The sequence below is a fragment of the Phodopus roborovskii genome, unplaced genomic scaffold (assembly GCF_943737965.1).
Source record: "Phodopus roborovskii unplaced genomic scaffold, PHOROB, whole genome shotgun sequence".
NCBI classification, from domain to species: Eukaryota; Metazoa; Chordata; class Mammalia; order Rodentia; family Cricetidae; genus Phodopus; species Phodopus roborovskii.
Window position 1 is genome coordinate 5,236,554 of NW_026126546.1, and position 248,634 is coordinate 5,485,187.

At 45.7% G+C, this 248,634-nt stretch overlaps 1 protein-coding gene across 1 annotated transcript; it reads left to right on the forward strand.

Moving 5' to 3' along the window:
- The first annotated feature begins 7,000 nt into the window (after nt 1–7,000).
- Nucleotides 7,001–232,708, forward strand: Stk32b (serine/threonine kinase 32B). Its single transcript, XM_051200286.1, has 12 exons — nt 7,001–7,210; nt 58,797–58,852; nt 81,663–81,814; nt 149,407–149,580; nt 184,130–184,167; nt 197,727–197,816; nt 210,299–210,402; nt 219,953–220,069; nt 221,949–222,074; nt 224,362–224,493; nt 226,613–226,677; nt 232,443–232,708. Exons 1-12 carry the CDS (start codon nt 7,159–7,161, stop codon nt 232,579–232,581), a joined length of 1,245 nt encoding a protein of 414 aa, XP_051056243.1. The 5' UTR covers nt 7,001–7,158; the 3' UTR covers nt 232,582–232,708.
- The last annotated feature ends 15,926 nt before the right edge of the window (nt 232,709–248,634 follow it).

Genomic DNA, 248,634 nt, shown 5'->3' on the forward strand with positions numbered 1-248,634 from the left:
TCCCTGGCCCTGCGAACTTAGCATGAGTGTGGACTGAGCTTGAGTCACTGCTGTGTAGAAGGCAAAGGCCCCAGGCTGGGGAGCTGGCTCAGGTGACAATCCCTAGAACCCATGCGAGGAGAAGGAAAAGGAAACAGAGTCAGCACTGATGGTACACACGTGGGACTCCAGCACTGGCGAAGTGGAGACAGGTGAACCCCTGGAGCCAGGCTTGCTGGCCAGTCAGCCTAGCCTGCCTGAAAAACTCCAGGCCAGCAAGAGACCCTGTCTCAAAAACAAACACCCTCCCACCAAACCAAAAAACGTGGGTGTAGTGACATAAAGGCGCTTCTCTCCAAGCTGTATGACCTGAACCCACCCCAGAACCTCACATGGTAGAAAGAGGGGAATCACTCCCAAAGGTTGTCCTCTGATCTCCGCACAGGCAACACGGTGCATAATACACTCCCTCATGCACAAGGAAGTAAATAAATATAAAACCCCCAAGGGAGACGGCGCTTGCACACACACACACACACACACACACACACACACACACACACACAGAGACAGAGAAGGAAGCTCATATACCTGGACACATGTGTCTACACACATGAACATCTATACATACAACTAGAAAATAGGCAATACAGACCCCTCCTCATGCCCTCACTCTTGTTTGGCTGCTATGGTCCGTCTTGACCCTGAACAGAAGCAGGGGCTGGAGGAGTATCTGGATTACTGTCTAGGCGCCATCACAGCCCTGCCATCATGTGAACCCATTAGTTCTGGGCTGAAGCCTGCAGATCTGTGAGCTGAAATAACCCTTTCTACTTCTTTCCCTCCCCCTCTCTCCCTCCCTCCCTCCCTCCCTCCCTCCTATTTTCCTCCCTTCCTCCCTCCCTTCTTCCTCCCTCCCTTCTTCCTTCCTTCCTATTTTCCTTCCTTCCTTCCTTCTTTCCTTTCTTTCTCACAGGGTCTTCTCTGTAGCCCAGGCTGCTGATCTCAACTGCAGTGATGCTCCTGCCTCAGCCTCCTGAGCCATCACGCCAACCTCAGTCTCTTTCTCTGTCTCTCAAATAACGATCCTAGGTATTTTGTTATACTAACAGAAAGCCAGCATATATCGATGCTGATCTAGTTATAGAATTCCAGAAGTACCTTGCAGATGCCTACAAACCTCCACACCCACGGACAGACATTTTTGTGCTACTTTGCAATCTAAGGATAGGGAGAGAAGGGTGTCATAGGTGTTTGGCCCTTTGATTTGTTTGTTCCTTGAGGCAGAGTGTCTCTATATAGCCTTGGCCACCCTGGAACTTGTTACACAGGCCAGGCAGGCTTTGGATTCACGGAGCGCCTCTGCCTCCCGAGTGCTGGGACTAATGGTATGTGCCCAGGGAGGGGGTTTTGGCAATTACATCTCTTTTGGAAGAAGTTTTCTAGTCAGAGGAAGCTATTTCAGAGATAGCTCCTCCTGAAGAGGAGATGGGGAGGTCTAAAAATGACAGGGTTGGGTCAGGGGATAGCAGTGAGATCTTGTTATTTGAGACCATGTGAAAGCAACATGTTTTGGGGGATCATCTCCCAAGCCCAAACATCAAGAACACTTTCCCCTATTTATAAATGAAGAATTGACCTGGAAGAATTAGGTATGGACATGTACACATGCACACGCACGAGCAAGCGCGCACACACACACACACACACACACACACACACACACACACACACCTCTCTGTGTTCATGACATTCCCTTACGCCTCTAAGAATCTGTGTAAACTAGGAAGGAGTACAGGGGAAACACACTCTAATGGATGTTGCCTTTGGCAGTTGGGAAATTCTTCCTGCCCAGCCTGGTTCACATCACAGCTGCAGTCTTCCACTAATGCTTAACTTGAGAGCACCGTGGAGCTCTGCTGCAAACCGTTTTAATGTAAGAATGAGCAGTTCAGATCTTGCAGGGTTACTAAGTTCCAAACTATGAAAACACCTCCAGGGGAGTCTTGTGATGCCAAGACACACAGATGCCCTCAGTGGGAGCAATTTATAAACTTATAAACCCCTATATGGACTGAACACACACACACACACACACACACACACACACACACACACACACACACACGGTAAAACTGTGTTTTGAGATGCTGATTTTTCAATCACTGGGGATAACCACCCATGCAAGGGAGATGAGTTTCAACCATAGAGCTGCCCGTGCAAGCCCTGCCTTATCTCAGTGTGCCACAAACAGCCTTATCATTTTCTTTCTTTGTAAGGTAACAATGCTGCCAACTAGGGTGGCTCCAACTGTAACATCAGCACACAGTATTTACTCTAGGCAAATCAGACTTGAGTTTTAAATAAAATAGGCTTAACACAAAGGATAACAAGATCTGATCGAGGTGACTCTAAAAAAAATAATAATGGTTTGGCACAGAAGGCACCCTGCTTCAGGGAATAAATAACATTAGCCTCTATGGCCAGATCAAGTTACGGAAAGCTAAACGTTACAGTCCGAGGCATGGAGAGCCTCAAACGCAAGAATGGCCAATTCCTGTTCTCAGCAATAACACAAATAGTCACGAGACTGCCTTCTGAAAATATAAGACACGAAAGGAAATGGTCTTATTTAATGTCTGTCTCTGGGGCTGAAGAGCACCTGTAATCCCTTCTCTAATTAACAGAGGGATTCTCAAACCAGATCTTCCCAGACCTCCACCCCCCCCCCCAAACCAGCAGGCTCAGGTCAGAGATGGTCTATTTAATTTTATGTTTTGCATACAGTTAGACCACTCAAAACTGCATCAGCTGTGAGGCAAGAAGGGCAGACAGGGGTCTGGCTTCATCTGGAGTACAGCTGGAGTCCTGGGAGTCTGGTGGCACCCAGCACGTGGAGGCTGCAGGAAAGGAAATTGCTTCAGAACAGTTACACAGATGGTACCAGAATCATGTGCCTTCCACCACAAAGACTCGTGGCCAAGGTTTCTGGAGGACTCTACTGTCAGTTATCTTTAAAACCAGAGGCGAGAGAGGTTGGGTGCCACTCACCATTTAGCTCCGCATCCATTCCTGGAGACTGGCTGATTGAACAGGGCCCCTTGAGTCACAGGGAAAGCCCTATTCCAGTAACACTTAAGAGCAGTCCACACGGGGCCCGCTAGGAGCAGGCTAGGTACATAGGTAGCGGAGAATGAGGACTTATAATCCTGAGTAAAGGAATTCCTGGGGCTGCCAGATGCTAGAAGATTGCAGAAGTTGCGGGAATGGCACAGACCCTCCCACAGGTTCCTGAGAGGGGACCAGCTGAGTACACATCTTGGATTTGGATCTCTGGTCTCCTAAAGAAGAAAAACAAGCTTCTCCTCTCCCTCCTCCTCTCCCTGATCTTTTCCTTTCCTTTTCTTTTTCCCAAGAGAATGCTTCTCTGTGTAGCTCTGGCCGTCCTGGAACTTGTTCAGTAGACCAGGCTGGCCTCAAACCCAGAGATCCATTTGCCTCTCCCTCTTGAGTGTTGGAATTTCAATTTTTTTCAAGCCACAAAGTTTATGGGGACATGATAATTATTTTAATGGAATTAAGGACCAGCCATTCAAACCCAAGATCTCTCCCCTTTCTTTACAATTGTACCACCTCCCCTTACATCCCACAGTAACTACAGCAGTAACCTATGACACACAGCTTTTTTATTCTTTTCATGCATTCCGTCCCAGCCAGAGTTTCCCCTCCCTCCATCCCTGCCTCACCTCTCCACCAGATCCACTGGTCCTCTGTCTACAAAGAGCAGGCCTTCCCGGAATATCAACAGAACACAGAAGGCATAACAAGTTACAACAAGACTAGGCACAAACCCACGTATCAAGGCTGAATGAGGCAACTCAGCAGGAGGGAAATGGTCCCAAGAGCAGGCAAAGAAATCAGAGACAACCCCACTCTCATTGTTAGGAATCCCACAGGAACAAACTACTTGACCATAACACCTATGCGGTGGGGCCTAGTGCAGGCTCCGTGATTGTTTGCTCCAGGGTCTGTGAGCCCCCGTGAGCCCCGCTTAGTAGATTCTGTGGGCTGTGTTCTCAATGGCACACATCTTACAACATCAGGGGCAATGTCGGAAAAACTTTTCAAAGTGAAAGTGCCACTGTTTTCACTAATGGTTAACAGGAGAAAAACATTTAGAAGGGATAATTTAAAAGCTGAATTTATTGATAACTCTCCAAATACCCAGTTTTCCGTTCTGGGATCACTGACATGTCCTTTCAGAAAATCTGAGATATGTATGTATGTATGTATGTATGTATGTATGTATGTATGTATGTATGTGTATATATATATATATGTATATATATATATATATATAATATTTGATTTTGGAATTTGAATCCTTGGATCTTTTTCCTTGGTCTTTGATATCAGCTTAGCCTTCTCATGCCACAGCAGTCTCCTTCCATCCTGGTGATGATGGTACATGGCTGCCAGGGTCATCATGAGAGTTGAAGGGAAGCAGGGAAGTAATTAAGACCCAAAGTCCAGCATCCTGTCTATAAGTGAGGGGGAAGGAGGAGGAGGAGAAGGAGCGCCCCACCAAGGTTTGTCACAGAGCTTGGCACATAATGCCAATGACGTAGTCAGTCGCTCTTATTGACCCCTCTAGAAGGAACCTTTCTTTGTTCACTGTGGGGCATCACAGGTAGCTCCTCTCCCCACCTGCTGATTGTCTTTGCCCTTCCAGGCCCAGCCCAAGCCCCCGTTCTCCTAGGAGTCCTCAGTGATGCCAGGCGTGGTTTGATGTCTCCCCTTGGCTCCCACAGCCCCTGCTTAACCTCCTATCATTATCAAAACCCTCTACACTGCCTGTGGTTCTAAACCTCATGAAACCACACCCTGTCTTAGTCAACTATGTTCCCAGTTCCTGGCTCACTATAAGTCTTTTGGAAGCTATTGCCTGAACAGTACTAAGAGGAAAGGGAGCGGATGTTCAAAGCCATTAGGGACTCCGCCTCTCTGCCCTTTCAGGGAAGGGGCAGACAAGCGGGTCTGCTATCCCCAGGACTCCTGGGACTGCTTCTAACACAGCAGAAACCACAGTCTTTGTTGGCATGGCTGTTACTGTCACATGCACATCAGCCAAGAGTCCTGTGATAATGCTTCAAAACAACCGCCCTGTATCCCAGCTGCTTCAAGAGCACACACCTCTCTTGCAGCTCTGCACCTGGGCATCTATGGAGTTCAGGTGTGCACCCTGATCCCTTCATCCTTTGGAGGAGGCTGCCCAGGCCCAGGGCCAGCTCTTGTTGTGTGAAAGGTGGAAATGGAAGGACACAAGTGTCATCTCTTGAGGCCTCTTTCAGAACCACCAGTCACTTCATGTCCACAGCAGGCCAGGGAGCGGAGGAAGAGCTGTGACGGGGTAGCCAACACAGCAACCCAGGGTCCAAGGCAGCAGCACTCACTTATGCCATGTTTACTATGGTCCAGGGCTCAAAATTAACCCTCCCCATGCCCCATCATGAGTCCTAAGAATGGAGGTGTGCTGTTAGCCCCATTGCACATGGGGAACAACCGAGGCCAGAAGAGGTTATATGATATACTCAAGTCCACGCCCTAGAATGGGGAAGAAGACCCAGCATGGCCTGAATTTCTAACCCTGACCTTGAGGTGTCTCCTGTGACCCGTATTCAGCCCCAGGTCTGGTGCAGCCTGGCCTCACCACTGAAGCTCATTGGCCCAAGAAAGATCAGGTTGTGTTTATGTGTTGTTAATTTCCCACCAGGCATTCTTGCTTTGTTTTATACACATTACTGGACAACGTCGAAGCAACCTGGGTATCACCCCATTCAACAGATGAGAATCCCAGGACTGGCACACAAACCCCAGGTATATAGCTTGGGAGAATGGGACAGCTGGGCTAGAAGCAGTTAATCAGTCAGGTCAGGATGGAGTTGGCTCCAAGCTCATCTTTTTTTTTTTTTTTTTTTGTCCTTGGTTTCTGAGAAATTAAGTTATATTAGGAGGTGGGGTGGAGGGCAGAGGGAAAGAAATAGGCTATGAAGACCCAGGAAAGAGCCTTTGCCTTTCACTATTTAGTTCTCACAGTGGCTCCCAGTGCCCAGCAGGTGGCAGGATGTGGCCAGAGATGCCCCTTCCCTGGTAGCCTGGGTCCGCAGCCCGCACTACCGGGTAGTGCCAGCCTCCCAGGGAGTTCGTGCCACCCACTCTGGCCCCTGAAAGTCTAGGGTCCTTGGGCATACCTATTACTGGAGAGACCCCCCTCATTTCACACACATCCACGCAAACACACCCACACCCATCCCAGCACTCCCCAGCTGCTGCAGGAGCCCGGGGACCCAGTTGAGAACCCTGCCCCTAAATCAGCCTCCAGGCTTCACAGTGTGAGGGAATCCCGAGGACCTGGACAGGCAATTGCCCAAAACGGACATTTTTTTTTTTTAAACTAAATGACATTCTTCGTGAGCCTCAGTTTGTCTATATACAAAGAGAGGTTACGTTAGACCTCACTGATCTGGGTTCTCCTTTCATTCATTAAACATCCCAGAAAACAAAGAAGCCTGTGCCTGAGCCTAGTGGGTGACCGCAGTTCTGAGCCAACAGGAACTGTCAAACGCTGCGGGTGGGGAGTCCCAGGGATCCAGCTGCTCCAGGGAGGCCCCTTTCTTCGGAGTCCCCGCCCACCCGACTGTGAAATGGGGGCGGTGGCTTCTAACTCTTGGCTGAGATCCGGGCCCACGCCCCCTCCTTCTCCTGCACGCCCTCCCTCCCTCCCTCCTTGTCTCTCCTCTTCCTCCGGTTCTTCCTCACCACGGTTGTGTGCAGCATTGCACGGGGAGATCTGGGCTTAGGGAGTTCCCGGGTTTCCATCAGTGTATTGTGCGTCATGGAGAGAAACGGGTTGAGAGCTTAGAAGGTGCGGTGATCGCAGTTGGGGCTCATCCAGGAGAAAAGGGTGGCTGCACGGTCCCCACCCCTGAGCTGCAATCGGCCCCTTCCACACACGCTACAACCCTGTCTGGCCGCTTCCATCGCAGCTTGCATCTTGCATCCTCAGGCTCTCATCCCGCACCCGCATCCCAAAAGCATCCTGCATCCTTTATCCTTGTGAGAATCCTGCATCTGACTTCCCTGAGGCTGGGCATGTAGTGGCGGCAGTAGCTACGGAATATGGGCGGGAACCACTCCCACAAGCCCCCAGTGTTTGACGAGAACGAAGAAGGTAAGAACCTCATCCTCCCCACTCCCTGCCTGGCATCCCTTCTTTCCGCCAGCCATCCTTCTCTGGGCGCCTGCTAAGTGCGGTGCAAGGACCTGGATCTCATCACAACTATGTCACCGCGCGCTGGCTCTGCACCTGTCCAGAGCCACACACGGAGCTCTTAGGCTTCAGTGCCCTTTAGAAGCTCAGATCATGCTGAGCCCAGAGTTGGGCTGGGAAAGGGCAAGGAGACTCAAACTATATCACTCAGGGGGTATCACAGGGAAGACCTTGTTTCACAGAGGAGTAGGGGGCGTTACTCCAGCTCAGCATCTTAGGTCTTCAGAGCTTAAGGCTGACAGAGATGGCCTAGTGGGTGGGACTGCACAGTGTGTGTGTGTGTGTGTGTGTGTGTGTGTGTGTGTCTGAGCGTGCACGCACGCTCGCAACCTTTCCTCTGATGTGGTCTTGTGCATAAGCACATGGTTTTTTTCATTCACTCAGGACTGCATAAAAAAACTTTTTGTGGCTGAACTCAGTGGCTTTGAGGAAGGAGTCTTGTTTGGGGACAGAGTCTTGTTTGGGGGATCTTCCTGGTGGGGGAGTATTGTAAGCTGTCCACCTTGTATAGACTCCAGGTCTAGAGAGTCCTTGTAGCTAATATTGGCAGAACTTGGTACTCTGGTACTTGGCTGAACAGAAGTATAAGTAGTTTTTTTTTTAAAGCATTTATTCTCATTATTGTGTATCCTGGAAATCAAGCCCTCTAAATCCTTGTTTCTTGTGTCCGTGAATGTTCCCAATCAGGTTGTTGGGAGTGCGATCATTAGTCACATGTGTCTTACAGACACAGGCGTCGGTTAATAACCTTCTGAGTAATAATACACACTGGCCTCTCTCTTCCCCTTTATCTCCACTGTGCCCCAAATTAGAGTCCAGACATCCTGAGCCTTCTTTGGTGCCAGCCAGCTAGCTGTCCCGTGCCGTACTAACCTAGTCTTCACCGATCCCAGCAGAACAGGTGCTTTGCTTGTGATTGCTTTGCCGTTGAAGAGAGAGAGAGTTCCAGTTCTAGCCTGCACCTGGCAGAGCTGGTGCTGAGGCCAGGCACTCTGAGCTCATCTTCTCTTGCACGGGGTACAGGGTTGGTCACTCAGAACATGATTTCTAGAACCATCAAAGCCCCGAGTGGCCCCCTCAAAAGAGTGAGACCCCACCTAGGCAAAGCCATGGCTTGCTGGGACAGCCAGGTGGTCCTTTCTCACAGGAGCCCAAGACTGGGGGTTCCGAATGAACATCCTTGGTGGCAGACATGAGGTTTCGGCACAGCTAGGGCGTGCTTCTTTGGTCTTCAGATTGGAGCGGGCTAGTGGAACCCAGATGGTGTCAGGCAATGGAAGATCTGTGTGTGCCAGAGGGAGTTAGGACTTCTGTGTAGTTTTGCCCAGCAAAGGAGTCACGGGTATAGCCTGGGTCAAGGCCACACTGATAGTTTACTGAACTCTCTTTTAAAAAGTCATTCAGTAGGTTTAATTTTAAATGTATACATTTGTTTTCACGAACAGAGTTTAGCATAACCCACATAGATGTGTGCTTTTCGAAGCACACATCTATGTGGGACAATGGTCTCTACTAACAGTTACCCTCTAGAATCTTACTCAGTTTCTTGTCTGCCACAGTGAAATTGAAATTCATCTTAATCACACCCCCCAGTTCTGTGTATTAACACTTCACTTGTGGCAGATTATAGACTTCTAAAGAAAATAACTTTTTGAATTAAATAAGGAGTTTCCTTATATACTTCAAGATAGCGTGGGGATACCCTTAGCTTATAACTATTTTTTATTTTTATAAGTATTCTTACTGAAGTTGCCACTTAACACTCCAAATGTACCAAATATGGCCAGTAAAACAATTCCTCTATGTAATAATGCCTATGCATTTTATTTGTGAAGAAAAACACCCCTTTCTCGCATCCTTTATTCACAGAGAATATGTCACCTCTGTGGTAATGATCTCATTCATGCTGTATTTGCTCTAAAATACTGTAGTAGGTGTTTTGGTTTCTCTGTCTTGAGTCCCCACCCAGATTGTATGGAACCTGGGTAAGCCATGTTTTGTAGCAGGTTAAAGGACGAGGTTGGCTGTGCACGTGTGGAATACAATCTGTCAGTTGATAGATCTTTCTCATACCTACCCCACACTGGACATCAGGAGCAGAAGCATGGCAGAGGGGTCCTGACCCTGGGAGGGCCCTCTCCTCTACACTTGAGTCTTGCAGAAACAGTAGCAGTTTCCTGGGGAAAGACATTTCTGAGGGCAGCAACAGAACGTATAGTTGGTAAAGAGAAAGCATGGCTCACTGGACATTTGGCAGGGCCTTCATCATACCTGTGGAAAGTGCTGCAGTCAGGTACCACAAATGGCCCTGAAAGCCAGCCAGGCCAGCCTCAGAGGGCCCAGGGCCATGTGGAGTTGTAGAGCTGAACTTCCAGGAATTCTGAAGCCATCCAAGGGTTATAGGTAGGGAATAATGTGGGTCAGTGGACAAGTATGCAAGTATAGTCCCCCATGGTGGCCAAATTGCTAATTCCTGAGCAGGTCTGATTTTCAAGGACTTGGATGATAAACCACAGCAGGAAGTTTGCTGCTGTGTAAATGGTCTCCGTTCTCATGGTGGGCACGGTCTTAGGTCTTGCTGTGTTCAGATCACAGCTGTCGTGCTAACACCATCAGTAAGAAGACCAAAAGAGCACGGTCATGTCGCCGGAAGAATGGCTGCACCAAGGAGCTGGCAGTGTTTCTGTCTTAGTGGCATGCAAAATAATGTTCTGTTTACTGTGATGTCATCTGAGGTAAGGCAGAAGAGTGTGTAAACCCCCCCACCTGAGCCTCCTAGAGCAGCAAATGTCATACAACCAATGTCAAGGGCTTCTGCCGGAACTAAGGCCTGGGCCGCTTGGCCCTTCTGTACCTGCTTCAAACCCTGGGTGGGCCTGACTAGCACTTAGCTTGCTCAGCCTCCGTGCTGCCCTCCTGGCTGCAGGCCCGATCTCTTCCATGTCATCTGGGTGTGGCCTCTAGGGACATCCTGCTCTAAGAGTGCTAGGCTGCATCAGGTCTCTGCCCAGTTCCCCTCTGTCCCCCCCCCCACCCCCGTCTGTGGTCCTAGGGGCAGTCACATGAAAACTGGGATGAAGTCCTTGTCCATACCCACCCGGACCTGGCCTCTAGGCTCTCACTCCTCTCCCGCCCCAGCCCACTTTGACCTTGCCGCGTGTTTCCCTCCCTAGATGTCCTCCATGTCTCCACGAGGGTTTCATTGACTCCCTTCTCACCACGGCTCCCTCAGCCCGCCCTCGCTCTATTCTCTTTCTACCAATCGCCGTCGCCTACCACACAATCTACATTATTATTTTCTTTATTATCATCTGTGTTCACTTTCTGTCACTGTGGCCAAATACCTGAGCTGAATTGCTTATAAGAACAGGTCTGTTTTAGTTCACAGTTTCCAAGCATTTGGACTCTCATTACTTGGCTCTGTTGGTTTTGGCCTGTGGTGGACAGCATCATGGTCATGACAAAGATATGTAGCCAGGGAGGTGACATCCAGGAGGATGTTAGGGTCCCCATGTGCCTTCAAAGGCCTGTCACCAGTGACCCAACTACTTTTCTGCTTTTGAATACAAGTCCATGTACCCAGTGCTTGAGAAAGGCCAGTGAATTGAGGACAGACTGTGGGGCAAGCAGATAGATTTACTAGGTAAGCCAGCTGGACTCTAGGAGGACATCTCTTAGAGAACCTGGCAGGGGGTGGTATTGCACCTTGTCCATGATAAAAATAGCTGACAAGCAACTAATGGGAGGAAGAGCTTACTTTGAGTGGACACAGTCTGTCCTGGAAGAAAAGCACGGTAGCTGGATCGGGGGGGGGGGGGGGGCTGCCAATTACATTGCATCAGCAGTTAGGAAGCAGAGAGCAAACAGGAAGTGGGGTTTGCTTATATAAACCTTAAAGCACACCATGGCATGACCCACTTCCTCCAGAAGGGAGGCTCTGCCTCCAACAGGTTCCACAACCAGATGATGACCAAGTGCTCAAAAGCACAAGCCTGTGCTGGGGGGCATTTTCCAATTAATCCCCAGCACTGCTGATTGTATCAGTCTTGAAGGCGATGGTACACATTGGGATTTGTCAACTTATACTACTAGTTTCAATGAACAATGAGGTCTGGGATCTTATAGCAGAGGATAGCAACAGGTATGGCTGCACATTTACCAGATCTTAATCTCTTAAAAAGTTCCACCTCTTCTTGGTGGCACAGGTTTGTTACCAAGCCTTGACACATGGACGGACCACTGGGGATAATTTGTATTCAGAGTACTACAGGTTTTCTGTGCCATTGCAAGTGCAATAAGAAGAAAATGGAAGGTTAGACTCATGAAGAGTTAGAGCTCTCTTGAGACAGGGACTTCATGAGAATTTCAGTGTCCCAAGGCCTAAAAGAATATTTGAGGTAGAACTGAGATGCCCATAAATTCTAGATAAGTGAGTGAATATGTCAATCTTTTCAGTCACAGCTGGATTCAGCTTCTCAAATACTCTGGAACCTTTCTTCATGCATCTTCTGCTCCCTCTGTGGGCTTTATGCCAGGACAGGCTTTCTTCTCATGGAACTCACCAGCCTCAAGACTCCAAGTGGAGGAGAAAGGATCTTTCTCAGGGTCACTGCACAGTCAGCTCTGATTGGTCCCTGTTGAGACTTTGACCATTCTGCAAGCAGGGATGATAGGGGATGTCCTTCTGTATGCTGTGAATATATGTTCCTCTTATCGGTTGATGAATTAAGCTGTTTTGGCTAATGGACAGGCAGGAAGTATAAATAGGTGGGGCCACCAGATTAGGAGAATTCTGGGAAGAGGCACACAGAGAGGAGCGGCCAGAGAGATGCTATGTAGCCAGCAAAGGAGTAATATGCTGGAACATTACAGGTAAGCCATAGCCTTGTGGCAATACGTAGTTTAATAGAAATGGGTTAATAATTAAGAGAGAGCTAGCCAATAAGAAGCCTGAGCCATTGGCCAAACACTTTATAATTTATATAAGCCTCAGTGTGTTTATTTGGGACTAAATGACTATGGGACTGGGCAGGACAGAAACTCCATTCACACAGGGAGATCTGAGGCTCTAGCCAGCCAGCCCAGATTGTTCAGGCCTTGCTTGGACACTGGGTGGAGTTGCTTCTACTTGAGGCTCCTGGAGTCTGGTGTATATGAAGGAAAAAAAAAGTTCAAGGAATACCAGAATACCAACAGAAGCAGGGCAAATGGATGCTAGCTACTGTGTATCCCAATAGTGTCCAAATAGCAATGACACTAGTAACCACAACTCAATCCATCCTCTCCAGCCCTGTTAGCAGGCAAGGACACAATGGCTTGGGACACTAACTGAGTTCATTCATTGTTAAATGCCATGATAGTCAACTTCATAAGTAATTGGCTTATAAAAGAAAAAGTCCATTTTGGCTCACAGATCTTCAGGTTTCTGCCCATGATCAGTCAGCTCCACTGTTTTGGACTTGTAGTGAAGCTGCACATGCGGATGTGCGGCAGAGGAAAACCTATGAAGTGAAAGCTAACAATGGAAGCCACGGTGTAAGTGCCCCCATTGAGGGCAGTACCCCTGCAGTAGCTGGAAAGCCTCCTGCTAGCCCCATCTCTTGGCAGTTTACACACTGTGCTGGGGAGCATGGGCACTGGGGAGCATTCAGCATCCAGAACAGCACAGCCCCACTTTCTAGACAAGACCGGGGCCTCTTTGAAGAGTTGTAATTCCTTCTATTTTGCCATTAAACCTGCCAGGCCCAGGATCTAGCACAGCCATGCGTGACTGTAGACTGAAGGCAATCACTTATTGGGGGCCAAGTTTTCTTGTCCCTCTGGGATCTGAAGCTACTGACGAGTGAACACGGACATCAGTTATATTACGTGAAGTTTGGGTGGACTTCAGAGTGGGTTGGTCTTCCTGCTTCTGCTCCCCAGGTTTACCTTGGAACAAACGGGCAGAGAATTGAGTGTATGTTGCATGCAGCTTGGCAGTTCCCAGTCAGAGTGTAAGGGAGCCCGTAAGACAACCCCACACCACAAAACCCGAGGCATGCAACTCTAGGCAGTCTGGATTGTTAAAACACCGCTCGCACGCAGTGACTCTAGATGCCAAGTTTCCGTCTGTTGAAAGAGGTACAGCCCTCCCCCGCCCCAGTGCTGGGTAAGACCCAGTTCTTGCTTTAGGGGACAGCGAGGAAGGTGAAGATGGCTCTTTCCTAGGGGGTGACTTGGTGGGGTTGGAGGAGGCAGGCTTGGTCCCCAGTTTTAGGGAAGGGGTTGGTATTAGAGGAGGATGAATCAGCATCAGTCAACACCGAGCCCACCATGTTCCTGAGAGAACTGGAAAGAACAACAGGCTGACACCCCATGAATGCTTGAAATGGAGGCTTTGAGAGCTCGAAGGTGGAAATGAAGAGAGGGTGCACTAGTTATGAAGGTAGTGAGGAAAAGTTCAGGACAGCAGTGGAGAATCTGCTAGTTAAACTGCCCATGAAGGGAAACTGGGGTCATTCTCAGCCAGTCAGTGTCAGCCAAGGAAAACGGGACGCTGGTGCTGTCAACCCTGCAACCTTTCCCCTTGGAGCTCTTGTCTCTTTGATCTTTCTGAATGTCCTTACTCACTGGAGATTTTGCTCTCTGCCCATCTTACAGAAATTACTGAAGCAAATGGCCCGCCCCCCTTCCTAACGGGGGCTGTTACCACTTCACACCAGCATTAAAAAGGCACTACCTTACTATTCTGTTTGTAAGTGTGTATACACATGTGGTTCTGTGGGCACACTTGTGCACAGGGGTGCAGGTATCTATGGTGTTCAGAAGAGGGTGTCAGATCCCATGGGGCTGGAGTTACGGGAAGTTGTAGGGTGCCTGATACCAGTGCTGGTATTCTGGAGGAGCAGAAAGCACTCTATTTTTTTATATGTTTTATTTTTTATGCATGTATATTTTACATCCCAATTCTAGTTCCCACTCCCTCCTCTCCTTGCTTCCCTCACTTCTCCCCCCACCAACTTCCCATCTGCTTCTCAGAGAGGGTAAGGCCTCAACTAGGAAGTCTACTAAGTCTGTCCCATCATCTCATTGGGCCACCCCTGTGTCTAGTCTGGGCAAGGAATCTCTCCATTCAGAATGGGCTCTACTAAGTCAGTTTGTGCATTAGAGTTAGATCTTGGACCTGCTGCCAGTGGCCTCATATATTGTCCCAGCTGCACCATTGTCACCTATATTAAGGGAGTATAGTTTGGTCTTATGCAGGCTCCCCATTTATCAGATCAGAATCAGTGATCACTCAATAGCTCAGGTTAGCTGAGTCTGTGGGTTTCCCCATAATGGTCTTGACTCCTTTGTTCATAATATTGCTCCTCCCTCACTTTGATCATACTCCAGGAGTTTGGCCCAATGGTTAGGTGTGGATTTCTGCATCTGCTTCCATCTGTTTCTGGAAAAGGATTCTAGCTTCTCAGAGGTTATGGATTGTAGGCTGAGTATCTTTTGCTTTATGTCTGATATCCACTTATGAGTACATACTATATTTATCTTTCTGAGTTGGGGTTACCTCACTCAGGATGTTTTTTTTCCCTCCTAATTCTGTCCATTTGCCTGCAAATTTTAGAATGCCATTTTTTTCTTACCGCTTAGTAGTACTCCATTATGTGAATGTACCACATTTTCTTTATCTATTCTTTGGTTGAGGGGCATCTAGGTTGTTTTAAAGATCTGGCTATTACAAATAATGTTGCTTTTAACATAACTGAGTAATTGTCCTTGTGTCCTTTAGGTATATGCCTAAAAGTGATATTGCAGAGTCTTGAGGTAGGTTGATTCCTAATTTTCTGAGAAATCACCATACTGATTTCCACAGCAGCTGTACAAGTTTGAACTCCCACTGGCAGTGGAGGAGTGTTTCCCTTCTTCCACATCCTCTCCAGCATAAGCTGTCATAGGTTTATATATATATATATATATGTATGTTGAGGTCTTTGATCCATTTCAACTTGAGTTTTGTGCATGGTGATAGATATGGATCTATTTGCATTCTTCTATGTATTGGCAGCCAGTTATACATGTGCCATTTGATGAATATGCTTTCTTTTTCCATATTGTATTTTTAGCTTCTTTGTCCAAAATTAGGTGTTCATAGGTGTGTTGGTTGATATTGGTGTCTTTAATTTGATTCACTTGTCCGTTTTTGGTCCACTTGTCCGTTTTTATGCTAAATTCAAGCTGTTTTCATTACTATAGCTCTGTAGTAGAGCTTGAAGTCAGGGATACTGATGCCCCCAGATGATCCTTCATTGTACAGGATAGTTTTAGCTATCTTGGTTTTTTTCCTCCATATGAAGTTGGGTATTATTCTTTCGAGGTCTGTGAAGTGCTGGAATTTTGATGGAGATTGCATTGAATCTGTAGATCACTTTTGGTAAGATTGCCATTTTTACTATGTTGATCCTACCTATCCAAGGCATGGGGGATCTTTCCATTTTCTGATATCTTCTTTAATTTCTTCCTTTAAAGACATAAATTTCATACAGGCCTTTTACTTGTTTGGTTAGAGTTACTCCAAGGTATTTTATGTTACTTTTGGCTATTGTAAAGAGTGTTGTTTCTCTGATTTCTTTCTCAGCCCATTTATCATCCTTATATAGGAGGGCTACTCCTATATCCTGCTACTGAATGTGTTTATCAGTTGTAGGAGTTCCCTGGTAGAATTTTTGGGGTCACTTATGTAAAATATCCTATCATCATCATCAAATAGCAAGAGTTTGACTTCTTTTCCAATTTGTATCCCCCTTTCCAATTTTTATCCCTTTTTTGTTGTCTTATTGCTCTAGCTAGAAGTTTGAGTACTAGATTGAATAGATACAGAGAGAGTGGACAGTCTGATGCAGGGATGGTTCAACATATGAAAACCCAACAAACCGAAAGGAAAAGTCACACGATCATCTCAATAGATGCAGAAAAAGCCTTTAGCAAAATTCAACACCCCTTCATGCTAAAGGTCTTGGAGAAAATAGATATACAAGGAAATATGTGTAAACATAATAAAGGCAATGTACAGCAAGCCACCAGCCAACATCAAACTAAACAGAGACTCAAAGCAGTCCCACTGAAAGCAGCAAGCACTCTTAACCTCTGAGCTGTCCAAGCACCCCTTTCTTTTTGTGCTAGGGAAAACTTAAAAGTTCCCTGTCCCCTTGAGGTTGTGAAGGTCATGTGAAGGACTTTGGCCAAAACGAGCAGCATGGAAGTGAATCTTATCTTGGTTAAATATTTACCAACTGGTAGGTATCATTTGATATCTGTACCTTAAGACAAGCAGAATTATCCAGAAGGCAGAATTTTACTTCTGCATGGCTCAAAGAGCATGAGAACAGCATGGACCAGAGACCACGCCCTTTCCCAGCTAGCCAGGAATGGGGCACAGAGACTTTGGCTGCTCTAAGTCACGGAGGTTTGGGGTGCTTGTTATTGCAGCATAACTCAGCCTACGCTGCCTGTTACTCTAACCAGAAGTCATCTGTCCCTCAAGCACTTGAGTTTTTACAGTTAAGTGTCATGTTGGCTATGTTGTTAACCTCCATTCACTCAACCATACCTATAGAATTTTCTCCTATCCTGATTTGCTAACTAGTTTCATTTTTTACAAGTGCAGTTGAATTTTCACAAATGCTTTTCCCTTGTCTATGGAAATAGTACGTGGATTTTTTTTTCTGGTCAAATGCAATATTGAGCCAATTGATTTTTAAGTGTTAAATCAACTTTTCAATATTGGAGTAAGTAAACCCATATTTTGCAGTTGTAGTTTCTAATTCTGTGCTAAAACACCAGAACAAAACAAAAACAAAATTAAAACAAAATAAAACTGCCTAAGGAGGAAAGGGTTTGTTCCAGCTTACAATTCTAAGGGAAGTCAGAGCAGATACTCCAGGCAGGAATTTGGGAGTAGGAAGTGGAGCTATGGAGAAATGTTGCTTTCTGACCTGCTTCCTATGGCAGGCCCCTTTCTTACGCTCCCGAACCACTTACCATGGCTTGGGCCCTCCTACATTAATAAGCTATCACCAGCCAAGAAAATGTCACATAGGTTTAACCACAGGCCAATTCGGTGTGGCGTGGTGTGTGTGTGTGTGTGTGTGTGTGTGTGTGTGTGTGTGTGTTTTCAACCAAGGTTCCCTCTTCCCAGACGACTCTACTTCGTGTCAAGTTGACAAAAAACAAAACAAAACAAAAACCTAACCAGTAATCCTACTTGTTGTGGTGCGGTATTATCTTGCATTTGACTTGCCAGTGTTTAGTTTATAACCTTTTCATAGGGAGATATTACAGTCAGACCCTAATTGATTCAAAGCAGATCACTGTTTTGAAAAACCACTCAGTGAAAGTACAACTTATCAAAATTACTTTCTCTTCACTGAATTACTTCCTCTGGCAATCCTTTCCTCCTAGTGTCAGCCCACTGGTGACAAGCTCTTCCACGTTCCTACCTGTCTTAAAATTTGTGTCTGTCACGTTCCGGTTTGCCATTTTCTCCTTCAGCAGTTTGAAGTAGATCGAGCCGTCTTCTGTCCCCGCGGTCACTCTGACTGAGGTGGCTTCTGGTGCTGCTTCTGTTCCATTTGACGTTGTTTTAACTTTTCTTTATAACTTTCCTTGTCTGTCGGCTCTTAAGGGTTTATTTTCCCTTTTCAGGAGTGCAGCACATCGTATCACCTGTGACATTCTGGCTGTCCCTGCTCGTGGAGACAGCTTCCTGAGTCTGCCTTCACATGTGTTAGCTTTAGAGGATCTTATTTTGCCTCCTAGTACTGTTCCTGATGCTGGCTCCTTCTCCCCACATCATCACACTGAGAGTATAGGGGCGTTAGCCTTTCCCTGGAGACCTTGTGTAGCTTTGACCATAATTTTGTGGCTTGAGTAATTTTTGTTTTAGTCTGAATATTTCCTTCCCACCTATTTATTTTAATCATGTTGAGTCTGTCTTTCTGCTGTTAAGTGCAATCATTAGGTTCCTCACATTAACCGTTACCTTTCCAGCTCTGGAGTTGCTGAGTTGATCTCATCAATGGCTTACAGTTCTCTAAACTTGCCTTGCAGTTTCTTCAGCACATCAATTGGTAATTTCTTTCTCTTTTCTTTTATAGCTAAGCTTCGTTTTTTTTTTATAGAAAGCTTATTTATTTATTTTACTTTTATGTATGAATGCTCTGTCTGCATGTATGCCTGCATTGCCAGAAGAGGGCACCAGATCTCATTATAGATGGTTGTGAGCCACCATGTGATTGCTGGGAATTGAACTCAGGACCTCTGGAAGAGCACACAGTGCTCTCAACTGCTGAGCCACCTCTCCAACCCTTTTTTTCTCCTTTCTTTCTTCCTTTCTTTCTTTCTTCCCTCTTTTTTTTTTTTTTTGAGCATCACTGTGGATCTTCTGTTTCTGGTTGCCTATATTTACACAGTAGCATATATTGATAAACAATATGGTGTGTAGCTACACATATAAGTCTACGCATTACCTGGAAAGTTGCAATGATAATGTAAGGCTTAAGGAATGTTTCCTTTCCAGCAATGGTCCCCACAGGGCAAGCAGTCATGTTTCATCTGAACCCTTACAGAGAGTGAACGAGGGAGCAGTGCTGAAACCCTGTGGGGACGGTCTTGCTGCCTTTCACACTTGTTTCTGGATGTAGCCTTTGCTATCCTTGATGGATGGATGTAAGGAGTAAGGTTTTCCTCCCTCCCGCCGCTGGTCTTGTCCCGCCACCGTGCCAGCCACAAATAACGCACAGAGACTCTGTATTTGATATAATTCTGTTGGCCAGTTACTTGTTTCTTATCGGCTAGCTCTGTCTTAAGTATTAACCCATTTCTGTTAGTCTAATATTTCCATGTACTTTTACTGGAGAGCGGGCTGGCGTCCTGTTCTCGCCAGACTCTCCATCTTGACCCCTCCTTTCTACTTCCTCTTTCCTCCTTGTCTCCTAGACCCGCCTGTCTTGCTTTCCTATTGGCCAACAGTACTTTATTCATTAACCAGTATGAGAAACATATTTACAGAATGACATCTCCCATCAGATGGATGGCAGCTGGCCTCTTTGGCCTTGCCGGCATTCTGTGTTACCAAGCTTTTCTCTTTGTCAGGTGGATGTGCATGCAGCTGTATGTCATTGCAGCTTTCAATGTGTTCTCTTGTTAACAAACCTGAGGTTCCACGAGTTTAGTTCCTAGTTGTTTTTCTGCTTCTGCAAAGGGCTATTTCACAGCTTCTTTCTTTCTTCCTTCCTTCCTTCCTTCCTTCCTTTCTTTCTTTCTTTCTCCCTGGCGGAAGTATATGCTTTTATCTGCAGAGGTTTTCTGCAATCCTACCTGATGCCTACTTATCAGCTGTGAGATGCACATATTTTCTCTGCCTTGGGCTGGCCCTTTCTAGTCCTTCATGATGTCTTCATTTTAAGATGGTTGCACTTACTGAACTTTTCTTATGGCGGGTGGTGTAGTGGTGTAGTGTTTTCATTGATGGTTGCCATGGGAGGGCTCAACTCATCGTGGGTGGTGCCACCTCTGTGTGGTACTCCCCAGGATTGCCCACAGGCCAAAATGGGGGATCATTTTCTCAGTTGCAGTTTCTTCTTCCCAAATGACTCTAGCCCATGTCAAGTTGACATAAAATTAGGCAGCATAACATCTGTCTGAATTGAATATCACACATCATTTGGACTCTAGGGACATCCCTCTCCCAGACATGTGTACTTTAGGGGGCAGCTTTTATCAAGAGCAACCACCATAACTAATCCACAATGACGATGATGGTAGTTCCTGGCTTAACACCCTTTGGTGGCTCCCACTGCCTATTAGGTAAAGATTAGAACTGTAATAGGTTTTCAAGGTGGATCTTGGTGGTCCAGAGCCTGCTTTATCTCTCTAAAGTTCATCTTTACTGAGTTAAATTAGTAAACTTCACTTAAAAATTCCTCGCCCAAACTCAGGCACATGGCAGCTGTATTGGTTTCTTTTCCTATTACTGTGATAAATAAAATTTTCAAACACAACTTCTGGGAGAAAGGATCTATCCTAGCAACCATTCCAGGTTGCGGGTCGTCTTGGTGGGGCAGTCCCAGCAGCAGAAGCAAGAAGTCAGAAGACAGCAATGCGTCCTGCTCAGCCGGGCTCAGCTCACTTTCTCCACTCTTGTGCAGTTCAGCATCCCCTGCTTAGGGAACAGTGCCACCCAGAGTGGGTGGGTTTTCCTGCCTCAATTAATGTAATCTATATAACCTCCCATAGACATACCCGGAGGCCTGGTCCCTGGTGATTCTAGGCTTTGCAAGCTGATAATTCAGGTACACAGCAACCTTCATGCAAAGTGAGCATCATTACAATGTCAAACACAGCTGCAATCCTAGTTACTTTGAGCCCCTGGAGGCTCTGTTGTCTTGTGGACTCGTCCATGGGTCCCGCCGGCTTAGAATGGAGCAGCATTGCATTTATGTTTTTTGTGACTGTGTGTCAGAATAGGCAGTCGAAAGCCGTGTAACCTTTCAGAGGTTACAGGTGTCTTCTTTTAATATAAAGGTTTTGAAAAGAGGGTAAAGGGAATCAAGCCTAGTGCTTCCAGAAGCACTCAAGGTACCCAGTTTGGGAGCAATTAGGATAGCTAGTTAGAAGCAAGCTGTACCTTCGAGCTTCTCCATGGTGCAACAATAGAAATGGCCAGAAAGCTGCTCCTCTGAGAGGTAGAGCATGGAGAGGATGCACTGAAGCTTAATGTTGCATATGCAGAGACTTAGAGGAAGCCACCGACTCAGTTTGGAAATATATTCAACACATTACAACAATCCACTGACTCTGGAGATAACATCAAGAGATGGCTGCTTCCCCAAAAGACTCTCATATAAAAACGCAGAAATACCAATTTCAACAGATATACGTGTCTAACATAGGAATGCCGAAGACCTTAAAAAGCGAGGCAGTGTGGCTTCTCCAAACATTTATGATTTTCTTGCAGCCAACTCCAAAATATGCTGAAGGGGATGAACTACCAGATAAGACTTATTTTTTTAAAAAAGGACTCAAAACATCAATGAATTTTAAAAAGCACACACACTCAAAAATCTCAACACTCAGGAAGATAGAACGAGATGTGATGGGAAAGTCTGGGAGAGGAAGGGGGTTGATTTTAAAAGAGAAATGAAAAGAAATCAAAAGCGAAAATATGAAGTCGGTGCCCCAGTTAGCTTTAGCTGACAAGTTGGCACACTGCACGGTCATCTGAGAAGGGAGCCTCAACTGAGTAATTGCACATGTCAACCCATAGACATGCCTAAGGAATTGTCTAAACGGCTAATTGAATCAGGAGGCTCATCCCACTGTGGGCAGCGCCATTCCCTACTCAGGTGGTCTTGGTCCTTATCAGAAGGATAGTGAAGCCTGAGCCTGATTGAGCTGTGGACTTGCTCTCCAGGTGCTGCTTCAAGTTCATGCGTGAGTTCCTGCCTTGGTTTCTGTCAACAATGGACTGTGACCTATAAGCTGGAATAAACATCTTCCTCCCCTAAGTGGCTTCTGATGAGATCACAGCAGCAGAACGGGAACAAAAACAGTAATTCAAAAGGGAACAGTGGAAAGTCTCGCCAACAGACTAGATGAAGCAAAGGGGAGAATCCCCAGGGGTTGAAGACACAGCTGATGAATTTTAACACTCAGCAGTGAAGCAAAGGCAGCTACCATGGACAAAGCACACGAGACCCCTGGGATGGTGTTCAAAGGCTGACGTTAGGTATTTAGGGAGCAGGAAAAGGCATTGAGGCAAAAACTAAAGGCATAAAAATACACACTGAGTGAAATAACGAAAGACTTCCCAAATCTTAGGGAAGATATAGACATTCAGCTATAGGGGCCATTTAGAACCCCGAACAGAGGTGACCAGAAGAGGACCACTCTGTACTGCATTTCAGTTAAGACTCCAGAGCACAGCACAAAGACAGAAGATTGAAAGCTGCGAGAGGAAAATGTGAAGTCTCTTACAAAGGCAAACCCGCCAGAAGCAGCGAAGTTCTCAGCTAAAACTTAACAGCCAGGAGCTCATAGAATGATGTGTTTCAAGCTCTGACAGACTCCCAGAATGATTACTATACTCACAGTTACCTTTTAGAATTAAAGGAGAAACAAAGACCTTCTAGGAGACATAAGATAAAGGACTTTATGATCAATAGTCCCACATTAAAGAAGATATTTAAAGGAATTTTGCATATGTATAAGAGGAAGGTAAGTACAACAAGAACATATACGCCCAAGAACCTTAGAAATTCTGTAGACAACCAAGTGAGACTCAGAAAAGAGTTAGACATCACCCTGGGTGTAAATGGTCTCAATTATCCCAAATGAAAAGATACACACAGGATGGCTGGATTAAAAAGCAAGATTCCATTGTTTACTCTGCCAAGAAACATACCTCCATGACTAAGGCCTAGATATAGAGGGAGAGCATGGGAAATGGTGCTCTTAGTAAACAGAATATGGAACCAAAGAGAAGTTATGTTTGGAAAAGCAAATTTCAAGCCAAATAGTTTTGCAGCTATTCATCTAGCAGAGGATTAATATACAGAAAGTATAAAGAACTCCAGTTCGACATTGCCATGTGAGTGTGGTGAAGACCTCTGGCCTTGTAGGACTGACTGTGCATGAAACTCTATGCATGAGCTTGTGAATATACAACATTTCTTGATGTTCTTGATCAAATTTCCAAAATAGCAGTGTTGATATTACATGAAACGGGTGAGAAACAAAGGCTGGGCATGGTTAAAACAGAACTGGGTATTTGGAAGCAAGGAGAGACGCTTGAGAGATGGCTCAGTGGGTAGAGTGCTTGTGGGCAGGTGTGATGGCCCTGAGTCACCTGTGCGTGCAAAGCCTGGAGGAATAACTTGCACCCCAAACTCTCCCATGGTGAGAGGCAGAGATGTGAGAACTTGCAGAGGCTTGCAGGCAAGCAGGGACAAACAATGAGGACCTACTCTCAAATAAGAATAACTGACAGCCACGGTTGTCCTGTGACAACCACACATGCACCGTGCATGGCTATGTCCACACACATGCCAACGCACATGCTACTGCATATACATTACTGCACACATGTGCTACTGCATACACATGCTACTGCATGCTTATGCTACTGTACAAACGTGTTACTACATGCATGTGCTACTGCATACATGTGCTACTGGAAGACCAACTGCAAGGTGCCCAGATACAGGAGCTAATCCTCTGAAAAGGAACTAAGTCTAGTAAGAAAAACGTTTCAGCAAAAACCTCGTGAACTACTGGAAAACCCTCCTGCCAGCTGGGATGTGGCCAGTACCATTAGGCATCTTTGGTTGGATGATGTGAAACTGATGTAACAAAATGTTCTCTTGAAAGAGAACCAAAAACTGAACACCAGGGAAGCCTGGGGTACAATCAACACAGGAGCGGATGAGTGTAAACAGATACCGTTCAAGCCGAGTACAAATTGCCAATAAATACGTGAAAACCAAGGATTCATTTTTAAAGTTGTCAGGGAAATGCAAATGAAGACTACATAGAAGTTCCAGCTGGGATTGGGGATGAAGCTCAGGGTTAGAACAATTGCCTAGCATGCAAAAGGTTCTGGGTTCATCCCCCAGGACTGCCCCTCATCAAACAATAATAACACCCCCCACCCCCGCAAATGCTGCAGGATTCGAGAAATAAGAAACCCTTATACAGTGTTGGTAAGAATGTGAATTAGTCTAGAAGTCAGTATGAAGCGTCAAAAAACAAACAAACAAAAAAAAAACCAAAACAACAACAACAACAACAACAAAAAAACTAAAAATAGGAGTGCCATGTGACTCAGATACAAGCCCTAGGTGTATCCCTGAAGGGATCAGGTCAGTGTCTTGCAGACACCAGCTCATGTTTATCACTGCACTGCTCAGGACAGCCAAAGCATGAAGACAGTCAGTGAATGGATGCAGAATGTGGTGCACCATGCACCCTCAGGAAAGGATTATGAAGCCACAAAGAAGAACAAATCACTTGTTTGCAGGAAAATGGATGAAATGCATCATTACTAATGCCAAATAAGTTGAACTTAGACTAATTTCTCATGATTTCAAATGTAGAATCTAGAAGAAGAAGAAGAAGAAGAAAAAAAAAAAAAAGACATGAAAATAGAGAGAGGAACAGGAAGGGCCCAGAGGAAGTGGGAGGGGAAAAGATGGTAACCAAGAGGAGAATACAATCAAAGTGTGTTATCTACATGTTTGGAGATGTCACAATTATATACATAATAATAAGTATCATTAAAATATTTGGTGAAAATACAGGCAATATCCAGGGAACAAGGAATGGAACTTATATTTAATTAGCAACAGAGGCAGTCTCTGACTGGAGTATAAGACACACTGGCAGCTTATTGAGATCTGGGATCCAATATTAACCACACTGTCTCAGGGGATACAATTGTGCCCCGGTCTTACTTATCTCCCTATGCCTGGAACACTCTTCCAACCTGCATGGCTCTCCTCAAGCTGTCCAGATTTGCATTATATCTAAAAGAGTCATTTTGCTACAGCCAAGAGCTTCCTGTACAATTCCTTGACATTTCCCCTTGTGTTGATGGACATTGCTTTCCTCAATGGAATGTTCTTTTTCAGTTATAAGTAGACGGAGACTGTGGCAGTTTGAATGAGAATGGCCCCCATAGGATCGTATGTTTGAACGCTGGGTCCCCAGTTGGTGAAATCGGGGAGGATCCCCCAGTTTGGGAAGGAAGGATTAGGAGATGTGCTGTTGGGGGTGGGCTTTCAGGTTTCAAAGACTCCTGTGAGTCCCTGTGTGTTCTCTCTGCCTTGTGGCTGTGGATCAAGAGCTCCCAGCTGTTCTTTAACTCTGCCATCACGGATTCTAACCCTCTGAAACCACAAGCCAAATGAAACACTTTACTTTGTAAGTTGCCTTTAATAATGGTGCTTTATCACTGCAATAGAAAGGTAATCAAGACAGAGACTTCTGTAAATAGAAAGCAAGATAAAGCAAGACAGGGGCAAAAGCATGAAATAAATGTAGAATCATCTTTGCTAGTTAACAATCTGCTCACTGTACATGGTGTGTGTGTGTGTGTACATGCAAAGGTCAGAGGTGGACAGTGGGTATTGTCTTTGTCAGTGTTCTATTGCTGTGAAGAGACATGACCACAACAGTTCTTATAAAGGAAGCATTTAATTGGGACTTGCTTACATGTCCTTTGTCATCATGTCAGGGATCATGACAGCATACAGGCAATTGTGATACTGGAATCAAGAAGAGAGAGAGAGAGCCCATCCCCAGTGGCAAACCTCTTCTAACAAGGCCACACCTATTCCAACAAGACCACATCTTGTAATCCTCCAAAATAGCACCATTCCCTGGTGACTAAACGTTCAAGTCTATGAGTCTATAGGGGTCTAGACCCAAAGGCAGACACAAGAAAGGATGTGACAGGGTTCCTTGGCCATTCCATGCCTGCGGACACCCATACTTCTTCCAGTGCTTAAACCAGAAGGCACCTTTTAGCAACGGCACTCTCCATTACCCATGTGCAGACAAGACCTTGTTACCTGTTTAACCCTCTGGGTTTTTCCAAGCCTGCACACACTGTGAGGAGTCCCAGAATTCTGTATTTCAGGTGCCATACCTGCCCATATTCCCACAGGGATCCAGTGCAGCTTCATTGTGGCTCCTAAGCATGTGCTATGGTAATGTTTCCAAGCAAAATTTCAAAGGTAAGTGCATCAGTGGAATAGAAAGCCAAGCTATGGATGCTGCACAGGCTGCACACAGGGCACACAGCTGGCTCTGATGGTAGGAGAGGCGCTACCAGACTTTTAATCCGGAAACTGTTGCTAGGCTTTAATGCTGACTGCAGACTTGTAGGGTGGGCGGGTGGAAAGAAACTAGTGATCAGAGACATTAAAATCCAAAAGAAGTGGAGGAGGGTCACATGTGCCCATCTGTTTTGAGTGATACTAGTCAGGGTTCTCCAGAAGAACTGACTGATAGAATGAATATAGACTAAGAGGGGCTGGAGTGATGGCCTACCTATTAGGAACACTTGCTACATAATCACGAGGACCAGAATTCAGACCAAGTACCCACACAAGCCACTATCCCACATACAATTGTAATTATACCGCCAAGGGACCCAAAACCCTCTCTGGCCTCCATGAATGCGAATGACCACACACACACACACACACACACACACACACACACACACACACACACACACCACAATACTTAAAGAAGCAGTGAAGTTATTAGGTTGGCTCACACAATATAGTTTGTCCAGACAGGGCCATCTATATGGGGGAGAGGCCGAGAACTCCACTACAAGGCTGGATATCTCAGCAGACCAACCTGGTATTGAAAACCTGGAGGATTCCTGGAAAGCTGCTCATCTTCAGCTACAATGGAAGCCTAAGGAAGTTGGGTTCTGAAACTAGAGAAGATCGATAGCAGTGGCGGCGGCAGCAGCAGCAGCAGCAGCAGGGTAGATGCACTTGCTACAAAGACGGAGGCAAGCAAGTAGAAAGCGCTAAGTTTTGACCTGGGCTTCTTTAGTTAACCTGGCCAAAAATGACCCTCACAGGTGTGCCTAGTGGCTTGTCTCTTAGATGATTCCAGACACAGTCATGTTGACCACTGAGGTGAACCTGTGCAGCAACGTTCACACTTGGAACTGGAGCCTTCCTCCCTTCTCCCTCCCTCTCCTCTATGCTTCCTCTTTCTGCTTGTGAGTCAGGATCTTAGAGCCCAGGTTGGTCTCAATCTTACAACCCTCCTGCCTCAGCCTTTTGAGGGAGGTGTGTGTCGCCATACCTAACTTACACAGTTCTTTTGACACCTGTATGTGATTTACACATTCACATGAAGACGTTTGCAGGTGGTTTAAATGGCTTCTAGTCCCTTGGTCTGGTGGAAAATGCCAGAAAGCTTGCACTCATAGGCAGCAGTACAGATTATTAAACCCAGTGAGCTCTCTGCTGATCATTTTAGTGGTGTACGATATTTATTAATTCCATTAAGAATGCAATTATTTTAAAGCACACTTTTCAAGCAAAATCGAAAAGTTGCTTCGTGCCGTATTTAATAAGTTCTAACACGGCTTCTTAAATGTCCTCTCCGGAGTATAATTATTCGACAGTCTTCAGGAGAATGGGGGAGTTTTCCAGAATATACCTTCCTGGCTTTAGCCTTGAGTTTGCTCTCTGTGGATTTGCATTTAAAAGAGATTTGCTTTGCTATTTTGTTTCTTCCATCCTTCTGAAGTACATCTCCAATTGGGGCTGTCAATCTCACACAAGTACCGTTTTATCAGCTCCTTTATTTCCTGTAGGATGAAAGGGTAAGGAGAGAATTGAAACTGCAATTTACCATTATTTCCCCCCTGGTCACTGAATAAGACACCTGATCAGGTTCTCTGTGTAGCTAGAAATTGTTCTGCATCTTGTCTTCTGCCTCTCGGTGATTCCTACAGTAAACTCTCCTAGGCTCCATCCTCCTGGATGTATCTATTGTAATCAACAAGGCTGGACTCTGCTACAAATTTATGTCTGAATTCTGCAAAGCAGAGGGGTTCTCAAATAACTTGAGATGACTTGAAAGTATGTTCTACACCAAAATCCATGAGTATCTTACATACTACCCATTCCCTCTTTTATTTTTTTATATAAAAAACAACCAATACCCCTTTATGTGTGTGTGTGGTTATCCACATGTATGTCTGTGTACTGTGTGAATATTGTGCTCATGGAAGCCAGAAGAAGGCTTTGGATCCCATGGACCTGGAGTTACTGATGATTGTGAGCTACCTAGTGTTTAGGTGAAGGATTAGGCATAAAACCCGTGTCTTCTGGAAGAGCAGCCAGAACTCTTAACTGCTGAGCCATCTCTTTATCTTACTGTTTCTCCTCCGACCCTCTATTTTGTAATGCTTATCAGGCTCAAATAAAAGACTGAACCGTTTTAACTGGCAACCTTACCTTTTTACATGGTTGTGTATTCCAAAACTCATATTCGGGGCTGAGCAGGGGATCTGTTGATAAAGCACCTGCTGGGCAGTTTGGATTCCAGCAACCACATGGAAAGTGGGGCACAGCTGTGTGGGTCTCATTGTCCACAGCCCCTAGCCCTGCTGGGGTCCTGACTGACTTGATACTATACAGCTCAACTGCAGCCACGGTGAGTTCAAGAGTTCAGTGACCCTGTCAGTCCAGACACTTCCGTTTTGTTTTCCAAATGTATTTTGATTGGACACAGAATACAAAGCTGACAAATTTCTTTTAACACTTTAAAGACACTCTAAAAACACCATTCTGGGACTGTAGACCTGGCTCAGGGTTAAAGAGAGCACTGGCTGATCTTGCAGAGGACCCAGGTTCAAATCCCAGCACCCACATGTCAGCTCACAACTATCTGTTAAGTTCAGTTCCAGGGGATACAGCACCCTCTTCTGGCCTCAACAGGAACCAGACACACATATGGCGCACAAATATACATGCAGGAAAATCACATGCACATATAAAAAGTAAAATAAATTAGAAACGACCGCATTCTTTGTTCTTTCTGAAGAGAAGCCCCTGCTACTCCAAGCACCCTGTTCTCTGGAGAGCATGTTTTTCCACCCCAGCTGCTTCCAGATATTGTGGTCAACACTGGCTTTTATCGATTTGTATGCAATGTGTGGAGATGTGCTTGATTCCCTTTGTTGTTTTTTTCCCCATGTATTATTTGGAGACTTTCTTAGGTTGCAGATTGGACCTGCAACCTAAATCAAATTTGGAAAAATTTTGGTTGTTCGTCTCTATTTTGTTTCACATTCACTTTTATCTATATTCTTCTCCTTACAGCAGGTGGGGCATGTGTACTAGACCACTGGAAAGAATTCTTCTGATCCTGTGCATGTGTGAGTGTGTGTGTGTGTGTGTGTGTGTGTGTGTGTGTGTGAGTGTGTGTGTGAGAGAGAGAGAGAGAGAGCTCCCACCCATGTGTATGTGAGGAGGAAGGGGAGGAGAGAGGGAGAGAGAGAAAGGGAGGGGAAGGGAGAAGGAGGGAGGTTTCTTACTTTGCTTTAGTTTGATAAACATTGCTGTTGAACTGTCTTCAAGTTCATGGATCCTGTCTTTGGATTCCCTTTTGATTCTATCCAATGAAATTTAAGATTTTACATCTTCCCATTCTAGATTTTTCTCTTGTGTGCGTGTGTAAATTTCCACATCACTCCTGAAATTTCTCATGCCTTTGTCCATGCAGTTCAGTTTTCCCTGAAGGTCCCCCCACGACTCTGCTGATCCTGATGTCCTTGCCATGTGGAGCTGGTCTATGCAGTCATCATCTTCCCCATAGTACACTGTTTCTCCACGGCTGTAGGAATTTCTTTGCAAGCTAGCCACTGCGGCTGGTGCATTGTAGATGCCACATGGGAACCACTGGGGACAGCCATCACAAGTATCAGCAGGTGTTTATGATCTTAGGATGTATTCATGTGCTCTATAACACTCTGTTCAATGAACTTTCAACTTGAGACATTGTAGCTTCTCCTGCCATATGGTCCTTTGTCACATTCCTATAACCAGTGTTGAGCTTTGCTCTAGCTGACTGGCCACCTATTTTGATCTTTAGGTGTTTTTTTTCAAAGTAATTAAAGTATAATTACATCACTTCATCCCCTTCCCTTTCCTTCCTGTATCTTTTCCCATGTCTTGTCTCTCTAGCATCTTCCATATCTCACTCACTTTCTCTCAAATTGAATATATATATATATACACACACACACACACACACACACACATATATATATATATGTATAATGCATAAATATACAAACACAACCTTCTGGGTCTATTAGTCTATTAGTATTGTTTGTGTTTATATGATTTCAGGGCTGAGCCCTTTGGAGAACCAATTAGGGAGGTCATGCCTGGAAGAGACTATTTCTCCATCTCTTGGCAGTCACTACTTGTCTGTTGTTTGTCTAGAGGATATTTTCCTCTGTCTTTGACTCCCGGATATTTTCCTCTTCCTAGTGAGAATATTTATTAATATATCATTGTTGAGGTATCATGGGTGTAGCTTCCCTGTTGTTTCTGGGTGACAAAAATCTTACATCATACTTCCTTGTCACCTGACTTTTACAATCTTTCTACCTACTCTTCCATGATGTGCCTTGAGCCTGAGGTGCAGGAGCTAGCTGTATCGTAGATATATCATTGGGGCTGAGCACCCCAGGGTCAGTTGGTCTCTGCATTATGACCAGTTGTGGTTTTCTGTAATGAATGGCCTTCTCTAAACAGAAGCTTCTTTGCTGAGGGTGTGAGATAAATGGGTATACGGATACGGTTTAGAATGCAGTTAAGTGATAAGCATTGTAGCAAAGTGGCAGTGGCAAATTCTCTAAGGATAGACCTCTTTTAGTTTTTCTTTTTATTCTCAAGAATGCCCATTACTCTTGGAACCTGTTTCTTAGCACCCCCCTCTGTTCCTTAGAACCCTGCAGCTGCCCCGCTATCTGCCAAGGGTTACTAAGCAACCACCAAGGTCTATGTAGCTTCATCTCTTCCATCCCTATCTCATCAGGCAGGCAAAGTTCCCAAGAGAGACTAGAGGTATGAAAATTAATCCTAGTGACCCATTAAGTTTTTGTTTAGTGTTAGGTCCCAGCACTGTGACTTGTGGAATGCAGGGTGTGACAGCATTCATAATTTGTCTTAGCCAGTCACTGATGTTTCAAAAATGTGTGCTTTAGGGGTTGTTATGACCAGAAAAGCACAAGTATAGAAAGTGTAATATGATGTTACCAGAGGTGTTCGGCTTGCTTTCTGTTCTAATCATGTAATGGACTAGAAATGGAATGTGAGGGTCTTGTTAACGACCACTCACTGATTCCCAGAGGCCACACCTTTTACTCCTCTGTGAACACTGCTTTAGAAACACTCATCAATTTCTCTATTAAGCACACAAGGTTCTTGATGTCAGCCATGCACAGTTATGTTTTGCTTGTATCCAGCTGAAGTCACATGGCTTTGTATCAAGAAGTCACATGGCCAGGCAGACCAGAGTCAAGGAGTCACAAGGTCCCAGTATCCATGGGAATGCATCCTGCAGCTGTGGGGGAGGAAGACCAAAGGAACAAATAGTTCAGTGTATACAGTGGTGCATAACCTTATCCTGTAACAACAGACTTCTATCCCACTGAAAGCAATCACTGTAATTTTCTTACTTGTCCCCTATTTGGACATTTGATGTATTCAATTTTTTTTTTCTTAGAAATGATACTAAATTGTTCACCCTTGTTTCTGATTTTTTTAAACTCTGAATTCAGAGTCATTTTCTTATATTCAGGATGGAAGTGTGGGGATAAATCCCTTTTCACGTTTTGGGGGTTGCAATGCCATTCTGGATTGCTGGCAAGCCTATCTGCTCACACTGGTTTTTGTTAACTATTAAGTGCTGCATATTCATGAAGATGAACTGTGGTGACATCAAGAGCATTTTGAGTCTTACCAGCTAATGCTGTGGATGCCATGTTTTAAGCTGATGAGCTGTATCTGGGCTGATTACAGGTTGCAACATGGTAACGATGATTAACTCTGTGTGGATCTTTGCCATGGTTATGTGGCCACCATTATGGGATCATAAGGTACCCAAACTCGTTTTAGTCAGTGTCTGTCTCACTACCTTCTGGCAAACAAAGAGAATTGTGTCCCACTTTGAATATTTGTTTAAGTTAGGCTTGCTGTCGGTGAGTTAAAGGACTGTACATATGTTTTTACTTTAGGTATCGAATTGAACTTTTAAAAGTGGCTTTGAGGGGGGGGGTCTTGCTTTGTTGCTCTGGATGATGTGGTATTTGCTACACAGCCCAGAATGGCCTTGTACTTATGGGAGTATTCCCGCCTCAGTCTTCGAGATGCTGGGATTATGGGCATGCAGCACTGTGCCTGGCTAATATTTGAAATCTTCACCTTTGCCCCTAATCAGGCCCCTCTTCCTACAGTCCATGGTAAGCCCATGTGTCCAGATTCTCCACTGAGAACAGTGGGCTCTCTGTGACTCTGGCTTTCCTCTACTGCTCAGCTCTCACCCAGACTACAGAGAAGCCCACAGTGTGACCCCTGCCATTGCTCTCACAGTCCCTCTGCTCACTCGAGTGTTTGTTTCCTATGCATAGACCTCAGCCCACCAGTATTGCTCACCATATTGCTCCAGGAGCTAGAACTGACTCCACACTTCACTCCATGCCTAAGCCAGAGGGTGCCCTGATAGAGAAGGATGCAGGGATGGGGGAACTAATGGAAAAGGAAGTGGGGTCCTGGGGAGTTCATGGACGGGGTGAAGGGCTTTACTGTGCTCATGGAGAGGATGGGGGTTTGGGGCCTCTGATAGATGGGTGTGAGTCCCCCTGGAGCACATATGGCTGGTTGGAAGATCTGCTAGTACAGTATCCCACACCTGCCCAAGCTTGTAAAAGATGACTTGCATGTATCAGGAATTCTTATCTTTAGTGGGGAAGGGTCTGTGAAATGATGGAGTATTTGGACTTCCTGGCCCATCCAAACACTCCTAGCGTATATTGGCAATCTTGAAGCAATTCTCAGCCAGTGTCTGACAGCGTTTCTTTCCAAGTGCCTGCCCACACAGATCCTTTTGTGTTTTCTGTGTCCATTCACATTTTTCTGTCACTAAATCATACATGTTGATAGTAAAGAATTGTAAAAACTCCCAAATCACAAGACAACAGATCAACCAAATAAAACTAAACCAAACCAATCAAACAAACAAACAAAAACTAAAACCAAAACACCAATACTGTGAAACCAGTGTTAATTTTTTTGCTTAATTTCTCAAGAGGATATTTTTCTTTCTGTGCATACATGATTTTATTATTTGGTGCAATTTTATACTTGACTGTCTGGTTTTCACTGTGAAGGATATTTACTTTTCTGTTACTGTGACAAAACACCAAGATTAAAAAAGTAACATAGAGAAGAGAGACTTCATTCTGGCTCGTGGGTCTAGAGTTCATCATGGCAGGGAGGACATGGCATGGTGGCATCGGCAGAGAGTTGGCTGATAACATTTCATCCACGCATAGGAAGCAGGGCAAGGTTACAAACCGTCAAAGCCCACCCCCAGCCACTACTTCCTCTACCAAGGCTCTACCTCCTGAAAGTTCTATAACCTCCCCAAATAGCACCAATGTTTTAGTTACGTTTCTATTATTGTGACAAGACATCATGGCCAAGACAACTTATAGACCACATCTGCTTTACAGTAGCCCAGTGAGATGATGTTCATATACCTCCCTACTCAGAGACTAGCAGTACAATGGGCTCCACAAATACACTGGGCATCAATGCTTTACACTGTGTAAGACTAGTATCATGCCCAATGCTCACTAAAGACAGAAATAATCGAGCCATCTGCATTTAAATATCAAAAGAACAAATCACCCCTATGCCGCTTTCTCTGGTGTGGGCTCCTTTTCTTTAATAACTGTTTTGTATTCTCCGTTTCTGTGTGTCTTTTTTTTCCCTCCGGGATATCTGCCCCTCCAACCTCCCTGCTGTCTTGGCTGTCTCTCACTTTAGTCGCTTTGGTGAACATGTGGATCCTGTCAATGCTTCTCAACTGCCCCATGCATCATTTTCACCCACATGGACTCCACTTCCCTGTGCTGGAGAAGTGGTTGTCACGTGTACCTTTGTCGCCTGGCATCCTTGAATGTACCTCACCGAGTCCCAGCTGCCTGGATCAACTCGTTGAAATGCTAGCAGCTGTGGATCCCCAGAGATGTTTGTCCCAGCGCATTTATAACAGAGTCAGGGTTACCTGTGTGCAGTCAGCACGGGTGGAAGAGGCAGAGGATATACTGTATCCCTGTAGTAGAATATCATGAAGGCAGAAACTGATGATGTTTATGAAGCTTCACATAACGAAAATAGGATTTTTACATGTTTCATGCTGACCGGACCTAGAGTGACAGTTTAACTGCAATAAAGATTAAATCCATGGCAGGATTCTAAGGATGGAGAAAGAGAAATCCTGAAAATGGTGGATTTATAGTGAAAGAATGGTCTCCAAGTACACGGTGTGAAGTCTCTCCCCCCCCCCCACCCGCTTTTTCCTTGCTGTAATTTTATTTTATTTTTTCTCTTCCCTGGGAAGAAATGTGTTTGTTGGAGAAACTGTGTTTATAATTGGGGAAAATCACTCTATGAAATCAACTTTTCCCACTTCACCTTCCACAGTCTTACAAATTGATATCATATTGTCGAGTTTAGCCTCAGGGTACAATCTCCTGACTCTTGTTTTTCTTTTCTTTTCTTTTTTTTTTTTCCTTAAGCACAGCTATTAATGCCCACACCAGAAGAGGCATCAAGCTCTGTATTGAAAATCTATAGGCTGAAGATATGTGTCCTCTCCTTCAATCAATATTTAATGCCACAGCCAGGGACTCTGTCATAATATATGTCAGTAAAAGCGGACGAGGGAAGCACAGTTCAGCACTTCTGATATTAACTGGGCTTTAGCTCAGCGTTTTCCAGAACGTTCTCTAAGATTCTCTGTTGACAAATGTTTCTGTGGCCAGTTTATCAAGACCATCCTGCGGGGGTGGGGTGCTGGATAGAAACCATCTTAAATGTCCTGATGCTTAAGACTACTAGCTGGGAAATGTACTTGAATACCTTGCGCTCTGTTTCTTTACTCGAGCAACGGGACTGGGTCATTTGGGTAAATGAAACCGTTAAATGAGATAATAGACAGGGCCTGCCGGGTGCAGCGCCTGCCACACAGGCTCCCAGCAGGAGACACTTGAACACTTCGTCCTCCTCTAGAAGTTGCAAGGCACAGCATGAGAGCACAGTGGGAACATCAAAGAGGCATGCATGTTCATAGACATGTGTGATGAGTTAAGCATCATGTCTGAACATCTTTCATGACATGCTTTCGCGACAGCCGTCTTCCTGCAGAGAGCGTGCGCTAGAAACATGGCTGACATGACTTGAGGAAGCATACTGCAAAATCAAACACAATTTCCATGTCTCCAAAACCAACTACAACAGAATGCATGCAACAGTGGTAGGCACCACTCCTATAAGAGTGTGCAAACCTGACATGACTTACCAGAAATAGCCCTGGAAAAGTCAACACCAAGGGCTGCTTACTCAGGAAAGGTGCTGAACCCAAAGCATTAACCTTCATGATATTTTAAACTCAGTATTCTCCACGTTTTATCTCAGTGATAGCCCAGCAATAGCAGCTAGCATCCCTGCGCCCAAGGGTACAGAACATAACCTTGTTCATAATGGGTTGTACTAGCTGACCTTTCAGTTGGCCCATGGGAGAAGGCCATCTTACCTAGAGTTTTCACCTTTTTAATTCAGTCCGGATCCCAGTCCATGGGATGGTGCCAACCATGCACAGAGTGTGTCTGCCCTCCACAGTAGGCAGGGGAAAATTTTAGCCACTGCTGTACAGGGTGGTAGGGAATAGTGGATGTTAAGGACAGATCAGAGAGGTTTAGAAGAAAGGACATGGAATGAGATGCCGGGAAGTGAGGTCTTTAAAAGTTCCTATCTGTTTCTAGAAATCTGTGTGGATTTTCAAAGCTATTTGCGTGCTCAGGGGAGACTGGGAAAGCCCTGTGCACGCAGCTTTGGCTGAGTTTGAAAATTTCTGAGTAGGCAAAGACGAACCCAGGGATGTCACCTGCCTGGGTGAATATTGACTGTTTGCTCCAGAACACACATGTAGGAATGCGTGTGCATGGATGCATATGTACACACACTGTCTTTTGGGAATGGAAACCTGACTTTGGATGGACACGTCTACACTCATCAAGGGCAAAGCGCTTGGCAGACCCTTAGGGCTGGCACAACATCCCTGCTTCTCATCTCTGTGTTCTTCACCCTGTCCTGGCTTCTGAACGTTGTAGTGGAGCTCAGAGGGGATGTCTGAGGCTTAGGAACGACAACTCTTAGTCTCTTATGGGAGTGGCTTCTATCACAGTGGTCTCACAGGAGGGATTGCTACACTTTTATAAATTGATACACAATGGTTTTGCATGTTACCTGTCAATGGGGCATGGTGTGACATTTTAATACAAGTGTCTAGTGTTTCATTAGCAAATCCACAGCTCAAATTTAACATTTATTTATATTGAAACATTCCAAATTTATTTTAGCCACCATGACGAAGTTAGACATCACTGTTGACCAGAGACAGTAGTGTTCAATGCCAGATACCTTTTTCTTGCCTAACTGAAATTTTAAACATTTTTGGTGGTGCTGGGTATTGAACCCAAGACCTTGTTCATGCAAGGCAGGCACCTCATCATTTAGTTGAATGCCCAGTCCCTGAAAGTTTGTGTTCTGGGACAGACCCTCCTTATACTCCTGCAGTACCCCCCTGGTCTCGGATAACCACACTCAAGCCTTTACTACCACAGACTGTGTTAGTTCCTGCACACGAGAAACATGTGGCGTTTGCCTTTTTGGATCTGACTCATGGTCACTCAAGGTCCTCCATCTGATAGGATCCCATCCTTAGTGACTGAAAGGCACTAATGTACTACACTTGCTTTATCCCTTCTTCTAGCTGATACTATATCCTGGCTACTGTGAACACTGTTGCAGTTAACGGGGAGCAAGTGTTTCAACATAGACTTTCATTCCTTTAGGATGTGCACTCAATAGGGGTGTGAGTGAGACATGAGGAAACATGCTTATCCTAGATGTTCATCTTTGATGAACCAAAGTTCCACTCACGTCTAGCTTAGTGAATTAATGAGTTTATTGGTGTTAATTTATAGGAGCCTGGGTGACTCAAAGACCATTGCATGTCTGGAAAGCCCATCCCACCATGGATGATGCCTCCTGAAAGCTGCAACTCTAGTGCTCAACTTGCAGGCAGCTCTTCTTGAGAGTGTGCTCCTTGGCTTTTATAACACAGGGGAGGGGCTTTATGAATCTTGTAAATTTCATGAACTTTCTGAGCCTTGTCAGTTTCTCTAGCACAGTGGTTCTCAACCTTCCTAATGCTGTGGCCCTTTAACACAGTTCCTCATGTTGTGGTGACCCCCAACTACAAACTAACTTTTGTTATTTCTTCGTAACTATCATTTTGCTATTGTGATGAGTTGTAATATAAATGTCTGTGTTTTGGGACCCTGTAAAAAGGTCATTTGACCCACAGGCTGAGAACCACTATAGCATATTATGAGTCTCCTTTCTCTTCAGGAAGGAGCATTTCAATCACGAGGAGAAAGCTACCCTGTTGTTTGAACTATATCAAATACTATTTCTAGTTCTAGATTATTTCTGAGCATCCATAGTCTTTTCTGTAATGGTAGTGCTAATTTATGCCCTCAATGTATTTGAGCGTCCCACTAATTTTTTTTTTTTTTCATTTTGACTATATACCCAAGTATGTCTGAATGTGTGTGTATAATTTTGAGAAAGGCTTCAACTAAGTTCCCCTGGCAGGCTTTGAAACCGCAATCCTTCCTCAGCCTTCCTAAGAGATTAGATATTTTTGGACACAGGTCCCACTCACTGTAGCTTTGCTTTATATTCCTAATTTGTGATACTGGGCATTTTCACATACTTGCTGACAGTTTCTATGCCTTCTTGAAACATTCTATATTCATATCTACAATGGGTTGTTTGATATTTTATTTTGTGGGGACATTTTGGGTGTAGATGTGTACATATGCATATGGAAATTAGAGGACAATCTCCCGATTTATTCCTCAGACATTGCCCAGCTTTTGTTGGAGACGAGGTATTTCATTGTCTGAAACCTCATCAAGACAGCCAGGCTAGCTGGCCAGCAAGCTTCCAGGACTGGCTCTGCTTCTCATTTCGCCAGCTCTGGGATTACAAGCATGCATCATCACACCCTCCTCTTCATGTTGATTCTGGGGATTAAACTCCAACCCTTACTCTGGCAAGGCAAGCACTTTGGTGCCTGAGCTCTTTTCCTGCCAGGGGCTATTTGTTTTGATACTGAGTTCTTTGTGTGCTCTGGACATCTGCTCCCCCCCCCCCCAGAAGTGAATAGTTTGTAGCTATTTTCTCTGATTCTCAAGCTGGCTCCTCCTTCTGCTGATGTTGATGTAATCCTTTTATGTATTTTGCTTTTATTACCTATGCCTTTGGGGTCATATCCTAAATCTTATGTATTCCCCTATGCCTAGTGACTTTTCTATTGTTGCAATAATACCATAACTGATGCAACTTAAAGGAGAGTTTATTTGGTTTATGGTTCCAGAGGGAGAGTCCGTAACAGTAGGGGAGACACACAGCAAGTGATCAGAGTAGGAAACTGAGAAATCATATTTTCAGCCCCAAGACAGAAGCCAAGATGGAGAAGAGGAAATGAATGAGGCTACAAGCTCTTAAAGCCCTCCCTCAATGACTCAGTTCCTCCAGCAAACTGTACCGTCTAAAGATTCCATAACCTTTCTAAGCAGCATCAGCAGCCAGGGATCATGTGTCTAAACACATAAGCTTATGGGGGACATTCTCACATGATCACCACAACTCTCTTCTTACAGGTTCAGAGTTTGATGTCTTATGTCTAAGCTTAGTCATTTAAGTTGACTTTTGGTGAGAATTGGGCTTAGTTGTATTCTTTGGTGTATGGATGCATAGTTCTCTGTATCATTCATCAAAGGGGCTACCTTTTCCCTATATAAGCTCTTGGTGCCTTTGCTGCAGGTTGCTCCAAACACATGCATTTGTTTCTGGCTTCTCTGGCCTATGCTTCTCTGTGCCGGTGTCAGGCCGTTTGGCTAGAATGTTTTAAACTTGGGTAGTGCATTCTCTCCAGGTTTTCCCTTTGTTTTCAGGGTTGCTTTCATGATTTGGAGTCTTTTGCACTTAGGTTGAATTTTAATTGCTTTTTTGCTTCTAGGACATAGAATGCAGACATTAAGTCAGGTGGGGGCATTTTTCTTGTCCACTCTAGAGACTGTGTCCTATTGCAGAACATTAATGAGTTCAAGTCTCTACACTGTGAACTGGTGTGTATATGTGTACGCCTGTGTTTATTTTATGTGGTATGCGTGTATTCTATAGTGTGTGTGTGTGTGTGTGTGTGTGTGTGTGTGTGTGTGTGTGTATGAGAGAGAGAGAGAGAGAGGTAGAGAGAGAAAAAAATGTATGTGTTTACAACTAAGTGGGGTAAAAGGCTGGCCATGGGGAGAAAACCCTGGGGCATGGTTACATCTGATGCCTGGACAGAGGAACATGGCTTCAGTTGGGATTAGGGCAGGAAAATATTCTAGGTGAAAGGAAGGGCCCAGAAACTCAGGGAAGGCTGAGTATGGTGTTAGAAAAATGTGTGGGATACTCAGCTCTGCTGCATTTGGGGACAGTTGTCACAACCATGAGACATGGGTCCTTCCACTCATGAACCCCTGGGATTCCATGAGGGGCTGGCCCAGAGAGTGGGCAGCCACTACTAGCTCCAGCAGACCTTGCAGGACCCTGTGCCAGGAGTGGCCAGATGACTGGTTTTCTTACATCAGAAATCTGCATATTTAAATGAAGTCTTAGATTCAAAAAGTCCAACTAGGTCAAGTAGCAAGCAGAGGGTCTCGGTTTGTTACCTCCAAAGTGGTTTGCCATAGCCACATACCTGAGACGTAGCAAGACCACCATAGTCAGTGATCCCAGGTTCTTGACATCGTGGTAAAGATGACGTGAACATCCATGGAGGGGATCTGGCTTAAGTGGGCTGGGCAGACATTGTAGGAGTGTTGGGGCAGGGGACACACTTCAGCTTGCCCAAGGCGTAGCATTATAAGAACAGTAGGAAACAGTTGACGGCTGCCCAGGAGAGTCGGCTGTCGATGGAGGCACCACGTCTGATATTCTGATTCAGGCATTTATGCATTGCATTGCTCTTCTGAAAGAGAGAAATAAGGAATGAAAGAACAGAGGAAGCAAAAGAGAAGAATCAGAAAAACTAAAATTGCTCCTTTTGTCAATGCCAGAAGAACAGCCATTTGGCTCACAATGAGGGGATGGGCAATTGTGATGGCCATTGATGTAGGAGTGTGTTAGAAACACTGTCTCTTTCTCAAGAATAGAATGATAGAAATGATTATCCCTTTATCTTTATCTCGATACAATGGGAATTTTATTCTATCTTGTGCCCCAATTACGACTATAATGACTTAGGCTTCTGCAAGACTTTAAAAAAAATTCAAAACATCTCTTCAATTTGCATTTCCGCCCTTTGGGGCTGAATAGTGGGCAATCCAATAATAAGACTAAAACCCAGATTTCTGTCTGACAAGATTGCCGATTTACATCTGGAGTGTGCTCTTCTAAAGAAGGCATTTTGGAGTAAAAGTAACATTGGAGCAGGAAGATGGGATCACTTGTTGATCACTCACCCAAACCCTCCTGTTTGTCCAGCATCTAGTCAAATTAGCATCCTCTACCAGTGGATAAGGTTCATTATGCATCTGCTGGAAGCCTGCTATTGACTGAATGGGAGTGGAGAGGTGGGAGGGGGAGGGGGAGGTCTTGCTCTGTTGATTACTCTTTTAGTTTTGTTTGAGAGCCTGAAAGTTTAAATGAATGGGGGGAGGTCCTTTGGCTCATGGTTTGGGGGTGAAGAAGGCATGGGGGCAGGCAGCTCTGACCATGAGACTTTCACTCTCTGGCATCTCTGTACAATGGGAAACAGACCAGACAGAAAGTGAGGCTTACTTACCCCCAAGAAATCCCTTTCCTGTAGTTAGGCTGCACCTCTCCAAATAGTGTCACTGCCTGGAACCAAATGTTCAAATGTTTGACCCTGTGGGGATATTTCAGATTTGGACCAGAGACACCTGCTCTTTTCTGACTGAGACACCTCACAGCTTTGCGACCTGAGGAAGTTACTCCACACCACCATGGTTTTGTCTCCTCACTTATAAAATCCACATCATCATATCTACTTGACAGGGTTGCTGTGAGCATCAGACAGCCTGGCCCATGCAAAGCATGCAGGGAAGTAGGAGATGCAGAGAGCTGGATCAATTCCAGTTCTGGGTGCTCATGGCATGGGGACTTGGGCTTCTGCTTAACGTTATGTAACTCCAGGAATATGTCCTATTTTTAAACCCCATCATGATGGAGCTAGATCATTCTGCATCTTGTGCATCTTGTTTTGATTTGTTTTTTTTTCCCCCCTTGCTATCATTTTCCATGTTTACGCTCAGGGTGTGGCTCATTTAGCTTGGCCGCTCTGAAGCAAACCCTCTGATGATGTCATGATTTATCGACTCGTTCTGCTGATGAGGGATGGGAGTGAGTATCTTCATGTGAGTTTCCCAATGTACATCACAGGAGTCTCTGGGAGGCAAGTACCAAAAGACACCCACCGAGAAGCGGTGGCACAGCTGAGTCATGGAGTCGGAACATCTTAGAACTGACGAGCTCCCCACAGGTTACTCCCCAGGAATCATTTCCGTCAGCCTCCAAAGTCCAGCTGGTGTCCTTATGCCCACACCTAGTCAACACCAGCTCTCACCAGTATGATAAAATAGTACCTCACAATATTTGCTTTTCAAGATTTACCTTTGTCAGATGTGGGGTTGGGGAAGGTCTTTTCCCATTCTGTAGGCCGTCATTTTGTCTTATTGACAGTGTCCTTTGCTTTATACAAGCTTTTCAGTTTCAGGAGGTTCCATTTATTAATTGTCTGTCTCGGTGTCCATGCTACTGGTGTTTTGTCTCCTGTGTGGATGCATTCAAGGCTCTTTCCCACTCTTTCTTTTTATCAGGCCAGTGTAATAGGGCTTCATGTTGAGGTGTTGGATCCAGTACAGCTTGAGTTTTGTGCAGGGCCATAGATATGGATCTATCTGTAGTCTTCCACATGCTGATGTCCAGTTATGCTTAGTGAATCTGGTTTCTTTTCTCCATTGTATAGTTTTGGCTTATTTTTTAAAAACCAAGGGTCCATAGGTTTGTGGATTTATGTTTGGGTCTTTGATTCAATGCCATTGATCAGTGTGTCTGTTTTTATGCCAATACCATGTTTATTTTATTTTATCTTTTAGTTTTTAATGACTATAGCTCTGTAGTAGAGGTTGAGATCAGGGATAGGAATACCTCTGGCAGTTCTTTTATTATACAGGATTGTTTTAGCTATCCTGAAATTTTTTCCCATATGAAGTTGAGTATTGTTCTTTCAAGGCCTGTAAAAAATGTGTTGGAATTTTGGTGGGGATTGTGTTGAGTCTATAGATTGCTTTTGTTAAGATGGGCCTTTTTCTGACAGAGAACTGATCTCTAAAATATATAAAGAACTCAAGAAACTAGATGCTAAAAACAAACAAACAAAAAACAAATAATCAAATTTAAAAATGGGGCACAGATCTAAACAGAGAATTCCCAACAGAGGAATCTCAAACAGCTGGAAGACACTTAAAGAACTGTTCAACATCCTTAGTCATCAGGGGAATGTAAATTAAAATGACTCTGAGATTCCATCTTATACCACTCAGGATGCCTAAGATCAAAAACAGTAAGGACAGCTTATGCTGGAGTGGATGAGGAGCAAGGGGAATACTCCTCCACTGCTGGTGGGAGTGCAAACTTGAACAGCTGCATTGGAAATCAGTATGGCAGTCGAGCAGAAGATTGGGAATCAGTCTACCTCAAGACCCAGGTATACCACTGTTGGGTATATACCCAAAGGGTGCTCAATCACACCACATGGACATTTGCTCAGCTACGTCCATGTCAGTGTATATAAAATAGCCAGAACCTGGAAACAATCTGGACACCTCCCAACCAAAGAATGGATAAATGTGGTATATTTACACAATGGCATATCACTCAGCTGTTAAAATCAACATCAGTAAATCTGAAGGTGAATGGATGAAAATAGAAAAAAAAAAAGTTATCCTGAGTAAAGTAACCCTGACCCAGAAAGACAAACATGGTGTGTACTCACTCATAGGTGGATATTAGCTGTAAAGTAAAGGACAACCATGTTACAACCCACAGATCCCAGAGAGACTGGGTAACAAGGAGGGCCCAAAGGAGAACGCGTAGATCTCCCTAGGAAGGGGAAATAGAGATCTCAGGGTAGACTCAGGACTGGTGCGGATGGGAACATGAGGGATCAGGCTAAGGAGGTGGACAGAAGGGGAGAGTAACGAAAGAAAGTTGTTGATGGGGGACATTTTGGGGATCAGGTAGAAACCTGGTACAAGGGAAACTCCCATAAATCTACAGGAATAAACTCAACTAAGACTCCTAGCAATAATAATGTAGCCTGAACTGGCCATTTTCTGTAATCAGATTGGTGACTACCCCAATTGTCATCAGAGAGCCTTCACTCAGTGACTGATGGAAACCGATATGGAAATCCTCGGCTAAGCACTGGGTGGAGCTTGGAAATCATGTTGAGGAGGGAGAGGAAGTATTGTGGGAGCAGGGAGTGACCAGAGTTGTTTCAGGGGAACCCACACACATGACTATCCTGAGCTTGTGGGAACTAGAAGATTCTGGACCAACAGCTGGGGGAGCCTTTGTGGGACCAACCTGGGCCCTCTTCATGTGTGCGACAGTTGTGTGGCTTGGACTGCTTGTGGGACTCCTGGGAGTGGGGCCTGTCCCTGGTGCTTTGGCTGGCTATGGGTTACCTGGCCCAGCCTTGATACACGGGGAAGAACTTGGTCCCGCCTCAAGCTGTGTTGCTCCCCATGGGAGATCTTCTCCTTTCTGAACAGAAGCAGACAAGGAGAGGATTGCGGGAAGGGGCAGAAGGGAGGGGGTGGAGGAAGGTTAAAGTCAGGATGGAAAGTGAAATGAAAAGGAAATAATGAGAACATATGGGTCTGTGTCTATGTGCAGATACGTGCTTTAAGTGTGGTACACTTGTACGCCAGAAGAGTGTCACTGTTGTCAAAACCAATGAAAGCAAGGAAGGGCTTGTTTCCATCCCCTGCTCAAGGGTGCCGTCCACCATGGGAGGGGCATCAGGAAGCACGGGATGAACGTGGTACCCACTGCCTTTTCCTTTTCATTCAAGCTGGCACCCGCATTTAGAATGGCTCACCCTGATCTAGATGATCCCTCTCAGGGATGCACAAAGCCCGTCTTTTGATAATTCAAGACCTTGTTAAGTTGACGACCAGTATTAACGAGTCGTAAGGGTTTTTCCACATAGCCTCTCCTCTGTCAGGAGGTGAAGTGACTCGCAGGGTGGACATTCCAGCTCCTGCTGTGTTTCGCACCTTCACATGCCAGGGGCTTCAGGTTCATCTGCCAACACAGAGGTCTGGGGACTTCTTCACCAAGGAGGCTGAATTTCTACCTCTTGGAATAACAAGCAGAAACCATGAGTGAAACCAGGAGAGTGCCTAAAACAATAATTAGGGAAGAACAGGTATGTGTGAGTGTGGAGCACTCATTAGTCTCCAGGAATGGGAACGGTAAAAGGCCATTTCTGTGTAGACACCTGGCTGGAGCTGCCCCGGGCTGCATCCCATTAGCAGACACCAAAGGCCCCATGAAGAAGGCTGTTCCTCTCTCTGCCTTTTCCCCCTCTTAATAGCTGTACCCCGTCCTGGTACCCCGTCCAATTAAAGCTGACGGAGGCCACATTCACATCTAAAGCCTTGTCAGACAGTGACACTGGGTCCCTTCTTGCCTGCTAGCCCTGGCATCTCAGACTCTCAGATCGTAAAGCCAGAAGCCACTCTCCGGCATCCACCATGGTCTCACTTTCCTAATGAGGAGGAGGGCTATGTCCAGGGTTGGCTGCTCCACCACTATCCACCCAACACACTCCGGGCAGGACACAGAGGACACAAGGAAACCAGTGACCTTGTTACAGATAGTGACAAGCTAGTAAACAAATGCACCAACAGCCATAGAATATAATACATACCCGGAAGGAGGTACCGAGGGTCCTATGATGCAAAAAGGGTAAGAGAGCTTATTCTGCAGCCGAATGAGTGAACATGGCCCTGGAATACAGATTTAGGTGCCCCCCCACAAATTCCATGCTGCAATGTGTTAACAGTTTGATGATGTTTTTAAAGTAGTGGAACACAGAAAGGCATGAGTCAGCCACACTGGTGGGTTAAGAAGGCACGGCAGAGCCAAGTAGGGTCATCTCTCAGCCACAGGCTTCAGTCACTGTCTGATGCCACTCTTACCGTATTGGTTGCTAGAAACTAGGGCTTTGTTAAGACAAGACATTCTAAAGGGTTTCCTCCGTTAGGTCAGACACAGAGGTAATCAAAGAACAGCTATTTAAAAGGCTAAAGATAGACCAAGATAAACTGTAATTAGGCTTTGGACCTGCAACATTCCAATCTCTGTGCAATCACTGATGTTCTAATCACGCAATCAGCTTTTTAGAAGGTTCCGTGGAAGGTTTAGTTCTTTCTGAGAACTGTTCTTTCAAGTTGGGTGTGAACCCCTTTGATGGCAGTGTCTCAGTTTGGGTTTTTCTAGAAGTGAACTGCAGGAAAAAGATCCAGCTAGAGGAGGTGCCTTTCTAACGCCGTCCCCAGACACTTGGGTGGAGGCAGAACCATACAGGAAGGAGCAAACAGCCACTACAAGCTGCATCTTCATGCAGGGTGCCGTGGGAACACAGAATGCCGTGGGATTTGAAAAACAGTGGAGACCAAGCTTTATTACCACCCTGCCTGGTGTTACAAGGACCTGTGATGCTAACCACTCACGCCCACCCATTACTGGATGAGAGCTGCTTCCAGGACACTCCAGATTCTTCCTTTCCCACCTGATAGACAGCCCACAGCAGCCTCCTCTCACAAAAGGATGTTCTCAAGTGTAGAGACAGATTCAGGCTTTAACATAAGGACATACAAGAGGAAGGTGAGGAACAGACAGTATCTGCCACACGATGCCATTAGAACCTTCCAGAAATGGGAAGAGGGTCCACAAAGAGTTTTCTTATAAAGAACTGACTCACACCACTATGAGGCTGTCACGTGCCCAGAACTGCAATTGTCAGGCTTGAGGAGAGGCAACAGGGACAGTTCACTCTGAAAGTCTGCAGGGTCCTGACCCACAAGCAGCTGGTGGCTCAGCTCGAATAATGGCCGCAGCTGGAGCAGGAGGGGCGGCAGCTCAGTTCTGTGCAGGTCTTCCATGGTTCTATGACAGGATGGGGCCATCCATGTTGGAGAGGGCCAGCTGCTTTTCCCGATTGATTCCTACAGTTTCCCCTCATATACCTGGATAGCTGCCATCTGGAATAATGTGAACCATATATCTGGACACCCTGGGTCCCAGTCAAGTTGACACATAAAAACCACATCACAAAATGGGTCTGAGAAAGCACTTCTGTTGTAGAAGGATCTAAGCAGAGGATGTAAAGGGAATCATGGCTGGGTCTACAAACACAGCAATCATCCAGGGGTAGGAAAGGCAGAGCAAGGCCAGCTCTAGGTGTCAACACGTGAGTGAGTATGACTTATAGAAATCAGCGGAATGCATTCATCTCATGTCTGCACTGAAGAGTGAACAGAACAGAAGAATGTGCCACTGTTTGATGGGAGAGACATTTAATAGCAATGGGAGCAGAACACACTCAAACACGCACACACACACACACAGTCAGACTGTCTACATACTGTGGTTAAGATGTTTGTGCTTATGGTGGTTAGAATTGATGATCACATGATGAGATCTACCATCATCTGGGAGAGAAGCCTTTGGGCACGCTCTGAGGGATTGTTTCCATCAGGTCAAGTAGGAAGATGCACCTTGACGATGCCTGTGCCACTGCGTGTGTGGGCTTGGGTCCGGAGGACCCGAATTCATCTGCCTCTGCTTCCTGACTGCAGATGCTCTGTGACCATCTGCTGCCACAACTTCTTCACCTTGACGAACTGTACCCTGGAACTGTGAGGCACACTAACCCCTTCAAATGTTTGGTAGACACTTTATCATAGCAGCAAGTCAGGCAATTAATACAGACTGAGAACATTGACCTCTGTGAGGTGAAGAGGTCACGGGAGGGTCCCTCACAGATGGGATCTCAGGGGCACACCCGACCCCTTTCATCACATGAGGAAGTGGTAAGATGATGGGAGCCAAAGACTTTTGAGCACACACCTTGCCCTTGGACATCCCCACTTCAGGATCATGAGAAATGACTGCTGTCTATTAGCTACCCACCCATCATAGTTTGTTACAGAAGCTCCAGCAGCCTGAGGCACTCAGAAAATGCAGCAAGTTGGCTAGTTTGCTACAAATGAAAAAGCAAATAGGCGTTGTTACGAGCTATGAAGAGCTGAGGAATGTTTGTTACACAGCATAGCAGTCATGCTGATTGATAAGCTTGTTAAGCGGAGAAACTGACTGTACCATCCCATGTGCTGTGCCTTTCTCTTACCCTTGTAACTTTATCTCTCTTCCTTCTCTCTTCCCCCTCATTCTTCTCCTTGTCTCTCTTCTCATACCTCTCTTCTTTTCTACCCCTTTTCTTCTAGACCAGCCCTCCCTGACAGGATTCCCCTAGCCCTCAAGGTCAAGGACATCATTTTCATCTCTGTCCTTTCTTACCTGTTTGTTGCTGTATCTCCATGACCCTGCTCTCTCCAGGGGTGGTGGCCATTGTTGAACACCCATACCTATTGCCATGCCAGGGTCTGAATTGCCTGTTTGCTGCGCTTAGAATCTGAGAAGGCTTCCCATCCCCTGCATAGCCCTTCTCCCAACATCGCCCTACTCCTGCCCAATCTCCCATCCCAGGGTAAAGTTCACTTCCCCAAGGAGGCCCCTGGCCTCAGCTGTGGCCCTCCCTGTGAGACCTCTTCCTAGTGTACTGGGAATGTTTCTTACAGATGATAGATTAGAGTCCTAGTCAGTGTGAGCTAGCTGTGAGGTTCCCAAAAGGTAGGGATGATGTCTGGCTCATGCCTCGGGTGTCTCCAGTACAGAATGACTGTGACAAAAAAAAAAATTCAGGTAAACATTTCACTCGAATCTGCAGAAGATCTGCCTGACACTTTTCTACTGGAGAGCTTTTATCAAATGCCAGATTTTAGAAAGGAGTGAGCAGTACAGACACAAAACTCACTTCCCCTCTGTTCAAGTCTTTGGAAACAATTCCCTTCTGTCTCCTGTTAAAAGCAAGGAAGTGGAGACCAAGTGGCCATCTCCCCCAGAACATGCCATTCCTCAAATGATGCGATGTGTAATACTGTCATTGGGTTCATTATTCTATGGGGCAGTTGGATGATGTGCACGTCACAGGTTGGAGACCGTCCTTGTTCAAGATTGCTTGGCACCCCCACCCAACATTGTTATGAGCATGTTTGAATTGTTAGCAGAGCTTCTTAAAAGCAGAGTGCTTTTTTGCCTCTATGTTGAGTCAGAAAACCGCCCTTAAAGGAGCCACGCAAGTCGCTGCTTGTCTCTAGCAAAATCAAGTCCAATGTTATTATTAAGAAGCCTTGTTTGTCTTTGCTCTTTTGTTTCACGTCCTTAATAAGTGTATAGTACATATATTATTTCTTTTGACACTGTTACTGGTGGGATTTTAGATAATTTATTGGCAGTATGTGGGATGCTGATCTTTTATTGTGCATATTTACCTATTCCGTCGATTACTTTGGGGGGATTTTTGAAGAATCTTTAGTGTTTAAGGATCTATGTACAAGATATGGCAATTTGTAGGAATTAACTCTTTAAGATTGGAAAACTGGAATGTATTATTGTAATGGCCTGCCTGGCCTGGCACTCACTGTGGTCCAGGCTCTTTTTGACTTCACGGCAATCCTCCTGTCTCAGCCTCATGAGAACTGGATTGCAGTCATAGGCTCCCATGCCCAACTTGAAGCTCTTTCTCATCCCTGCCTGACTGCTGCTGGTGGCACACTAAATACCCTAAGTAGCAGTGTAGACACTAAGCTGGAGTGTCACGCCCCTGATCTTACAGGTGAAGCTCTCAGTTGTTTATTCTCAACCACAATGCTGACATTGCTGTTTCAGGAATGACTTTTAATATCCTGAACTATATCTCTTCACCAACAGCTTGTCTAATGAAGATATGTGGGATTTTGTCCACTTATTTTTCTTTTTAATTCACCTGTGTTTACTTTTTGAAGTAGAATGTGGCCCCTGCACCATGATTTAATTCACAGGCTTTGCTGAGTGATTTTCCAAGCAGTGTGACAAGTCCTAGGCAAGCTCAGGGCTTAGTGCCTCAGTACTTTATGTTATAAACCAAACTCTGTTGGGGATTTTTTCCTTTCAAGCTGATGTAGCTTAAGGCTTTTATTCTAGAGGACTGTGTGCAGATTGAACTACAGGGGATGGAAATCTAAAGGGGGATTCTAGAAGATGACAGTCACATGGTTTCCATCTGTTTAGATGGGCCCTGATTTCCATCTTTTATCTGTTGTGTGGTGAGGGATGGTGAGATTTGCCTGTCTAGACTCTTCCGCAAGGGTTCCTTGCAATGTGCTATTGATTTCTCTGCTGTATCCTTGTTGAGGACCTTTTCAGGCTCTTCCTCAGAGAAAGAGAGTTCATTTTCTTTCCTTGTAGCCAGCCTGTCTGGGTTTGGTGTCAGGACAATGCTTGCCCCATGAAACAAATCTGAGAGTTCCCTCCTTTGAGTTCTTTTGCAAGAGAAGGATTGACATTTTTGGGGGAAGAGTTTGAGGATAGGCAGCTCTTCTTTGCTCATTTGAGTTTTCCACTGAGGCTGTCTAGCCCCAGGCTTTCCTTTGGGAAAGGCTTTTCCTCACTAATTGAATCTTCCTGCTTGATATTGGTGTGTTCACGTTGACTGTTTCTTCACCATTCAGTCTCAGTAGGCTGTGAGTTTGTAGGACTTTATTTATTCCATGCTATTCTATTTGTCAGCACAGATAGATAATAGATGTCCATGTGCTTGTCTCATCAGAGGGGTTGGCTATACTGCTCACTGCAGCTCACGTCAGGTCCTTGGTTCTGCCCAGGGCCTATGTATTCACTGTTCTCCAAGCAGAGAATATATGTGTGTTTTCCTTCACAGGAGGACAGGGGTTTCAATCCTCTAGTCTCGTCTCTGGGGCCACTTGCTTTGAGAGGCCAGAATGCTCATTGGAGCCCTCTGCCCTGGGGACCTGTGGGCTCCTCCTTGCTTATCACCATTCATAGTGGTCTCCATTGGCTCTCATTTTCTACCTTCTGCTACAGGAGGCTGGGCCCCAGCTCTACCGGGCATGGGTCTGTCCTAGGCATTTGTCCCCTGTCTGACACAGGTGGGTGCTCTATCACAATAAATTTCTGTCCCCATTTGCTTAGTGCGGTGTTTACAGACAGGAGATCGGAAAGGTGAGGACTGGGAATGGGAGTTGGGTCTTAGCTCTGCATACTGCTGCTTCTTAACCTGTGGCCCATTACCACCCGGCTCGCATGCAAGGACGCTTGTTTCTTCCCGCCATAGAGTTTTGAATCCACAAGTGTTATGCACGTCTGTTTATGTAACCTGAGTGTATCTGAGTTTTACCTGTGAGACCCCGGGGTGATGTCTAAGAAAGGGCAGGCAGGCCGTGTCATTTCTGACACTCAGGAAAGAAAAGAACAACTCACCTAGTGGGTTCCAAAAGGGTACCAGGACTGGACAAACAGATTTCCGTTCCCGTGAACAGAGAAGGGAGACCTGAACCATTTTCATTGCAGCTTCATGAAAATGAAGCTGCTCAGCCTCAGGGAGCCCGGGAGTCCTGGGAGACTTGTGTCTGGCTTTGCTTCATCACAGATATTGTCATTTTCTTCAGACTTCTGTTGGCAAGTTTCACCTTCTTCCCAGAAGCTGACAAAACCCAGCCATGTGTTCAGCAATTCGTGTTATGACTAAAGCCTTATTCCAGAAGGCTTTGTTTTCACAGTTTACCTCCTTGAGCATTTCCAGTTGTGGAAAGAATGCATGAGCTGTTGAGTGGGAGGACTATCACACACTGTGGATGAAGCTTCGACCGATCAAGTGATGTGTTTCACGTTCTGAGGCTGATACGGAGATTGAAGCCCCAGAAGCTGATATTTATGCCCAGGCACCATCATTTCCTTCAGGTTTTAACGGTTTCCCTCCTCCAAATGCATTTGTCTTAACACCCAGCCACTGTAGTGACCATAGTTTACCCGGTGGCTTTGGCCTTCCCGGTAGAGTGCTTGCCGCTTTGTAGGGATCTATGATCTCTACTATGGCTTTGCCAGGTGAAATTAGCAGTTCCATCTTGCAGGTGTGGAAACAACGCCCCAGACTGGTGGGTAGAGGGGCTGAGACTGGAGATATGTGCTCAGTCTTAATGTCAGTACGGAGGAGATCTCTTTTCATAGTGACAGGCAGGGGACAGTCATTCCATCCAGGAAACATGCCCAGGGTACGGTCAAGCAGTCAGCCATACTTGTGGCTTATAAATGTCATCATCTCTGTGTCTTTCCACGGTCCTCCTTCTGTGTGTGTGCTCTGATTTTCACCTCTTATAAGGACATTAAGCAGGTGTTTTAGGATTCCCCAAGCATATGGCAGTGAATGGAGGATTCATTAAGTGTCTGTATCAAAGTAGCATCTTACTCATCTGTTCCCTCAGCTTTCTTCACTGCTCACAGTTGTGAGTGCCAAGGACTGATGATTGAGTTAGGGAAGGACACGCAGACTCTTCATGGATGTCACAGACCAGCCGACACTTTGTCCCTGGACTTTTGACCTCTTGAACAGTGGGATAATTCATTCCTGCTGTTTTAAGCTCCTTGATGACGATGTATTCCTAGGAAAAGAATACATCAAGGTAATTTTACTTGCCAACAATTTAGAATCCCCATGGGAAGGGAACCTCTGTAAGGAACTGTCTGAATAAAGTTGGCTTGTGGGTCTGTCTGTGAGGGGTTGTCTTGACTACACTGACTGAGGCTGGAAGACATGCTCACTACAGATGACACTATATCCTGGATTGTATAAGAGTGGATAAAGTGAGCTGAGCACTAGCAAGCATGAGCTAATCCATTGCTCTCTGCTCTCGACTGCAGATGAAGTGTGCTTGCATCCTTGACCCCTGCAATTACAGACTATCCCTGGACAATTAAACTCTTCCTCCCTTACATGGTCTTTGTCATCATATTTTGTCCCAGCATTAGGAAAGAGAATGAAGACATCAGTTACAGGGACGAAGGACAGATTGACAGTTGAGTCCTCAAGCTCTCTTGGAAGCTTACCATGAATTTTCCACCAGCTCTAAATTAACTTATGAACTAAAGTTTTCTGCTGTATTCTACCCATATGAATTAGGCCTGCAAATTCCTGGCTGCTTACAGATTCAGTGTTTTTGCTGATAAGAGTGTAGACTGTTAGAAAGAAAAAGGCTTGGGGTGTTATTAAACACATTTATCAACAAGGAAACAAAACACTTTTTAATGAGGCTAAAAGCAGTGATGCGGCTCTGTGAAGCAAATCCCAGACTCTCTCTTCATGTGTGGAGTGTGGAGCATGTAGGCAGAGCAGGACCACATGGAGCATCTACATCAAACACCAGCCTTGACCTCCTGCATCAGCCCTGCCAGCCAGCATGGATACTGGCCAGGAGCAGACCCTTCAGTGGAATTTCTTAGCCCTGGACATGAATGTGAAAGAGACCTGTCTCATCTCAGGAGCAAAAGATGGAAGAGGGTTGTACTCAGTGCCAGAGCCCACAGATGTACAGAGACTGGGATTGGGGTATGTTTGGAGTTTCCAGGATTGACATGGTGACTTCCAGCGTTTGGACGAAGCAACCGGTATGCAAGACGAGCTCAAGGGTAATGTCCAGGAGCCCCTGAGATATCAACCTCCCTAGATCTTTAGTTTACTTTCACAAAACTGCAAATGCATCCTCCTGTTTGTTTTAAACCAGGAGTGTCCAGCCTACAGCCCATATGCCACATGTAGCCCAGGATAATAATAAATGTAGCCTAACACAAAATTATAAATTTATTTAAAGCATTTATTTGTTTGTTTTGTATAACTCAATTGTTTGATTTTGGAGCATGGACTTTGTAGATGGTGATACCATATTGCAGTGTCCCACAAAATAAATGTATGTGCTCTCATAACCCATGGGCCACAGTTTGGACACTCTGGCTTTTTTTTTTACATAGCTCTAGATAACTTCAGCTAACTCAGGGAAGATGCTGTTGAAGTGCTTGTTACACTGTACTATTAGGGACAAGAAAACAGCCCGTGGATGTTTATACATGTTTTTCTTCCTCATGTGATGGTCAGGTTTAACTGTCCACTTGATACGATCTTGGATCACCTGGGCAGAGAGTTTCACTGAAGGATTGTCTAGGTCACGTCCGCCTATGGGCATGTTTGTGTGGTTGATTTAATTGAAGACCTGCTCAATGTGGAAGGCACCATCCCCTAGGCAGCAGATCCTGAACCATTTAAGGGTGAATAAATGAAGATGAGAACTATGAAGCTCTTTAAATTAGGGTATTTTGTCCCATCAATATAAGTGAAATTAAAACGCCCCAGTTAGCTGAGTCCCTGGATGGTGACCTTGTGTGTATAGTTCTCAGGATACTGGCTCTAGAGAGAGCTTCTGTCCTACCTGGTTCCCTACCCTTCAGGCCCAAATAAACACACTGACACTTATATTAACTATAAACTGTTTGGCCAATGGCTCAGGCTTCTTACTGGCTAGCTCTCTTTTAATTATTAACCCATAACCATTAATCTATGTATTTCTACATGGCCTTATTTTTACCAGAGAATGTGTGGTACGTTCTATCTTCACAGTAGCTACATGGTATCTCCCACGTGGCTCACCATCTGCATCTTCTTCCCAGAATTCTCCTCGTCTGGTAGTCCCACCTATCCTTCCTGCCTGGCTACTGGCCAATTAGTGTTTTATTCATCAACCAATAAGAGAAACACACATAAAGAAGGAGGACATCCACCATCATCTGGCTCTTCCTAATGGAGATCTAGCCATTCCAGGTTGGCTGAAGACCTTAAGTCTGTGGTCTTGAACTAAGCCAATGACTTGCCGAGAGACAAAGTCAACACCCAGTTGTATTTCTACTCACCATGGATGAGGATACATAGTGATGGCCTTCCAGCCTGGAACTGAGACCTGCATCTTTAGTGCTATTACCTTTGACTCTCACCTACTCAAGAGCTGACCGCATGAAGCCGGAGTTCCGTTCCCAGGACCACTTAACTGGGTGTGGTGGCACCTGCCTATAATCAGAGGGTCATCCTGGAGTACACACAGGGGTGGAGGCTAACCTGGGCTACATGAGAGTGCCGTGAAAGAACAGATGCAAGGAAGGAAGGGAGAAAAAAAAAAGGCACTAATTTGAATGACATGTTTCCAAATAAGTTGGCACATCACCCAGGTTCGCTCATGTGAAACTATCCCTGCCCCATTGGATTGCAGCCTGTTGACCTCCAAGGCATGTTCTTCCCTCTACATATTCCTGGTTCTCTGTGGATGCCATCCCAGCTCAGTTTCCCAGGAGGACACACCCTAGCAGGAGTTGGGTCTGATTGTTCACTATCGGCAATTACAGGTAGGGTGGCTGGTGAAGGCAGGAGACATTTGAGGCCTGGGATGCAGCCAAGGTAGGGCACCAAGGCCTAAGCCCTGCAGGTAGAGGGAGCTAGGCTGGGGCTGTACAGGAGCCTGGCTGTACACTGGCAAGGAGTCCCAGGGGGATGCACCTTCAGAGGACACTGGGGATTCTGCGGGACATGAAGTTGTTTATCCACAGTGCATGCTGCTGAATAAGCTCATGGTCCTGGATGCTCAGCTGCAAAGAAGCAAGGAAGAGAAACAGAGGAGCCTGCTGGGGTTGTCAGACCAGTGACAAGCTCCCTGCAGGGATGCAGTGGATCGAAGACAGGGCCAAACCCATTTTTCCAAACCATGTCATGCCTGAATGGCTGGATCTGTCATCAGTAAACAGTAGGGATGTAGATGTCTGGAACCAAGAGGTAAAGATGTGGCCAAACAGGTGTGTGGTGTTCAGGCAGCATTGTGTGTTGGGGCAGGAGGACTTTGCGGTGTTCTTTCTTATATGATACCAGGCAGCAGTGTGTGTTGGGGCAGGGGGACTTTCTGATTTTTACATGTAAATTACTCAAAACAGCTTTAGTTTTTGGCTAAACCCATGTGAGCACCAGGGTCCCTGCAAGGGTCCAGCCCATGGAGGGTTATGCCAGCCCTAGGCAGGTAGTCTAGTAGGCTGAGCAAGCCAGGATAGGCAAGCTAGTAAGCAGCATTCCTCATGGCCTCCACATCAGCTCCTGCCTCCAGGTGCCACACTTCCCTTCATGAAGGACTGTGATCAGGACATGTAAGCTGAGATAAACCCTCTCCTCCCCAAGTTTCTTTTGGCTGTGTTCATTATAGTAACAAGAAGCAAACTGCCACACCCTCACAGACTTGTGTGTTAGAACCCTTGGTCCTCAGCTGGTGGTGGTGTTTTGGGAGATCATGCAGTCTTTGAGACAGAGGGCCTAGCTAATGGAGGTCACAGGGGGATGCGCCCTGAAGGTAACAGCCTACCCATGCTTATACTCATTCTTGTTTGGTGCCATGTGAGAAGCTGCAAGTTCCTTATACCTTAGACCAGCCTATTCCAGATGCCATACCTTCCCAGCAATGATGGGCTGTTCCCTCTGAATTATTGAACTAATGTTAAACTCTCTGGCTGTTTTTGTTAGGCATTTGACATGGTGTTGAGAAAAGTAGGAGTTATTTTTATCATACCTAGTATTAAGAGGGAACACAGAATGTAAGTGACATCTCATCCACTTGCTGAGCAATGGGATGCAAATCAAGGTAATGTAACCTCTATATTGATGGCATAAATGACTATCCCTTTGCTCCACATTAAGATCACAACGGAGCTCCAAATCCAATGATAAAAGAGGACTTAGAAACTTTTTCCATGTGCCTGGCTCTTTTATCAAGAAAGGAATCTTCTGACAGCAGCTCTACCAATTGAACAACAGCATTGTTTTTGTTGTTGTTGTTTCTGATAGGGAAAAAGAGCTGCTTCCAGGCAGGGACTCAGCATCCTCAGCATCTAAGTCTTGGTAGTTCCCAAGTCATGCCTCTGCAGAGCTGGCTATGCTGCCTGGAGGGCAGTGGGTAGAGACCCACAGTGACATTTACTTTCTGAACCATGGAAGTTGTTAAGCTATGCACACGATCCAGCACATGTCAGCCGCCTGTGCTGTGGCCCAAGCTCATTGCTTTCTTCTTCTCCCTCAACCTTTAGTGAGTGGATAAGAGGAGAAATAAAGAATTTCTGGTCCTAGTAAGTTATTCTGAAAGTAAACTGAGCTGTGTTAAGGAAAAGAAGTTTAGCTAGTTAACTGTTAACCCAACCTCTCTATTCTAAGCACGTCGGGTTTGACAGTTCACCAGATTCTGGCTTTGGCCTGGCAAAGTCTAATATACAAGGACTATTTGTGTTCATTGACTTTCCACACCCCAACTTCAATTATGCAGTGAGCTAATCAATCCCCTTCATCTTCGTAAATAGCATGTCTTTCCTAGTTATTGAGAACTGGCTGTAATTCAGTCAAATGCAAAAATATTTACCAAAGACTTATTATGCACTTGGCACGATGAATATGGAGATTAGCTCACTCAATCATCCCTTCAGTTAATGAGTAGTTATGGAGTACCACAGTGTGCTAAGCAAGGTCAAGGTGCTAAGGGAGTAACAGCAAATAGAATAACCATGACCTCTGGCCCCAGGTAACTCAGCGTCTAGCAAAGAAAAACGATCAAGTCCCATTGAGCTACCCAGAATGGTGTGTTCAGTAGAAGTTACCATGCTACAGGACTGCATGCTTAGCTGGAACTCAGGCCCGGTCCCCTTGCAGGACCTAGAAGGACACAGCAAGGTGACAACTGGACACTGGGAAAAGAGTATCAGATGGAGAAGAGACAGCTTTACTAGGAAGGAAAGGACTTATGTCTGCAGCATGAGGGTGGTTGTGGGGGTGTGGGGTGACACCATGCTGTTCAGGGAGGAGTATGTTCTCTATGGTTAAGATAGAGGGGTTAGAGCAAGGGAGTAAACAGTGGACAGACATGATTATCACCATTATTACATGTGCCCCAGGGGAGGGCTGGGAGGTTGAGAGGACACTTTCAACATCAGGTGACAGAAGAAGGTAGAAGTCAAAGGAGCCTCAGGATGGACAGATTAAAGAGAAAAAAATAGACCCATGCTGACAAAGGACTAAATGTGGGGTTGGGAGGGAAAGGAGCCATAGATGCATCCTTGGCTTTGAGAAGGTCGGTGCTGCTCAGCAGGCATCTACTGGGCCTACTGAAACCACGGTCAGCAGGAGGCATTACACTGCCAGGGTCTGTTGTATCTATGAAGTTCAAGGTGGGTCTGAATCCCCAAGACTATTCTGGTGGTAGTCATCCGTTCAAACTAACTAAAGGCTAGGGATACTTTTGGCAGGCTCTGGCATGTCACTGAAGCCTCTGGAGGCCATGAGAGTAGCTGTGTGACAGAGAGCAGACAGATTCCAGCATCCAACCCCTGGAAGGCGGACTCTGAGCCTACAGAAGCCATTAAAGGGGCATTTGAGAGAGAGCTCTGCCATCGAAGCCTAGTAGGCATGTTTGAAAGGAGAGAGGGAACCTGAGGGTGAATCCCAGTTGGTAGAGTGCTTGCCTAGTATGCACGAAGTCCTTGGTTCAACCCCCAGCACTGCACAAACTTGGCATTGTGGTACATCTGTAATCGCAGCCCTCCAAAGGTAGAGAAAAGGGGTATTCTGGGTTACATGAAACCCTGTTGGAAAACCAGAAGCAAGAGGAGACAGGGATAGGGGACGCAGTCAGCAGTATGGCCATGCCTTGCTGACTTGCTCTGATGCAGAGGATGGGGTAGAGTCCAGTCAGTGAGGCTGGAAGGTAAAGGCACAGAAGCAGCTAAAAGGGGCAAGGGGTGGAATGATTCAGAGTGAGACCGGGAAGGTGGTATGGGTCAGTAGCCTGCAGTAGCCTTAATGCTAGGTGTTAAGACCCACTGTGTGGAAGGAGCAGACTGTGAGACTGCAACAGTAGGTACAGGCAAGCTGTGGTCTGACTGTGAGAGTGCTGAGTGAATGGGGTGGGGGTGGGGCACAGTGGGGACAGCTCTGCCGGGAGAAGGGAAAAATACACATAAGAATATGAAATCCAAATAGCTGAACTTTTCTGTTGTCACCTACCTTGGTCCCTACAAGATGTCTCCTCCAATGCACCCATGGTGAAATTTTAGCTGTGTTTGGGAGAAAATGAGATGTCCTTCATCAGGCTATGCCTCAGTGGCCAGGCGCTGATGTGAGATGGATAACACCGGTGGACAGAAGCCATCAGAACAAGTGGGTAACCCGTGGACACCGTGTCTGAGAGGCAAGCCTGACCTGACTGTCACTTTCTCCTTTTTTACAGTCAACTTTGACCACTTCCAGATTCTGCGGGCCATTGGTAAAGGGAGTTTCGGGAAGGTAAGGACATCGCTCTTTTTAAAAGAAAAATTAAATGTGGATGTCTGGGTGCTGGGGCTCGAGCATGTGTGTTTTCTGTGGCTTTGTGCTGGCCACTGGGCAGTTCCTGCTGACAGGTTTCTATTTGGTAAATCTGAGACACAAAAGCAAGCCTAAATGGTTTCCTTGAACTCTGTTGTATTTTACTCTGAGAATAGAATTAACTGCAAAGTCTGCTTAGGTGATTCCCAGTGGCAATTGTGCTAACATTGCTGAGACCAGGAGAATGGATCCCGCTCCTCCAAACTTTACATGAGATGGCTCTTTCTGGCTTTTGGACACTTGGTATTTTTTTTTTTAAATTACATTTGTGATTCTTGACTCTTTGGGCATAAAGGCCATAAAAAATTAGGAGGTGTGGTTTTTAGGGGCAAAGAAGTTCCCCTAGCAAACCCTATTGCCAAACTTCTCTTAGCAATAATTGTTCTAAGTAGTTTTGAGAAGCTGGGCACTCTGTTTCACTCAAATGCTATTATTTACTTTTTCTGGATAGAGTGAGTTGGACTCAAAAACTCAGACCCAGTAGCTAGCCACTGTATGTTAATGATTTGATGCTGAGCTTGGACAGTCTCGACGTAACTGCCCTGGGGCAGCAAGGGCAGCCTACGTTTTCATGCCCCATTTGCAAGCTCTTGGTACACATGGGTAAAAGTGTTAGGTATTTGTATTGTCCAGTGACTTGCACCACCCTTTGAGCCAGAGGGACTTCCAGTGTCCTGGTAGATTGGTCAGTGTTTACAGAAGGCACTCGTCCTTACATAGCATCTCTGGGTAAACAGGAGATCCCTGTGAAGTCCCCACTGCCAGAAGACACCGAGTGCAAATGCTGCCCCAGAAACCCTGCTCTTTAAATAGCTGATAGTGAAAGTTGGAGTGTAGCTTCCAGGAGATTTTATCAGGAAATCTTCCATATGATCAGAGCTGTATGTCCTGCCTAGTGTTTGTCAGTTTGACACAAACTGGAGTCACTTGGGAAGAGGGAACCTCAGCAGAGCATTTGCGTCCATCAGAGTGGCCCATAAGCATCATCATGATGTGACAGGTCCCAGTCCACTGTGGGTGTCACAATCCCTAAGCAGGTGGTCCTGGGTTGTATAGGAGAGCAAGCCAGTAAGCAGCCAGGGTCTCTGCTTCAGTTCGTGCATCCAGGTTCTTTCCCTGACTTCTCTTAGACTGTAAGCTCTGGGCTGAAATAAGCACTTTCAGTCCCACATCGGTTTGCTCAGAGTTTTATTACAACAACAGAGAGCTCACCAGGGCAGGTAGTTTAACCTTTGTCTCCTGCCTGGTGCTTTTAGGGTTCTTACTTTATTGAAATGATTGAACTCCCCATTACGAGTTGAGAAATCGCAAGGATGGGCATTTCTGTTTTGTCCTTGAGGTTTTTCTTTTTTCATGGTATGTATGTGTACATCCATGTGTGAGAACGTGTGTGTGTGTGTGTGTGTGTGTGTTTGTGTGTCCACATGTATGTAAAGGCCTGAGTCTTCCTCAGTCACCTGACTTATTCACTGGGACAGGGTCTCTCAATTGAACTCGGAACTCACCGATATAAGGCTAATGTGCCAATCAGTGTTCTCTGAGGACCCCACATCTCTACTTTCTGAGTGCTAGAAATACCAATGTGTCACCATGCTCACCCAGATTTTCATGGGTTCTGGGGATCTCAACTCAGGTCCTCATGTGGGCTGTACCTGCGGAGCTCCCTCCCTTCCTTGGCTTTGTTCCTGAGCTTAGTGGGAGAGAGGCTGCTGGTTCCTGTGGTGATGACAAAGTCACCTCCAAGTTTTCCTGAGAATTCCTTTACCAAATCAAGCAGCCGCTTCCTGCCATGGCACAGTGCTGTGACAGGCCCATGTCACAGGGGTTGTAAGTGAGATCACCAAAGACCAGACCATTGGAAAAGAGGGATTTGATGAGAGGCATTAGACGCCCTAAAGCCATCAGTTCCCAGAGAATGGGTGGAGCCCTGGAGGCTGGGACATTTGTTTTCTGGAGAGTGTTAAAAGGAGAGTGGTCAGGTCTCCTCAGAGTGACACCTTTGAGGATGTTTCCAAGGGAATGGTTATCTGTGTGGACATCAGACTTTAGATGGTCAGAGGCTTCTCGGTAGGGTGGATTTTTCCTGACCCTAAGTGCCACCCCAAGTCTCCATAGAGGTAATAGTTCTACTCAGAGGCAGCAGTAGCCTTGCCCTGACCCCAGATTGTGAGAGGCTGGAACATCTCCGCAGAGCCATTTACCCCAGGTCAATGTCCATAGTTTGAAATTCTGCTGCAGGGCTTGTCATGTCTGCTTGTTGAATTGCCACATGTTTTCCTTGTGTCCATTGAAATGGTCACACTGCATCTCTCATTTAAGAGTGACATTGCTTGGTTTTCAAGTTTTAAACCATAACTCAGACAAATCCCAGTTGGATATGTTGGTTCAACCTTTTCACGTATCATTGAATTTTGTTTCATTTGCTAATATCTCATTAGCGATGACCATCTCTTGGTCTGGGATGATGAAAGGCAAAAAAATTAGCAAGCCCTCAGCATTCAACTCTGCTTCCTGAGTGTGGATGCAATGTGACCACTTGCTTCACACTCCCAGCATCATGCATTCCACGTCAGGATGAACGATGTACCCACAAACCCAACCAAAACAAAACCCTTCAGTAAGTTTTGGTTAGGTGTTTTTAATTTTCTTTTATTTTGTTACAGCAAGAGAAAAGAAGTGACATCTTGTTGCTGTTCAGATCTGTGTCTGTCCTGATTTGGAGATGGAGTTGGTCATCTAATCTCAGACAGTTGTGTCCAAACTCTAATATGACCGGGGTTGTCATTTCTTCCCACAAATCTGCCACTGTATGCATATTGCTCTTGGAGGTCTGGAGTCTGGGGCATACACCTTTCTTACTGTTATATTCTCAGGGTGAATAGATCCCATTATTATGAAATGCTTTTTCCATCTCTGCTAATACTCTCATTTTAACTTTTACTTTCTGTGGCATCAACCTAATCAATGTCATCTATTTATGCTACAGAGCTTACATAGCATATTTTTTTATTTATATTCATTCTGCCCTTCACATTAAAAATAAATGCCATGAAGATAGCACATAGTTAGATCTTGCTTCTAAAAGATCTATTTTTTTACAAACTCTGCCTTTTTAATTGGACAGTTCATTTGATTTGTGGTTGATATAATTATTGGAACTGTTTGGCTTGTATACAATGTTTTTATGATTTTATTTATCACCAATATTTTTGTTCTTTTGTTTCTCCTATCCTGTATTTTTTAGATTAAATATTCAGAACTTCCTTTTAATTTCTCTAGTGAGGCCATAACAACACTTATATATATTTTTTAATTGTTGCTCTAGGAACTCACATCTTATTTATTTCATAATATTTATCTACGATGCAGGAGGGACACAGCAATTGCTCAGGTCTGTCTCTACCCTGTCTGCCTTTCTACTGTAGTTGTCAAATGTCCTGTGGTTTCTTAAGTTTTAAATCTCTATAGATGATGTTAGAGTTTGTTTTTATATCTAAAGTACATACTACTCTTGTCTCTCACCTTTCAGAAAGCTTAGTTTTAAGTATTTTTGTTAACATTTGGGAGGTTGTGATAGATTATATCTAGGTGGAAACTTCCTCTTTAAAAAGAATTTCTTTTTTTTTTTTGATAATTTTTTAATTTAAATTTGAAACAAGCTTGTTTTACATGTCAATCCCAGTTCCATCACCCTCCCCGCCTCCCATGCCCCTCCACTAACCCCCATCCCATTCCTTTTCTGCTCCCCAAGGAGAGTAAGACCCTCCATAGGGAATCTTTAAAGTCTGTCATATCATTTGGAGCAGGTCCTAGGCCTTTCCCAATGTGTCTAGGCTGAGAGGGTATCCCTCTATGAGGAATGGGATACTAGGAATAAATACTGATCCACTACCGAGACCCCAATAGACTGCCCAGTCCTCCTAACTGACACCTACATTCAGGAGGTCTGGGTCGGTCCTATGCTGGTTTCCCAGCTATCAGACTGGGGTTGATGAGCTCCCCCTTGTTCAGGTCAGCTGTTTTTGTGGGGTTCTCCAGCCTGGTCTTGACCCCTTTGCTCATCACTCCTCCCTCTCTGCAACTGGATTCCAGGACTTTGGCTCACTGTTTAGCTCTGGGTGTCTACTGCTTTCATCAGCTAGATGAAGGTTCTAGGATGGCATATAAGGTAGTCAACAATCTAATTTAAGGTAGCCTCTCCACTACTGTTTTGATTGTTAGTTGGGGTCATCCTTGTAGATCTCTGGACATTTCCCTAGTGCAAGATTTCTCTTAAAACCTATAATGACTCCCTCTATTATGGTATCTCTTTTCTTGATCTCCTCTTTCCCTGACTCAATCTTCCTGCTCCTTCATGCCCTCCTCTCCCCTCTTCCTCTCCCCTTCTATTTCTTCTAATTCCCTCTCCCCTCCCCCTTATGTTTCCAATTTGTTCCAGAGATCGTGTCCCTTTCCCCTTCCCTGGGGGACCATGCATGTCTCTCTTAGCATCCTCCTTGTTTTCTAGCTTTTCAGGCCGTGTGAGTTGTAGGCTGGTAATCCTTTGCTCTATGTCTGAAATCCATATATGAGTGAGTACATACCATGTTTATCTTTTTTGTGACTGGGTTACTTCACTCAGGATGGTTTCTTCTAGTTCCATCCATTTGCCTGTGCATTTCAAAATCCACTGGGTTCCCCCCCCCCCCCCAAGCTGAGTAGTACTCCATTGTGTAAATGTGCCACATCTTCTTTATCCATTCTTCACTTGAGGGGCATCTAGGTTGCTTCCAGGTTCTGGCTATTACAAATAATGTTGCAATGAACACAGGTGAACAGATGTCCTTGTTGTATGAATGTGTATCTTTTGGGTATATGCCTAAGGGTGGAATTACTGGATTTTGAGGTAGATTGATTTCCATTTTCCTGAGGAACCGTCATACTGATTTCCAAAGTGGCTGTATGAGTTTGCATTCCCACCAGTAGTGAAGGAGTGTTCCCCTTTCTCCACATCCTCTGCAGCATAAGCTGTCTTTGGTGTTTCTATTTTTAGCCTTTCTGGCAGGAGTAAGATGGTATCTCAGAGTTGTTTTGATTTGCATTTCCCTGATGACTAAGGATGTTGAACACTTTAAGTGTCTTTCAGCCATTTTAGATTCCTCCATTGAGAAGTCTCTATTTAGTTCTGTATTCCACTTAATTGGATTATTTGGTGTTTTGGTAACTAGCTTCTTAGTTCTGATTTGCATTTCCCTGATGACTAAGGATGTTGAACACTTTAAGTGTCTTTCAGCCATTTTAGATTCCTCCATTGAGAAGTCTCTATTTAGTTCTGTATTCCACTTAATTGGATTATTTGGTGTTTTGGTAACTAGCTTCTTAGTTCTTCCTATATTTTGGAAATCAGCTCTCTGTTAGATGTGGGTTTGCTGAAGATCTTTTCCCATTCTGTGGGCTGCTGTTTCGTCTTGTTGACTGTATCCTTTGCCTTACAGAAGCTTTTCAATTTCAGGAAGTACCATTTATTAATTGTTGATCTCAGTGTCTGTGCTACTGGTGTTTTGTTCAGGAATGGTCGCCTGTACCAATATGTCCAAGGGTACCTCTCACTTTCTCTTCTAAAAGTTTCAGTGTGGCTGGATTTATGTTGAGGCCTTTGATCCATTTGGACTTAAATTTTGTGCATAGTCTTCTACATACAAACATCCAGCTATGCCAGCACCATTTGTTGAAGATGCTTTCTTTTCTCCATTGTATAATATTAGCTTCTTTGCCAAAAACCAGGTATTTATAGGTGTGTGGGTTAATATCAGGGGTTTCAATTCCATTCCATTGGTCTACCTGTCTTTTTTTGCACCAATACCAAGCTGTTTTCAGGACTATAGCTCTGTAACAGTGCTTAAAGTCAGGGATGATGATGCCTCTGAAAGTTCCTTTATTGTACAGGGTTATTTTGGGTATCCTGGGTATTTTGTTTTTCCAAATGAAGTTGAGTATTGTTCTTTCAAGGTCTGTGAAGAATTGTGCTGGGATTGCATTGAATCTGTAGAATGGTTTTGGCAAGATTGCCATTTTTACTATGTCCATCCTACCTATGGGAGATCTTTCCATTTTCTGGTATCTTTTTTAAATTTCTTTCTTTAGAGACTCAACGTTCTTATTATATAGGTCTTTCACTTGTTTGGTTAGTGTTACTCCAAGATATATTATGTTGTTTGTGGCTATTGTAAAGGGTGATGTTTGTCTGATTTTTTTCTCAGCCCCTTTATCGCCTGTATATATTAGGGTTATGTTTTTGAGTTAATCTTGTATCCTGCCATTTTGCTGAAGTTCTTTACCAGCTGTAGGAGTTCCCTGATAAGAGTTTTTCTTGGGGCCACTTATGTAAACTATCATATCATCTGCACATAGTGAAAGTTTGACTTCTTCCTTTCTAATCTGTATCCCCCTTGAACTCCTTTTGTTTTCTTATTGCTTTAGCTAGAACTTCAAGTACAATATTGAAGAGATATAGAGAGAATGGACAGCCTTGTCTTGTTCCTGATTTTAGAGGAATCACACTGACTTTCTCTCTATTTAGTTTGGTGTTGGCTGTTGGTTTGCTGTATATTGCTTTCATTGTGTTTAGGTATGCTCCTTTTATCCCTGATCTCTCCAAGACCTTTATCATGAAGGGGTGTTGGATTTTGTCAAAGGCCTTTTCAGCATCTGGTGAGATGATCATGTGGTTTTTCTTTTTCAGTTTGTTTATGTGGGTGATTGCATTGATGGATTTTCATATGTTGAACAATCCTAGCATCCCTGAGATGAAGCCTACTTGGTTATGGTGGATGATTTCTCTGATGTGTTCTTGGATTTGATTTGACAGTATTTGAGCATCAATGTTCCTGAAGGATATTGGTTTGTATTTCTCTTTCTTAATTGTGTCTTTGTGTATCTTGTGTACAAAGGTAATTGTAGCCTCATAAAAAGAGTATTGGTATTAGTTGTTCTTTGAATTTCTGGTAGAATTATGCATCGAAACCATCTGGCCTTGAGCTTTTTTTTTTTTTTTTTTTTTTTTTTTTTTTGGTTGGGAGACTTTTGATGACTGCTTCTATTTCATTAGGAGATTAGGAGTTATAGGTCTATTTAAATTGCTTATCTGTTCTTGATTTAATTTTGGTAAGTGATATCTATCCAGAAAGTTGTCCATTTCCATTAAAATTTCAAATTTTTGGAGTACAGATTTCAAAGTATGACCTGAAATTTCTCAGGATTTCCTATGTATCGTTGTTATGCTCCCCTTTTCATTTCTGATGTTGTTAATTTGCATGTTCTCTCTCTGTCTTTTGGTTAGTTTGGATAAAGGTTTGTGTATCTTGTGGATTTTCTCAAAGAACCAACTCTATGTTACATTGATTCTTTGTATTGTTTTCCTAGTTTCTACCTTATTGATTTCATCCCTCCAGTTGATTATTTCGTGGCATCCACTCCTCCGGGATGAGTTTGCTTCTTTTTTGTTCTAGAGCTTTCAGTTGTGCTGTTAATTCTCTAGTGTGACTATTCTCCAGTTTCTTCATGTGGACACTTAGTGCTATGAACTTTCCTCTTAGCACTGCTCTCAGAGTGTCCCATAAGTTTGGGTATGTTGTGTCTTCATTCTCATTGAATTCTAGGAAGTCTTTAATTTCTTTCTTTATTTCTTCCTTGACCCAGGAATGGCGCAATTGTACATTGTTCAGTTTCCATGAGTTTGTAGGGATTCTGTAATTTGTGTTGTTGTTGAAATCTAATTTTAAAGCATAGTGGCCTGATAAGATATGGAGTCCTCAGGCCTCAGGAGGCTCCAAGCAGGGCCCGGGAAGGCAGGTGGGAAATAGACCCACACTTACCCCCTCCCGTGGGTGGTTATGGGACTAGGATGCAGGCAGACTCTGGATGGGCTGGTTTGATGGGACAGGCCCCCTCATGTGCAGCCCCAGTTCCTAGGAGGCTCCAAGCAGGGCACCAGAAGGTGGGCTCCTCCCATGGGTGGAGGAGGGACCAGGAGGCTGGCAGGCTCTGGATGGGCTGGTCCACTGAGTCAAGCTCCCCTCTGTGTGTGCAGGCCCCAGGCCTGAGAAGGCTCCAAGCAGGGCCCTGGAAGTCAGGCCGGAAACAGGCCCAAGCTTATCTCCTAGTGTGGTTGAAGGTGGGACTAGGAAGCTGGCAGACTCTGGATGAGCCTGTCTTCAGGGATGGGCTCCCCTGCATGCAGTCCCCAGTCCCCAAGAGGCTCTAAGCAGTCCTAAAAATAAGTTATTTTTACTTTTCCTCTCTTTTATTTGGACCATAGAGACCATCTGAGAGTTAACTCAGTGAGCCCTACACACTCAGCCTCTTGTGTGGGCATGTGTTCCCATCTCTATTTCTCAGCTGGACTTCATGCTATGGATACATTACATGTTCTCTTTAGGGGGTATCCGCAGCAGAGCTTGTGTCATACCAGAGGCTCCTCATCTCTGGATTCCTCAGAACAGCTGTGGCCCAGAAATCTAGGAGGCTTGCCCTCGACCCCATTGATGTTAGCTGACTTAGCAGCAAGAAAGCAGTGCAGCCAACACTTTAAGACCCCTGCTGTTGTTTCCCACCCTAGCGTCCCGATTCTATGGCTGAATGGACCCTGAGGCACCACTTCCAGTCTACAGCACAGTTGGGGTTTCATAGCTCTCTTCTGTGGCCTCCTGTCATTGACAGTCCTGACCTCTATTATCTTTGTGACATGCTGCTAGACAGGTCAGCATGTGGCATTGCAATCTTTCAAATCCTCTTTTCCCCATCATCCCTCCACAATGTCTGCCTTTTCTGCCTCACCCTGTCCTGTGGCACATGATCTGTCTTTTTGCACCTTGAGTCTTAGAAACTCATGGTTATAGTTCATCTTCTAGAAGTCCCAAGCTCCCTTACATCTATTTGCATGGCAGTGTGTAGCAATGTCTTAAAGACGTTCAGATTCTTGGGGAATATACATTAATGTCAGGTGACTGGGATGAGGTTGGCTGGAAAGTAGCTTTGTCGTGATTGAAATATCAAATAATGGCCGCCTTTGTGGTCAATGCTGATTATGTCTTGAGGCCGCTCTTTGCTGTAGTGGAACAGGCTGCCACAGGGCCAGACCCTTCTAACAAGGAGTGACTGTTTGGGGCTCTGCTCTCTGCTTGGTCAGGCCACCTGTCAACATTTATTAAGAGTTCATTGTGAACGATGATAACAGCCTGGCTATTAGCAGGTGTGCATGCACACAGACTTTGCAGAAATCACATTTCACATGCATCCTGGGAGCAGTCTGGCTTCCCATGTGGCACCAAAGGAAAAGGTTTAAGATTACTGAATTTAGAAAGAATTAGCCTTCAAAAAAAAAAAAAAAAAAAAAAAAAGAACCCATTTGGGTCTGAGTTCTGGGGTAGTTGAGGTATAACGGAGGGTTCTGGACACTTGGTGAAAAAGCTTTGGGTTTAGCTGAGTCTGGCTTGCATCAGCTGTAGGCACCTGGATCAGTGAGTGACCTGACACACTCTGCTTGGTTCATATTTCTAATGTAGCTTGGGAATGGAGGGTCACAGAGGCCGCTAGACTCCCAGTGCTGTTCAGCACACTCCCTCTTACAGGACCAACTTCCCTCCCTTCAGAGGACATATCCGCTACTCACTGGAGTCCAGGGTAGCTGTCAATCACCATCTTTGTCATGTACCACCAGAGATGGATATGTGATGAGACATGGTTGGACTGGCAATGGGCTGAAGGCTCAAAGGGTTGTAGGACTCAAGTTCCACCACTCACAATCCTTCAGTAGAATCTTCCCTTAAGTATCAGAAAGCTGACTGTGGGTAGCCATTTTCCCCACAGTGGATGATGTTGAAGGCTTTTCTAATGGGGAAGCATGAGGCTCCAAGCAGAGAAAGAGACAATGGGAAGTTGGAGGAGCTGCGAGTCAGGTGGGCAAGGCAAGCCCTTGCTTCGATAGCACCCCACAGGTTTATTGCAGCCTAGGAACTGCTGATTACTCCCATCCCTGTGGGCTCCCTTTGGCCTCTGGTGGCTGAGCAACAGAAGGGAAGTCCAGGGAGAGGTGGTACCATGGTATGGACTTAAACACCAACAGGGCTGAGTTCTTTTCAGGAGAGGGTGGTGTGAAGCCACGGGAAAAGCAACTTAGGAGTTTCCCTGGTAGTGATGGCCCCTCTGTATGAGGACTGCAGGATTGAAGCAAAATAAATTAAAATTCTCAGACTGGCAAGAGGCAGCCTATGCATAAAATCACAGAAACTAGCCTGGAGTTACACAATAATAGCCCTCCATGTTCCTCAGAGGAAGATTTTGGATAAAATAAAGCTGGCATGGTCCAGGCGATAACCCAGACTCACCATTGCTTTGTTACGCACAGACAGGCACTCACCATCCACAAGTCCAAGTCAGCTACCTCATCCCAGGCTGCCAGGTCTGTACAGCTGTGTGTATAAATGCATTGTGGAAAAGCATTCGATTAGGCAAGGTGTTGGTGGCTCACACCTTTAATTTCAGCACTCAGGAGGCAGAGGCAGGTACATCTCTGTGAGTTCAAGGCCAGTCTGGTCTACAGAGCTAGTTTCAGGACAGGCTCCAAAGCAATACAGAGAAACCCTGCCTCAAAAAACAAAACAAAACAATCAAAAGCACTTGGTTAGAAGCAGAAAAATCAGCTTAGTATTCAGATAGCAGCAGGCCTGTACAAGAGTTCTGCGGTGAGGACAGTGCGGTGCAAAGACCATGAGGCAAACAGAGATGTCTGTGTGCACAGGGTGACCTAGGTCTGCCTGACACAAAGCGCCATTCCTGGCAGGTGGGACTCAGAACATGTGGTTGCTCTGTTCAGAAAACTATGGCAGTTAATTAAGTTGTGAAGTAACGTTTTGTGTATGAGAATTGGCTTGCAGTTTTGGCCCAACTACAAGCCTCTGGGCAAGTTGCCGGACTTCCCCAGATGCTGTTCTTACGTCAGAATCCTTTTTAGAGCCTGAAGGAGACGCTTGCATGAGCTGCCCTTGCTCCCCCAGACATGGCGAGGAAGGATGGAATCCATTTGCTTGCAATGAAATATTTATTCCTTTCATATTAATTAGGCATTTGGCTGGAGGTGTTCTTAGAGGACACTGGCTCCAGGAAACAACTTAATAAGTTGCTAATTGCCACAGGAGATGCAGGTTCTCTCCAATGGCATTTCCTGACAAAGATGCTTGCTTCCCCAACCAGAAGGCAGACCTCCATGATCGCCCACATCTTCAGCATCTTCCACAGTGAGTGGTTCCTGGGCTCTGCTTCTAACTTAGCTCACCCCAAAGGGCACTAGGGGCACATAGGCACAAGGCATGGACGTCCCACATTTGTTTAGAGAGCAGGGGAGGGAATGGGGATAAAGTATATCCTTCAACGGTAACCCCTCTTTGACTTGCTTCCTCCAATCAGCCCCGCCTGCCAACAGTGCATTCACCTATGAACTCACACTTAGGTTAGCCCACTGATGAAATTAGAACCCTATGGTCCAGTCACTACTCCATGGCATCACCATCCCTGGGGATCAAGCCTTAACAAACAAGTCTTTGGGGCTGCATTTTACATTCAAGCCATGGCTGCTCTGGAGGTCGTGATTCTGAGTTCAAGATATGGCCAGGACTGTTTCCTCTCTCCTGGTTTGCAGATGGTGTCTTCACATAGTCATTGTCTCAGTGTGTATCTATGTCCTTACCTCTCCTTAAAAGGACCCAAGGAAGAGAGGGTGAGGGCCGTCCTGTGACTTTATTTTCCCTCAATGCCATCATCATAAGCTTCTCTTTAAATAGCCACATTCTATGGCCTGGGCTTATGATTTCAGCGTATGAATTTGGGAGAAAACAGTTTGGAACATAGCACCAACTCTTGAAACATACCACCCATGGCCATCCACCACCTGCCTCTGTTACCTTTGACACCAAATACTGCTTATGTCAGTTGAAGAGTGCCTCATGTAAATGCCAGCAAAAATGATAGAGGTTGTGGCTCCCAGGCCATTGAAAGGCAGTGTTTGTGTTCAGCAACCGCCATGGAGACCTCTTTGAGAATCCTCCTCCACAGGGTCCTGTTATGAGCAGTTTTCCCACCAGCCTGGTCTCACGGCCGTATCAGCCCCAAATAACACACAGAGACTCTGTATTAGATATAAAGCTGTTGGCCTGTTATTAGCGTTTCTTATCAGCTAGCTCTGTCTTAAATATTAACCCATTTCTATTAATCTAAGTGTTTCCATGTGGTCTTATCTTATTGGAGAGAGGATCCAGGCTTCTTCTCTCAAATCCCTACATCTTGACTCTCCTCCTACATTTCCCAGAATCCTCCTTGTCTCCTAGTCCCACCTATCTTGCTTTCCTATTGGCCAAGAGGGCTTTATTCATTAACCAATAAGAGAAACATATTTACAGAATGACATCTCCCATCAGGGTTCAATTCCTACACTGGTGTCCTAGAAAACAATGACTAAGGACTGATATTTTGCAATTGTCTTAATTAGGTTTTTATTGATGTGATACATACCAGGATTTAAAAACAATTTATAGGGGAAGGGGAAACCAGGGCAGGAACTCAAGGCAGGAACCTGGAGGCAGGAACTGAAGCAGAGACCATGGAGGAAATGGCTTACTGGCTTGTTTTTTTGTGACGTGCTCAGTCTGCTTTCTTAAAGCACTAGGACCACTAGCCCAGGGTGACACCATCCCCCAGTAGGTTGGACCCTCTCACATCAATCATCAATCAAGATGATGCCTACAGGCTTGCCTGTGGTATTTTCTCAACTGAGGTTCTTCTTCTCATGTTCTAGCCTGTGTTAAGATGTTATAAAACGGTCCATCACAATAATAATGAGCTGTGGTGTATGCTCTCTCTTTAGGGTATGATGAGAAAATATCAGGTGTCAGCATAAGGGGCCTCTACAGCTCCCCAGACACACTGGGGAATAGAATCCAAAGGCCGAGTTCTGGACCTGGATGGTTGACAGTGCATTGGTTGGGACTCTTCAGAAATAGAGAATCAATAAGGTGTGGCATATGCAGAAAGAGGTTGGTCAAGGACTTGGTTCACAGGGTTAAGAAAGCTGAGAAATGGAAACACCCCAGGAACCAGGCACAGCAATAGGCACTCGTAAATGGCAGGGCCAGCAAGTGGTGTGATGGGCGCTGAGGGTCCCACTTCTCACTCACAGCTTGCAGGCAGGTCTCAAAGGGAGACAAGGATGAGCACTGAAGTTGGGGTCCAGTCTTATGGACCCAGGTAGGAAGTGACAGTTTAGGCTCACAACAGAAGATGCAGCCTCAGTTCCCAGCTCATGCTGACTTCTGTTTTAACATCACCAGTCTTTCCACGAGCCTGTGATGGCTGAACAACCAACAGGTAATGAGAGTCCTATATAGAAATAGGTAATGAAGATATAGCCAAACAAGAAGTTTCTAGAAAGTTTCTTATATCCACCAAACCCTGGTTGCACATCGGACATCGGTTTTTTTTTCACCACTTAAAACAAACAAACAAACAAACAAAAAAAAACCCAAAAACAACCACCCCCCACACATAAAACACCAACCAATCATCCAAATAAACAAACAAAACCCACAAAATTCCAAAATTCACTGGTCCTCTGGAGTTTCTAGGGTGCTCATAAGTCAAGGCTATCAGTGCTGGGGACATGGAGTAGAGATGATACCCATGGGATGCTGGAGTGGTGTGGATTTCCCTGTGTGAATCATCCTCTTGTTGGCTCTGTAGTTTCATGCTCTTGGCACACGCTTTCCTTAGCAAATCCCGTGGTCTACACCATCTAGTGTTTGTTTATCTGTCTCAATACATCACAGTGACTAATGATAACCCCAAAGCCCAATTGATTTCTACTAATGAGAAGTTAATTGGGGGCCTTGCCTTGTGGGCAGCTTAGGGTGGCTTTGGTCAGATCACTTCTTCTTGCCTCATTAACCATGATTTCCTGTGGATATCAGCAGCCTTACTGAGGAGTGTCAGTGCCCCCTTAAGACCTACTTTTAGAGTTTCACTTCAGATACTCCCAGGACCTAGGCAGAGTGACTGTAGGTGACAGTGCTGGTCTTCACTCCTGATCACCCGCCCAGCATAGAGGCCACTCAGCAGCTTGTTTCAGTTAATCCCTCCATGCCACAGCGGTCTTGAGGTTGAGAGCTAGGAGGAGCTGTTCCAGACCTCCAGGGCTGGTTTCAGGCATTGGTGTGTCCATCGCCTGACAATCCTTCTGTGCAGGTGTTACTGGAGACGGTAGGGCCCTGACAGTGTCCTGGCAGCCCTAACCAAATAGACCAGGCCACCTTCTCTCAATAGGCCAAGGAAACCAACAAATAACTGAAAGTCAGAAAAGGGACATTTATTCCATGCGGCTACACTGGCAAGAACAAGAAATAAGGTGGTTCGATGACAACCTCAAGTTTGTTTTCAGGGTTCTGACATGAGGTCCAGGCTGCTCTGAAAAGTCTTGACCCCTTTGCTCATCACTCCTCCCTCTCTGCAACTGGATTCCAGGAGTTTGGGTTAGTGTTTAGCTGTGGGTGTCTGTTTCTGCTTCCATCAGCTACTGGATGAAGGCTCTAGAATGGCATATAAGGTAGTCATCAATTTCATTACTGGGGAAGGGCATTTAAGGTAGCCTCTCCACTATTGCTTAGATAGTTAGTTCGGGATCATCCTTGTAGATCTCTGTACATTTCCCTAGTGCCAGATTTCTCTTTATACTTATAATGGCTCCCTCTAATATGGTATCTATTTTCTTATTCTCCTCTATTCTTATGTTTTTGGTTGTGAGCCTAGCCTTTAACAGCTGAGCCATCTCTCCAGCCCTCCTCTATTCTTTCCCTGACTCAATCTTCCTGCTCCCGCATGCCCTCCTCTCCAGGCTGGAGAAATACATAGAAACAGTTAACCTGAACAAGGGGGAGCTTATGAACTCCAGACTGAAACCTGGGAAACCAGTATAGGACAAACCCAGACACCCTGAACATGGGTGTCAGTTAGGAGGCCTGGACAGTCTATGGGGCCTCTGGTAGTATATCAGTATTTATCCCTAGTACAGGAATGAACTTTGGGAGCCCATTCCACATAGGAGGATACTCTCTCAGTGTAGACACATGGGAGAGGGCCTAGGTTCTGCTCCAAATGATATGACAGACTTTGAGGATTCCTCCATGGAAAGCCTCACCCTCCCTGGGGAGCAAGAAAGGGATGGGGTAGGGGGCATGGGAAGAAGGGAGAACTAGGATTGACATGTAAAAGAAACTTATTTCTAATTTAAATAAAAAAGGAAAATAAAAGAAATAGTTATTCATACTTTAATTAAAAAATCTGTCAAAGATGAAAAAACAAAGTCAAAACAGTGTGAGATCACTTTATAAAAGACAAATTCCTCCCTGTCTGGTACCAGGCTCCAGGCCTTTTCTTCTTCCAGCATGAGTTGGTGGGGAAATTCCAATTCCGTGGGGACCATTGTTTCAACAGCCAATGAGAGGGTCACAAGTGTCTCTTTAGAATGTCTGTCATCCTGGCACCTGGGTACACTCACTTTCATCCTGCCACATTCAAAGTTTTCACAGCAGGGGTCCTTCACCTTCCTGGTTAGGTGTGTCCTTTGGTATCTGTTTCAGGCTACTGTGAGAAGGACTGGCCCGTTTCCTGATTTCTACCTCAGCACATTCATTAGTATATAGAAAAGTGGATGGTTTTTGTATGTTGACTTTATATCTTGCAACTTTGTCCAGGCATTGATTACAGCTAAGGGTTTTCAGGTGTCATCTTTTGGGCCTTATAAGCATAGGATAATATTGTTTGTAAATAGAGATAATTGGGGAGACAGTTCAGTCTATAAAGTACTTCCTCAGGACCAAAACTTTACAAAAGTGCTGTGCATAGTGGTGTGGGCTCTAAGCCCTGAACTAGACAAGTAGATCGCTAGAGCTCCCTGACTAACCAGGTTGGCCTACGTTGTAAGGTCAAGGCTGAAGGAAGACTTTGTCTAAAAATGAAAAGGTAGCAAGGAGCTTAAGAACGACAACCTAAGGTTGTCCTGTAGTCTCCAAAAACACATAAGTGTACACACACACACATGCATGCATGCACCAAAGCATAGAAAAAGGTTTAGTTCATCTTTTTCCTATTCATGTTACATCTCTTTCTTTCTCTTGTTTTATTACTGGGTAAAAAAAATCACATTGTGATGAATGAGATGGAAGACAGTGAACGCCCTTGCCTGGTTCTCAATTTTAGGATGAATGTTTTCAGTATTTCCCCACTTAGTATAATGATGGCTGTAAGCTTTTCAAATATAGCCTTGATTATGTTGAGTTATGCTCTTTCTAGTCATAATTTCTCCAGGGACTTTTAAGGCCTTTTCTGCATCTACCAAGATAATCTCATGGTTTTTATCCTTGATTATATTTACATGTCACATTATACTTACTAATTTATTCATGTTGAATTGTCCTTCCATTCCTGTGATGAAACCAACTGCACTGTGGTGTGCAAAATTTTTTGAAACAGGTTTTTGAAATTGGGTTTCAAAACTTCATTGATTTTCTTTTTTACATCTATGTATATTGGGAAATTAGTCTGCAGTTCCTTTTTTATTGAGTCCTTAACTATTTGCTGCTATTGTTTAAATCACAGTGATACTGGTTGCATAGAATGAATTGGTTGCATAGAATTTGGTAGTACTTCTTATGGAAAATTTTGAAGAGCATTGACATTTTTTCTAAACGTATGGTAGAATTCAGCATTGAGATAGACAATTATGTCTTCAATTTTATTGTTATATATCAATGCATGTACATATGTGTATGTCTGCTGCTTCAGAGTTCAGACAAGGACTTAAGATCCCCTAGAACTGGAGTTATGGATAGTTGTGAGCCACCATGTCAGTGAAGCAAACTAAACCCAAGTCTCTACAAGAACAACAAATACTCATCTAGTGATGAAAATGGGGTGTTGGTTGAAGTCACCTGTTACTGTTTTGCCTAGACTTTCCTATCCTGAGTTTTTGTTTTGTTTTGTTTTCAGGCTTCTACTTGCTTGGAATGTATTTTTCTATCCTTTGACTCTCAGTCTGTATTTTGCCAATGAGGTGTGTTTTTTTTTTTTTTTTTCAAGGATGCTAACAGTTGACTTTTGTATTTTGATTCAGTGAGGTAGTCTTCATCTTTTAATTACATAGTTGAGGCCATTTATACTTAGTTTTTAATCAAGAAATACTTTCTGATTCATGTACTTTTGTTGGTTTTTCTTGTTGAATTAGTGTATTTTTCTTTTTCTCTGTCTTATTCCTCTCAGGAGACTCTTGGATAACTGAGCTTGGCATATCTACCTCTTTCTTAGTTATGTGTTTGGTTATTTCTCTCATTGTTTCTTTCCTATGCATTCTACTTGTGACCACCTTTCTTCCTTCTCCCTGTGTAGAATTCTTTCAGCTACTTTCCACAGCCCTGGCTTGGTGTTCACAGATCATTTAAGTTGTGTTTCCTATGGAAGTTATTCCTTTATCAGCTTTGAAAGATAGCTTTGTTGGATATAGCATTCTTGGTTGGTAGATATTTGCTGTCAGAACTTGAATGAATTCACTCTGTCCTTTTCTGGTTTTGAGCACTTTCCTGAGAGGTCTGAGAACATTTTGATGAGTCTATTATTGTATGTTGGTGTTTTTCTCATGTGACTGTTAATACTGCATTTTATTCTGCAGCCTTAGCATTTTAAATACCGTGTGATGTGGAAAGTCTTTTCCAGTCATGTATATTAGGGGTTCTTAACTTGTGGTTCATTCCTTTTCCTTGGATTTGGGTTTTTTCTTCTAAGCATGTTTTCTGTGTATTTCATTTGAAACTCAGCTTCTTCTTTTACCCTGTGATTTTTAAATATTTGGTCATGTTTCAGAGTTCCTGAATGTTGAAGCCATACTTATTTATTTTTCTTGGTTGCTTGGTGAATATAGTATTTCCTTAGTTTTGTTTCCAAGCCTGATATTTCTTCTTCAACTAGCCTACCGTGATAATCACTGTTTTGTTTGGTTGGTTTGTTGACTTATCGTTTACAACATTTCTGAGTTTTTTTCCCATAATCTTAATTTCCTATCTACATTGCTAACTTTGCTATCCAGGCCCTGAATTGAACTTCTTACTTTATTCCTTCACTTGTTTGCACCCTCTTTAAAGGTATTTATGATTTCTTAAAGTTCACTTTCAAATTCTTTGGCATTTTAATCCTTTGTTATCTTTAGTTTGAGCTGTCGAGGAGTTCTAACTTTTAAGATCAGTCATATTGTCTTTCTTTTGCTTATATGAGTCATGCATTTCTGTTTTGAAATTGATGAATTAGAATTGGGCAGCTTTGAGGGAGACAGCCCACCTCCCACCTTTCCTCTGTTGAGAGGTGTCCTGTCCAGTACAGTATTCACGTGACAGAATCCACACCTCTTCTAACTCTCATGGAACTACACAGGTTTTCAGAAGTGACTGTTCAGTTAATCATCAAAGCAAAGGCTCTTCCTGAAACCATGCATCTGGTGATTTGTTGCAGACTTGTTGAGATGCAGAACAGTGCTGCCTTCAATCTACTGTCTTCCCATCTCCTGTTTTGGTTTCCTGTCCTCTCCTCAGAATGCAAATGAGAAGCAACAGAAACAAGAGGCCCTGATTGGTGACATTATCCACCCACTACTGTCTGCCTTCAGACACGGTCTCAGGGCTTCAGGAGCCAGCTTGAATCCCCACCAGGCAGAGCCCCTGGAGGCCTTTGTGCATGGCACAATTACTTCCTTATAGTTAGTGTTTCAAATTTACTGCACAATGAATAATCACAGACCTTTAACTTCATGTCGTTGATTGTTGTTTCCAGTTCATAACTACTGTGAATAGAGCAGCAATGAACATGGTTGTACAGGTTTCTCTACGCCAGGACAAAGAGTCATTTGGGTATACACCCAGGTGTGGTCTAGCTGAATTATGTGGTAGCTGTTTCTAGCTTTTTAGGAATCTCCACTCTCATTTCTCTATTGGATGCACCAGATTTTACTCCCACTAATGAATATGTGCCTATTTCTTACATGCACACCAGCATTTGGTGTGTGTTTTGTTTGTTTGTTTGTTTTAATCTTAGCCATTCTGACAACTGTAAGATGAAATTTTATTCCCTGATGGCTAAGGATGCTGAACACTTGAAAAAATGTTTCTCATCCATTTGTATTTCATCTTTTGAGAACGCTGTTTAGTTCCATGCTCCAATTTTTAATTAGATTGTTTGTTTTCTTGCTGCTTAAATATTTTTGAGATCTTTGCATATTCTAGATACTAACCTGTTGTCAGATATATAGCTGATAAGAGTTTCCCTTGTTCTATAGTGCGCTGCTGCTTTACTTGAATAATAGTATCTCTTCTGTAAGAACCGTTTTTGTTTTATAAGATTGATTTATCATGTGTTCTTAATACCTGTGTGGCCAGGTCCCTTTCAGAAAGTTTTTTTTTTTTTTTTTTTTTTTTTTCAGTGCTTTTAAGCTTCACTTTCTATATTCTCTCCTCTATCGGGTTCAGCATATCAGATCTTACATTGAAGTCTTCAATTCATTTGGAGTTGAGTTTTGTGCAAGGTGAGACCATCACCATGCTCTTTTTTTATTACTATAGCTTTAGGATATAACTTGAAATCAAAGATGGTGATACTTCCAGCAGTATTTTTATTGCTTGGGACTGTTTTGGCTACCCTGGGTCTTTTGTGTTTTCCTACAAATTTTGAGATTGTTTCTTTTTTTCAATTTCTGTGAAGAGTTGCATTAGAATTTTGATGGGGATTGAATTGAATCTGTAAATTACTTTTGGCAGAATGGTCTTCCGTGAGCATGAGAAGTCTTTCCATCTTCTGATATCTTCTTCAATGTCTTAAATTCAAGCCTTTCATTGAATTGATTAGATTTTTTTTCCAAGATTTTTGAAAGGCTATTATGGACAACACTGTTTTCCTTACTTTTTTTTAGTGTATTTTTCATTTACATATATATGGGGAAGTTACTTTTTTGGTGTTAATTTTGTATCCTGCTACTTTGCTAAACATATTCATCAACTATAGTCCTTTTCTGGTGGACTCTTTCATATATAGAGTCATATCATCTGGAAATAAAGATACTTTGATTTCTTCTTTTCATATTAGTATACCCTTTATATCTTCTTCAACTTGTCTCACTGTTCTAAGTCTTCAAGCACTATATGATCAAGACCCTTGTCATGTTCCTGATTGTAATGAAAATGCTTTTGAGTTTTCCCAGTTTAACATGATGATGGCTGTGTGCTTGTTGTAAGTTGCCCTGATTGCATTGGCACAGTACCCAGAATTGCTAATTTATCCAGGACATTTATCATGAAGGAATGTTGGCTTTTGTCCATACCTCTCTGCATCTAAGGAGACAGTCATGTGGTTTCTGTCCTTGAGACTATTTAAGTACTGTACTACAGCGATTGATTTACACATACAGAATCATCCTTGAGTCTCTGGGATATCAACCTCATCATAATGGATAATCTTTTGGATGTTTCTTGAATGTGGTTTGCGAGTCTTTCATTGAGAATTTTTGTGTCTATGTTTATCATGGAGATTGGCTTATAATTCACTTTTTTTGTTGGGCTTTACTTTTGGTATCAGGGTAATACTTGCTTTCTGGAGGGAATTTGGAAGTGTTTTCAGGCTGGAGGGGTTGGTGGAAAGGTTTTTAAGAACTGGAGGTGGTGGACACCTTCAGGGAAACAGTATTTCCAAGACATAATGGGGCTGCTGAACTCATGGACTCAGAGTGGCTGTGACTGCATTCGTAAGACCCACACCACATCAAGCCAGCCCAAACCCCAGCATGGATGTGGGGGCACTCATGAAGCCCCATCCCTCTCTGGGGATCAATTAGCACGTAATGGCTGCTGGGAGGAGGAGAGTCAGTTTCCCTCAGAGATGAGGTCCCTGGGAGGCTGTCTCACTCTGGTAGATTGTTCTACACCCATATACAGTGCATGGAGTCAGTGAGTTTAAAAAGAGCAGATAAAATTGACAGAGACTAGAGATGACGAGGTAAAGGAGAAACTGGAAAAGAAGAAGGGGATGGGTTTAAACAAAATGCATTATACACATGTAGAAGTTCTCAAATAGTATGTAAACAGAGGATCTCCGAGTGTTTCTCATACAGTGTGGATATGCTAGAGAGGATGGAGTGGGAAAGTGTAAGAGGGTGGTGCACTTAATTGATGGGTAATTTAGAATTTATGAGTGATTTATTCTTGAAGGTTTTCATGTAATATTTTCATTGTTGACTGCGGGTAACCAAGACCAAGTTAGTTGTGGATTTTCTCCTCATGGTGATTTAATGCCTCACAGGAAGCAGTTTAAAGGCAAGCCTTGTTTTTTTGTCTTTTGTTTTGGCTAACAGTTTAAGGTGACACAGTGCACCATGGATAGCAAGATAAAAAAGCAAATGCCCCACGGTGGCAGGACTGTGTACCTGGGTGGACTCCTCCTCACAGGAGGCAGAGAGGGAACAGGAAGGGTAACTGGGCTATAAGACAAGGTTCAGCCCTAATAGACTATTTCTTCTGGCAAGGTTTATCACTTAAAGATTCTACAACTTTCTAGAACAGTGCCACCCATTGGGGACCAAGTGTTCAAACACATAAGCCCATGGGGACGTTCCTCATTCAAAACATTTTATCCCTGACCCTCATAATGTCATGGTTATCCCATACTGGAAAATACATTCACTCCAACTTTAAAAGCCCCCACAGTCCTGGTCTGTCCCCACACTGTTCAAAAGTCCAGTCTCTTCTGAGCCTCAATCCAACCCAACTGTATAACCTCTATAAGTTAAAAACAATATCAAGTCACATACCTCTAATATACAAGGCACAGAAGAAACATTCCAACCACAGAAGGGAACTGAAGCGTACCAAGGAAAGACTGAACCAAAGCAAGACTGCAACCCATCGCGGCAAACACCAAGTCCTCGGATCTGCACGAAGCATCTGAGGCTTGGGCTGGCATCATGCGGGCTCCAGCAGGCTTTTTCTTCTGCTGCCTGTGCACAGAGAACTTCTCTCTTGGGCTGGCTCTCCTCTGTTCCTCCAGGTTTTCTCAAATGTCCCAGCAATGAGGTCACTGGGGTAGGGTGTGTAGTAGGCACACACAAATACCTATGGTGTAATCCCAGGACTGGGCAAAGCATGCATGCCCGTGTGTCCCATGGCTGTATTCTCTGGATGCGAGGATTTTTACTGTGACTGCACCATGTGTCCCAGTTGCTTCTGCAATATGAGGGGAGCCACAACATGTGTGCATGCATCCCAGGGTCATAGCCTGTGGCATGCATGCTGAGAAACTGCAGTCACTAGTGCCTTTGTTGGGCTGTGAACTTCTAGAGGGCAGGGCTGCTCCTCCCGTCTTCTGAATCTATGGCTGCATTTCCAGTGTTGAGTGAGTTCACAGCCAGCACTAATTGTTCACATTTAAATGCCAGATCTCGTCTGGCCCCTCCCTTGTAGATGCAGAGAGGCTTAGCCAAGGTGCTTTGCTAGTGAGTGTTCGGAATGGATGAAACCCAGCCACGGAATGGAATGTCAGTGAGGGCTTGACGTTTCTCCTCCTCCTCCTCTTCCTCCTCTCTCCCCACTTGTCCTGAGTGTTGTTCCCGCTGGCTGTCTTGCAGGTATGCATCGTGCAGAAGCGAGACACAAAGAAGATGTACGCCATGAAGTACATGAACAAGCAAAAGTGTGTGGAGAGGGACGAGGTGCGGAACGTGTTCCGGGAGCTGCAGATCATGCAGGGACTGGAGCACCCATTTCTGGTGAACCTGTGGTGAGTGTGGAGGAGGCATGCGCCCTGGGGGCAGGCGCTGTCCAGGCCCTGCCAGAGGGAAAGGATCCAGGTGTCTGGGTTTACAGCCTCTCGGTGTCTGTGGAGTACTTTCACCAGGGAATCTTCAAGCATTCATTTCAGTTCTGTTCTGTGATCGAGTGAATCAGAATTGAATTTGTTTTTGTGCATCTGAGGAAGTATGAAGCAGGGCTTATGAGAATGCTAAATGGTATCCAGTATTTTAGAAAGCTTCACACATTGTGTTAATGGCAAGAAGGACCTGGAGTCTGTGTCTCTCCATATAGCATGGCTGCCCTGAATGGAGGTGCTAAATTCCAACTCCTGAATCTGACACCCTGTCTATTATAGTCCGTGTTTGGGGAAATTTCTCTCTATTCCATCCCTGACTGTTATCTCTGCTTTGGATTTGCATCCCATAAATGCCTACCTGCTAATGATTCCCTGCCTCTGGGCCTTTGTGGGATTTCCTTTTGCCTTAGCCAGGTACTCCAAAGCCCTCCACTTGGGCATTCCAGGCAGACACCCCTCATGAATTTAATCTATGACTCTATTTTCCCCACCTTACAGACGGGGCCACTGAGTCATGTTACTAGTAAGCAGACAGATGGGACTTGAAGACACATTGTCTGTCTTGGCCTCCACCTAACTCCTTGACCGAACACTTCCTAGCTTTGCCAGATGCCCTTCCCATCTTCTCCTTGTCAGACCCCTCCCTTCTTGCCACCCTGTGTGGCCTTTTTGCCCTCCGAGGAGTGTGAGCAGTATGGAGATGGTTTGGGGTTCCTAAGGACGCCCTGCTTTGCATTAATTGCATGCCACTTCTGGAGTTTTTTCATAGAGGGCGAGTTACTGCAGCCTTGGGAAGGCTCACTCTCATCACTCTCCCCCACTGACAGGCTCTGTGATTGGCACTGTTGGGAGCCTAGCATTGATTAGTTTCCATGACAGCTTTGCCTCTGTGGAATGAATGATCTGTGCTCCTGAGCTGTGATAACCCAAGCTGAGCTGTCAAGTGCAATATTTTAACCTGTTTAAAGTGAAGCTGTGGTGCTCTCCTGGGATTAAGACAATCCTGGCAAAGGGGAACGAGGAAGACTTGAGTGACAGCGTGTGTGTGTGTGTGTGTGTGTGTGTGTGTGTGTGTGTGTGTACGCACGTGCGCGTGTGCGCTCACACATAGGAACCCTGGGTAGGGACAGGATGAAGGAAGGGGACAAGGTGGCCCAATATTCTTCTTCTAAGCCAGACCTCATCAGTTCTGATCCCAGCCCTCTACACATCAGCAAGGAGGCAGCTGTGGACCAAAGGGGTTCCAAACCAGACCCCAACTTTGATGAAGAGATGGAGGATCAAGAGACAGATGATTATATCATAGACAGAATTGTGTCCTTCTAGGAGGAAGAGAATGGAAGCCACAGGAGGGGGAGGGGAGAAGGAGAAAGAGAAGGGGTGAGGGAAAGGGAGGGGGAGAGAAGGAGGGAGAAGAAAAGGAGAGCAAGGGGAAAGGCGGAGAGAATATATAATGTTCATGTTGTCTGCAAGCCAGGGGAGAAGCCATCACCCTCACCAGAATTGACCATGCTGGCTGCCTAGCCCTGGAATCCCATTCTCCAGTGCTGGGAGCAGGAAGCAGTTTCATGTTCTGCCCTTCTGTGGCCGCTTGTGCTGGGGAGGGCACAGGCTTTGAGAGCAAGCCTACTTGCCTGTCTGTTTTCTCATCTGTAAAGCCAAAGAGAAAGGATGGTGAGGTCATGATGTTGTGTATAGATCAAGTGAATGATCAGAAACAAGTAACCTGCTTAGTATTGGACAGGGATACCTCTTCCATGAGTGGTTTCCATGGTTACCAGGGTCCTTCCAGGCTGGCTGTGGTTGAGCATCCCTCCATTGGGTTACCTCTCACCTCCCTGCATGGAGTTATCTTCTCCCCTCTCCTTCAGCACAGGACATGAGAACTTTGGAAGATGTACCTTGGGCTTGGGGTATCATGTTGTTGGCTTGACTAAAGGTTGGTAGATAGGCAATTTATTCACATTTTGATAGTGTGCTTGAGGTTCGTTTCCCTCAACCTCACTGGCTGTCTTCACTAGATTCTCTGTTAGGAGCTAATGTAGAACTAGGTAAGGAAGCCACTTGCTACCATCTGGACAAAGCAGCTTTGAGAGTGAGAACCTTACAAGGCAGGTCCTAAATGTAGTGTTAATACTTGTCATGCAAACAATGTTTCTAGAACCTTCTATGAGTAGACACAGGACAAATCAAGACCCGGATGTCCGTATGCCACCCTGAGACCTTTTATTAAAATAAGATTGTGGGGGCATTTAAAGACAGCTCCTCTGGCTGGAGCAGGGAGATGAGGAGGAGGCTGAGCAGGGGACTGGAAGCCACAACATGTGGCAAAGGATCTTCCCTTTGTAGAAGAATGTTGCCATCTCCTTAGAAGCAGTTCCAGACAGCACCTAAACCAGCATGTGCACACCACAGCATATTGCCAGTCTATCTGACTGGGCAAATCTTACCAAAATGCCTATGGCTTGTGAATGAAACATCACTGTCGACCCCGAAAGTCCCCAGAACAATGTCCGCCAAGGCTGGGCTCCGACACAGTGTCCGGTCTACCCCGCCCTTCTGTCCTTGCACCATCGCGGCACATTTTACAGCAGCCATACTGAGTCGTCTGTAACTAAGTGGTAACTAAAACACTGTGCTCACCTCCAGGCCCTCGCCCACCTGCTCTGTTGCTGGAGCTCCACTACTCGGGGTTTCCTGGGAATGCCTGCCCTTTCTCCTGCAAGTGTCCGAGCAATGGACACCTGTGCACTGGACTCCTGGTGGAGGTCAGGCCCTGCCCTGTTTCCTCAGTGTCCAGAGATGGAACAGCTCTGCATCCTCCCTTACAGTGCTCCGCTGTGGAGGGACACAGCCCTCCTCCTTCACCGGGTCTTTGGTGTCCGGTACTGGGGACATTCAGTGCTTCAGTGCTATTATGTTTGCCGGGTGCTTGTGGTGCATACAGCGCTAGTACTAGGACAGTTGTCACCTCCGTCTTCCACGGCCGGCAGAGGACAGAAGTCAGGCCCACACTGGCAGCACCATATTGCCCTTTCCTCCCCATACTCTCTCGCCACTCTCCCTCATATCCCCATTATTACTAAAACAGTGAGATTCCAAACACCCACGGTATGCTGGGGATCAAGAGACACCCTGCTCAAACCCTGACACGTAGGAGGACAATGCCGGTGAGATTTTTACACTTCTAACTGTGATGTCATTGGCTTCCATGTATCCAGGACACTCTCATCACCATGGTAACCTTTGGCCTCAGAGGAAGAGGCTGTGCTGTCTTGCCCAGGGTCCTTTCCCATCCTGGACTGTCCTAACATGTGCAGTGTCCTCGGTGTCTTTGGCTCAAGCTGTGAAGACTCCGGGTTTCCATTCTCCTTGCTATGGTCAGTGGCTGCTATTCTGAAGGGGAGGTGGCCATGAGTGTGAGCCACATGACTCACCAGGTACACCTTGACACTCAGCTGTGTAAGAAGCCAGTGGCCACACTGCAAATCAGGGCTCTGGAGGACTGCAGCTGGGCCAGGGGGAATGGCTGTGTATGTCAGGAAATTACTGAGGGACCCAAAAAGTCTACTAAGGAGCACTAGAAGGGTCATGTGCACAAGCCAGGATTACCGAGACCCTCTGTGTTGAGGAGACACAGTATGGCATCTTCCTGCAGATTTCCCTGACTGCTTTCTGCATTTTCCATGTGTTTTTCTGTAACTAAATTCCCGAGTTAATATTGCTTCATGCATGTAATTGTTTCTTTACTCCGTACAGCCCATACAACCTACCCTGTAGTCTACAGCCCAGATAACCCACTCTCTAGTCTCCCACTTGCTCCACTAAAGCAGCCAAATACCACTAAAGCAGCCAAAAGTGGGAGGAATTAATTTTGGCTCACAGTTTGAGGGATAAGAGTTCATGGCAGAAAGGATGGAGGTTGGGACTCTGCCTGAGGCAGTGGATGCTGGTGGAATCAGTAGATCAGAAAGCAGGGAATTCAGTGAGATCCATGTCCAGTCTAGAGCCCACACAACCCACCCTCCAGTCTACAGCCCACACAACCCACCCTCCAGTCTACAGCTCACACAACCCACCCTCCAGTCTACAGCCCACACAACCCACCCTCCAGTCTACAGCCCACACAACCCACCCTCCAGTCGACAGCCCACACAACTCACCCTCTAGTCTCCCACTTTGCTCCATCTGGGGACCAGCTTCCAAGACCCCACAACTTCCTCCAATAGCACCATGGCTGAGGACCTGTGTTCAAGCACATGAGCCAGCAGGACCCTTGACACTGACAAACATTGTAGTGACAGTGATTTATTGTCACTTAATCTTGCAAGGCCTTCTCTCTTTGATCTCAGTGAGGAGAAGAATTGACTTTCAACTCGAGCTTACAGTTAGAGAGGCTAACACCAGGGGGCTTAGATTATTCACACGAGGTTACAAACTCACTGGAGCACCGGAGCAGCTCTGAGATGAGAAGCCAGAGTATGTTAGTAAAGTTTAACAACCAGCTCTCCTAGGGGCAGGGAAAGGGGGCACTCCCTGGTCCCTAGTGTTTTTCATTCTCTGAGAAATAGATGCACCCATTGTCGACTTCAATCTAACAAGCTGGTGTCAGACAACTTGAAAAATTTGTAGTTGATTTCCAGTGTGTCAATACAAGCTGGCTCCTGAATATCCTGATAGGCTCAAATCTTACACCATAGCCTGGGATCTGTTGAGCTTCAGTAAGTGGGCTCATATTTAAGCCTCTGAAGTATCAAGATGAGAGAGGATTGCGTTTCAACACAAGAGAAGTGTGCTGAGGACAGTAGGGGAAACAAGGCAGACTGTGCTCTTGATGGGCGCATATCCTTTGAAAGGCCTTAGCTTTCTCACCTGTAAAATGGGGGAACAACCGCACTCCTTCCATGCTCTATGAGCTCAGGCCAGTTGAGATCTAGGGGGTGACAGCCTTAGGAGAATTCTGAGGTGTCACACCATGCACGTTTTTACACTGCTTTTGAGAAAGCCTGGGGAATTGATAAGGATCCATTGGCTGACAATTTATATGCATGAATTTGCTGGCAGGAGGCAGTGAATGTGTAGCTAAAGCCCACGGATGTTCAGTGACCAAGAAATCTTATGTTAAGCTCATATCCCAAGGAGCGTCAAAACTGCACTAGAATATAATCCATTTTAATGGGAAGCCTTCTCCTGCTTGAGCCAGTGTAATTAAGCGGGGATGGCAGGGCCCTGAATCCCCATGTTTCAAAGTCACATGACATCCTGCCATCATCCCACCTCACACTGGTCCTACAGATCTTTAGCCCACAGGTGCTGCCTCCGCCTGGGGTGATTTTCTCAGGAAGCCCTCAAGGCAACCCCTCTGCCAATTTCACATCTCAGCTCTTGCCAGGCTTTTCAATCAAGTGAAGTCTGCATCACAGTCGGCATCATGTCTGCACACCTCCCGAGTGCTCTGGCTGTTTGAGGCTGAGATGCCCAAGGGCTCGGCACCAGCACCTGCTGAGGGACGCAACACAGTGTGTTAGTGGATACTGGGTAGTGAGAGAGAGGAGGCTTGACTCAGGTCTCCCTTCCTGACATCATGGGCAGCCCACCCACAGCACCAAACCTATCCCTAGTTACTTCCCAAGGGCCCCAGATCAAGACCTCACTAAGACAAATCTGAAGGCTGTGTCTCCAACCCATGACATTTTCCGGGGGGGGGGGCATCTGATGGGAAATGTCAAGATGCAGCCTTCACACCTCTTAACCCTCTTGCTCTCAGAGGATTATTCCTGAACCCCTATTTTCTCCCTGCCTTGTTGATTTGAACCACATGATCCCTGCCACTGCTCCTTTTGAGGAATGGTGGCGTGTGGTGTGTCATGGTAACAAGTACACAGTGAGCATCACCCAGAACTTTGCAGGGCCCCTTCAGGGCTTCTGCTCTGAGCCTGATTGTAAGCACATACTTGGTTCCCCCATCCCCCCCATCTCTTCTATCTGCAGACTAGGGGTGCTCCCCTGCACACCCTCTCAGCCCACCCTGTATGAATCTCCAGCCTTTTACCCATGCAAAGTTGAAAAAAAAAAAAGGAACTGAGGGAACACACTTGGGTGACTCTAGGCTTAGATGAAAGATTAGGGCTCACAGGGTAGGGGCAATACCCCAGCAAGTGTGGGTCTTTCCAGGGAGGACTCTACTGTAACACATTTTTCTCATTCCAAAGTCTGAGCAGGGTCTGTCTCCCAGGTCCGTGGAAGCCTCTCTTTCACCCAGCAGCTTTCAGACACGGTCAGCTCAAGTAGCAGGTGCACGGAGCTCATCCAGGGTGCCTTCAGTGGCTGGGTTTGTCCACGGTAGCTGGGTCAGTGCCAACATGCTGGGTTCTGCCCTGCATGGAGCAACTACCAGTGCCCCAAAGGACTTCATAGTTGGACTTAGGTTTGTATTTTGAGTCACATTAGTGGTCATTTGTAAGTGAGAAGAGTCTTAGAAGATGGGAACATGAGGATCATCACCCCCAATAATATGTGAGGACTTTAGGATGTTTGTTGATTCTGAAGCCAGATGTGCACCAGACACCTTGATCCCTCCTGGGATCCATCTGTGCATACTCTAGCTCCTGGTTTTTGACAGACTGTCCTGAAGGCTTCTTTCAGAAGATCCTGAAGGAGAGCCAACAGTCAGACTGTTCCTCTGAGGAACCACCCGGCTTCTGGATGACCTGGTTTCATTCAGCTCCAGGGCACCCCCGTCGCATTACCCTGTGTTGTAGAATTTTGTCCTCTATGTAAAAATAGCCACCATCTTCACCACCTTATCTGTGCCTGCTTCCAAGATTCCATGGTGATTGACTATTGACTATTGACTCCCTTCAGAAGATCATTGGGCCCTCTCCTGATCCGCTCCACCCCCCCCCAGAAATTTGTAACCCTTCCCTGATCCCATGTGCCCTCCACCTCAAGGGAGGTACAAAAGGATATAGGTTGGGGAGGTTAACGGAAAGGGCTCCATCTGTGCAGTTATGGGGTTGCCATCATCTGTGCTGGAGGAAGAATTTCCAGTGTGTAAGTGACCCAAACAAACTCACTGGTCCCCCAGGGAGGCCTTCAGCGGAATCATACTTTGTTGTCATGGCCTTATAAGGACTGGGGAGGGTGTTGCTATAAGGAAGGAGTGGGGGTCATTTACATCTGCCCAGAAAGGAAATTCTCAAAACACTCTGGTTAAGCGCAACCCCATGCTGTGCTGTATGTTGGCGCGTCCACTTATTTCCTTAAGGGCATTTCCCATCATCAGAGGAAACATGAGATCCTGGGACCCAGGTCCCACTCAACTTGTTACCCACATGTCCCTAGGAACTAAAGGAGTGGCTGTCACATGTGGCCGTCTGACTGTACTGTCATATTGACTCACATGCTTGCACTGATCCCTGTTTGGGGATACAGTCATTTAGGAAGCTCATGAGGGACTGGGACCTGCCTGCTTCCAGAGGGCTGGGCGACCCATGAGAGCCAGGATCTTGCTTTTGCTGTCTCCATGCTTAGCTCTAGGACTACTTTGCATGGAGGTGACGTTTCTCCTGCAAGGCAGGTGCCAGAGCAACTTGCTCTGGTCTCCCCGCAATCCCTTCTTCCACTCTTCATACTGGACACTTGATTTCTTTCTAATTAGCATCATGGAGACCTTTGATCTGTCAATGTCCTAGATGGGTCTACAGCTAACTGCTCACACAGCAGTAGGAAAAGTGTCACTTATAAAATGTCCTTCTATATGATTCCTGCTGCCTCAGTCCTTCAGCGTCCTCTCTCCTTGTCCCTTCCAATGTCTCTGGACAACTGTCCCAGCCACGGTCCTGCCAGCCTAGCGGCAGAAGTGACCCTGTGAAGTGATGCTCCACTTGCACCATTTTGACTGACTTAACTTCCAAGGGCAGGCTGTGCCGTGGCCTAATGACACACAGGTCTCACTTGCCCACAGGAGCTTCATTTTGCCTCTGAGAACTGCCTGCACTCTTAGGGACATCACAAGGTCATTACTGATGTATGTTTTGCCCTATATGATCCCCTAGGTAAGGAAGCAGCTTCAGTTGTCTTCATCTGAGGGCAATTATGAACTCATCCCCCCCCCAGAACTTGAATGGCGTCTGTAAGTCCTCTCACCTGCCACAGTTCTGAACCAAGTTCAAGTCCTCCACTGACAACGTGGAACAGGAAGGTGATTGGACCAGGTCAGCATCAAACCAAGACAGTCCCTTCCTGTAATCAGAGGGACGTGCTACTGAAATGGTAGTGAGTGGGTTTGGCACGGCATTCAGTGGTGTTTGAGGTGTCAAAGGCAACCGGAACTCATCTGTCATCTTGCCGGTGGCACGGGCAGGACACAGGCAGCCCGCATGACACCGTCTGTTGGGAGCTGGATGCTCTCTCTCTTTCCTCCTCCCTTCCCCCTACTTGCTTCCAGTTCTTTCCTGTAACACTTAGGTTTTGAAACTGGCAGCTGCCAATGCAAATCTTTTGAAAAGATGTGAGAGAGATTGAGAGCGGTGTGTGTACCCTGTGGGGTGGCGTAGATGGGTTTGGGGACAGAGCACATTCTACAGGCGTTTTGTGGGAATAACAACGGCAGCTGTAAGTGTCTGAAGCTCTCTACCCTCTGTCTGCATGCCAACTTCTCTTCTTCACACTTTGAGTGGCTGACCCATGTCCAGCAAGCCATCCCTGGGAAGGGACCTCATGAAATTACTGCAGAGTGAGGGTGGCCTGATAGTGGCCCAGCCATGGGTGTGCTCCAAAGGTCCAGCCTTCACTGCACCCCTGATGTGATTTGGTGCTAATTGCAATGAGCAACTCTTTGAAGCATACTGTGGAACTGTATGTCAGAACTGGCCCCGAGAGCTACTTGTAAGGACACCTCTGTCCCCAGCTTCAGGGTGATGGGGGAAGAGGCAGAACCTGACAGTTGTTTTCATTCTCTTTGCTTCCCAGTGTCCCTGGGATTCTTAGCACAGCTCTGGCCTTCGGACCATCAGGTCAGTGGGTATCTGAGCTGGGTCCCTGAGGACACAGAAGAGAAGCTGCTGTGTGTCACCCTGGAGGAGATAGTCCACCTGGAAGGACAGAGGTGTAGAAATGACCCTCTTGGTCCATCCTGAACATGTGGTCCTGGGCTCTGCACTTACACTTGATGATCTACAGGGTGACAGTTTCACACTCTGTCCCCAACAGAGAGGAGGAAGGAAGCTTTAGTATGTCCATATGTAAGAGCCTGGCCTTTTCCCCACACTCCCACTTGGCTTGTATGTGACTCTGGGTGTTTGAAAACAATAGGAGGCCGATATGTACTGCTACACAGAGTAGTTGCAGGAGAGCCAGGCATGGCATTTATCGGAGACGGGTCACCCAGGCACAGCAGCTACAGGAGATGGGTCATGCTTGCCTTTCCCTCCTAATTATGCACTTGTGTGTGAGGTGTAGTGAGAGGGAAAATCAGCCTGCACTCTTTCGGAAATTTCCATCCTGTTCACACCCACTAGGTCTGCACAGCGGGAGTAATGAGATTCTGATGAGCTATGTGCAGGACCAGGGTATGCATCTGGATGTCAATCTCAAGAAACCTCTAGGCTTACAGGCCTCCTCTGTGTGACATTACAATCGTGTGGGGGCTTGGGCTGTGTCAACCGAAGGTCCAGCTGGAAGCAGGCACAGGAAATGAATAGGGTTTTAATTAAAGTGGTTATTCGTGCAGAAGCAACCTATATTGAGGCAGGTTTGTGTTCTCAGCACTGAGCAGGAAGCGGAGAGTTTAATAAGGTGTAGACAGAGCAGGTGCCTCGGGGACCTGTTTTAAAGAGCATATTAAGTGTCTGCCATTAGCACATCTTCGTTGCTATGTGACTGGGTACCCCGGGACATCTGAAGACACACTGGGAACCTTGTGTGATGTCAAGTCGGGGTCTCCAGTTTCACTTCCCCTGAAAACCTGCCCCTCGAATGCATCCACAGACCTCTCTTAATTTCTGCATTCTCCAAATTAGTGAAGCTGGTTTAAAGAAGATTTTATTTTGCTGTCTTTAAATTCAATTTTCTTTTCCCTTCTCTTTGCTTTTCCAAATTGCCTGAGCTTTAAGACGTTATTAAATCAGGCAGTTTTGCACTGCACTCTACAGACAGGACTTTCCCCAGAGCCTTCATCCTCAGCTGCTTCCTAGGTTGTCCAGGTCCCTATATGTGAGAGCATTTCCCTCCCATTCCCCACCCACCCATGAGTTCCTACTTGTATCAGAAAACCCTGCCCAATGCCACATTTGCAAAACTTCCCCACATTTATCTGAGGATGCCAAGGAATTCAGCTTTTGGGATGATGGGGAGAAAAGCCTATATATAGTTCCTAGGAAATTGGAATCCTCTGGGGGGATCTTTTGGGGGATGCATGGGTATGTAGTATGTGTAGAGTGTGTTTGTGTGAATCCTGTGGAGGCCAGAAGTCCACATCATGTATCTTCTTCTATTGATCTCTACCTTTTTTTTTTTTTTTTTTTTGAGGTGATCTCCCACTGAACATCCCAGTTCATCTGGACTAGCTGGCCAGTGAGGCCCAGGGATCCTGATCTCCATGCCTGGCTTCTTATGTGGGTACTGGGGATCAAACCTCATGTTCTCATGTTTGCACAGAAAGTACTTTACGCATGGAGCCATCTCCCAGCCCTGATCCCTTCTTTCTGTTGGTGAACAGTATGAGTATACGTGTGTGCATGCATGTGCGTGTGCGTGTGTGTGTGTGTGTGTGTGCTCCTTCCTCAGACTGGATCTTAAATACTGTGTAGAGGTCCAGGTCTCTAGAGGCGTTGAGGAACATACAAGAGGTGGAACCAGGGGAGAGGCCTTTGGGTTCCTAGGATAAGCTCTTGAAGGGACAGTGTGACCCGATTCCTGCCCCTTCTTGTTTCTCTTCCTCCTTGTGACCTGAACATTTTGCAGGCCCTTGACCTCCCAGGACCCTTCTGCCACAGGACTGACATCAGGCCCAGTAGCCTCCAAAACAGCCTTTCCCTTTCCTCTCCTCTTGGTCTTTGTTATAGTAATAGGAAGTCTTCCTCTCTGCCTTCTGGCTGTGAGGAAGCTCCGAGAAAGCAACTTCACGGATGCTGCCTAGTGATGTGGGAGTAGAGACTTGCAGATGACAGGCTCAGATCTGAATTTCAGGCCACCAACCACCGGACATTAGACAATATACCAAGACTCATTTGCAGGATGTATGAAATAGGAATAATGGCCAGGTCTCAGATTGAGGTGCCAGTGCCCAATAGTTCTTGCCACCTGGCCAGCTGACATGCCCCCTTACTTCCTGAATGCTTACAGAGCTACACTTCCTGCTCTTCCTTCCCAGGCTCCTTTTTCTACTTAGAATTATGATTCCTTGCTCTGAAATCACTCTATCTATTTTTAACATTAATTTGTTTGTAGGTGATGTTGAGAGCCACCCACAATAATTTATGAATTTGCCAAGATAGCTGGACACGGTGGCTCTATTTTTGAAGTGGTTGCAAGTATGAGGAGCTGTTTATGAGGTAGCCTTGGTACCCAATTCCACCCACATGCCATTCCGCTTGAGGGCTTGGGTGATGAGCGGCTCTTCAGGGATCCCACGGCAGATGGGAGAGAGTTCTTTATTAAAGTATTGGCAAACACCCCACACCTCGTTGCAGTCTCCTGCCAATAGCAAATCTGGAGGACTTGGCTTGGCCTCGAAGCTGGAGTCAGCCTTTCTTCTCCAAGTCAGGCCAGTTGTAGAGATGTATGAGTTTATATATAGCTGCAGGAACGGAGAACTGGGGTAAACACTCATCCAGATACACCTCCCCCCAAGCCTCCCCATGCCTCTGAGACTGTGGTCTTGAAACCTGTCCCCAGGTTGCATTGCTCTGAGCCATAGGATCAGGCATTAGTTAATAAAGACTGCCTTAGGAGACTCTGAGGACAGAAACTACTGAGACACGGCCCTCCAGGTAGAATGTGCAGAATGGCTGCAGGCGGAGGCCCAGCTGCTCTTTGGAACTCTTCTATGCAGGAAGGGGTGGCCAGAAAGTGCACCAAGGCTTGCCCCGTGGAGACTGTGGCCTCACCCACTAGGATGTTAGGTCATCAAATGGATAGCATCCCATATGGATATGATGGGAAGAGGCACAGACATCCTTGGCAGGATGCTGAAGGAAGGAGCAGGCAGGAAATAATGCTTAGGAAAAAAAAGCAGCTTTACCCCTAGCTGCACTCATACCCACGTCCCTGACTGATCCATGTTCTCAAATGTATCTATGCCCTCATGTCTGCTGTTGCTACAGAATATAACTGCTCCTCGTCTAGCCCCGCAGACCAAAGGCTATCCCCACCGATAGGTCAGGTGGGCAGGATAACCTGAAAATACGGGAATGTCTTGCTTTAGGAAAATCCCACTTGAGATCTGTGTGAAGCTCAGCGATTGATATAAACATTGTACCTCCAGTCTTAAAGCATGGGGTGGGCCAAGCATAGGAGCAGAACGTTCCTATTCAGGAGACTCTGAGTAAGGCAGGACAGCTTGCTTCTTCTGCTGCTTGAACTGATGGGAAAGAAACACGAACCACGTCACCTGTGGGGTTGTGGACCCTGAGACTTGGTGACCTGTAAGGTACACGCCGTGAACTTTAGTCTCCTGGTGTCTGTGACTTTAGGAAACCCGGGGCAACCTTAGGTAAGATGCAGCTGCTGATGTGTGTCTTGGCGATGCAAGCTTGTGTGTGGTTTCATCACACAGTGAGTGGGTATTGACAGAACTGGCTAGTTGATTAACCTCAGCTCAGTATGCACCCAGGAACAACAGAGCCTTGGCTGGGGATGTGGATTGGTTGCTTCCTGTTGCTGTGATAAAACACTACGACCAAAGGCAACTCATGGGAGGAAGGGTTTATTTTAGTGCCTGGTTCCAGAGGGTTGAGTCCATCCTGACAGAGCGGCGTGCATTGGCAATAGGAGCTGAGAGCTGAGGGCTCCCATTTTCAATCTCAAGCTCAAAACAGTGAGAGCAAAGCATAAATGGCAGGGAGCTTTTAATCTCAATGCCCATTAGCTGTGTATATTTCCCCCAGCAAAGCTGCTCCATAGCCCCAAACAGTGCCACCCACTGGACATCAACTGCGCAAGTACGGGAGCCCGTGAGGGACATCCTACAGTGTGGCAAAACCTTGAGCATCAGTAAATGAGGAGCTCGAGGTAGAGTCTTAGACAAGTCAGTCAACCTCTCTCAATCCATTTCCTCCTCTTCAGAAGAAGAGACTCTTCTTCTGTTGCCCTGATAATACATGTTCAGGATGTAGATAATTAAAAAAAAATCTTTCCATCCAAATATCCCCAAGTCCATCTCCTTAGATGGCCTTCTAGTGATATTTTTTCCCTCTGAGTAATTACATTATGGAAGTTTTGTGTGGCGTGTGGTAAGGAATTGACAATTTTCATTGTAACCTGGAAGTTCTATGCTTTCATTTAATAATACTTCTTTATTAAATGTGTTACCTGGTAATTCCATCACTATGTACGATTCATTCTGATTACTCTCCTTTGTCTCCTTCCCACATCTGTCAATCCCTACTCCCTTCCATCTACAAATTCTTTCCCTTATATTTTTGTTTTGTTGTATGGCTTACTAAATTTAAGCTGTGTGAACGTGGGTTTGTAGCTAGCCACTGGAGCCTGGTAGGCTCAACAGTGGGTATGTAACTGAAGATAAAGACGTCCCTGCTTCCTGAAGGGATGCATCCCAATAGTCCTCACATCATCCTTGACTGTTGATAGGGGCAATCTTGAGCACATATAACCACAGTTGCTGTGAACTAATGATTGCACTGGATGCACCATGCCTAGAAGATGTCATTTTGTATCCCTTCTCTCTGCCTTTCAACTCTTTCTTTCTTTCCACCCTCTCTGCTGTGACACTTAGAGCCTTAGACACTGTGAGCCTTAGAGAGGGTGGTATGTTTAAGGTTGAACATGCAATTGTCATTTATTCTCACACCCTGAGCATCTATCCACCTCTTTATTCACTCATTCACTGCAGAGAACATTTCTCTAGGGGTATGAACATAGAAATTTAGAAGGCAGTCTGATACTATGTCAATTTAGCTTAAAAATAGTAGTAAGTTCCTTCCTAAGGCATTTGACTTCCCCAGCCATTAAACAAACAAACAAACAAACAAACCTGTGCTCACAGTACCGAGTAGATCTTAAGTCTGAGTAGAAAGTCTTTGGTTTTCTCTGCCACAGCCATGCCAGTGTTGCACAGCAGGCTAATCTTGTCTGGTAGGCTGCTATTTCAGCTCAGAGGGTTTACAGCTGGGTAAGACTGTTCCTTTTCTCCTCCAGCAATAGACACAGCATCTCCCAATACCATAAAAGCTAGCTAGCAGGGAGTACACTTAGCTCAGGAAAGCTTGACTTCTTTATATTTTGCAACCAATGAGGTGTCTTCAGCAATAGGGTCTTGTTATGTAGTTCTGATGGGCAACCAAGAGTAACAAGAGCCTGTGTTGCTTTAGAGACCTATAACCTAAAGGCCAACCACTCTTAAAGAGATATTCCATACATGGTACTAGGATTTTTGCTTAGTGATTGCCAGCCTCCAGAAGCAACATTCACCAGCTGTGAAGAACACCAATTGATGGTACCATCAGGAAGCTATACACCTCTAGGAGGTGGAGCCTGGTAAGAGGAAGTTACATCGATGGAAGCATGCCCTTGAAGGGGATTATGGGAGCCCAGCCCCCAATTCTCTTCCTTTGTCTCCCCCTCTCCCTCTCCCTCCACTCTGCCATGAGACAAGCAGCTCCGCTCCATCATGGGACTCCCATCATGGAGTCCATCTCCCCACAGTTCCAAAGCAGCAGGAACACACAACTGTGGATAAAGAGCTCTGAAAATATGAGTCAAGACATCGTTCTTTCTTCCGTGCTGTCTCAAGGGTTTTGCCACAGCTAAAGAAAGCCGACTAGCACCATGGGTAGGGAGAAGATGGGAGACTGGAATTGTGTATTGATTTTATGTAATCAAGCCTACATGGTAAATGCAACTGTTTTTTTTTTTCCTGGTGCCAACTAATGGATGACCGTCCTGTCTCCCCAGTTAACCTGGGTGTTCTAGGAGTCATTTCCTCTCCCCAGTGACACGCACCTTCAGGACCTTCCGAAAAAGCCTAAATTTCTTGGTTAAATCTTCCAAGTCCTCCCCAGCAGGTACTGTGCCCTTTCAGCCATCCCTCCCATGAAGTGCATCCCCCGGGCTCCATTCCATTTCCTGCCCTTACTCCTCCTTTGCATGTGAGATGCCAAGGGAGATGTTGGTCTGGGCCAGGTCAAGATGGATGGGTGGAGGGAAGGAGTAGAAATTCCTTTCCCCATCATCTCCAAGGGTAGAGGTTTTTGTGTACAGATAAGAATTTAGGTCAGATGCCTGCGTGTCTGGAGGCTGACTTCCTGGATTGGATGTAGCAGCACACAGTTCCTGGAAGGCTTAAATCATGTGTCACTGAATTGCCTCTGTTGGAGCTTAGAATGTCAGTCTCACACCCACAGCTTGGCACATATGCAGCACAGCCATTTCCCTCCAAATAATGTCCCCCCCCCCGCCAAAATAGCATCGTGCCACCACTGTATCACGTCTCAGGCTGGGTGTAAGTGCAGGCATTCATTCCTGTGTGAATTTGAGAAAAAAGTGGAGTGCAGTCATGGCCACTTGAGGCTCAGGGCTGGGGCTTCTCTTTGTCCTAAGCTGTGGGCTCTGGGGCACTGGGGACAGGGCCATATTCAGTGACACAGCTCAACAAGCCAAGGACAAACTACCAATCCCTATGCAGGAGCCATTTGTAAAATGGGGGCAGATTTAAGTTACACCTACGTCCACACCAGCCTAGACTTCAGTTTCTTTATCTGTTAAGTCAGCATAACCCTGGCACTGCCAGACACGGGTCACAGTAGAGGTGAAGTTGGTGTATATAAGGAGGTCTGTCAACATGCAAACCCCATGGGGTAGTAGCTGTCCACAGCCATCCCCAGCGTCATGTAGTGAACTCACTGAGGGACTAACTGTGGAGTCCAGAGTCCAGGAGTCCAATGGCCTGCAGTTTGAAAGCATATGCTGTCACTTAGTCAAGTAATTTCTCCCAGACTGTAGTCAGACTTTTTTGGGGGAGGCTACCAGCTCACAAATAATGACATGGAGACTTATTATTAATTTTGAAATCTTGGCCTTAGCTTAGGCTTTTTTTTTTCCAACTGGACTTTATAACTTAAATTAACCTCTTTTCATTAATCTACGTTTTGCCATGTGGCTCAGTTCCCTGTCCTCTGTGCCACATGCCCTACTTCTTCAATGTGTCACTGGCATATCTTGTGTGCCCGGATTCATCCTAAGTTTCTCTGCCCAGAAGTCCTGCCTAGCTGTTGGCCATTAAGCTCGTTACTAAACCAACCACAGTGACAAATCTTCACACAGTGTAAACAAGCATCCTGCAACACCAAGCCGTTGAGGATTTGTCCAGCTCTTTCACAATGTCAGGTGTGAAGTGATTGTCAACAGAAGCATTGCCAGCATCCAGAAATGACAGTGAATGGGTTTGCAGAGCCCTTTCTGCAGAAAATGGACACTTTCAGCAGACAAAGGCAAAGTAGCCCATGCCACACTGACAGTGAGTAGTGAAAACAGGAGTTAGCCCAGAGTTTGCTACCTTCAAAGTCCTCGGAGAGTTCTGTGAGGTTCATACAATATCTGAGCACTTGCCAAGCATCTGCTATGGGGTTTGGAACACAGTGGGTCCACGTTATAGAGCGGCACCTAAACTATCTATTACGTTTTATTTTCTGTACATAAATATATGGGGACATGTGCACATCATGACAGGTGTGTGGATGTCAGAGGACAATTTGCAGGAGTCAGATCTCTCCTCCTTCTGGTCCCAGAGATCCAATTGAACTTGTCAGGCTTGGCAACAATCCTTTACTTCCTGAGACATCTTGCAAGCCGAAAAGCAGCACTTTGATCGATGTGGTTGTCCCAGAAGTTTCTCCTCTGTGGATGGGTGCCTAGGCTGACCACTATGGCTACTATGAATAGTCAAATCAACCTGGGCAATGAAATTCCTGCTTGTTGGCCTTTACTCTTGTGTTAATTCATTCTGGGAGGGAGGCCCCATCTGTTCCCAGGAAGACAAAGCAAACAGTCTTGTTTCACAACCCGGTTAGTTGACACAGTAATCACACCTGCATTAAACTCTAAAATGCCCCAGTCACAAGTTTCTCAGACAGTTAATTCAGTGAATGGCCCTTTATCCTTTTTTTTTCTATGAACTTCTATTTGTGGGCATCTAATGTACTGCTCAGGGCTACTATGACCTTGCCACCTCCTCCTTTACAGATGATGAGAATTGACTGATAACCAGGTAACAATAATCGCTCAGCTCTGCTGGGCACAGGAACTGTAATGTGTATGGAACGGGTGGTCAAGTCATCACTTGCTAACACGGAGGACACTCCAGCCATCAGGTGCTAGGCTCTGCTATACACTGGTTCCCCCATGGGGAAACTGAGACACGGGATGCATAAAAACCTGCCTGGTGTGAGTTGGTCACTGAGGGACAGAGCTGGAACGTTCTGTTGCAGCCACACTCTTGGGTGATAATTCCCAAAGTGAGTAGTTCCCAAGAGCTCATGTGGTGGCCTTGGCGATGTCTTTAATAAGAACTCTCCAAAGCTCTGGGTGACTGTAGCCACGCAGCAAGTACAGGAAGCATGGGTGAGGCCTGGTCCCCCGGGGTGCTCTGAAGAAGCCTCCACTGGCTGCCTAGCCTGAGCTGATGAGTGCCCTGGAGTTAGGATGCCCTCTGCGTCCCGTCCAGTGCTCACCAGGCTTTTCAGTTTTGCCATGTGAGCAAAGGTCGCCAGGCACTCTCTCCCATGTCTGAGCCTCTTTAAAGTGTGATGTAATTGGAAGCTGCCATGCTGGCTGAGGATAGGATTGCACTGTTCGTGTCTATCTGCTTTGAACATAAAGGCTGTATTTGCCTGAATTGGTGTCACTGGATGTAAGAATAGTGTTTGAGAGTGAGGGCAGCCTTAGGAGAGGTTTTGGGCTGTGAGAGGATCTGGCTTCTCAAGACTGTGGCGGAGAGAAATAATAGTGCAAGCAGGTCATCATCTCTTTAAAGCACCTGCTCCACGTTGACCGTGTATTCTACCTCTGTAAAATAGACTCTCTAGGTATTCATATACATTCATGTTTTGCATAAAATGGTCAAGAAGCTATGCTGTCAGTGTTAACTGTCATACTGATAGCATCCAGGGTCACCTGAACAATGAGCCTGTCTGTAAGGGATTGTCTTAATGATGTGAGATGATTCATATTAACTGTAGGCAGGTCCATTACCTGGGGTTCCTGGACAGAATACAAGGAAGAGATCAGTCTAAGGACCAGCATTGGTCTCTCTCTCTCTGCTCCTTGGCTGCAAATGCAATGTCATAAGCAGTCTCAATTTCCTCCCCTCTAACTTCCCCGCCATGATGGACCAGGTGCCCTGAAACTGTCAGCCAGGCAAACCTTTTTCTCTTGTGCTTCATTTCTCAGGGTATTTTATCACAGCAACAGGAAAAGATGCCAGGGCAGGTGCTGACTTAGTTAGGGTTTCTATTGCTGTGAGGAGACACCACGACTGTGACAATTCCTATAAAAGAAAAGCATTTAATTGGGGTAGCTTACATTTTCAGAGGTTTAATCCATTATCATCATGGTGGGGAGCATGGTGGCGTGCAGGCAGACTTTGTGCTGGAGAAGGAGCTGCTACATGTTGATATGCAGGCACCAGGAAGTAGACTGTCTCACTAGGCATGGCTTGAGCACATGAGACCTCAAAGCCCGCCTCCACAGTGACACATTTCCTCCAATGAGACCGCACCCACTTGAAAATTTTCAATGTCACACCTCCTAATAGTACCACTCCCTTTGGGGGGACATTTTTTCCCTCAAATCACCCCAGGCACCTCCTGAAAAACATATTTCCAGGTGATTTCATCAGTGTGCAGACATCACAGAGCACATGCCCACAGCCTGGTGGATGCAGGGTGCAGGGCAATCCAGAAGCATGGGATCTTGATGCATCTGAGAGAATCTGTGGGCATCAGAGGTAGGCAGAGGCTGTCAGCACTATACCACACAGCACAATGTTTGACAAGAAACCCTCTGGTATGAGAAGGATTCTTTTCTAAAACAACGAAGGAAAGCACAGCATAGTGGAAACCTGATGCAACCATTTGTGGCTATGCTCAATGCTAAAACGATGCATGTAGCCATGTGGGCCATGCTTTCATATGCCGATGGCATAGCGGGCTTTTTTCACACCCTCATCACAAGCATGCGAGTAGCATGTTGCTCTGTGACATCACGAGCCATGGCATTACTAGATGACAGTTTAGCGCCACTGTAATTTGGTGGCAGCACTGTCCTGCCTACACATGTTTGTGCATGCCCTTGTGTGGGTTTGTGTCAGGACACATAGAGCCACTGCTTGTGTTAGGGCGTCTGTCTTCAGGACTTCACATCCATCATTCCTTCTGCTCTGCCTTCTGGGGCTCATCCTTGCTTCCTTCTTCTCCCTCCTGCACAAGACACAACCGCGGATCATGAAAGTTCTTTTTTTTTTTTTTTTAAATTTTATATAACCAAGTCCATTTAAATGAAAACAAACATTTATAGACAATATTTGGGAATTTGTGCATCATTCTTTCCAAACTACTTCCTGCTGGTAAGGGGCACTGTCATGGGGGATTCTAAGAAGATGCAGAAATCCTGGCTGTAGTCTGTAAGGCTGCTTTGTCCAAATGTTTTGAATGTAGGATCACCTCGTACTCTGTTTCAGGCGGTCTGGCTTGATCAAAGCACATTAGTCTGGAAGGAATCCACAGCTTTTCATTTTCTGTGGAAACAAAAATAGAAATCCCTTTCCCCAGTAACTTGTCCTTGAACTTAAATTTTGGAGTCAAAGCATTTTTTTAATTTAATTTATTATTTTACACGTCAATCCCAGTTCTCTCTCCCTCCCTTCCTTTTACCCTCTCTGCCCTCTCACATGCACTCTAATCACCCTCCCCTCCCATCCCTCCACCCCAATTCCATATGTAGGGGAATGCCATCCAGTTGGGGTCATGTAGATCTGACAAGTCATGTGAAGTAGGGATTAGGACTTCTCTCCTGTCTCTAGGTTAAGGCAGTATCCCTCCATGGGGGATGTGTTCACAAGGTCCTTTTGTGCACCAGGGATACATCCTGGCTCCACTGTCTGAGGTCCCTTAGACTGCTCAGTCCTTCTGGCTGAGACCCATATTCAAGGGGGCCTGAGTCAGTCCCATGCTGGCTTCCCAGCTATCAGTCTGGTGGCCTGTTAGCTTCTCCTTGTTCAGGTAAGCTGTCTCTATGTGTTTCTGCCGCCTGGTCTTGTCCTCTCCATCTGCATCTGGGTTCTAGTTCGACTCAGTGTTTATGTATGGGTGTTTGCTCCTGTTTCCAACGGGTATTAGTTGAGGGCTCCATGGATAAGTTAGTTGTTGATCTCACTATCCGGGAAGGGCATTTATGGTAGCCTTTCCACGGATGCTCAAATAGCAAGAAACTGGAAGCAACCTAGATGCCCTCAATTGAAGAATGGATAATGAAGATGTGGCACATCTACACAATGGAATACTACTCTGCAGAAAAAAATAATGGAATCTTGAAATTCGCAGGCAAGTAGATGGCACTTGAAGAAACCATCCTAAATGAGGTAACTCAGTCACAAAAAGAGGAACATAATATGTATTCACTCATATATGGAGTTTAGACCTAGATCAAAGGATCACCAGCCTATAATTCACATCACCAGAGGAACTAGGATACAAGGTGTATTCTAAGAGATTCATATAAAGTCCCTCACAGAACCGGGAAGGGAATAGTCCCCAAGAGCACAGGGGAAGTGGGGGGGGGCAGCGAATGGAGAGAGAAGTAGGAGAAAACAAGGGGAGGAAAGGAAAACACGTGAGACCAGGAAGATTGAGCTCGGTTAGGAATAGAAGACAGGAGAGAGAGAGAGAGAGAGAGAGAGAGAGAGAGAGAGAGAGAGAGAGAGAGAGAGAGAGAGAGAGAGAGAGAGGAGAGAGAAAACACATAAAAGAGGGAGCCAATATTGGTTTGAAGATAAAATTGAACACAAAGAAAGGTCTAGAGAACTACAAGACTGCCGCCAACTAACAATCCGAAAGTTCTTAATAATTTCTCTGCTCCTGCTGCCAAACTATCCTCCTCTCTGCCCCAGGTAATGGCAAAAGCCAACTAATGCCCCCCCTTTCATCCTCAGCCAGTAGTTTGTGTTCTGTGCAGCTGCCAGGCAGAGTTTCCAGCAAGCTTCTGTCTGATCATCTCTGTTCAAAAACATCAGAATCAAATGTACACTCCTTTCTGCCAGGACTAGAGATGGATAAACAACACTGACCCTCCTTTTTGCCTGCCTCAGCTTAGACCCAGTGGAGGCACAGAGCCAGAAGGGTGGCAGATGGAAATCAAGCTCCCACATTTATTTCTAATGAAATGCTCATGGAACGTGGCTTGTGCCTTCTCCACAAGTGGGCTCCGGCACACCCCTTGATTTAAGGGGTTATGCTCCCAGAAGAGAAGCTGACTTCTTTGAAGTCACAATCTCCTCGGAGAAGCCTTCCTATTCCCTGTTCCAGGTTGCAACACAGCTATCTGTGCCTATGCCACTCGCTATTGTTTGACAACATGATCATCGCTAATACAAGGGATGGTGTTATGCACGGGGAACATCTTCTGCAGTTCATAGCTTGCTCTTTCTATTTTATGGCAACTTGAATCAAGGGCTAGGTTTGAATAGAAGTCAGAGATTAGTCTTTCTTCTGAAGGTTCATGTAACTTCTGTTTTGGAAATTGCTTTCCAACTTCAAAGCTAATATTTCTTCCTGTTTTCTTCTGGTCATTGGAAACTCAGCTTCTCATACTTGATTCTCCACTATAAGCAATATCTGTGTGTGTTAAGAGATGTGGGCTTTTGCACACAATGGCACTTAGGTCCAGACTCAGTTTGTTATTTCTAGAGAACACTGTAGCCAAATATTTTCTTATCGTCACTCAAGGACAGAAGGTACCCAATCCTTAGGGACAATCAAGGCTACACACGACTTCCTCCTCTCTGTGCATTGCTCCTGTAGTCTGTGGTCCAGCCCTATCCCATAGTGCCTCATCTTGACCATCAGAACTTGATAATAGCATGAAGAATGTGCTTCTTAGGGTGTTTTGGCTTTGTCAACCTGACATGAGATGGAATAATCTGGAAAGGGGAACCTTGGGCAAGAAAATGCCTTCATTAATGCAGAGGTCTATCAGTCATTCTCTTGATTAATGATTGGTGTGGGAGGGCCCTGCCCACCATAGGCAAGACCACCCCTAGGCAGGTGGTCCTGGTGGGCCATGGGGAGAAGTTGGTAAGCAGCAGCAGCATGGCTCTGCGTGAGCTCCTGCCTCCAGGTTCTGTCCTTTCCTCTTTATGTTGCTTTTGGTCATGGGGTGTTTATCAGAGTGATATAAAACAAACTAGGGCAAGGAAATTAAAGAGAAGCAAAAAGTCCCCTGTGAGCCCATGATTGCCCGGGCATTCCCTTCTGCTCTTCTAAGTGTTTTTGCGTGTTCAGAACACTGCAGGGACAAGTGACTGCATTTCTTCTTTGCATTTCAGTGCACAGCATCCAATATTTGAAATTTGTGTTTTTATTGTGTGAGATGTATGGCCAGGATATTATGGCTCAAAGCAAAAGCAGCATAGCATCTTGGGAGAAATTACAGGTGTCATGTCTCCGAATTACTCCATGATATCAGCCTCCTCTGGATGCTGGTTGAGCTGAACACCGGGTGGAAAAGGTTGGACCATCCACTGGAGGATCTGACGCGAAGACACCCAGCAGTGAAGCATACATTCAGAGGCTCGCATTGATTTTTCAGTGTATGTCCTTGTTATGTGAAGCCACCATTGAACTATTTGTTTCAGGAACAAATAACGACACAAAGTCCCACGAGAACTTTCTCTTCTGCATTGAGGGCGTGGTGTGCAGCATGTTTCTTCATGAAAGGGAAACATCCTGGTAACTGTGGGGACAGCAATGTGAGCGGCATTGTCTAAGAACACGGTTCTTGTTGGGGTGGCACAGAAAAGATCTTAGTCACTCCAATCAGATGCTGCATCTTCCTCTAATGTGGCTGTAGGACTTCCACCACACCTGTCACCACGATTGTCTATTCAGTGGCCAATTAAGAGCATACAGTTAAGCAATCTGCCTTTCTTAGGGCAGCCAGTACCCTTTATTCTAGTGCAGGCAGCTTCACGGCTCAGTCTCCTGGTGACAGAGACATTTGATCTGTCAGCCTCCTGCTTGGAGTCAATTGAATTCCTTGTGTATAGTCCTTGACAAAAATCCTCCTTGTTTGGCTCCTTGCAGGGTGGGGGAGATTTAATGAGTTTGTTAAATCTAGTCAACATTAAATGCTGCTCCATGCATATGTGTGTGTGTGTGTGTGTGTGTGTGTGTGTGTGTGTGTGTGTGAATACAGATACATGCATGCCACAGTGAGCTTGTGGATATCAGAGGGTTACCTTGCATCCCACTCCACAATGTGTAATTTATTTGAGAAAGGTCCTCTAGTGATAGATATAGATAGATAGATAGATAGATAGATAGATAGATAGATAGATAGATAGACAGACAGACTGACTGACTGACTGACTGATTGATTGATTGATTGAGACAGGGTCTCACCATATAACCCCAACGGCTCTGAAGTTCGTTATGTAGACCAGGCTGGCCTTGAACTCTGAACTCACAGAGATCCACTTGCTTGCATCTGCTTCCCAAGTAGTTGGACTAAAGGTGTGCATCATCATACCTGGCAATGGTCTCTTGTTTTCTCCACTGTGCACACCAGGCTATCTGTTGCATAAGCTTCTAGGATTCTCTTCCCACTAAATCCCATCTCAGTGCAGGAGTGCTAAGGTTACAGATGCATGCTGGGAAGCATGCTGCTGGATTTATGTGGATCTGGGGGATCTGAACCCAGGTCTTCACGCCTTTCTACCAGGCATTCTGCTCACTGAGCTGCCTGCCAGCTGTCATACTTGCTAAACCCCCAGAGCAGGCAGAATTGGAGTGTCTCTGGGAGGTCTAGAGATGAATGAAAGCCTAGAAACAGCTCACCTTACCTGACACAGAGTCCCTTTGGGGGCTCAGAAAACTATCTAGTGAGAGCTGCCTTTAAGAGGAGTGTGTACCTGTGGAGTCAGGCACCTGTGTTTCTCTTATTAAGTCCCTCTTTGCATTGGGAAAACACTGACTGCTCCTTATCCAGAGGCAGTCGGTGAGATCATCTCCCAGTACGCTCTAAGTTGTCTTTCAGAGCTGGCAGTATTGTCATGACTATTGGGCTGTGACTGTCACCGGACTACTTGTCAGGGGTTCCCAAGCTTCATTGTATTGGGATCACCTGGTAGCATCTTCCAGCTCACACTGGTGTGCCCTACCCTTCAGAGCAGAGCCTCTGGGGTCCTTGCAAATCTGGATCCTGATGGTCTGAGAACCATGCTTGGATGACTGTTCTTAAAGACAAAGAGCATCTTTTGCCTGGTGCCAGGTACTCTGTTAGACCCCTGAGACAGAGACGAAACCATCCGGCAGCCCTTCCCCCAGACTTTATAGTTCAGTGAAATTGCCTGGCCTAAAAATGACAAGGTGAGGTGGTTTTTCTGATAGAAGCCAAGGAACTCTGAGACATTCAAGCAAGGGACCTTTGTTTAGCCTTAGAGTTACGACGAGGAGAGGGGGGGGCTCTTTATAGAAGGAATTTTGAGTATGATCTGAGAATTAGATTGACGTTCCCTAGGCTGAAAAGACAGGGCAGGGAGAAGAGGAGGAAAATGAAGTGCAGCTAGTGCCCAGGAGGGATGCATATTGGCAGCATGGTCCACACAGGAACATGCAGACAGTAAGAGGTTTGGAGAGAGGAGGGAGATGCCGAGGGCATGCTGGTCCCTTCTGGACCAGCTGCAGGTAAGTTTGGTATCTCTAGCTAAGCATGAAATCACCAAAACCCCATGATAGTTAAAACCAGTGGTGGGAGCATCCAGAGGGTGTAAATATATAAGGTTGTCTTATTTGGGACTAAGGGTGCGAGGAGAACCTTAGTTTCCCTAGGAACTCTGTGTGTGTGTGTGTGCGTGTGCCTGTGCGTGTGTGTGTGTGTGTGTGTGTGTATTAAACACCACATTTTTGTAGGACATCTGTGCATATGTATGTGCCACTGACCTAATAAGTAACCAACTCTGATGATGTCAACTACCGATGCTCAGCATCCCCGTGGCTGATGATGTGTTGCCTTGTGAGTAACACTAAATGCTGGCCTCCTTACACAGTACATACTTTTAAATTGATTGGGAGGCATCATTTCACATTCTTTCACACTGATGAGGCAAGATTATGATTGACTGATACAATTTCAGGTTCATAAAGAGAATGCTGACCTCCAGAACTGAAATATGTCCAGCTCTCCCCTGCCAGGAGGTCGTTGTACATTTTATGAGAAAGGAGAGCTGGTGTGTGGGGGTGTAGTGCAGAGCAGTTGACCAAGGCGACAGGGAGGGAGCAGCGCCATCAGCCAGATGTTACTGAAATGGTGCCGGCCCATGACTACTCTGCTGTGGTATCTCAAAGAGCAGTGAGGCCTGGAGGAAAAGAGGATACAAGCGATGGGGATCACTGAGCAGCATTTGACTTTAACAACAGGATTCTGCATTTGTGTTTATGGGGATTTTTTTTTAGGGCTGGACAAATGTTACAGTCATACAATGTGGCTTCCGAGGGCTGTCTGACTGATTGCTTTAATAATTTGGAGAAAACGAATTTGCAGCAACAGCTGGGCTTAGCCCTTGGCTCTATTGCATGGAGACAGGGAAGGATGCATTTCATGCCCTGACAGAAATGGGAGACTAGAGGTTTCTCACTTGGTATGGAGGCAGAGAGGAAGAATGTTGGTATCGGTGAGTACTAGGTCTTGACACTGGATCCTGATTTACTGAGTCATTCATCCAGAACATGTGTGAAATGGCTAGTTGGTTCGGCATCGTGGAATTTTGAGATTGGGAAATTTCTGTGTAAAAAGGACTTGAGATGTCTGAGAATTCTTCCCAACCATTGTTATCACTGCAGTGTGAGTGTGATCATTATTACCTTGTTTTTGCCTGTGTTATAGCAGTGTCTCAAGGGTCTCAGAACTCAGCAAACTGCTTAAATGTGTGTGAATATTGTTAAGACACAGCTGTGGCCATCACACAGAGTCCACATGTTGTCATCTACTAGCAGCATGCCCACAGAGAAGATGAGGTCCTGACTCCTCCTGGAGTAATGCTCATAAATCTGAATATCATCTTTACTCTACCAAGCTGTTTGATAACTGTAAACAATAGTCCTGCCTGCTGTCTGAAGATAGATTGAGAGGTGGAAGGAAGCCCCCAGTTCATGTGGCTTTCATGGCGGCTAGTAGATGATGGTGGTGACTTGGATTATACTTGGAAGAAATGTGTAGAAGGTGGGTGGATTTGAGGGTTTTCATGAAAACCAGTCTATAGGGTAGTAATTATGAAGGTCAGTCTAAAGAAGGATCTTAAGGACCCTCAGCATTTGAGAGCTCCAAAGATAAAATAAAGCCAACTCAACTAACTCAGAAGCCATCAGAGCAGAGGCCCTGCCTATATTTTATAGGGCCCCAAAGCCATCATTCTGCTTCCATGCATCCATCCATGTATCCATCCACATATCCTTCTATCCTCCTATTCATTTATGCGTCCATCCATTCATCTATGAATGCATCCATCTATGCAAACATCCATCCATGGACCCATCTTCCACCCATCTGTTTTTGACTTTGTGCCAGGAACCAAGATGCAATAATACTAGGAAGACAATGGTCAATAGGACAGGAACTAGCTGTCTATGAGCTTCTGGGTTTTGTGATGATTGGCAAGAAGTCCCACATCTGTGGCAATGGCTGATAATATTACATTGGCCTGAAGAGGTCAAATGTGTCTTTATTGTGAAGGTGACATTTGCGCTCAATGCTGCAACATGTTAGCAGATTATTAAACGTTAGTTGACTTAGGAAAGATTTTATAATTTATAATTTTGCTACCTGGAAATCATTTTCTTACACCACAGACAGGATGGAAGGCTGATGCTGCTTTTTGTATCTGAGTGAATGCAAGGAGAGCCTGAAGTCCAGGTGTTCATTGATAATAATGAGATCTCAGGCACCAAGCAGAAACAACTAGAGGTCTAAGCAAGAGTTTGAAAGAGATGTTGAGAGTAAACTCAGAAAATGTTTGAAAATCAATGTGTTTATACTCAGGCTCACTATCCTAGAAAACCCCAGAAGACCCCAGGATATGGAGGCATCATTCCATCATCATCCCATACATGTCATGTGTCATATGTAGCCTTTAGAGAACCCCACCCTACCTTTAAGAAATGATGCTATTTTAACAAATGAAACCCAAGTATTATGAAAGCAGTTCCAACCTGTGCAAAGCCTAAAGAGGTGATGAGATCTTCCAAAGGTCCCCAACTGAATACTGGTCTCCCCTAGCTCTCACTGTGGGCTGAAGATCTATGCACATGGGCCTGTGTGACTTTGTCAGAACAGGTGGTGGCATTGGGCATCTTTTCTAGATGTGCAGCTGCCATCATTGCAGAGGGCCAGTGAACCTAGGGAAAGACAGGAGTCTTGGGAGCCCCAGTGCTATAGGAAAAGACTAGAAAGAAATTCATTGGATGGTAGAGATGGAGGTGTAGGAAAAAAAAATGTTTGATGCCAAGGTCATGGGTGGGGAATGCCAGCAAATAGGTTAGAGTCCATAGGAATGGAACTTGTGGTGAAAGTTACAGAAATAACGAAACAAGGCAGCAAGTAATGTCCTCCTGGTTCCTTGTAAGGCTGTGCAGAGTGCCTGGTGTCCCCTGCCAGAGTGATGACCAGTAGATATCACTCTCGCTTGACTTTATGTCCTCCTTGTAGGTACTCACCTGCTGCTTCTAGACACTCACTCACTACTCTTTTTTCATGACTGTCTTTCTGGTGCCCTCAGAGGGGAAGTCTATACATGTCTGCCCAGTGCTCTGCCTGCCTGCCTGCCTGCCTGCCTGCCTGCCTATCATACAGTAGACACTTGGTAAATGTCAATGGCCAATGAATGCATGGACTTGACCTTTGAAGGAGCAATTCTGCATGGATCAGTGGTGGACAGGAGAGAGGGAACAGAGGAGTTAGGGCTTGAGAACTGATGGTTAGGGAGGAAGCAGAGAGACTCTTGTAAGCAAAGCTCTTAAGAAACATATCTCTGAAAAGTAGAAGAGAGTTATCACTATCTATGTGGGAAGTTGGGGACAGGAAAGGTATCATGGATTAGAAGAATTATACGCTGAGACCAAAGAGTTGAGAGAGGAGACGAAGATATATGGGGGAAGCCTTCCCATCACGAAGGCAGTGGACATTCATTCAACCGTGTGACTTTCCTGTGTGGCCTATACTCATTGCTTGAGATGTGGTTGGGAGGAATAGGGCCACATCTCTGCCCTCACCAGTTCTAAAAAGGTATGCCCTGAACCATTTCCACAATTTAGTATTGGCCACAGAGCCTTCCCTGAGCAATTCTAATTGTAGCCCATAAAATAAGTTCAAAGGGAGCCTGATTATCTAAAATTCACTTCATTGAGTTATTTCAGTAATTAATTTAAGGTTTAATGACATACAGGGCTTTTTATTAGTGTCCTCAAAGATTTCTTTTGCATAAATTCTAATTGGAATGAGTTAAAAGTTCTGTCATGTTTTCTCTTTTGTAAAATGGGTATACTAATGACCGTGTCTGAAATGAGCTATGAGACACAAAGTTCACATTGCACCTTTCCTGGAGCACAGGCTGAACTCTGTAAAATGGTAGCCTTTGCTTCCAGTGGCACCTCTTTATAGACCAGCTCCGAGAGAGATCACAGAGGCTCTCAGAGGAAGGGAAGATGTCTCTCTTGGTCACTGCTCTGTTCTGCGGCATAGTTACCTACTACACAGAAGGGGACCATTGAGTATGTGTCACTGACTAGTGCTGACCAAGCATCCTGTGGACTTAAATCTCATTACTCTTGCATCTGTCTTGTAAATAGGCTAGTTATTTTGTAATTACAGGCTTCATCCTATATTTTTCAAAGCACGTTCAAATGACTCTGGCCTTGGAACCTCAGTAGTCCACGTGAAACAGAGGTCTCATACCTGTACATTCTCATCCTTGTGTTTCCTATCCAGGGACACAAAAAGTACAGATCCAAGTTGAGTTTGGAACTATTTTTGTGTGGATAAACTTTCCCAGAATCCTTAACTCCTTGGAGTCTGAAAAACTTCAGAAATAACCTCCAGGTTTATCCAAAAGAATGGTTCACACCACATATTTAAAAGAGGTGACAAAAAAAGTTTTTGTTGTTGTTGTTGTTAGTTTATTATTATTATTATTTAATTTTTTTCATGCGAACTTTCTAGAACTAAAGCCCCATGTAGGGAAACTTTACACTTGAGATAGCTGTGAAATTAAATCAGTTGGGATTCTCTGCTCCTGGAGTGCTCCGTGGATTCAGTGATGAAGCAGACTTGCCCTCACCCCTTACTAGGGGTCACTTGGGTAAGACATTCCATCTCAGCCAAGTTTAGTCTTGTCACATGTGAAATGGGGAGTGTACTGCCTGCTGTCATGTGGTGCTGTACAGAAACCTCAGCGCGCTGCACGGACAGGCAACAGTGTAGTGATCAAGAGTGCCATCGTTTACAAGTATGCAGCCTAGGGCTTTTGCTCCTACTTGCTGATTGGGAATGATAATGGCATACCCACCCATCGCTATGGGAATGTCTCAAGAGTCCACTGTAAGCAGCGCCTAGAATGGCAGAGGTCTCTATATCATGAGCCTGGAGAGCGCACTACACTCAGCCCAGCAACTTGGTCCCTGTGAATTTCAGATGAGCAGGCTTCCTCTAGCCAAACATTAAAACCAGGGCCATCCTTGAAAAGGTGGTGTCCTAATTTAAAGCCATCTGAGTTGATTACTTCTCTGGGTAGATAATTTGTCCTTGAAGGAGTTTTCCCAGCACAGTCTACTCCAGTCCTGCCTGCTAAATATAATGTTCAGTGTGGACTTTTCTCTCCAGCAGCATTTCAAGTACTTAACACAGTCAATACTGTAGGGTCTGGTTTGCCACTTCTCCTCAAAGCAAGGCTTCAAACAGGGCAGGGCAGAGAGGCAGCCAGAAAGCCAGGAGAGAAGATGGCCTTTTGGTGGCAGTAGGGACAGAGGTCTTGCTCTTGCCACAAACCAGCTCTTCAAAGCACAGGGGGATAATGGTGACTTGGCAGCAGGGGTTGGAATCAGGATTCCGCTCCAGGGAAATGAAGTTGAAGATAACACAGCTCGGGGTGACTACGGGGTGGAGGCAGGTGTGTGGCATCTTGTCGGAGGAAGGGCATCTGTGCTGCCATGGTGGACAGAGCAGTGCTCCCCGGGGCAACTTGGGAAAGCCCTCATTCACACAGCTCATTCCCCTGAACAGTGGTGTGCCTTCTGGTCCTTGTTCTAGCATCTCACCCTTCCAAGTGTCACAGCCCCCTTCTGGCACTGTCAGATCCACTGAGACCTAGCAACACCTCTCCTTGGGGTAAAGAACATATTTTGTTATTTGGTTGCAAAATTACCTTTAAAAAAGCTACCCTGTACCCGTTAAAAGGGCACCTATTATAAATATCCAACCTGAGGGTATTTACAAAGCCCAGTGCACCCACATGTGTGAAAGAAAAAGACCAGAACCCAGGCCACCGGCAGAGCATCATTCAGCCATGTCCCCCAAGGTGGCTTCTCCCTTAGCTGTATATGGTATAGGTCCATTATGCCTACGTCTGCTTTGTGTGGCTGTAGCACACACGCTCCGAGCACTATGATGAATCACTGTGTCTGGCTCATTTTGTGAGGTTCCTCTGTTGTAGACATCTGTACATTGCTACCTCTCATTTCTATGTAGTGTCCTCCAGCGATAATATGTCACAATGTGTTTATCAATTGTATAGGCCATCAAGTCATCTATGATTTGAGGCAGGTACCATGAGCCCTGCTAGAGGCAGTCAGGTGCAAGGCTTTGGGTATAAATACTCATAGTGTTGGTGGTGTAAATACAGATATGGCATGTATGAGCCGCTGTGTGTCTGTGTGTGTCTGTTGAGTATGAATAGATGCAGTCAGACAGCTTGTCAAAGCAGCTGTCCCAACACTGGCCCTTCTTTGAACTGTTTCTCACTGAATGTGCAGCACAGGAAACTCTCTGGTGAATTTGGAAAAGAAATCACCTGGAACCTTGTAGAACTAGCCATTGAGGAAGCTGAGGTCCAGCAGAATGAGGCTATGTCTACAACACTGGAAAACATGTTGTCTGTCTGGCCTTGGGCATGTGTCTATCCCTGCATCCCCTTGGGATGGGATGTGAGGAAGGATAGTAATATGAGGTTGGCCAGCCTGGTTCAGGCAGTTCCCTCCTGTCTTGGGAGGGGGTACTGTGACTGACAGCTGGAACCTCAAGTGAGGACCAGCAAGTGAAGTTGCTTTGTGAGCAAGGAAAACACTGCAGGTGTCCGTTATTAACACCCTGCTTCTACTCCACCCATCATGTGACGCGTTCTCACTCAGGAGAGTAATAAAAATGAACTGGCTCCTTAAACGAGGTCCCCAGGCCCAGCTGGATTTAATTGTTGGGGAAGCAGAAGAACTGACAGATGTTTTCTCAGAGGCTTGATCAGAAATATGAAGACAGCAGGATACATTGAGAGAAAGGTTATGCTGAGATGGAGAGAGAGAGAGGTGTGAGAGACAAGTCTGAGGCTTACTGAGAATGATGGCCATTAGGTACTGTGTGCACATGGGAGCTGGGGAGGTTTTCACAGTCCATGTTACTTCCAGAGACACAGTTACATCAGAGGGTTGTTCCCATGGTGACTGCTCATATGGCTGCCAGTGGTGCATTGGATACCTCCACTTCCAGGAGTGTGGAAAGGATGGACTTAGATGGGGTTTTTTGCCAAAGGCCCGATGACACTTCTTTGTTCACTCTGACTAATATCCTCAGCATTACCTTGGATCAGTGGAATAGAAGAGGAATGGTAGAACTGGGCATGCAGTGCACCACAGGGACTCTACACTTGGCTTCACGCCATAGGTGTGTTTGAAATGAGAGTTTGGTTTCCTGATACCTTCATGTACCATGACCGTGTGACCTGATGAAAACAACAATGGTTTCATTGCACTTGCCACAACAATTAGAACAAACGGGATGCCACAAAAACTCAGTTACTTGTTTGCTGTGCAAGCATGAGGATCTGAGTATGAGCCCCCCAGGACCCACGCAGAAATCAGACATAGTGCTGAATGTTTGCAGTTCTAGAGCTATGGAGGCAGAGAAAGGTGGGTTCCTCTGACATGATGGCCCTCAGCCGAGCAACCTAGTCTAATCAGGGAACTCTAGGTCCCAGTTAGAGAACCTGTTTCAAAAACAAGGAAACAAGGTAAATGGTAGCTGAAAATAATACTCAAGGTTGATCTCTGGCCTACACACCCTCTGTCACACAGGCACCCCCATTCACATGTATACCCATATTATAAACATACACATGTGCTTGGGATCACATATACATGTGCATCAATGTTTGAAGGTGATGAAAATCTTAGCTACCTGGGTCTCGTCATTATGCACTGTATAAAGCTACGGATTTGCACAATTAAGATAATAGTTAATGTTCCACTAATCAGGCGAAGGTCTAGAGATTTAAATAAAAGACAAGACAGGGGGTCATTCGTACAACAGGAATTCTGGAAAGTGGAAAGCCGAATGCCAAATGTCGCTGAATGCCGTTTATTGAGGGGAAGGAGCGGGCTTATACACTGACAGCACAGGAGAAAACAATCAAGGGTCAAGAGTAGGAGCTCTCGGGCTTAGCTCCTCCCCAGCAGATGCGTGTTAGCAAATCAGGCAGAGTACCAGTAACAACTCCGGGGCCAGATGTTCCAGCTAAAGCTGCAGAATGTTCCAGCCCATAGCTCAGGCTTTCTCAAGGTGCCTCGGGGGTCCATGCAGGCCCTGTGCAGGGCCCTACAATTGATAAATGACCAAAATGAGTGGTTGTTGCTCAGAACCTTTCTTTGCATAGCTGTAATGAGCGACAGAAGTTTTGTTCTAGAAGGACTGAAGATCAGCATTTGATTCCTGACCTCTAGTTTTACTCTCTAACTGTGTGTAGGGAATATGGACTGTGTGTCCTATTCCAAGAGCACTGCATATGTCATACCCACATGCCTCATCCCTGCCACTCCCTCTTCCAAGAACCCCTAAGCCCCCCACATCCTCTGCAAGGCCCTCTCTCGAATTATTCCCTTTGCCTGACCCCCCCAGTACCCCAATACAGTCCCTGTACACCCATTCCACCCTGAGCTTCCTCCATCCCAGAACTTTGCAACATCCACCGCTCTTGTTACAGCCACTAAAGGCATCCTCCATGACTGGATAATGAAATGACTTGAAGTGAGTCTCCTTCTGGGAAAATGCTTTGAACAAGGGAGAGAGGGGTGGAGCGGTAGACGGAGGGGTGGAGGGTGGGGGGGAGGGACTTGGTGGAATGAATACAGCTAAAACTAAACATGGAGGCCTGTTTTAGGGAGACGGCCTTCTTGTGTTAAGAAAGCATTGTTTACAATGCTGCCCAGAAAAAGGCCTCACTGTGTCTGGAGGTCATAAGCATAGGCTGTCAGGCCACCAACAGATTTCTGTCTTCCACAGGAAAGTGGTTGGCAAGAGATCTGGCTCCCTCTTAGCCATACACTATTTTTGCCATTTATTTGCAGAATGAGCTAAGTCTGAAGTGAGTGATGTCAGTGAGGATGCCGCTTTATTGACATAGTGAGACCCAGAAAAGTCCATTTGTCACCATAGGCAGGAGGAAGCATGAAGGGAAACTTTTCCTTAGCCACAAAACACCTCATGTCTCTAGTAGTAGTCAATAGTCTCATTGATACTCCTCTACATTTTCCCTTTAAAAACACAAATTGCAGAGATTTTTTTTTTTTGGTCTGGAAACTCCTAATTTGTTATTTTAATTACCAAAACAACATGTGTTTATTAAGTTCTTACTGTGCTGTGTGCTTTTGGCTTCATTCTCTGGCTTAAATTTAAAACAAACTCTATAAGGAACGTGTAATTATTCTAGGCCAGGCTCAACATAGGACACGCACATGTGTGCCTCCCACTGTTCGTATGGGATAATGGAATGAATACAGCATAAAACATAAGCACCAACCCTTCCTGTCTGCACAGTGGCCTTGCAATTTTGCACATGGATACTCACACAGCATAAGCATGCTGGGGCATGCGTGTGTGTCTTTACATGACACGAGCATGACATCACAGACAGGAATCCCTGGCTACTTGCTTTGCTGTTAGCTTGTATTTTGAGCTATATCCACACAAGTACTGTAGAATCTATTTTTTTTTTTTTTTTTTTTTTTTTTTTTGCTATTACTATGAGAAGATTGTGTTGTGTGTAAAGATATCGACATGGTTCTCCATCTTTTGCTGGGGAAGGCGTTGATGTTTCTGTTTTCCCTCTATCTCAGATGGTGCTGTTAATCTTCTCAAGCATGCCCTGTGTGCATTGCACCATGTTTATGCCATGTTATTTTAAGTATTGTAAACACAGGGTAGCAGCCTTCATGCTTAGGTTACAGACTGTCGTCAGCCCCAGGGATGAACTTTCGAAGATGCATTCCTTCGACTGGCTGCTGTGTGAGCATGCAAGGTCTTCATTCCTCACTGTAGGCCTAGCCCGGCATTTGATGTCATTTCCCTCAGCTCTCTGTTAGCTGAGCATTTCAGTATCTTCTGCAGATCTGCTGGGGATAATTGTCTGTGTTTCCTTTGGGAATGTTTGAACCTTCTCTTTCTTGTGAATGATGTTTTACTGAGGACAGTGTTGATTGTTTTTTCTTTCAGTATGCTAGAACTTGGCTCTGCTGTCCTCTGGGTTTCATTGTCCTTAGTAAGAAGTCAGCCGTTGCTCACACCAGGGTTAAATTGCACCTGTGTGTGTTTATGTATGTGCGTGTGCAGTATACACAGACATCTCACACACACAGATAATACACATTTTCTTGTCTTTGGAACCTCATTATTTTCATTTTTGCACAAGGTACATTTCAGCATTATGCTTGAGCAGCTCCTACTTCTAAAACAAAGTGATTGTCGCAAACACAGGCAGGTCCACAAGTCTACTCTTCAAACCTGCCCAGTATTGTAGCATGCAGGCTTCATACACCGAAATCCACTGTCATCTGATGATGAGTTCTCCCTCTTTATTCATTTGAACTTTGTCACGGCAGAGCACAGTTCTCACAGTTGCACTCGTCTCTATGAAAATCTGACTTCAGTAATGTTTGTGTGCATGCTGACTCCATCCTCTGTAATGGATATTCTCATTTTCTGTGCATTCTAATTCCATTGTCTGGAAAACCTGTGTCAATGAATAATAGATACAAAGTAATATTTATGTCCTGAAACGGCTTGCTCACTTCTGTGTCCTGTCACTGCAGTCCAGAGACTGAATTAACCTGGCTCCTTCCTGGCTTGGGTCTTAGCCTTGCTGCAGATATATTATTACTTTTATTTAAAAATTATAGTTTGGTAAAGACACCAAGGCTCTTCTCTCCAGAAGAAAATAAGTGGGTAAGTAGTGTCTACCAATTTCTAGTTAAAGATCAAGAACATCTGACCCTCCTCCAGCCCAAGAGGACAGAATATTCTTTTTGGAATGGAATCACCTGAGTTCCCCCACTGTAGGCTAAAACACTTAGGGAAGTACTAAAAACATTAAAAACCGTGTAATGATTGCACATGTTACAGGGATTGTGATGGTTAGTGTTACCCACTTGTCAGCATCTGGAATGGCTCAGGAGATGCCTCTGAACATGTCTGTGGGTGTCTTGGTTGCATTAACTGAGTGTGGGGGGTCTCACTTTGGGCAGCACCACTCCCCAGCTGGGACCCGAACTATATGGATAGAGAAGGAAGCTGGGCAGCATCGTTCACCCCTCTCTGCTTCCGGATTGTGGCTGTGACGTGAGCAAGTGCTTCAAGCTCTTGCTGTCTTGACCTCTTCACCACAATGGACTGTACCCTTGAAGGTCAGAAGAATACATCCTTTCTCCTTAGGCTGCTTTTGTCAGAGCACTCTCGGACGTGAAGATGGGGTGTGCTGTGAGCACATGACTGTTCAGTACATCAACAGCTCCTTCTTGCAGTTTGCCCTGATTGGCACCCTGGAGCCCTTCTCTATGGAGTCTCAAGGAGCACTTAACAGGTCATTGTGAATTCCAATAGCCCCACTTTATGACAGGGCCAGTCTGAGTCAGAGTGTGGGGTCAGAATGCCTTCCTCCTGAGGGTGGAGATAGCATGCTGTTGGTTCTGAAAGTTCTTTCTGCTGGGTAATCTGAGTTTCTAAGCTCCTGGGCCATGGGAGAGCTCCTTCTTTGCTCTACAACCTGGATTATTGGAGGGTGGTATCTCCAGCTTGGGTCTTTTATACCGGGGACAGCTCTACACCCCAAATCTCACAGGACTTTGTGTAGTTAGTTCTCTTGCCTAGTTCACATCCTGTAAATTCCAAGAAGCTGAGTCTCTCTCTCTCTCTCTCTCTCTCTCTCTCTCTCTCTCTCTCTCTCTCTCTCTCTCTCCCTCCCTCCCTCCCTCCCTCTCTTCCTCCTTTCCTCCCTCTCCCTCTCCTTCTCTGCTCCCTGGACCTACAACCTGCTTTTTACTTGTGAGTATAATGATGTTGGGAAGGTTCTATGCCTCCTGAATGATTACCTCCCACCTGACCTCTGAGCATTTGACAGAACCAGACCCCCTGGGAAGAACTGCAGGTGCTGCCCCATCAGGCTGATGATGGACTTGAAATTCTTGTTTACTTTCACCAGCTCACAAAAGGCTGCTATGTCTGTCTATTTGTGCTAGCTCCCCTCTGCTGCATCCACGGAGGATCTCCTCCTCCAGGGGTCTTAGCACAGCTTTGGTTTTTGTCTCCTTTAGGAATGTCTATCACTTCTGGAATTGATCTCATGTCTTTGCATGTTGGCTGTTCCTTGGTGGGTTTAGAAATACTATAATGTTAAGATTTTTCTGGATTGATAGGATTCCCCCATCCACTTTTTATCTCTTTTCTGGATGAGGAAGCATTGGTATTTCAAGTGTGTTATGACATTGAATTTTGCTTTTTTTGTACCTTGGCCAATTTATAGTTATTTATTACAAGATTTTATTTTATTTTATATGAGTTGGTGTTTTGTCTGCATTCATGCCTGTGTGAAGATGTCAGAACCCCTGGAATTATACTTACAGATAGTTGTTAACTGCCATGGCTGGATTTGAACCCAGCTCCTCTGTAAGAGCAGTCAGTGTTTTTAACGACTGAGCCATCTCTTCAGCCCTATACTTTAAATTTATTATTTACCATTGCTTTTAAAAAGTTAACATATGCAATTCTTTTTTTTATAACACTTATTTTTGTTTTGCGTGTGTGTGTGTGTGTTCGCATGTCCACGGACATCTGTGTATGTCTCTGTGTATGCGTTTATACGTGGATCTGTGCACATGCATGTAGGCACCCACAGAGACCAGAAGAGAATGTCACATCCCCTTGGAACTAGAGTTACAGGCAATTGTGATTCAGTCAACATAGGCACTGAGCTCTGAAATCTGGCCTTTGCAAGAGCATTATACCATGGTGAGCTAATGCTCCCACCCCAAGGGATGGGGCATCGGGGGAGTAACTTAGGTGACTAGTGGTGCCAGCAAAGGGGATTTGAAAACATCTCCTCTCCCCTTCTTTTTCCTACCCCTGCTCGCCCCTCTTTCTGTGTGTGTTATCACACACATGCACACATGCCATGGAAGGTGTGTGGAGGTCAAAGGACAACCTCAGGTGTTGCCTCTTACCTTTCCACCTTGAGACAAGATCTCTTGTTGGTTACTCAGTTTGCCAAATCCTAATTTGTCCTTTGTGACTGGTTTGCTTCACCGAGCACAATGTCCTTGGGGGGTCATCCGTGTGGCAGCATGCGACAGAATTGTTTCTTTTTTAAGAGTGAATAATCTTCTACTGCATGGACATCTACTTCTCTGGCCCTCCCCTTCTTGGCTGCTATGAGGATTGCTGTGTGATTGTGACACCCACATACCACCCTGACTTGAGTTCTATTGGATACATTCCCAGAGGTAGGGCTGCTGGATGGTATGGTAGTTTGTTAGGAGGGTCACCCACGGTTTCCCATTGTACCACCACCATTTGACCAGAAGTTCCTAAATCTCCTGGCTTCTTCACACTTGCACATGCACGAATGTGTGTGTGTGAGCTCATGTGAGCGCACACGCATGCTTGCATACTACATCAGCCACCTTGATGGATATGAGGCAATGTCCACTGTGGGTTTTTTATTTATAGTTTGCACCTAGTTTTTAATACAATTCTTTACACTAGGTATCACACATGTGCTCCATTTGATGGAATGGGAGAGAGAGAAATTAAGGGAAGCACACTTTCTAAATGAGAGGACCAACTTTGAGGCTAGGCATACCAGATTCTGCACCCTTATCTCTTAATCTGTTTCAATATTGTCTCTGTGTCCTGCTTCAGAGATCACCCTCTCTGGGTTGATTCATGCCGTTGATGTTTCTTTCTTATTGAAGCCTTCTCAGGGATGGCATGCTGCTGTTCCGATGGACATACTGTCATCCTATGTCCATGTAAGAGGAGTGGGCTCAGACAGCAGGCATGGTTTCTATGGTTCCATGTACTGAGTGTTTGCTGGCTCTGCTACTGATGGAGATAGACATGTCGCAGGACACAAGCTGAGGGGCCTTGGAGGGTCATTAGGATTTCTTTGTTTCACAGAGTCATGTCCAATGACTCATGGACCAGAAGCAGGCAGCACTGGGCAGGAAAACTGCATTGCCTGCTTTTAGACTCTTGAACAAAAAGCCCACAATTGGGACAACTGTCAGAGCCAGAGGTGAGTGGGGAGAGGAAACAGCCAGAGGGGAAATGGGAGCCTCTCTAATCAGTAGAAAACACTCCCTCCTTCTGTTCAGACGACCATGCTGTCTTTCAGAGCAGCATGAGAAACCCCTTTGTAAAGTAAGATTAAATCCAGAATGTCAAGTGGCAGATGAGGGCTAATCTGATGCCCCAGCACTGAGCCAGCCGAGAGTCACACAACTAACAAAATATCTGGTGGAAAATCTTTGCTGCCAAACACACGCCTCCAAAATGCAAGGCTTTCGAGCAGCTGCTGTGTTTGGCGCACACATCAGTGCACGAGACCGTGGCTCTGGGAGGCTGTCTCACCCTGCTTTCAACTGAGGGTCATGCACAGCTCAGTTACTACCTCTCCCCCAGGCCTGTGCTGGAGTCACAGGTGTAAGAAGGCCAAGTGAGACCCACAGCCTCAGCCAAGCCACCACAAAACTCAGAGTCACACTGACCTTGGCCTGGGTCCCAACTCCGCTGCTTATTCAACATGAAGCCTGGGTTCCCACTGTCCTGAGCCTCCCTCTTCCCTGAAAAGGGGCGATGTAAGTGTAGCGCAGGTATAAACTGCCAGCAGTCCTGTGGCCTTACCCTTTTTCTGTGTTTTCCTTTCCTCTCCTCTGGCTGCCTCATCTGTGGGTCTCAGCGCTCCCTCGTTCTCTTTAAAACATGTGCTCCTGCCAGCTCCTTTCCGAGATGCTGCCATGGGCCCAGGAACCCTGAAGGAAAGTCCTGGGACCACGGGGTGTCACTGTCTTTTTCTCTCAAATTGCAGTCGCATCCACCATGGGGCCATCAAAGTTCCAGAGTCTCCAGAGTGACTTGTCTCACCACAGTTCTTGCCTTGTTCTTCATCATTTATAGCCACCCAGCTCTGAGCTTGTGTGAGACACAGAATAAGCATCCAGGTTCCCCCGGATGGATCTGCCACTGAATCCTACAGCACAGAGATGCCGAGGCCTCTGCTGTGGATGCCTGACTCCTCCTCCTCTTTCTCCTCATTCTCCATGTTCTCATCTTCAAGGATCCTCTTACACACACACCCTCTCCTTTGAAACTAGCTCTAGCCGCGAGCCACCACATCTTCTGAACTCTTAATATCACAGGATATCATGTCACTTGTCACTTGGCTTAAAATGACTAGGTCTCTTCTGTGATATGTCTGTCAGCTTCTGAGTTCCTTGAGGGCAAGGGCCAACAATGTTTTGACAGAATAAAATTTCCAAACCAGAATTCAGCCGCCTGCCTCCTAGCCCATGGTCTCTGGTGGATGGCAATTTAGATGACCTGAGCATCAAAGGTTGTGATATATTTCATAAGCAGACAGAAGAAAGCACTGCTTTTCATTTGTATAAAGTATCTGTGTATTAGAGATAATTAAGAGATTTGTTATCATAATTGTTGCTGTCACAGAAGGTTTTCCAGCCTCATTACCCATTTTCAAGGGGGTACAGCTTGAACTAATACCACATCTCTCTACATGGTTCAAATTAATGTTCCAGTCTTCCATGCAGCATTATTTTGCCCACTGGGCTGGCCTGCATGGATTCCCTCTAACTTCAGCTGATGGGAGGCAACCCTTTGTTTTCTTAGCTCAGATGAGTCACTGAAGCCTTCCATGTTTACATGTGGGGTACTCCCTCAGCACTCTGAAGATGCTGCAGACAGCGCCACAAGCCAAGACTTCTGCTGTGGAAACCACTTGCTTCCAGCACCATAAAGAGGAGAATGCCTGCGTCTGTTTCTGTGAAGTTAATGTGGCTGTGGGCTGAGGAGGACACCAGTATTAGAGCTGGGCTGTCAGGTCTTCACTAAGAGTCCTCTCAACCTCACCCCAGAGATTCACAGCCAGCTCAGTCCTTGGAGTGTGAGGGGTTTTAGAGAGGCTGAAGGTCTTTCTCAGGTAGCTTGAAAGTGAAAGGATTTATTTATCCCACAGTTACAGGTTATAGTGCATCACGACAGGGAACTACAGCAACAGGGTCTTGGGTGAACTGGTCCCTTCACCACCACAGTCAAGACCAGAAAACAGTGAATTAATATTTTGTACAGTCTGGGCTATTCAGTATAGGGAACTGCTCCAGCCACAGTTAAGACGTGTCTTCCAATATCTATTAACATAATCAAGACATTTTCTCAAAGATGCTCTAAGAGGTTATTCTTAATCTAAACAGTGGCTTGCGGTCATCTCCAGGAGTCTTGTGCTGCTGGCAGCATGCACGTACTGTTGATCTGATTCTCTATCATTCTGTATCAGCGGAAGGAGACTGTAGGACATGGGCTCTGGAGGTCATTTTTGATCTTACAGCTTCCTGTCTGTGACAGAGTTGCAGACACAAAGCTCAAAGAGAAGATGTGACCTTCCTGGGACCTACACTGTGTTCGGTGGCTTCTGAGAGCCACGTAGAATTGGCAAATGCTTCATCTCACACCTTTGAAGCTGGGTGCTGCTCCTCTTAGCCAAGTGTAAACGTAATTGACAGAAAAGTTCCATCGTAAAATATGGAGAGAGACTCCAAATTCAGGCACCCAGGACTAGTGATCAGTTGAAGGGAGTTTGATACATGAAAGAGGGGACTCCAAAGAGTAGCCATCGAACTATCCCTCTACTGCTCTGACAAGCATGTCACCAGCCATACTCTCCCAGCTGAAGTATATCACCACCATACTATAAACATGCAGGCAAGCAGAGCTTAGCTCTTTGTCTATCTGTCATCTGTCTGTCCACTCTCTCACCACTTTTATAACCTGGGGACTTAGTCACATAACCTATCCCCAGGATAACACCCTCTGAGGGCAAATGACACTCGGTCCTCATGAAAGGTCAGGAATTAGGTCTGCCATTGCCTCTGGATCTTGGAAACAGCACAAGGAGGAGGTACCTTGTGAATGAGTGATGAAAGTATGTCATAGTATAGGACTTGTTCTGCTGACAGTTTAAGTGTACAGTCCATCATAATGGGGGAAGTCATAGTAAAAGTTACTGGAAGTGGTTAGTCACATCCCACTTCCAGTAAAAGCAGAGAGCAAGCAATTGATCTATGCATTCTCACACAACTCAGGGTCTCCTTCCTAAGGAATGCAGCTGCCCACAGTTGCTGGGGTCTTCCCACCTCAGTAAGTGCAATCAAATCAAGGTCATCTCCTAGATACTTGCCTACATGCCAACCTGATCTAAGCAACAACCTTTGAGACTCCCTAAGCTGACAAAACTTACCATCACAATGTGCATGGCAGGGCCCTGTCTTGAGTGTGGGGCAGTGCTTCCTCTCTCAGCCACAGCCATTGACCTCCATCTCCTTTGTTGGCTTTGCCGGTCTCCTTGCTCCTGCAGACCCTTCTGGGCACAGCAGAGAGAGCCCTTTGGGTCACATCATGCCACTCATTCACTCTCTATCCTTCAATGGCTCCCCTCTCATCCAAATAGTAATAAATAAAAGTGTGGGCAGTGATTATTTTTTGAGATCCCATCCCAGCTTCTCTGTGCAAAGTCTGGTACCAAATGACTATGAGCTACATGGAATAAAGTCTTAGCTTTGTCAGGTACTGGCTATACAAATGTAGACCGATGTAATGCAACTATCCTGGGTCTCAGTTTCTTCAGTATATTAGGGTGATGATAGCTCATTCTTACTGAGAGGAAGAGAGAGAAGAGAGAGAGAGAGAGAGAGAGAGACCAAAGCCCAAATGCCTCTAATTTTTTCCAACAATGAAAATGCACACCACCCTTACCAAATATCCACCAGCCTCTGGAATGGATTATGAAGAGATTTTCACCATTAAATATAAATATACTACACTCCCAGCAGGCACCAGGTCCTGTCTGGGTACCACGATGATTGAGATGTGTCCTTCAGGAGTACAGAGTTGCTGTAAGAAGCAGACAGCTGAAGAGATGACAGAAAAGTGAGATTAGCAAAACAGAGACACAAAAAGACTCAAAGGATCCAGCCCAAGACTCTGCCAGTAAACCAGGGGTTTCTCCAATCTGCCCTTGGCTATGGGAACTGAGGCTTTCAGGGGCTGATGAATTCTAGAGGGAGGGTGAAGGAAGTCTATGCTCAGGAGGAAAGGCCCAAGCCTCAGCACTGTCATGATGAAGCCTGAGGGCTCTGTAGAGTCCAGACAAGGGGCTGGGTTTTGCCATGCCTGTGTGGACCAGTTAGGCACTGTGCTGCTCAGCAAAGTGGACAACTTGGCCAATGCCTCTGTTTGTAGCAGGGGCCATTCTAGACATGCCGGTGGTGAGGACATCTGCCCTCAGTGCTTTCCACACTGGGTATAAGTCAGCCATTCCTTCCCCAACAGTGTACACCCTGCTTGTGAGGCTTTGTATGTCAAATTCTGAGGCTTGGTCCTGCAGGCTATGGAGAACGATGCAAGCTATGTTCAACAGACAGGTACCCTGATAGGAGAGAGGCTGAGAGTCAGACTCTTAAGCGAGGAAGGAAGCAAGGAGACAGTAGGAGGTTGGTACATCGCCAAGTCAATGTACACAGGGGACAGGTATAGGAGAGAATTAACAGCCTCTGGTGGCTAAGACTTGCCTCATGTCAAGCCCTTCGACCATTGAGGCTTCTAGCTCTATACAGTGGCTCTGCCCTGTGTGATATTCAGAGAGGCTTAGTAACTTGCCCGAAATCTCATAGATGCTAAGACATGAAAGAAGAATGAAGGGGGAATTCTGAGCTGGTGTTTCTGAATCAGCACCCGGGACAGCTCCCAGTCAGACAAGCATCGCTATCCTCAGTAGAAAAGGGAGCCAGCCCCAGGAGGACACCTGCATTTCCTCAGCCAAAGCAGCACTGAGTGGCTGACAACCAATGATGAGCTTGACAGCATTATCAACAGAAATATTCAAATGCAATTAAAACCTGCAAATATAATAATCAAATGTAAATGAGCGCAGCCAACCATTCCTGCTGCACGTACAATTAGCACATATGGTAATTTCACAGGAGGCCCAACTCTCTCTGCTTCGTTGCCCCTGACAAATTGCTGATTTACACCCTCTCACTCCTTTATGCTGCTGACAATTTCCTGCTAGTGTCGTTCACTCATTCCGTGGGCACAAAGTCTAATTGACTGGACTTTCTTATAGCCAGGATGTGTTCCATCACACTTCAGAGCAGAAACAGGCTGCATAGCCTGCCAGATCAGTGGGAAGGGATAAAGAACACAGTTTTATCCTCTGTCTTGCTGAACAGGGCCTTGCTCACAAACCATGTAGCACATTGTGTGTGTGTGTGTGTGTGTGTGTGTGTGTGTGTGTGTGTGTGTGTGATATGTTTGTGAGTGCACGTGTGTGGGGAAGTAAGAGATTGTCTTAATTAGCGTTTTCATTACTGTGAAGAGATACCATGATCATGGCAACTCTTCTAAAGGAAAAGCGTTTAATTAAGGTAGTTTACATTTTCAGAGGTTTATCCCATTATCATCATGGAGACTGTGTGACATGGTATTGGGAAGGCAGACATGATGCTGGAGACAGAGCTGTGAGAATCCTTACATCTCGACCTGCAGGCAAGAGGAAGTGACCTGAACTAGGCATGGCTTGAGCATAGGAGAATTCAAAGATCATTCCCACAGTGAACACTTCCTCCAACAAGGCCACACCTACTTCAACAAAGCCACACCTCCTAATAGTGCCACTTCCTATGAACTTATGGGGAGTTCAACCTTGAGTGTCATTCTACAAGAGCCAAATGTTTCTTGAGACAGTCTCTTACTGACCTGGAGCTCATTCATTGCTGGCCAGCAAACCCAGGGATCTACATGTCACCATTTCTCCACAGCTGGAATTACAGGCATGTGCCACCACACTTGGCATTTTTACATGTGTTCTAGGAATTTAACTTGGGTCCTCATGTTTGTGCGGTAAGCACTTTAGTAATTGCACTATCTCTCCAGCCCTGGACCATCTTTCTCTAGAATAAACACAAGGGAGGAAGCCAGTGTGTGCCAGGCCTCAGGTAAGTGAGACTGTGTTCTTATCTGATGGGCTAAAGCAGTAAAAATTCTTCAGCCAGCGATGACAGAGTCTCCTGAAATAAATGGAGAAAGAAAAGAGCTTCAGATAAGAATTGGCTCTACGGAAGAACAGATAGGAACTAAACATTATTATATTAAGAAGATCACAGCCCCAGGATGAACCCAGAACTGAACACTAATGACAGGGGACAGACTCTTTGAGCACAAGAGCAAGTAAAGAGAATTCACCCAATCCTAACCACAGGGGAGATGAGCAGAAATCGAGGAACTAGTTTGGGGTGGTTGGGTAGATCCTCTGGGAGTATGGCCATTTCCCCCAGATTTTGAAGGACACCTAACTATATGGCTAAAGGAGCTCAGAAAATCCTACTTGGGATTACCCCCAAGACATCTCTCCAACCTATGAGAAACTTGAAAACTAAAAGTGAAGAAAAATCCATATTGAAATCAAACAAATGACACATACGTGTGTTCATTATTTTGCTGTTGCAATATCAAAATACCTTGTGGAAGGAAGGGCTTATCTTGGTTTATTGTTTGAAGGTGACAGTCCGTCACAGTGGTGACAGTATGGCGGCAGGAGCGTGAGGCTGGTCACATTGAACCTGCAGCCAGAGAGCAGAAAGAGATGCCTGCTACTGCTCAGTTTTCTTCTCTTTATTCAGCCTTGAATTCCAGCCGTGGGAAGACACTGACTATATTCAAGGCGGGTCTTGTTAACCTAGTCTAGAATTGTCCCTAGGTGATTTTAGAACCTGCTATGTTGACAATATTAACCATCACCATAGGGATGCCAGTTAGAATGTTTGTAGATTTTCCCACCTGGAAGCAGCAAGGGCACAGATGAGGAAATGATGTTACATTTGGAAATGCTGAAGGAAACAGTTATCTAAGAGGTCAGGCACGAATGAAGGGGATGTGATATGAGGACACCACTGCAGGAAAGCAAGGGCTTGTTGTTAGCAGCCTTCCTTAGAAAGGAAAGATGTACAAATACAGGTGGCACAAACGAGAGGCCATTCCTTCTCCCAGAGTCTTGTAAATCATATTTGATGTTGAAACAGAAATCACAGCATCACCCAATGTTAGAGGCAATGGTGTTCAAAGTGGGAAGGGTAACGAGAGAGCTATGAAAAGCCGAGGCTTGCCTTTCCTTGGATGTGGTTAAAACAGAAGTAGACTGTGAGAAGATATCAGTGTGTGCTCTACTATGAAGAGATGCCACCAGGATCCTGTGGGGAAGAGAAACTCTCACAGGATTCATGGATCAAGACAGAGCATTTAGAAATATCCAGGGAAATTGATTGAGAATCAAGAACAGAGGCAAAGGAGAGGGCTCTCACCCCATCCTTCTGAGACTCCCAGATCCAAGGAGCTCTCTCTGTTTCTCCTGCCTCAGGCCAGACACTGTCTCCTTCCTTTGCAGCACCAGCTCCAGGAGCTGGCTCAGAGCCCTGTGCATGATCTTCTGAGCCTTGGGCTTAATCATCCATCCATTTATTCCTCTGCCTTTAACTCTGAAATCTGGGTGGGTTATGTTGATTCTTTTTTTTTAAATTATTTAAATTTGAAACAAGCTTGTTTTACATACCAATCCCAGTTCCCCAACCCTCCCCATCCCGTTTCCCCCACCCATCCCCATCCCATTCCCTTTGTGCTCCCCAGGAAGGGTGAGGCCTTCCATGAGGAGTCTTCATAGTCTGTCACATCATTTGGAGCAGGGCCCTGACCCTTTCCCATGTGTCTAGGCTGAGGGAGTATCCCTCTATGTGGAATGGGCTCCCAAAGCCCATTCCTGCACTACGGATGCCGATCCACTACCAGAGGCCCCAGAGACTGCCCAGTCCTCCCAACTAACATCACATTCAGGGAATCTGGGTCAATCCTATGCTGGTTTCCCAGCTTTCAGATTGGAGCCCATAAGCTCGCCCTTGTTAAGGTCAGCAGTTGCTGTGGGTTTCTCCAGTTTGGTCTTGACCCCTTTTCTCTTCACTCCTCCCTGTCTCCAATTGGATTCCAGGAGTTCGGCTCAGTGTTTAGCTGTGGCTGTCTGCTTCTGCTTCCATCAGCTACTAGATGAAGGCTCTAGGATGGCATATAAGGTCATCAATCTCATTATCGGGGAAGGGCATTTAAGGTAACCTCTCCACTATTGCTTAGATTCTTAGTTGGGGTCATCCTTGTGGGTTCCTGGATATTTTCCTTGTGCCAGATTTCTCTTAAAACCTATAATGGCTCCCTCTAATATGGTATCTCTTTTCTTGCTCTCCTCTATTCTTACCCTGACTCAATCTTCCTGTTCCTTCATCCCCAACTCTCCCCTTCTCTTCCTCCTAACTCCATCTCCTCTCCCCCATGCTCCCAATTTGCTTGGGAGACATTGTCCCTTTCCCCTTCTCCAGGAGACCTCATTGTTTTCTAGCTTTTCTGGTGGTGTGGATTGTGACTTCCAAAATATACAAAGAACTGAAGAAGCTAGTTACCAAAACAGCAAATAATCCAATTAAAAAGTGGGGTACAGAACTAAATAGAGAATTCTCAATAGAGGAATTTAAAATGGATGAAAGACACTTAAGAAAGTGCTCAACATCCTTAACCATCAGGGAAATGCAAATCGAAACAACTCTGAGATACCATCTTACTCCTGTCAAAATGGCTAAAATCAAAAACACCAAATACAGTTTATACTGGAGAGGATGTGAAGAAAGGGGCATGCTTCTCCATTGCTGGTGGGAGTGCAAACTCGTACACCCACTTTGTATGGCAGTTCCTCAGGAAAATGGGAATCAGTCTACCTCAAGATCCAGTAATTCCACTCTAATGCATATACCCAAAAGATGCACATTCATACAACAAGGACATCTGTTCACCTGTGCTCATTGCAGCATTATTGTAATAGCCAGAACCTGGAAGCAACCTAGATACCCCTCAACTGAAGAACGGATAGAGAAAATATGGTGCATTACACAATGGAATACTACTCAGCAGAAAAAAGCAATGGAATCTTGATATTCGCAGGCAAATGGATGGAACTAGAAGAAACTATCCTGAGTGAGGTAATCCTGTCACAAAAAAGAAGCATGGTATGTACTCACTCATATATGGATTTTAGACATAGAGCAAAGGATTACCAGCCTATGTAGATTCTTTTGTCTTTTACTTGAAATTTCATGTCCTTGGACTCATAGGTTTTCAGCCACATCATCCTGGTGCCCCAGATGTTCACCCTATGGATCCCCTTCTATCACCAGCTGTACCATCCTAATGTCAGTCAAGCCCACACACAGCCAAGGTTGAGATGTAGTCCTAAGTCTGCCAAGAAGCAGGCATCCGTAGCACTGAAGAGAACCAGACAGCTGGGCCAAGACCCCTAATATAGCTGTTCAGAGAGTTAAGGTGTCCACAGGTGACCTGGCTCAAATACTGGAATGGTAGCTGTCTCAGCTGATGTTTAGTCCTTGTAGTCTGGGTGAGAGATGTTCCCTGAACTGCTAAGAGTAGACGGACAGGCTTAGATGCATAAGGCAAGAAAATGCTTATGCATTTAAGATGGAAAGAGTGGCATTTCCAAGATGTAAGTTGCTGATGTCACTGTGTTGACTGAACTTTTTTTGTGCTGCCCCAAAGATCTTTAGGTCTTTAAGGCTCTGTGGGGGTTTAGCCCTTTCTGCAACCTTAGCTATACCATCCACATATCCTGTTCAGTTTGCTCCATGGCCCTAATGACATTGGAGCTGTCACTCTCATCCATCCGACCCCTTCTAGTAGTGTGCTGGCACATGTGTATGTTTTAACCTACTTTTCTCCGATAACTAACAGGTGGGGCATATTTCCTCCACCAGTCTGGACTTGTATTTTCCTTTGTGAAGTGCTTGTCCAAGTTTTCTATATGTGTGAACGTGTGTATGTGTGAATGTGATTGTGAGTGCGTATATGTGAAGTGTGTGTATGGTAGTGTATGAGTGTGTGTATGACTGTGTGTGTGTCTGTGTTTGAATGTGAGGTGTGTGTGTGTGTATGAGTGTGTGTATGACTGTGTGAGTGTGTGAATGTGATTGTGAGTGTGTATATGTGGAGTGTGTGTATGGTAGTGTATGAGTGTGTGTATGACTGTGTGTGTGTCTGTGTTTGAATGTGAGGTGTGTGTATGTATGTATGAGTGTGTGTATGACTGTGTGAGTGTGTGAATGTGATTGTGAGTGTGTATATGTGGATGTTGTATGGTAGTGAATGAGTGTGTGTATGACTGTGTGAGTGTTTGTGAGTCTGTGAGTGTGTGAATGTGATGTGTGTGTAAATGTGTATATGGTAGCATATGAATGTATGTCTTTGTGTGTGTTTGTGAGTCTGTGTATGAGTGTGTGAATGTGTTGTGTGTTTATGAGTGAATCTGGTATGTGTATATGGTGTGTGTGAGTGTGTGTGTATGTGGTGTGTGTTTATGAGTGTGTATGAATGTATGCATGAATGTGGTATGTATGAGTATGTGTGTACATGTGTGTATGTATAATTTATGAGTTATGGAAGACTTTTATACATTACTAATAAAAGTTATTTTGCTAGGTGTGTATTTGAGGAGTATTTTATTTCAGTTTATGCCTTTCATTTTGACTTATTAATCATGCTTTGTCATTATAAGTGAGGCTTACAGAATTAAGTGGGTGTGAAGATGCACGCATGCCGTGTGCACCTGTAGAGGTCAGAAGACGGACTGCTTTCATTAGTGAGTTGAGTCTTGGGTGACAAGTGCTTTCACCTGCAGAGCCCTAGGAGAAAGACTTAGAGTTCTTTATCTTCCCTGCTTCCGATTGTCGTCTACGAACATTTATTTACACACGTCTCAAAAATTGTCTCCTTGGTGTTTGTCACAGTTTTCTGCTGATCAGTTGTGCATTCAAATGACGTTTCCTGCAAAAATGTCAGAAAAATCTCTTCTCTTCCAAGACATGGGTCCTTTGCTAGAATCCAGGAAAAAAGTATGAGATTCTCACCTCAGAAATACACTCCTGGGAGTGAGGAGGCTGGGCTTTTAGTGTCTCCTGAGAGCAGAAGGCTGTCCCTGGGGAAGCACCCATTCCCATTCCTGTAGACACATGCTGTACATGGACTTCTGCAAAACTGTTCTCAGTAGATGCTGGTGCCAGTGAAGGCAAAGACATCAGAGCTGTGAAAACTGTGTGGTCCCAGGAGGTCCTGAACCTTTGCCTCAAGTCACATGGGAGAGACACTGGGATGTTCCCAGATTCCTTGGAGTTACAGCAGGCTAGCTTCAAGCATTTGTTGCCCTTGTGTTGACTTGAAAGTCATAGGTGCAGCTGCAACTTCCGTCATCTGACCCCAACGAACTGTTTCCATTTTTCCCGTTAAGACAATCTTTGACCATAAATACCTATTTTTATATAATTGGTGTAGGCTGTAAGTTTTTCATCTTTTTTATTTTCTACTTAATATGATCCCTTGTGCTTTCCTTGCAATGCAGTGAAATGAAGGCTTTACTGGTAGCATATAGGTCCATGATATGGAAGGAGAGACACACATTTATTCTATTATGAACCGATAGGAACAGATAGGTTTAATATTTGCTACTAACCAAAGATGAACATCTTAGCATGCATGTGCAGACACTTATTTCCTCATATCGATTTGCTTCTTTGAGTTGCTTTTCTAGATGTTCCTTCCCTGGAGGAAAGGAATAAGTGCATGAGTGTTTTCAGTATCTTGATGTACATGCACTCCCCTAATGGACAAATACAATGAATCATGTCTTTTCTACATGCCGAGCAGTAACAGCATCAGTATCAACAGCATTTGGAAGCAATTTCTTACATTTGGATTTTGACAAAATATCTTCAGAGCTGGTTCACAGACTCTCCCTGGAGAAATTATGTTTTTGAGATAGTGCAGTTGTGGAACATGACTCGCACACTGTGCGTATAATCTGGGGTCACGTGACAGTCTCTACGGGATGGTTGGGGTGGGTTAGTTCTGCCTTTAAAGAAAGTCTTAATTAATGGTCTGGGAGACGTGTGATGGCAGCTGGCAGATTACACGCACAGATGGAACTCTTGAGAAGTGGTGTGAGCTCTGGGAAGAGGTGACAGAATTCCACAGAGAACTGCTGGGATTGCCAAAGAATCTTTGAGGAAGTGTGCTGTGGTCAGCGGAGGACTCAGCCTGCACACCAGCCTCCCTGCACAGTTCTCTCAGAGGAGCTCCGAGTGTGTATAGACACTGGCCATAGTCCTTGCCCTCCATCACTGTGTACTTTAGCAATCCCCTCAATCTCTTTGGGGTTCAGCTATGATGGCCATTATGAGCTATAGTGTCTCCAGAGTGAAATTGGTGAATATGGACCTGCCTGGACATCTCTAGATCTGTGTGTGTGTGTGTGTGTGTGTGTGTGTATGCATGTGCATGTGTGTGCATGCACACAAGTATCTATGCTTGCACATTTAGAAGCCAAAGATAAATGTCGACAATGTCAGATGTCTTCCTCCATTGCTCTCTCTTATTTTATGTTGAGGCAGAGTCTCTCACCAAACCTGCAGCTCGCTGGCTGGACTGGCTGGGTAGCCAGCTCAAGCAATCTTCCTGTCTTTCCCCATGACCCTGGCCTGTCCCTGGGGTAACAGATATGTGCTGCCACACTGGGATTTTCATGTATGCTGGGGATCTGGACTCAGCCCTTATACATACACAGCAAACACTTAACTCACTGAGCCATCACTGCAGAACCTCAGTTCCTTTTTAAAAAATATTGTGTTTTTTATACATTTGTATGTGTTCATATGTCTGTGCACATGTGTATGAGGTACATGCTTACATGTGTTCTGTTCAAAAGGAGGGCAGAGGTTGATGTCAGGTGTCTCCTTCTATCTCTCTCCACATTTTAATTTTGAAGTAGGGTCTCTCACTGAGCCAGAACCTCACCAATTTAGCAAGACTGATGATCAGTGAGCTCCAGGGAGCCTGCCACCCCTGTCTCCCCATGCTAGGATTGCCAATTCATGCCACCAGGCTTTTCACTTGGATACTGGGACCCCAAACGTGTTCTCATGCTTGCATGGCAAGAACCCAACCCACTGATCCATCTCCTCAGCCTCTGTTAACTCCTCCTCAACCTCACCATGTCTTGTCAGAACATTGACTGCATACTACTATTGTTTGCCCATAATTAAACAGTCCAAACAGAAGCCATAAGCAAAAAGGTTCTAAACTTGCGAAGTCTAAAGGAATGGTGGCTCAAGAAGAAGCCTAGGGAGTATGTTCTGGATCATGACTCTAGGATGCATGAGATGCTCCAGCAGAGGGCTTTCTCAAAAGGGGCAAACCACGTTTTCAATCATCTTGCTGAGACCCCATGAGGAAGATCAGAGAGACTCCGAGTGACTTGGTGTTCATAATGGCTGAGCTCATATGGGCACAACACAGTTCTCCCAATTTCAATTCTGTTCTTGTGTTCTTGAAACTGAGCAAAAGGGAAACATTTTATGACAGTATGTTGTCTTTATTCCCACATTGCCCTTTCTGCTGCATGTCTCAACAAACACTGGATTCCCTCATGCTGAGGATTATGGATGTCTAAGCCTCATGCTGGGGTGAGGAAGGACTCCTGAGTTACCACAAGGTTAATTGCAGTCCCCAGGGGGAGCGTGGGAAGATAAGCAACAATCCACAGGTCATAGGAAAGAGTCCATACCTCAAATGTTGTCCAAGGTCATGCAGAGAAGAGGTCACACAACTGTAACTAAAACCAAGTTTGTGCATCTATTTTTCAAGCCTCTGGTTGACTCATCTGGCCTCCCAGCCACAGTGGAGAGAGAGCGGCAGCCCAGCCATGAGGGAGACTGGAAGCTGGTGCCACTTAGTACTGTGAATGGTATCCCACACTAGAAGATGCTCTTTGTACCTCATTTTTTTTCTGGCTGTGGATGCTGCTGCAGGAATGATGTTAGGATAGACAAGGGAAGCAGTTATCTGGTATTATTTGATAGTGTGCATTGACTCAGCCTCTCCCAACTTTTTGATTTTTCTATGACGACAGAGTGAAGAAGTTCTGCTCCAGCGCATTGGATCTTCACACTTCATGGTAGACAGTTGCTCTCCAGCCATGATCTCAGGCGTCTATGACATCTGCTTTATTTAAATCTGTTACCAATGAGCTGTGATGCAAGAGACTTCAAACTGTGACTTGTACCTGAATGCTAAAACATTTGAGGAGATAAGTAGTAAAGAAACGTCAGCATAAGTGCATCCTCTCCCAGGTTTCTTCAGCCCCCTAAGGGTCTTCTGTCTGCTGACTCCTGTACACCTACAGGCCTGGGCTTTGAAAACTTGTTGGCTGCTTGCATCAAGCCCTAGCTACTTCTGCAGCACTAGGTGTATCGTGACAGCTCTGGAAACCTGACAAAATGGATAAAAGAAGGAGTGGAGCCACATAGGGGAAGCCCAGAAAGGGTCTCTGTGAGCTGAGTCGCGTTATAGGTGGTTCACACTGAGCCTGGCTAGACTTGGGTCCCTAGTGAGATGAAGGTAGGGCCCAAATCCCAAGAGCCAAGGAAGCCCCAGGAAAGGTGTGTAGGCCTTTAAAACAGGACCAAACTCTACAGGCTAATCCCCCACACTCCACATCTGCAGGTGATCTGGTACACCATGCTATCACTATGGCTCCAAAGCATCTCCTCATTGAACATAAATGAGGCTAATGTTCTACATTAGCCTCAGCCTAATTGGCATCATTTGATCAAGTTATAATTATCTTTTAAAAACTAGACAGTGGCCTCCTGGATGACCCGAGTTCAGATTCCAGAGCTCACATTAGGAGGCACACAACTCTATGACTTCATCTCCAGGAGGACCAGATGCTTTGACTTCTGTGAATACCCACCCAGACACAGAGAGTCACACACTGATGCAACTACTCACAATTCAAGATAAAATAAATCTTTTATAAAAGGAAATATAAATTAGGCAGACGTGTTAAGATGCACACATTTCTTTGGGGAGTTCAGCTGGGGTCTCTCCATCAGCAATCCATCCTGTCACACCAGCTTCCCTTCCAGATTCTTCCCTGGGATGCAACTTGACGACCAGGTTTGATGTTCCCAGTGTCTCCTGTCACGTCTTCGGGAACTCAGATGACAGGCTTGCAATGCTTCGTGCAGCAGCTTATTTAGAGAAGAAAAAAAAAACTGGCTGAAACACAGGCAGACACTTTCTTGTATTTTGATGGAACTATAATTTTTTTTTCTGATTTAAGTATCACAAATTCCCAAATGTTCTAGCATCTTCTTGGCTGTTTTTTCTAACGGTGTCATTTGTTATTACTATTACAATCTTGTTCCTGGAAAGGGAAGTACTTCCAGACTCACAAAGCATGTACCAAGCTCAGCTGCACATGGGGCCTGTGGTGTGCCCTTAGTGCTCTCCTGACACCCAGCCCCATTTCTTCCCTACCGCTAACCTGCCTTCAGTGAGCACAAAGCCACCGGGTGTCCCAGTTTCCCAATATACAGACTGGATTAGAGGATGCTTCATGAGAAAATGCTGACTGCCACTTAACCACTAGTCCTTGGGTTAGAAATGGGTCTGGGAAGCCAAGAAAATGACCATACAATCCAAAGTACTCAGCCAGGCAAAGTTTTACTTCTGCTGGAAGGTATATACCATGGAGTCCTGCTGGGTTGTTCTTAACACAGAAGTGCCCTATGCCTCAGTCTGGGGGTCAGGGGTTGGCTTCACATTCCTTTTATCTTATTACGTATGGGTATTTGTTTCCGTTTATGTCCGTGTACCACATTTGTGCCTGGTACCCATGGAGGCCAGAAGAGGGCATCTGATCTCTGGTTATGAGCTGCCGTGTAGGTGCTGGGAATTGAACCTTGGTCCTCTCCAAGAGTAGCTAGTGCTGTTAACATGTAGCTATCTCTCCAGGCCCTGCCTCACATTCTTATCCAGTTGGCTAATCAGAATAGGGCAGCTGATACGCAAAGTAACTTTTGAGCAGAATGTGCCCGTGAGCATGTTTGTCTTCTGATCTCAAGAAGCGCTGATGCTGGTGAGATTTGAATTACTGACAAGACGCTTCTTCCATTGTTTAAAATGAAGTTTTGCTTTGCTTAACCCTTTGGTGGAGAAGCTAGTCCACTTCCCACCCCCACAGAACAGGCATGACTGAGGCTGGAGCGTGCAGGAACTTTGTCTTCCGCAGTTCGTTCTCCCCCGCTGTGTTCTGTTAATGAAAACAGGACATTTGGAAGCCCATGTCTGCTTGGTTTTGTTGTTTCTGTTGGTCTGCTAGCTTGGCTTAAAGACAGGGAAAGTTTAACTTTGTGTCTTAGAAAGACACGTAAGAAAGCTTGAACTTGGTGCCCTCCACAGCTGTATCAACACCCTGCTTCCATTTGATTCACACATCCTGTGTGCAATTGTGTGTCTCCTTTTCATCTTCAGGAATGGACCCACAAGAAGGCAGATCATCCCCAGATCAAGAGAGCTTATGCAGGACCCCATTCTTAAACATCACAGCGAGACCATGGCAACTGTGACGGCTTCAGTGGATCCTCTTTAGTTAGATGGGGTCTAGTGTTTTGGGTGTGGATGCTCTAGGACTCCCTATCTTCTTTGCAATATGTGCCCGTTCTGTTCTGCTGCCTCACTGTGAGGTGAACCTATTAGGATGTGCTTGCACAAAAGAATTCAAAGAATCAATATAAAGAGTTGATCCTTAGTATGGCATTTGTGCATGGTCTGTCAAGTGTTCATATTGCTGTGTTTGGATTGGCAAGTCATTTAAGAGCCTTTAGACTGTTATTTTTCCTTCATCTTTAAAATGATTAACATATTCAGAGGGCTTTTTGAAAGATTTATTTTTGAAGTATACGTTTTAATCAAACCATGTTAGCCACTACAGCAGATACAGAGCATATGGAACTCTAGAAAACACCCAAATTCTCACTTGAAAGATTTTTTAAAAGGTACATATCATTTTACCACTTATTTACAAATGTCACAAGAAAGGAAGGCAATTCCAGACTGAACATAATAGGCGGTGACTAGAGCAGGAAATGAACATGGCACAAGCTGGCTACGAGGTAAAGCAGATCTTCTGAGATATTGAAAATAAACACCAGCATGAACCTTTAGATTTTGTCAGAATTAAAGACATTTCTGGGTCAAAGCATATTATCAGAAAATGAAGAGATGACCTAGAAAACTGGAGGAGTTAGTTGCAAACTGTCTGGTTTGAACAAGGCATTTCCCATAATCTAGCATTCCCATGTTTCCGTGCTTTCCTGTGAATTTGGATATCATTTAGAAATTTCAGTCTTGATTGTCTTGGCTGTGTAGGACAATCTGAATGGCATTGCTCCCCTAATTTGAGCTCTTCTGAGCTGCAACTGGCCCTTTTCATCCTTGCTCTCATTTCTATCTATGGTATTTTGTAGTTTTCAAGGAGAAAATCTTATACTTCCTCACTTTTAATATTCCACGCTATAAAATTACATTGTTTACTGAAAGGATTTTCAGGCCATTCACTCTAGTCTGTTTCCAGCAGCACACGTGGCCTGTTGTCTGCTGAACCGTGGCTTCATCCCAGATGAACTCATCTGCTAGTGTGGAGAAAAGGCTTCGTTAACGGGCCTTCAGTTTTCAGTATAAAATATCAGGAAGCGTGTGAGCAGAGAGCAGTTTGGGTCCTCTCTAAGCTGGGTGGGCTCTGTTTCTGCATGTTTCCGACTGTCTTCAGCAGAGCTTCAGAATGGCATCAGAAGGCAGAGAGGGGAGATTCCTGCCCTGGATCCTATGCGGAATCATTCAGTCTTCCTAGTGGAGTCTGATTTAGCTGTGGCTTCTCCTCAGATGCTCTTTGTCGGCACGAGGAAGCCCCAGCTATTCTAGTTTGTTGAGTTATTTTACCATGGAAGGATGCTGAGTTTGTCAAATGCATCTCCTTCCCCTGTTGGGAGGACCCTGTAAATTCGCCTTCTGCAAACACAGCATTTGGCATTGATCTTCATTGGCTAAATGGTCTTTGCATTTCTTAACATGATCCCCATGTAGGTTGGATGTGTATTTTTATACATTTCTAGAGTCTGTTCTAAGTTTTGAATTTTTAAAAGTCTTCTTTGGATGTCTTTTAAAATTAATCAATGATGCTTTTAAAATTTTACTTTTAAAATTTTATGTATGTGTACTACATTTACACCATTCTTTTTTCCCCTCACCATATCCCTTGCTTCCTCACAAACTCAGGGGCCTCATATATATATATATATATAAACATATTATTCATATTATTTAATTATTTAACATAAAATATTAAAGACATACTTATATTTACCCCAACAAAGGGCATCTGCAGAATACCTGCAACTAAATCATATGTGTCCATCATCTGCCACTTAGTCCCATACCCAAGATGCTCTACTCACACATATGGACCAAGTGGTACAGACTGAGCCATGTGAAGTTATGAACTTAACGAAGCAACGCTGCCCCTTTAGCTGTGTCGGGCAGAACGTGGACAGCTGAGAAAACACAGGCTGCAGGGTGCAGCTCAGGGTTTCCGGCTCTGCAGTCTGGAATGGGATCTGATGTTGTGTGGTGTTTCTGACTGGTCCCCATGGAGTTCTGAGGTAGTGAGGTGCCCTTTAAGAGCACTCTGTTCTACATGCTCAGTCCCAAACACCAAGATGGGATGAAGATTGAGCAGTGTGTGTTTTTAACTGATCTTTAATTAACAAACTTGATAATCTTTGTGAACTTCCAGAGCTCCTATCCCATGTCACCTTCTCTGAGATCCACCCAGGGGCTCTCTGTCTGTGACACCTTGTCCAACATCCTTGCAACCCCCATGCCTGATAAGTCCACAACCAAACACTTTTGCTCTTGATAGCAATTATGTGATTCACTTTGGAGATGATCTCTACCTTTGTTGAATATTTTGATGCAGAAACATGGCACAGGCTCCATGTGATTCCGCCTTCTCAGACTTCTGTCACGCACTGCTCATTTCCTGCAGATGGTTTTTAGTTTTCTGTCTAGTATTTCTGTCACTCTGGTGTGACTTTAAATAGTAAAGCTTTCTTTTGAAAATTTTGGCTTCCATGAGTTTTGTTGTTAGAAACATGATTGGTTTTTCTATAAGCATGATCTTGTGCATTGCAGCCTCGAGGTCACAGTCTATGGAGTAGGAATTGTGTGTGTTTGTGTGTGTGTGTGTGCACGCATGTGCACATGGGTAGTCTCTATTTTCAGACAATGTGATTGCTTACATTAGACTACAAATCAATAACTCTGAGATAGGTGGATTTATAGACACCATGCATATAATATTTATTGCATGCCCATATACATTAACAACCATGCTCTCTGAAAACAGCAACCTTTTATCTATTTCCAATCTGCATGCCTTTTTTCTTGATTTACTGCAGTAACACGATGTGAAATAATGTTGAAAGTAAACATTTTAGGAGGAAAGCATTCAGTCTCTCACCACTAAGTATAAGAAGAGTTATGGGTTTTCTTTATATGCATTTATATTATTGAAGACGTTTCCCTCTGTTCCTGCATAAATAAGGGAAGAAAAGATGCCATTACACCTCAAACCAGAAAATGAGAAAGACACACGAAACACTCCCATGAAACAAAAAGTAATTTGATATGATTTAATTCATGTAACAATTATTCTCTAAAGACAAATGTGAACATAGGAAATACTTGAAATTCACATTATGGATGAATATACTTCTAAGTAGTTAGAGGAGAAAGGAATAACAAAGGAAGCTAGGAAATGCTCCCATATTAAGGTTAGGACAGAAACTAATGAAGCAGAAAATGCATACTTAGTAAAGAAAATGAAGAGAGCTGAATCTTTGAAAGATTCATAAAACTATAAGTCAACAACTAGAGACTAGGCAGGAAAAGCGTGAACTACATTCAAAGTATCAAACCTGAAATGAGCCAAGAAGTATTGCTATCTGAAATAACAGGACCATAAAAAAGTAATGTGAAGTTTTTATGCCCCCAAATTAGATAAATTAAACAAATTAAGTAATTCAATAAAAATGTGTAAATCACTAAAAATTGTACAAGGAGGAACAGAAAGTCAGAATAAGTTTAAGAGAAAATTTCATCATAACAAAATTCCAGTAATCTAATCTAGACAGCCAGATTGTTGAGAGTTCACGGGCACAGCTTCCCTGTCCTATACAGACAACACACACAGTCTTGAAGCACAATATCCTGGTCCTCTCTGGCTTTTACCTGAACACTGACAACACCAGTTAACACGCCAGTGTGGACAGGGGAACTCTCAAGGCCCCCGCCCCTGTGTGAAGCACTATAGGCAATTAATGACTGCTAGGAGAGAGAGAACTTGTCTTCCAGAGGGATGACCCCTCTGATTGCTTATCCAATGCCAAGAGATCCTCCCTAAAAGCACGCTAGTCATATTAGACCCATCAAATTGTGTGTACACAGAGAGACAACCAAGGAAAGGCAAGGTGACATCTTGACTGGCTTCTCCTACCACCCTTTTATTCCATCTGGGACCCAGGTCCTCCTTCCTCAGTCAACCTTCTCTGGTAATGCCCTCATGAACACCACCACGGGTATACTTCCTCAGCTCCTCAGTGATTTTAGAAACTGTGAAGTTAAGAATAGCCAACATCCATCACAAAAACAACTAGTAGAGACAAAGCCGGAACTCTGTTGGGGAGACTGTGTTTGCTGTTGGAAACAGAAAGAGCCAATGCCTGGATATGTAGGAGGTTTCAGATTGGGAAAGATGCCAGAAAGAAAAGAAAGGCCTGGAGTGGCTTGGAATTGTATGTATCGGGACAATGGGAGAATTTTAACACTGAATGGAGGGATGAGACTTTTCGGAGTGGTTCTGTGAGATAAGATGAAGAGATGGGAAAGAAAGCTGTGAAGGAAGGGCTGAGAGATTTTCAGGCAAAAGATCCAGCAGGTACAACAATCTTGAATAGAACAGAAAGGAATTTGGGGGGATTTTGACTAAATTTATTCAGCGTGTTCTGGGAAGTTCCTAGAGTATCTTGAATGATGAATTGCTCTGTTAGGCTGAGCCATGTGAAACTGCCACTTTTACATCAAAATCAAAGGAACACTGGTACTTTCAAACGGCTCAGCCCTAGTTGTAGCAAACAGTACATTTTCCATTGGTGTTTACATGAGGGATTCTGTTTACAATGCTGGAACAGAACACATTGTTTTTACTAAGAAGATGTCAAGTAAGGCTCAAATTACATTCAAAATCAAACTAGTGATATGTCAGAACCAAGTGAAGTTGTCAATTTGAAAAGCCGCATTAAATGCATATTGCCACGGGGATTGTGGGTCTCAGATAGAGTTGATGGCAGGACTGTCAAGTGGCTGCAAATCCCCAAACGTCATCCCCTCTGGTGTTTGTTTCTGAGGGTGGAATGGTGCAAGCATGTGCTATTTAAAATGTAGCCCTCTGGCCTTTTGGGTTTACATTGTGCCATGTTTTACTAATTTATTTTTTTACATTGCACGTTTAAAACTTGAGACATTTGGATTGATTAAGAATCAACTGAAATTTTTTTTTTCCATTTAAAAAATAATGATAGGAAATCCATTCTTGATTTTTAAAAATTTTTTTTTACATCAAAACTGGGACTTGAACCCAGGGCCCCACTCACTCTAAATAAGCACTCTACCACTGAGCTATATCCCCAGCACCCCATTTTATTTGTTACCTTTGAGACAGAGCTCCTCCAGCCTGGCCTTGACTGACTCACTCTGTAGCCTGAGCAGAACTTCAGTTTGCAATCCTCCTGGTTTGCAGGTAGCTTGGATTCTAAGACTGTGCCACCAAGCTCATCTTGGGATGGTGTTTTCATACAGAACACGTGGTTTTAGAGCATGTCTCAGGTGTTAAACAGAGATGCTGATATCCCGAGTGAGCAAGTGGATGAAGCGGTGAGGGTCACCCTTCCCACCGATACATTCAGAGATTTTCTCCTCTCTCAAGGGGAAGCAAGGCACAGATTTCTTTTGGAACTGAGCCCAGGAAGATCACAGCTACCTGACTGCCCTGCCCACACACTTCCTTCTTGTTTTTACTTTTGAGACAGGGTCTTATTATGTAACCCTGGCTAGCCTTGAACCTCATTATGTAGACCAGCGTCTGTTTCCTGAGTGGAATGCTGGGATTAAGGCGTGCCCATCATGCCAAGCCTCATTCCCTTTCAGCACACATCCAACCCCTCTTTTCTTACTTACTTATCCTACATCAGCTACAAAAGAGCCTCTGGAAGCCCGAAGGCTCTAAGTTACCATCCTTAGGTCACTGTGACGAAGGAACATTTGCATTTGTAGATCGGAGCTACTTGCAGTCACCAAAGGTCTCCAGTTAGCAGTAGACAAGCCCACTTGTCACCTTAACCTCCTTGCAAAACTTCTTGGGCTCTAGCTGCTTTGGCTTGGAGAGCTGGGTGGTATGTGAGGCATCCTCCCTGCTCCCCCCTCCCTCCCCCCCCCACATGCTGTCTTCTTGACGTGCAGGAAGCAGAACATGGCTGACCAGCCCCATTTGACTTCCTGAGACAGGAGATGGGAGCCAGCTTGCTGTGAAGAATAATGACAGCCATCATGTCTGAGAAGTTAGAGGACTTTGTGACTCAAGTCAAATTTAAACAGTAAAAAATGTTTGTTATTGTGAAGGTTATTAAAAATGTTATTAAAGGTGTCTGTGTATATAGCACAGTGCAGGCTTGATAAGCTCCTTGTTCTTGTACAATGAGAGCGGACAGGGGGCCTGACGTCCCATTATTGGATTTCTGTCACAGACAAGACTATTTTTAGCTCCTTCTGTGCAGGACTTTAGATAGCCAGGAATCACTAGAGCTGAGGGTAGTGGGTAGGGCCTCCTCTCCTAAGAGGTGGTATTGGATTTGAGAAGATCAAGGCAATGCCCAGTACTTCACTCCTGCAGTCAACACACAGTAATGACAAAAGGCCTTCAAGGACTGTGATTGTCCTGGCTGCTGTGGTTTCCTGGTGGCCATCCTCAGATACATCTCCAGGTACCCAATGACTTCTGCCTCAGGAAGAAAAGCATTGAAAGACATGTTGAAGATGGCTTGGGGGGCTTCAGGCTGATGGAAGTCTGAGGCTTCTGGGTTCCCCACAGAGGCCTCCTGTCAATTCCATACTTCCCCTGTTATTAAAAAACACTCTTTCTGTGGCATGGTCACTGGATCTCAGCCCTGGGTGAGAGTGAGGTAGGTGTGATTGCTCACTGAATAAGTGAGACAACTGGACTCACGTTTTGTCTCCGACTTTTGCTCTAGAAGCTCCTCTCTGGCTTCTTCCTGGGCTTTTGCCTTGCCTCTTAGCTAGCTGACCTTGGGTCCGTAAGCAACACCAGGTTGATGATGGAGAGCATGGCACATGTGACCTAATGACCTAGGACTTTCCAACCTCTCTTGGCCTTGGGGTGTGACTATTGGAATGTGAGGATGATGGTGAGTCTGTCCTAGGCTAGGGGGGTGAGGGTGGAGGGATGGTCTGCATCTTTGAGTGTGGATAAAATGCAGAGACAGGTCAGGTCTGGCAGATGCACGTGCTTTCACCATAGAGTTCAGCTCTAGACACCATGGAGAGGCTAGCTTTAGACCTACATCCCAGAGGGCTCTGACACAGACTTATCAGCACCTGAGGAAATGGTGGTTGCACAAAACCCACCCCAGACACCAGCTGCTAGCCTGGAAGACAGCAGGCAGGATGTAGGCATGTGCAGACGGTCCTGCAAATGGTGAGGGAGTAGAGGATGATGCCAAACAAGGCTTCTCCTTTTCCCAATTATTGAGTGGGAGGGCTATGGGGGTAGGGGGGAGATGCTGGGGACATAGTCACACTGGTGCAAGTCCATGGCTTCTGTGTGAAGAAGAAGACACGGGGGCCTCCTGTAGGCAGTGACAGGAATTGCATGCTCTGCATGGGACAAACCTTTCTTCCCCATCCTTCTCTCTGCGCAGCTTCCTTTCCCATGGACCACATAGCTGGCGGTCATGTCTCACAGTTTACTGGCACTTAGGGAGTTTGTCATCCGCTGCTTCCTGAGTATGTGTGATACTTTGGAACCAGGCCAGACACAAGGGCCCAGTGTTGAATGTGGCAGGTCCCTGTAAGCAGATAGTTCCCTGGCTGGTAGAGGGGAACAAAATAAGGAGAGAAGGTCACAGGGCTGTGAACAAAGGACTCTAGAGCACCAGGCATGGTCTAGGAGTCCTGGAGGTGCATCGTCACGGTTCAACTATCCATTCTGCCACTTCCTGGCCCTGCGTATCGTTTTTAGGATTACTTATTATCTTTGAGCTTTAAGAGACCCTGGGATTTTTAAAACATAAAATGGTTTCTTTGGGCCCAAGGTTTCAGGAGCTTCCGGCCACCATGATGGTGAAGGCAGGGCAGACGCCTGGCATGGGAGAGCCAGACCAGGGAGAGCTTGCCTGGAACTGGAGGGGGTGTAACCTTTAAAGGCCACCCCTAGCAGCAGATCTCTGGGTCTCAATGGTTCCACACCCTCCCGGTTGGGGAACAAGTGTTCACACAGCCTGTGGAGGGGGTTCTATACTCCAATCACAACGGTGCTTCATTCTGAGCCTCACCCCATAGGCTGGTTGGAAGAACAGAGGGAACTCAAAGCATTTGGGAATGTGGATGCTACCTAACCTGTGCCATGCCAGCCTGAATTCTTGCCATTACAGCGCACTTGGCAGACACACAGCTCAGCCTCTGAGGGTCAGAGAAGGCTTCTTCCAGAGCAAGCATGATCCCAGCTCATGGTTCCAGCCTCAGCACTGTGGGCATGTTCAGAGACAGGCAGTTTCTCATGATGGAGAGCACAGCTCACGGGTTATATGACCCATGCAAGGCTATATCTACCAAATGGGACTGAACTCATCCAAGGCAAACTCAACAGTTATCAGATTTAAAACAAAAAATCCTTTTTTGACTTGTCATGCCAGATGGGGTTAGTTCACATAGATGTACTGCTTGCCACATTAAAAACTCTGTGGGAGCTGTTTCCATCTGCTTCCTGTACCAAGAAAAACATGTCATTCATTGTCCATTTCTAGTTAGCCAGAAATGGCAGATGTCTGCTGTGACAGACATGTAAATGCCCAGATTTGATCATTGTACATTGTCAAATGTCATACCATAGCCTGTAAGTTAAGTGAAATTGTGGGTTAGTAAAAACAACCAAAGAATGCATGTTTTTCCTAAACTATTTATCTATTTCCCTATCAACTGTGAATCGGGACACGGTCCGTTTTCTTCTTTGCTCTGGGCTCTAGGTCCATTTTTGGCAAGGAGAAAGGATCCTTGGGCATGAGCTAGGGGTGGTCTTGTCTACCTCTATTTCCTTACATTTTTAAATTTTTAAACAATTATTTTATGAATTTGCCTGCATGTATGACTGTGTATTGTGTGTGTGCAGTGCCACAGAAGCCACAAGGCATCAAATATCCTGGAACTGGAATTGCAGTCAGTTAAGGGTCATGTGGGTGCTGGGAATTGAGCCCAGGTCCTCTAGAAGAGCAGCCAGTATTCTTAATCACTGAGTCATTTCTCCAACCCCCCTTTTCCTTCTCTATCTTTCTTTTGTCTTTTTCTTTTTTTTTTAAGATTTATTTATTATGGATAGTGTTCTGCTTGCATGTATCCATTCAGGCCAGAAGAGGGCACCAGATCTCACTATAGATGGTAGTGAGCAACCATGTAGTTGCTGGGAATTGAACTCAGGACCTCTGGAAGAGCAGCCAGAGTGCTCTTAACCTCTGAGCCATCTCTCCAGTCCCCAACCCCCCTTTTCTTAAGTTTCTCATTTGTTCTTTTTATTATTATTATTTTGTTGTGTAGTGAATTTCTTAAGTCATTTGGAGCAAAGTGGGAAATTAAAATATTTAAAAATAATAGAGTAATAACTACAATGGCTCAGTTGGCAAGAAAACTTGTTGTGTGTGCGGGAGAGCCCTCGCTCCATCCCCAGGGACAATGAAAAGGAGCCAGGTGTGGTGGCACACACCTGTAATCCCAGCACTGGGGAGTGAAGAGTAGGAATCCCTGGGACTTGCTGACCAGCCAATCTAGCCTAATCAAAAGGCTACGGAATAATGAGAGAACTTGACGCCCAAGGAATGACACTTAAGGCTGAGCTCTAGTTTTCATATGTATGTGCACACGTGGCCACAAGGACCTGCGCACACACTAACAAACAATGCACTCTTCACACTGGCCTACTCAACAGCCAAGCCAGGATTAGCACTGCCCTTGGACCTCCCAGCTAGCTTTGTGCTTGAAGGAGAACCTAATTATCCAGACTTCTCAGAAGGTCAGGGTCACTGTGTGAGGGCAGACTCTCCCATGTAGCATCCCCATCATTTCCATGACAATATGCAGCGTTGTGATGAGTGCATTCTAGTGCAAGGAGGAGCCACAGAGTCAGTCACAGGGAGCAGAGATCGATGGATGGAGGGTCACTCTGTATTCTCAGCCGTATCTTTGAGTCTCCTTGGGAAAGCAGGGTCTGTGGCCTGGAGCAAAATACAGATCTATAGCAAGAAACAACCCAAATTTGAATTACTGATTAAATGGTGTTCTCTTCCCATTTCAGTTGTCTCCTTAACAGCTGTCCCAGTCTGCAAGCTTCCCCCAGAAAACCAACATCACGTCTAAGGATTCTGCTAGAATGCTTAATGAGCTTCCCTTCGACAGCCCACCAGTGAACAGAGAGCACAGGGTGTGGGGCACCATGTGATGGCCCATGGTCCATCATCTCCTGGAATGTAAACTGAGTTTACATGGAAGGCATGCTATCATCTTTGGACTTCTAAGGCCTTCCACACAGTAGCAGATACACAGGAACACACACACACACACACACACACACACACACACACACACACTCAGGTGGCTCTTCTCATTCTGCCTGGTGTGACCATGTCTCCAATACTCTCACGTTGAAAGTTTGATTCTCGAAGTCATATGTGGATGGTATTCACAAGCCTGGCCTTTGGGAAGTAATTAAAGGTGAAGTGAGTGTGTGCATACAGCCACTGTGAAGGCATTATAAGAAGGGAAATGACCGAGGCCAGCAAGCTGTATACCCATTGGTACAGGGCGGTCTGTCATGCCCCATGCTGTGAGGCCATCTCTGAAGGTACTGAGTATTCTCAGTATGTGCTATCTCTTGCTATCCTCATGTTTCAAGATGAGTTCCGTAAGCTTTCTCTCAGTTCAAAGACAAAGAATTAAATACCATACTAAGACCTAAAGTTTTTCAAAACACCAAGATATTTCCTGTTCACGTTCCGTGACCACCTTCCTGTGGGGTTATAACTACAGCAACCTCACACCTGCAGTGGTTTATACATGGCTGCTCTTGGTATTAGCCATCAGTGGGAACCACTGGCTCATGAATATTAGGATAGGATCTGGCCAGCTTCCAAGAGCCAGGAGCCAAAGCGGCCAGTTACCTTAAATTCCCGGACTTGAGTTAGAGCATCACTATGCTCAGGGGATTTGGGAATGAACTTCCTGTGGGAAGCAGCAGCATGTGCAGAGGGTATCAGGCTTGCTGGAGAGAGGACTCCTCTTTGGAGTTGGGGACTACAAGTCCTGACAGCATGTGTCAGTCAGTTTCCCATTGCTGTGACAAAACGCCTGAGCTGATCAACCTTAAAGGAAGAAAGGCTTATTATTGGCTCAGTGTTCCAGAGACTTCAGTCTGTGCTTGCAAGGCCGTTTTAATAGGGCAAAACCCTTCCATTTGGCTCTACTTCCTAAAATTCCACCACCTTCCAATCATCCCACAGGCTGGCCATCTGGTGTCCAACCTCCCAGATACATGATATAACAGCATGGGGTTAAAACACAAACTAAAACCAGCTTCCACGGCATAGGAGAGTTCAGCTACTTAACAGGATGTCTGCCTGCCAGGCGGGAAATTAATGTTGGGACTCAGACAGTGAAGAAATGAAGTGACCCCACAGTGCAGAGGTGGTGCAGTGTGGGATCGAAAACCTTTGGCCTGCTCACCTCCCACAGCAACGTGCCGTAGGCAACATCAGCATCCTTCCGGGCCCCAGTCTGCCTTGCTGGAAAATGGAATGTTGGCCCCAAGGACATTAGAGATGCTTCCAGCCCTAACCTGTGTCCCTTTATGTTCCCAGGTACTCCTTCCAGGATGAGGAAGACATGTTCATGGTGGTGGACCTGCTGCTGGGCGGGGACCTGCGCTACCACCTACAGCAGAACGTGCACTTCACAGAAGGAGCCGTGAAACTGTACATCTGCGAGCTGGCCCTCGCTCTGGAGTACCTGCAGAGATACCACATAATCCACAGGTAATACTGTGGGTAGGAGGGCGGGGTGCTGACAGGTGGCTGTGGTAGAAGAGAATTTGTCCAAGTGTTGCTTAATGGCTGCAGTGCATTGAGGCCAGCAAAGGGCTGAACAGCTTCGATACAGTCTTTACGTTCCCAGCAGACCACAAACCACCATGTTGCCTGAGTGGAGATGGACCACTGCCTGTCCACCATTCTGTACCATGGTAGAGTGCAGGGCTGGCAGCTGGCTGGTCTTGGCTTCTCTATCAAAAAAGGTGTTTGGGGGGGGTGACTTCAAAAGAATGTGACTTCGCCTGGAGGAGAGATTGTGACATCAGGGGTTGCCTGGGATGCCTTAGAATCCCGGCTCAGAGTCTTTAAGCCCCTCCCTCATTCCCCATCAGTTCCCAGCCAGATGTGTAACAAGAGGGACACCCGGGAAGACCTTCCACAGGAGCCTCACACTCCAGACAATCAAATGGAAAAAGGGAAGAATGAACGGGCTCTGGGAGCCTCAGAGCAGCAGGGAGGTAGCACTGGCCTGGTTTTGAGGTGGGAGGGGGGAGTCCACTCTTTCTTTCTGTCCCTGGAAATCAGTGAGTGGCAGAGCTCAGCTGTCTTCCTCTTGGGCAGCCATTACTGATACTGGGCTTTAAAAGCTTAGCATTTCTGCCTCTGTGGGGGACCTCAGTCTTGCTGCCTGTCCCCAGCCATACCACAGGAAGCAAAGTTTGTTTTCAGGGGCAGCAATTCACAGGGAGGATGGAGGGTGGGGGGAGAGACCTGTGGTCACGCTATGTCCTTATGATCCTGGCCTAACTTAGAAAGTTTTAGTTAAAAACCTGGAAAAGGCAAGGCCTTGGACTTCTTGGTCATGAAGGCAGATTCAAACAATCCCCCAACCTCACCCACAGGAAGCCCCACCCCACCCTAATTCACACACACCGCTCTACATTTTCTCCTTAAAATCCCAGTAAATGACAGAATGACGGGGAGGAATGGTTTGTTTGTTTTTAATGACAAATTCATAAGGATGGAGAAAACTGGGTGAGACCATCACAAGACACTAGGGATCCAGGAAGATGTGGAGGGATAAATGACAGGACAGCAGATACAAAAATTAAGCGGTAATTCTCAGGGAGTCAAAACTGCTAGACACTACAGAACCCCCCACAATGCTCAGCCATCCACAGCCATTTCTACGGAAGGGGGCGGGACTAAAGCATAACCTCCAGGAAGTACTGAAGAGCAGGTAGTCTTGGTGTGGTACAGTTTCTCCTACTCCTGCCCTAGACATGGCCCTAGACACATGCCATCTGTCATCATAGGGCAGCCAGATCACCTGATGTACAGTAAATGCTGAAAGAAAGTTCTGCATGTTCAGTGGGGACAGCCAGGTGCTGCTGGGCCTTCATTCCCCAACAGGGAAACACCAGTAACTTCAGTAGGAATGGATTGAGCCAAGAGGAGAGACTGTGACCTCAGAGGTTGCCTGGGACACCTTAGATACTATCTTAGAGTCCTTCAGCCCCACCCAATCCTTATCAGTTCCCAGCTGGATCATAACAAGGAAGGGCAATCTTCCAGCATTCAATCTGAACATTAAATGCAAGGCATGTGAGATGGCTGGCTAGATAGAGGTGCCTTCTGCTAACCTGACAATCTGAGTTTTCAATTCTAAGGACCCACACATTATCAGAAAACCAACTCCCACAGTCTGTCCTGTAACCTGAGTACAGTAAAAATTATAAGGATTGCAACTTCAAACACACACACACACAATATATATAATTTAAAAGAAGAGTAACCATCAAATAGACACAGGGTCTAAGAACAATAAAATAACTATAACCAACATTCTAAACTGCAGAATATTTTTCCAAGTGTATTTTTTTTTTTAAAACTCAGAGGTGTTTAGTAAAGTCGCTGGAATTGAGTTGGTGAGAAAATAAATTTATTTTTTAAAACGCATTGATGAAAAAGTAAGAGTTCCTGGCTCTCCAGAGACCCTAGGGGCAGCACCCATAGACACTGCAGCTCACTGCATGCTCGTTTCTGCATTTGATGCCTCAACAGAATCACCTGGAAAGTGAGCTCACCTAAATACAGCACTCATTCCGGGCTAGTAGGACTGCTCAGTGAGTAGGATACCTGCTGCCAGGCCTGGTGCCCTGACTTCAGTCTCCAGTAACAACATGGGAAAAAGAGAGAATTGGCTCCTGAAAGTTCTCTGACACCCCTCCCCCATCACACACACACACACACACACACACACACACACACACACACGCACACGCACGCACACGCACGCACGCCTGTATATGCATATACAAATACAAAAAAAAAATTGCTAGGTCCTAGGGCACATATCTTTAATCCACTCAGGAAGCAGAAATGAGCACATCTCTGGGTTCAAGGCCAGCCTGGTTAACATAGCTAGCAAGGTCTTAGCCAGCCAGGGCTACAAAGTGAGATGTAGTCCCAAGTATTACTAATACGAACTAAGACTAATACGAACTAAGACGAATACTAATACGAATTCTCCTTCATCAAGGAGAAAGGAAAGGTGAGCTTGTCTGAGGGGCTGAGAGGAAAGAAAGCCTTTCAAAAGCTCATCCTCGGTAGCAGAAGGAACAGCAGCCTCCAGTGAAAACCTTGGAGGCAGGGAGTTTATCCGCAGCAGGGAGATCAGCCCTGCAGCTACAGTCTGAGATACAGAAGGGTAAGGGCGGTGGGACTGTGCATGGGACCATTGCTGCGTTGTAACCAAGTCCCAGAACTATTTGTCTCTCTTAATGCTTTCATGTACACCTCGATACAATAGCAAAAGAGGAGGTGGGGGAGAAGGAGTCGGATGGAGGAGGAAAGTAGGAAGAGGAGTTGGAGGAGAAGAGGAAGGACTAGCAAAGTACAGGAGAGCAATCACCGAGGCTTGTGGGGCAAGAATTTCATCATGCTAACACTTGTTTTGGACCCTCTGGTGTTGGGGTCTGTGTCTGAGCGCCCCACTTTTGCTAAAGCTGCTGGAGTAAGATGTCCCTTTGCTGACTGCCCACGCATCTTTGATTACAGGAGGAATTCTTTGTTTTGTGTTTTGGAGACAGAATTTCACTGTGCAGTCCAAGCTGTCCTTGAACTCATGATCCTCCTTGGGCTCCCGAGTGCTGGGACTGCAGGCCTGCATGACACTCCTAGCTCAAGGAAAGAGTGCCAACATACAGTGTTTAGGGATTCTTAAAACCGCTTCTTATGCTCATTGTGTGAAATAAATGCAGAATCTCGGGAATATTAAGAACATAAATCCTCAAGTCCCAGTGTAGGACAGGAACAGGTAAGACAGAACAGAGCTGCTGTCTTATTACAGCCCTACTGAACTTCATGAAGACCCCCAATTGCTCCTAAGAGAGAAGAGCAGTAGCCATTCCTTTGACTACCCACAGTGGCCCTGCTCACACCTTAGGGAGGCCTCTCCCCTGGTGCCTCTTGGGGACAGAGGATGAACAGAATGTTAAGCTCCCAGGAGCAGATGTTCAGTATTATTCCAGCATAGGTCCAGGAGCACAGTGGGTATTTAATAAATGCATACACTTTGAGGGAATGACCTAAGGAGACCTGAGGAATTGAAATAATTTGCTCAGGCAGAGGACTTTCCCTCTGGCAAGCTCCTCAGTAAACTAAATACTAGGGTCTCTCCAGCCAGTCAGCCAGCATTTCACAGTACTTTCTGTGTGCCAAATAGTGAGTTGGAAATGCATACACTTGTAAATGCATGGCCTCCTTCTGTACTGAGACATCCCTGAGTGCCCACTGAGCACCATGGGGCTCAGAGTGGTCTCAGTTTGTTCAGAGGGCTCTGCTGATGCTAGCTCATAATCCTAAAGGACACCCATATCAAAGCTAAGATTTGGTCCTGAGAATCAAACACACTTGGGAGGAGGGAGGACGCCTTCAGTGTGCTTTTGCTGAAGCATTTTGCTGAAGCAGAGGGCATTTGCTGGTGTAACACATCCCAGACTCTCTGGGAAGCCTGAATATGTGTTTGTTGATGGTAGCAGAAGTCATTGCAAGCTAGCCTCTGAAAAGATGCTCGACCCTGTGAAAATCAAGCACCTTTTACATATTCACTAACTTTAACCAGAAAATTTCACTTACCAGAATGGAGTCTTAAGGCTCCAGTCCTGCTTGCTTCAAACCTGGGGCTGTGATAACAGCCCCACTTACGATAACCAATGATTTGTGAATAAATAACCTGAGGGGAACTTTGCCTAGTACTATACACATCCTTTTAAGAGACTATGAGATTAGAGTGCATCCATAGATGATGCTCAATCTTCTTTTTATACAATCCAGAGAAGATTACAACTTATCAATCGCTTGGCTATGTAAAAAAAAAAAAAAAAAAAAAAAAAAGCCCACCTATTAAGGCAGAAAGCACCGGAAGCCACCTCCTTGTGCATCAGGATTGGAGGGAGATTTTGCGTGGTCTCCCTACTCTGCCTCTTCTGTTTTGAATTTCACTTTAATGAGTTGTCATCTCTCTGGTGAAGTAGAGCAAAATGTGCCTTCTTGCTCAAGGGAAGTTTCCCTAAAGAGAAAGCTCAGTCCCAGGAGAGGGTGGCATGGAGTGACAGGCCGTTACTGAGGAGAAACCACAGGGGCAGAGGAGAGGAGTCTGGAGCAGGAACAGGACCAGGTTGCCCAAGACCTGAGGAGAGGGAAGAAGCCAGGATATCAATGGAGAAGCAAAAAAGGAGTGGGGGGTGGGAGGATTATATGTTCAAAAATATTCTTAGGAAACCCACCCATATCTTTAACATACTATAAAAATAATAATACAATAATTCATCAACATTAGAAAATGCTGGCATGACCTGTTTTTATAGCCTGTGTAGTTCATCTCCTCTCCCACAATTGTATGGAAACTAAGTGTCCAATCATGACAACTAAGACCTCTCCCTAAGCAGACTCTGCAATACCACTGTCGGGCATATCCCCAAAGGAGGCACATTCACACCACAAACATTATTTGTCATAGCCAGATCTTGGAAGCAACCTAGATACCCCACAACTGAAGAATGAATTAAAAAAAATGTATATTTACATAATGGAGCACTACTGTAGTTGTAAAAAACAATGCATCCTAAAAATTTGCAGGCAAATGGACATAGATAGTATGTACTCATAAGTGGATAGCAGACATAAAGCAAAAGATACCCAGCCTACAATCCACAACCCCACAGAGGCTTGAACCCTCTCCCATAAACAGATGGAAGTAGATGCAGAAATCTACACCTGACTTTTGGGCCAAGCTCCTGGAGTACAATTGAAGTGAGGCAGGAGCGATAATATGAATAAAGGAGTCAAGGCCATGATGGGAAACCCACAGAATCAGCTGACCCGAGCTAGTGAGAGATCGCTGACTCGGGTCTGGCAAATGGGGAAGCTGCACAAGACCAAACTAGACTCCCTTAATATAGGTGACAATGGTGTGACTGGGAGAATACATGAGGCCACCGACAGTGGGTCTAAGACCTAACACTGATGCACAGACTGACTTAGTGCACCCCATTCTATAGGGAGAGATACCTTGCCCAGCCTAGCACAGGGCTGTGGGGCTGGAGAGGTGCCTTGGTCCTGCTTCAATGAGATAAGATGATAGGATGGACTAAGACTTCCTAGGGGAGGCCTTACCCTCTCCAAGGAGGAGAAGGGAGGTTGAGGAGGGAGTGGGGGGAGCAGGAAGAGAGGAGGGAGGGGAAAACTGGGATTGGAATTAATAAAATTAATTTTTTATTAACGAATTAATAAAACAAAGAAAAATGTACCTCCCCCTCGTTATTCCTTATTATTTGTGGTTTGAAGTCATAGAAACTTTTAAAAAATCATATATATATATATATATATGTATATATATATGTATATATATATATATTTCCTGTGCACTGCCATTTAGGATGGATATTCCCATTGTATTTCAGGGGTAACTTATTTCAAAGTGCAGGGCTATGGAGCCTTTGTTCCAAGCCAGCATTCTGAAGATTTACGACTTTGTGAGGACTGAGAAGTGAGATACACGAGAATCCAATTTATCCTTAGAAGGGTTGTCCCGTCCCCTGGGTACAAATTGCATCTGCAATTGGGTAGAGAGTGTTTATGTTAGATAATAAATTTTCGAAATAGGGCAGGTCTCAACTTCACGACAAAGGACGTTGTTGAAATTTGGGAGCAAAATGTGGGAGCAGAAAACAGATCTCTGCAAAAGCCCAATGAATTAGAGGCTAATTCACAGAAGATGTTCCGAAGGAAGACAAAGAACAAGGTGGCCAGAAAGCAGGTCAGCATTTTCTGAAATGTCAGCACACTGCCGGAACACGATTTCTAAAGGTTTATTTCTGTGATCGCCCCATAGTTGAGTCCTTCCCTGAGTGGAATCTTCTGCATCTTCCTCCTTGTCATTCAGCACACCATGAAGGGACAATCTCAAAGCTTAGGAGTTAAGACAGAGACAATTAGACTCCGGCCCAAAATATGTGCACTTGAGAGAATACAGTTTTGAAGGGGTAATTCCAGATACTAAAATAATTGCCATATTGAAGCTCTTATCACCATGTGCCAGGAAACACATGTCTGTATGAGTACAGATATACACACTTGTGGCTGCATATATGCAATTTGATGCAACCTCTCATACTCCCATGTCAAATGGGGGAATGCAAGGAATGCAAGTTCAATATGCTCTTAACAGTCTAGTATGTGGGGTGTCATGTAGGCATAACACTTGCCTAGGGTGATGGAAAAAAGTCTTGGAACTATGAGGAAGATTTTGACTAGTGAAGTTGGTAGCAGATCTTTCCAAAGGGAAGAAATGGTACATTAAAGGTGTTGGCAGATGTTTGGACCAATCAGTGTTTTACTCGTAAATACTTCAAGTCACCTTATGAAGAACATTGGGTTCAAGGTCACCAAGTGTAGGCTTCGGCTTGTAACAACTATCACAAGGGTTATTGAAATCATTTTCCAAATCAGATGGAGGCAGAGATGAGGAAAGTAGAAAGTAGTAAATATTTTCATAGTTAAAGCTTGGGAACTCCTAAGATGGAGTTTGGCATTATTTCCCTTGTGCTGGACCCGCCATCCTGTTTAGTGCCAGAAATGCTAGTCATACATTCACTCATCTACCCATCACTCTATCCATCCATTCATCCTGTCTATGCATCTATTCATCCATTTATCCATCTATCTGCCCATCCATCTACTAATCTATCCATCCATCCATTCATCTACCTACCTATATATCCACCCATATATTTGTCCATCCCTTCATCAATTTATCCATCCATTTATGTACCTATTTATCTATCCATACATGCATCCCCCTATCTACTCATCCATCCATCCATCCAATCATGAATCTATTTGTCTATTAATAGTGGCTTATCAGAAACCTATCCCATGCCAGGCAAACAATGCAGAAATAAACAGTGATCAGATTCCTGCCTCCTTGGTGAATATACTGTTGTAGGAGAGAGACGAGACAAGAAACCAGAGATGTCTACATCATCCTTGCGTGATGATACATGCTAAGGAATTCATAATGATGGAAGGTTCATAGATGGAGGTATGGTTTGTTTTCAGAAAGCTTTCAGGACATTGAAATAGGGACACGTGAGCTGAGAGCTGGGGGAGTGGGAGATGAAGTGTATCACTTTGGGAACAATGTTTCTGGACAGCATTGTGGTGATTCTATGATGGAAGTCTGACTGGTATGTCTCAGTGATGACAAAAGCCCAACAATGACTGGAACAGTAGTCGCAGAGAGTGGAGTGGACCAGGAGGCATGCGGGAGGTGAGCTAGATGGTGATAGGATTTATCACCTCAGCTTCTACCCTGAAGAGCAGAAAGCTGTTGCTAGGTTTCCACAGAGGAGTGATGTGATTAGATCTATGCTTGCAATATGGTTTCATGCTGGCTGCCTCTCATAGGCTTATTCAGACTGCTGTGTGAAAGACTGACCATAGGCAGAAGGAGAGGGATGCCCCTTTCACTTTGGTGAAGAGAAGGCAAAGTGTCCTGCTGGAGATCAGAAGAACCTTCCTGGGGAGCCACAGATAGATAACCTGTTCACCACGCTTTGCCACAGTTCAGTTACCTGGAAAGAAAGACTTGAAGAGGGCATGATGAGGCACCTAATCCAAGGCCACATTGTTGGGTGACAGAACTGGGGCAGATCCACAACAGCTTTCAAGGAATGCCATGTCCACTGTGAGGAAGCTGAATAGGAAGTTAATGAGGGCACAGCGACTCTAGTCATTGGAAATGAAGCAGGAAGCCCAGGGTATGTTTTGGAGACGCTCATTCGGTGATTCCATGACTGGCTCTCTAGCCACACAAGGGCCGATTAGATCTCCAGAACCCACATATGAACGTTCAGCATGGGGCACACTTGCAATTCCAGTCCTAGAGAGATAGGACTGATCCTTGCTTGCCAGCCATCCTAGCCAAATCAGAGAGCCTCGGATCCTGGTGAGAGACCCTGTCTCAAAACTCAAGGTGGGAAGCCAGGGAGATGACTCAGTGGGCAAAGCACTTCTGCGCAAATATTGAAGACTGGAGTACAGATGCCCGGCACCCATATACAAAGCCATGGAAATGTGGTAGCCTGCCTGTAGTCCCAGGGACCACAAGTCAGAGACAGGATTGCCAGAACAAGGTGACTTGCTAGATCAACCAAGCAGTAGTCTCTGGGTTCAGTGAAGTGGCTGTACCTTGAAAAAACATAAGGCGAGAGAGAGAAACAATCAAAGACATATAATATCAATCTTGTCATCCACATGCATAAACATCACATACATGAGAATATGCACACCCAAAGAATATGGGTTTGCCCTACTTGGTTCTTTGTCTCTGATATGGGATCAAGAGTCCAGGTTCTTGGTGGTATGTCTCCTCAGAGATTCAAGGCAGACTGTGGTAGTTTGAATGTAATTGCCCCATAAGCTCATAGGGAGTGGCACTATTAGAAGGTGTGACTTTGTTGGAGTAGGTATGGCCTTGTTGGAGGCAGTGTACCACTGATGGGGAGGGTGCACTTTGAGGTTTCCTATGCTCAAGATACCTCCCAGGGTCACAGTCCACTTCCTGTTGCCTTCTGATCAAGATGTAGCCAGCACCATGTCTGCCTGAACATTGCCACACTCCCCACCATGATGATAGTGGACTGAACCTCTGAAAGTGTAAGCAAGCCACCCCAATTAAATGTGTTCCTTTATAAGAGTTGCCTTGGTCATGGGAATAGAAACCCTAACTGAGATACAGACTTTGTACGTTAATGGCACACTGGACCTTGGTGCTAGAATCATGACCTTGGCTAGCTGCAAAATGTACCCTAAGATTTTGAGGCCAAGATAAAAAGTATGTGCTTGCCAGAACTATGAAGAGTAAAATATGTCACAGTAGTACTCTTCTTTCTGACAAAGAATTATGGGAGTAGAAGCAGCCCCAAGCTTCCCTATTGTGACTGACTAACCCTTTGTTGCAATATTAATTGATGTGCTTACTAATTGTGGCTTATGTTAGCTGTGGGATTTGCTGGGCAAGACTGTCCCTTTGAGGTGTTCACCTTGTTATTTAACATAGAAGAATTCAATTTTCTTAACTAATTAGACAATAATCAATACTAAGGAGCCTAACTACCTTTCGGTATATTCACACACAATGAGACATTTCCCCAAAGTATCTTTCCTCCCCTCTCTATGAAGCAAACAGGGACTCTCTCTCTCTCTCTCTCTCTCTCTCTCTCTCTCTCTCTCTCTCTCTCTCTCTCTCTCTCTCCCCGAATTAACAGGACAGTCCAACTCAGCCCTTACTATACATTCCTCCTGACTCAAAACTAACACTTCGATTCCTAAAAATGGCGCTTGCACACTCCCCAGCATTCACCAGATAAAGCTGGACTGTCTTCATCCTGACTCTCAAAGGATGTCGCCATGACCTCTTAGTCTCCTTCTTATCTCTTGATCCCATTAAACTACCAGGAAACAATCTGCTGCGATTGTTTGATGAATTCAAGAGAGTAGGAACTTGACAGGAGCAAGCTTAGTAAAATAGCTTTTTATTAAAAAAAGAAAGAAAGAAGGAAAGAAAGAGACAAGAAAACAAAGAATGAAAAAAGAAAAAAACGTGATCTAAAACACTTCTGATAAACAATAAGGAAATGAGGGAGCAGCACCATGAATGAGACATATAATCCCAGACAACCAGCTTTAAGTTTTAATCTAGATGGCACTCTTAAAGATTATCTCAAAGCTAGCCCTGCAGGTGCTCCCAGAGTTACAGGATAGCCCTTATAAACACGAGCATCATAGCTCCACTGCACAGGACCACAGTTTGGGGAGGCTTGCTGCCATTGCCGAGCTTTGGGGGAGATGACTGCATGGTGGTTACTGACCTCAGGGAAGAGCAAAATGAGAAATCCATGCCAGACACAGTAGCTCACTGCTGTCATCTGAGCACTTGGGAGGCTGGGGCAGGAGTAGCCTGAGCTGCATAGGGAGACTCAGAATAAAGCAATTCCAAATCCAAGTCCAGCATCTACTGTCGTGGGTGCCTTTTGTGCTGCCATGAAGCTGAAAGGCCATAAGTGGAGTTCGGGGCACTCAGTTCATTCTAAAAATCAGGGTTTGGACAACACAGATAACAAGCACATAGATTTTATAGCCAAGAGTATGAACAGAACAAAGATGGGGGTTCAAGGTAACACAGTGGAAGATTTAGCAGAGGCTAAGTCTCTTGCACCAGCATCGGCACTCTGCTCCAGTGACTGACTACCTTGTGATACTAAAGGCACGTGTAACTGTCTTCATTGCCTGCTCACACACTGCGAAAAAGAAAAGTCAAATTTGAGTAGGAATACGGAGTTTGGAAAGTCACCGTGCCTGATATTTTGCACCTGAGATATTGAGAGCAGGACTGCGTTACAGAGTTTGAGCATCTCTGGGGCTTCTTTGGCAAACAGAGTCCCTGTGAGCCATCGGCAATGTTGCCATCAGCATCACACTGCCCTGTGCCCAGCTAGGCCACCGCAAGTCAGTGGAATCTTCTTTTCCACCAGATTCATAGATCTACCCCCAGAGAATCCGCTGGTTGGCTTTCTGGAGTCATGCTCATCCTAGAGCAGGCACTGATCTTCTTCATAACGTGCCTCAAATGAATTCCTATGTACTCCAACAAGACATCAGAAACCACAGACTCACACTGCAGTGGGCTGAACCCCATGGAGGCCTTGTAGGACCATGGTGAATGGGGAGGGAATTCCCAAAAGACCCAGAGGAAGAGGTGTTTTTAAAATTATTTAGCTTTCCCGACTAGCTATACTCACTTGCATGATTAAGAAGCCCCACATCCACTGTTCATAGCAGAAGTGGCGTGAGTTGTAGGCAGGGAGAGATTTTTTTGTGTGTGAGAAATCCCTCAAAGCATGAAGACACATGTCCCTGTGGTAAGTGACAGTAAGTGGAACTTACCAACATTGCTTGCGGCAGATTGAAAAGTTAAGCGGAGCTTATCAACCATGTGGATATTACTCATTTTCCAAAAGGGACTGACTAGTGAGTCATTGGAACTGGAGTGTGTGTTTGCCCGCTTCTAAGGCGAGTTTCTGAGTCTCAAACTGCTGAGGACGGGGACTTTCCCCGTCCGGCAGCTGTGGAGGAAGCTGGTGTGGAAGCTGACTCAGCACTGCACCCTCACCAATTTGTTTGCAGAAAGCGTGGGTGGGCAACCGCCATGGGCGGACTCTGAATGTGTCCCCATGCCTAGGGTTGCTTCCATGAGATGCATGCACGGGACCTAGGGAGACGTCTTCATCACTTAAGGTGCTTGATGCACAAGCACGAGGACCAGAGTTTAGATCCTCAGGACCTGCATTAAAAAGCAGGCAGTGTCTAAAATGTCAACACTGGGCCAGTTAACACAGAAGGATCCCTGGGGCTTATTGGCCAGCCAGTGTAGCCCCATCAGTGAACTCCAGGGTCAGTGAGGGACCCTGTCCCAAAAAAAGTAGATCAGTGACCAAGTAAGGTACCCAGCTTCAACCTATGGCTTCTGCATGTGTGGTCATACATATGCCTGTATGCACGTACGTGTGCGTGGACACACACACACACGGATGTGTGTTCACAGACCACATTCATCAAGTGTGATGTCAGGAACTGAGAATCCCATACAGGGAGCCACTCACTAGCCCTTGATCTCCTCTGTCCTGATCTAATTTCCTTCCCCAGCCTCAGAGTTTCTGTGGAGATTAATAAAAGAAAGGCACACACTGCTACTGAAATGCAGGTGTATCCCAGTACAGCTCAGCCCATCTGTTCCCTTCGCCGCCTCCTGCTGTCCTGGGGAGGAACAAGGAAAATAGAAGAGTGAAGCATTCATCAACGGGCTGGGCTGAAGCAGGCTCTGCCACTTGCTCTCTGTGTTCCCGGAGCAAGCCCACTGATCTCTTGGGCTCTTGTTTTGTTCCTTGTACAGTGGAATGAATGAGCATGCAACACACCCCAGGTGACAGAACATAAGGTAAGGTGACATATGAAGAAAGACAGAGCCTTTGAAGACCAAAGCAACATGTCAGTGTAGGGGAGAGCAGGGCGGGTGGCCCAGTCACCTCCCCCCAAGTGACAGCTGCAGTAGCAGTTGATGTATCTGGCCTGCTGCTGCTGCTGGTGGCCTCTATGATGTCCTGTAACAAGCTGGAACACTTGGCATTTTATGCAGATGACACAGGTCCAAATTCTGACCTTGTCTTTGTTTGAGTTGACGTCAGGTTTCTTGTCTGCAAAGTTTGAAACGCAAATGTGATTCAACAGTATTGCTGGTGGCCCAGAAGGTGGCTGCCAATCACATGCCCACTGCACACCTACGTTCTATAAGTCTGTGACCCTCACCTGGCCCTGTCAGAACGGCTTCCCCAAGCCTTGTGCATTGTAGACCTTGGGAGCTGGCTGGAAGAGCATAAGCCTACACTTGCCTGAGCCAGTATTCCATGCATCCCCTTCACGCCAATCTAGGTTTTAATTTCAGAGGAAAACTAAGTGACCCTTCTCCCCTGGAAAGCACTCCCCTTTCCCCTAGGAATGAAGCTGAAATAGAAATGTAAGAGACAGCTCAACAAGACATGAAGATGGTTTTATCAAAGTGGCCGGAGAGGATGTTTACTCTCAAGATCAAGAAATACCACAGGCTCCTGGAGGGGAGCTCTTTGAATGGCTTTTGCTTTTCTGAAAGGAAGAGTAAAGATGCCAAAAGTGTGCGTCCTCCAAGAGCAAAGCTGACTGAACAGGGGGTGGGAGCAGCGACCAGGAAACTGGCTTATATGATGAAGGATCTAGAGGCATCCATCTGGTTGGACAACAGCTTCTGTCTGCCCTTCAACACCCCATCTCAAGAGAAGCTGGGGGTCCTAGTGGGAGAAGGTAGGAAGGGGATGACCAGAGCAGAACATGGGACCATGTGGCTGGCAGCTTCTGCTAACCCAGTGTTGACACGATGGCTTAAGCAATACAGCATAGCTATTGAACTTGTCTGGCCAACTTTTAAGTAGGATGTGTGACCTTGGCTAATGTGTTCCATAATCCCCACCACGGGGACATGTAAATCAAATAGCTTTTACTTCTATCTCACGCATGCTCTGATGGCTGCCCTGCCACCTTGAGATAAGTCCCTGGGGAGTAACACAGCAAGAATGTGGTCTGCCCTCTCGGAACTCATATTGGAGTTTATCACCTCAAGTAATAGGGTTGAAAGGCTACCTCTTGTACATGTTTGGGCCTTGAGGACTTCTTCACATGAAACAATTACCATAACGCGGGACTGGGTTAATTCTCACAGAGTAAGCTCTCATTCTTGGGGGACTTGAGTTGGTTACCAGCAGAGATTGGGATGCATCTCTTGTCCATCTACTATTCTTCTAGGTTTTGATGTAGCAGGAGGCCCTATTCAAGTGTGGCCACCTGATCGTGAACTTGCAACTCCCAGAACAACCATATCCTGAATAAATCACCCAGTCTCAGGTATTCTGTTACAGCAATGACTATCCAGGCACAGAAGGATGTCAGCATGTCCAAGTGGGGTGCATGTTCAAGCAGCCTTGGTGGCTGATGGTCTGGTCTCTCTCCCAGCACCTTAGAGAGTTACTGTGTGCAGAGCTTTCTCTTTCTACCACTTTCATTTCTAAAGGCAGCCCAAGACGTGTAGCTCACATACACCTGATGGGAACAGAGCATCGGTTCAACCGAGAGGCGTCACATTCCCCAGGGGAGAGTCTCCAACCCCTGCATTGCCTTTTACAGGGATGAAGATGGGGCTTCCCCACCGATACATACTACCTGCTATGACAGATATACTGAGCTGTTCCCACAGCTGCCCTTCCTGGGATCTGTACATTTGAACTGTAGTGAGGCACATGGCTGTCCAGAATCAATGTCTCACAACCTGAGTCTGTGTTAGCTATGACCATGGGGCTGGCCTCAGGCATGAAGTGTGTACAGAACTGTCACAGAGAAACCCTGGAACTTTCTCAATCCCACTTGCTGCTTGGATGGAGATACGTGGTGTCTCCATCCCCATGCTAGTGTATAAAGAAGCAGCCTGAGATTGTGGCATACATCTGTCGCCGCACACCACGATGACCAGATGTTCTACCAGCCCTGAAAGAGCTCCCACTGGGTGCCTACAGATACGTTCCTTAGTTCAGTCACCGCTATCTAAGAGCCAAACCTAACCTCATCCACCTGTATCTACGACTCTCATTTTCATTTTGGTTGTTTAGAACATCAGAGGGTGGGCAACAGGCATACCACCAGTGGCAGGATGCCATGCATCTGCTCTGCCAGGCAACTCTCACATAGCTTCAGAAGATGGGGGCATCTCTTTCCATCCTCCCCACTGGCCAGTCAGACCTGGTGGTGACTCTTGATTGGGCTCTCATTGTCTCTTATAAGAGGGTGTGGGGCAAGGGTGCAGACCAATTGTGCCACAGGCCAACCTGGGCTGAACAATTCTTCATTTGATGTTTCCTCTTCCCAGGAAGTCCTGCCAAGATGACAATGAAAACTAAGCAGGGCATTGATTTAGCTTGTTTGTTTTTATAACAGTCAGTCTGAGATGAAGTCAAGTTGATATGAGGGCCCAAAAGAGCCTGTCTCAGGTGTAGTCATGGAGAGTGTTTCAGTTTCAAGTCTGCTCCCTGTCATGATCCCGCTGATGTCGGTGTGAAGATGCTATGAAACCAGATGGACTAGGGAGGAAAGGAGGACGGAAGCTACAGGCTCACAGAGCATGGCAGCATGAGATAGCCATGTTAGCAATACACTGGGCTGTGGTGGCGCACACCTTTAGTCCCAGCACTAGGGAGGCAGAGGCAGGCGGATCTCTGTGAGTTCGAGACCAGCCTGGTCTACAAGAGCTAGTTCCAGGACAGCCTCCAGAACCACAGAGAAACCCTGTCTCAAAAAACAAAAAACAAAAACAAAACAGAACAAAAAAAAAAAAATACACCAATGAATGAATAGGAACAAGGATACCCTAATAAAACTTTATTTACAAAAACAAAACTTGAATCCAGAACACAGTTGCTGAATTCTGCACAGAGATATTTCTAGCACTTAAGAAAGCCAGTGCAGGGACTTCAGAGAGCCCATGCCCCAACTTTCTTACTAACACATACTGTACAACCCCTTAGTGATTTGTATAGTATAAAGCAAGTTTCAGAGTTGTTTGGAATAAAGTCAAGAGCCAGCATAAATATTTTCAGGTAAATTACCTTATGTGACCCTCACTGGATCTGATCTGGTCCATGAGACTTGTACAACACAGTCAACCCCAAGCAAAGGACATGGCACCAGGACTTACATTTGAGGAAGGCGAGAGAAAGGATCTGCAACCAGGGCATCCAGAAGAAAAGGAGATATGAAAGGTGAAGGGTGGGCTTCTGAACAGTGTAGGAAGTAAGAACCAAACTTCATGAAGTGTGCCATGGCCCATATCCTAGTTTTATTCTGTTGCAGTGATAAAACACCGTGACCAGAAGCAACCTTGCAGAGGGAAGGGTTTATTTGACCTATACTTCCAGGTCACAGTCCACCATTGAGGGGTGTGAGGACAAGATCTTAACTTGTTAACTCAAAGCAGAACTTATGGAGGAATGATGCTTGTTGGATCACTCACTTCCGGGGTCATACTCAGAGAGCTTTCCTGAACAGCCTAAGTCCACTTGCCTAGGGCTGGTGCCACCCATAGTGGGCTGGGCCTTCCTGTATCAATTAGCAATCAAGACAACCCTCTACAGACATGCCCACGAGCCAATCCGAACACTAGAAGTTTCCTCTTCCAAGGTGATGCTACTTGTTCTAAGGTTAACTCTAACTTAACATGGCAAACAGGACACCCTGGCACTCCCTTGGTCCTGTCTTCATCTAGCTAGATCATGAGTGTGTTGGTTATGTTTGCCAAGGCTGAGCATTTCTTCCTTCAGGAGCTCTGGAGTATTCAATAGCCCACAACTCCTTGCCCATCCCTGGAGTATTCAATAACCCAAGACTCCTCGCCCATCCCTGGAGTATTCAACAGCCCACAACTCCTCGCCCATCCCTGCCCTTGGCTCTGTCTCACTTATGAGATATTGTCATTGCTATTTGAGCTGCCGTCATCCCATGAAAAGTGCCAGTAATATTTCATCATACATGGGACTCAGTTTCCAAATGTTTGGAAAGGAGATGATAGCCCTATTCCCACCTTTTCTGGATCAATGAACTGTTTAATAAGGTTCCGGCTGCATCTCTGCCCTTACAATTATGACCATACAATAAGCACATGCATTGAGCCCATGGCCCCAGCAAAAGGAAGGAGAGTCTCTGACTAAAGTCCCACTTCTCCTCCTGCGCCACTCATTTCACAATCCAGACTGATTTATGCATGTGGTTCCATGCCAGGAGTAGAGACTTTAAGGTTTGTTGGTTTGTTTGCTTGCTTGCTTTGTTTTTACCATGGACCCAATGTTAGATTGGTATGGGCACACCTGAGCCCCTAAGAGACAGGGGTCCCAGAGCTTGGTAAGGCAGCCTCATCTCATTCACACTTGAGGTCAGAAAAGGTTGCCTGACTTGAATTGTAAGTCAAGGACATCAGTCATACAATCAAAAGCTGTGGTTGGGGTTAGCCTGTAGCCTGGACTGGCTTTCTGGCATGGGTGAAACTTTAGAGCCATGATTATTTTGTGGGGAGGCAGCCCTGACCATCCACGTGCATAACTCTGGGTCTGTGTTAGCACAGGCTTGAGATGTCCCTAAGCAGGCCTGGAGGTGATGTCCATATCTCCATCATGAATTTCTCTCTTCCTTGCTTGCTCGTTTATCAAGTCAGCCAACTCCATCAGGACATCTTCCAGGCACACCCAATACAGCATGTCCTGCTTGGGTACCACCATCCTTCCCTCCCTCTGCTGGGCCTCATACTTTTCATCTCTGAGAAGGGAACACCATCAAGTGGTTTCCAGGACCTGAACTGCCATGACTGTTGACTTCCTTGACTTCTCATCTTGTCCTATAGGGTTCATGGAAAGGCCTCTGCTATCCACTGCATCCTTCCCTGACCACCTCCTCTTAAACCTGAAGTTCTGCCTCCACACAATGATCATCCTTCTGCAACCTGAGTGTCAGCACCTGCCCGAATTCTTCCTGATCCCTAGAGTCATCACTCCCAGCCCTTAATGGCTCAGTGACTATCTTAGTTAGGGTTTTATTGCTGTAAAGAGACACCATGACCATGACAACACTTATAAAAAAGAAAACACTTTATTGGGGCTGGCTTACAGTTCAGTGGGTTAGTCTATTATCATCATGATGGGAAGCATGAGAGTATGCAGACAAACACGATGAGGTACCTGGGTGGGTTTTTTTTTTTTTTTTTTTACATCTGATTGGCAGGCAGCAGGAAAAGAAGAGTAAGCCCCTGGGTCTGGCTTGAGCATCTGAGACCTCAAATCCCACCACTTTGGCACAATTACTCCAACAAGGACACACCATCAGTAATGCCACTCCCTATGAATCTATGGGGGCCGTTTGCATTCAAACCATCACAGTGGCCGTACTGCATCCTTCTCAAATTATCATCTGTCTGAGACCTCAGACTATTACCTCATATGGAAATAGGATCTCTGCTGATGCAATTCAGGCAGAGTTAAAATGAGATCATGCTAGATAAGGTGAACCCTAACTCTAGTAAACAGGCCCTTAAGAAAGAGAAGAGGCCACCGCAGGCAGACGAGGAAGAGGGGGCTGTGAAAAGGCCACAATCCACAGAGCTCTGGGAGCCACCCAAAACTGATTGAGGCAGAAAGGACTCTCCCTCAGAGCCCTCAAAGGGAGTGCAGGCCTGCAGACATCTGGAGACTGAACTTCAGCCACGCAGTTGTGGTAACTTGTTGCAGGAACCCCAGTGAATTCTCTGCTTTTAAAATTCTTCCCGTATCTGCATATTTCCCGGTGCTGATCACTCAGCATTCTCTGGTAGTCTTAATGCTTTTTGCTATGACACATTAGTTCCCAAAATGCAGCCAATCTTCTCTTCAGAGAAGCAGTAGCTATGCTTGTTGTGGCCATCTGGTGACTGTTTTGGTCTGTTCAGACTGCTGTAGCAAAGCACCTTAGACTAGAAAGTTTATTAACAACAGAAATGCATTGCTCACAGTTCTTAAGTCTCAAGAGATCAAGGTCAAGGTTAGCAGGATCAGCATTTAAAAACAATATTAATGTTTTTTCACAGTCCAATCCTACTTCCCCCTCCTTCCTCTCCTCCCACTCCTCCTAAACCCCCTATCCCCCCCCCCAACCTCCCTATCTGCTCCTCAGAGAGGGTAAGGCCTCCACTAGGAAGTTTACTAAGTCTATCCCATCTTCTTGTTGAGGCAGGACCAAGGCACCTCTCCACTCCCCACACCCCTGTATCTAGGCTGAGCAAGGTATCTCTCCATATAGAATGGGCTCCATTAAGTCAGTTTGTGCATTAGTGTTAGATCTTGGACCCACTGCCAGTGGCCTCAGATACTGTCCCAGCTGCACCATTCTCGCCGATATTAAGAGAGTCTAGTTCTGTCTTATGCAGGTTCCCCACTTGCCAGACTTGAGTCAGGGATCTCTCACTAGCTCAGGTCAGCTGATTCTGTGGGTTTCCCATCATGGTCTTGACTCCTTTATTCATATTATTGCTCCTCCCTCACTTTGATTGCACTCCAGGAGCTTGGCCCAAAAAGGATCAGCATTTTCCTACAGATGATGTGTCTCTGTGTCCTCACCACAAGAAAAGGCTCTCCCACACTCTTCGGTGAAGATGCTAAATCCTCCCTGAAGGGACCCACAGGACCCAGTCACTTTCCAAGCACCACCCTGCACCTCTTTTAATTGCACTTCGAGCTGGCCTTTAGAATGCCAATAGGGGTCATTAGTATTCAGACTACAAATGCAGATCAGATCGAATCAACATAGTGTTAGTTGAGCTGGCAAGATGGCTTAGTGGGTTCCTGAGTGTGGAAGGGGAGGACAGAATTGTTATAAGCTGTCCTCTGTCCTCCATACATGAAACACACACGCACACACGCGCGCACACACAGTAATAAAAATAAAACATAGCACTAGTCAGCGCTAGACAGCACTGCTCACCAAATGAACGGCTCCTCCTCTTAGAAGGAAAGACTGACAAGTGTCTGAGATCCAAGAGATCGATGCCTGAATCAATGGCATCTCCTCCTCCATCTAATTAGGATGGAATGTGACATGCTAGAGAAGAACTTTTTCTCAAACATGACCCAGTGAGACCGAGGGAGTTGTGTGTGTGCCCTGCCAGCCCCCACAGTCCTCCATGAAACTGGGGAGGGGGGTGGGTGTCCTCAGACACTTCACACTCATGCTTGACCTGGCCAGCCCAGCACCTTTCCTAATCTCTCTGATTACAAAGCCTGATGGAGCTCATCCATTTTTCTCCCACTGGGAGACGTTAGTCCTAGGACTTGCTATGCTGACACTCGGTCACTGAGCTACATCTCTGGCCCACTTTGTAGTTTTATTTTGAGACACAGTCTTCTCAAATTGTTCAGGCTGGTCTTGAATTTTTACTCTCCCTGCCTCAACTTCTTCCGTGGCTGTATTATGGGCCTGTGTCACCACATCCACCTGGTACTCTTCGATGTTTCCAAAGCACTTGCTTTGCCCCGGGGACACCCTCTTGGCCTACCACTGTGCCTTAGCACACAGGGTTTCCTGGAAGCTCCCCTAACCCTCGGACACTTGGAGGCAGACATACTGATAGCTCACTTTATAGATGAGGAAACTGAGACTCAGACAGGCCATGAGACCCAGAGCTAGTTGGTTTGAGGCAGATTGTAAAGGTGGCTCCCAACACTGACAGTCCAAGACCTTGCAACTCTCATACATTTAGCAACATGACCTAGTGGATAAAACTGATAGCACCTGAGCCCTAAAAATAGCAACCCTCGTGGTATCCGTTCATTTAGAGTGCCATGCAAACTCTGCTTGCAAACCAAGACTCCCTAGGAAAATAAGAAATCCCTCCTCCTGTGGTACCACTCTGTGGTCAGCCATGGGCAGGTAAGGGCGATGGGGTATTTGTATGATGTCCTCCTGATACAGATGCATTTGTCCTGCCAGTCTGTTCCTCTACCATCCATGTGGACTCATTCATGAGCCAGCAGGTGAATACCCTTCCCCCTTCATTCCAGTCAAACCAAGAACACCTGGCTCCTATCATCCAGAAGCTTAAACACAGCTTCCAGAGAAAGTAGGCATGGCCACCATGGCCCTGTTTTAACAAGCTTGCACCTCATGCTGGGAGCGTGGGAGTAGAGATTAAGAGTTCCCCAAATTTTCCTTTTCTGAATGAGTTCAGGGTTCGCAGCCTTCAATTGTGAGGCAACTGTTTGCCTGTGCCATGGTACGCTTTCTGTCACTGCAACGATACCTCATACTGAGGGTTTATGAAACTGAGATCCATGATGCTCAAGGTACCAACGCTAGGTGAGGGGGCCTGTGTGTTGCATCACAACACAACACAGCTGTTGCATGAGGAGGTCGAGCAAGTTGCAGGCTTGGGTCTCTCCTGAGCTCTAGGGGGAACCACCTTCATGACAGCATGTTGAGGCCCCACTTCCAAATCCTTTTAACATGGGTTGGGGATGAAGGAACATGGTTCAAATCATAACACCCTGTAAGCAGAGCAGAGCTGTCACCCCCCACCCCCACTGAGCCTGGAAGAAAATGCAGGTTTGGGGCCTTGTCTACAGAGTGGAAGGCTGTGGCTGGCCCAGGAAGCTCAAGTTCCTCATGTTGCTGACCTAGGGCCACCAGGGAAGCCATGAGGTGACCAACCCAGCTCAGGTCCAGGCCTGCGCGGTGGGACACATGCGCCGTGCAACCACAGAGCCCACTGTTCCTTTTATTTGTGTGCCTGCTGGGGCTGCCTCTATGAATATGAAAGCACCTGCTCTCATGCAAGCTAGTTAGTAAGCAAGCCGCTCCACTCCGGTTGGGTGATGGGGACATGAAAAGAAGCCAAGGCTGGAAGTGACAGGGTGCTGGGGAGCTGAGACCAGCAGAGGCATCCATGCATGTTTGAGAACATGTACCTTCCAGGTAAGGGTACAACAAAGTGAAGACCTCAGGGTAAAGCTCTGCTCAGCTATGCAGCCTGGGACAGACAGATGGAGGCAGACTGAGACAGACCGAGCCAGGCTACCAGGACTGGGAGGTGAGGAGTGGGCTCTGTAAGTTTAGCCATGTCTGACATAATAATTCCGGGTAGGAGAGACCATACACATGATGATCCCATAGGAAAAATTCCTCCTGCCTAGTATGCCTACTGTTTCATGCCTGTTTAGATTTAAAACAATCCTGCCAGTATACTGAACTTGTCCCATCTCACAGTCTTGCCGTGGAGCCACAGGCTGCACCAGATCGTCTAGGTGCACTCTTTTAGGTTTGCAGTCTCAGTCACGTGACGTTATATTGCCCAAAACTCTCTTCATAAAGTGGCACGCGATGCTTCTCATTTCTTCGTCAAATGGCTCATGAGACAGTTGACCAGAGGGCGGCAGCTGTGCAGTGATGACAGACAGGGTGCCAGGGGAGACCCTGCTCTGCAGTGGGAGGAAGGGGATCCATTGTTCAGTTGCCTATGGCCCACGAGAAAAGAGGGAATGGAGTCTGACTGCAGGACTTTGGCGGTATAAGGTGCTGAGGGTTGAAGTGAGAGAGAAAGTAGGAGCAAAGGGGTGAGGAGGGAAACCTTGAAGGGCCACATGCGAGTGATGGATGGTGACTTAGGGTGACACTAATTCTGGGAGTTGTATGTTTCCCCTGTGGCATCCCACCTCAGAGTTTGGGAACTGGGTAAAGATGCCAGTGCTGAGTCTTGGATTCCGACTGGGAAATCAGGAAACAATTGAGAGTCTGGGAGAGAAGAATGGACCTGAGACCTGGAATCTGAGCTAGGGAGGAGGCAGTCGAGGATGAGGACGTGGTGGACAGGACTGAAGGAGAAGGCCATGGAATGCATGGCCAGTGTGAATGGAGCTTTGCACTGAGAACTCTGAACTGAAGTGGTCTGCCTGAACTTGAAACCTTTATATTCCATCGTATCTTGGGCTGCTTGCAGTGGCTGTGGGGCCTCTGGCAAGCATCCACTCATGCACTCCAACTGTTGCTTACCTGCTTCCATGGGGACTTCCTCCTGAAGAGCTCCAGGTCTGGTAGAGCAGGCTGACTCAGGCACAGACCACCTCAGTTCTATGCTCAGCACAAATAGGAAAAAGCAACCTGACCTTGGGAGTGGGGGGGGGGTGGTCCATGAAAGCTATGGGATATAGTGTTGCTTCAGCTCACAGGAAGGTAGCTCTCTAATCATGCCTATGGAGATAAATGCTCACCTGCCTCATCCATGAAGGAAGCCATTGCTTCTGGTACATCCTTGGACCAGTTTGCATATTCTGAAAGTGTCAAATCTCTAGAGATGTGCCTGGAATAATGGAGGCAAGTACAACTGCTAGGTCACCCAGTTCACTTCAGGGCTGTGTCACCATGTTGGTGGCTTCTCTTGGCCTAGCTGAGGAAGGCAAGGCACCATCCCCAAACAAGGCCTGGCCATAGATGTAACAGGAAGAGAGTGAGGTCCGCAGCCATGTGGGGCTTTGGGTTATATGTAAGGCACCACTCACTTTATAGCTTGTATACATTGAAAGAATTTCTTCCACACTTTAAGTCAACCATGGGTGTTTTTTACACATATTTAGTATGCTTGCTGGCCATCTTTAATGTCCTTAGTTGACAGGTTTAAAGTTTGCATCCACATCTTGGTGTTCCCATGTCATTTATATAACTATATTTGAGCAGAGAACTCAGAATTTACCCACCAGGACTGTTGGACCAAGAGAATCATGAGGAGACTTATGGGAAAAGACAGGACTAGTTGTATTTTGCAAAGTCATGGTCTAAATGACATGCAACTTCATATGTGAGAGATGGATGATAAATACAAAGTATCCTGAATTTCAAAGTGTCATTAAAAGAATAAAGAGTAGTAAGCAAGTATCTGTTTCCCACTGAGAGCCACCAGCATTCACCCAGTCAGATAGCTTTGACCTGAGGGTGACAGCCAATTAGTATCTAGATACAGAGAGTTTAAAAAACAAACAACCCAATAAAAAAAAACTGGACTGTGGATGTGAACAGACTTCTCAATAGAAGGAAAAAAAAAAAAAAAAAAGAAAAAGAAAAGACTAAGGACTATCTTTAAAAGTGTTCAATATCCTTAGCAATTAGGAAAATGCAAATTAAAACCCCTCTAGGCATTTCGATTGTCTCCATCACTGCCTCAGATCACCAGTGCAGAATATTAAGAAGTCTCAGCAAAGGGCAAAGGCAGAAACAGCCTCCTGGTCCTCCTTGATCATAAAAATAGCACACCCAGCTGACATTTTACGATGTTCCTGAGCAGGGGTCGGAGTTCATCCCAGGGCAAGCCCAGGGTTGATAGCCTCGCAGGCATACATTCTATTGGGGTGTCATCTTGCCTGGCTCAGAAATGATGAGACTGTCCTCAGCAAATGTCGTCACAACCGCCCCCATCCACACCACACTTCTTGTGTCCTTTGTGGACACACAGCAGCTCCTTTTTAGCAGGGAGACATTCCAGAGCTGAGATACCATCGCTGTGAAGAACAGGCTCGGGAGGAATGAATGAGTCTCTGATAAGATGTTCTGTCCAGAAAGCTCTCTATTAAATCCCAAGAGCACCCCTATGCCACCACCACTTCCACCCAGCTTGGCCCGTGCCTTGCCTAGAAAATCACATCCAGACAACTCACCTTCTAAAAGTCAGAGGACCTGCCCTGGAGTTCTTCCAAGCTCTTTTAAAAAGCTGCTGTCCTGACAGCTCCTGCTGCCTGTTGTAGCTCAGTCTGGGAGGCACCCAGCGCTGGGCCAGTGCTCCTGGGAGCCACAGTCTGCTAGCCGCTGTGCTTCCAGCAGGAAGCTGAGTTGAGTCCAGGACCCTGTGGCCAATGTAGTATGACAGGTAATGGGCTCATCCAAGGTTGTACCAGAGTCAGTGAGCTCCCCACCTGCCCATGGAGCCTTATCCCCACCAGCTCATCATCCACTATGCCAGGGTAGACAGCACTGGTGGCTTAAAAACCAGGAATCCTCTTTCTCCAAGGTCTAAATCCCAAAGTACTCAGGGCTATGTTTCCCCCCACAAGCTCCGGAGAAAACTTTTCACTGGCTCCTCAGCTTGTCACTGCCTCTCTTGGATCTCCAATCTCTGAAGAATGCCTTGTTCCTTGTCTGTGTACTCATATCTCCATCTGTTCTGGAAAGACCAAATTCACTGGGTCTGGGCCCCATAATCAAACAGGCTCTGGGGGTATGGGTGGATATGAACTTGGTGACACTGTTCAGGCCTGCATGCCAGATCATGGCTTTTCTTTTTTTTTTTTTTTAATCTTCCCACCCACGTGCTAATTCTATGTTTGGACCCTGGCCCTGCAGGTGATCTGAGGTCCATGCTCCTTGGACCACAGTTAACTTCTCCCTGATTTCCACAACCCAATAAAGGTCACCCCAATCCTCATGATACCCCCAGCTTCGGGCCTTAATGTGTGATGCTCTCTTCTCTTTCTTTCTTTTTCTTTCCAAAGTGCATCCCAAGCTGGCCTTGAATTCATGATCTCCTGCCTCATCCATTTCATCATTTTCTTATTGGCGTACATGCCACCACAGCCAGTGTCGCTCTTACAGTTTTTATTTTAAAAATTTTTATTAAATTTTTATTTAATTTTTTCTCATTTTACATATCAATCCCAGTTCCCTCTCCCTCCCATCCTCCCAGGCTCCCCAACACCCCCCATCCCATCCCCCATCCACTCCACAGGGAGAGTGAAGCCTTCCATGAGGGATCATTAAAATCTGTCAAATCATTTGTGGTAGGACCTAATCCCTCCCCTGTATCTCTAGACTAAGGGAGTATCCCTCCATGGGGAATGGGCTCCTGAAGTCCATTTGCACTAGGGATACATCCTGGTTTCACTGCCAGAGGTCCCACAGACTGCCCAGTCTTCCTAGCTGACGCCCATGTTCATGGGACTTGGTTTGGTCCTATCTTGGTTCTCCAGCTGTCAGCCTGACGTCCATGAGTTCCCACTTGCTCAGGCCAGCTGTTTCTGTGGGTTTCTCCAGCCTGGTCTTGACCCCTTTGCTCATCACTCCTCCCTCTCTGCAACTGGATTCCAGGAGTTCTGCTCAGTGGTTAGTTGTGGGTGTCTGCTTCTGCTTCCCTCAGCTACTGGATGACGACTCTAGAATGGCATTTAAGGTAGACATCAATCTCATTATAGGGGAAGGGCATTTAAGGTAGCCTCTCCACTATTGCTTAGATTCCTAATTGGGGTCGTTCTTGTGGATCTCTGTACAATTCCCTAGTGCCAGATTTCTCTTTGAACCTATAATGGCTCCCTCTATTGATGTATCTCTTTTATTGCTCTCCTCTGTTCATCTTCCCAATCTTCCTGATCCTTCATGTTCTCCTCCCCCTCCTCTTCTCCTCTCTTTCTCCTACCTCCCTTCATGCTCCTAATTTGTTCAGAGGTTCTTGTCCCTTTCCCCTTCACTGTGGGATTGTGTATGTTTCTTCCATGCATGTGTCCAATCACATGTATGGCTGATCATATCAACCTCCTACACTCTCTTGTCTCCCCCCCCCCAACAAATCTCCACCCCAACTTCATACTCTCTTCTCATTTTTTTGCTAGAAAATGTAAAATTTATTTAAAAATTATTTAAATGTATTATATCATGCAATAATCCTGACCAAAGCCTTCCCTCCTTCCAATCCTCCCCACAGCCTCCACCTCCCCTCTCCCCCAGATCCACTGCTCCTCCGTTTCCCTTCAGAAAAGAGCAGGCTTCCCAGTGAAATCAACTGAACACAGCATAACAAGATGCATAAGACTAGGCACAAATCCACAAACCTGGATGAGGTAGGCCAGTAGGAGGAAAAGGGTTCCAAGAGCAGGTGAGTCTGAGACACCCCTTTTCCCGTGTAAGGAGTCCTACAACTAGCCCAAGCTCCACAACCACAGCATGTATGCAGAGGACCTATCTCAGATTCATACAGGCTCCTTGACTGCCACTCCAGTCTCTGTGATTCCCTATGAGCCCTGCTCAGCTGATTCTGTGGGACATGTTGCACTGGTGGCCTCAATGCCTTCCTCTTCCTCTTCCACAGGGTTCCCCAAGATCCACCTAATGTGGGTTTCTGCATCCGTCCCATCAGCTAAGAGAAGAACTGATGACAATTGGGCTAGGCGCCGACCTATGGGTATAGCAGGATATTGTTTAGAATCATTTAATTGACCTTATTTTATTTTTATTTGACAGTCATGTTTGGTTCTACCCTAGGTCTCTGAGACAATCAGATTCCTGTTCCTGACCATCCAGGCAGTGTCAGTCATGGTCTCCCTCTCATGGTTTGGGCTTCGAGTGGGGCCTGTCATTGGTTGGCCACTGCTACAAGCTCAGAGCCACCATCACGCTAGCACATCTTACAGGCAGGGCAATTGTGGGTCGAAGGTTTTATGACCAGGTTGGTGTCATGGTTTCAACAATGAGAGTGTTGTCAGGTTACCAAAGGTGGCTGTTTCAGTCTCTTTATGCCCCATTACTAAGAGAACTTGCTAGGATCACCCTCATAGGTTCTATAGGAAGTTTACACTGCACTAGATTTCTACATTACCCCTTAAATACTTGCCCATTCCAGTGGTCTCTCCATGTACTCTCTCCCTCCATCCCTTTCTCTCCCATCTGATCCCTCCTGTTCCCATCCCCCAAGCCTCAAGCCCATCCACAAAATCTATTCTGTTCCCCCTTCACAGGGAGATCATGAATACGCCCTAGAAATCTCCTTGTTATTTAGCCTCTCTGAGTCTATGGATTGTAGCATGGTGATCAATTACCTAACAGCTAATATCTACCTAAAAGTGTGTACATATCATATTTTTTTCTGCTTCTGGGTTACCCCACTTGGGATATATTTTTTAACTTCCATCCATTTGCATGTAGATTTCATTGTGTCATTTTTTTTCTAACAGCCAAGTAATACTCCATTGTATAGAAGTACATTTTCTTGAGGAACATTTAGATTGTTCCTAGTTTCTGCCTATAAGGAATAAAGCCACTATAAACATTGTTTAGCAAATTTTTGGTAGGATGAGCATCCTTTTGGTATGTGCCCAACTGTGAAATAGCTGGGTATTGAGGTAGATTAATCCCCAAATTTCTGAGGAATTGCCATGTTGGTTTCCATAGTGGTTGTATAAGTTTGCACTTGCAATGGCAATGGAAGAGTGTCCGCCTCACTCTACATCTTTGCCAGCATGAGCTGTCACTTGTTTGATTGGTCTTAGCCATTCTGAAAGGTATAGGTTGAAATCTCAAAATAGTTTTGATTTGCATTTCCCTGATGGCCAAGGATATTGAACGTTTCTTCTCTAAGCCATTTGAGGTTCCTCTATTGAGAATTCTGTTTATCTCTGTATCCCAAATTTTTAATTAGATTGGTTTGTTAATGCCTAGTTTCTTGAATTCTTTATATGTCTTAAATATTAGCCTTCTATGAGATGTGGAGTTGGTGAAAATCTTTTCCCATTCTGTAGGCTGCCATGTTGTCTATTGATGGTGTTCTTTGTCTTTTCAATTTCATGGGGTCCCATTTATTAGTTGTCAATCTTAGTGCCTGAGCTATCAGCGTTTGGGAAGTTGTTTCCTATGTCAGTGCTTTGAAGACTTTCTATTCTATTAGGTTCAATGTTCCTGGTTTAATGTTGAAGTCTTTGATCCACTTACACTTCAGTTTTGTTCAGGGTAATAAATATGCATCTATTTGCATTCTTCTACATGTGGACATTCAGTTATACCAACACCATTTTCTTTCAGATACTTTCTTTTTTCCAATGTGTATTTCCATATTTCTGGATTCTTTATCAAAAAACAGGTATCCCATTTATGTAGATTTATTCCTGAGTCTCCTATTGGATCTTCTTGACCAATGTGTCTGTTTTTATGCCAATACTGTGCAGTTTTGTTACTGTAACTCGGTAGTATAGCTTGAAATCAGGGATGGTAATACCTCTGGAAGTTTTTGTTTTAATTATTCAGGAGTGTTTTAGTCATCCTGGGTTTTTGTTTTTCCATATGAAATTGAGTAGTGTCCTTTCATGATTTGTAAAAAATTGTGTTGGGATTTTGATGGGGATTGTGTTGAATCTGTAGATTGCTTTTGGTATGATGAACATATTTTCTATGCTAACTCTACTGATCCATAAGCATGAGAGATCTTTCCATCTTCTGGTACCTTCTTTAATTTATCAATGACTTGAATTTTTTGTCATACAAATCTTTCACTTGCTTGATTAGAGTTACCCCAAGATTTTTTATATTGCTTGTGGCTACTGTGAAGGATGTTGTTTCCCTGATTTCATACACACTCTGTTTGTCATTTGTATATAGGAGGGCTACTGATTTTTTTTTTAGCTTATTATGTATCCAGCCACTTTGCTTAAGGTGTTTATTGTCTGTAGGAGTTCCCTGATAGAATTTTTAGGGTTGCTTATGTATACTACCATTTCATCTGCATATACCTACACTTAGACTTCTTTCCTTCCAATTTGTATCCCCTTGATCTCCTTTAGCTGTCTTACTGCTGTAGCTAAAACTTCAAGTACCATACTAATTATATATGGAGAGAGCCTCATCTGATTTTAGTGGAACTGCTTTGAGCTTCTCTGCATTTATTTTGATATTGGCTATAGGCTTGCCATAAATTTTTTTCGGCTACATTTAGATATGTCATTTGCATCCCTGATCTCTGCAAGTCTTTTATCATGAAGGGGTGTTGGATTTTGTCAAAGGCTTCTTAGGCATTTAGTGAGATAATCATGGGTTTTTTCTTTCAATTTGTTTATGTGGTGGATTACTTTGACTGATTTTCATATTTTGGACCATCCCTGTATCTCTGGATTGAAGCCTGCTTGATCATGCTAGGTGATCTTATTAATATGTCCTTAGATTTACTTGTGGTTATTTTATTGAGTATTTTTATATCAGTGTCCATAAGGAAATTGGTCTATACTTTTCTTTTTTGTAAAATTTTAATTTGGTTTGGGTATCAGGGTGACTGTGGCCTCATAAAATGAATTTGGCAATGTTCCTCCTGTTTTTGTTTTGTGTAATAATTTGAGGGTTACTAAAAGTCTGGTAGGATTCAAGGTGTTATTACAATTTTCTTGTATCTGATGAGACTTGCTTTGTGACCACATATGTGGTCAGTTTTGGAGAAAGTTCCTTGAGGTGCTGAGAAGGTATATTCTTTTGTGTTTGTTTGGGTGACATGTTCTGCGGTTGTCTGTTAGGTCCATTTGGCTTATAATATCTGTTAGCTGTTATATTTTTCTGTTTAGTTTTTGTCTGGATGATCTGTTCATTGGTGAGAGTGGACTATTGAAGTCTCCCACTACCATGTGTGAGGGTTGATGGGTGATTTAAGCTTTCATAATATTTCTTTTACAAACATGGTTGATCTAGTTTGGGAGGGGTATAAATGTTAAGTACTGAAATATCATTTGGTGGATTTTTCCTTTAATGAGTATAAAGTGTCTTTTGCTATCTCTTTAATTAGTTTTGATTTAAATTTAACTTTGTTAGTTATTAGAATAGCTACACCAAGTTGTTTCCTGGTCCATTTCCTTGGAAAAAATTTTTACTCTAAGGTAATGTCAAGCTGTGATGTTGAGATGTGTTTCTTATATGCAGCAGAAAGTTGGGTCCTGTTTTTGCATCCTTTTCTGTTAGTCTGTGTCCTTTTATTGGTGTTGAGAGATGTCAATGACCAATGATTGTTAATTCCTGTTATTTTGTTGGTAGAGGTGCTGTTGCTGTTGTCGTTGTTGTTGTGGTGGTGTTGGTGGGGTGTGTGTGTGTGTGTGTGTGTGTGTGTATGTGTGTGTGTTTTCTTCCCTTCTTTTGGTTTTGCTGGTATAAATATTACTTATTTTCTGTTTTTATGAGTATAGTTAACCTAGTACCTTTTATAGGGCTATACTTATGGATAGATGTTGTTTAAATATGATTTTATTATGGAATATCTTGTTTCCTCCATTCATGGTGATTAAAAGTTTTGCTGGGTATGGTGGTCTGGGCTGGCATCTGTGGTCTCTGAGAGTCTGAAGGGACACCTGTTCAGGCCCTTCTGGCTTTTAAAGCCTCCATTGAGAACTTGGTTGTAATTCTAATAGGTCTGCCTCTATGTGTTAATTGTCCTTTTCCCTTGCAGCTTTTAGTTGTTTTCCTTTGTTCTGTATGTTTGGACTTTTGATTGTTATGTGACAAGTTATGTGACTGGTCCAATCTAGTTGATATTCTGTAAGTTTCTTGTGTCATTATAAACATGCCCTTCTTTAGGTTAGGAAATTTTTCTTCTATGATTTTGTTGAAAACATTTTCTGGGCCTTTGATCTGGAATTCTTCTCCTTCTTCTATTCTTGTTCTTAGGTTTGATCTTTTCATAGTGTCCTAGATTTCTTGGATGTTTTGTGTCAGGGATTTTTTTAGATTTAACATTTTCTTTGACCAATGTAACTATTTCTTCTATTGTATCTTCAACACCTTAGATTCCTGTTCACTTACTTACATTCTTCGTTTACAGAGTCCCCTCAGTTTGTGCTTTCTTTATTGTTTCTATTTCCATTTTCAGGTCTTGAACTGTTTTATTAATTTCCTTAAACTGTTTTTTTTTTTTCTTGGCTTTCTTTTTCCTCTATCATCTTCACAAAGTTGGTTTTAAGGTCTTTTTCTTGTGCTTCAGCTGTGTTAGAATATTTAGGACTCACTGTAGTAGGATAGCTGGGCCCTGGTAGTGACATATTGCCTTGATTATGTTTTTATGCTGGCAACTAAGCATCTGGGTTTGAGGTGATTAGAGATATAGGTACCACTTTCTGAGTTTTCCTTTGTTGGTAGGTGTTTTGTTCCTTGGTTTCTGTTTGCTCTCTGGCCTTCTGGCCAGAGTGACCTGTGGTTGAGCAGAGATACACCACCCACCCATGTTGGGGGTTGGATTTCTGATGGCTGGGGTGGTCTCTGGTTGAGCAGGAATTTGGGACACAGCAATGGGGACGGGTGGGAAGATTGGGGATAGGTGTGGGGGAACCAAGGGAGTGAGGGGGTACCCAGGCATGCAGCTTACTTGGAGTTCTGGCAGATGGCAAGGCTTGTGGCCAAGCTTCCACCTAAGTGGGGGGCTGCGACAAGGTGGGGAGGAGGAGACAGGAAATTGGTGGGAGGTTGGACAGTCACCGAGAGAAGGGAGAAAGTCTGTGGATGGGCTACCTGCCAAGAGCCCTGGTGGCTAATGTTGCCTCTAGTTGAAAAGGGGCCTCCACCATGGCAAGGAGGGGAGGGTCAACTGGGGTAGAATGTGTGAGTATCTGGAGCTCTGGCAGCCAGTATGGCCTTACATTGAGCAGAATGCTTCTACTGGAGCTGTGAGCTGGGATCTGGTGACCAGGAGGGAAGATGAGGTCAGAGGTAGGCTGGGTGGGCACTGAGCGAGTCAAGGAGGCCCACCGGCAGATTGCCTACCTGCAGTTCAGGTAGACAGCATGGCCTCTGGTGGAGTAGGGAGCTTCAGCCAGTTACGGGCCAAGATCCTCTTCTTATTTTTTATACTGCATGGAACCCAATTAGTGTTGCCCATACCATACGAGCATGAATGTGAGGCCATCTACTAGGGCATGGGCAACATACCAGTGGCCACTTCCCACAAAGAAAAGTGACTCTTCTCTCCTCCGCAGCCACCAACTTCCAATCGATCCTCAGCCTGGGGCATGGTATTGGGAGCCCCTTCCCTTCCATGCTCAATTTGTAAATGGCTTGATAATGTACAGGTAGTCTGATTGCAGTATTTGTGAATACACATTGAAGAAAGGGGTGGGTTTCATTGTGACACTCTCACAGATGGCTGTACCACACTCCTGACACATTTATGTCCCCCTTGAGAGATCTTGAGCCACTCCGGTAGGGAGCTAGCATTTGCTGACCTAGTTTTCACACATTGACACTGGAACCCCTGTCTATTGTTTTAATTTTCTTTGTTTTCAAGTTCATCCTTCCCTGGGGGCTCCCTTATCTCTTTGGTCACATGGGTGTCCTGTGAGCCTGGTGGCAGGGCCTGTGTACCTAATGCGCATCAAAATTCATGGGCTTGAAAAGTCATAATGAGAATCAGAAATGAAATATAAATGCCGTGCATTTCTCTCCTCCCCTGGAAGAAATTGCCTAGCATCAGCAATAACCCTGCACATCTCTTCAGGTAGAGTTAATATTTGATCAACTCGGGGGCAGTTACTCTTTATCTCTGAGAAAGCTGTCATTAGTTACCACACCACCGCTGTGACGTTAACTCTAAATGTGTGGGGTATGTCTCTGAAATCTATAGTTTTACTGCTGCAGCAAGTTGGGGGACTGAAGCTTGCTGTCACATGCTTACCCTTCCTTCCTATGCCCCTCAAGTTCCATGTATGCACAAGATTGACTGGTACCATGCTGGATTCCCAGATGCGTGGATCAAAGAGCAGAGCCCTCACTTTACAATGTGCTCCTTGGTTAGTAGAGGCTCTTTGCTAGCATGGCAATACCGAATATCAAATAGAACTTTCTTTTTCTTTTCTTTTTTTAAATGAAAACAAACATTTATAGATAATATTTGGGAATTTGGGCGTCGTTCTTTCCAAACTACTTCCTGCTGGTAAGGGGTTCTGTCATGGGGAATTCTAAGAAGATGCAGAAATCCTGGCTGTAGTCTGCATGGCTGCTTTGTCCAGCTGTTTTGAATGTAGGATCACCTGGTACTCTATTTCAGGTGCTCTGGCTTGAGGGAACTGGGATCGACATGTAAAATAATAAATTAAATTAAAAAAAATGCTTTGACTCCAAAATTTAAGTTCAAGGACAAGTTACTGGGGAAAAGGATTTCTATTTTTGTTTCCACAGAAAATGAAAAGCTGTGGATTCCTTCCAGACTAATGTGTTTTGATCAAGCCAGACCGCCTCAAATAGAACTTTCTAGAAACCTACTCCTATCCAAATTGTGTCTGCGTGGTTCAGTTCCTGAGAGTTCAACAGACCCACTCCATAAGGGCCAGATGGTGAATTGTGTGTGTGTGTGTGTGTGTGTGTGTGTGTGTGTGTGTGTGTATGACAGAGAGAGAGAGAGAGAGAGAGAGAGAGAGAGAGAGGTTGGTGTCAAGTGTCTCCCCTGAACACTACATTTTTCTGCACGGTCTCTCCCAGAACCTGGAGTTCATAGATTCAAACTGACCAGTGAGCTCCAGGACCTGCCTGTGTCCACCACAGTGCAGTGCCCCTGACTTTTACATGGGTGCTGAGGGTGCTACCTCAGCTCTTCATGCTTGTACATCAGACACCTCACTGACTGAGCCATGTCCCCTTTGGGTTGTTTTTACAGTGTTTTATCCAGAGTCTCTTCTTGTACCCACAAAGTGACACAGCGGGGTCCCCAGACATGAAGGTTGAAGAGTAGCAGAGTGGAGAAGTTCCTCTGCCTACTGACACATGGCTCACTCAACCTACCATCTCTATTATGACAAAAAACAACAAGGATTTCAACATACAGAGTGACAGTTGCTTCTGAACATTTCAGCCAGCATTGAAAGGCCCAACATTAAGAATGTCTCAGAACAAAATAGTCAAACAATAGGCTCAGGGTCCAGAAAGAAGTTCTGACCCCTGGGGATCCTGTTGTCACACTTGCTTCAGCCCTCTGAGAGGAGGTAACAGAAGAGACAACATCCTAGAGTACCCTCTGTCCTGTAGCCTGAGCCTGTGGTGGCCCCCATGCTGGCTTAGGACTCACACCTCTGCCTGTGTTCTCTTGCAGAGACATCAAGCCAGACAACATCCTGCTGGACGAGCATGGTGAGTCAAGGTCTCCTCCTGCCTTTTCTAGGGGCCCCATTTAGCCTGGGGCATGGGAGTTGAATGTGGTTGGAGGAGTGGATCTTAGGTGCTGGAGAAAACCCTTATTCTGTTCCAGTCCCGACTGTGACATGTGTCAGTTTCTGGGCAATGTCCTGTCATGGTAAGTTGAGTTGAACTATTTGCAGTTAGCATCTCTGAAGTCACTGCCGTTTGTATCCCAGTTTGTGGATGACAGGGCACAGTGAGGACCAGGGAGTGTGAGATTATAGTGAAGGAATGTCCTAGTCCTGTGCAGGGGTGCTGAAAATGTGAGGTCCCCTTTCTCTGTTCAGACACACCCAAGGTCAGGTCATAGAAGCAGATGAAATGATGCTGCAAAGAGGTACAAGTTCTTCTGCAGGGCTCCCAGGGAAGCAGACCCTTCAGGAAAGAGCGGTCCTGAGCAGCAACCACTGATAGCTGACCCAGAGCATCTCTGTGTTCAAACTGTGAGGCAGGATCCAGGCTGGACCATCAAGCAACTCCTTGGAGCTCTTAGCCCTTTCACGCATGAGAACTGCTTTAGAAAGCCAATAGGGAAGATCAGGATCATTGATTGTTCCATGGCTCTGGTGTGATCCCTACAGCCATGTGCAGTTCTCCCAAAGCTACTGTACCAAAGGACCCAGGTGGGCAGGCTGTGGTTCCAGCCTTGTGGGCCTCACAGTGTTGTGTGGATTGGATAAGCTACTGAGAGCCAGGAGGCATGAGTAGGAGGGCCAAAGGGAGTCACTACAGTCAAGGCAGTAGATGAGGGCGCAATAGGAAGCACCCTGGGAAATAGCTGGGGAAACTTCCTGGATGGGGTTGGGTCCCTCTGGGCCTCATTCCCCCATTTAGTGGTTTGGGGCTCATCCTGAAGAGCCTGAGAGCCACTGAAGAATAAATGCCAAGTGGGGTTTGAGAGACACCAGAGCTACTGCATGGGAAATGGAGCAGTGGGAGCAGATTAGCCCCATGGGACCCCAACACGAGCAGCAAGGGAACCTGTCCGTCACAGTCTGGCATGCTGACTTGATGCAGCTGATGTAACTCTGCACAGGGACCTGGGAGCTTCAACCAAAGACTTCTGAAATGGTCAGCAGATAGACACCACGTCCTCCTACTGTCCTCACTCAGCACTGTGCATGCCCGTATCCTATCCTCATGATGACACCAGGCAGCCTTAATTAGAACCCACCCCTCTGGCCTTGATTTTAGTTCTTTAAACATCGGATCTCCAAATCCACATTGTCTTCAACTACAGGGGCTTGAGATTCAGCCTATGAACTTTTGGAACACCATTCAACTCCTCACACCACAATGCAATGTGGATGGGAACATTGTCTACCAGCAGGTCTGCCTTGAGTTACTGCCTCCTTCATTCTTAGAGGCTGCAGGTGCTTGGGCTGAAGGCTCTATTTAGCTCCCAGGATTCAGAGGAAATATCCTAGGGACTCTTGATTCCCACAACTACCTCAGGCCGGTGACAAGCCGAGATCTTTCCAGCCAAAGGAGGGGTATGATGTCCAAAGTTCCCAGGATACTGTGTGGATCTAAAAAGAAGCCAAGAGGGAATTTGGAGGCAGCTTTGATTGACAATTTTACACTTCTACCCAGAACTCTGGATTTAGTTTGCAAGCCTGCATCTGCATATAAAAACCACACAAGGGACCTGGGAGATGGCTCAGGAGATAAAGCTCTTACCAGGAGAAAATGAGAATTCCATCCCCAGTACCCACAGAAAAATGCTAGGAGAGGTGATACACACTTGCAATCCTGGCACTGTGAGCTTGAGACAGGTGGCCCCCTGGGGCTTGCTGGCCAGCCAGCCTAGGCTAATAGGAAACTAAGTGTCAGTGTCTGTGAAACAAAAATACAAGGTGGATGATGTCTGAACAGCAAGCCCTGAGGTTTGCTTCTGGCCTCTACACTCATACAGATACATATGAATGCACACCTGTATGTATATGTTCACCTGTACATGCATGAATACACACACACACACACACACACACACACACACACACACACACACACGCTCATATCTCCACAGTTGACTAGGGTTTTTCAGTGACCTTATGGTAAATGGAAGTATCTGGGTCATGAAGCCTTGGAAACCCACAATGATGCTCTTCTCCCCCACCCTTATTTAAATTTGAATCAAGCTTGTTTTACCCAGTTTTCTCTCCCCCCACTTCTCCCATAACCCCTCAAACCCATATCCCATCTCCTTTCTGCACCTCAGGGGAGGGTGAGGCCTTCAGTGGGGGGGTCTTCAAAGTCTGCCATATCACTTGGAGCAGGGTTTAGGCCCTCCCCATGTGTCTTGGCTAAGAGAGTATCCCTCTATGTGGGATGGGCTCCCAAAGTCCATTCATATACTAGGGATAAATACTGATCTACTACAAGACACCTCATAGATTTCCCAGACTTCCTAACTGAGACCCACATTCAGGGGGTCTGGGTCGGTCCTATGCTGGTTTCCCAGCTATCAGTCTGGGGTCCATGAACTCCCACTTGTTCAGGTCAGCTGTTTCTGTGGGTTTCTCCAGCCTGGTCTTGACCCCTTTGCTCATCATTCCTCCCTCTCTGCAACTGGATTCCAGGAGTTCTGCTCCGTGTTTAGCTGTTGTTGTCTGCTTCTGCTTCCATCAGTTACTAGATGAGGGCTCTAGGATGGCATATAAGGTAATCATCAATCTCACTATCAGGGGAGGGTATTTAAGGTAGCTTCTCCAATATTGCTTAGATTGCTGGTTGGGGTCATCCTTGTAGATCTCGGGACATTTCCCTAGCTAGTGTCAGATTTATCTTTAAACTTGTAATGGTTCCCTCTATTGTGGTATCTTTTTCTTGTTCTTCTCTATTCTTCCCCTGACTCAATCTTCCTGCTCCCTCGTGTCCTCTCCCCTCCCCTCCTCTGATGGGAGATGTCATTCTGTAAATATGTTTCTCTTATTGGTTAATGAATAAAGCCTTGTTGGACAATAGGAAAGCAAGATAGGTGGGACTAGGAGACAAGGAGGATTCTGGGAGATGTAGGAGAAAAGTCAAGATGTAGGGACTTGAGGAGAAGGTCCGGACCCTCTCTCCGGTAAGATAAGACCACGTGGAAATACTTAGATTGATAGAAATTGGTTAATATTTAAAACAGAGCTAGTCAATAAGAAACGCTACTAACAGGCCAATAGTTTTATATCTAATCTCTGTGTTGTTGTTTGGGGTTGACGCAGCTGTGGGACCAGGCTGGTGGGAAAACTGCTCATAACATTCCTCTTTCTTCTAACTCCCTCTCCCCTCCCTGATGCTCCCAATTTGCTCAGGAGATCTTGTCCCTTTCTCCAGGGGACCATGTATATCTCTCTTAGGGTCCTCCTTGCTTCCTAACTTCTCAGGTGGTGAGGATTGTAGACTGGTAATTCTTTGCTCTATGTCTAAAATCCATATATGAATGACTACATACCATGTTTTGTGACTGGGTTACCTCACTCAGGATGGTTCCTTCCAGTTCCATCCATTTGCCTGTAAATTTCCAGATTCCATTGTTTTGTTTTGTTTTTGTTTGTTTGTTTTTCCCAATGAGTAGTATTCCATTGTGTAGATGTATCACATTTTCTCCATCAGTTCTTCAGTTCAGGGGAATCTAGGTTGCTTATCTTTTCTTGATTTAAATTTGGTTAGTGATATCTATCCAAAAAAAAAAAAATTGTTCATTTCCGTTAAATTTTCAAATTTTGTGGAGTACAGGTTTTCAAAGTATGACCTGAAGATTCTCTGGATTTCCTCAGTGTCTGTTGTTATGCCCCCCTTTTTCATTTCTGATTTTATTAATTTGCATGTTCTCTCTCTACCTTTTGATTAGTTTGGGCAAAGGTTTGTCTATCTTGTTGATATTCTCAAAGAACCAACTCTTTGTTACATTGATTCTTCGTATTGTTTTCCTAGTTCCTACTTTATTGATTTCAGCCCTCAATTTGATTATTTCCTGGTTTCTATTACTCCAGAGAGAGTTTGCTTGTTTTTGTTCTAGAGCTTTTATTTGTTATGTTAATTCTCTAATGTGACTATTCTCTAGTTTCTTCATGTGGGCACTTAGTACTATGAACTTTCCTTTTAGTACTGCTTTCAAAGTGTCCCATAAACTTGGGTATGTTGTGTCTTCATTCTCACTGAATTCTAGGAAATCTTTAATTTCTTTCTTTATTTATTCCTTGACCCAGGAATGGTGCAATTGTGCATTGTTCAATTTCCACGAGTTTGTAGGTTTTCTGCAAGTTGTGTTGTTGAATTCTAACTTTAAAGCATGGTGGTCTGATAAGATACAGGGGGTTATTCTAATTTTTTGTACCTATTGAGGTTTGTTATATTGCTGAGTATGTGGTCAATTTTAGAGAAGGTTCCATGTGGCACTGAGAAGAAGTTATATTCTTTTGTGTTTGGATGGAATGTTCTATAGATGTTTGTTAAACCCAATTGGCTCATAACTTCTGTTAATTCCTTTGTTTCTTTGTTAAGTTTCTGTCTGGTGGTCCTGTTCAGTGTTGAGAGTGGGGTATTGAAGTCTCCCACTATAAGTGTGTGAGGTTAAGGTGTGATTTGAGCTATAGTAATGTTTCTTTTATGAATGTGGGTGCCTTTGTATTTGGGACATAAATGTTCATAATTGAGACTTCATCTTGATAGATTAAGTCAACACAGTATGTTGAACAAGAAATGACCTTCTTCATCTCTTTTGATTTTAGTTTCAAATCTAATTTGTTAGATATTAGGATTGCTACACCTGCTTGTTTCTTGTGTCCGTTTGATTGGAAAGTCTTTTCCCAACCCTTAACTCTGAGGTAGTGTCTGTCTAGGAAGTTGTGGTATGTTTCTTGTATGAAGCAGAAGGATGGTTTCTGTCTTTATATCCATTCTGTTAGTCTGTATATTTTTATAGGTGAGTTAATACTATTAATATTGAGGGATATTAATGACCATTGATTGTTAATTCTTGTTTGTTTTGGATTTGGTGGTGGTAGTGGTATTGTGTGTGGATTCCACCCCCCCCCCCATTTTTTTCTTTTAGCTGTTGGTAAAGTGGGATGGGTGTAGTTAACTTCCTTGGGTTAGAATTTTCCTTCCAGAACTTTCTGTGGGGCTGGATAGTGGATATGTATTGTTTAAATCTGGTTTTGTCATGGATTGTCTTGGTTTCTCCATCTATAGTGCTTGAAAGCTTTGCTGGGTATTGTAGACTGGGCTGACATCCTTGGTCTCTTAGTGTTGGTAGAATATCTATCTATCCACGACCTTTTGGCATTCAGAGTTCCATGGAGAAGTCAGGAGTAATTCTGATACATTTGCCTTTATATTTACTTAGTCTTTTTCCTTTGCTGCTCATAATATTCTTTCTTTATTCTGTATGTTTTGTGTTTAGATTATTATGTGGTGAGGGGACTTCTTTTGTGGTCCACTATATTTGGTGTTCTGTAAGCTTCTTGTACTTTCATTGACATGTCTTTTTTTAGGTTGGGAAAGTTTTCTTCTATGATTTTGTTGAGTATATTTTCTGCACCTTTGATTTGGGTTTCTTCACCTTCCTCTATACCTATTATTCTTATGTTTGGCCTTACACAGTGTCCCATATTTCCTGGATATTTTGTGTTAGGGATTTGTTGGACTTAAGATTTTATTTGGTCAATGAATCTATTTCTCCTCGTGTATCTTCAATGCCTGAGATTTTCTCTTCCATCTCTTGTATTCTGTTGGTTATGCTTGCATCTGTAGTTCCTGATCATTTACCAAGCGTTTCTATTCCTAGCATTCTCTCAAACTGTGTTTTTGTTGTTGTTTTGTTTTTTGTTTTTAATTATCTCTATTTCAGGTCTCAAACCTTGCACTGTTTGAATAGTTTCTTACAATTTTGGGTTTGTCTTTTACTTCATTTCTTTAAAGGGTCTTCACATTTTCTCTTTAAGGGTCTCTATCGTCTTCATGAAGTTGTTTTAAAAGTTGTTCTCTTCTGCTTCATTTGTTTTGGGATGTTCAGGTCTTGCTGGTGTAGAGTTCTTAGACTCTGGTGGCATCATATTGTTTTTTCTGTTGTTGAATGTGCTATTATATTGTCATAGTCCCATCCCTTCTTCCAGTGGGTGAAGGTGTGTCTCTTCTTCTCCTGGAGGGTATGGATCCAAGGTTCTCTTCTGCTCAGTGCAAGCAGACCAATACTTTGATGGGCCTCACCATGGTTTGCAGGCAGGTCTGAGAGACTCCCTCTCCAGGTGGGTTGAGTTGACACTAGTTCTGCGATGTCAGCAGACTCTGCATGACTTGATCTACCAGAATGGGTTCCCCGCTGCACAGTCCCCAGTCCTCAGGAGGCTCCAAGTAGGGCACCAGAAGGCAGCCTGAAACAGGCCCACACTTGCTTCCTCCTGTGGGTGGAGGCGGGACTAGGGCTCTGCAGACTCTGGATGGGAACCTTCCGGGTCAAGTTCCCCCATGTGCAGTCCCAAGGCCTCAGGAGGCTCTGAGCAGGGCATCAGAAGACAAGCCAGAAACCTAATGATGTTGTTCTTGACTCCATAAGGCATGTCACACCTTTGATAGAGATTGGGGCAGGAATTAATTTTGTGTATCTTTGATCAGTTATCTCATGAATAAGTTGTTTTTTTTTTGTTTTTTTTTGTTTTTTGTTTTTTTTTTTTTTTTGAGCAGGTGCTATTCAGTATGAACATAACCAAGAGCAGAACCCTGCATATTCCTAAGTGGGTCATTACATAGTACATTGGGGCAGCACCCACCCACCCACCCCTCTTGAAAACCACATTAGGAAGTGTCTTGTGGAACAGGGAACCTATGTTGCTATTTGTTTCATTGGGTGCCACCTTGGAGACAAGAGGGCTGCATTTCAATGTGATTTTTAAAATTCGGTAGACACACACGTGAATATTTTATCGACGATGCTCAAATATGCTCATTCTATGAAAGTCAAAGCTCCCAGGCAAGCTTCCCCGCTCCCTCCTCTTCTCATAGGGAAGGCTTCAAGTCTTAAGATAGAGCTGGGATTTGAAGTCTGAACCAGTAGCCAAGTAGAACAACCATGAGAGTTGGGGAACAGAGCTGAAGGAAGATAGGCACCTGGTAAGCAAAGGCGATAGTGACCTTGCTTAGGGACTAAGAGCTCCTGGGGACTTGGAAGATGTGGAGCAAAGAGGAAGGGGTGTGTCCATCTTCCATTGCACAATCAAGTTGGGTATCACTCTACCACATCACTTTAAAAGCATTACCAAGGAGCAGTCAGCTGGCTCCCACGTCTTGGGAGTGGAAGTGCTGCAGGCTAGGCAGCGCTAACCTTGCTATAAACACTAAGTCCCGCAGGGGTGGAGGCCACTCTAATAAAAATGACTGGTTGCTTCGAGGACTAAGGCTCTCTGACTGTCGGCTGGCCCACAGTGGCCTGGGTGACTCAGCCCTGCTTCTCTGGCTCAAATTCTGGAGGACTCATTACCTATGGCCTTCTCATGGCTATTTCAGAAGTGAGGACAAGGAGAGCTGAGCCCAGGCAGCCTGGGTCACACTGACACTGTCTCAGTGGACATCATTTTTTTTTAACTAGCTTGGGTTTCACACATGCCCCATACACAGAGGCTCCTGCAGCAGATGAGTTCTCTTAAAAGCCCTGCATTACTTCTTCACAACTGTGGGATGGGAAGAAGCTAAATCTCACAGAATAGCAGGCAAAGGCATGCTTTGAGACCAATCTTCTTTCGCCAGGAGTGAAGGAAGCTTTGATAAGCTTGCGCATGGATTTTCATTGGCTTTCTTTCTTTCCTGTGGTAAATCTTTGTGATCTCCATACAGATAAGTGGCCAGAAAACATGAGCTGTGTGCAGTGCCCAAGATAGCAGATCTGTGTGGAAGATCAACAGCACCCTCCCCCTCCATGGCCCATGCAGAGAGCCCAAAAGCACAGCTATTTTTAGCAGCAAGCATGGGGAAGCAGAGGCAGCCAGAGAGAGCCACAGGCAAGGCTGCTGCCTCTGGTTCTTATCTCCCCAGGCTTCCAGTTGTTTTATCTAAACAGCACCACTGAGTCCTGTCTTGGTCATGGGGTGGATCCCTAGAGCCAGCTAGGGTGAGCAAGATACTCAGAAATGGTTTGCCTCAAATTGCAATCGGATGACTGTGGAAGGAGGTGGCCGTGGGCGCTGTCCCTTCCATTCTAACACCTGGCTTGTTCCTCCACTCTCTGTCTCTGCAACTCTTCCAGGGGTTCCCTAGAGACTCAGCACTCGCCAATGTGGGTTGCAGAAGCAGGCCTAGAAGGGTCCCTGTTACGAACCCATGGACGAGAACAATGCCAACCTCTGCTGTCTCTGCTAGCCCAACAAAGACAGGCAGGCAACAGAGTGCACTTGCTGGGCCGGGCACTACATTACTCAGTAACCTCTCAGCACATCCTTTTCCAGGCCAGGCAGTATTTCCGGACTCAGAGAGAGAACAAGGTGACGTGCAGGAAGCTGGGATAGCAATGGAGAGGAGAACAGGTATCCACGAGAGTCCTAGTCCAGGATGTAGTGGAGTGAAGAGTGTCCCACCCTCGGTTCATGTGATCGGGGTCTGGTTGTAGTATTTAAGGTAAGGACTTTCCAAGGTGATTGGGTTTGGATGACATCACGGAGGTAACATCTGTGGTGGTTTAAATGAAAATGGCCCCACATAGGCTCATATATCTGAATGCTTAGTCATCAAGGAGTGGCACTAATTGAGAAAGATTAGGAGGCGTGGGCTTGTTGGAGGAGGAGGAGGTGTGTCACTGGAGGCAAGCTTTGAGGTTTAAAAAGCCCATGCCAGGCCTGGCTCATGTCTCTCTGCATCTGGAACAGAATGTAGCTCCTAACTACGTCTCCAAGACCATGCCTACCTTCCTGCCACCATGCTCCTGGCCATGAGGATAATGGACTGACTGAGTCTCTGAAACTGTAAGCAAGTCCTCAGTGAAATGCTTTCTCTTAGGAGAGGTTTCATGATCATGGTGTGTCTTCTCAGCAAAAGACAACACCCTGCAAAGGGAATGAAGGGTGTAGAGGTCTCCCTGTGTCTACCTAAAGCAAGCAAGGAGCTATTTTTAAAATCAAGAAAGGGACTATGTTTAGCCTGCTCCTATACTGTAACAATCCCTTAGACTGAGTAGCTTACAAATAATAGAACTTCCAAATCCAAAGGCTGGAAGCTCAAGATTGAAGACCATCAGGGGCAGCGTCTAGTGAAGGCTGCTCCCAAGAAGGAGCCTTGTTGCTGCATCCTCCAATAGCAGAAGGAGGAAGGGGAAAGGAGGTGACTAGTGTAATGACCCTTTTATAACGGCACTCAGCCTACTCATGTGTCCTTTGAGGTCTGCTCAGCAGTTATGTAGCCCTGTGCAGCTTACACTGGAAAGGGTTTGCATTTTTTAAACTGTTTCCCACTTTCCTTGCTTTTGTTCTTGTCTGCATAATCTACTCATGGCAGGGACCCAAGGTGACATTCATAACAAGTCAGGTTAGGTCCCAACCTTCTCAGAAAGAGTAAAAGCCAATGTCCCTACAGTTCTGAAGGTCCAACACAGCCTACCTCTGCCCTGACTTTTTCCAAGGCTGTTCTCCTCTCCTTGCTGGTCCCTCGTGGTTCCTTCTGTTAACAGAAATCTTACTTCAGGGGCTAACAGCATCCCACGCCCTACCCAGCTTTTCCTTCAGACTATGCCACATCCTCAGTTTAATTTTTTTAACTATCCATATTACTTGCTCTTCTTGTTTCTGTCACAAAATACCCAGCAAGAGCAACCTAAGAAAAGATGGATTCACTTTTGGCTCACAGTTTGAGGTTCACAGTCCATCATGGCAGGGAGGTCAAGGTGGCTGGAGTGTGGGGCAGTTGATCACATGGCACCCACAGTCAAGAAACAGAGAGAGACGAATGTCGCTGGCCCCCTCATGGTGTCTCTCCTTTTCTTCCAGGACCACAGTCCCTAGGATGGTGTTGCCCACATTTAGGGTGGGTCCTTCCACCTCAGCTACCTAATCTAGGTAACCCCTCACAGGTGTGCCCAGGAGTTTGTCTCCTGGATGATTCTAGATCCTGTCAGGTTGGCAATCAGGTTAGCCATCACACTGTATTTGAAGGAGAAATGTCCCCATAAATTCATAGACCTGCACACTTGGCCCTCATTGGTGGTGCTATCTTGGGAGGTTAGGAATGCTTTAGAAAACATGGACTTGTTGGAAGAAGTAAGACCATTGTGGGTGGACTTTGAGGGTTTATAGTCCTCCTTCCTGCCCTTTTTCTCTCTCTGCTTCCTGTGTACAGTGGGGATGTGATCATCCAGCCTCCTTCTCCTGCAGCCAAGCTGTAGACTCTAGCTTTCTGGAACTGTAAACCACTGTTCCTTAAGTTGATTGGTCATGGTACTTTATCATAGGAGAAGAGAAACAACGAACACATCACCCCAACCAAAGCTTAATGGTGTCTCAGCCCCACAGATAAGAAACATAAACCTGTGGAAAGCAAATGACCTGTCCAAGCCAGAGTCGTCGGTGACAGCATCAACTGGGACAACAGCCCTCACCCGTGACCCAGAGCCTGACTCGAACAATTCTAGAACACTGAAAGGTGGTGTGGCTTGGTTTGGTTTGGGATTGTCTTGTACAGCACTCATGGCTGAAGTGCAGTGGTGTGAAGGAGTTGGATCCGGCTTTGGACTCATTTGTCTCCCTTTCCCGTGTTCATCTTTGTCATCCTACTGACCCTGAATAACTGGCTTCCCATGTGACATGGGAAGAAGGCAGAGAATGTCATCATTGCTTCCTCCTGAAAAGGAAGTACTTCGTTCTCAAAAACAAACAAACAAACAAACAGACTGCTTTTCTGAAGTTCTGTTAATCCCAAATGGATTATAGGCTGCATTTCCAGATAAGATTGGGGAGTGTTGAATGATTGGCTTCTGTCACAGCCACTTGCCTTACTCCTAGAGGACAAGAGAAGATTCTACCCAGACTTGAGTTTTCAGCCTCCAAAGATATGTGCTTATTAAGTCACCCAGCCTCAGCTATGTGGTTACAGCAACAATGGACAATCTAACACACAGGATATTGGGATTGTAGGCATCCTAAGTAAACCTGTGTGTTCTAACTTGGAAAAATGCTTGTTAAACATGAATAAGTCTCATCATTTTCAGGATGAGTTGGTGGGAGTTGCCATTCTGTATATGTTTCTCTTATTGGTTGATGAATAAAACACTGTTGGGCCAAAGGCCAATGAGGCAGGACTAAGGAGGGACTAGGAGAGGAGGAGAAGTCTGGGAAAAGTAGGCAAGAGTGCCCACCAGAACAGTTGTGATGTAGCAGGCAAAGGAGTCACAGATCCCGGTATCGGGTTAAAGCCTTGTAAGTGCTTGTAAGAGACATTCTTCAGTAAGATAAGACCACCTGAAAATACATAGATTAATAGAAATGGGCTAATAATTATGACAGAGCTAGCCAAATAATAAGCCCTAGTGATTGGCCAACAGATTTATAACCAGTATCTGTGTCTGAGTGTTCATTTGGGGCGAATGTAGCAGCGGGACCAGGCCTTTGGGTAAGAGTGCTTGTAACGATGAGCCATGACAATAGCTTCATTGTTATAAGAACACATTAAAGTCCCAGGTTATGTGAATATGTGTTTACATAAACAAAGGGATAACTAGCGGAGAAGCTAGCCAATGACATTTGGATCATGGAGAAACGGGGCAGCTTGTAAAGGGAAAGCAAGGGGTAAAGTGAATTTGGATCCCTAGAACTTTATGAAACATTGGTTGCCCAGGGTACACCTGTCATCCCAGTTCTGGGGAGGCAGAGATGGGAGTGGTGGGGGGGGCGGGGAGCTTGCTGGCAAACCAGTCTAGCCAGGGTCAAAAGACTGTGTCTATGGATACAGCGAGAGAAATAGAGGAAGTAGCCAGGGTCAAAAGACTGTGTCTATGGATACAGCGAGAGAAATAGAGGAAGTAGCCAGGGTCAAAAGACTGTGTCTATGGATACAGCGAGAGAAATAGAGGAAGTAGCCAGGGTCAAAAGACTGTGTCTATGGATACAGCGAGAGAAATAGAGGAAGACCCCCCCATGTTGAACTCTGGATTCTAGATACATATGCATTTGTGTGTATGTGCAACCCCACCCAAAGATGTGCACAAACACATGCACACACAGGTTACTCACAAACATCCTACATTCTTTGACTTCTTATTCTAATGAGCTGGCATTACTTTCCCAATATAAACACTGGAGCTTTTAAAGAGCAGGACAAATGGAAGAAAGCTGAATAAAAGCTACATCCAAGGCTCAGGAACCCGATCTGTGGTTGCAGGTATGTCAGGCATGGAGCTGCTCATGTGTGGAGCACAGCAAAGGCTGATGCCTCCCTCACACAGATGCCCCATGGAGCACTCAGCGAGGTGAACTTGCCTGCCCATTGGTCACTGTTGCCTGGTCTTAGCTGGGGGACATGATGGCAGTGAAGCACAAACACAGGTCATCCCAGCTGGGACCGACCTGGATCCTGGAGAAGCCAATAAGTAGTTTCTCATGGGAGGCTGGGGAGCTTGTGATGCAATCCGCAGTTCTGGGGCCAGCCCCTGTGTGGTATGAGTACCGTGTCAGTGTCTGAGGCTACCGTTGCTTTTTTGGTCCACCGTGGCTGACCACATTGGGCATGCCTTTCACACACACTGTCTTCTGGGCCTCCTTGCACCTGCTCCAGCAGCTGACCTTCAAGTGCCTACCATGCCAGCTCTGCTTGTGCCCTTATCTGTGTGCAAGTGCCTCATTCTAAACGGCAAAATGCTGTTTCGCACAGTACGATGACTGGGAGAAAAAATTATGCTCAGATTTTCCATCTGTCCCTCTGGGCTAGTTTGTTCACATGCCAAATGCCCCAGAGAGCAAGTGTAGACCCAACAGGATTCTCTGCCTTTCCCCTTCCTTCCCCGTTCCTTTCACCTGCATCCCTCATCCCTGTTTCCTCCCCCTTTCTCTTTATCTCTTTCCTCTCTCACTTCTTAGGCATCTATATCATAGGGTCTTTTCAAATCCCATCAGTTGCCATAGCATTAGGTAGGACAAAGGCTGTCCCCTTCCACCTCTGGTCCATCACGGTCAATGCTAAAAGTCCAGAGAACACAGTAAACCACAGCCCTCCCCACCACAGTCCCTCCAAGATGTCTCAAGTGACACCCAGACTGATCATCCATCTCCAGATCAGTGTATCTTAACTTTATATCCATCAACCCATGTGTCATCCAGCCCCTCAACACAAGCATAATCACACAAATAATATGCACACAGTGATGAACCCTCACTCTAAAATCTGAATGCAGAATAAACGCTATGAAAGGCAGACATCAATTGGGGATGGACACAAGTTGTGTTGTCTGTATCCCCGCACCTACCATGTAGACCACAGACTAAAGCCTCTGGTCACACAGTGGGAGAGCGCAGACATCCACGGAGCTGGCTAACTTTGTTTTCTCTCTGTAGGGCATGTGCACATCACGGACTTCAACATCGCTACCGTCGTAAAAGGAGCAGAGAAGGCTTCCTCCATGGCCGGCACCAAACCCTACATGGGTGAGCATTCCACACTTGCACATGCCTCGTCAGAGGCCACCCATTCACCTCCTGCATCCTACGCAGGGCTCCACTTGTCCCGGGAGGATTCCTGCCCTCTGCAGCAAGGGGGGCATTTCCATATGCCTCCCCTGCTCAGCAACACCCCTTTCCTTGATTTTCTATAAAACAAAAATATCTTCTGCACCAGATAGGAGCAAAGCTTTGCCATCCTTTCTCACAGGATCCAATGGGGCTGACAGAATGTCGTTTAGCCTTGGTGTTGGTCATTCTGGATCTGTATTCCTAGTCACATGTTTGTCTGTCTTTGTATGATTTCCAGCCATTTTTTTTCTTACAGCTTCTTGCAGAAGTGACACCTGTTGGGTCTCCTCTGCCGTCTTCAGTATTTGTCACTTTCTTTGCTGTGCCTCTTCATGCCATTCTTTTGGAAAAAATACATTTTCAGTGTGTGTATGCAGGCATGCACATCCATGCATGCTCATGCATGATTGCCGTCGTAGCCTGTGTGTGGACATTAGAGCACAACTTTCCAGTCAGCTCGTTCCTTCCACCCTGCAAGTTCTACAGATTAAACTTCAGTCATCAGGTTTGGTACCAAAGGTCTTTACCCGCTGAGCTGTCTCTCTGCAGTCCTGACTTTCTATAAGATTGCTGCTGGTTCTACCTGCTTTAAGGCCCTGCCTGAAGCTTGTCTTGTGTGCCTTCTGGTGCACTTTATCCCTGAAATGCTTCTCTTTTCATTTCTCCTTTCTCCTGGCTTCTTTGCCTGGTTTCTGGGGTATTTTCTATTGTCATTTGTGTTATTCTTTTGTGACCTGTTTAGACTTCTTAATGACATCGGCCGTTACTAATTCTGAATGCTGGTATTATCCCTCAGCCACTGCAATATGAACCATGTGAGAACTTAACCCCTTACAACAGTAGCTGTGCACGGCTCCCAGAAGCTCTGTTGGTAGCCTGTGCCAATCTGGGCTTCCCATACTCACTCAGGACATTCATCAGAGGAGGAGTCACCAGGATAAAGATGATGGCCCTCCCTCCATGTATGGCCTCCACACATAAGGTATCCAAGGCTTGGAGAGCTTCTCCATCTGATTGAAGTATTTAAGATGGCATAGAATGGTACCACTGGCTTGCATCTCATTTCCCAATCTTCCACTGGGCAAAGCAAGTCACATGATCAACCCTATGAAAGTGGTGGCCTGGGATGGGGACTCAGAGGCCTGATTTACTGTGGAATATTAATGAGATGGTTCTGTCTGCTTCAGAGTCTCTCCCCTGCTCTAGGACAGTCGGGTTTCCCTTGATAGGTTTTTCTGTGCGCCTTTATGATAAGGGCCTCAGTCTGCTCATACCACTTTTATTTGTAATATTTTTTTAAAAGAATGACCTTATACTCTTCTGCTGCTCCCTTTTAGTGAAACATGTTCTCTTGAACTACGAGAGGAAGGCGTGACTCAGAAGAGCGTCTCTCCCTTCCCAGACTCACCTGTGCAGGAGCTGGAGCACTCAGTGGCACTCAGAACTCTTGCTTTGCATGCTTGAGGTTCTGGGTTCGAGCCCCAGAACAAAGAGAAGGAAAATGAGAGAAAAGGAGGGGAGGGAGGGAAGGAGGGAGACGGTCAGGCAGAGCTAAGACATGATGCTTGCTGTGAGTGCATGGTGCTGACCTCCACGCCTTCTCTACCTGGACCTTGTCCTCGCTCTGCCCACAGCTCTCTGTCACACCCCATTGCATCTCTCCCTTTAACTCTTACGGGGTGAGTGTAAACTGCCCCCTCCTGTGCTCAGACACTTGGTCCCCAGTGGGTAGCCATGTTTCAGAAGGCTTTGGAACTCTGGAAAGTTGGGGTACTAGCTGGAGGAGTGGGTCACCTCAGGGGCAGACACTGGCAGTCACAGCCCAGCTGGCTTCTGACTTCTGATCCACAGAGATGCCAGCAAGCGGCCCCTCCCTCCTTCTGCCAGAGATGCATGGGCTTTTGCCTCCAGGATACAGCCATGCCTTCCTCAAGATGACTGAGCTAATCCAACCCCTGCCTCTCTAGGTAGCCTCTGTCAGGTATCTTGTCACAGGGAGAAAAGTCATTAATAGTTTTCCTTCGGGCATTTTCCTAGAAGGGAGTTCCCCCGCTTTATCTCTGCCATACTGAGGCAAGCTGCAGCCACCTCATCGGCTGCTCTCAGCCAGGCATTGGGCATCTGGACATACATACAGTCTGTCTGGGTCCCTCACTCCATGCTTTGGGGTTTCTGTCTGATTCTTTCTCTATAGAAATCACCACATGGTGTTTTTATCGTGACTGGTGTGTTGTCTACACACACACACACACACACACACACACACACACACACACACACACGTACTTAGACAGGGAGCTGGAATTTGAAGTCTTTTGGGTCTGAAGCCCATGCTCCCATCTCTCTACCAAGCTGCTTTTGATCACTGGGTCCTACAAAAAAGCTGTTCTCTCTCGGACAGGAGTCAGTTTATTGTCACTGCTGTATGTACGATTCAGGGCTTCTGGTGTCCTGATTAGAGAAGCTTTGGGCCTGTATTAATGAGCAATTGCACTGAAGAGAAGCTCATGGTCTTTGGAAGGTGATCTCTAAATGGCCATGTTTTCAGGGACTGTGGGGTCCACAGCAGCAGCCACATATTTCGGGGTTGTGGGGAAGGTGCTTATTAAAGCCCCCCCAAAGGTCCCAAAGTTCTGAACTTCCAAAGCCAGGGGGTGGTGTGTTGTTTTTACTCATTGGAGCTGTTTGCTTCCAAGGCCTGATAACAAGTTCCCAGAATGCTCCACGCATGGCTTCCAGAGCAGGCTGATGAGTAAGGTCCTGGAAGGCTATACACTAAGACTTTTCTAGAAGAGATACATGCCCAGAACTGAACGTTCATTCATTGAAAGGGAAGATGGGGTTCTCCATTGGTTGGAAGAAGCCTCTAAGATGTATCAGAATAGCAGTCAGAAGTGCCCCAGCTGAGGTAGAATGGAAAGGGGACACTCCCTGGGCAAGGTTTCAGTTAGCAGGAAGGGAGTGTGAGACTCGGAGGGGAGCATAAGGTGGACAGATGAAGCACTGGTCCTGAGGCTCAGGCCTGGGGGGGGGCAGAGACATGTGTCAGAGCACAGGGAGAAACAGCAGCTTGAGGTGGGGAGCAGGCTGCAGGGGAGAACGGCCTCTTCACGGGTAGTTTCGGATGGGTTCCTGCAGAAGGCGATACAGAGGGTGTTTTCTATTGGATAAAGACCAGGAAAGGAACTGAGGCCGAGGGACCAGCCTATATCGAGGCCCAGAGGAGCAAAACAGCGTTGCAAGCTGAGAGAGCCCATTATGTTATAGAACAGGAACAGGTCAGAGAGGAGGGTCAAAGCCTGGGGACCAGGCACAAGTGGCCTGGAAGGAGCATCAGCGGCCAGGTGTGATGGAGATAGGTTCCCTGAAAGTCTGGCTTCCCCCACGGGTACAGTGAGTAAGGGGTGACTCCCAATATCCAACACAATGCTCACCAAGCGTCCCTCGTGATGAAATCAGGGAATGCTAACTGGCCAGCTGGCAGCCAGTCTTAGCTTCCTGCTCTGGGAAATGGAGTGGTGGACAGTACTGCAGTGTGCTTCAACGAGTGTCTTCGTTGTGTGTCTATTGCTGTGACAAAGCATCATAACCAAAGCGACTTATAAAACCCAAGACTAGAACCCATGACCACCATGGCAGGGAGGCAGGATCACATGGCAGCAGCCAGGCAGGATCACATCTTGATCCACAAGCACAAGCCAAAGAGAGAACTAATTGCAAATAGAGCTCCTCTAAGTCCACACAGTAACACGCCTCGCTCCAACAAGGCCTCCTAACCCTTCCCAAACAGTTCTACCAATTGGGGACCAAGCATTCAAATGTATGAGCCTACGGGGTGGGGGGATTCTTATTCAAACCACCATAGTGGGTTTGGCGGGGATAACATGCCAGAACTGTGGAAAGTACACAGCCTTGTACCTGGAAGATGGCTCCGACTGATGTCGAGAAGTTGTCATTGCTGTTAACAATGTTATTACCTGCATGGCTTCCTGTGCTAAGTACTATGTCCAGGATCTATGCTAAGTGCTTGAGGCCAGAGCTGAGCTCCTGCTTTTGGAGCTCCAAGCTGAGTGGCACAGGCAGGCCCTAAAGACATCTTAATCTGTCACTGGTGAGAACACTGGGAGACATGAGGCCACCACATACTTGATTGTTGTCTCTTGCTGATTCCTGCCGCCAAGAAGGTTGTAGTGAAAACACGTGGGTATTGTGGGAGGTCACTATAGCAATGCATTCACTCTCTAAAGAGAAATGACTCATTGTAAGGAGAGTGCCAGAGAAGCCATCAGCTCGGGTCACCAAGGCCCATGAGCTTCACTGTGACCCTTCTGTGTATCCCCCACAGACCTGCCCACAGCCACCCTACTCTGGAAAGGATTTCATAGAGACCCTCTTCCCAGATGATTCTTAGATTCTGACAAACTGATTATTAAAATTCATCAGCACAGGCTAGAAGTGACACTCCAACATTTGATGCAACCACAGTGAAGAATTATTTAAGGTCTTTGTGAGAACTCTGATAGGAAATAGAGGTGTTGTGGGGTGGAGGAATGAGACTGGAGGCCAGAGAAACTTCCCTGCATACTTGATCTGGATCCTGAAAGATGTGTCAGCATTGTTCAGAAGCAGGCACACACAGCATTGCAGGGAGATGTTAGCCAGGACCCATAGGCAAGGAGTTGATTGACAGAAAGCATCTAAGAACAGATTTGGCCGATAAGCAAGGAAGATGAACTTAGTGAGGCAAGAATAGATCACACAGTGCCTGCATCCCATGGTACAATTTACGGCTGTGTAGCAAGTTCACCAGAAGATGTTAAACAGCATCATTTGTCTTGAACAAACAAAGACCCCAGAACCCTTTAAGTAGCAGTCTTAGGGATGAGTATCCCAATCTCGAAATCTAAAACCCAAGTTCCAAATGTTTTGAATTACACCACAAATAAAAACTTCTACACATGACCTCATGTGACAAGACACAATGAAAAGGCAAGTGCCCTAGAACTATGTAAAATTACTTCCATGCTATGTACACGAGGCTACAGGAAATATGAATTATTTTCATTGTGAGACCTGTACCTACCTTGGAGATGCCTCATTACATATGTGCAAACATCCTGAAGCCTGAAGGAATCAGAAGCCAAAACACATCTGATCCTAGACATTTGAATGCAGGATATCCCATCCATATGTAAATTAATGTTTCTGCAGGAGATGCTGTTTAGAAGTCTGTCCCCTGCTTCACACATTAACTGTTAATGTGTTGATGTGTTTCTGCTCTTCCCATTAGAACCACTGCAAGCCAGGGACTGGAGAGATGGCTCAGTGGTTAAGAGCACATCCTACACTTCCAGAGGACCCACATTTACCTCTTATCCATTCTACTAGAAGAATCTGACCCATTTAACATGAAGTGCTTTTCTGGCACTGTTCATGATTCATTTCTGTCTCTTATCAGAGCTTCTCTATTTCTTCCGTAGTCAATTAGACTTCCTCTCCCCTTCCTCCTCCCACACAGACTGTGAAATCCTAATGGTCTATGGCTGAGAAATGTCTTAACACTTTAACAAAAGCAGTTTCCTGTAGCCACAAATACTTACTAATAACCTCAGAAAGAAACCAATAACCTGAGGTGACAGTTTCATTTTATTACAAATTAATATGAGAGCGACACCCGAGTTCATTGGCTAACGAAGAGCCAAACAAAATTAAATGGCCCTTGAGGAATTCAGAGAGTGCCCAGACCCATTGCTTATCTCTACTTCCCACAGTTATTGGTACACTTTAAAGCAAAGAATTATGACCATGTATAGTATGTGTCTGGATTACCTGTGTTCGCATTCATTGCCCATGCAAAGACACACTGCAGTATTAAAAGCCAGTTTGCATCTGTTGGGAACCTGCTTTGCACCAGCCTAGAAAAGAAGCTTGTCCCGTGTTACCTCATTGTGGTCTTTAATCCATGGAGTCTAAGACTTACTCACAGGCTCAACGTTTGACCAATGACTACCAGACAGTGAAAGCAGACATTGAAGTTGGAAGCCAGGTCTCCATGACTTAGTCCCTTTCTACTGTGATTGTACTGGGCTTTTAAAATGCAGGAAGAAGAGAACTGTGGAATAGCAAAGGACTTGGTTATTATTATTCAGGAGAAGTAAAAGTTAACCTGGGTCTTTAAGTATGAATGGGAACTAGAAAGTATGTCACATGGGGTAAAGACTAGCAGACAAGAATTGAGGATTATTTGTAGCTCCATGGTAAAGAGCTTGTCTGGCAGGTGCAAGGTCCTGGGTACAATCTCCAGCAAGATAAAACTGCAAATAGTCTAAGGCAATCGATAGACATCTAAAAGCATGCCCCAGTGTTTCCTTAGATACAATGGGTTCAATGTGGACAGGGGCCAGAAAGGGGGCTGTAGGTGACTGGGGCCTGTTTTGAGGAAGCTTCTGTGCTAAGGATATTGAAGTTTATTGTACAATAATTAGGCAGTTTTGTAATAATTTAGAGTGAGTGGTTTGAACACAAGGACAATATCAGAGAATGTTAATTGAGTACTTACTGTATATTCAGCGACCAACATAAATCCACTTTCTATCTCAATAATGTTACATAGAAGAAGACATTGTTATTGCTTTTGCCAAATGAAGAAACTGAAGCACAAATAAGAGCTTAAGTAGCTCACTCGAGGCCATTGTGTCTGTAAGTATGGGAAACCAGCTGAGTAGTGACAAGTGACTATCTGTCTGAGCTCTCTGTTCGCTGAATGTCCTTAGATTTCTCTGGGCACAAAGTTAAGGGGCAGAGATGATAAAAGATCAACACAGAAATTAGAGAGAGCCAGAGAAGAAAATTCTAGAAGGGAGAAGTGAGGAGACTTGGAGAGTGATCAAGTGATCAGTGGCAGAGGCTACAAGAGGGGGTCAAGTCCACAGTGACCCCAGGTTTTCAACTGTGCAGGTGGGCAAACAATTGGCGTCAGCTGCAGTCCAGGAGAAGGGTCGGTTTAAAAGGAAAGTGTCTGGCGGGACCCATTGTGGAGGTGCCACGGGTAGGGCTTTCAGAGACTGAGAGGCCAAGCTAGAGATATTGCCACAGCAAGGAGTGGAGAGGAGGCCATTCCTGGTCCCAGGTAGACCAGATGGCCTGAACTCCCAGACCTTGGCTTCTCTGTGGAACATTTAAGAGAGGAGAGAAAAGATCTCTAAGGGACCCTCCTGGCTGAAATGCAGTAACTCTGTGTTCACAGTCCAGAAGGACATAATTACCTGGAGTGACAGACTGGGGTAGCTTGTCAGCTGGCAGGCTACATGCTAAATAGCTTTTAACACTCCAGTGCACACCAAAATCTTCAGCACCATCCATGGAGCTGAACAGCAAGTGAGGGAGGGTAATGTGGCTGGTGTTTATATTTTCCCCATATTTTTAGTGGGATCCTTATTCACTAACTCTGGGCATTGATGGCAAATCCTACCAAATGTACATTTGACAACTTCTCTCACCCAATTCCATGTGTCCTTATTTTTCTCGAAGGGCAATTGTGTGATGGCCTGATGCCCTTTGGCTCAGAAACTCATTTCAATTAAAAGCCTACCTTGGAAGGAATGTTTGGCTGCCAGTCAAGGCAGTTAGATGGTGATGCTGATTTTGTTATATAACTGGAAACTGCTAGGAGTGCAGCCAAAGGTTCCATGGTGTCCAAGTCCATCCCACATATCCATAGTAGACTCACAGGAGTCCATGGAGTGGGTAGAATGCACCCAGCATTGTCATGATCCCACTGGGAACAACAAAAAGCAAACAGTACTTCTGAAAATGTGATCAAAGTCCAAAGTATCTGTGTATTCCTTAAACACGCATGTTTCCATATTGTGATAGTTTGTCTGATAATATAGATGACCAATGGGAGGTTAGCATATACAAAATGGGTACACTTTCAAATGTTTATTAATCTACATGTTAATGATAAGGTCACATGTTTTTGTTTTAGGCTATAGAGAAATCCTAATTTATGCAAATGTAACGTTAATGGATCTCCACAGAAAAAACTTGGGTTGAAGGATAAGTGAGTAAAGGCGCTTGCCACCAAGTCTGACAATTAGAGTTCAACCCCCAGGACTCACAAGTTGTTTTCTGATCTCCGCATATATACTATGGCACCATGACACACACACACACACACACACACACACACACACACACACACACTAAGTAAATAAATAGACATAACTTTAAAAACTTAAAATCTTGGTTTTGGGTTCAAATTCACTCATCAGGCTTGACACATTGACTTGGAGATATTTAGGAATATAAAAATATATAGTGTGCTGATACACGAGTATGTGGCCATGAGTTTTACATTGTGTGTTTTTAGCAGGAAGGTGAAATCTCTCTCACACCCTCCAGCCCAGGAGGGTTAATCAACTTTGTGCAATGCATCCATGCTGTATACATCTGTATACTATCTTCCCATCAGTTGCCTAGACGTCTAAGTTATTGGCAGACTATCACTATAACTTGTGTTGAGGTGAGGCTGACACGCTACCTTACACTTTATCCACCTCCCATCACCTCATTGTGTATCTCACACCATCACAAGGGAATAAAGGAAGTGTAATAAGATATTTTCAGAGAGAAAGAGGGAACACATTCGCATGTGTCTCAGGACAATGTATCATCATGATCTATGTTATCACTTGCTATTGCTGTTAGTCTCTTACGGGACCTGATTTATAAATGAGACCTTATCCTAGTAGGTAGCTATGCAGGGGAAACAAATCACATGTATTGGTGGTATCCAGGCCTGCACTGACTTCTGCATAGCCTGGAAAGCTGCCAGCAGATTGCAGAATTGGAGCCACATCTAGATTGGTTTCCTGCACCAGTACCCTGTATTGCCCTAAGAGATAAAAACACAATGGTACCAGGATTCTGTGGAGATATTGCCAATCCATGCAACTGAGTTGGGCTCCTTTGAAACTGCCAGAGCATGCTGGCACTTGAAAGGCTCTGGGAAGTCAAGCAGGGTTGAATGCAGATAGACCTCATGATTCCAAGACAGGTATTTTCTCCATGGGTATTGGGTAGCCTTCCCAGAGCTGGCAGCACTGCAGGGGACCATGTATGTGCCAGTTGGCATGTCAGTAAGATGTCCGGTACCAGCACATGCTGTGGTCTTTATCACATGGCAGAAAATGGGACCTACTCAGCCTCAAGAAGGATAGACAGGAGCAGGAGGCTCTGGGGATGGAGCTGGATGCAGGAGACACAAGGCAATAATGGGCATCCAACCAAAGGCAGTTCATGATCAAGTTGAGGAATGAGCCAACAACTGAGCTGCCTCTTCCTTCCAGGAGCAGTCTTTGAGCTGTACCAGAGCTATAGAGACAGGGAGACTTAGTCGGGGGCATAGTGTGCAAAGTACTCATTGTTCAGAGAAATGTGGAAGGGGAAGAGCCAGAGCCCTACCCAGGAAGCCCAGTCCCTCCTGGCAGTGCCCAGTATATAGTAGGGTAGGGGGCTGTGTCAGGGACCTGAGAGTCATTTGATCCCAGCTGTGCCAAGATAGATGGGTGACCCTGGCAAGTCCCTCACCATGTAGTGGCTTCTTGTGGCTGCAGAGCAAATTTACATTAGCCAGAGCAAAAGCTACAGTTTCAGAACTGGAATTGAGATAACAAGGTGTGGTAGAGCCATGCTTGTTTGGAAGGCTTTCAGAAGAATCCCTGCACCTTCTGCAGATCCGGGTAGTTCCAGGTTTCCTTGGGCTTGTGGTACCTCACTCCATGCTCTACTGCCCTTTTCACTTGGCCATCCTGTATCTTAAATCATCTCCCATCTCTCTTAAAAAGACATTAGTCATGGGATGAGACCAAATCAAAACTTAGGATGATTTTACCATGAGGCACTTCATTATATCCGCAAAGACCCTTTGGCAATGTGATGGCATTCACGAGAACTAGGGGCGGGGCTTGGGGCCTGCCATTCATCCCACTGCACCCTTCTTGTCTTTGCTTCCTCACCACAGAGTGCCTTCTGCACCTGTCTCACCGAGAGTTGAAAGGATTCAATTTATACAGAAGCCTTCCAGAGCAGCTGGCAATCATGGAGCTGTCATTCATTAAGCAATACACGCCAGGACTTTGTCGGGTTTCCAACTCCCACCTGGTCCCTGAATCCAAGCACTGTGATTCTGAGCCACTAAAGCAGCTGTGCAGGGATTGTGGCATCAACATTTCTGTTCGGTCTTCAGCCACACGAGTGCAGAAGCAGGGAATCAGCTTCCCTGCAACTGCAAACATCTGTCACCAACCACTCAGCAGCCTAGCAGCATCCATCGCCTGCAGCTTCTACATTGAGTCTCAAGTGTGCTAAGGACTGTGGGCATGACAGGGACTTATGAGAAGCACTGAGAAACACTTGGTGCCCCCTGTACCCTGGGTACACCTGTGAAGCTGTCATCAGACCGTAGTGTTCAGATCAGGCCCTGGAGCTGCGTATACAAACACCATGCAACCCTTTCTCTCCCAGATCCTCCAGGACAGGAAGAAGCAGACAGGTAGATGGATTGTAGTACAGGAAAGTAAATTCTTATGGGTTCTGTCTAGCTCAATAGCTGCCTTGATGATGGCATGGGGTAAGGAACAAGTGAGTTCACTGACTTTAGAATCTGGCTGATATAGGAAAGGACATACAAAAACAAAGCTGAACTTTTGAAGCCTACAGTATTTGAAGAATGCTAACCCGTAAGGCTGGGGAGGGTGGCATTTAAAGTAGACTCTACAGCCCTGCTGTTTGTGACTGGGCAGGTGGTGGGGTGGATGATCATGACAGATAAAGGGGAGGTTTTAGTGACAATCAGACTGCCATTCAAAAGGCTTTGGATTTAGAGAGTGCCCAGTGTGAGTCAGGTATCCTGATAAATCGTCCCAGGCATCTAGCTATTCCAGCTTCATTTGTGTTGCTGTGATAGAACACCCTGACATAAAGCAACTTTGGGGAGAAAGGGTTATTTAACCTCACAACTCTGGGTAACAGTCCATCACCGTGGGGATAGTCACAGCCGCCGGAGCCACAGTTGGTCACATCACACTCTCAAGCAAGAGCAGAGAGATGTGAATGTAGGGATGCTCACTGCCTGTGCTCAGAATAGTTCCTCCACCCACACAGTTCAGGACTCTGCCTAGGGGATGGTGCCACCCACAGTTGATAGGATCTTCCCACATCAATTAACTTAGTTAAAATAATCCCCTACAGACATGTCCATGGTCCATGGTCCAGTATGGATAATCCCTCATTGAGACTCTCTTCCTGGATGAGTATAGGCTGTGTCAAGTTCACAAAGCTAATCAGTACACCAGCAGATAAACCAAAATCACTGTCCACATTTGACAAAACAGGAAAGGATGCTAAGTGATACGTTAAACTCTGCTCCAGCCAAACCCCATTATCTTACTGTCTACAACATAACCAGTTGGGGCTTCAGTGAAGAGGAAGGAAGGGAGGAAGGAAGGGAGGAAGGAAGGAAGGAAAAAAGAAAGGAAGGAAGGAAAGAAGAAAGGAAGGAAGAAACGAAGGAGGAAGGAACAAAGGAGGAAGGTGTCAAATGGCTGTATGTCCTCAGAGGCTGTGGTTTCAAGGGAAGGGAAGCTTATGATTGAGAACACTCCACAACGACTCAGAGTGAATGGAATTGCTCATCAGATTTAAGTTCCAGATTCAGTGTGTTAGTATACCAAGGAGAATTCAGCCACCCTGCCCTGATCCAAGCTCTCCTCACTGTTCTGAGTGCTACACAAAGCCTTGACAGCTTCAGTCACACGTGTTGCTCTGCGGAACACACGGGAAACTAAAATTCACATAACATCAAATTAGCCATGCCAACCTTGCCATCCTGAGATGGGTAGCACCTCCACACTGCTCTGCAACCTTTTCTTCTATCCCATTTCAAAAACATTTCCTTGGACAGGGACATACCCCAACAGCAGCTGCCACCTCCTGTCTTTGCCACCAGAAGTGCACTCTGTCTACTGTCTCTGACTCACTGCCTGGATTGTTCCTGAGCTTGGCTGCAAGCACAGAACACTCAGCATCCTCGTACCTGGCCACCTGCTCCATGTTGATACAGAGAAAGAATGGCAGTCTTCCCAACCCATGGCTCAGGTCTTACTTTTCACTGTAGAGGTGTGAGCTATGCTAGGGTCTCCCAACATGACTCATGCCCATGCACCTCCCTGCCTTTTACCATGGAGCCACACACTCAGACCCTTTCTGCTCTGTTCCAAGCCTACTGTGGCTCTCCAGGGGCAGTTGCTGGTGACAGTGGAGGAACTACCAGCAGGCTTGTCTCCCTATGCCCAAGGCCAGGTATGACTAATATTCTCTCTTCCTTATCATTATAGCCCCAGAAGTCTTCCAGGTATATGTGGATGGAGGCCCCGGGTACTCATACCCTGTGGACTGGTGGTCACTGGGTATCACGGCCTATGAGCTGCTACGAGGCTGGGTAAGTCCTGTGGAATATGAGGTAGAGAGGAAACATGAATCTGCATGGTTGGTGAGATGCCAGAAGGAGGTGCTGGACCAGGATTTTAGCCACCCCTCAGGGAGCTCTGGCCCAGCCACTCATTCTTCTGATAGTCAAGGAGATCCTTCTGCCCACTCAGGGAAGGAGGTCACAGAAGGTCTGTAGATGAATGGCCCAGGATGAAGCACCCTAGCCTCTTACTTTCAAGCTCCCTCCTCTAAACTCACAGTAGCATCAGAGCCCAACTTCCTCACTTGACTGAGTATTCTTTCTGTCGTTTCTCTCTCATCTTGCCCACCCCAAATCGTTCCCAAATAAATAACTCAGAATCTCTAAGGATGATCTGGGACAGTTAGTGCCTGCCTGTTTTTACTTTTGGCTCCTTTGAACTGAATTGCTGAAGATGATGGTACCATCTAACAACCAACAGCTCAATTTTTTTTTTTTTTTTTGGTTTTACTTATATAGCTGTTGGCCAATGGCTAGAGCTTCTTATTGACTAGCTCTGTCTTAGCTATTAATTCATTTCTATCAATCTAAGTGTTTCCACATGGTCTTATCTTACAGGAGAGAGGGTCCTGACCTCTTTTCCTCTCATGGCCTACATCTTGACTCCTCCCTGCAGCATCTCCAGAATCCTCCTTGTCTCCTAGGCCCACCTATCTCGCTTTCCTATTGGCCAACAGGGCTTTCTTTATTCATTGACCAATAATAGAAACATATTTACAGAATGACATCTCCCATCATCTCCTCTTTTCTGTCTAAAATAAAAATAAGGGCTTTAACTTTAACATAGTAAAATATATAACAAAAAATAAGAACAAATTTAGTCCATTAACATTATCAGGAATTAAAGAAAACATTCTATCATCTATCTTATCTTTGTGAGTCTAAAGTCTTATATGTAACATATCTTTAATCCTAACTAAGGAAAACTACAACCATAACAATCCATCAAAGACAACAGAAGGATAATACATAAACTCTAGAAATGACAGACACATCTTGTTACCTAGACAGTCACCCAAAGTTCTTCTGTTAATTGGTGCATTCATCTTCTGCCCATAGGCCATAGTGGGTATGGCAGACTCCTCAGCAAAGCAGGAAACTTTAAAATGTCCAACTGTATTGGCAGTTTGTCAATCACTTTTCCCTGTGTCCTGCAGAATTTCTGGCAGTCTCTTCCATGAAGCAGAAACCCTGTAGCACTGTCCACCTTGTATCTTTTTCTGTGGGTCCTGCATGCCTACTTTATAAAGCATATAGTTAAACAATCCAGGCAAGAGCAGTATCTTGTCCAAATGGCTAATCTTGCCATATTGGAAACAAACTCCATAACAAATTTTTTCGATGTCCATCTTCCCTTCTGACACAGTTGTTGCCAGGAGCAGTTGTACCTCACTGTCAAGAAAAACCCTAAACCATTTTAAATGCCATAAATTGTAAGTCTTTGAAAGGTTTGAAGAATATTTATCCATCTCAAATGTATCTCTGTATATCTAGAAATCCTAACCAACATAATTACAAGTTTTGATGGTTATAGGTAACTATATATAATTTGTACTAAATTATATGTTACATTTTTAAATGAGCTGTATAAACATAATACTAAACAAGAGGAGAAATATACATATCACAAAATTGCCTTAAATTGTATCGTATCAATAAATGAAAATCCATTCCAAAACAAAGTATTAATTTCTATACCACAATCCCCTTTTTACCTTTAAAAAGATTGGTTGTGATTCCCATTTAAATGAAAACAAACATTTATAAGCAATATTTGGGAATTTGGGCATCATTCTTTCCAAACTGCTTCCTGCTGGTTGGGGACACTATTTATACCATGGGGATCCTAAGAAAACACAAAAATCCTGGCTGTAGTCTGTAAGGCTGCCTTGTCCCAGCTGTTTTGAATGTTGGATCACTTGGGACACTGCTTCAGGGGGTCTTGCTTAATCAAACCATGTTAGTCTGGAAGGAATCCACAACTTTTCATTTTATATGGAAACAAAAATAGAAATTCTTTTCCCCAATAACCTGTCCTTAGAATTAAATTTTGAAGCCAAAGCATTTTAAAAATATATAAATGGGGTTAATTCAGCAGCATTGATAATCAAGTGTATTTTAGCAGTTGTTCCTTCGTTAGCAATTGAGCAATTCAAAGACAACACAATAGCATACAGTACACAGACTCTCTGTGTATTTCCCGTCTTTAGGTGGCTTTTTTTTATTGCTCCATTTCTTTTACTTCTATTTTTTCATTTTTTGAGACAGGGTTTCTCTGTGTATCTTTGGCTGCCATGGAATTCACTCTGTACACCAGGTTTGCTTTGAAAATCACAGAGATTTGTTTGCCTCTGCCTCCCGAGTGGTGGAATTAAAGGCCTGTGCCACCACACCCAGCTACTCTCTTTCTTTCTATGTTTTTAACAACCACTTTATCCTGTTTCTTTTTCTCTCCCAGCCTACATATATTTTAAACACACTGTGAACCTTTAGAGGTTGTTCTTTATCTTAATCTGTCTTTACTATAAATCTTTATCTTTTTCTGGCCACAAGTCTTTTATCTGCTAAATAATAACATTGCTAAAATGAAAGCCACAGCTGCTTTAGCTGCAGTCTATCAAAGATGGCGGGGTAACCTTTACCGCCAGCACTGAGAGCTGTGCTCACCGCCTTGGTCTATGCTGCCGGCTTGGAGATGTGGTCACTGCCACTGCCAGCTGCCCTGTTGTACACACCATTCAGTTGGTAGCAGAACCTCTTAAAAGAGCCCTGTGGGTTTTTTTCTGCTTATGCTGAGTCGGGAAACCTCCCTTAAAGGAGCCGTACCAGTCTCTGCTTGTCTCTAGCAAAACAGAGCCCACCCGAGAAAAATGCTGCTACCAAAAAGCCTTGCTTGTCTCTGTCCTTTTGTTTCTAAAATCCCTTTTTAAGCATTTGTCAAGGTTTAAGTGGAGGTTCTAGTACCCACGTTGTATATGCCATTCCGTTATGAGCAGTTTCACACCAGCCTGGTCCCAGAGCCTCATCAGCCCCAAGTAACGCAAAAAGACACTGTCTTAATTATGAAACTGTTGGCCAGTTACTAGTGTTTCTTATTTGCTAGCTCATTTCTATCAATCTGTGTGTTTCCACGTGGTCTTGGTTTACCAGGAATGCCGGGTCTGCATCTCCTTTGCCTGCTACATCTCTGCAGAGAAGAGAGCAATAGCTCATATTTTTATTTAAGCCATAACTCTTGTGACCAATCTGCATTTGGGATGTGTGTGTTTTTTTTTGTTTGTTTGTTTGTTTTTCTCTTTTGTTTGTTTGTTTTTCTCTACAAGTGTCTTTGAAAAATTACATCATCTCAACTCCCAGGCCCACAGTTTCCTCAGTCATGTAATGGAGATAATGTTTTGTGGGGCTGGTGTTAGAGGACATTTGCCCCTTGACTGTGGTCCTCTCCTTGCTTTTGGATCCACTGGCCAAAACGAAAGGTGTTAATCACACTGTCCACAAGTCTAACACATATGTGCATGTTCATGGTAACAGAGGGCAGCCTCCATGAAGGCAGGATCTTTTGTTATTACTAGTTAAAAAGTTTTCATTTATTTTACATCCCAACGGTTCCCCTCCTTCCTCGCCTCCTATTTCCTCCCCCTCCTCCCACCTCTCTTCTGCCTTCCCCCATCCAGTCCTCCTCTGTTTCTGTTCAGAAAGACGAAGGCTTCACGTGGGTGTCAACCAAGCATGACATATTAAGTTGAAGCAGTACTAAGATCCTTTCCTTGTATTAAGGCTGGCAAGGAAACCCAGTCTGAGGACTAGGTTCCCCAAAGCCAGCCTAACCATTAGGGACAGCTCCTGCTCCCGCTGCTAGGGTTCCACAAGTAGACCAAGCTACACAACTGTCACACACATATAGAGGGCTGAGGTCAGTCCCATGCAGGCTCCTAAGCTGTCAGCCCAGAGTCTGTGAACTCTTATGAGCCCAGGTTAGTTTCTGTGGATTCCCTTGTGATGGCCTAAAGGCAGAATCTTATTTGTGTGTGTGTGTGTGTGTGTGTGTGAGAGAGAGAGAGAGAGAGAGAGAGAGAGAGAGAGAGAGAGAGGGAGAGAGAGAGAGAGAGAGGGAGAGAGGGAGAGAATCCTTTCTGTTGGATGATCAGGCATGAAGAAATGCTTCTTGAATAAATGTATGATGAGAGCAGCTCTCTGGTTCAGTCAACTTTTTTTTTCCTGCTCTTGAACTCAGTTGCCAGCAATGTCTTGGCAAACAAACAAAGAAACAAACAAACAAAACCCCACAAGGATAGAAGAAAGCCTGCTTCTTCAAAATTAAGTTCTTCATTTTTCATTCTCGTGAGTTTTCTACTGAGAGACACTTTCCAGGGAAGAGAGAGAGTCACAGGCCATTGAAGGCCTTTGGTACAGGGATAAGGGACTGTGTAACTACCAGAAAGTGCATCTGTGAGGAGCTGGGTGGCCTTTCCCCCAACTTGTCTTTGCATGGCAGGACTGTTCAGTGAGTTATGACATAGCTTGCTTTCTCGTCTTCACACTAGAGACCCCTAGTTTAGTCAAATGGCCAGTCCAATAGCTCCTCGCCTTCCTCACCTTCCTTGTAGACAGGGGATTCAGAAGTCATCCTTCTTCCTGGAAGGACACACACACACACACACACACACACACACACACACACTGGCAGTGACAGAGTTCTGACAGAACTGAGGCTCCTGGCTTCCCAAAGACAAAATAGGCAGCAGTGGGCTTTCCTGCTTAGAGAGGTGTGGGAGCTCCAGGGAAGGCAGGCGAGGATGTGTGCTGCTGGTCTGGCTTGTCAACCAGGGTCTCAGAAATGCCCTAGTTCTGACAATAAGTAAGTAAATAAATAAATAAAAATAAAACCTGCTGTCTCTCTCATGAAGAACTGGGCACTATGCAGGAAGAACAGAGAGACCTGGTCTCCCGTGCAAGCAAAGAGAGGTCATTTATAGGCTGGGTAAGAGGTGCAGGGAACATAGCCTTTCTTGGAACCTAGAGCAGAATCTCAGATCTTGTCTCTGCAAACCTGCCTTGGGAAAAAAAGACCCAGGTGAGTACCACTTGTGATTGCAATTCCCACAGCCAGGCTCTGTGAGCCTGGAGCATGAGTAACAGAAAAGGCAGAAGAGACTTAGTGACCTGCAGTGCAGACACTGTCCCTCCTACCTGGATGCCACCCTGCCACCCTGGATGCCACCTTTGGGATGCGGGAGGCTCCTTAACTGTAGAGAGAAGCTGCCTCACATATCTGTAATGAACAGAGAAGGTCCCTCATCATTTGGAGGAGAACTGCTTCCTTGTAACAAGGAAAGAGACTCTGAGAGGAACCTCACTGGCTCATTAGGGACCCCATGGGTGGCCGTAAGCAGGGCTTCTAAGCAGTTGGAGTGCTCAGATCCTCTGTCAACCTCCATCACATCTCCCCAGCAAGGATGTGTGGAGATTTAAAGAACTAGGGATGTAAATTATCAAGTAAAGTGTGGTACCTGGGGATCAGCATTGTACAAACCCCAGCTTCCTAACTTCCACAAGGCTCCCACCCAGAGTGGCCTGTTGTGACCTTCCCAGCTTAGCAACCTTCACACACTACACAGGCCCTTGGGGGAGATGCTGAGCCCAGCCTGGCTGCCATCTATTAGATGATAAGTCCCCAGGTGTGGGAGCAGAAATGCTTCTTCATACTGTAATTCATGACTAACTTGCCTGAGCCCTGGCTTCCTTATTCATAAAAGGAAGATAATGAATACGGTCACTGTGTAGTAGAAAATGTGGCCAGAGCCCTAGTAGCATGGGGCCGAGGGGCAGAGTGCTAATGATGATGGCAGCATACAGCAGGACGGTGTCACAGGATCCATGGGTGCAGCTTGAGCATTGAGGACACAGTTGGGAGACCCCAAGTGGCATCTAAGCTGGTTCACCTGTGAAAACTGTCAGCAACTGTGTGAGCAGGCGTGTAACACAAATAAATAAAAGACCCAGAGACAAATATTGGGGGTTCAAACTTCAAACTGAATATTAGAAAAGCAAAGCAACCAGTCACTAGCTCTCACCTCTAGCTCAGGCTGAAAGGAAGGGCTGGTCCACACACAAGCTCTTCACCAAGTTTCAATCTGCTGCCTCTCCTCAGTGTGACTGGAGAATGAGAGCCTCTCTGAGACCTTGCCTCTGTCTTACATACTTCCCTAATGTTGGGATTAAAGGTGTGAGCTTTAATTCTCTTTTAGACTGATCCATTCTTGTGTAGACCTGGGTGGCCTTGAATTTACAGAGATCCGACTATCTATCTCTTAATCCCGAGTCCTAGGATTAAAGGTGTCTACTAGCACCTCCTAGCTTCTGCTGGGATTAAAGGTGTGTGCCTGGCTTCTATAGCTTATGGCTGACTTTGCTTTCTGAATCCTCAGGCAAGCTTTAATAAATCATAAATAATATCGATCACTACACAGGAGTTCCTGCATGACTTCTAAGATGGTTCACCTGTGAATTGTCAGCATCAGTGTGAGCAGGACAGAGAAGGGAGGCTGAGGCAGACTTTGCTGTCAATGAACCCTGTAATGAGTAGGGTTTTTCCTCCCACCGCCAGTCTTGTCCCGCCGCTGCACCAGCCCCAAATAATACACAGAGACCCTGTATTAGATACAATTCTTTTGGCCCGGGTACTTAAGTATTAACCCATTTCTGCTGATCTATGTATTTTCACGTGGCCTTCTCTTACCGGGGAGGCGGCTGGCGTCCAGCTCTCTCCAGATTCTCCATCTTGACTCCTTCTTACTACTTTCTCTTTCCTCCTTGTCTCCTAGTCCCTCCTATCTTCATTTCCCATTGGCCAACAGTGCTTTATTATTAACCAGTATGAGAAACATATATACATAATGACATCTCCCATCAGAACCCTGTCACCTGCCATAGGGTACACAGAGGACTTCCATGAAGAGCCCTGAGGTGTTGGGCTTTGAGGGGTAGATGGTACAGTGCCATCCCTTGTACTTAGGTAGGGAAGTGACAGGGTGGTAAGTATACATGGGCATGAGCTTAAGCATCATGTGCTTCTGAGTTCTGCTACAAGGGCAGAGCCTAGTCTAAGAGGCTCAACCCCAATGCTATAAACATTTGGACTGGGCTGACCTTTGGGGTGGAGATTGTTCACGAGGTGATCTGCAATGTAGTTGTACAATGTAGCCAGCAGAAACCTCGACAATCCAGTTATGACACCCCAATATTTCCTGGGGGCAAACTGCCCTAGACTGAGAGCCTCTGCCACAGTGATCAAGAGGACCGAGTGACACCTGCCCAGGAGACCACATGCAAGGGAGCTCTATCTGTAGAGGGTAAAGCTTGGAGATCTAGTCAGGACAATACTGCCTTTCCTAGCTTGACTGCCAACAACTTGCCTCCCTGTGCTGTCCTCATCTTTAGCTCCAGCCAATACCTCTTGGGGGCTGACTGTAAGTGAAAATATTGGGGTGTAGAGAGGTCAAGTAAATAGAGGAAGGACGTCTGGGGCACTCTACAGAGCAGGGCTCAAGTGCAGAGCCGAGAACCGCTGCATGCATCCTGGTTCAGGGCTCAACCTAAAGGGGCAAGGGCTGGTGAACTTGTCTCAGCAAAGCAGAGAGACCACAGTGCCTGGAACTGGGAGCCCTGGAAGTAATTCTGCTCTTTCCTGGACACAGGGTGGTCCTGGCTTTCTCATCAATCCTCAGACTTACAATCTCTGTGGAGATCATCCACCAGTTCCAGAGGGGAAACATTCTCAGGCTTTGGAGTTTCAAGTTGCCTAAAGGGGCAGCTATTCTGAGTAAAGGGATTAGAGGGCATGTGTGGGATCAGATGGCGGCCAGCCTCACTGTAGCAGATAAAATGACAGCCTACACCAGTTCTCCCCCTCTATGCCTCCTATTTCATGGCAAATTGCTTTTTCAAAAAAAAAAAAAAATGAGTTTCTTAGAATAAAGACTTACCCAGTCTCTGCTGCTGGAAACTGCTTTTGCCATCAGGCCTCTAAATCACCATACCCTCTAAAGACAGCAGCTCTGAAACAGGGCATCCTAAGGACAATGAGAACAAAGCAGTAGTGAAATCCAGCACTACTAGAAGATGCAGCGTGGCCTTTAATGCTTGCTGTTTAACTCAGAGGAAGACCTGTATCGCTGTGCCCTCCCAAACTGAGGAGGGCTGAACCCGGAACGTAGACGTTAGGAACGCCTTAGCCACAGCGCCCCAGGCTGACTTTAAATGCACGTGTTGCCCATGTCTGAATGTTGAAGTTCCATGCTCAGTGATGGGTCACGGTGCAATCAGTAAAGAACTACACAGCATGGGAACCTGAGTCTGACCCCATAGCAGCTCTGTGAAACTCAGAGGCAGTGGCAAGCACCTGTATCCCCAGGGATGGGGAGTTAGAGACCGGAGGCTCATGAGGAGCCTCTGGCCAGCTAGTCTAACCCATCTGGGGACCTTCAAGTTGAGTAAAAGAATTCATCTCAAAAAATCAGGTAGAAGGAGAATAAAAAAGACGCTCCGTTTCAAGATCTGGCTTACACACAGGCGTGCACACAAACATGTATACACATGACGCATATAGACCCACACACAGAGTTCCCATGATTGCCACTAGCGCTGGTATAGATGGTCTGCTCCTTCTAGTTTTTGGAAAGATTTCAGATATCAGAGAGACACTCCTTGGAAGTCTGGTGGAAATGAAGAACTCAGGAGAGTTCGTGAGTGGCCAAGGGTAGAAACTCGAATGTCAGTGACATGACATTTGGCCTCTGGCTGATTCCTCACCTGGATTTCTAGAGAGAGCAGGGGAAGGGAGGCGGGGTCTCTGAGAAAGCCCCATCTCTGAGCCTTAGCTTGCTGACTTTTAAAGTGAGGATGGAAACAGGGATGTCTTCTTCCCTGGCGCTCTTTGTCCTCAGTGTATGGGGGGGGCGGAGTCAGTGGTGGAACCGCCCAATGAAAGAGTAGAAATGGGGGCACAGCCCCACCTCCCAGTCCCTAGCCCATATCCAGGCGGTAGTGTTGTACTCTGGTTGTCCCATCTCCTACAGGGACCATAGAGCATAGAGCACCCCTGAGCTCACAAGCTTGCGCTCTGTGGGTTTCCTCCCACCCTCCGTTCACACCCAACACATATCCAGCGACATGTCTGCATGTCAAGACAAGGAGAGGTGGTGACTGACTTTCCAGCAGACGGAGGTTGTAACTAGAGATGTCCCCGTGGGTGCTCAATAGAAGGCAGCAGAACCCAGCCTGTGCCCAGCACCCAGCCTGTGCCCAGCACCCACAGTCCTGCCCCTTACACTCACAGAAAGATGCCCCAGCGTCCTCTGGCCGAGACATCACCCCCATGCCCTCCTTTTGCACTGCCCTGCGGTGTGAGAGAGAATGGGCCATAGCATCTTGAATAATTTTCCATCATCACAGACTTCCAGAAAGTGGGCTGCCCCTTCTAAGACATTCTCCCTGATTCTGGCTTTGTCCTTTGTTACAGAGGCCATATGAAATCCACTCGGCCACACCCATTGACGAGATCCTCAACATGTTCAAGGTGGAGCGTGTCCACTACTCCTCCATGTGGTGTGAGGGCATGGTGGCCCTGCTGAAGAAGGTAAGAGGTCAGGGAGCTATGTGAAAGGGACAGCTAAAGCAATAACACCCTGCCATAGGGTCATTCACAGATCACAAAGCCCAGCCATGGGGGCATTGATAGATCACAAAGCCCAGCCATGGGGGCATTCATAGATCACAAAACCCAGCACAGTGCAGTGTGTGACAGCATAGCCCGGCTCTTTTCAGTTCTCTGCAAGTGCCTAATAATCAGAAATATCTACTGCATGCAGCTGCTGGCCTGGCAGGTTTTAAGAATTCCTATGGTGGGAACTTGCTAGTAGGATGGATGCTGGTCCTCCAAGTGCCTGGTCCCTCGGCAAACCCAGTGAGTCAGAAGCTTGGGGCTTGGTGCACACAGGAGCATCAGCTTGCTCTTGGGACAGCTGTTCTCAACACTCACCTCCCAGATGCCATCCAAGAAGAGCCTGTTTAAGTCTGTGCCCACTGCTTTGGGGAAGCAGGGGTCTTTGCCAGCTGCCTCTCATGTTCTGTGGTCCTGATGGTTGGGATGTTTATGCAATGACAGTTGACAGCTGGGAGAGAAATGTTGATGGGAAAGGGACCCTTGTGGGCATGGAGTGACACACTCCTCTTTAGCACATGCCAGGTCCTTACCAACCCTGTTGGGCCTCACCCTGACCCTGTGCTTTAAGTGAAGGAGCTGCCACCAATCCTGCTCCAAGGCAAGGTGAAGGGACAATCTCAGGAGGTCATCAGGCCATTGGTCTTCCCTGTTAGGTGGCAGTTCCCGAGGTAAGCCCTGCTGCCCTGCTGCCCTGCCCTGCCCTGCCCTGCCCTGCCCTGCCCTGCCCTGCCCAGTGTAGATCAGTGGTCTTTGCATCTCATGAACTAGAGTGTTCCAAAAGTCAGGGCAGAGCTGAATAGATGGCTCCTTTGGCAAAGTGCTCACTTGGCAAGCATGGCAGCTTGAGTTCGAATCCCCAGCACCCACCTAAAAGTATGGATGCAGCTCTATGCTGCACTTGGAAGGCGGAGACAGAAGGACCCCTGAGGCTTGCTGGTCAGTCTAGCCAAACCCATAAGCCAACTCCACAAAAATAAGATGGAAAACCATAGAGGAAGTCATGGCCTCCACATACACACACATGCCTGCACATACATCTATACATATGTGTGCATGCATATAAAAAACACAGACAATGCAAAGCAATGCCCTGTGTTGTTTTTGTTTATTTTTTGGTTTATTTATTTCATGTGTATGAGTGTTTTGTCTTCATGCCTGGAGACTGTGGAGGTAATAACAGGGTACCAGAGCCCCTGGAACTTGAGTTACTAACAGTTGTAAGCTATCATGTGAATGCTGGGAACCAAATTCGGCAAGAACAGCCAATGCTCTTAAACACTGAGCATCTCTTGAACCCCTCTGTAGCTGTTTTCACACTCTAACTCCATTAGCAGAAACTGGCCTTCAAGGAAAGGTAAAAGCGGACCTCTCAGTTAGGTCACAGAGGTCACCTTGTAACTCATGGGGGGGGGGATTCATTCTTGTGAAACCAAGTCAGAAGTCCTCAGATGAGGCAGCCTGCCTGTTCTTCCCAATCAAAGCTTTTGTGAACAGCAGGGAGAAGTTGCTTTTTCAGAGAACTGAGCCCCAGAGAGGGACATGGAGTCTGAAAGCTTAGCCCCTCCCCAAGAGTCATTTGCCATATGGCCTTAGAAAAAAAGAGCTGACCTTGAAGTCCCTCCCTAGCGTTAGGAGTACATATGTCACTCTGGAGCTAACCCAGACAGGGTAGGCCACTGCCCAGCATGGCCTGCAAGGACACCCTACGTATTGGTGAGACTCCATTTTCCAATCCGTGCTCACCCAGGTGAGATACATCATTCACAGAAGTGCCTTTGCCCTCTGACTGCAGCTGCTGACCAAGGACCCTGAGAGCCGCCTGTCCAGCCTCAGTGACATCCAGAATACCACCTACATGGCTGACATGAATTGGGATGCGGTGTTTGAGAAGGCACTGATGCCCGGCTTTGTGCCCAATGTGAGTCAATGCCCCCTTTAGCAGATCCCTGCCTTGGCGTTAAGCATGACCCCTGCTGCTGACTGGTGCACTCCCTGGAGGTCACAGAAATAAGGTACCAACAGGTTCATGGTTCACGGAGATACAAGATATCTGGACCAGATTTCCAAAGTGTGCTTCTTGCAGTGGGCCTACAGGCTGCTGAGCCTCCCTGGCCTCACTCTCCTGTTTTAGCACAGTTGCTGGTTGGTCCCAGGGAGACAGCCATCTTGCTGAGAGCCCATCCTCACTGGCCTCTTCTCAGGAATCCCATGGCAATGCTCTAGAAGGCTCTAGAGGGCCTTGGCAACCACTGTCATGTGACTGTGAATGTGTGGGTGATGAGAGCCAACATGGCTGAGTGTGCACTCGGTGTTGGCATTGTTCTTAGAACTCCCTGTGCAAGAAGTTACACACTGTCCTGAGAGCGGGTCTTGTAAATATTCCGGGTGAGGTAAAGTAATTTTCCCAAGATGACCTGGGACAAGGCCAGCAGAACTCTGGCAAGGCAGGATCAAGGCATGCTTTTGAGTGGATGGATGGATGGTAGGCCTCTCAGGAGAGACTGGAGCCTGAATTCGAGGTTTTCCTCGAAAGATGGCAAATGCTGAGGTAAAATTGTGTAACCTGGAAGGGATTCCCAGCTAAGGTCAAGAAGTCAATGATGATGGGAGGAGCTCAGGCTCACGGGACTCACGGTAGACCCTAACAAACAGAACAGACATCGCTGTGTGTACGGGTCCCACTGAAAGGCAGGGTGTAGCCCCAAAAGTCCTGCCTCATTTTCTCATGTCTGCTCATGGCCCTCACCTGACAGCTGTGGAGGGCGAGCGAGGCTCACAGAGGGTTAGTGGCTCATAGGGGAAGAGCCAGGATTTGTCCCGGGTCCGTTTGTAAAGCCCCATCTTTCTCCATTCTCTGGGTGTGTCTTCACTGACCAGGTTTGAGACGGCCTGTCCAAACTGGTGTGGTCAGCAAACCCTACCTAGCTTGTGACTTAGGTTCAAGGCCAGCTAGCATTCCAGTGGTGGTTCTGGTACCATGACAGCTGAGAAAATGCCCGTTCTTGAAGGGGCAGCCACTGGATACTTAGTGGGTCTATCTCAGTGGATCCCAGCAGCCCTTGAAGTTGTTCATCTCACATAATGGTGGACACAGGGCAGGGCTCGTGTGTCACCTGGAGTCACCCAACTCAGAGGCAGGCTGCCCATGCCTGAGGTAGCACCTGGCTTGGATCCTCTTAACTGTGTCACAGCAAGCCATGCCCTCACAGGCTTGGGGACACGGAGATCAGGAAGGACTGAAGTATTTTTAAGAAACCATGAGCTGATTCTTTGGAAGTGAGGCTTTCCCACCGTCCTGAGTCTCCAGAAGTGAGGAAGCCTGCCCAGGACCAGAGAGCCACAGCACCAGGATTCCCCGTGCGACTACAGAGCTGTTGATGCCATAATCACAGGGCTGCATAGTCGAGGGGGGTGGTCATCAAGACAGCAGCCCTCCAGGACAGTCAGGATGGGTGGGGCTCCACCCTGCAGCAGGGCCTGGACTGGATGTGGACAGCTTCAGCTGTGAGAAGGAGGTAGTAAGCAGGACACAGAGGGCAAATGGCTTAGGCAGAGGCAGGTAGATCTCTGTGAGTTTGGTAAGACTCTGCCTCAGCCAAGGCTACCTCAAAAGTACATTATTTAAAATTTAAATTAAATTATGAAAAACCATAATAAGGAAGATAATGACATGTGAGTATGTCTATGATGAAAGAATTAGTAAAGTAAACTAAATAATAAATAAAGTAAAATTACATATAAAAAGAGTCACAGGATTTAGATCAGTGGCTCTCAATCTGTGGGTCCTGACCCCTTTGCAATTCAGACAACACATTCACTGGAGTTGCCTAAGACCACCGGAAAATACAGATATTTACATTATGATTCATAGCAGTAAGAAAGTTACAAAGTAGAAACAAAAGAAATTTTATGACTTTGTGGTCACCACTACATAAGGAACTGTGTTAAATGGTCACTGTGTTAGGAAGGCTGAGAACCACTGATTTAGACACAGGGAGTTAAGAGGCTGTGGTTGCCCCCGCTGGGACTGCGTCTCTAAAGGGATGGTGTGTGTGGTGAGACTGTATCGATTCATCATCAGAGAGAACCCAGGGTGCCAGCTAATGTCACCACCAAATGTGGAGATGCCTGGCTATGTGGAAAGGATGCACGGTTGGTGACGAAATAAACCCCAAACCATGCCTTTTCTATCCGCTTCCCCCCAGAAAGGGAGACTGAACTGTGACCCCACGTTTGAACTTGAAGAAATGATTCTAGAATCCAAGCCGCTTCACAAAAAAAAGAAGAGGTTGGCCAAGCATAGGTCCAGAGACAGCGCAAAGGACAGCTGTCCCCTGGTGAGCCCCCAGGGGAGGGTTCTGTGGGGGAAGAAGGGGACGTGTGGAGGAAAGTTCCTTCTTATTCAAAGGTACATTTCAGCCCTTCCCTCCCTCTGTGCCCTTGGGGAAGTGGTGCCAGGGCTCCCCACTTGATGCCAGTCCTGGAGATCCTCATACTCCTTGTATAAAATAATGGACTGTTTAAAAACCAGGGCACATCCACCATTACGCTGCAAATTGCTTTAGGATCACTTTCATCACGTGACACAGGACAAATGCTGTGCACATAGGTGTTGGGCATCACTGTTCAACACAGAACTCGCCAGCACAGGCCTATCTGCAGGGTGCCTGAGTGAGACAAGAGAGATGCTGGCAGGCAGCCAGGGCTCTGTGACACTAGGGAGGCTAAAGAGGGTGACTCACATGTCACTTCACTCCTGTGAATTTTTGCATGGTGTTCAAGGCACTTCAAATCTTAAGTTCTGCTCTATGGAAACGTCTAGAAATTTCATTTCTCAACATTTTCGGACTTCAGTCGGTTGGATCTGTGGGGGGGGGGGCATCACAGAGAGCTGACTTTACCACTTGTTTGAAGTATGCCTCCAGCATATGAATGATCTCTCATAGTGCAGGTCTGTGCAAGGATGGCTACAGAGGGAGTACCATCCACACTGAGACACCCAAGAAAAATACATGGCACCTCTGTCCCTGTGTACCTTTTGTGAAGGGCCTATCCTGCAGGGCTCACCCCCTGCATCTGCTCAGGCTGCACTGTGACAGTCCATCACAGTGGAGAAGGCATGGCAGCAGGTGCTTGAGGCATCTGGTCACACTGCACCCACAGTCAGGAAGCAGAGAGGGATGGATGCTGGTGCTCAGCTCACTCCCTCCCTATTCATTTTGGGGCCCCAGCCCATGAGACGGTGTGGCCCGCATTTAGGGTGGATCCCCCCACCTCAGCTAACCCAGCTAACCCTCACACGTGTGCCCAGAGCTTTGCCTCCCAGGTTTTCCTAAATCCCATGCCGTTCTATCCATCGCTGCCTTTCCCGGTTACACAGTCAGGTACCTTCTCATTCTGCAGAAACATAAATCTGCACTGTGGGGGGAATCAGGGGAGTTTTCTTGACATTTTCCTCAGCCCACACTGTCGTTTAAAACTGCAATCCCTCCCCTGTGCCAACAGCACCCTGCTTACCCCCATACTCCTCACTCCTGCCTGCAGTCTGACCTTTGACTAATTATCTCATCAGTTTTCCTCTCGGGTCACTAACCACCACCCATCCCAGCTCACCTGGCTTCCTTAGGACTCCCTGGCTGGTAGCTCCATCACTCCACCTTAAACATGGCCTCTCTCTCCGGGTCTCGGACTCTGTGCTCCTCATGCAAGGACACTGGTCGTTAGCTTCAGCCCCCACAACATGACATTTTGGCTCACCTTAACTTGAAGACCTGATCGCAGATGAGGCCATGTTCAGATATTATGGCTGAGGAGCTCGACATACTCTTGGGTGGGTGGGGGGGGGGAGATGCGACTCAGTCTACATCCTCCCCTTCCCCTACAAAATACAGGAGTTTAAATATGTTGCAGTTACCTTAATATAAAGGTAATAAAATGCTTATTTTAGTTCTCTAAAATAAAATGAAACCATCTTGCCAGTCTCTGGAAGTGTCACAGGCCTGTGACCCTGAGCTAGTCATCCCAAAGGCTCAAAGAGGGGAAGTGGCTTCATTGCACCAGGTACCACCAACATTCAACTTCTAGGGTCATCCCCATAGCATTCTGATCCTGGAAGGACCACTTGACATGAGCATCTTGCTCTGAACATCTCCTCCTCTGCATCCTGAAACAGGCTTGAACAGCATCCAAATATGAGGGAGCCCAAACTCAGAAGCACCTGGCATGTTCCATCTTAGAGTGGATTCTATGATTTTACCCCTTAAAACCAAGAAACACATTTGTCTGCACACACAGTTGCTGGCCCCAGCCACTGACTGAGCTTGTTTCTAAGTCTCAAGTGACCACAGTTCTCATTTAAATAATTTAAATAAACTAGTTGCCCTTAGTGTCCCTCTGCCACATCCTCTAGCCAGTGCCCTGCCATTTAGTCCCCTCTCTGTGCTTTTTTTTTGGCAGAACGGACACCTGCAACAGTGTTTGGAGACAGTGCGGAAGGAGTTTATCATATTCAATCGAGAGAAGTAAGTTCTGTACATCCAGGTGGAGTCTGTCCCCCCAGGCCAAGGCACCCAGAAGAAATGCAGTCGCCCTTGGGTTCCATCACCTCTGGACTAAGCCTATCCCCCAGAACTAAGGGCCCCAGGAGAAGGTGGTCCAGCCCCACCAACAGTGAGTGAAGGCCAGCAGCCCTGGTGCTGGAAGAGAGGGAGCCATGCCCAGGCCCTGGAGGGAAGGATGATTCTAGATTTGGAATTAGGAGCTGGTTTTTAATCCTCAAAAGAAGTAGGCTCTGCTGGAGGTGTGGGATAATGTGGAACCCTCAGAAGTTCTTGAGGCAAGGTCCTTAGCCTCTCTGAGCTTGCTTGCCAGCAAAGCAAAGTGAGAAGAATTGCTCCTTAGGATGTAGAGTCTGTGGCACAGAGTCCAGCAAGCAGAAGAGGATGCTCAGCAGGGAAAGGATAGCTGTCACTGCTGTTGGTACTTGGGTTAAGAGATGAAGCATGCGGGAACTTCTACACTTAGGCAGGTAAGGCATGGGATGATGTGAGTCTGGCAGTGGCTGCGCAGGGTCTATCTGTCTGTCTGCTGGTGATGTAATTCCCCATCATCAGCTAATGAAAGGCTAAGAAGCCTGCTCAAATGGCATCTGAGTCTCAGCAGTTGTGCATGGTGTACCCTCCATCTAGGACAGGAGTGAACACAGGGCATAAGCAGGACAGACCCAAGCTTGCTGGGTCCCTAGCAACACCAACAAGAGTGGCAGCCTCTCCAAAGTACAGGACAGTGCTAGGGAAAATAAAGTCAGGGGCCCTGAAACTTCAGGAGGAAATTTCATGTAGAGATAATGCTGGTTGAGAAGGCTCTCAACAGTTTCCTGAGAACTTGGCTCCCATGCCAATTACACTCAGGTTTGCATCGCAGGAAATTTAAGTATGATATTCAAGAGGGCAGCTGATCCCAGCATGCTCATCTCAGGCAGGAAAGGACAGGAAAAACACAGCCATCGGAAAGGATGTGAAAGCTATTCTAGATCAGGTACCATGACTGTTTCTGTACAGTCATCTCCACCTGCTTCAGTATTGATACTAAGTATGGCACAGTGTGTGTGTGAGAGAGAGGGGGGAGTAGAAAGAGAAGGAGAGAGAGAGAGAGACTCTTGCCTGAAGTTACTGTTGAAACATTTTAGAGAGAGCTGCGTGAGATTCCACACAGCTTTGGGGGGGACTCGGGCCCGTAAGTCCTCTTCAAGATCCAACCCCACACTGACTCTTATTAACATTTTGACAATTTAGAGACATTAGTGTGCTTTCCAAGTGAAGAAACCCAGCAATGTGTATGATAAATAAGCTTGGTTAACAATCTGATGAGCTCTAGAATCATCCGGGAAATGGGTCTCTTAACATGTCTCTTGGGGTTATCCTGATATCATTGAATGTCATTACATTAGGTGGGAAGACCCCCCCTCCCCTCCCCTATGGGTGTCACCATTCCCTGGCTGGACTCCTGAATTATATAAATGGAGAGAGGGAGCTGTGAGGCAGCTTGCATTTATCCCCTCCTTGGCTGTGGATTGACATGACCAACTCCCTGAAGCTCTGGCCATCGGGACTTCCCTGCTATAATGGATTGTACTCTGGAACTCCAATAAACCCTTGATCATTAAATTGCTTTTGTCATAATGTTTTATCAGAGCAACAGGAAAGGAAGCTGAGACAACACCAATGGGAAAATGTGTCAGATATGGAATATTAGCAGGATTCTCTGAAGCAAGCACATAGAACACTGACAACTTCCCCTGTGAGATCCTTACATTGTTACCCACTGATTAGCCCTTATTTTATACACAGGCTTCTTAGGAAAGAGCCATAGATTGGCACTTCACACCACTCTGTTGAGAGTTATGAAGCCCCTCTGAAGGAGGGTAGCCCCACATCACTGGAAAGAGCCAGTATGGATAGAGAGAGAGATATTGCCATAGCCCAGGGACACTAAGGGATGGCTACCACCACCAATAGCTGGAGAAGGCGGGGAGGAGCTCCCAGAGAGTTCCGAACTTGAAACCCCATGAACACGATGGGAACCCAAGATGAGTGTAGCCACTCTTTCCTCTGGCTGTTTTGGGAAAGAAATGGGTTGGAGAAGAGGACTGATTAGTGCTTGAGGCTGGCTGGAAATGGCAAGAGAAATGCCTAGTGTCAGAAGAAACAGCCCCTCCAACAGACACAAGCGTGGCTGCCTCCCTGAACCCAGAGAGAATTCTGCCAGGAACGGTGCACAGCCAGGAAGGTCAGAAATAGTGTTTTGTACGTGAATTTTGGGCTCCTCTCCAACGCGCTGTGGCCCCCAGCAGTTCTCAGCTCCTTTCTGCCCCTTCCCTTTGCACTACAGGAAGATGGAATTGGGGAGAGGCCAGGAAGGCTGCTGTGGGTGCCTCACTTGTAATTCAACACCAAGGACTTGCACCCAAAGACTCCAGTAGCTCCCAGGTGCAGTCTTGGATATGGGAACCTGGGGTTTGGTGAGACTTGCTGGAGCTCTCTAGAGGAGGCAAAAGCATTCTTGAAGAGTCTTGAGTTTCCCCAACCAATTCTTTGCTTTCTGTGCTTCAATACCTGTCCTCTATCTCCAACCAGATAATTAGGAGTCCGTAATTCCACCTGCATCGGAGTTCAGACGGGGAGGAGGAGGAGAACAGTTGGGAAAGAGCCTCGTGGGGGCCTGTGGCTAGCATAAGCGTGTTTTCTAGTCTGGACAGAAAATATAGGTGTCTGCTTTCCAGGTAGAGTGATGCAGTGCCTAGACTTGTGAAACACTGGCTCAGGGATAAGTTACCCTTCTCATCAGGTTCTCAAGATCCATAGAACTGTGTGTGAGTCCACCTGCTGTCTCCGTCCCTGAATCTACTGAACATGCTTTTATCTTCTGTCACATTAGTGATAGCCAGCTTGTTAAGGATAAACCTAGAGGCAAGGGCATGGCTCCATTTGGCACATTTGCCTTTCTGAAACCTCCTAATCATTTCAAATCTGCTTTGAGGTGGTGTGTGTCTGTCTGTCCATTTGTATTATCTGTAGAGAAGCAGGGTAGGCCACATCTCTATCTGAATTCTTGGGACTACAGGATTTGGCATTTGGGGTCCTTCTGGCTTTGGTGTGACATGGCTTAGCACCAGAGCTTAGAGCATTTGTAAACATCCCCTGTGGTTCTCTCTCAACACTGATAGCTAAAATGGCAAGTTTGCTTAGAAATTCAATGTTTCCTGTCATAGAAATAGACAATCTACATGGGTAGCATTCAAATCTGCCCACTGACCAATCTGTAAGTCTGTACAGTCCTGTTTTGTTCCTCATCAGTTAGGCATATCTGGTATGTGAACTGAAAGTGTGTGAGCTCTTGGGACCCACTGTAGTGGCCTTAGCTTTGAGCCTTGTTTATAGATTCCAGAAGACAGTTCCTCACAGCGAGGGTTCCCTGGTTGCTCTCTGACCACTTCAAATGAGAGCCTGGCAAGTGGGTAAGATGAGGAGAAGAATAAGATATGAACAGGTAGATGAATGGAGGGCAGAAAGTCTGTGGGAGCAGAAACTGATGACGGATAGGTGATACATGGATGGATGATGGATATACAGATGGTTGATGTATGCATAACATATGCATTATGCATGGATGGATTGCGGGGTAAGTGGATATCTCAGTAGATGGAGAAGATAATAGATGGATGGAGAGACAGATTAGATGGGTCAATATGTTGTTAGGGATGGATGGAAGGTGAGTGAATGGGTGAAGGATGTGTAGATGCATAAATGGAGAAATGGTAGGAAGGTATACAGGTGGGATGACAGACAGATATGAGAGCAGGTAGACAAATGGATGGTAAAATGCATGAATGTGACCATAGACAAGTAACAGATATATCTATAGACAATCAGATTAAAAGTTAGATGGGTAGGAAATGTATATGTAGATGGATGGATGATGGATAGATGGATGGATGGGTGGGTGGGTGGATGGATGGGTGGATGGGTAGGTGGGTGGATGGATGGATGGGTGGGTGGGTGGATGGATGGATGGTTGGGTGGGTGGGTGGATGGATGGTTGGGTGGGTGGGTGGATCAGTGATGGATGGATGGGTGGGTGGATGGATGGATACTGTGGTGGGGAAAGCACCAGGCTTCAGAGTATCCCAGAAGAACAGCCCACCAGCTTCTAGTCCTGGCAGCTGGAGAAAAGAGCAGGGAAAAGCCCCCCCCCCAAGTCACTGTCCTATGTAACAGTGCTATGCCACTGAGAGAGCTCACTCAGACACGGGCATTGGTGCACACATATATACCTGGCACACTCACACTCACACCCAGCTGCCATCTGTCTGAGGTGCAGATTCTATATGGCTCGTCTTGAGATCATCCATTGCACCCTGAACATGCCAGGCACTGTTTTTCTTAATCAAATGGACTTTTGCTTTAATGAAGACCATGGTGTGTGGCCACCACCTGCTATGCCATTTGAAAGTAATGTTATATATACTTCAGGCCAATTCCATCTGAAGCCTGAAGCCCATGAGTAAGGTGTAACTTCTCTCCCCCCCCCCCCCCCGTGTGTGTGTGTGTGTGTGTGTGTGTGTGTGTGTCTGCATGTGGAGGTCAGAGATTGGTGAGCAGTCAGGATCTGACTGTTTTTGCCTCTCTAGTATTGGCATTCCAGGACACCATATCTAGCACTATAACTCTAACCCAAACTTGCATAGCAAGCACTTTATAGACAAGCCATCTCCTCAGCCCCTCTTTGGATTTTAAAAGGCAAGTTTTTGCTATGCATCCCCGACTTGCCTGAAACACTATAGCCTGAACTGGCCTCAGACGTATGGTGATCCTCCTGCCTTTGTCTTCCAAGAGCTGGAATTATTGAATGTACTGTCCCAGGAATAGTAGGAATTACTATTTCCAGATCCATACTGCTGACTTCCCTTACACCTATCTGATCCTGTAGCCTCCTATGCACCATAAACCTCGCTTTAGCTAAGGAAACAGGTCCTCAGAGATGCTAAGCAGCTTCACCAAAGCAACTAGGGAGGTTAGAGCCTGGGTTCTTCTGCTGGTCCATTGAAGGCCTCTGTTCCTCCTCTGGCCTGTACCATGAATGGGCAAGCGACAGCTGTAGCATAGTGAGTGAACCTGAACTTGAAGATCGAAGAGGGAGGGATACGGACATTTCCCAACCTATAACAGGTGGCTAGCTGCTAAGCAATGCAGTGTTCGGGCTCCTGATCCCTCTGCATGGCTTTTCCTGGAGTGTTTTGTTTTGTTTTGTTTTGTTTTGTTTTTATCAGTCTGCATGTTTGGTTATTCAGATGTTTGTCTCTGGGATGTTTTGGCCGCTACCCATCTCCTCTTTAGCATAAGCTCTGCGAGGACAAAGAAGATGGTTTCTTTGCTTGCCAGCATAGCCCCTGCCCCCCAGGCATGGCTACCACTACATCTATGGGTATAAACAGAATAAATGGTGCATGAGTTCACCAACCAGCTTGAACTTGAGCAAATTAATTACATCCGTGATACCACAGGGGTTGACAAGGTTGGAATTATGATCTCCATTTTATAGACAGAGAAGCTGAGACTCTGTGTATTAAGTCACTCACCAGGCATAACCAAGTGGAACACTGCGGACTCCCACAGAGTTATGTATTTCTGGGGGGGGCAGATTCCAGCTGTCTATCAGGAGTCTCTCACAAGTGTGTGACCGTACCCATCCTGCCAGCACTAACCAGTCTGTGTTGTGCTTATTGCAGGCTCAGGAGGCAGCAGGGACATGATGGTCAGATCTCAGACCTGGAAGGCCAAGCAGGAAGCCAGGTCTCAAGCAAGCTGCAGGACGGTCGAAACAACAATATACTGACCCATACATGCACCAGAGGCTGCAACAACTAAGCTCTCCGGCCCAGATGGCACCCTTTCTGCCCTGATACCAAGAATTCCTCCTCTGTGCCCTGATGGTCCCTATCTTATCCCTAAAACATCAGATACAGAAAGAGCTCTGCATTCAGATCTGAGGAGCATGGACTTTGGTCCCTGCTTCAACTGATTCGCTGTGTGACCTTGAGCAAGTCACACCTTCTCTGTGCCTCAGTTTTCTGCATCTGTGGAAGGGGTTAACAGTTCTCTGCCCTGTCTCCAGCCACAGAGCTGTGAGAATCCAGCTGGACTGCTTACATGCAAATCCTTGGGCATTGATAAAAGTGTTTATACATTAACATATCTCAACATTTGAAGTGTCTGTCCTCCTACCCTCGCTCAAAAAAAAAAAAAAAAATTTAAACCATGCAACCATGCTAACTTTGCAATTTGGCCCATCCTAGTTTGTTAGATGGACTTTCAACAATACAAATAGCTGGCATGTTTGCCCCTCTATTGGGACTCCCAGGTCTCAAAGCAACCAAGAAGAGTCATCCACAAACTTCCTGGTCTTCTGAAATGGTGCAGCATACAGTTCAAGCCCAGGGGCTCCATGCTGTCGACATGCTTCTCCCTGACTCATGGACAGTCACCCCAAACTCTGGATTCCAGCAATCACCAATTCTTGCCATACCCCATATCCTCATGCTGGATGGCACTCAGGTGCATCTCTGGTTACTTCCTCCTCCCACAGAGTGGCGTGGGATCCCAGAGAAGACTCATCCTGCAACAGAACCTCAATCCCCACCATCCTTCCAGATTTTCTTTCCCAAGAAGGGCATAAAACAGGCCAGTCAGTCTGGCATGCAAAGGGTGCCTGGCTGTGGAGCTGGAGCCTCCCTGACGCCTCTTACCTAGTGTAAGGCCGTATGATGGCATCTCCCATCAACCTAGTCTATTGAGGATGAGAGCAGGATCACTCCAGAAGCAAAGCATTTTATAACCTGGCCAGAGATCAGTTGACTCTGGAGCTGTGGATGCTGAGGCAAAGAAGCCTAGGGCTTTGCATCCAATCGGCAGCTGCTGCCAAGACTGGAAGACGTCTGCAAGTCACATGATTGCTCAAGGGTCAGTTTCTTCACTTTCAAACAGGAAAGAGAAGGTTGACCTTTCAGAGTTGTTACAGGGCATGATAAGATCCCACGTGTGACCCAGTGATGACTGACAGCCGAGAGTCATCTGTCATCACTCTCATCCTCCTCACCTTACCATCATTAGCATCTTCATCCTCCTCCTCATCTTCCTCATTATCATCATCACCATCACCATCACAATCACCATCCCCCTCTTCCTCTGCTGGAGCTACTTTCTTGTTTTGCTGACATGGCAGGTCCATTTTCTGTGGACCAAGGACCCTCCAAGTTTACAGTTTGTTTGGTTTTGTTTTTTTTTTTTTTTTTTTTTTTTTTTCCTGCCTGGAGCCTCTGAGGTCTGGACATCCGTGCTGAGATCAACTGTTTCGGCTTTTACATCCATTTCTATTTTCTACTTTTCTGCTGTGATTTGAGTCTGTCAGTGTCATCTCTTAGATCTCGTGAGAGACCTTTCAATGTATAGTAAGTTTTACACTTTTCCTCAGAGAACGGCACTGCTACCCTCCCTTTACCCGAGTCTCTTCATATCTGTCTCCTGCCCACTCCATGTCTCCAGGCCCTGTTTGTCCCTCCTGTCCTCCAGGGTGTCCCAGCTGCTCTTCTCTACACTGTGACCTGGAAGTATTACAACTTCTCGTTGGGATGAGCACATGAATGAAGGATGGAGGTCGCAGGGTGGGGAACCCAGATTTCTTGGCGCTGTTTCAGTCCATGTACCTTGTTTGGAATAAACGATCACTCTAACGTTCCTTGTAAGACTGCTCTTAATTCCAGGATGGGTGGGCTGGACCTTCTTATAGATAAGGGGCTCGGATTTAATTAGAAGCAGAGATGGGATGGAAGGGTGAGCTAATCAGATTTCTGTCACTATAGTAACACGTCTGAGATAACAAACTTAGAAAAAGGTTTCTTTTGGCTTCTTTCTACAGCCTGTGGGATATGGCAGGGGTATGTGGTGGACTGCCTCACATTGCAAGTCAGGGATGAGAAAGACTAATGAGTGGTCAAGGTCCCACTATGTCCCACAAGGGCTTGCCCCAGAGACCTAAAGTCCTCAAGGCCCCACCTCTTAAATGTCTCACTCCCTCCAAATACCACCTTTCTAGGGCCACCCCTTTAAGACATAAAACCCAGGCTACAGCAGATGGGGTGCTGTGACAATGACACCCCGACTTTTCCCACAGATGAGCTTGGCTATTCGAGGGTCTCCCCACTTGACTACCATTTATATTATCACTATGCGTTTATAAAAAGAGAATCCGCCCTGGAGGGTAGAAATCCAGAATATGGGGCACATAGACAGACCTGCGTACTAATGTCCTTGAATTGCCAGGGGGCCCTCTTACACACAGGAGCGCAGGAGCCCGTGTCTTCAATGTTCACAGGCTTCTTGACTTCCTCACTGCCTTCCAGCCTTTCCTCTCCACGGGGATGACTTTCGGCTTTCATCTGTGTAGGGCACTGCAACCATTTCTCAGAGGTCAGTGCCACCTAGGCCAAGTCTCTTGGCCCCGTGGCAACACTAATCTACATCAGGAATAGCTTTTCTCCGGGAATGTCCATGCAAGTTCCTCATAGCTTTCACACCGTGTGCTTAGTTGAGGGGAAAACAAATGGTTTTTTTTTTTTGTTTGCTTGTTTGCTATCGATGCAGCACTTGCTTTGGACAAGACCACCCCACCCACTCCCCAGGGCTTTCTCTCTTCAATGTCATCAAGGACTGCCCCTCTTCAAGGGGCCCAAGTCCCAAATGAGTTTTCACTTATCTCTCATCCAACCTTCATTCCCAGAGTGTATGACCTCAATCCGGCTTTGGCAGAGGAACAATCAGATCATACACATTATCCCTCCTTTTGTGTGAGACCTGCCTGGGGAGACACAGAAAACATCTGCTTACCCCAGACAGGGCCACTGACAGCAGACTAAAAGAATCATCCCACCAAAAGGCCAACTTGGTGAGCCAATGAGTGTATTAGAGCCACTTATGTGACTCGAAGGCGGCTATACTGCACAAAAGACCAACACAGCACCAGTAGTGGATGACTCATGAATATTGCCATCTTGGCACACTCTGCACAACTACAGGCTTCTCAACAGATGGGGAAATCTCCTCTCTTTGGCAGTCTTTACTGTTTAACCCTGGGGAAGAAGCGGCTCCTGAAACCTGTAAGCTTCAGGGACTTTCTGGGACTGTGTTGTTCACTTGCTTACACGTATGGAGCCTGTGGATCCCTCGCCCACCCAGTTGGGTGGATGTAGGAACCATCATTCTAGATAGTGAAAGTTACACCATTTTGACATTGTGGGTGTCTCAGAGATGATCCTTAAACCTCAAAGACCCAGGTCCACGCAGACCACACTGCAGTGGCAAGGACCTAAGCCTCTGCTGTCACCCTGACAGGCCACCTGCTGGTGTCTAGTCAATATAAGGCAGTTTTACCCCTACAGTGTCAACCCCAAGACCTTTCAACAGAGGCCTGGATAGCCCACAGAGCCGAAACATTTCCCAGTTGACCTTGCTCAGAAAACGTTTGCAGCACTCAGTCAAGAAAACACCCTGGGGCCATCATATTACAAAGTCAAGTGTCATCTCCCTATAAAAGGAAAAGAATCTCCCTGGAAAGTCATCTCATGTGACAGGAGGTGGGTAAGTCATGATGGTAGCGTCCTCAACGGTAGGAGTAGTGCCCTTATTCAAAAGGCCAGAGGCGTGTCCCTTCCACCATGTGAGGCTGAGGCGTGAGAAGGCCCCATGTGAAGCAGGGAATGGACCTGCACCACACACTGAACCAGCCTTCCAGCTTGGATTTCCCGGTTCTCAGAACCACAGCAGACAAACTTCTCTTCTTCATAAGCCACCCAGTCTACGGCATTATGCTACAGCAACCTGAACACACATGCCATTTCCTGAGCTAGAACTTAGTAATTAAGGGTAGAGTCTAACAGACTTCTGACTCTGCTCTTCTTGTCTGTCCCCAAGCCAGCCACCAGATTCTCAAGGAAGCTTGGGAAACAGCAGCAAAATGGACTTCCAAATGTCTACATCATTATTAAACAGCTGGAAATCTGCTCAGAGGATCAAGCAGAAGCAGGAAACACAGAACCCAAGCCTTAACAAGGTCTCCACCTTTCCTAGAACTTATCTTTGGCACCAGCAAACTCTGAGTATGATCCTAGAAGCTCAGTTGCTGGGAACAGTGGCTCCATTGATGGCCCAGGTCCAGACCCATTAGAAAAGAAATCTCTATCTCATTACAGAGTGATGGGTGAGTATGAGGGGCAGACAGGCCTGGCATGGGGAAACTCTCTTGTATTAATGACTAACCTCAATTTAAAACAAACAGACATCTGGCGTAATAGTGCACACTTTCAATTCTAGTTCCAGGCCAGCCAGGACTCATAGTCAGACCCTGTTAGAAGAGAAGGAAGGGAGGGAGGTAAGGAGGGAGGGAAGGAAAATGGGAACTGGCTATGAATTACCAGAGGTCCAGGAGAGTGACTGCTAAGGAATGAGACAGCTGGTGGCTATGCAGAGCAAAGAACCATCACCAGATGAACATGCTCCTAGTTCATTGAACAGTAATTTACTAATGTGTCTTCATTTGACATGTATGCCAAGGTTATATAAGAAGCTCACCCTGGGGGAAGGTGAGTGAATGGCACTAGGGAATTTTAATGCCATCTCTGAAGCCCTTTGACAAATTCAAAACCATCTCAAAACAAAAGCCTCTGAGAATCTGTCCACAGAAGATAGGGGCTCCCACCCACTCTCCTCCATTCCTTCTACCCTCATCCCTTGTTGCTTCTTTTTTTTTTTTTAAAAAAAAAAATGGAATTCTACTCTATAAAGTAACTGAAGTAGTGTGGGAGTTGAGACAAAGTTCCTAATGGTAGGCATCATCAGAGCTTCCACAGCAAGGAGCATCACTCTGTCTGTCCCAGCCTGACAGATGCTATTCCATGACACAAAACCCTTAGCCAGTCTTCCCTTCCAGGAAGAAGCCCAGAGACCAAACACTCAGACAGAAGCCCGGTGATCCTTCCTCAGCTGGGCCCACTCACACTGAGGGAAATCAGTAGCCCCAAGCAGGGGCACCTGGCTCCTCAAAGACATCAGGCAATTCAGAGAAGAGCAGAGAACACTAAAAGATTGAATTCATTTCCTATGACATGTTGGAGAAGATATTGTAGCCATAAATCAACGGAACAAGCTGCCCTAAAATTACTGGGAGAATGGGAAGGGCTTCCAGATATATATATATATATGTATGTATGTATGTATGTATACATATATATATTATTATTATTATTTTTAAAAGGGACAGGGAAAGAAACCGCAAAGACCCTCCAGAAAAGGGACTGAGCAGAGTCTGCCTAGGAACGGAGGCCCAGAAGAATCTTGAGTTGACTACTAACCATGAGATGCCTAAGTGTTTGCTGCACAGAGGTCCTAGCACGCAGAGAGGCATCACAGCCCAGTGAGGAAGCATAGTCAGCAACCCCATTTCATAAAGGAAGACATTGAGGGACACCATTTGAAGGTCCTACAGCTGCCAATGGGGAGCAGCAGCCCCAGGCAAGCCTGGATCCCTTCTCCACAGCCACAGCCACTTCCCCCTGCTCGTTCCAAAGCTGCTCGTTCAGTTCAATAGATGATCATGTTCACAGAAACAATGGCACATACCAAGTGCAGAAGTTCTCCCCTGTTTCATAAGCTAGTGGGGTGCATCTGACAAGGACTTAGAGAGAGAGAGAGAGAGAGAGAGAGAGAGAGAGAGAGAGAGAGAGAGAGAGAGAGAAGCTGACTGGCAACGTGACAGCCAACTATTCCCACCAAGGGATGCCAGAAGCCACCTCAAGGAACACCTCAAGGGAAGATGCAAAGCTCATCCCTGCCCTTTGCTATAGCCATTCATCTTATGGGGACAGCTGCATCAACACAGCAAAGTTCTGGAAGTCAGGTCTAAATGGAGAGGCCCCAGAATGAATATATTACGTACCCCTGTAAAGAATTGCCTACACATGGCAAGTTCAAGATTGGGTCCAAGGGCCTTGGAAGGAGCCTGAGAAGCCCCTGCAGGGGTGCAGTGGCACTAAAGGAACTTTGCCCTTTGTTTTATTTCCTCCATTCAGGACTGTTTTGATGGTTCAGATTCATTGTCGGACTGCCTGGCTTTAGAATCACCTAGGAGACATCCTCTGGGCATGTCTGGGAAGCAGTTTCCAGATTGGTTTAACTGAGGATGGACAACCCTGCTGAATGTGGGGCAGCATCACCCCTTGGGATAGGATCATGGACCACACCCCCCACGACCTATCTGGAAAAAAAAAAAAAAAGAAAAGAAAAATAGGAGAGCCACAAGATGTTCATAATTCGATAAAAAAAAAAAAAAAGAGAACTTAGAAAAGTTAGGCAGCTCCGAGTTGATCCTAGTTAGGGTTTCCAGAAAGGTCTTGGGAGATGTGGTGTTTTGAATGAGAGATGTTGCCCTTGAACTCAAGAATTACACTCTGTTCCCAGGAGGTGGTGCTGTTTGGGGTTGTGGTGCAGACTTGCAGAAGGAAGTACTTCACCAGGGGTGGGCTTGAAGAGTGCAATGCCTCTCTTTCTAATTCACTCCCTCTTCCTGTTTGTAGATGAAGATGTGATCTCTCAGCTTCCCGCTCCAGCTTTTAGTATCCACGCTTCCCCTGCCATTATGGACTCTCCCTTTAGAACCCTAAGTCAAAAGTCATTCTTATATAAGTGGCTTTGGGTCATAGAATTTTATCAGAGCGACAAGTAGTTATTGCAGAGGCCATAATGAATAATGAAAGGTGAGCATTTAAGCCTAAGCCCAGGGAAAGAAAATGTTTTGTAGGTATTGTTGTGGAGATTGCATTAGCAGGGGAGAATGGCTGGTGGCCATAGGGGCTGCTACTGGAAGCTACTGCTGGGGGTCGCTGCTGAGGTGATCGCTCCTGAGGGGGCTGGTGGGGGCTCTGTTGTTACTGATTTTGCAAACCCTGTTGTAGCTGCTGCTGCTGGTGGTTTTCTCTGTTGTAACTGATGCAGTACTGTCACTGTTGATGTGTTTTCGGCTGCTGTGTTTGTGGTCCTTGCCACTTCTCAATAGTGGCACATGGCCATTGCTCTGCTGCTGCTGCTGCTGTCCCTGAGGTATCACTACTTCATGCTGCTGTCACTGCTGTTTGTTTAGGTGATGCCCCTGGCACTGTAACTATAGCCATTAGTGATTTGGTGGTCACCATTCTCATCCAGGCACATTTGTTACAGCCTCACAAACCAAACGGCATTAAAGGTTGCCATGACTTCTGTCGTTGCAAGTAGAAATGCCCTCCCCGCTTCTGGTACTACCACAGATGCCAGAGAATTCCTATCTACCTCCAGACAGACATTACTGAGCAGGACCAGTATGAAAGCATCAGGGCCTGTGGTGTCTGGGCCCCTTGACCCTGAAGACTTGGAAGTTTTTATAAAAATCTTCCAGCTTCAGCCCAGGACCCCATCTCATCCTCTCCTTGCCTAAACCGTGATGGTTAACATTACATTTAAAGTTTAAACTTACTATGCTTGAGAGACCAAAACGCAAAGACTACCTCTAACATGAAAGCCTCTAGCTTGCACAGGATTCTCCCTAGCCACCTACTTCCCTTTTTTTCCCAGATGTTGAAGACTATTCGTAAATTGACTGATCTTATAAAATTTGCTGTTCTAACAAGATAGTAGGCCATTAGACTAAATGTTATTTCTGATTCTGCAATCAAACTTGCTTACTATATGTAAAAAATTGACTAGGAGAACTGCAAGGTGTATATGTTAAAATAAGACCCTGCCTACAGGTAGGTAGAATACATGTAATCTTGTGGGTTTTCTCTGTATAAGCCCTGGGCTGATATGATATCTTAGTGGTGCTCTCATGTACAGTCTTGAACCCATGTTAAACAACAGCACCTAAATAAAAAACCCTGTCTTATTAAAATTTATTCATGGTCATGGTGATTCTCGGAGCGACCCAAACCCATAACATCACCATCTCTCTCGTCTCCTACCCCCATTGCACTTTTAGACTACTCATCGGCCCATGATGCTGTAGCTGATTTTCAGTGGTCACAGCTTGGGAGGCAGCTGCTGCTGCTGCTGATGGTGCTGCTGCTGCTGGTGGTGGCCTCTGGTCTTTAGATCCACCACTTTTGCAGCTGTCATTGTAGCAGCCACTCCTTTGCCTTTGTAGCTTTGTCGATTGCTTAGCTTTACTTCTTCCTCCTTCCAGGACTGTGTGGATCCAATGGCTACCCTCTCTGAGGCTGCCCTCTCCAGGAGCACACAGGCAGCCAGCTGCTCCATCGCCTCTGTGACTCAGCAAGCTAGTCCACCGTAGATCAGCTGTCTTGACTGCCTCCACTGCTTCCTGTGACCGCCTCAACCAGTTCTACTGAAAACAGGCAATAAAAGACCACTCAAAGGAAGTCTTTGATGGGGCCATGTATGGCAACACTAGGGAAGGCAGCACGTGAGGATGGCTGAGATTGCTGAACAGCCAGCCTGCTGTATGGCTGGAGAAAGATCATTTGCATCCTGAGCAGCAAAACATTCATGCAAACAAAGGCTTATATTTGAACCAATCATAGCGGCCACTCTGCTACGTCACAAGGAAAGCGGATCCCCTCTGGCCTGGATGGGAACAGCTGCAGAGAAAGTCCCATAAGACTAGTGTGTAGATTCCCCAAGATGTCTGTCCAGGATTCAAGGTGGCAACTACTGGTATATGGATTATCTGGCTGGTGATTTGACTTTTGCTCAAGGAGAGTCAAGTGCCTGCCAATGAGAGAGCCAAATCACCCTATGGCTCAACATCTTTGCTCATTTACAGGAAAATAAACAAGAAGGAACTCTCACAATAAGAACTAAAAACAAAACAAAACAAAAAACAAAAACAAACAAATAAACAAAAAACTTACTAATGGCACCAGCAGTCACTACAACAATGTTCAATACCTATGCAGTACCCTCTAAATGGGTGGGTCCCCTTCTTCTCAACCCCACTGTACTGCAGAACACAGCTTAAACACCTATACCAAGCTGGGGCTAGATACACAATAGATGCTCAATAAATGTTGACTCAGCAAGTTGGGAGGTTGATAATTAAGAATTATGCCAGCCTGCATCCTCAGATAGAAAACTTGGTTGGAACTACGTGTTAAGTGCACTTTCCCACCAGCCTGGTCCCAGAGTTGCGTCAGTCCCCAAATAACACAGAGATGCTGTATAAATTGTTACTAGTGTTTCTTATCGGCTAGCTCTGTCTTAAATATTAACCCATTCCTATCAATCTAAGTTTCCACATGCTCTTCTCTTAACAGAGAGAGGGTCCAAACCTCTTCTCTCATGTCCTACATCTTGACTCCTCTCTACTACATCTCCCAGAATCCTCCTCGTCTCTTAGTCCTGCTTATCTTGCTTTCCTATTGGCCAACAGGGCTTTATTCATTAACCAATAAGAGAAACATATTTACAGAATGACATCTCCCATCATCTTCTCTTTTCTGTAAAATAAAAAGAAGGGTTTTAACTTTAACATAGTAAAATATATAACAAAACAATTATCAAATAAAAACTATAGTTAACAACATTTAGTCCATTAACATAATAAGGAATTAAAGAAAATCTTCTATCATCTATCCTATCTGTGTGAGTCTAAAGCCTTAAATGTAACTTATCTTTAAGTTATGTCTCACTGTCAAGAAAAATCCTAAACCTCTTGTCCCACCGCTGCACCAGCCCCAAATAACATACTGACACTCTGAATTTATATAGTGCTGTTGGCCAGGTACTTGTTTCTTATTGGCTAGCTCTGCCTTAAGTATTAACCCATTTCTGTTGGTCTATGTATTTCCACATGGTCTCATCTTACCGGGACTGGGGCAGGCATCTGGTCTCCCCAGCCTCTCCATGTTGACTCCTCCTTACTCTTTCTCTCTCCTCCTTCTCTCCTAGTCCCGCCTATCTTGCTTTCCTATTGGCCAACAGTGCTTTATTCATTAACCAGTATGAGAAACATATTTACAGAATGACATCTCCCATCACATAACCCCCATCATCTTGGGTAGACAATGGCTAAAACTGCTGTGGCTTTCATTTAAGCAATGTTGTTGTTTACCAGATAAAAGACTCGGGGACAGAAAAAGATAAAGATTTACAGTAAAGACAGATTCAGATAAATATAAATCTCCAAAGGTTTCCAATGTGTTTAAAAATATACATAGACTTTGGAGAGAAAAAGAAACAGGATAAATTGGTTTTTTTAAAAAAAAGGAAAGAAAGGGTGTGGTGGCACACGCCTTTAATTCCAGCACTTGGGAGCCAGAGGCAAAAGCAAATTTCTGTGATTTCAAGGCCAGGCTGGTGTACAGAGTGAATTTGAGACTGAGAAACCCTGTCTCAAAAACTGAAAAAATAGAAGTAAAAGAAATGGAGCAATAAAAAAGCCACCTAAAGACAGGAAATACCCAGAGAATCTGTGTATTGTATGCTATTGTGTTGTCTTTGAATTGCTCAATTGCTAAGGAAGGAACAACTGCTAAAATACACTTGATTATCAATGCTGCTGAATTAACCCCATGTATATATTTTTTAAATGCTTTGACTTCAAAATTTAATTCTAAGGACAGGTTATTGGGGAAAAGAATTTCTATTTTTGTTTCCACAGAAAATGAAAAGCTGTGGATTCCTTCCAGACTAACATGGTTTGATCAAGCAAGACCTCCTGAAACAGAGTCCCAGGTGATCTAACATTCAAAACAGCTGGGACAAGACAGCCTTGCAAACTACAGTCAAGATTTCTGCATCTTCTTAGGATTCCCATGGTATTACAGCATCTCCAGCCAGCAGGAAGCAATTTGGAAAGAACAACGACCAAATTCCCAAATATTCTCTATAAATGTTTTCTTTCATTTAGATGGGGTTGGTTATAAATGATTAATGATCACAACCAACCCCTTTTAAAGGGGATTAGAACAGAATACTTTGTTTTGGAATTGATTTTCATTTATTGATACAATTTAAGGTCAATTTTGTGATATGCATATTTCTCCTCTTGTTTAGGTATTGTGTTTATAAAGCTCATTTTAAAATGTAATGTATAACTTAGTACAGATTATAGTTACCTATAATAGTCAAAACTTATGTTAGTTAGGATTTCTAGATATGCAGGGATATATTTGAGATGTATAAATATTTTTAAAACCTTTCAAAGTCCTACTACAGAATATGGCATTTAAAATGGTTTAGGATTTTTCTTGACAGTGAGACATAACTGCTCCTGGCAACACCACCTGTGTCAGAAGGGAAGGTGGAAATTGAAGAAACACGTTATGGAGTTTGCTTCCAATATGGTAAGTCTAGCCATTTGGGCAAGATACTGCTCTTGTCTATACTGTTCAACTATGTGGTTTAAAAGGAGACATGCAGGACCCACAGGAAAGTGACTGTTGAAACAAGATGGACATTGCTACAGGGTTCCTGCTTCATGGAAGAGTCTGCCAGACATTCTGCAGGACACATGGAAAAGCGACTGACAATCTGCCAATACAGGTGGACAGTTTAAAGATTTTGCTTTGCTGAGGAGTCTGCCAGACTCACTATGGCCTACAGGCTGAAGATAGAACATTACAGAAGAACTTTGGGTGACTGTCTAGGTGGCAAGATGTCTCTGTCATTTCTAGAGTTTATATACTATCCTTCTGTGGTCTTTGATGGAGTTGAAGACAGATAGTTATGGTTATTGTTTTTCTTAGTTATAAAAGCATTCGGACGTTCTGAGGCACACCTAGAACACATCCCAGAAACCCTAGAACACATCCCGGAAATACCTGTGTGGAGGAAAGAGCTCCCTTCACTCTCCCCTCACTTCCTTACTAAGTAATCAATTTCCTTAGGAGTCTGGCGAGCTGGCTACTTTTATGTTAAACTGACAGGAGCTAGAGAGTTATTTGGGTAGAAGGAAACACAGTCAAGAAAATGCCACCACCAAATTGGCTTGTGCTCAAGCCTGTGGTGCTTTTTCTTGCTTAACGATTGATGTGGGAGGTGTCTTCCTTGGGCTGGTGGTCCTGGTAACTGTGAGAAAGCAGGCTGAGCAAGCCAGAGGGAGCTTACATCTCCACATGGCAGTCCATCATCAAAGGAAGCAAGCAGGAACTGAAGCAGAAACCATGGAGAATCACTGCTTACTGGCTTGCTTCCTACTCCACCACCTTCCCACCCCGCCCTCCCTCTATCTCCTGTCTTTGTCTCTTGTTCCTTGACTTCTTGCTCCTTGTCTCTCCAGGGCAAATAAGTCTCCTTTGTGCTGAGTGAGAATTTGGCCTTGGTGTGTCCTGTGCCGATTCCGGTCCTTTCAGAGGCATGCTGGTGAAATACTGTACAGAGACTATGAGTTCATAGGTGAACACACATGATGAGAACTGGCCCTAGGTGATCTCCTAGATGAGAGTTGTGTATTTATTCTCCTGAGTTGTGATAAGAGTTCCAGCTTGGAATTGTAGGAATGGGGCTCCAAGGGCTAGAGTCCTGTGTGCAATGTCACTAAGGTATGCTGAGGATAGATTTATAGGCAAGTTCTTACTTTCCAGATTATCCACCCATGTAGATACCACCTGACATCAGGAGAAGCACCCATGGTCACCTTGCTGAGGCTGATGAAGTCCTGGGCCAAGCAGAGTCTCCTACATAATACTTCCCTGCCTGCCACCCACTCGTTCACACAGGTGGCAGCAGCCAGTGCCTGGTCTTCCAGTCTCCATGACTCACAGGGCATTAAAGGAAGATCTCAGATGTTGTCTCCAAAAATAGTCTCTTCATCCACATAAGGCGCAATTCTGAAGCCCACCGCCTCTCACAAGGGGCCAGTTCTAGAGGGTCTAAGTTGCCTTCTGAATCGGGAGGATTCTGAACATCTAGGCCACAGGATGGTGCACAGCTGTGTTTGATTGTCAGGTATGGTGACATGACTGCAAAGGGTGCCTGTCTGTCCTGAGGGTCTGTGTCCTGAGGGCAGTGCCACAGTCCAGCTCTCCCCTGCAGAGCACATCCCGTGCTCAGCCAAAGGGCAGTCTAGGTTGCAAGGCTAGGGTGTTGCAACACGAACAGTGGATGAGGGCTAGTCACGGGAAGCCAGGCATGCCAATGCTGTATCCCTGGAACTTGGATCCCATGTTTCTCTGACACACAAACTCAAATGTCAGCTAGGGAGGAGGGAGACATTCTGAAATTGCCAGGGTTTAATAAAAAGTGACAAAGAGGCCGCTGGATTGCATGACCATGCACAGCCATGAGGAGTTCAGGGCTGTGGCCAGAAATGCAACTGAAGACGTGTGTGTGTGAGAGAGAGAGTACAAATATTGCATCCTGCTCCTGGAAGTTGTCAAATGCTAGGCCCACCGTGAAAGGGTGAGGCCAGCCCTCCATCTTCAAGGCTCCCTGAGGTTCCCATTAATTTAAATTAATCTGGGACTAACTCCATTTCATTATCCACCCCTTATCCCCATCCCCAGGAGGTTCAATAGTAGATAACAATTGAGAATTTGCTATTAACTGACCTTCAAAACCACACAACCAAATTAATAGCAGGAGCCAGGGAGCTAATCATTCCTCTTGGGATGCTCCTGGCATCTCAGCCCCTAGTTTCCTAATGAGGGAGAGCATTCTTTTGCATAATCATAAAATGAAATTGGAGATGATGTAGTTTGGCTCTTGAAGGTCAGCTGGGGGCCTGTGTGTTTGTGCTGTTAGGGTGTGGAGGGGTCTATAAGAGGTGACGTGTCCTTTCTCCCTCCCTCCTTTCCTGAACAGACATCGACTGAAGGCCCAGCAAGATTACCGTTTCATCTGCTCTTCTTTTACTTGCTGCTTGCTATTTACCAGAGCTTTGTGGGTCATTAAATATTCATCAGCATAATTAAAAAGCTAGGAAGCAATGATAAAACACGCTTATTATATTATGTCACAATACTGTCAGCCCCAACCTATCAATTACATATCCAGGCAGTCATTGGCTGCTGTCCCATAGGCATTGGCTTGTGGTGGGCATCGGGAGATGGCATTTTGTCAGCATCTCACACCAACTCGTCCTCAGAGGAGCAGTCTCAGCCTAGGCAATGAAGGGTGGAGATATGTATCCAGGGCCTCACAGCCCATCACAGAGGCATGCAGAGCCCTGATCCAAGCCTGCCTCTGGACAGTGGCCACATGAGCACCCCTTTTGCCTCACGGCTTCTTAGGGCAAAGAGTTAAGGCACTTACAGTTTTTCAGATGCTACATTCAACCAATGCACGATTGGTGACAGAGTCTCCAGTGACTTCAGTGAACAGGATATCAGATACTTGGTGTCTACTTCATTATAGCTAATAAAGTTTTATTTAAAGCCCAGCCATTCAGTGCATCTGAATTGATAAACAAGGACATTAAAGCCATGGGAGGTGAAATTACAGATCTGGGGTCAGACGCTCCTTAAGTGTTAGAACCAGCAATGAGCCAGAACTGGACCTCCAAACACTGAGGCCTAGAGGGGCCCTGAGTAAAGCAACACATGTACCGTGCTTACAGAGAAGTGGTGGAGTGGCTTTTGTTCCCTTTTCTGTTGGGCCATACTGAAGATGGAACCCAAGGCCTTATACATTCGAGGTAAGCATTAAACCATTGCTCTGTGTCCCAGCCTTTAGAGAATCTTATCACGGATGACACCTCCCACCCCAACTGTCTCCATCCCTCATTTCTTTTCCCAAGAAGTACCTACAGTCCACCCTTGATAGCAAGAGTTTCTGTATCTAGGAATTCAATCAAGTGTGGGTTTTAAATTAATTTTGATTGAGTTTGTATTGAATGTGCAAGCCTATTTTCTCCCATGTCACTATTGCCTAAACAGCATTCTGAGAGTGATTTTTCAGCATGCATCATTGTGTTAGACATGGTACGTCATCTAGACATGAGTTCAAGTGTGTGTGTGTGTGAAGATGCTGAGGGCTCCGTGCAGATTCAATGTTGCTTTATGGAAGGAGCTGAGTTCCCTGGCTTTAGAGGATATACTTGGTCTGTAAGCTAGTGCCCACAGCACAGGCCTGGCAACTGTGGTGAGCCTGGGGGTAGGGGGATAAGGGAACACAAAGGTCCCACGTGAGCTGTGAGGGCTGGAGGTGGCTTCCCAATGTCTTCAGGGAAACCCCTGGTAGTATTGAGTGTAATGGCCCCCATAAAGTCATAGGGAGTGGCATTATTAGTAGGTAAGGCTTGGATGGAATAGGTGTGGCCTTGTTGGAGGAAGTGTGTCACTGTTAGGGTGGGCTTTGAGGTCTCTTTAGCTCAAGCTTTGCTCAGTGTGGCCCTCAATCCACTTCCTGTTGCCTACAAGATGTAGGACCCTCAGCTACCTCTCCAGCAGCATGTCTGCCTACATGTCACCATGTCCTACCATGATCATAATAGATCGAACCCCTGATACTGTAAGCCACCACCTTAATTAAATGTTTTCCTTAATAAGAGTTGCTGTGGTCATGGTGTCTCTTCACAGCAATAGAAACCCTATCTAAGACAAGCCCTGAGCATGTCCATTGACCAAGGCCAGAGAATGGACCAAGGCTGAGGCCACAGACGGTGAAGCCTGGTTCTATTACTTATCAGCTTTAGGGCCCTACTTCTCCTGAATGTTCTCACTGTAAAATGAGAAAAACATCTCTGTCTTGAACTGGCAACAAGAGGGCTGGCACATTTGGGCTACTGTAGGAAAGGGTGGGTCTTTCTGTTGGAGCCCACCATGGTGGGGGGCAAAGCATAGACTAAACCAACCACAAATCCCCATAGAAAGCAAAAATGAGGTCCACCATTATACATTCATTTAAACAAGTTCCCTTTATGAAAAACAGAACATATACACACAC

Bases quoted from the DNA above. Each gene is read 5' to 3' on its own strand.
- Stk32b (XM_051200286.1), top strand. From the start codon at position 7,159: ATGGGCGGGAACCACTCCCACAAGCCCCCAGTGTTTGACGAGAACGAA. The intron at 224,494-226,612 runs GTGAGCCCCCAG...TTTTTTTGGCAG, and splicing joins CAAAGGACAGCTGTCCCCTG to AACGGACACCTGCAACAGTG. The intron at 226,678-232,442 runs GTAAGTTCTGTA...TGCTTATTGCAG, and splicing joins ATCATATTCAATCGAGAGAA to GCTCAGGAGGCAGCAGGGAC.